We start from the raw sequence: 281654 nt of genomic DNA, 5'->3' as shown, positions 1-281654 counted from the left end.
TGTCTCTGACGAAGCCTTTTGGATGAGAGGCAAAACGTTCCACACTTCAACTGCAGAGTAAAGATGCCTCAAGAACCTTCATTGAAGATATTTGAGCCAATGAAATCAGATTCAGAATAAATCCTGCTTCATCAAACCTCGCACCTCTGGAATATAACTGTAGTGAGGATGTAGCTCAAGTTAATCATTTCCATGCAAAAAGGTTTTCTTCAATTTTTCAGTTCTAAAGATATACTATTACAAGTATTCTTTAATATCTATAATCTGTCAAGTCCTATGTGATCCAGTGACATCTTGTGTTTCAAATTCATACTGCATCATGTCCTTTACTTAAGTGTGGGACTGCAGTTCATACGCCAGGGTCACATGGAGAAGCCCATTGACACAAAGACGGTGAGGGGACCTTCTCCTTTTGCACATGGCCTCTGACATTTTGGACATCACTCACTGCATAAGCGCGCTTCCTCTTGCAGTACATGTTACAGCCAGAGGATGGCAGGAAAGTTTCACCGAGGTACTAATCACCTGCGCAGGTTGAAAGGTGCGCTTCACCACTTTACTCTAAATTAATTATGACAGAAGCATCTTCATGTTCACCGCAGGTCCAACAGCAATGTAGCCACAAGCTGCTGTTATTGTCCACATAAAGGTTTTTAGGTTTAACGGGTGCACATGTGTGTGTATATTGTCTAGTTCTTCTTTTAACACAAACATATTAAGTTCTCAACTGGCTTCTATGAAAGAAAATGTTCTTGCTTCTGTCTTCTACTTTCTGTCTGAAAAAGATTCAAAAGCAACTAAAAAAAGTTTCGCGTGAGACTGTTTTGAGTCACCGTCAAAGTTGTGTTATTATTAGCATATTGATTTTTCCGCCCAGGCCAGAATTAATGGAGAGTGTCCCGGGACGGAGGGGGGAGGAGCGGGGGGAATTAGGTCTCGTGCTCGGCGCGTGCCTCTTTGGCCCATCTGTTACACAAATCCAACTGTCATTGACACCGCGCGCCACGAGCCAAGACACTCAGACCTGCAATTCCCCCCGGCCACACATTACAAGTCCCAGAGGAGCAGGGCATTACCGGGGCGATCCTCAGCGGACCGCGGGACATTTACCTCTATTGCCTGGACATTTTTCTGTTCATAATGTAAAGGTGTTTTGGCGCAAATTCTCTGCACATTTCTGCCAGCTAAATGACTTGAATATAGGCTAATAGTTTATAGATTTAAAATTTCACCCACATTGTCTTTAGATTCGCAATAGGCTGAATATAATATAATATAATGTAATGTAATGTAATATAATATAATATAATATAATATAATATCATATAATATAATATAATATAATGTAATGTAATGTAATGTAATGTAATGTAATGTAATGTAATATAATATAATATAATATAATATAATATAATATAATATAATATAATGTAATGTAATGTAATGTAATGTAATGTAATGTAATATAATGTAATGTATAGGGCCTTTATAATGTAATATAATGTGATATGCCATGATATTTTGTTATAACAAGCTACATTCAGGCTAATTGTAGGCTATAGTGTTATTTTTGACATCCTTCTGCCTGATTCACCTTACAGCCATGATGTCTATTTGCCTTGTGGCTGCTGCTCTAGCCTATAGCGCAGCAAATGTTCGTCATAAGCTTTGTTATCGGCGGCATAGCCCTCCTCTGTTCCCAGGGTTTATTTGTCCACCGCAGAGTTAGACCCACTGCTGAGGATCAACGGCTGTCTCGCGGACCCTGGGAAAATGGGAGATTTCTTGCACGCGCCGTCCATGCGACAGTTATTCAAATGAGCCTCAATTATTCCGCGTGGGGCCAATCTATTGTTCGGACACATCTGCCGCTGGTGCTGCGCGGGAAGATTCAAATGAGAGCGACTAAAGTTCATCCCGGACCTGGCTCCATCACAACGAGGTCAGGCCCCAGAACTGTTTCAAATTACAACAATAAAAGCTGCATTTCTATCCCTCCCCCGACGGCGACAGACTGTAGGAACTTTTTACGCTGAAACGTCCAATAACCAATAGGTTTCATGTTTGTCCCTTCAAGCCCAAGTCCAGCCTCAGACGTCAGCGTGAGACCGTTGTAAATGTTTGAATGGATAATGTGCAGATGACGCCCCTTTGCCAGAGCAGGTGGCTGACGCGTGCGACAACGATTATGGGACGGGCGCGTGCAAGAAAGAGCCCTTATGTCAATGAAAGATGCCCTTAACGTTTCATAATATGTTGTAATGAAAAATAATGACACTAGAACCTCTTTTCATTCTTCTGGCAAAATATGATATATAAAAAAAGAGACCAGACAAAAATCTTTTATTGACATTAAAAAAAAGACAAAGACCAGACACAGAGAAAAAAATGCTTTATTCAAAATCTTTTCATCACCGACCCACAGACCATCCCCTTTCTTTTGCACTATTTTCATGTACATGGGGCTGTCTTTAAACAATAGACTTTCCTTGATGGTAGTCTACCCACAACACAGTTTTATTTCTATTTTTTTCTCCATCTCCTTCTCACGTTTTATTGAGACAAAATTCACAATGAGCTGATCTTTTTTTTCTTTCTTTTCTGCTTTGATTTTTTTTGCAAACGTATAGGCCTACAGAGATTATAAGGGTCTATATGAGTGAGTGCATGTTCTAGAGCACCAGGTCTTAATAAATAAGATGAAATAATGCCTATAGCTTTACTCATAAGAGGCAAATAAAAATAAATAATTGCCAAATCTTACCATTGTGTACACAGCACTTCCTGGCCTAGAATACATTTTTTGACTTTCTGGAAATAATGTCAATTATTTGAAACTGATTTTACGAGAATGAGAGTTTATTGCAGCATAATATGTTATATTTGTGCTGGATAAGTTCAGATTTGCTGTAAAAACGAACCATTCAAATCATCAATCGGTGATTTTGGAACAAAGTCAAATATTTTCACAATGTTCTCTGTATATTTTTACGTCATTCTTATACTGTGGTACAGTTTAAGGAAGCACTGGGTCTCCTGCAGTTTTAACCCATTGACCCTCCATTTCATTTATTCCTCTTTCCTGCTTTAAAGAGTGTGTCCTATTTAGATATTTTATTTCACGATTTAGACTGGGTTTGGCTCTACTTTAGTCCAGTCTTCGTCTAAACCTGGTGATACTTTCATGGGGCAGCACTTTGTCTACAATGTCTGAGAATCACTGCTCTGAGCTTATCACCGTGTATTCATCACAGTGTATTTACAGTATCTATCTATGACTTCGCCTTGTTCTCCTTGTCCTCTCCTCCTCTGGCTCTGTCCCGTCCCAGCGCAGAAGGGGAGGAGGAGGAGGTCACTGGAGCTCCCCTGTCTGTCCCACGCCGGCCAGCTCCACTCATCCGTGATCTGCGGTGAGAATGACACGCTCAGACCTTTCTCACACGGGCCGCTCTCATTAAGAACACACAGAAACAGGCGCAGGGCTAATGGAACGAGACGTGGATCTGACAGGCCATTGTCCCGCAGCAGCCTTCAAACGAAACGCCCTGACATCATGCGTACAAGTACAGTCAAACAAAGTGAACACGAGGCCTTTACAGTTGCAAGATTTAGACATCACAATGACTGCGCAAATGACGTCGGAGGTTGATTGTTTTGTAGACATTATAACATGCACCGTAACCTGCAGCGAAAACGTCATCTTGCGTAATGTCTGACAAATTAAAGAAATGACACCTAAGCCCACACTGAGGACTTTAAAATAAACAGTCTTCAAGAACTACATAATGCAGTGTTTACAGCGTTAACTTCTGTCCATCTCCAACACACGTGTCACGTGTTAGACATGGTCATGTTTAACACTGCCATGTGAGGTCTATAGGCGAATAAAACAGCATCGGGACAAATGCCACGGAGCTTTATGCAACATTAATGTTTTTGCTGTCAAGTTCAGCCATTCATTCAAACAAACAACATAGCCTTTAGCTGACATTCTCTCGCGCGCGTGCAATAGGCTTATCCGTTTTCTCTATGCATTTATAAAGAAGTCATTCACATATTCTTGACAAAAACAGTAAATCCAAAACATACCGGTCGCATGGTGGTCGTGTCCTGTGTCCTCGTGGTGCGGAGCTCCCGCAGCTCGTGCCGCTGATGCCGGTCCCTCATGGTTTGTATTGAGCGCCCTTTTGCTGCACTAGGCTGAGGCTCAGTGCGCTCACGGTGTGGGCGGAGCCAGAGCTCGCAGCGCACGCCCCTCCGCAAACTTCGGCTGAAACAATGAACTGAATCAAACATATACTGTGTTTATTCCTTTTACATATTTGTTATTTGTTTAAAGGGATACATTTGAGGCTGCATTGTTTGATGACCAGGGAATCGGCAAAATAATAAAACAACAATTTCACTGACTTATTTTACTTCTTTTTTGTGTCAAAATAGCCACAAAAATGAGACGAAATCGAGGAGGAAAATGCAACATAAGAGTGACGAAGATGCAACAAAAAAGCTACAAGAGTAACAGAAAAAAAAAGCAATGGCACTGGCCTGTGATCTGTAAGCTTGCATATTTGGGTAAAGATGAACTCAAATCAAATTCACTTCATTCATTCCTCGGAACTGGAGGAAATTCGCGTGGTTGAGGCGGGAGTTAAGAGGTTAAAAACCGAGAAGAAATGACTGTATATGTATGAAAACATTCTCCATCGTTTCTAGACTTGCAGCAAAAGGCTATATGTCAAACGACGCGCCTGTAGGTTCAACGTCCAACAACAGGATCTTCAAAAACTCCTCTGCTCTTTAAAGTACTAATCCAAAACCTATAGCCTACTGGCAATTCATTTGTTTGTTTTCTGTTTAATCACATTAAACCAGTTTAAACAGTCACCCAACTTTAGTGCCCTTTGTATTGGAATTATTACCATTAACAGTTATCTATACTTCCAAAATGTAGAAGCCTAAATGTCGTCAAAAGCTCACAGTCGTCCCCCCCATATTGACTGAACCCCTCTCTCGGCTATTTCCCACTGGACCCCGCTAATGGCCCACTGTCCATGTAACTTCACAAATAATTCCTCGGAGCAGCGAAGCCATCTGCTCCCTTTGTCCGCGTGGCTCGTGCTGTTCTCGTGCCCCTGATATGAGAACACAATGGGCAGGGTCTGGAAAGCACTCAACGAGAAATCCAATATTCAAAAAGTCCCGCCACTCTAATCCTCGTGCACTGAGCGTCCAATGGTGGGGGGACAAGGCAACTGGAGCAGACGTGTTCGAATCACCACCAGCCTGAATAAAAGTGTAGTTTCAGCTTGTTTTGGTGCTTTGTTTGTGTCTGATTTCCTCATTTCCCTGGCGTTGCGTCGGTCTGTGCCGTGCGTAAAACGATGGAAGCGTTGCGGAGCTCCTATTGGTTGTAAAACCTTTTATGACGCAGCACTTACCTTTACAACTCGAGGCCAAACAACTGTTCCTCACCAGATGTGTTATCCAATGTGTGGCTTGGCTTTTGGCTTTGTTTGGGCTTGTCTTATTTTTCCAAATCCTTTTCAAGACATGTTTTTTTGTCTGACTTGGCGCATTGGTCAAATTACGCACAACAATTCTCCCCGCCTCTACAACGCAAAACAACGCTTGAGGTGACGCTTTGTCGCGTCGCAAATTGTAGATTTCGATTCAGTAAGAATTTAAATGTTATTCTAATTGAGCGTCTGTCGAACGTGTTGTACCGCTGTGATCTGCCACTTCTGAAACCCTCTTTTACGCACGGACTTTTAGGGCAAAAGCTTTTGCATTTTACCGTTTTTTTTTCCAAAAGGTGCATTTATATAAAGATTTCAACTTGGCAATGTTCTGATAGAAAACTGGTAAATGTGTTTTAAGCACTGTGTATATGTTCAAATTATACAAGTCCAACTCTCTCTTCCTTATTTATTTATTTCACATAGCACGTTAGTGTAGCGTGATATTAAAGGCTTTGTTGAGTTCCTTGGCTTGGAGGCAATTACTTCGTGCTGTCGTATTGCATCTGTCACGTGATCTGTTTGGATGCTGAGACGCAAACGAGAAACGAGTGACGTCGAGATGCATGAAAGACAAAAAAAAAAGAAGTTGACATTTTGTGACGACAGCTGTTTATGAAAACGGCGTTGGTTTGGGCTTTGGGAAGCTTCCGGAGTTTGGTTTAACCTCCCATGAGAGAACAGCAAAATTATAGCAGCAGAATCAACAGAGACAAAGGAGTCTCAGAAGTTGCGCGTGAACTGAAGACGGTGTCATCCAGTGGGCTAATTCTATCTATTAAGTTTTAAAATAATGCAACTGAAGTTTACAATGTTCATATCACATAAGCTAAATTCATAGATTTTGCATCGAGGTGGTGAGAAATGTTTACTGTGTCATTTCTCAGACGTTTGTCTTTCCATAATGTGCAAAAGCATTACATTTTTTGGATACAATGAACTGGGTTGAAGGCAAAACCATATCATAGATAATAGATTAAACATTACGCAGGGGAACATTTGATGGAGAATGAATGAATTATATGCCTCTGACAAGCTTCATACTTCAAAGAGTGTTGCATGAGCCCAAAACAACATGGACACAAAGTAAATCTAAAGCTTTGAACTTTGTCATTACAGGCAGGTATAAGCAAAGAAAAAACAACGAACAAACATGCTGCATCTAAAAAAGGGTTTGAAGTATTAGGCTGTGTCCCTGTGTCAGTGTCGTGGGTTCTAATCCCCCCGCTCTTCGCCCCAACTCTTCATTGTTCTGTCCAAAGAACTAAAGCATAATTGTAAAACAACATTAATCTGATGACGACAATGGTTATGAAAACGAGTTGCACCATGAAATTTAGTCAAAAGGAGCACAATTGTGAATAATGTTTTACTACTTCAGTTTTGGCTGCGCAGTTTCAGTGGTCACCAAACCAAAATATAGCTTTATATACGAACTGTAGTCCTGCATCTCAAACAGCATGTCCTGCTCTTACAATTCTGGCTTTTAGTCAGCGCTGTCTACAGAACAACCATTCATTACACCATGTCAGAGTTGGGTATTATTTTTTAGTGCGTGTACTTGAGTAACTTTTAGAAGTAACTGCCCCTCTTGGAGTGGTTTTTATTACACAGCACTTTTCTCTAACTAGAGTGATATATTAATTTTTGACATGTCTTACAGTAGCCTTATTTGTACCATCATTTGATGCCAACTTTGGCTATTTTAAACTTCCTCCTCAGCATAAACATAAGCGGTCAATATATCACAATTATTTGAAGGTCATACTGGTGGTATAAAAGTATCTATGCAGGACCATCTCAAACCAACAGCTTGGTAGCTACATGCACTCCTGCTCTTTCCCAGTAGCTCAACAAAGTCATTTCGGCGGCTATGTAGCTCAGCGTTTAGTGCTCTTCTTCTTCAAATATACAGTCATGCCCATAAATTTTGGGACATCGACTCACTTCATATGTTTTTGGCTCTATAAACCACCATAATAGATTTGAAATGAAACAACAAAGATGTGCTTAAACTGCAGACTTTCAGCTTTAGTTTGAGGCTATTAGCATCCCAATCGGATGAACGGTGTAGGAATTACAACCGTTGAGAATGAACGGTTTAAATGGTACAAAGTAACAATTACAAATCAAACTTTTCCTTTTTAATATTTGCTTGCAAATCCTTTGCAGTCAATTACAGTCTGAAGTATAGAAGGCAACAGACATCACTGGACTTCATCCCTGATGCTGGAATGTCTTCAGTTCCTGCTCGTTCTTGGGGCAATTTCACTTCAGTATTTTCTTTGGTAAGTGAAATGCAGCTCAATTGGATTCATGTGAGGCGCTTGACTTGGCCACTGAACAAGATTCCACTTCTTTGCCTTGAAAAGCTCTTTGGTGGCTTTGGCAGCAGCTTAGGGTCATTGTCCATCTGCACTGTGCACTTTTTTTTAAATAATTTTCCAAACTGTTGACTTAGCCACGCCTAATATGTTTGCTATCTCTCTGATGGTTTTGTTTTCATTTTTCAGTCTAATAATGGCTCTCTTCACTGATAGTGATAGCTCTTCAATTCATATTGAGAATTAACAGTATACAAATGCAAATATCACACTCTCTATGAACATTGGACGTCTCATCTGTTCTTTATAAATGGGATAATAAGGGAGGAGCAAACACCTGGCTATGGAACAGCTGAGCAGCCAATTGTCCCATTACTTTTGGTCCCTTAAAAAGTGGGAGGCACACATACGGTGCCTCTCGAAAGTATTCATACACCTTGGACTTTTGCACATTTTGTCATGTTTACAACCCTAAACATAAAGATTTTATTTTGATTTTTTTACTGAACGTTCACACACAAGTAACAGACAGCTGTGAAGTGAAAGCAAAATGATACATGATTCTGTTATTTTTCAAAAAATAGAAAAGTGAAAAGTGGGGCGTGCATAAGTATTCATACAGCATTTTCTGAGTGCATTAAATTACCTTTATAACATTCCTAATGACTCCAGAATGTTCACTCCTTGGCCTAACCATTAAATAGAGGCCACCTGTGTGTAATCTACTCTCAGTATAATTCCAGCTGTTTTTTTAGGCCCTCAGAGCTGTGGTCGGAGTGCATTGGTCACTGAACAACATCATGAAGGTCAAGGAGCACCAGAGAGGTCAGGAATAAAGCTGTGAAGTTTAAAGCAGCATTAAGTTATACAAAGATTTCCCAAGATTTAAACATCTCCCAGAGCAACTGTTCATCCATCATTCAGAAATGGAAAGAGTTTAGCACCACTGCCAACTTACCAAGACACGGTCGTTCACCTAAACTAACAGACCAAACAAGGAGACCACTGGTGAGAAATACAACCAAGTGCCCCAAGATAACTCTGGAGGAGCTGTGAAGTCCTGCTGCTGAGCTGGGGGAATCTGTATATGGGACAACTATAAGTCGTATCTACACAAATCTGGCCTTCATGGACAAGTGGAGGAAGAAAGCCATATTGAAAGGAGGCCATAAGAAATCCCGAAGTTTGCTAGAAGTCATATGGAGGACACAGCTCCATGTGGAAGAAGGTGCTTTGGTCAGATGAGACAAAAACTTTTTGGCCCAAATGCAAAACATTATGTATGGAGCAAACCTAACACTGCTCATCGTCCTGAGTGCACCATCCCCAGTGTCAAATATACGGGGGGGAGCATCATGCTGTGGGGCTGCTTTTCCTCAGTGGGGACTGGGGAGATTGTAAGAATAGTTGGGAACATGGATGGAGCCAAAAACAGGGACATTTTGGAGGAAAACCTGCTGGAGTCAGCAAGAGAACTGAGGCTGGGGCGGAGATTCACCTTCCAGCAGGTCAATGACCCTAAACACAAAGCTAAATCTACAATGGAATGGTTCAATAAAAACATATTAATGTGTTAGAATGGCCCAGTCAAAGTCCTGACCTAAATCCTATTGAAAATCTGTAGAATAATCTGAAAACTGCTGTTCACAAACGCTCTCCTTCTAATGTGACAGAGCTTGAGTTGTTTTGTAAAGAGGAATGGGCTAAAATGTCAGTCTCTACATGTGCAAATCTTGTAGAGTCATACCCCAAAAGAATTTCTGCTGTTATTGCAGTAAAAGGGGGTTCCACAAAGTATTCATTCATGCTGTATGAATACTTATGAAAAATAACAGAATCATGTATCATTTTGCTTTCACTTCACAGTTGTCTGTTACTTGTGTGTGAACGTTCAGTAAAAAAAAAAAAAAAAAAATCTTTATGTTTAGGGTTGTAAACATGACAAAATGTGCAAAAGTTCAAGGTGTATGAATACTTTCGAGAGGCACTGTACAAACGGTTGAAATTCCTACACCGTTAATCCGATTTGTAAGTAAGTAAGTAAGTAGTAAGTAAGTAAGTAATCTTTATTTATATAGCGCTTTTCCCAGACAGAGGTCACAAAGTGCTTTACAGTGGACCGCAACTAAAACAAACAGTAAAAGGCAGTAAAAAAAATATGCATTCAAAGAGGCAGCTCTATTTGCTTTCGAAAGCCTTTTTAAACAGATGAGTCTTAAGTTGCTTTTTAAAAGTCTCCACAGAATCGAGGGAACGCAATGACAGAGGAAGTTAATTCCAGAGACGGGGCGCAACGGCTTTAAAGGACCTGTCTCCTCGGGTTTTGTAAAGGGTCCGAGGAACCATAAGCAGGTTTTGACCTGAAGACCTCAGACTCCGAGTTGACGTGTAGGGCTGGATTTGGTCAGTGATGTAAACTGGAGCCTGTCCGTGAAGTGCCCTGAAAGTCAGAACCAGAATTTTAAAGTTAACTCTGGAGGCAACTGGTAGCCAGTGGAGAGACTTTAGAACAGGAGTAATATGGGCTCTCCTCTTGGTGCGGGTCAGGAACCTCGCTGCAGAGTTTTGAACATACTGTGGGAGAGTCAGCTCCTTTTTATTTAGGCAGGCACTGATCAACATGGGACAGGCAGTCCATTAAAGAGGAAGTTTGTGGACTACAGAGGTCTTGAACGAGCAGTAAAGTTATATGTCATCCGCAAATAGGTGATAAGACACATCACTGAACCTCTGGATTACCTGTCCAAGAGGGAGGATGTACAATAAAAACAAGAGTGGCCCTAGGACTGAGCCCTGCGGAACATCCCAGGATAGTTCGGCTGACCTCGACATGATGTTGTTTTGCAAACACACTAAAGCTTCTCCCTGTCAAATATGAAGTAAACCACTCTAGTACAGGACCTGATATTCCCACCAGATCCCGCAGCCGTTTTATCATCATGCCGTGGTCAACCGTGTCAAAGGCCGAGGACAGGTCTAACAGAACCAGCACAGTGCACCTTCCTGAGTCCACAGACATCAGGATGTCGCTGGACACTTTCAGCAGATTTGGATGTAAATCGGCTCAAATTAAAGCTGAAAGTCTGCAGTTTAAGCACATCTTTGTTCTTTGATTGTGGTGGTTTATAGAGCCAAAAAGATAAGAATTGAGTCGACGTCCCAATATTTATGGACCTGACTGTATATGCTTGATGAGTAAATGGTAAAATTGTCACATTTAGCTATAGCGCTTTTCTACCTGCATGAGGCACTCAAAATGCTTCATATCAAGGAACCACTCACCCATTCACAAACTCACTCAGTGTCAAACTCTGGAGGCAAGGAGGATAAAGTGTCTTGACCCAGAACACAATGATAGTGTGCATCTGTGGTATTTGAACAGAGCACCCAGAGCAACCTCTACTTGAGTAGCACATTATACACAAGTCTTCGAAACAGCTCTTTTTTGATACAAACGTAACACTTTTATTTTTGCTCCAATTTTTTATGAGCAAAGATATATATTTTTTCTATACACAATAGCCCAATTTCTCTCAAATATGAATGATTAAAGGAATAGGCCACCGTTTTCACATACTGAGATATGTTCTTACCTTAGCTTTGACGAGTTCTTTAGGACCTGTCTGGTCTTCCCCCGTGCCTTCAATCACGTAAACACAGCGCAGACGGCGTTAGCATTTAGCCTCTCCCTCTCTCCACTATAGCTCCAAAACAGGTCAAGATAGAAGCTACCAAGCTCTTCCACGTTTTCCCTATTTAAATATGGTTACGTGAAGTGTTACACTACAAAGTATGATTACACAAAATTAAACAATGTGGATTTTCTAAGCGGATAAAAGGGGGAACTATAATGTAAGGCGTAATAATACCAGGAGTAGTTTGGCAGTTGGAAGTGCGTAGATGCCTTTGGACGTGGTCGAGGTGGCCTTATGGTCGAGAAATTGATATTCAGTGCTCAGACAACAGTTCTGGTGGACATTTCTTTATCTTTGCATCTACGTGTATGCTTAATATTGAACACTGTACTTTTATTGTAGTCAGCCTTACGCACACCTGTGCAATATTCATCTTGTCTAATCAGAGGGGATTTATGATCTCCACAAAGGAAAGGTGCCCACCAACACCGATTTAAACGGAGAAGTGAATTTTATTTGAGATAAATGGATCTTTGTGTACCCAGAAAAGGTTTTATCTTTGAATTCAGCTCATGAAAAATGAGAGAAAAAACAGAAGTATTGTGTTATGTTGTTTAGTGTGTAAAAAGTTGGAGATCCTGATTTAGTGCTGTTTGTTTTCAGAGCCTGAACATACAGTATCACAGTGTGTAGCAATTTACCCGCACATATGAAACAAGGGTGGTTTGACCAGTTCTCCAGAGATATCAAACTATAATTTGACAACATGGTAGAGGTATAGACCATGTAAACACACTCATTTCAATTCACTTCTCTGTTCAGTTGTTTATGTTTATTTTCCGCTTGAAGCACTGTCCGTGGTGCTGAATGAGAATGAACAGTCCAGTGGTTCTTTATGTTAATTTGTCCTTCTCTTCTATGCACTTAACATTTCTTTAAACATGGTTTGAATTGGATGTGGCATAGGTTACTTAAAACAACATATGATTTTATATCGACTCAGTTATAGTTTAATCGTATTATAATCTTTAAAAAATAATGTAGTAGGCTATTCTGATTAGATTCGCAAAGAACAATATATCAGTGGCGTATTGTAGCTTTGTAAAACCCTAATTCCCACAAAGCGAGAACAGTACGAAGGCTCCTGTTGCAACCTCAATGCAGATCGTCGTGCTCCTCTGTCCGCGCGCTGGGCTCGCAATTCACGCCTGAGCGCGCGCGCTCCATCTGGCGCTGCGCCGTGGCTCGTGTCAGTCTCATGCCGCTCTCTGCACAGACCGAAACTATAAAATATAAACCCTCTATATCCCTATACACCATACACATACATTTTTTTTTAAATGTATTTGTTCATTTATTCGTATTATTTACATTACAGCGCCTATTTTACCCTTTGTACATTTTCAATTAATCTTTAGATAAGTTTATTTTTCTTTCTTTCTTTAGAAAAATGAATACAAATATATATAGATATAAGTGTGTTTGTTCAAATTAATACGATAACATATCCATAATTCAAATTATACATGTACTATGACATTCGTATGTTAAAAATGTGTGCTGCAGTCCCATCTAATAATGTCTTTTAAGTAATTCACTTACAGTCTACACAAAGCCCAGAGGCTGCACAGATGGATACCCACGCGAAAACTGGGACAAAAAAAAAAAAACTCCCAACCGAAGCCCCTCTTGAACTTTTTTTTTTTTTGTCTCATCTCACACTATAGGCTCCGGGGAGCTGGTTCCCAGACTGGACTCGGTGGCAGTTACTCGGGGCCCCAAGGGGCAGGGCAGGACGCGTGCACAACGGCGCATCTATAATGTTGTATGAAATAATAGAAGGCTGGGAACCACAAAACTCCCTCCAACGAGCAGCCTGCCCTAAACCGCCTCTTTCACAAAAAGCAAAGGGGACACCATGCGAGTGGGACGTGTCCACACCGATGTATTGTGTCTGCAGAAGTGTCCCCATTGAATTTCATCGTTCAATTGTGATTGGCTGGTTTAAAATGTTGTAGAGTTTCTTTTTCTTGATAGCACATATGGGGACAAGGTGTTCCAAATACAGACTATGTAATAAAAGGGATTTTTGTTTCATTTTGAAATGTTAAGGCCTAATTATTGAGTGTATCTTTATTTTGATTTTAGTTGAAAACATATCTCATTCTAAGTTCTTCGTAACAGGACGTTTATGACGCAATCATCATTTTCAGACGTTGAACATATAATTACACCGTAGCTCCTTTTGTACATTTCCCTCCAAAAAAGACTCGCACAGAGGCTCGCGGTGTGGGGCACGAGCACTTGGACCAGGATGATGACGGAGGGAGAATGGGAAGAGGGGGATGGGAGCGCGAGGACACAGCAAAGACCGGCTCCATCTGTTGCGCGTTTTGACGCGTGCCAAGCGCGTGAGAACAACTGCACTCTCAAAGCGCAGTTTTGTTCAACTCTCAATATTAGAACTGTTAAACAATAACACAAACTTTGCTACAATTTCTACAAAATAATAGTAGTACAAATAATAATAAGTAACAGCATATTTTATAAACATAGCCAATGAAATGCAACGTTGAGCTTGTTTATTGCAAAAGAGAAATCTGTAAGAAATAGATAAATATGTATAATATAAACTTGACGATACACATTTTTGTTAAAAAACAAACAAACAATACAATAAAATACAAGTGCTCATAGATACAAGCATAGTCTCCATGTACAGCCTCTCCAAGGTCTTGGGACTATATTGACCTCCCCCACTCGTCTCCAGGCATGGAAATCATCATAAAACCGCTTCCTACACAGATGTTAATCCAAACATAGCGTGGCTTGGGTTTCGGCTTTATTAATTTGGTGAATACATTAAAGTTCTGTCAACTCCAAAGTCATCACGTGATCTGCGTTTCCATTTGTTTGTGGGGGTAACCAAGCGACTCCTTAAACATACTAGATCATGTTTTGTTCTGGGGTTTTAAAAATGGATGCATTAATGATTTCAAACGTATTTCTGCAACTAACTGTGTGCTTTAATAAAATACTACTGCGTTGTGTCCGATGCAACAATAAAAGAATACAAACTTGGAAAAGCTCTAAAAACGCAAAAGTAATTACTATAAATTGAGTGTTATTGGTAAAGACGAGTAGCCTATCCAAACAGGTGGTTGAGCACAGGCCTATTGAGCAAATTTTCAGGGAACACAATGTTTGCAACTCGGCCCTTATTGAGCGTCAACAAAATGTATTTAGTTTTAAATTAAACAAACAAACATCACTATCAACCTGCGCATACCAGCAGATGGGCCAGTCAGACTCTGTCCGCCCCTCTCTGTCTACCCCCAGCCCAGTGGCGGCTTCTGGCCCCGCCCCGTGACGCCCTCGTGCCACATAAATAGGGATGTCCCTCTGAGCGCAGCACACTCGAGCCTACAGCTCCACGAGAACGCACTTGGCGTATACAAATAGAAACAGAAACAAAATGAGCCCGAGCATCACGAGCGAGGCCCGGCAGCCTCTCGGCCGCACCGTGGCCCAAAGGAAACAGGCCCACGAGATCCGAAAGGTATGAACAATTTCTGAATGGTCTAAATTATTATCCTAGCTTGGAGTTTCTAGTTATTTCGTATATTTTAACATGCGACTAACGTGGTTCCTTTACTTTCAGACTCTGAAACCTCTTTTGGAAAAGAAAAGACGCGCTCGCATCAACGACAGCCTGAGCCACCTCAAGAGCCTCATCCTGCCGCTGATCGGAAAGGACAATGCGCGTTACTCCAAACTGGAGAAAGCCGATATTTTGGAGATGACCGTCCGTTTTCTTAGAGATCTGCCCTCTTCTTCAGTTAAAGGTGAGCCTCCTCTCCTGCCGGGCAGCGTCAAACAGACATCACTTTTTACGCGCTGTCATTTTCCCTACTTTTCAAGTCCACTAATAAAATATTCTGTTTTCCTCAGATCCAACAGAAAGCTACAAAGAGGGCTATAAAGCCTGTCTTCAGCGCGTGACCACTCTGCTGCCCAGAACAAACCTGGACCAGAGCGCGTGCCAGCGCGTCAATGACTTCGTGCAGCAGTCCATGTCCGCGAGTCTCACTCCCACGTGTCTGAACTGCTGCGCCCAGAGCTCGAGGACCCTGCCTCAGATCCAGCAGCGGCTCCAGAGCCTCAAGTCCAGCTTCAGCTCTAGACCCGCGGCCCAGTCTGCGGCCCCAGCGAGCGTGCAGCCGCAGCAGAGCGTGTCCTCACCCATGTGGAGGCCATGGTAGAAACATGGACACCTTTCAAACAGGCTTAAACTTGTACAGTATTATTTATTAATGACATGTGTTTTATAAATGTAAAACGTAACCTGCTAGCTGAATGTTAAATATGACGCGTTTTGTTCATTTTATATGAAAGCAGAACAAAGCACAGGCGCCGTAAGTTTTAAGATGCAATCCTCTTTGGGGTTTCAAAGCACGGGTTGTAGACAACACTTCTGTAAAACCCCAAGGGTTAATATGTTGAGGTTTGCACTAGGGACTTAAAAGTATTTTTGGTCTGTGCAAAGAAAAGTCTGTAAACACTATGTGTTCAGTAGAAGGATGTGATGAATGAGATTCAGCCAACTTTGTGACTATTCAATTGTTCATTGTTTGTTTCAATAAAATCTCGTTCACTGAAATTGATTTTGAATCTGGTCTTTTCTTGGGATAGGCCAATATCATCATTTGCTCTATTCAGTAACTAGACAGACTTTATGATAGTGTTCACTGAAATCAGAAGCGAAAAAGGCGCCAAACGCATAAAGCCACGGGTCAGGGCATCACAGCGGCCGCTCTGCGCATTGAGGCTGCAGCAGCTGCTCTATTGTTGCGGCGAGGCGCCTCTCCCGTTACCGCCAAATCTGTGGGAAGAATCTCACACTGAGACACGAGCAGTGAAACAATGACAGACAACTGTTGGAAACAGGCGCACTTCCGAAATTCCTTTCATTTTGACCAGTTGTTTAATTTACAGCCTACACGCTCTTAATCGCCTTGATACAGCGACAACGAAGCAGAAAACTAAGACTAAATAAACTAGGATATCTCCAATGTCGACTGTCAGACCCATGAACTCTCCCCCTGCACTTAGAAACTCACACATTTTTAAACTGGGCTTTAAAAAAAAAATCATACCTTGTTTGTAATGAATTTACCTTTTTAAAACTCATTTTTCGTATTTTTCCACACACAACACTGCTTAGTCAATAGTTGCGCCCCTGATGCACCCCATGTCCTATAGATGATTCTGAAGACTGAAGAGTTGGCAGTGACCATTCCCTGTATGTCATATAGTCATATAAAAACTAGTATATTCACATATATACAGCAGGCTCCAATCAGCAGTATTTAGAGATCCCATTATTACTGGATATGTTATTATATATATATATATATATATATATATATATATATATATATATATATATATATATATATATATATATATATATATATATATATATATATACATACATAGTGACTATTGTTTTATAAATTCCAATTCATTAATTACAGTGCCTCTCGAAAGTATTCATACACCTAGGACTTTTGCACATTTTGTCATGTTTACAACCCTAAACATAAAGATTCTATTTTTATATTTTTACTGAACGTTCACACACAAGTAACAGACAACTGTGAAGTGAAAGCAAAATGATACATGATTCCGTTATTTTTCCAAAAATAGAAAAGTGAAAAGTGGGGCTTGCATAAGTATTCATACAGCATTTTCTGAGTGCATTAAATTGCCTTTATAACATTCCTAATGACTCCAGAATGTTCACTCCTTGGCCTAACGGTTAAATAGAGGCCACCCGTGTGTAATCTACTCTCAGTATAATTTCAGCTGGTTTTTTAGGCCCTCAGAGCTGTGGTTGGAGTGTATTGGTCACTGAACAACATCATAAAGGTCAAGGAGCACCAGAGAGGTCAGGGATAAAGCTGTGGAGAAGTTTAAAGCAGCGTTAAGTTACACAAAGATTTCCCAAGATTTAAACATCTCCCGGAGCAACTGTTCAATCCATCATTCAGAAATGGAAAGAGTATAGCACCACTGCCAACTAACCAAGACACGGCTGTTCACGTAAACTAACAAACTGAACAAGGAGAACACTGGTAAGAAATGCAACCAAGTGCCCCAAGATAACTCTGGAGGAGCTGTGAAGTCCTGCCGCTGAGCTGGGGGAATCTATATATGGGACAACTATAAGTCGTATCTACACAAATCTGGCCTTCATGGACGAGTGGAAGAAGAAAGCCATATTGAAAGGAGGCCATAAGAAATCCCGAAGTTTGCTAGAAGTTATATGGAGGACACAGCTCCATGTGGAAGAAGGAGCTTTGGTCAGATGAGACAAAATTTGAACGTTTTGGCCCAAATGCAAAACGTTTTGTATGGAGCAAACCTGACACTGCTCATCGTCCTGTGCACCATCCCCAGTGTCAAATATACGGGGGGGAGCATCATGCTCTGGGGCTGCTTTTCCTCAGCGGGGACTGGGGAGATTGTGAGAATAGTTGGGAACATGGATGGAGCCAAACACAGGGACATTTTGGAGGAAAACCTGCTGGAGTCAGCAAGAGAACTGAGGCTGGGGCGGAGATTCACCTTCAGCAGGACAATGACCCGAAGCACAAAGGTAAAACTACAATGGAATGGTTCAATAAAAACATATTAATGTGTTAGAATGTAGCGCAGCGGTTAGTGCTCTCGCTTCACAGCTAGAAGGTCCGGGTTCGATTCCTTTCTGTGTGGAGTTTGCATGTTCTCCCCGTGTCTGCGTAGGTTTCCTCCGGGTACTCCGGTTTCCCCTACCACTAAAACCATGCACAATAGGCCAGGATGAATGATGTGTGGGAGTGAATGTATGGTGGTGGTCAGAAGGTCCGTTGGCGCAGACGTGTGTAGTCGCGAAAGCGCTTCTGACAGTCTCCCCCAGGGGAAACTGAAGCTACAAAACGTAGTTTACCACCACAGAGAATAGAGTGAATGTTCAATTGTCTCCTGTAAAGCGCTTTGTGACCATGTCTGTGAAAGGCGCTATATAAATAAAGATCTTCTTCTTCTTCTGACCTAAATCCTATTGAAAATCTGTGGAAAGATCTGAATACTGCTGTTCACAAACGCTCTCCTTCTAATGTGACAGAGCTTGAGTTGTTTTGTAAAGAGGAATGGGTTAAAATGTCAGTCTCTACATGTGCAAACCTTGTAGAGTCATACCCCAAAAGTCTTGCTGCTGTTATTGCAGTAAAAGAGGGTTCACAAAGTATTTATTCATGCTGTATGAATACTTATGCACGCCCCACTTTTCACTTTTCTATTTTTTGAAAAATAACAGAATCATGTATCATTTTGCTTTCACTTCACAGCTGTCGGTTACTTGTGTGTGAACGTTCAGTAAAAAAAATCAAAATAAAATCTTTGTGTTTAGGGTTGTAAACATAACAAAATGTGCAAAAGTTCAAGGTGTATGAATACTTTCGAGAGGCACTGTACATAAGGGATATTAAGCAAATTAATCACTTCACTTTACTCACAACTTCAATTAAAGTTAAAAGTTAAAGTTAAAATGAAGGAAATTACAAAGAAGCATCTAAATATACCCCTAAAAAAAGGATACCTAAATGTGATTAATTGCGTTTAATTAATTACAAAGGCCATAGCCACCACAAGTTTTCAGTCATAGTGCAAGTGTTTGATAAAGTGACACTGATACAGACATGTATGATACAGATGCAGATACAGAGGATATTGCACATGGTTTTGCAAAAAAGTGATTGCACATGAGTTACTTTAGTGTTGTAGAGTCTGACAGCGGGGGTGTCTCAGTCTTCCACTGAAGGAGCTGCTCAGCTCCTCTACAGTCCTGTGCAGTGGGTGGGAGGTGTTGTCCATGATGGAGGTGAGCTTGGCTAACACCCTCCTGACCCTCACCTCCTTCACAGAGTCCAGGGGGCAGCCCAGGATGGAAGTGGCCCTCCTGACCAGCTTGTTCAGCCTGTTCTTGTCCCGCTCTGTGCTGCCCGGGGCCCAGCACACGGCAGCAGAGTGGAGAGCAGAGGCTACCACAGAGTCATAAAAAGTTCTGAGCAGAGGAAGGACCTCAATGTCCACAGAAAGTGGCGGCAACTTCTTGCTGTTATGGGACCAGTCCAGTTTATTGTGGAGGTGAACACCCAGGTACTTGAAACTGTCCACCTCCTCAATGTCCTCACCCTGGATGTTCAGCGGTGTGTGCGGTTGTCCTGAAGTCGATCACCATCTCCTTCGGGTCAGTGCTGTTCAAGCACATGGTGGTTGCGCTCACACCAGTCCACAAAGTCCATGATAACCGACCAGTACTCCAGGCTGTTCCCCACAATGGCTGAGTCATCAGAGAACTTCTTCGGATGACAGCTGTCCGTGTTGTATGTGAAGAAAAAGTACAGCAAAAAAGTGGATGTGGGAGAATTCTAAAACGACACAACTGTTCTCATTTAGCCAAACAAGCCAAAACAAACAAACCAAAAGAATAGAACACAAACTACCATGTTTTAGCAAAAGCCCTCCTTTCAGTAGGGCTATGTTTCACTCTGCCAGGACTGGGTCGGAGACAGCCTGCAGTGATGTTTCAAGCCCTGCAAGAATAGCATGACTTAGTGAACATAAAGCAGTAAGGTACCATTTTTGACTTCAGGAGGCTCAGAAGAAAGGCATTTTCTATCTGTAATAGCGACTCCTAAAGTCGTTTCACAATATTATGCGTTGCACGCTGATTTTGAGAAGAATGACAGCCCCCCCACCGACCACTATCCAAAAACCTTGATCTCACTTACTGTTATGATCTGGGGTTGCTGCACTTGGTGAAGTTTATAGGTTCAGCAACGTTATGTGCCCAAAGAATGAAATCAGCTGACTTCCTGAACATCCTGAATGATCTGCTGGTGCAGGCATAATCCATGATGACAACGCCAAGATTTATCGGGCTCACATTGTGAAAGAGTGGTTCAGGGAGCACAAGACATCATTTCCATATGGATTGGCCGCCACAGAGTCCAGATCTTAACCCCAGTCAGAATCTTTTGGGATGTGCTGGGGTCACACTCTCCCATCATCAATGCAGAATCTTGGTGAAAATAGTGGAAATCATTCTTCTGACGTTACAGAAGCTTATTGAAACAATGCCACAGCAAATGCATGCTGTAATCACAGTTAAAGGCGGTTCAGAAGAAATATTAGAGCCTGCGATTTTGTGGTAACTCCTTTTGGGGGTATAGGGCAGTATATATTAAATATTTTACAAAAAGTGAACAAATTTGTTGTTGATTTGCAATTGCAAGTCATGGATGAGCTTAGAGGCAATGTCAAAGGCTTATTGGAGAAAGATAAAAGGAAATAGATCAAATGCAGTTGTCTGGACAGTTGTCTGCCTTTTTCTGTGAACTGTGGTTGCTGTCTTCCACAGTTTTACTGGATGCCTTTGTATGTCTTTTGTGATGTTTGATGTATTTTTTTTTTTTTTTTTTTTTAATGCAGAGAGCCCATAGTGGTCCTAAAGAAAGCAGCTTTTTTAAAAGTAAACAAACATCTACTTATGAGCTTAAGACATTTAAGACTCTTCTGAAACACTGAAGAGGCACCAAGAGTCCCCCACACCTGCAGCACAGTGGAGATGTCAAAAGAGGCGCAACAGGAACCAAAAAAGGAACAAACAAGGAGGTATCCGGGAAAGACACCCTAAGCTTGCTAATGGATGTTCACTGAGAATGAAACACATATACTGCTAAGCTCTTCCCAGAAGATGGTAGAAGACTGTTGTGGAGCGGAGGGAGCTGCACAGGAGGAAGAGAAAGGAGGAGGAGCTGACGTGTGCAGGACACCACGCTCTGAAACTGGGCCAAACCCTGGAGAAGGGGCATCGTTTCAGAGGATCAGAGGAGGAAGCCAGCCAGGATTCCTCCGGGTTCTACGGTTTCCCCTACCTCCAAAAACATGGTCAGGTTGACCCACAGAGGCGGTGTGGCTCAGTCGTAGCGGCTCAGGACTAACACCTGAGCACAATTTCGTTGTGCCATTGTACAATGACAAATAAAGCATGTACTTATGAAGCTTCAATCATCTTCTGTACTCAGTCACAGTCACAGAGGACCATCATAAATTTAACTGTGTAATTTAAAAATCTCACGGGGTGCTTGGAGTTTGCTTACTTGTGCAAATCATGGTTTTAAAGTAGCAATAATGGTTTGATTTATAAACCGCATAAAGAGTTATTTTCCTGCACAAATGACTCCACTGTAAACTACTGCAATATGAATACATAACCCGCTATGATATGCTCAAAGCTTAAAGTACAAACGAAACCTAGCTGATTATGCAGTGGATCTAAAGACCAAACAGACGAAATTACAGCACAGAGTTATAATGTGTTACAGCGCATTTTACACAAAGTCACAGCATTTCGTTTGCCTATCCTTCACCAATGCCTCGATGTTATGCTTCTACCCTATATTTGCATTGAGTCCTGGTGAGCTTCGAGTGGAAGTTTACTGGTGATCAACGGACAGTTGTGATTTTATTGTCTACGAAGAAAATCTATAGCCTAGGCCTATAGAATAGCCTAAATACAGACAAAATGAATAAATAATAAAACAACCCGCTGAACAAAAGTCACAATGTGGTCCCCTTTCGCTTGCCCTCCCCGAAAACACGAACTAAACCCATCTCAAACCCCATCCCGTCCCAGTCCGGAGCCGCGTGACTTCTAATTCCCATGAAGTAAGAGAAGATACAGGACAAAGACTTGCTGTTATCCAGCATGCACAGATGGGTTGCCGACGCCCAAGTCGCATCAAAAGACAAAAGAGGACTCTAACCGTAGAGCAAAAATATATGGACAAAGTAACCCCCTCCTATCACCCCGCGGCCCCGCGGGACACAGGAGCGCGTGCAGCAAGTGTGCCCCTCAACATGCGCACGCCAGCCAGTTTTGCATCCCCCAAAAAACCTTCACAGTTTAGTGGAAAATTTCAGTTTTTACTTAAATTTGAACGCCTCAGATCTTCAGAAATTCCTGTCAATCCCCATGCACCTTTCAACAAGAGCACAATGTATTTGCAATAACTTCTACTAGATCAGTTTTCTTTATGGAATGTTTACACCTTTGTTCTTTTCCCTCTCAAATGAAAATAAATTTGGTAGGCTATACGGGTTACATAGGCCTACAGGCAGATCTAAAAAACAAAAAATCCAAAAAACAATTAGGCCTAGGCCCCAATTTTGCTACACCTCAATCTAAGTGCGAGGCAAAATGAACAAAATAAATATTTCATACCCACGCAAAATCATGCGTTAAAATAATTGGTTAAACCTAGATCGAAAGCTGTTATTGTCCACAAGCAACGCTCCAGTCATAGCTATCACCTACAGGCAGCAGATTGTGCTTTGTGGGCCCATCTAAAATTGATAAACAACAACTGATGAAAGCTTGGACGCTCTACGTCAGAGTCAAGCCAAATTACACTTTGTCTGTTTCAAACATGCATGTCTGCAATAGGCTGGACAGTTAAAATGCAGGTGGGGCAGCCACGCTAACGCCGCGTAAAGCTTTGTGCTGTGTGTTCGCTCCGTTTGAAAAGTGTGTATTTCTTCTCTGTGTCTACGTGAAGGTTCGTCGTAGATGCAGCGCTCCGGTGATGTACAGGGGTCTCTGGTGGTGAGGGCGCGAGCGCAAAGAGGAGGAGGGGTCGGTAACAGACAGCCATCTGGTGACCGTGGCGCGTGCTGCTCGCGTGGTTCTCAGAGTGCTGTGGCATTTGATGAGCTGTCATTTATTGAAGGGTAGGGTTCTAAAGATAAGTTCAAAAGCGTTATACATTTATCTAAGCTTATTTAGATTTGATCATTCTACACATTTGCATTGAAGCTTTGAAGCATTATAGGCCTATAGGCCTATTTGTTGGTGGAAATATTGCTGCACAATGTTACAGGCATGCATCTCGATATAAGCAACGGCCAATCCACACAGCTATTTTTTAATGTTTAAAAAGTCACTTTTGGCAACAGCATATTCACCGTTTGTTTACGAGTGCACCAATGTCTTTATTTATTTAGTTTATTTCATTTTGGTTTGTAATATGAGCATTTGTCCAAGACAAAGACATGATACAAAGGTTATGCCTGTCCATTTAAACGACGGACAACTCTTTTTTGCCGCTATAGCTGAATCATTTGTGTGTGCTGGTTAGTAAAACTGTTCTTTTAAATTCTTGAATGATTTGAGTATGGTTTTCTTTCTTAAATCAATGTAATACTTATGAAAGGTAATAAAGGGGTATCAGGCCTTTGTCTAAACCTCCTCAATGAGTTTTCAGCAAATCCTGATGCCACAGAAACCCTAACCCCTACACTCCACCCACCGGTACAGTCCCCTGGGCAAAAAAACACACATTTCATATGCAAAACTATTGTTGTGAAGCAGATGTCATCGAGGAAAGCGTCGCTTGGGTCTGTGATTGGACTCCGACCGGTTCTGGTCGTAGTTGTGCAAGACGCAAGTCTGACGTCTATCGGTCAATTGGGGTATTGCAGCTTCTTCTATCAATACGTTCAAAGCCCTTGGCTTGGTCGGACAAATGCCATTAAGCTTTAACGAAGAAAAACAATCTCGAAGTAAAAACATGTAACTGCACAAAATCATTACACCGTTGAAAACAAGAATATCATGCGCTCAAAACGCTCAAAGTGTCTGCGTACCCAATGCCCATCGTGCCATTACGCACACAGAAAAAATACATAAATAGCATAATAAAATCGTAGTGATGTAAACCTGATGTACCTATAACCGAACATTTTACAACTAACATGCAATGTAACCATACAATAATCTGTCATTATTTATCAGAGAAATGTTGTTTAGCTGCAGTTAGACCTATTATTTGCGCGGATGCTGAGGGTGTATACACACGCTGCACGGTTTTCACTGGTGGATAAAAAAGTTGACAGATGGTTACCTTTCTAAATATGATGCCTTTGTGTTGTTTCCATTAATTTTGTGGTCCGTCCAAATCGTTTGGAGTTGGCGTGGGGGCGTAGCCGTGACGCACGGGACCGACGCCAAAGGCCAGGATATATACCGCGCGCTCTGGCCGTTACAGACACAACTTCACCTCGTCCTCTACTGAGCACACCTCCAACAAGAAGCCTACAATACAATGTCTCCAAATATGAGCTGCGACGTGATGCCCGCATTTGAGCCACGCACTTTGGCCAAAAGAAAAGAAGCTTTGGAGCTGAGAAAGGTAGGTTTTGGCACGCGAATAATTTCCTACTTGATTTTGAGCTTTTGTTTATATATAGACGGAATCTAATCGATGTTTCTCTTTGAGCAGACTCTGAAGCCTTTGATGGAGAAAAAAAGGCGCGCTCGAATCAACGAGAGCCTGGACCATCTGAAAGACATCATCCTCCCACTCACAGGCAGAGATGTAAGTCAGAAACCACATTTGAAATGTTTCAAACGTCCTACTGTTGCCTCATCAAAAACCATATTTGACATTTTCTTGTATTTTTTATCTCTACAGAAAAGTCGTTATTCAAAGCTGGAAAAAGCAGATATCTTGGAGATGACTGTGAGATTTCTCCGCGAGATGCCTCCTATCAGCTCCAAAAGTGAGTCTTCTGCTTCTCTTTAACAATCTGAACGAGTCCGTTTCATCAAAATCAAGATTTTAGCTTGAATCTGTTTTTTGTTTTTTTAAATAACATTATTTTTTAACATTTCCAGATCCTACTGAAAGCTACAAAGAAGGTTACAAGGCCTGTCTCCAGCGCGTGACCACTCTGCTGCCCAGAACAAACCTGGACCAGAGCGCGTGCCAGCGCGTCAATGACTTCGTGGAGCAGTCCATGTCCGCGAGTCTCACTCCCACGTGCCTGAACTGCTGCGCCCAGAGCTCGAGAGCCCTGCCTCAGATCCAGCAGCGGCTCCAGAGCCTCAAGTCCAGCTTCAGCTCCAAACCCGCGGCCCAGTCCATGGCTTCAGGGAGAGCGCAGCCGCAGCAGGCCGTGTCCGGGCTCATGTGGAGGCCGTGGTAAAGACACGAGACCTGAAGACTGTTAAACGTATTGGGGGAAGCCGCAAGCTCAGCACACATGCTGTAGCTTTATACGGACTAAAAGTGACTTCGGTCTTTGATGAATGTTCATCGTGAATGTCTTGGGTATTATATACTCGTATTTGCGCGCGTCTTTTGTCCGGTTTAAGTTGACAAAGTTAGACAGTCGTTATAATTTCAAACTCCGCATGTATGTTTCCGTCGTGTATTCAGTTCTCACGGAGGACTGAGTGAAGGGGCCCTGAACCCGCCCTGTAAGACCCCAGGGGTCACTGTTATTTATATATCTGCCATAGCCCGGCAGATGCACCGTAGACTCTGTGAGTCTCTGCTGTATCTCTGATGAGATGAGCTATTTTTGTTGTTGTTGCTATTTTCAGCAAGTGTTATCTTTCTGTTATGATATATATTATATGTGATTGTATTGCTTTAAAGCATGATCTATTTTTGCTGTTTTCAGCAAATCTTGTATATATATGTTATATAAGCCAATAAAACTGCGATGTCGTTGTAAAAATGTGCTGCGCTTTGTTTTTCTTTTGTTATCGACCAGGTCCTTCCTTTATAGAACATTTAAATAAAATAGATCCCAATAATGACCACGTACTAACAACCCTTTTCGGGTTCTATGTTGAAGCAAAAGAACAAAAAAGAAAAAGAAAGAAAGAAAGAAAGAAAGAAAGAAAGAAAGAAAGAAAGAAAGAAAGAAAGAAAGAAAGAAAGAAAGAAAGAAAGAAAGAAAGAAAGAAAGAAAGGAAATACATGCAAACAAACAAACGAGCTGTTATAGGCCATTAGACTATGCTATTTCATATAGGCCTCTTTGTCTCCTTGACTCCTTAAAATGCACCAATGCAAAGTCATTGTGGGGGACACATGGAGTAGTCTGAGTCTCCTCCGTGCCCTATGGAACAGTTGGCCAGTGTGAGGGTTTTGTGGCCAATGGTGCCTCTGGTGGTTTTTTGCAAACAAGTACAGCTCTAGAAATGAGCGGTCTATGGCGCCCCCGTGTGTCGAGGTTGAGAGTGTCGGGTTAGTGTGTTGTCCACATTTCCTTCCTTGAAGTTCTGTCTGTAGCCACAACTGGAGCAGAGGTATTAGATGCGTATATTGACATGTAAGCTTTAGGGGCAGTGATGATTTTTGTTTTGTTTTCAAAACCACTGTCTCTCATTTCAACTGGTTGCGGACATTGAGGAGATGTTAATTTGAGACAATCAATGCCAGCAGGTACGCGTATTGTTTTCTAAAGGTTTATTAGCCGACCATATGGTAGCACAAATTAGAAGTGAACTGACATTTTTCGTACGTAATGCTTCGCGCTCATCAAGAGTTTTGTTGTTGTTGTTGTGTGTTTATAAATTTACTAAGCTGAGCAAATGCTCTTAGATATTGGCATCAAGTCATTTACAGATTAGATAGGTTCAAGGGTGACACACATATATGGGATGAGGCATTAACATACGTCCAAAAAAGTAAAATTTGTGTCAGTTTTTGTCTATTTTAGTGAGGTTCTTGTAGAGCACAAAGTTGAACTCCAGATGTCGCCAAACACCACTGCTTCATATAGGCTCACCCGGGGTCTGCGACCTTCAGCATTAGAAGAACCGCCTGGCTGCCTGCATTCATGCTCAGATGCTGCCTAATCTTCTTCTTCTTCTTCTTCTTCTTCTTCTTCTTCTTCTTCTTCTTCTTCTTCTTCTTCTTCTTCTTCTTCTTCTTCTTCTTCTTCTTCTTCTTCTTCTTCTTCTTCTTCTTCTTCTTCTTCTTCTTCTTCTTCTTCTTCTTCTTCTTCTTCTTCTTCTTCTTCTTCTTCTTCTTCTTCTTCTTCTTCTTCTTCTTCTTCTTCTTCTTCTTTCTTTCTTTGTTTCTTTTGTTCTACTTCTTTCATTCTTACTTCTTTCTTTGTTTGTTTGTTTCTCTTTCTTTCTTTCTTTCTTCTTTTTCTTCTACTTCTTCTTCTTCCTCCTCTTTTGAATTTTTTACACCACATTAGTGCAGCACTGGTACAACAATCTGTGGTTTCCTGTAGAATATTTGATCAAAGTTGATTATGTCTCAGTATTATTATAATGTTTTATTAGCGTTTCCGTGGTTCCATTTTCAAACATACTGTGTCTTATCACACAGACAAATGCACACACAGACACAGTCCCATGAAAGGCGGTGGGAGGATCTCATTGGGCTGACCGAGTGTTATCTCTGAACCCTTAAATGCCAGCGGCAAAACTGATGCACAGAGTAACAGTGAAATGTCAGGCTGGAGACTGGAGAATTCATATCAGAGGAGGAAAGAAAGTCAACACAAAGAATAGAGAGAGAGTTTAGATCATTATGATCACCAACCTTCATGATGCGTGCCTGAATCAAGAACAATTTGAGTGTGTGTGTGTGTGTGTGTTTTTAAAGCGATACTGCGTAACATTCTGGATTATAGTTCACTTGTCTCAGACCTCTCTGTGATGCCATACAATGGTCAAAGTAAAAATCTCCATGGAGACGAGCTGGAGATGTCCCACTCCAAAAAGCTACGAGTCAGGTCTGAGGAGAGCTGAGCCCGCTCACATAAAGACACAATAAAAACGCACGCTATAGAGTGACTTGTTACGCAGTAGGACTTTATATGATCCTTCCAACATTTTTACACATCTGCTTACAACTGGTCTAAGCGAGAAAGCAATAATGCTTAAACTTTAATTTGACTCTATGCATAACTTCAAATCATAATAATCCCGCCCAAGAAGTGACTTCCTGTTTCGATCCAGCACACCAAAATAAAAGCACCATCTTATTCATTAATACAGCAGTACATTAGTTCAATTTTCTTTTTGCCTATCAACAGACAAAACACTTAAGATGTGTGTATTTAATTATATTCTTGTAATGTTGCAAGTACCTGCTGAACTAATCAATGAGACGAGCTGTGTGCTTTTATTTTAGCGTGCTGGATTGAAACAGGAACTTACTTGGGCGGCATTGTTATGATTTGAAGTTATGCACATATATACTGAATGAATAATACTCTCTTATCTTTTGTAGGAGTACATGCATTTCAAAAGTATGACTTGGGTTGTTTGCAAACAGGAAGGGGACTGAGAAAAGATCTTCTATATGGGGGAAGATGATAGCATTAACAAAAAGAGGAAGGGATTATGAGAGGGGGGAAAGAAAGGAGGTGAGACAAAAGAAGTATCCCCTCGGTAGCAGTTTCCAGGCAACAGGCTTGTAGTGGTTGGTCGTCTGGTTGCTGAGCTGCAGTAGGTTGACGGAGGCGGCGGAGATGAGATGACAGGTGTTTTCGGGAGCAACATGGACCTAATGGCGATCTTCTGTGAGGCCCCCCTGTATGTGTGAATAGGATTATACTGTATGTCGTATTATAATTGCGTATGAGAATGAGTGGGGGTTGTGGGTTACATTCCCAGCCAATTGTTATCAATCTCTCACGGGTGAAATCTTCCCTTGCAGTTGCTTGCAGTGGGAAGTAGTTGTTACTTGACAATAGTTTATGTTCTCTTGGTCTCGCTATCCCCTATAGGTACCCAAGCCCAAGTAGAAATATAAGCATAAGACATTTACCAGTGTAGTTGTTGTCAGTTACTAATACTGCAAAGTTTTTTAGGGAGAAAAAAGGGCCAGAGAATCTAGCCAGATTATGTATGTGAGATGGTGGACACACAGGTGTGAGCTTCTAGGCAAGTAGCCCAGAATGAGGGAAGGTGAGTGACCAGATCATGAGCAGGTACTCGTCTCGGCCTAAAAACTCTCTTGAATGGGTGTAAGGATAAGAGAGTAACCAAGAGGTAGTTAACGCCTTGGTTGCTCCTTACTACTCTCTCGAGGAGTGAGGCAAGGCAAGTTTATTTGTAATTAAAAGTGAAAAAAGTGAAGAGTGCAGATACAATACTTCAGTCATCATATGCTCTGCTAAAAAGTTACTGTTTTCAGCCTGGATTTGATCATTGTCATTGAGGCCGGTCCCCACATCTTCTGGAAGTCTGTTTCGGATTGTAGTTGTGTAAAACGGAAACACAGCCTTACTTTGTCTCGTCTTTACTTTAGGAACCAGCAGGAGACCCCTCCCTGAGATGGCTCATATGGCTCTAGCATGTCTGAGATGTATTTTTGTGCTAGACTAAGAGACTTGCAACAAGCAGAGCTGTTGTAAAGTCTATTCTCTGAGCAACAGTGCAGAGACCGAAGCACTGGACTAATATGGTCGTATTTCCTGGTTCTAGTCAGGACTTGAGCAGCAGCGTTCTGGATGTACCTAAAAGTCTAACCTGCTGGAGACAAATAGATTAGTCAGTCCAAGTCCAGGTTAGATGCTTTACGCCCGAGGCATTTTCAGGCAGGTGCACAACAGAAGTCGCCTTTGCCTCTATCATATGTGCTGATCCCGTGGGTGCTGCGGGGCTCGAGCACCCACCCAAATCTTTGGGCACCCAGGCGAATTTGCTCTAATTACAAAATGATTTAAGATAAGATAAGATAAACCTTTATTGATCTCACAAAGGAGAAATTCACTTGTTACAGTCGGCGTTCAAGAAGATCACTCAGAGTTAATAAAGTGCAGCTGATGCAGAGATTATTGCACATGTTTTTTACAGTCTTATTGTACAGTCTGACAGCAGTGGGGATGAAGGCTTTGCGGTAGCGCTCCGTCCTGCACTGAGGGTGTCTCAGTCTGCCACTGAGAGTCCAGTCCCGTGCAGTGGGTGGGAGGTGTTGTCCTTGATGGAGGTGAGCTTGGCTAACACCCTCCTGTCCCTCACCTCCTCCACAGAGTCCAGGGGGCAGCCCAGGACGGAGCTGGCCCTCCTGACCAGCTTGTTCAGTCTGTTCTTGTCCCGCTCTGTGCTGCCCGGGGCCCAGCACACGGCAGCAGAGTGGAGAGCAGAGGCTACCACAGAGTCATAAAAAGTCCTGAGCAGAGGCCTGCTCACTCCGAAGGACCTCAGTCTCCTCAGAAGGTGGAGGCGACTTTGGCCCTTCTTGTACAGGGAGTTGGTGTTGTGGGACCAGTCCAGTTTATTGTTGAGGTGAACACCCAGGTACTTGAAACTGTCCACCTCCTCAATGTCCTCCCCCTGGATGTTCAGCGGCGTGTGCGGTAGTGGCTTCCTCGTGAAGTCGATCACCATCTCCTTCGTCTTACTGATGTTCAAGCACAGATATGACTAGTAAACCGCGTGAGCTGTCTTTCTTTTCCACTAACATGCGTGTGCAGGTCGGTCCATTACATTAATGTGTGCGACGATGTAGCTCAATGAGGAGAGCGCATTGAATTATAATATAGTTTTATATAAATCAAAATGAAAAATGTTCTTTTTTTGGGAACATCTATTGGGCACACTGGGGAAAACATAAATCGGCACCGCAAACAGCTCCTGCTCCAGTGGTTTACATTATGTAGGTCTTTATGATGTAGGTCAAATGCGTGTAATGGCCTTGCCTTTGGGTGAGACTGCTCCATGTAAATAATAGGAGTCTACAGTCATGTTTACATCCATGTGCCGCCTTTTGTTGCAAACACTTACAGTGGATGGTTTCAATTCACAGTCCACAGCATATAGCTACTGCAATGCTCATCTCAGGGTCTTGTACTCGGGCTCTCTGCATGTAATCTATAGGATCTCACTAAGAGGAAATGGGCAAAGAGTCCGGTCGGTTGGGAAAATTTCAACTGAGGCCCCAATATTCCTCATCTCTTCTCTCAGGTCTATCTGTGTCTCTGCATGTGTTTTAATGAGCGTTTGGCCCTTTAAAAGGTTGCTGCGGGCCGTGGGGGGGGGGGGCAGAAGATAACGGGAGCAGACATTATTTGCTCGTGTCAGGTCGACTTAGTGTCAGCGCTCACACAGTGCGGCCCATTCAGGCACAGTGGCGCACTGGAGCTACCTGCCCCATGGAACACAATGCCATCTTGCCACATTATTACTGTTAGGGTTTGCAGATTCTTCAGATACTGTGATTTGTCTTTTTATTTATTTACTTTGTCCTTGACCTTGACTTTGTTTGCCTGTTTTTTTTTTTTTTACTGTGACTAGAGTGATCATTGTTGGGTGTATCGTACCAACATATGCAACAACATTATTTCAGAGCTTCAACAAGTGGCCAAGTCTGCAAATATCAGCATAAAGGTACACTGCTTATTTCATTTTAGTCACCTTTTTTTTATTTTTATTCTAGGCTCCTCACAAACTGCTGCGTCTGTGGGCATCACAAGGCCTATGTCTTAAGCCAATCAGAAGGTGTGCTACAAATAAACCACTGTATCATAGTCATCTTTATAAGGGTTTGGAATTAAGTTTTCTATAGCTCCAAACTTAGGAAAATCACATGGGCTTTGAATACTATTAACCTACAATCTGCCTCTACTTAAACCAGTTGAGAGTTAAGAGACACTTGGCCTTTATTGACGTAAAAAATGGTTAAACAATACAATGTAATTCACTCACTACATGTGCATTCCCCCATATTATTTGGCATATTGTGATGGAGCCATGTTTGCTACAATAACATCTGAAAACCTCTTCTGTTCCATAGTGCAACATCGCACTTACAAACTCTCTCTGCGCATGTCCGCTCTCTGTGTTTATGCATTCATGTTTATTTTACATGTTCTCGTTCATGTTTGCGTCGGGGGAGGGAGAGAGGAAAGCAAAAGCATTCAGGTTCCACATCCAGTCGGGCAGCATCACGTCAGGCCCGCCTCAGTCACGGCCCCCCAGGGAAAGGCTGCCTACTGTGGGCACGCGCCGTGATGATTGTCCCCGCTGGCTGGCGTGCACATGCGCCCTAAAGTACTCCCACAGCCCACTGGGAGACACAGTAACGCTGTTGTATTTGCATTTGATGGCGTTGTGTATGTTTGTCCACAGTCACACCATGATCAGGAAACTGCTTCCAATAATAATACCAATAATATAAACCAAAAATACAAGCTTCACATTGCAAGGTTGTGAAGTATTTCCACTATTGCCATGATAATGCTCTGGTCGCATGGTCGATCTGGTCAGGCACACATTTGCATAGACACAACATACCCACATGGTGCATGGGGCTCACGCACGCATAAGCACATTCATACACAGAGATGAGAGAAATGCATTGTGGGTAAAGCTTAAAATAAGCGTGGCTGTTCTTGCTGTCATCCTGGTGGGCCACAGAGCTGTGCATAATGCAAAACCAGTGTGCCATTTTTATGTTAAAATGTAAATTAAAGTATAAAAAGCAAACACAATGGTATGTTCTATAAATTAATGATGTTGTCTGTTTTGGGAACTTCATTATTGTAAATCACTAAATACACTCTATGCCATGTACCATAATTGATGGTGCGAGAGTTCTGTGGAGCTTTTCCTCTATTTTTAACCTCTTAGTCCATTTTCTCCAGTTCCAGTTTACCAAAATCTAAAAGATTTAAACGTTTAAACGTATCATTTTCCTTGCGTTGTTGCTGTGTTGTAGTCACTTTTTTGACATTTCTTTTTATTGCTTTTTCATCACATTTGTTGCGTTTTTGTTGTGTTTTCATCCTCACTTTAGTTTAAGAAGCTTTAAGATTTGGGTAAAGCCAATTTGGAGAAAATGTACTTGGTTCCGGTGGGGGTTAAGAGGTTATTTTTTTCTGCATTTCTTCATAAAATTGCTACTTAACTGTTAAAAACAAGTTCTTCTGACCACAGGCTTAATCGCATCAAAAATACTTCTCATATATGGACTTTTTTCTGTAGAAACACACATTTCTTCAGTTGAAGTTGTTCATGTAGATGACCTTTAATCCAAAAGTTGCAGTCTGTATTCCATATACATGTTTGCAGTGGCAACAGTACATTATTATTTATCATTACATTTTTGCCCCAATAGACAGCAACATATTTTTCAGCAATTTGACCATTCTTGACTGTCAGAACAAAAATAAAGCACTTTAAAAGCCACATTCAGTTTAGCCCAACTTAGACTATGCTGTTTGCTTGTCCTATTCTTTACAAACACATTGCAATGAACAAGATGGACTGGTGAATTCAGGGAAATGCATGGCCCGTCTGTACCAAAACCAACAACACGGTTTACCTGGGTACTAGCCTGGCCTTTGCCATCCGTAAACTCCGGTCAATTATCATTTCTTTACATGTACGTCTGGGCCTGATCTCATTGGCCACGTTACATCGGTTGAATTTCAACCTACCATTCAGCGAGCGGGGGAGGCGGGTGTTGTAGGTGATGTCAAGCATTTGCACCGGATTTGCTGGTTGTAGTTTTAAAACAGATCCAATCGTTTCAAAGGAGTTCACCCCTCCCACCTGAAAACTGAGCTCAACTGTGAAGTTCCAGACCCTCTGTACGAAATGAGCACGAGGGTTTGGTAAAACCAGGCTACCTGGGTACAGATACATAGAAAATAACAACAAAAACAACATACATGGACTGAAAAAGACTGAGGAACAGCGCCATGTTTGCCAGAGAAATATGTGTAGCTCTAAATTAGGATTTTATGCATTTGAGCAAAAAAAAAAATCTTCTGTTTGTAAGTCCAGATCAAATGTGCATGAATTCTAATTGTAAAATGATATAAGATAAGATAAGACAAGATAAACCTTTATTGATCTCACAAAGGAGAAATTCACTTGTTACAGTCGGTGTTCAAGAAGAAGAGTTAATAAAGTGCAGCTGATACAGAGATTATTGCACAAGATCAAACATATCCATAAATTAGAAAACGTATACAATTAGAAACCTACCAATACTGCATTGGATTGGTATAATGACAACAGTCTGACTTCCCACATGCAAAATAAATGTAGGCGCTGCAGTAAAAGAAGACACAAGACAGATGCAGGGTAGAGGTCTTTTGGAGTTTTATATACAGTGTTTACAGAGAGCAGGCCTGGACTTTATCAGCTGTACACCACGTTTGGGCCGCTCACCATTTATTTCATTCTCCGCCTCACAGCTGATGGTCCCAACACGGCACTTGGCATCAGTTCAGCTTGTGCTAAAAGTTTTGCAACATCCCACGTGGGAGACTGTAACCCACTTGAGCGCACGGGCGTCTTGGCTCGGGACAACGGAAAATGTGTGGTTTTGATCATATACGAATTGTCCACTGAAAGCGTCACTGGCTGCGCACACGGCTCAGGAAGTGAAAACTTTGCTTGCTCGGAGGCCGTTGGAGGGTAAAGAAGTGGAGGAGAGGGCAGAGCGCGGTGATAAATCAAATGAAGCTGCGCGAACAGAGAGAAATTGATGAGGGGAATCGGCTGGAAATGGAATAGAAGAAAAAAACAAAAAGGATCTCACAGTTTAGACCCAGGGCTGTCTCGCTCTTAATAAGACAATTCATCTGCCGTGTGAGAGAGCCCATTGGCATCAGTGTAAACAAGTTTAACACGGACCTCGTTAGGGTTGGAGTTTTGAAGCCTTGTAACATTGAATCGATGTGGACTGGATTTTGAATGGAGGAGGCCAAAAGTTTGAAGTCAAGCAAATAAAATGAAATCGAGCTTGAATCAGCGTTTACTTATTGCTACTTGTACCTTCCATATCTAAATTGAAGAGTAAAAACATCATTGTTTGAATGGACTTAAATGTTAATGGTCCTGTCGCAGTTTGAAATTGTTCAAGCCCGGGCCACACAGCACAATACACAGTTGAAGAATATGTACAAGTTTATTTTTAAAAGTCTTCTAGGGATAAAAACCGTTCATAAAAATTGTTCTTATAAAAACGTTGGTAAAAAGTGGGGTCCAAGATCGTCCGGGGCAATGACAATTAGGGGATGCGAGTCACCAGTGATGAGACCAGTCAAGAGGTACTAGCCGTCCGAGTCCAGTGAAAACAGCAGCGCCAAGTCGCCGGTCCCGCTTCTCCGCTGTGTTGATGCTCCGTCAGCTACAACAACAAAGTGCAATAATTGGTATGGGGCAGATTGAATGGCCAATACGCAGGCAGTTGATAACTCAGGGTGCGTCCCTTTATTCCTCTGGTTCCAGGCATATCATGCGAGTTCGCCTCCGCAAACGTCCCGCGACTCTTCCCCAGGTCTGCAACACCCCTCCGTGCAGTAGTAGGACAGTGCAGCTGTAAATGGTAACAGTGGCCGTCAGTAGACTACTCGCCCAAACCCTCAGCCCACACGCACACACAAGCGGCAATCATGGGTTCGTCCCTTCACTTAGCTGGTAATGGCGTGTCACATGCTGCTGCTGCGGCCCACTGTCCACGGTCCTGCTGCGTTGTCCGGTTGTCCTGCTGCGTTGCTGCTGCGTCGAAGTGCCGGCCTGTCGAGCTGTCCCTCGGTCCCCACGTCCACCGGTGACTGCCCTCCTCGGGTCTCACTTCCTTGTGTTTAAGAACGGAGTTCTCCGATTACTGCGTTCAGATGTCAGTCTCTGATTGGCTGGGCAATTTAGGTCAAACCATTGTGGCAGGGGTGCACTTAAACACTTCAAATCAAATATGAAAATAAAAACATGCAACCAAAACAAGCAAAGTATAATTAAAGTTAAGCAACCCTGCCCAATGCGTCCTCTCCTCCTGACATCTCCCCCCAGTTTTTAGATAGTCGTCCCGACTACTACAGCGACTGCCCTCTGTACCGTAATGGTGGATTGCCCAAATTCTGACGTTGGGAGCGTCTTACGGGTGGCTGCTCGTGAGGGGGCCCTGGTGCTGGCAATTGTACATTTCCTTCTGGCTCGGGTGCCGGACAAGTCTCTGCAACAGGTAACATAACAGGTAGAAAAAGTGGCATAGAATTTGGTGGCACAGAGCGTATCGATTGGGCAGGCTCAGTAACCAACTGCTCCCCGGGTTCTACTGGGCATGGTCTGAGGTTATTGCGATGCATTGTCTTTATAGGCCCCATATGTCCTTCAGGCCGAATTTCATATGCAGGCGAATCAGGGTGGAGTTGGGACACAACAACGTAGGGTGACCGTTGCCAACGGGGAGCCAACTTGCCCTGGTCATGGCGACGGAAGTTTCTGAGCAGTACCCTTTCTCCTGGGAGTAGAGGTACATTCTGAGCTCTCCTGTCATACCTGTTCTTATCCTTTTGTTGTTGTGCTTTTGTTCGCGCAATAACATGTTTATAAGCTTTAGTCAGTGTCCGGTGATGATTAGCAATCCAGTCATGCATGTTGTAGGCTTGGGACTCTGTTGGAGCTCCTGTGGCCATCTCTACCGGAAGCCGGGCGTGGCGTCCTGTCAAAACAAAATGAGGGGTGAGGCCAGTGCTACTGTGTGCGGTGTTGTTATATGTGAAGAGCAAAGCAGGTAGGCTGTCTGTCCATCTCACTTTCTCCTCATCACTCAAGGAGGCCAACAAGGTTAACAGAGTCTGATTAAAACGTTCGCAGGCACCATTACCCTGCGGACGGTAAGGCGTAGTTCGTACCTTCTTGCAGCCGTAAAGATTGCAAAGTTGCTGGAGTACAGTGGATTCAAATGCTGATCCTCTATCCGACAGGATTCTTTCGGGACAGCCCCATATTTGGATCACATGTCGCCAAAGGGCTTGGGCTGTGGTGACTGCAGTTTGATCCTTTGTTGGCACGGCCCACCCAAATCTTGAGAATAGATCAGTCATCACCAAGACATACGGATAGGGGCTTTGGGGGTTTCCTAAGGACAGAAAGTCAATGGCCACCGTTTCCATGGGGTAAGAGGACTGTATGGGCTGGAGGGGTGCTCTTACCTCTGGCCCGGCTTTGTGTTCACAGCAGGCGGTACACTGCATTGTCCACTTGCGTACATCCTCCCCCATATGTGGCCAAAAGAACGATCTTCTCAATGATGCCTCAATCCGATTAGCTCCCATGTGTCCACAGGAGGAATGATAGCGTTCCCACAGTAGATGCTGGCATACCGGGGGAACGACTATTTGATGGAAAATTTCACCTGTTAGAGGATCTTTTATAGCACGCCGAAGAAGACCTTGGTTCAATTGGAGCTTGTCCCAGTGTCTAAGAAGGCTTCTGGCCAATTGTGGCGCTGCAAGTCTCACCTCTTTGAGGGGTCTCATGTCCTGCTGGAGCCATGCACAAACCAGCCTGAGTGCTTCATCCTTCTGCTGGTTTTCACGCCATTCAGTCACTTCGTCAAGCTTTGCAGTCACAGGATTAGAGTCAACACTTGTGCCGGGTCTACAGTTCTGTGGAAGCCTGGACAAAATGTCAGCATTCTTATTTGCCACGCCAGGTCTGTACTTAATTATAAATTGGTAATTTGAGAGCTTTGCCGCCCACCTTTGCTCAACTGCACCCAACTGAGCGGTATCTAAATGGACTAATGGGTTCTTGTCAGTGAAAGCTGTAAAAGTGGCCCCTAGCAAATAGTCCTTAAACTTATCAGTCACGGCCCACTTTAGTGCCAAAAGTTCCAGTTTAAAAGAACTGTAGTTTTGGTCATTCTTTTCAGTGGGGTGCAGACTCCTGCTGGCATATGCAATGACCCGTTCACGTCCCTCCTGAACCTGGGATAAGACTGCACCTAGTCCCTCCAGACTCGCATCGGTGTAGAGATGGAAAGGTTTAGAAAAATCAGCATAAGCGAGTACGGGTGTACTTAGTAAGGAGAGTTCAAGTTTTTCAAACGCTGTTTGGCACTCGGGTGACCAAGTAACCTTTTGTTCCTTTTTGCTCACAGCCGCAGATCCTCTCAAAAGGGCATGCAGCGGGGCAGCGATCTTGGCAAAGGCCGGAATGAAGCGCCTGTAGTAACCCACAAAACCCAAAAATGATCTAACTTCTTTTACAGTGCACGGGGGCTTCCACTGTTGGACCACTGCAGTCTTGTCAGGGTCTGTTGATACCCCTTCCTGGCTGACAACATGGCCCAAGTATTTGACTTTGCGTTGAAAAAAATGGCATTTATGTGGTTGAAGTTTAAGGCCATGTTTCGACAGACGCTGGAAAACCTGATCCAAATGAGACAAATGAGAGTCAAAATCGGTTGAGAATACAATGACATCGTCTAGATAGATCAGGAGGGAGTCATGTACCATACCACCTAAACATCGGTACATTAACCGTTGAAAAGTGGCCGGTGCATTACAGAGGCCAAATGGCATTCTGTCAAATTCATATAAGCCCAGTGGAGTGGTGAAAGCGGTTTTCTCCCTATCCTTTGGGTCCATTTCTACCTGCCAATAGCCGCTGGCGAGGTCAAGGGTGGAGTACCAACACGCTTGTTTGAGGCATGTGAGGGATTCCTCAATCCTGGGCAAGGGGAAGGCGTCCTTATGGGTAAGCGCATTCAATTTTCTGTAATCCACACAGAAACGCCATGACCCATCCTTCTTTTTCACAAGGACGATAGGGGCTGCCCAAGGACTAGAGCTTTCTCTAACAACCCCTTGGTCCAGCATGTTTTGTAGGAGGCTACGCAAGTCGGAATACAGAGATGGAGGAACAGGGCGGTATCTTTCTCTGCTTGGTGGTGCGGTTCCTGTGGGAATTTGATGCAACACTGCGCTGGTACGCCCAAAATCATCCTCATCGGCTGCAAAGACTGAGCTCCAATGCCGCAGAAGGTTATCCATCTTATGTTGTTGTTCTGGGCTGAGGTTTTCACCACGTAGAGTGCACACCGGGTTGTCTGATGGTGGAGAGGCGAGGGTTGTTCTCACGTCCACTTCCACCGTGCCTGGATCAGTTGCAGTCAACACCAGGTCCTGTTCATTACAGATCTGTTCAGATGACAGCAGAAAAACAGAAGCAAGTGCCTGCCTTGGAGGAATGGTGACAGGGTAAGGGTTAAGATTTTGAACTCTCACAGGTATCTTACCCCCCTTGAAGCTGCAGAGCGTCCGTGCCACTTGCCACTCCGTCCCCCCAGTTGTCCCTTCCACCAGGACCTCACCGTGAGGGAGCTGTGCTGTCCCCAAGACATTTGCCCACACCACCATCTCACTTTGTGGTGGGACCTCAATAGTGGTGTTTTTGGTCAGACGAGCAACACCAATCTTCCCATCAGTCAACTGGTGTTGAGCCACACTGTTACAAACTACGAAGGCTCTCTCCCAGTGGTTGTAAGCTGATGGGGTTACAGTCACTCTGAAGGCTGTAGTCCCAGGGTGGTTTCCTTGAAACAAAGACTCCCAGCAGCTAAATATGACATTCATCCCGAGAATAGCCTTGTCAGCTCCAAGACAGGAGTCCTTCACTATAATGGCGCCCTTGTCCCGCACTTCCACTCCAGCCACTTCAAAGTCTAAGACTACATAGCCTACATATGGAATTTGTAGTCCATTAGCAGCCTTAAGGGTCAGCCATTTCAGTTCTCCCGTGCTCCGAAGGGGCACATTATTAAACCATTTATGGAAAAATGTCTCTGAAAACAATGTCACTTGGGAGCCAGTGTCCAGAACACAAGGAATTTTTACACCTGAAGCCATTATCTCTACCCCTGGGCATGAGCCAACCATCTTATCCTTTAAAATTTCCGGTGACTTTTCCCCAGCTACCTGCCCTACGGCGGCTGGGGGTTCTAGTTTAAAGTAGGTGGTGACTGTTTTTTATTGGGACAGTATCTTACAATATGACCCACTTGTTTACACAGTTTGCATATAGGTCTCCCCTGATCGTCCCACTGGAATTCAGTTGTATGGCTCAGAGCTGCAGGCTGTCTCCGCCTAAATGAGTTATTAGGATGAGCGTAGGCTTGAACCGGTAGTAGTTGTTGTTTAAGCTCGTCAACAAGAGTTTTGCTTAGGATTGACAGTTGTTCCTGCATTTCCTGGCGTATTTCAGCTTTAAATTTTTCCTTCCAATCATACGTGGCATTAGGTGTGTGGGTAGATGTAATAGGTGTTTGTACCCTTGATGTCCAAGCCTGTTCTGAGCCAGCATGGTCGTCCTCTAACGCGCGGGCTTCATCACAGACCCTGGTGAAGGTAAGGTCGGGGTCACGCCGCACCAGCCTCTGGAGCTCCTGTTGGATGGGGCCTGCCCTCAGACCCAGGATCAGTTGGTCACGAGCAGTGATTTCATCCTGTGCACTGCCACCTGGCTCCTCTGTTCTCCACCTACTAAAAAGTTCACGGAGACGTAAAATGAATGCCCCTACGCTTTCTCCCTCCTGCTGCTGGCATTTAAAAAATTGGACACGTAATTGTGCTAAAGAAGTCCGTTTCCCATATAAACCTTTTAAATGGGATAAAATTTGTGCAGCAGTAGTTCTGAGGTTGGGATCAAGTAGTACAATTTCTCTGCGTGCACTGCCCTCTAGTGCCCCAATGACAAAGTCTGCTTTTTGTTGGTCACTGAGACCTTGGGCTCTCAACATGGCCTCAATTTGCCAAACCCATTCTCCAAATTTCACCTGATCACATTCCCCTGAAAATTTTGGCACCCAGGGCACCCCCATAAACCAAGGCATAACCATCGTGTTAACCATAGCTTGGTTGCCTGCCGGTGCAGCCTGAATGTCCACAGGTGCATTATTTGCTTCAGGCATGTTTGTGCCGTGTGGTAAGGGATCCTGCCGACAACGCCAAAATGTCGCAGTTTGAAATTGTTCAAGCCCGGGCCACACAGCACAATACACAGTTGAAGAATATGTACAAGTTTATTTTTAAAAGTCTTCTAGGGATAAAAACCGTTCATAAAAATTGTTCTTATAAAAACGTTGGTAAAAAGTGGGGTCCAAGATCGTCCGGGGCAATGACAATTAGGGGATGCGAGTCACCAGTGATGAGACCAGTCAAGAGGTACTAGCCGTCCGAGTCCAGTGAAAACAGCAGCGCCAAGTCGCCGGTCCCGCTTCTCCGCTGTGTTGATGCTCCGTCAGCTACAACAACAAAGTGCAATAATTGGTATGGGGCAGATTGAATGGCCAATACGCAGGCAGTTGATAACTCAGGGTGCGTCCCTTTATTCCTCTGGTTCCAGGCATATCATGCGAGTTCGCCTCCGCAAACGTCCCGCGACTCTTCCCCAGGTCTGCAACACCCCTCCGTGCAGTAGTAGGACAGTGCAGCTGTAAATGGTAACAGTGGCCGTCAGTAGACTACTCGCCCAAACCCTCAGCCCACACGCACACACAAGCGGCAATCATGGGTTCGTCCCTTCACTTAGCTGGTAATGGCGTGTCACATGCTGCTGCTGCGGCCCACTGTCCACGGTCCTGCTGCGTTGTCCGGTTGTCCTGCTGCGTTGCTGCTGCGTCGAAGTGCCGGCCTGTCGAGCTGTCCCTCGGTCCCCACGTCCACCGGTGACTGCCCTCCTCCGGTCTCACTTCCTTGTGTTTAAGAACGGAGTTCTCCGATTACTGCGTTCAGATGTCAGTCTCTGATTGGCTGGGCAATTTAGGTCAAACCATTGTGGCAGGGGTGCACTTAAACACTTCAAATCAAATATGAAAATAAAAACATGCAACCAAAACAAGCAAAGTATAATTAAAGTTAAGCAACCCTGCCCAATGCGTCCTCTCCTCCTGACAGTCCCTTTGGTGTGTCCGGTTCTATATGAGGCTGTGAATCTCTGGACCTTGGGAATAGTATAGGGGCTTTTCAACACAAACATTCTGTAATATGTGACCAAACAAAGACCAGACAGGTACACATCAACTCGTCTAAGCTCAGGTAAGAACATATCTCATATGTGGATGGAAAAACGGTGGCCTGTTCCTTTACCACATTAGCACATTTTCTGCAGTTCAGCTTAACCCGAATCTAAAAGCTTCTCGACTGAGACTCACAGCCTATAGACCAGAGATTTTTACTCGCGTTGTCATCACTTTTCTCGCCACTTTTTTGTTGCTTTTGCCACCTGTTTTTTTTTTTTGCGTTTTGTCCATTTTTGTGGAGTTTTCATCCAGTTTTTGTTACATTTGTGTTGCTTTTTTGTCGCCTGTTCCGGTGCGTTTTCATCCTTACGTCTCGTTTTTGTCGCTATTTTTAAACTTTTTATTCTCAGGAGGCTTTTAGATTTGGGTCAGGTCGAACAGGAGAATATGCGTCCGGTTAAGGTGGGGATTTACAATGTAGAGATTCATGGCCAGCTCACAGCTCTTCTTAGTCGCTGGCTCCCCTCTTCACTTTGAGCTTGTCGGGCTGAATGTGAGGGTGTGGAGTGATGTTTCTGTTGAGTCCTGTTTTCCTGACTGGTTGTGCAGGCCTGCTCTCTGTGTGTCGCTGTCTGGCCGTCCAGTGAGTCCAGTGAATGAAACATTTAGTGAAAGTTGTAGTCTACTACTTACTAATTACTACTGCTGTCCCCAATGCTGTCTGAACTGAAGATGGAAGACGGTTACATAATCGTGTCTATTTCAATATAACAACTTGTTTTTACCTCATTATGATCAAAGCCTATAAAAGCAGCTTGAATAAAGTCTGATTAGAGTCATTAAGTCCTGTGTGCTGTGGGTTGTGGGTTTTAGTGACTAGTGGGCCTTGCATGAGGGAAGGATTGCTGGCCTAAGCTCAAATAAAAGCGGATTGGCTGATGTTTAAAGTAGCGCTGAAGGGACATCGCTCCCACTTAAGCGCCTCCAAGAAAAGTCAGCCATTGCTTTAAAACACACTAATTTATAATGGGGTCTGACAGAGGACCATCTTTAGGAACTCAGCTGCCAATCAAACTCTCATGTAGTATTTGTGTGCCTGTGTGTGGACTTAAGACTGCTGCTATCAGTCTTATGGCCAAAACTCAATGTTAGAAATAAAAAAAAAAAATCTTTGCATTTCCCCCCCACGACAAGAGTAACATGTTGCAAATGGCAAACGTAAATGCTACATGTGGTGTTACAATTGTCCTGTGTGGGCGGATTTTCTAAGTTTGTGTTTGTCCTAATTCTCAGTATGTGTCATTTTGACAGGATGCTCTTTTCTGTAGCAAATCCTGAAACTCACAATGTCCAAATGCACAACCTGTCAAAATTCATTCTGCACGGTCTAGACCACCAACATAATAATTCAGGACTTATAGGACTTTAAATTAAATCAAGTCATGATTCACAAACGAGGTTAGTGACCAAAACACAAACAACATGCACCGTTTTTCCCTTCAGCAAAATGTTGATGTATCGTTCATGTATGAGCTGATTTGACCATTGTGACTTTAGAGCTGTCACTGGTCCTCTGTTACTTCTACACCTGGGTCAGTCTGCCATGTCAATGTAAATCTTTAATGGTGCTCACCGTTACGGCAGAAGCTTGTTGTGACAGCCCTAACAAGTGTGATGTGTCGTACTCTTCTGTAGTAGCCGCTCTGTAATGCTCAGGGGAGGTGCACTGCCCTGCACTGGTCCAAGAGTCGACAGTTATGGTTCTTGATGTGTCTAATTTCTCCATGTTCATCTGAATCACTGACGAAAACGTTTCGGTCACTGACGAAAACTTTTCGGTCATGAGCCATTATTGTTTCCTTGGGCAAGACACTCCACCTCACTGATACATGTCGGTATTAATAAAGTGTCGTGGGAGTAATTGGTGATATTTGGTACAGATTAGCAGCCACGCTTCTGTGAAGCTATTGTTGTAGCTTTCTTTTTCCACATTCATTATCTCTTTTGAATAGTAGTTTACATTACGATCAATAAGTTAATCAACTTTTTGATGCTATTTTTTACCATTTGTTTGTTTTGAACCAAATGATGTGTGCCTTCCATTTATCAGGGGCTTTATGGCTTTGCTTCCCAAAACATGCTCCAATTGAGATGTTACTTCCTGGTTAGAGTAGAGCTGGAGCAGTTGGCATGGCAACTGGGCGGTACAGCTGTTGGCACTGTTTTCACTCCAAAGCAAAATGCAAACGTTATCCGCCGATAACTCACCATTAGCTTCTTCTCTCTCACGCTTTGCTTCTCTGCTGAAGTGTCCCAAAAAAAGATATCTGTTCTTACACTTCTGCTTTAACACTGCATTACAGAGTTTAAATCATTTTGTTCTCTTCCAGTCATAGGGTTTGAATTATTTCCAGGAAAGTAGGCTACTGCATTTTATGAGTTTTTCTTGTTTTTTCTTTGTGGTTGTTATCTTGTCTTTATTGTGCTGTTTTAATGCCTTTTGCTCCCGCGGCCGATATGAAGTGACGAAAAACACATCCATTCAAAAAGTACCAAGTTAGCCTCACCACTAAACCCAACACATACATTTACAATTCATGGTGACGCCCAACCTGAGGCTACCTTATTAAAAAAATATTATATCTTTATTATAGTTTTTTGAAACATTTTAATTATGCTGTGAACCATCTTCTCAAAAAAGCCCTTATGTGTGTTTACATATTATGTCTGTTGGAGTTATTTTTAAAACAATGGTCTCTGTGTCTGATCCGACGGCAATTCTCCAGTAATGAGTGAGGTATGAACCTAATTCACCATAGTGTGAGTAGCACTGACCACTTTGACTTTTGAAGAAATAAAACAATAACAATGGACTTATTTTTCAATTAAAAAGTAACACAGGAAACATCTCTCTTTGCTTTTACTTTTTTGTTTGGTGAACAGCTGTGATATAAACACAGTCTCACATTGTGAACAGCAGGTGACCACTGAACGTGTTGTGGTGATTTGTGTTGTCAAAGAGCACACGGTTAACAGGCAAAGTGACATAAACCACATCTCTCTGCTCCAGGAGCAGTGTGACTGCGTTTCCCGCAGTGCCGTGCCCAGAAGACTGACTTTCATGTGCCATGAAAATGCCCACACCATTCTTCTTCAGGTATGCATCTGCTGCACTATTTGCGTTAGACAGTGCATAAATCTCAAAGTGGTACACTCCTCTGACCGGGGCAATGAAAAACCCTGCAGAAAATTTTGGACAGCATCACATAAACATGACTTTACAGGGAAACGTGACTTTGAGTATAGCTTGTGCTCATTTACCTGTCTGTGGATTGTAGGCATTTCCAATATTCGAGGCAACATGTTTGTAGACAATAGTAGTCTCAGCATCATGAGGTCCAAATGTCCGACTACCAGATTCCAGCAATGCAGCTGAGAAGGCCACTTGACTCACTGGAACAGCCAGCATTAATAATTGTACATGTTCTGCATTACATGCTTCTTTTTAAAGGAATAGGCCACCGTTTTTAAATACTGAGAAATGTTCTTACCTTAGCTTAGACGAGTTGATATGTAGCTATTTAAATACGGTTACACGAGCCTTTACAAGATCCAAGTATAGTCACACACAATTAAACATGTCGATTTTATTTAAATAGGGAATATGTGGAAGAGCTTGGTCGCTTCTAACTTCACTCCCGTTTGGGGCCATAGAGGAGAGGAGGAGAGGCTACATGCTAATGCTGTCTGTGCTCTGTTTACGTGACTGAGGGCAGTGTCTCAGTATTTGAAAATGGTGGCCTGTTCCCTTAATACAAACACATTTATGATCAAAACTTTATAGTAAATCCTAAACATGTTTCCTTTTTACAAACATGAAAAATATTGCTCTGAAAAAATATGTTTTTCCAAATATTATTTCACTATTGTACTTCCATATCTCAATGAAAGATTATATTGACATAATGTTACCTGTTTTGTCTTGGGTCAGAGCCTCTACTTTGCTCTCAGTGACTGTGGAGCTGGCCTTCAAAGTCAGAAACTCAGCTGCTTGAACTAATTTAACACAGAAAATGTTAGCTGCATTTCAGTCAAGCTAAAATATATATGTTCCTAGAGAAACCAACCCTTTAGATCGTCTTGCATCTGTTTTTCAACTTCTCTCAGTCTGGCTGCCTGCGCTACGGGTCAAAAATACATGAGAAATGAACCTATTCACAAAAATATTCAGTATATAGAGGTTTACCTTGGTTCTCTGCCTGTAGCTGCCCAAGCTTCACCTTCTGTTCAGCCAGTGCAACACTTAATTCTCTGAGCACTGTGCTGGCATCTGACGGACAGGCTATAGGGGTCTCCTCAGCCGAGTGGAGGGAAGGCATCAGCAACAGCAGGAGGAAGACACCAGCGTTCTCCATCTTTATCTGACAAAGCCTGTATGAGTTCTGTCTGAAATAGTCCTCACAAATGGATGAGAAGGGATAGTTGCAGTTTTATCCCATCCAGCACACATTTTAAGTTACAAAAGTTAAATATTCACGGGTGTGTTAAATCTGAGTTACTCATTACATAGTCAAGGCCAAAACTTCGTCTGTTTAGATGCATTCAGTTTGACATTACTTTGGCTTAGCACCAGACAACAGTGTTTGTGTGATGCTGTCAGTTTAGAATCGCATTAGTTACCCAGAATTTGTCTAGACTTTTACTCGTAATTACCGTTGAATCCGTTTGCTTTGGAATTGTGTATACGGGTCATTCCGCCAAATCTGCCTTTTCAGCCTTAAAACTGTTTTTTTTAAATGATTTTTTAATATATATCTTTTAAATTGGCAAATGTTTAGGTGTACAAAAAATGTATGGGGGCCATTTCAGCCTCTTTTTTTTAATGGATGTTTCCTATTTCTCTGGTAGCAGGAATGACAAACTTTGACCAATTTGCCATTTGCAGGTTAATGCTAACACAGAAGCACATGCTGTACCCACTGAAACCACATTCCTTGTAGATACTGATTAAATAAGTTAGACTAGAAACATGCCTGGATTTACACATTAAATATTGGTAACAGATATGACGTGCCATTTAAAAAAAAAAATATTGTTGAGATTGTTTCTAAATTATTAAACATCACGGTAACACTTTATAATAATGGTACATGAGTTCATGTAGGATTTCATGAACTTATGCATGAATTAACGCATGATTTCATGATACATTCATGTATGAAGAATGTATGTATCTTTTTACTTTGAGCAATTTTACATTCATTTTATCTTCCAAAATTCACACAGTGGATTCTCAAAATGGCTGAAGCAATAAGCTTGTAAGTGCCTACCCCATGCAGTAAATCATGACTTCTCAGGAACAAACATGATCATTGGTTCATGGATGACTTCATCCCTGAATTAAACATATAATTACTGTAATGAATGTACATGAAAATCTTAATGATTCATCATGAGGATCACATAAGAATACCACAAATTCACTAAAATAGCAATGAAATGACAATAAAATGATCAACCAATCATGATCATGAGGATGATGCATGAACATCATGACTCATATGGGCGGAAATCTACTTGCAAATTATGGACAAGAAAACAAAGTATAACTTTATGCATGAAATCATGCATGAATTCATGCATAAGTTCATGAAAATCATGCATGAACTCATCTAACATTATTATAAAGTGTTACCAATATAACAAAAAAATGTCAAAATAATGGTATGTAATAGTAGTAGTGGCTGTTTATTTCCTTGGGATGCAAAAGGCACTGTTTTGGCGGAAATACAATAATCACATGTGTTCATTTATTAGCTCTAGCACTATCTGGGCAAGATACATTTATATTATATTTTCAATATAATAATTGTAGAACACAGTCTGCTGACAGTTGGAGATTAATCAGACCCAGATTAAGGCCCAAATGATGTGAGCCTTCCATTTATCGGGGGCTCTGCGTTATAGCTTTACTTTCCAAAACATGCTTCATTTGAGATGTTACTTCCTGGTTGGAGTAGAGCTGGAGCAGTTGGCATTGCAACAGCTGTCGGCACTGTTTTCACTCCAAAGCAAAATCTTTGTTATTCCGGAAGTACGCGTAGGCGCCACCATCAATTGTGCCCGCCCCTTTTCTCCTATCAGATTACATAGTACTGGAGAAATCAAGATAAAATCAGTTACCACACGAAAACAAAGCCGATTTTTGGCTGTGCAGAGAAACAGTGCAGTGTTGACATGTTGGTGCACGTGAACATTTGACATTTTACACAAATCAATCTACTAAACATCAGATTTAAACATTTTCCCTCGTTTACCAGAATTGTCTGTGCAACGGAAGTGCCGAGACAAAGCAAAAAAGAGGCAAAAGTGGGTGGGGCAGAATAAGGTGAATAGTCTTTTAATATTTTTTTTTAATGTTAATTATCTTGTGTACCATCTCCCCAAAATAGCCCTCATCTGTGTGTTTACAAACGGTGCAACGGTGTAGTGGAATTGAATCAATTCCTATCACAAGCTTTTATGCTCATTGTTTTTTTGTTTTTTTTCCAACTGTTTTTAATCTCTATTGCAGCCACTTTTAATGGTCTACTCCTACTTTGTGTCTGATCCCACAGCTCCAGTATGAAGAAGAGTGAAGTATACCAAATTCACCATAGTGCTGCTGGTGTCACTGACCATGTTGACAATAGATTTATTTTTCAATGAAACAGTAACACAGTAAGAAAAATCATGTTTTATTTGCGATATAAACACAGTCTCACATTGTGAACAGCAGATGACCACTGAACGTGTTGTGGTGATGCGTGTTGTCATAGAGCTGACATTTAGCAGGCAAAGTGACTTGCACCACATCTCTCTGCTCCAGGAGCAGTGTGACTGCGTTTCCCGCAGTGCCGTGCCCAGAAGACTGACTTTCATGTGCCATGAAAATGCCCACCCCATTCTTCTTCAGGTACGATTCAGCCGTACTACCTCCGTGAGTCAGTGTATAAATCTCAAAGTGGTACACCCCTCTGACCGGGGCAATGAAAAACCCTGCAGAACATTTTGGACAGCATCACATAAGCATGACTTCACAGGAAAACATGACTTTTGACATTTATGACATTTACCTGTCTGTGGATTGTAGGCATTTCCAATATTCGAGGCAACATGTTTGTAGACAATAGTAGTCTCAGCATCATGAGGTCCCAATGTCTGCTCTCCAGATTCCACCAATGCAGCTGAGAAGGCCACTTGACTCACTGGAACAGAGAATCAAAGTATTTATAATTGCACATGTTCTGCATTACATTCTTCTTTTCTGTGTTTTTAACATTACCTGTTCTGGCTTGGGTCAGAGCCTCTACTTTGTTCTCAGTGATTGTAGAGCTGGCCTTCAAAGTCAGAAGCTCACCTGCTTGAACTCATTTAACACACAGAGAATGTTATCTGCTTGCACTTCAGGTCAAAAGGAGATTTATGAGAAATTATTCTACAGAAGATTATGGAAATCAAAAATATGGACAACAATATAAATAGTGAATTATTAATTCAGGAATAAAGGGGTGACAAAAAACAATTCACAAAAATATTCAGTATATAGAGGTTTACCTTGGTTCTCTGCCTGTAGCTGCCCAAGCTTCACCTTCTGTTCAGCCAGTGCAACACTTAATTCTCTGAGCACTGTGCTGGTATCTGGCGGACAGGCTATAGGGGTCTCCTCAGCCGAGTGGAGGGAAGGCATCAGCAACAGCAGGAGGAAGACACCAGCGTTCTCCATCTTTATCTGACAAAGCCTGTATGAGTTCTGGCTGAAATAGTCCTCACAAATGGATGAGAAGGGATAGTTGCAGTTTTATCCCATCCAGCACACATTTTAAGTTACAAAAGTTAAATATTCACGGGTGTGTTAAATCTGAGTTACTCATTACATAGTCAAGGCCAAAACTTCGTCTGTTTAGATGCATTCAGTTTGACATTACTTTGGCTTAGCACCAGACAACAGTGTTTGTGTGATGCTGTCAGTTTAGAATCGCATTAGTTACCCAGAATTTGTCTAGACTTTTACTCGTAATTACCGTTGAATCCGTTTGCTTTGGAATTGTGTATACGGGTCATTCCGCCAAATCTGCCTTTTCAGCCTTAAAACTGTTTTTTTTAAATGATTTTTTAATATATATCTTTTAAATTGGCAAATGTTTAGGTGTACAAAAAATGTATGGGGGCCATTTCAGCCTCTTTTTTTTAATGGATGTTTCCTATTTCTCTGGTAGCAGGAATGACAAACTTTGACCAATTTGCCATTTGCAGGTTAATGCTAACACAGAAGCACATGCTGTACCCACTGAAACCACATTCCTTGTAGATACTGATTAAATAAGTTAGACTAGAAACATGCTTGGATTTACACATTAAATATTGGTAACAGATATGACGTGCCATTTAAAAAAAAAAATATTGTTGAGATTGTTTCAAAATTATTAAACATCACGGTAACACTTTATAATAATGGTACATGAGTTCATGTAGGATTTCATGAACTTATGCATGAATTAACGCATGATTTCATGATACATTCATGTATGAAGAATGTATGTATCTTTTTACTTTGAGCAATTTTACATTCATTTTATCTTCCAAAATTCACACAGTGGATTCTCAAAATGGCTGAAGCAATAAGCTTGTAAGTGCCTACCCCATGCAGTAAATCATGACTTCTCAGGAACAAACATGATCATTGGTTCATGGATGACTTCATCCCTGAATTAAACATATAATTACTGTAATGAATGTACATGAAAATCTTAATGATTCATCATGATCATGAGGATCACATAAGAATACCACAAATTCACTAAAATAGCAATGAAATGACAATAAAATGATCAACCAATCATGATCATGAGGATGATGCATGAACATCATGACTCATATGGGCGGAAATCTACTTGCAAATTATGGACAAGAAAACAAAGTATAACTTTATGCATGAAATCATGCATGAATTCATGCATAAGTTCATGAAAATCATGCATGAACTCATCTAACATTATTATAAAGTGTTACCAATATAACAAAAAAATGTCAAAATAATGGTATGTAATAGTAGTAGTGGCTGTTTATTTCCTTGGGATGCAAAAGGCACTGTTTTGGCGGAAATACAATAATCACATGTGTTCATTTATTAGCTCTAGCACTATCTGGGCAAGATACATTTATATTATATTTTCAATATAATAATTGTAGAACACAGTCTGCTGACAGTTGGAGATTAATCAGACCCAGATTAAGGCCCAAATGATGTGAGCCTTCCATTTATCGGGGGCTCTGCGTTATAGCTTTACTTTCCAAAACATGCTTCATTTGAGATGTTACTTCCTGGTTGGAGTAGAGCTGGAGCAGTTGGCATTGCAACAGCTGTCGGCACTGTTTTCACTCCAAAGCAAAATCTGTGTTATTCCGGAAGTACGCGTAGGCGCCACCATCAATTGTGCCCGCCCCTTTTCTCCTCGATTTTTGGCTGTGCAGAGAAACAGTGCAGTGTTGACATGTTGGTGCACGTGAACATTTGACATTTTACACAAATCAATCTACTAAACATCAGATTTAAACATTTTCCCTCGTTTACCAGAATTGTCTGTGCAACGGAAGTGCCGAGACAAAGCAAAAAAGAGGCAAAAGTGGGTGGGGCAGAATAAGGTGAATAGTCTTTTAATATTTTTTTTTAATGTTAATTATCTTGTGTACCATCTCCCCAAAATAGCCCTCATCTGTGTGTTTACAAACGGTGCAACGGTGTAGTGGAATTGAATCAATTCCTATCACAAGCTTTTATGCTCATTGTTTTTTTGTTTTTTTTCCAACTGTTTTTAATCTCTATTGCAGCCACTTTTAATGGTCTACTCCTACTTTGTGTCTGATCCCACAGCTCCAGTATGAAGAAGAGTGAAGTATACCAAATTCACCATAGTGCTGCTGGTGTCACTGACCATGTTGACAATAGATTTATTTTTCAATGAAACAGTAACACAGTAACAAAAATCATGTTTTATTTGCGATATAAACACAGTCTCACATTGTGAACAGCAGATGACCACTGAACGTGTTGTGGTGATGCGTGTTGTCATAGAGCTGACATTTAGCAGGCAAAGTGACTTGCACCACATCTCCCTGCTCCAGGAGCAGTGTGACTGCGTTTCCCGCGGCGCCATTCCCAGTAGATTGAGTTTCATGTGCCATGAAAATGCCCACCCCATTCTTCTTCAGGTACGATTCAGCCGTACTACCTCCGTGAGTCAGTGTATAAATCTCAAAGTGGTACACTCCTCTGACCGGGGCAGTGAAAAACCCTGCAGAACATTTTGGACAGCATCACATAAGCATGACTTCACAAGAAAACATGACTTTGAGTATAGTTTGCGCTCATTTACCTGTCTGTGGATTGTAGGCATTTCCAATATTCGAGGCAACATGTTTGTAGACAATAGTAGTCTCAGCATCATGAGGTCCCAACGTCTGCTCTCCAGATTCCACCAATGCAGCTGAGAAGGCCACTTGACTCACTGGAACAGCCAGCATTAATAATTGTACATGTTCTGCATTACATTCTTCTTTTTAAAGGAATAGGCCACCGTTTTTATCAAAGTAGAATCAAAGTATTTATAATTGCACATGTTCTGCATTACATTCTTTTTTTCTGTGTTTTTAACATTACCTGTTCTGGCTTGGGTCAGAGCCTCTACTTTGTTCTCAGTGATTGTAGAGCTGGCCTTCAAAGTCAGAAGCTCACCTGCTTGAACTCATTTAACACACAGAGAATGTTATCTGCTTGCACTTCAGGTCAAAAGAAGATTTATGAGAAATTATTCTACAGAAGATTATGGAAATCAAAAATATGGACAACAATATAAATCATGAATTATTAACTCAGGAATAAAGGGGTGACAAAAAACAATTCTCTGCCTGTAGCTGCTCAAGCTTCACCTTCTGCTCAGCCAGTGCAATTCTTAATTCTCTGAGCTCTGTGCTGGCATCTGACGGACAGGCTGTAGTTGTCTCCTCAGCCGAGTGGAGGGAAGGCATCAGCAACAGCAGGAGGAAGACACCAGCGTTCTCCATCTTTATCTGATGAAGCCTGTATGAGTTCTGTCTGAAATAGTCCTCACAAATGGATGAGAAGGGAGTTTTATCCCATCAAGACATGTGACCAACGTTAAAAAATTGACTGATTTAACGTAAACCAGTGTGTTTGATCTGTCCTGAGTTAATCATTAAATAAACAAGGCAGATGCATGTGTAGCAGACCGAGGCAGTAGCCCACTTGTTTACTGCATTGCTTTACAGTGATCACAACGCCACTCTGAATTGTGGGTCAGAGAACCCAGTATTGACTTTACCCCACGCTAAGGTCACACAGGTTCGTTGGACTAGGTAGGACAGAGACAGGTTTATAAAAAATATATTGTTTTTATTACTTTGGATTTAAATATATTTTTAGTTCATTTGAGTTGAGAGCAGGTTACATGAGCGGTGCAAATACAAAACTTGCAGATTGAAATTAAAGAAAACAAAAACAGCAGAGAAAACCCATTGCTAGTCAAGTCCTTGCGGAACGGCTGGCGGCCCAGATTCAGCAGCCCCACGTGTCCATCACACCTTTTACCTGGAGTGACGGTCCAGCAATGGATGAGGGGACTGACGAGGGGCGGTGTGAGTCCGAAGCCCTCTGCCCTAACAGACCACTGCTATCAAAGAGGTCTCTGAATTTGGGCTGTGCAGGGTTGCGATGAGGGATCAACATAGCGACGAACAGACTTGCATTTTCTCAGAAGGAAGGAAGGACCCTGTTTGACAAGGTTAAGTTTTAGTTCAACATAAATTCGAAGCTACACAAGGTTTGTGAAGCGTCTGCAACAACATACCGTGGGATAAAAGCGAAGCGCTCACATTACGCACACCTGCGCGACACAGGGCTACGACCCTCCCCCATGGTGACAGCACCCGGAGAGCAGGACGCGCACTGGACCCCGCGCTAAAAACAACCAGGTTTTAAACTAACATACAAATAAAAGTAAAGGATGTTGTCACTTAACTCACCAAAAGCGCTATTGAATTGCTGGCTTTCCGCGCACAAATTCGGCCACTGAAGCGCATGTTTGGCCCAAGGTAGCCGGCCTAAACAGTGGAAGCCCTCGCTTCCTGTGTTCGGCCACGCAGCGGGTGACGTCAGAGGTGAGAGGTCGGGCTGCGTAACGAACCCTCCTTTTTATAGTGCGCCCTCTCACCTCGTCAGGCACTACGTGCAGGAGCGCAAAGGGCTACCCTGTCACATCTACCCCTCCCATTTGAATCGTCGTCCCGACGATTAACTGACGACCCGGCGACCAATTCAGCTCAAGGCCCGCCTATACACAAACACCACAAACGGAAGGGCGCTGTGAAAGCTCTCCACCCCCTTAATTTAAAATAAATGTCCGTGACTGGGACTATCCCGGTGCCCAACCACCGCACCGACATAAGCTACCGAAATGGAGTACAATACACGGGCGGAAGGGCGCGCTGAAGCCTTCCACTCCCTATTAAGGTTAAACTGACAGAGCTAGTCACCACGGATTCAATGGCCGCTGCAGTAACCCGGCAATACCCCAGAAACTCATACCGCCGACAGCACACTACACGGGCGGAAGGGCGCGTAAAGCTCTCCACTCCCAAGGGTATTAACCGACTATGGCTCAACCCCACCATATTGCCAGCAACTGGACCCCGGCCGCTTATGGCCACCCTGCACTGCATATAAAAGTACGAACACTGAGGGGATCATGCCACCCATAAATGCACCCCACCCGGAGGCCCTTACATACACACAGACTGCCATACCAATGACAGCCTCACCTCCCAATCTCAGCTGGCTCACCCCTGACGTCCACCCACGTCGCAATAGCAGAACGCACCCAAGGTTCCCGACGGGTCCTTCCAACCTCCCCTTCTGAGTTACAAAAGAACAAAAATAATTTAGGTTAAATAGCATGTGCAGTATTCTTCATCAGGCTGTTAACAGAGGCAACTATGACAGACCAAAACTAGTTCAGTGCCAACTTGAGAGGTACCATAATGTACAATAGCAGACTGCGTACATAAGCCTTTGTTTACAAAACAAAATGGCAACGAAAGCACTACAAAAGCAATCCACACAATGAAAATCATGCAATACACAAAAAGCTTAACATACAGAGGCTAAACCACACTTTTAGGTAAACCTCTATAAAAATTTGACACAGGCCAATGTTTACAAGTCCACATGAACCTCTTAAATGTTCTGATTAGAATAAAACAAACCAATGTCTCTGTCCAATTTAAGTCCGTCCAGCCAGACAACGCCAATTTGTAGCAGACCGAGGCAGTAGCCCACTTGTTTACTGCATTGCTTTACAGTGATCACAACGCCACTCTGAATTGTGGGTCAGAGAACCCAGTATTGACTTTACCCCACGCTAAGGTCACACAGGTTCGTTGGACTAGGTAGGACAGAGACAGGTTTATAAAAAATATATTGTTTTTATTACTTTGGATTTAAATATATTTTTAGTTCATTTGAGTTGAGAGCAGGTTACATGAGCGGTGCAAATACAAAACTTGCAGATTGAAATTAAAGAAAACAAAAACAGCAGAGAAAACCCATTGCTAGTCAAGTCCTTGCGGAACGGCTGGCGGCCCAGATTCAGCAGCCCCACTTGTCCATCACACCTTTTACCTGGAGTGACGGTCCAGCAATGGATGAGGGGACTGACGAGGGGCGGTGTGAGTCCGAAGCCCTCTGCCCTAACAGACCACTGCTATCAAAGAGGTCTCTGAATTTGGGCTGTGCAGGGTTGCGATGAGGGATCAACATAGCGACGAACAGACTTGCATTTTCTCAGAAGGAAGGAAGGACCCTGTTTGACAAGGTTAAGTTTTAGTTCAACATAAATTCGAAGCTACATAAGGTTTGTGAAGCGTCTGCAACAACATACCGTGGGATAAAAGCGAAGCGCTCACATTACGCACACCTGCGCGACACAGGGCTACGACCCTCCCCCATGGTGACAGCACCCGGAGAGCAGGACGCGCACTGGACCCCGCGCTAAAAACAACCAGGTTTTAAACTAACATACAAATAAAAGTAAAGGATGTTGTCACTTAACTCACCAAAAGCGCTATTGAATTGCTGGCTTTCCGCGCACAAATTCGGCCACTGAAGCGCATGTTTGGCCCAAGGTAGCCGGCCTAAACAGTGGAAGCCCTCGCTTCCTGTGTTCGGCCACGCAGCGGGTGACGTCAGAGGTGAGAGGTCGGGCTGCGTAACGAACCCTCCTTTTTATAGTGCGCCCTCTCACCTCGTCAGGCACTACGTGCAGGAGCGCAAAGGGCTACCCTGTCACACATGCTTGTTTTAGGTATCTCCAAAACAAATATTTAAACAACCATCCCTTGTAAGCAGACTTCAGTTATTTGATATTACTTTGCCATAGATCTGTCATTTTAGAATCACATTTGCTACCTATAATTTGTCTTGACTTTTATTCATAATTACCAATGAGTCCTTTTGTTTTGGAATTTTATATAATAATTTCATAAAATAATCATATTTTTTCATTTAATATACTTTAGTGAGGAGCTTCCTTGTTTAGTTACAGTAAATGTACTCCAAAGCCAGTGGGTCGTGGCACTTTTGGGCAAGATATTTTCAATTTGTTTTTATCTTCTGATTGTTGAAGATGCGTCAGGCCCAGAAGTGTCATCCAGTGGGTGCGATGTCACAATCTCTGATCCAAAGCTATAGTGGTCGTGAACCCACATCACGAAATTCCACAAATGCTTAATATCCTTTATTTTCCAATATGTGCCATTTCACAGTCAAAAGTAGTGTTCCTTCACACCCTGCAGCACCTGAGGCTACTTCAAGGCCCTTTTTATAAGACAAACACAAATCTATAGCGCCACATGGTGGTAGGCGGCGCAAATTATGAGGTCAAAATGGCTCCTACAAAGGTTAAACGACTTTCTTAGTGAGCTAAATCTTCGACTCATGTTCCCAGCATGCTGCTGGCTGTTTCTATAGTAACAGCTCATTAGGAGGCAGTTTGATAGTGTCTGTGATTAAAGCACTTGTTGGGCAGAGAGAAGCTGTCAATGGTGGATCCTGAAGATAAAGTCCAGATGAGGAAAGGCTTAAAAGGCCGAGGTGGTGGTGCAGAATCTCCAGAGGCCAATTTAATAAAATACAGACTGCCTCATGCGTGGATCTCAGTAATGGTCAGACTTTAGAAGGGTATCTGGGTCAAGTCAAGCAGCTTCTTAGAATTTAGATTTTTATTGACATTTTGTGGCCAGAACAGAATACATAGTTTATAGCCTTGACACAGCCGTCTTTCAATCGTAGATCAAACCGGGGCTCCACAGCATTAATAATTTACTCTTTTGAAAGAATGTGTTGAAATATACAACTTAGAATCAGGTCTGGACTGGCATAAAAAAATCGGCCCAGGATTTTTTGAGTCAAGAGGGGTCGGAGGGGCCGATGGTGCAGACTTGTAGTCAGTCTACCCCAGGGCAGCTGTGGCTACAATTGTAGCTTACCACCACCAAGTATGTATAGCGTCTTTGAGTGTCCAGAAAATATAATGATAATAATAATAATAATTATTATTGTTATGTAATGTGAGGGGCATAAGTAATGTTTTATTCGAGAGGCCCATTGCTCATTATTTATGAGAATCAAAATAATGATCCTAATACCATATGTTCACTGTTCACTCATCTGGTCAGACCTGCCCAACAGTACATCAGCCACTGGGAAAACACCGGTGCTCCCAATGGCCAGTCCCTGCTTAGAATGTAAAGTGACAGCAGCAAAGACTGTAGGCTAAAAACCTGATTTAACGCATTACATCAGGAATGTAATTGTAATCTAAAAAAATAAATATAAATGTTAATGAATAATACATTATGACCTCTACAGAGCACTTAAATTAATGCCATTGCATTTGTAAGTGTCCATTTTTTATCTATTAATATTATTGATGGGACCTCAGACATAGTTACACAAGGCTTTATTTGATGATGAGTGTCGACAGTGCTATATCTCAGCCAAGGACACGGTCAGGAAAGTTTAAATAAATAAAACCTTGATCGGTACTGTAGTTAAACTGGCGGCAGTCTTCATTTTCACCTTACATCAGCCTAATGGGCCAAAATTGATGTCATTAATTGACAAAGCTGCACTAAAACATTTAGTTGCCATAGTAATGGCATTTGAGAACAAGCTTCGTAAACAGTGTAGTGATGTGCAATATCGACTTTTAGATCGGTAAAAAGCCCTTTTCACACAGGATTAGAAATCGGTAAAACCGAAATTACCCCAGAACGTTTGTAAAACTGAAATTACCCCAGAATGTCTGTAAAACTGAAATTACCCCAGGATGTCAGCATTCTGAGCAATCTCAGTATTTCACTCATTTTTACAGATTTTTTCGTAAATGACAGATAGATTTTATTCATTCATTCATTGTTTTGTGAGGGCTGACCATAGGTTTGCTGTGTGTGTAGTGATACAGTGGTTAGTGGTTTACAGAAGGATATACAGTTCCTTTCTGCGTGTAGTTTACATGTTCTCATGCCTGCGTCAGTTTCCTCCGGGTACTTCGCTTTACCACTAAAACATGTACAATAGGCCAGAATGAGTGTGAGTTATTGATTGTGGTCGGAGGCGCCGATGGCGTTGATTAGCAGCCTTGTTTCTGTCTATCCTAATGGGCAGCTGTGGCTACTACACAAGTAGCTTACCACCACTAAGTAAGGAGTGAATGAATAATGACTGTGGAATTGAGAAACTTTGTAACACAGGCTTGAAAAGCGCAAAACAAGAGTAATCTTGCATTAATAATATACTTTCATTAATTGTATGTTATGTCATTTTGTGCTTCTCATAAGACAGCATTTGCCTTTGTAGCATAAAGAACTTTGAAGAATTTGATTGCGGTGATTTCAAGTGATATTTGCGTATTTATATACCAAAAATTTGGCAAAAGCGAAATGTCGACAAGAATACTTTTTGTTTTGCCTGTTTAAGCTAGCAGTGGCATCAATGAACGCCCTGAGGCATTCAAGTGACTAGGTGAAATGTGAACATTTGAACAATGTGACGATTTGATTGAGCAGTACTAAGCAACTTGTTTACCTTAATAAATCCTTTCCGCAGTCCCTCTGGGGGGTAATACAAGTGTTTATGGGATGATTGGAGGGTCTTTCATCTCCCCCTGGTGTCTCTGGCCAGAAAACCATGTTTGCAACTTGACTGCCACCGGACCGGAGCAAGCAATACACACTAATGGAATCATGAAGAAGAAGCTAACATGCTAAAGGGCAAAGCTAATTGCGGGCTAACGTCACTTTAAACAGTATTTGCAGCCTGTTTGAGTGAAAAAATATATTTCTATTGTATAATTGGATGTACAATATTCCTCGCTCCCTTCGCCTTTCCTGTCAACTTAGTATTTACTCTCCAAGACAATTAATAAGTTAAAAAATCGTAACTTGCTACGACACCTGTAGTTGCGCTTATGGCCTCTAGGGGCAAGAGTTACTTAGTACTGCTTTAAAGGGAAAATCAAAGCCCTACCTGATGATATATCGTATAAGTAGGTCGAGGAAACAAGAAACATCACATGAACGCACAGCATAGGTTCAAAATTAAGAGGAGTTAATTTCATGTTTTGGGTCAGTTTGCTCTCACCTGGAAACAAAGTACGTAATATTTAGAACAAGGAGTGTATATTCACTGATTCATCGTTTCTACTGTGGGAAATTGTATGTTTAAAAATGCATTTTTCTCACATTGTGGTGACACCTCCACTTTAGTTGCTCTTTCCAGAGAGGTAGAAAAAAAGCTTTGTCATCAAAGAAATGCAACGGTGCAGAATAGAGCCTGAGAAGTCAGGTGCGCGTCGGAGGTTGGGACGGGGGAACCGACGCGACTCTGCCCCCACGGCGGAGCGGGGTGTATGCTGGGCAAACGGCAAAAAAAAATAAAAGCAAAAATACTTAAGGTTTATTTAAACCTTTTTCTTTTAATCCGTTTGCACCGATACAGCCTCCTCCATTTAGACTTCATAGATTCATAGGGAGTCATTAAGCTTTTACTCATGTGCAGAACAAGTGCAAAGTCACTCAGCATATTTTTATTTACACATTAGATCTTGGGCCCTTAACTGTAATACACCTCATTTCAAATGGTACATAGGTGCAACATAAAGGCCTTCCCACAAATTGCTATATGCTATTTAACAGCTTTCACTTGCTATTCAGCACCTAATTGTTTTAAAATCATCCAAAGATTAACACTAACTTCCAGCTGAGAAACACAACTACTTTTGGAGGTATGAATCTCTGAGAAATGCCAATCCAGCAATTCCTGCTTTACCCTGGTTGGTTTAGTTCAACAAAGTGAAGACACATGTGCTGCCTTTGTCCCTTTTGTGCTCTTGTCTGTGGCCAACCTCACGCCAAATCCACTGTGAGCTATCCTGCCCCGGGGAGAACTGGGCTGCACTAATTGCATTTTTTTCTTGTCATTTTTGAGAGCACTGTTTTTTGCCCGTGCTTTTTCACACAAATCGTCCCTGCCCCACTTGGCTGCTGTGTCGGCTGCTGCCGGCGGTGAAGGGAGCGTCACAGTGTGCAGTGTCACCCTGCCAGTGTGGAACGCAGGGCCCTGAGCGGCACTGGCCTAAAGTGTCCTCCTCTGTCTCACAACCTCCTCATCACAGACAGGCTCCTCTGGTGAACTATACAGCTCCTCGATGGTAGTACGTAATTAGGACAGACAGGGATCACACATGCTAAAAAACACTGCTGACATTGTGTTTCATGGGCACTGGATTTGCAAGTTTATTTTTATTGCGGCCTAGTTCTATTTTTACCTGCAGTGATTCCCAGATCATCAAAAATAGGGTGTCAAAATACGTTATCGTAATACTTGCGCATATACAATTCCTCACTTCTGAAATACATGCTTGGACAATGTTGGGTCGAGCTGCGCATGCGCTAACACTGGAGAGAGAGAGCAAATTGGGACATAAACACGAAGTATTTTCAAGCATATTAAGCCCCTTTAAACACCACTGTAGCAGTAGCAGATGCAGTACTATAACCCTGACAGTGATGCTACTTAAGCCCTCTGTAGAGAGCAAATGGCTAATATGCATCTATACAAACGGACATGCTTTTTTAGTGGTCCTTGTCTCCATCCCTTGTGTTTTGTTTGTGTGGTGCTAAATTGCCCTTTTCCTCCATGGAAACCCTGGCAGTGTGATTAGCCCTAGCCCTGGCCGAGGATTGGAAGAGTGGTTTCCCGCTCTGGGCTGGTTGACTGCTGCTTCCCACTCCTGATTGGTGCAGCATCTCAACACCAGACCCCAGACCCCCACCTACTGCAGCCATGTCTGCCACACCTCCCAACATTTGAGGCTGCTGGTCTTTGTGGCCAGAACGCCATGCTGTTTGTGTCTTAACTGGTACAAAACATAGCACCACGTCTCCTCTCCAACACTCCCAATGCTCACACATCAACCCCGTCCTCCTTTCTCCACTGGCTCCTGGCAGAGCCGCCTAAACCAATGAGCTAGCAGGGGCTGGACAGTCAATAGACAAGGGCCTATCAGAATTAAGGGAAAAAACGAAAAGGTGATTCGTTGATTTTCATGTCAATCACTTCACGCTCCTATGTGTGTACCTGGAGTAGGCATGCCCTACCTGGCCCAGAGGGATACATGCAGGAGTAGCAGGGTTTTTGTGGGATTTAGGGTTAAGTTTGGGGTTTGCGCTGAGGGGGTGGAGGCCTACAATTCTGTTTAAGCACCGGGGCATATGGGTACATTAAGGTGGGCCTGGCTACTGGTGCGGTTTAGGCTGGAGTTCAAGGTCCTGATGTTTGTGTTCAAGGCCATCAGGGGTCTGGCCCCAGCCAACCTCGCCGAATTAGTAACAGTCCACCCAGAGGTGTAGCTTGGGCAGCTGCCTGGAGTCAAGCCAACAGATCTGACAGAAACGACCAAGAAAATAAAGTCACTGCAGCAGCAGTGACAAGGTGCAACGACAATCGGCCGCCCTATATTCCCTGAAAGAGAGAGGGACAGCAAATGAAGAGAATTTTTGCGAAAACATAAAATAAAATAAGGAGAAACAAGAGGAAGGAGAGCAAGACAGCAGTGAGTGTAATAAGTCACTGAAGTTGTATGTCTCTGAAGTGCCTTCATTTAGCTGCTGTCATTGTTGTAAATATCATCGTTGGCCTATTTATTAACTATGGAACCAAGGTTATAACAGGAGAGATGGTAATAATTAAATGGACTGTGATTCCCCTATATTTCTACAATTTTGGTACATTTACACTGATGTTTGACTGACGTCAATCCCAACTTCCGCACTCTCCCTTGTGTTTGTGCACGCGCAGCTCGCCTCAACTTTGACTTAATACGGAATGGGAGGAGTTACAGACAAAACTCCCAAATAACCACATCTGAGATTGTTTTTTGAAAACGCCATCTAAGACTTCTGTCTTTTGTTTGGGGATGATTCTTTTCAAGAATAAGGCCTAGTGATTTGTTTGCTTAGCTACTGGATATTTTTAACTTGTTTATTCAGTCTGTGTTTGGTGCTGTGTGGGCAGCAGTCTACAGTGACTTACTTTTTAAAAATTGTTTTCCAAAACAGCTGCTTGCTTCTGCAAACAGTTGAGCTGAGGAGCTAAACACTGCGAGACATTGTGCAGCATTGGGGTCCTTAATGGGAGACAGTTTTTTTCTATGTAAAGTTGACTAGAATGACTAGAACATTTAAGTGCTCAAAGCTCAGTATATACCTAAATAGTCTGAACACAGATACATTAAGAGACTTTTATTGTCTGTGGGAGGCACTAGGGGCCATTGATGCACGGCGACACTCCACGCCTTGATGTGCAGCCGATATGCAGTGGGCCGTGGAAAAGGTGAAACGACAGTGACATTTCCCTAGGACCCATTAAACATTCTACAGTGTAATATTCACAAATTGATTCATCCTCCTCCAAATTGTAAAAGAAATGTACTTTTGCCTGTTGTCTTTTGCTTTTATTTCAGTCATATGACCAATAATGTCACCCAAAAAGCCTATGGTCATACCGTTCAGTTAGTCAGAAAATATACCCAACACATGATACAGGCTGAGTGAATCTTGTCATCTTCATTCTCCTCAAAATGCATTACATGTTTGGGCAGGTTCACTGTCGGCCGTGAATAGCTGCAGCCTGCAATATCCTGACCCACGGGGAATCTTCAATCTGAGGTGAGATCCCATCAATTTTCACAACATGGACAAGATAGAAAAGGGAGAAGAAAAAGAAGAAAAAAACAGGATGGCTATTTGAGAATGTCTTTCAATAGGCTCTGGGAAGCTCTGATACTTTGTCACTCTCACGGTCATATCCTGACAGAGTGTTGACATCATGTGAACTCTGGTCACATCAAGCGCAGTCAAGCATTTCATACATTTACTGTAAAATAAAATTTGACTTTTCATGGAAATTCATTGTTTCCTTCTTGACATATCCATAGCCACACATGACTGAAAGAGACAGTCACATGTGCAACAATGCAGTATTAATGCAGTATTTCATCATATATACTAGCCTGTATATGTTTTTCATTAGGTGATACAGCATTGGAATCAGTTGAATGAGAGGTGAAACATCCTCAACTTAAGCTAAAAAAAAAATGTTTTCTGAAAAAAAGTCCATCCATCCATTTTCTTCCCCATATCTGGGTCCAGGTTGTGGATGCAGCATATTTATAGCCTGGCATGAGCCTGCCTGATCCTCCATGTTAAAAGATACATGGGGATACAGTCTGGAGTTGTGTGATTTGAATCTTGCTGAGTCCGGCAAAACCAAGACGAGCCAATCATAGCACGGGAGGCGGGAGTTAACAGTACGTCATCTTCCGCGCTAGGCTTTCCCATCACTCCTCCAGGCCGCAACCACAACAGTGACTTTTACCAGTGCCCTTTCTTCTGTTTTAAATGAAGCTGCTCTGGGGGCTTCCACCGGAATATTTACTCAAATGCACTTGCGGACTTCAAAGATACAAGGCGGAGGTCGTAAACGCAAAATTGAAGGGTCCTATAGGGAAAACCTAGGTCACTCCAATGTGTCCTTGGTTTTCCCTGGCACTTCTCGATAGGACATGCCCGAAACACTTCCTAAGGGAGGCGTCCACTGTCGGAGTATCTAGGAGAGATGCCTAAGCCACCTCTGGCTCCTCTTGACGTGGACGAGCAGCAACTCTACTTCAACCGTCCCCTGGATGAAAGTCATTTCAACTGCTTATATCCAGAAGTGTATAGTTTGTTTATATAATACAATAACCACATCACTGCTTCAGTTTTCTAGTGTTTCAGTATTTATATACAGCAAGGGGGCTTTGTGTAAACTAACTTTGCAAATAACTTTTAGAATTATCAATATGCACATAGTTTAATAGTTTGGGGAATGTGGCTTTAATGATCTATGGCAGCCAAAAAGTCTTACACCAGTGCTGGAACACACTTCTATCTAAATAGGTGACTCTTTTGGCTTCTTTTTCCACTAAAACCACTGCAAGAAACTGCTACCTCGGAATTAATTTGAAGTGTTGCTGTTTGTCTGTTGGGGATGACACTGCCAAAGCAAAAGCATCTTCAATTCTTAATCAACTGTGCTAACCTACTTTTCTGATCTGAATTCTGTGTTGGGGAGACGCATCCATTCTTTGTTTGTACTCCCACACAATGCGCCTGTCATGAGTCCGGAGGCAGCAGTGCAGATGGTCAGGGCCAGTGGGAGCCCAAACCATCGCCACAAACTAGACTTATTGATTTTCTGTAGCGCGAGGAATACAGAATGCTCATCAAGGCAAACCGCTGGGCCAAATGAAGTGTCTGGTGCAGGGGGTAGGAGATCAGTAAATGAGCATACATTCAATACAGCGTGACACACTATGAGCAGATGCCACACAGCTCTCTCGCTTCATCGCCCGTCGAGTCGCACCACACACAATATGCTTTCTCAACTCCCATTAACTGCATTCCTTTGCTCATGAACATGATGCCGTACTGTACAGTTTGGTAATCTTAAAACCAAACTATAAAAAAGTGTATTCAGACATTCTACAAGATGTGGTTCTCAGATCTGTCATCATGTAAAGGGGTTTATTTGTCATCACAACTGTACAACAAAATTGCACCGCTTAGATTTAATCCTAAACCAAACTGACCCCTGTGTTTTGGAGATGGGGAAAACCATCCTGCCTCTGAACCCAGGACCTTTTTGCTGAAGCAAAGCATGAAGGTTAAGTTGCAGCAGAAGGTTTTTTCTAATTAGTTGTTTATATTTTTGCTTATTCTCCATCCCCTCAACTCCATGCAGCATCTGTTTACTGTTGCCCCAAAAAGGCTTTGTCTATGCTGCTCTTAATTGACAATCGGGAATAAAGGATGATGGTCTGGAGGTACCACCAGGTACAAGGGAGGACAAGCCCCTTCATGGGATGTACCAATGAAACATAACTGAAGTGGCTGCGGCTGATATCAAGAAATCCTACACCAATGGCCAGACAGAACTGGACCGAAGGACAGCACAGAGGCACTCATCATGGCTGCACAAGAGCAGGCCTAATAAAGCACCAGAGCAAAAGAGGCCCAGATCTACCACACCAGACAAGACCCCAGGTGTAGACTGTGCAAAGAGACAATCCAGCTCATACAGTAACTGCAGGGTGTGAGATGCTGGCACAGTGTGCAGGAACATCTGTGCAGAGTATGGGTTGGAAACCCCAAGATCAAAGAGGGAAACACCTCCAAAGGTTCTTCCAGATACATACAGACATAAAGTGATTGCAGCATCAGGAAAAAGGAACATGAGAAACTAGAGAAGAGCTGGAGAAGGCCTGGAGGGTGATGGCCTCAGTGGTGCCCATGGTTTTTGGGGCAGTCGGGGCAGTGACCCCCAATCTGGAGGAGTGGCTTCAGCAGATCCCAGGAAATACATCAGACATCTCGGTCCAGAAAAGTGCTGTTCTAGGAACAGCAAAGATACAGCTCAGCATATATAGTCTAAACATGCATCTAATTCCTATTCATGCTGACTATGGGCCTTGGTTTCGGGACATGCACGTCTCATTCCCTGCTACCTATAGATTAGCATTACCAGCACAGCTGACAGTGACAAAGTGCCCTGCATAGTATTCACTGCATATCATTTGAAAGGCTCTCTGCTTGAAAATGGATGCTTAAAGGATTCTCAGAAAGGAATTTTCAGCATTATGACCTGCTGATATAGTTGTATACATGGCAGCTTGTTTTGAAATACTTGCTGAAAGGTCCTGCTGGGGAAAACTGTCAGTAAAGTAAATGAGGGCAAATGAGAAGCTAATGTTGAGGAACTTGCAAAGAAATAATTAATAAAAATAGCTTTATGACTTTTTAATTATGATCGGAAACTCATTACCATAAGCACTAAACAGATTTTCCCGGTCTAATGTAATCTCTTAGATAGCCTGCAGCTAATGTGGTTTGCTCAATAGTTTTTGTATTTGTTTTGATAAGCTCAGTCATCTAGTTTTCAAAAAGTTGTACTCTAGACTGAGCTATTTTTGAGCTGACAATATTTCACCTCTCTTCCAAGAGACTGTCAAATCTGAAGTTCCACTAACTGTAGTCGGTTTGAGGAAAGTAGAGTTAGTATGTAAGAAGGTCCCTCACTTCCTTAATTAACACATTTTCACCATAAACAGCCAGTTTCACTCTGTCTTTTTGCTCTATGCCTGTGCTGAGAACTGTCACATGGTAGTTAATCAGGACCACTTGTGCTGATAGCGAACGGAAAAAACACATCATTGTTATGATTTAGGAGTTTTTCCATTACCAAGCGCTGTCTGGAGCGCGTTGTTTTCCTTGAGGTCAGACAAGATTATACAAACAAGTTCCTGCCTAAACTCTAATTAGAGCAACAATAAGCAGCATTTTGCTCTACAGCAAATAGAGAACATGGAGGCCAGTATAGGAGATCCTATGAAGATATTTTACAGTCATTTCTCATGTCAAAGTTCTTCTTCTGTCTTTTTTTCTTATATTCAAATTCAAAAGTGTCGACAAATTCGTGAGTTTTGCTGATCTTATTTTCCAGAGCTAACATTAACATAACCCATAATGATTTACTTAAGACGTGATGCAAAGACACTTCTCTAGTGCTCAGTGGCAAAAAGAAATGGCAAGATATAATTACGGTGCGACAGGTCAAGGTATTAAATTTAGCTTTAATTATATCCGTACAAATCTGATACTTGGAGAAACTGAGAGAGCAGCGGGGCTTTACTCTTCTCATGGTGTTCTTTGACATGATCTCCTCTGGCTTTGGTGCAAGAGGTGGACTTCCAGATTTTGCCTCAGATTGAGGGAAGGGCTGAAGGAGACACTTGTTTAATGTAAACATTCACTGTAATCTATCTATCTATCTATCTATCTATCTATCTATCTATCTATCTATCTATCTATCTATCTATCTATCTATCTATCTATCTATCTATCTATCTATCTATCTATCTATCTATCTATCTATCTATCTATCTATCTATCATCTATCATCTATCATCTATCTATCCATAAATAGGGCATAAGACACAATCATGCAGCATATGGATGCAATTGGGACAAATAATGAAACAAACTGACAAAAAGAAACTTCATTGTTGCTTTTGCTGCTATTGTCAGAATCTAAACTTCCTTCCAAAAAGTCACTGCTTATTAAAGTAACGCAGCTTGATGCCTGAATATAGCTCGTGAGTCACTTGTTTATTAGTGCTTCCTTTTGGTCTACTATCCATATTCTACCGCCTACACTGTGCAAAGTTTGATAAAAAAAAAAAAAAGTTTCCATAAACTACAAACTCCATCAGCAGTACAGGCATCATTTGGCACTGCGGTTTTCAACGTATGGATCAGTGAAGCAGTGGTTCACAGCAGCCGAATACATTACTGTGGAACTTCAAAGGCGGTCGCCACAATGAGAAGACAGGTGGCGGGAGAAGGGAAGGGAAACAATACCTTTTAGTTGCTTTTACTAAAGAGTAGTCAACTAAGCTGGTTTATACGATGTGAAAGTCCTGGTACTGGTTCATTCCCACCTGGACTGGCCTTTCTGTGTGGAGTTTGCATGTTCTCCCTGTGTCTGCGTAGGTTTCCTCTGGGTACTTCGGTTTCCCCTACCACTAAAAGCATGTGCACTATGTGAATCCTCCAGCCAGGTGATTCGGACCATCAGCCTGGCTCCAGATTTGGAGATGGGTCCCCGGGCGCTGCACTGCGGTCACCTGCTGCTCCTTTCAGGTTTCCCCAGCAGCGTTGAAGGATGGGTCAAATTCAGAGGACAAATTTCATAGATTCATTCATAGTGTATGACACATAATGCACTTTAAACATAACTATGTGCTAAATTATAAGCTTACTTCCCAATTAACATAAAGATATGTAAGGACTGACAAAATTGATTTACTGTATTACCAGAAATTAAGTTGATTACACTATATTCAAGAAGTATTTTGGTTCAAATGCCAACGAAAAGCTTATCTTCATGATGAACTGTACATTGGCATACTAGCCACTGAAAAGTAATCCTATATGTTTATGTGATTGGAGTGCTGGCTACAAAAGAAATGAGGTTTGAGGTTATTTTTGAGCATTTATGCCTTGGATTCTATGATTTTTAAAAGCCATCGCCACAATCAGTATGGTGCCGTGTGAGTCTTTGAAAATGGAGTCTGAAACAAATGTCATTGTCACATGTGATTCTGATTCTTCTGATTTTGAAAGTGGGCAAAACATCAAAAATAAATCAAAAATGAGATCAAATGACATCCAACTAAAGCAGAACCAGAATGCCTTTTACAGAATTCAAGTCTTACAGTTTTTCTCCATTGGTTTGGCTCATTTCTTGAAACAGAAATTACATTCTCAAAACAACAAGTGGTTTGGTGATACAAATCACCAAACCACTTCGCAGTTGATCACAACAGAATTTAATTTCTCATTTATTTCATCAAATGTCTAAGTCCATGTCTCAATGTCTCAGTACATCTTTGCACATGTTGCTACATGTTTAAACATGTAGCCTACAATTCGCACAATTTCCAAGTGTTTTCCAAGTGATCTAAACTGATTGTTGATTCTCAGTCTAATGGTTGTTCGCTCCAAAACGTGTCAGCGTCATTTCATTGTTTCATTTCATTTATTACAGCAATTAACAGTCAGGTGAAACTAGAACTTTGTTTTTTTTTACTAACGAAGGAAGATTGTCACACGTCTCAGATTTATTTGTGTGCATGTTCACTCACAAGGACCACGACCTCAGATAGTATGCACAAATACGTTTATTTATATTTAACATAAATGGAATTGCTGTTCTGGGGATTCGAAGAGGTGAGCTCCCGGGCTCGCGTCCCCGTACCTGTAGAAACATAAGAAAATTAAAAAGGGAGGGAGGGCGGGACCGGAAACCCCGAACAAGAGAACGAAGTTAGAAAACAGGGGGCTTAAATAGGCTGCCGGCCGGAAGGGGCGTGCGTGAGGTGTGGACCTGCTCCCAAACCTCAGATAACTTCTTATCTTCATATAATGGGAGTGTGAGTGCAATGTGTGATGTCAACCTTGGTGGCTGCTCTTACCCTCAAATCCTATTTCTTTGTTGTTTTTGTTGTAGCTAGACAAAAAAAGTTACAGTAACCATTGTCAATGAAGGACTGGGCTAAGACTGAAAGGTGGACATGGGGGACATTTCAATGGTCCTCCGCCATAGTGACAAAACATCTAAACATTTAGACTTGCAGTGCTTACACTATGCCAAAGGGACAAAGCATTTTGCGGGCACTGACTGTTTAAGTGAGAAGGATTTACTTTTGAAACATGGGTGAACTGTTTTTGGAGAGGTATGAGCTTTTGCAGGTGAACCATGGTGTTGTGTGTACCATCCATGTTATTTTGGCAAAAGCACCAAGAGTGTTGGGAACGTCTGGTCTGTTTCAAGAAATGAGCCTTACTGAGAAGTATCTTTTGCCATTTTCGGGGCATTGACTGTTTAAAGGAGAAGGAAATTTTGTTCTGCAGCAGGAGTGAACTGTTTAGGGAGAGATATGATCTTTTGCAACTGAGCTTTAGTGTCGTGCTGAACTGTAAGACGGTTTTGCCAAATGAGCTGAGTTTTAAGAATGTAGTTTCCAAACCAATGGAGAAAAACTGTAAGTCACACAGTTAGCCAGGATACATTAATCAAAAATGGACTCCTCATTGTGCATTGTGAGATGAGCTACAACTGCAAAGCACTCCCTATCTGTCGTCATGGAAACTTGCAGTATAAAATGTTCCGATCAAAGTGAATAGAGAAACATGAGAAACTGACAGTCGTGTTAGTTTTCCACTGACAAAGAGATGAGTCAAATCTGGGAGTAACTAGATCTTTGGTACACAGTGACAATAACATGACAGCAACTCAGTACTTAAGCCCATTTTGATCATAAGTGGTACTGTGTGTTATTATCCATGACAATGAGATTAAAAACAAGAGAGGTCTGGTTTGAGAGAGGTTAAAGGAGGCCATGTTTGTCAAACACCACAAACCCTCGTTGAACCATGGGGTGTGGACTGAAGCAATTTTTCTCATTCATAATGAACTTCTCTGATCGAGGGAGCAACAGGGCTTTGTTATTGCAAAAAAACTATGGCTCTTCTATTTAGGTGAACTGTAATAACACAGTACAGTAGGTGGGATTGTGGCTGTCCAGACCCCTCCCTCCAGTAGTGGCCAGAGTTTAAATCGACTTCTAGCTTGTGTGTTAAATCAGAACGAGGCAAAGCTTCCAAAGATAGATGTTAAACATCCTCAGCTCAACCAACCCAGTCCAGTCGACTATACAATTACATGCGTTTCCAACGATAACACGCATGGTTAAGCACCCCAACACCGGAGTAGAATTAGGCTATGCAGGATCTCTATACAGGATGAAAATGAAAGCTGATTGACAGCGGCATTTTAATATAGGCTACTCGCAATCATTGCTCAATCAGATAACAGTTAAAACACTGCCCCAGAGAGCGCATGTTTATGTGAAGAAACCAGCAAATGTAGCACAGACAAAGCAGCGCTGTCCGTCGAGCTACAGCAGGATTTACTAAAGATCTGCTTCACTCCTCAGACTAAATCAAAGAGGAAACATAAAGCCTTTCTCTGTGATTTTTACAGTTTGTTATGTCAACAGAGTCTCAGTCTGAGTCAGTGTTTAAGCTGCTCAAGACGTTAGCATGCTACTGGTTAGCATTTGTGACCAAAACAGTGAAGATGGCGGCCGCGACACAACGATCTTTCACCAAAGAAAAAAAGAGTGGTGCACACTGAATGGGTGCTGCTGCCGGATGCTCTCTCATCGAATGCAATTTCTCCATCTGTGAGATCAATAAAGTATCATCTTATCTTATCTTATTTAGCTTGAACCAACTGTCAATGGCTTCAACACAATAAACACATGTGTGGTCACCTCTGTCACATGTCGTATCCAAGGCTAGATGCTCGGAGTGTGGCTCAGGGTTTTCTTTTTGAGAGGTCAGAGCTGAGCTGTTACTGTAGTCTACATGTGTTTATCGTGTTGAAGCTAAATGCTAACCGGTAGCATGCTAACGTTTGTGACTCACTGGTTTCTTCACATGAACGTGCGCTCTCTGGGGCCATGTTTTTACCGTCGTCTTCTTGAGCAATGATTATGAGTACACAAAAATGCCACTGTCAATCAGTTGTCTTTCATTTATATCCTGAGTAGAGATATCGTTACATGTTGTAGTACTGCAATTCTACTGGCATGTATATTTGAAGAAGTTTTGTTCATGGTGGTGAGTTATTTCCTTCCACTGTAATGTGAAACCAGAAAAGTACCTAACTCGCATTTCTCAATATAATGAAAGACAGCGATGCTAGTGGAGCTGTACATTGTTTAAGTGATAAATGAATAGATGAAATACAGACGGCTCTAAGCACAGGAACATGGGAAATGTGCGTACAGCCTATATCTATTAAAGTGTCTCATTCCATTTTCTTCTTCCTTCTTTAATTTCCCCAAATGCTTGTCTCCCTGAGTCAGCACTGTCCCGTGCGTGGCAGATTTGTGTTGGTATATTCCCGGGACGTCCCGAGGAGAGGCTGAGTCAGCTCAGTGTCTGCGAAGCTATAAATGTGTTTAACCTGCACACGCTGTGCACCTCCGTCTGATCAGAGACTGCACTACAAATCAGGCTGCAGCACCTTCATCTAAAGACAAGTCTCCTATGGGGCTGCTCCATAAGAAAAACCTGTCGATATTTGATGGCCTTTAAATATTTGAATATTTTACCAAGCCATTTGAGCATAGCATATACTTTCCATCAAACTCAGCATAAGCAGAAACCTGTAACTCTCATACATTGTCGCAAGTTGAGCAGTTGGCACTTTGCATATTTTTCACTTTTTCAAATAACCTGCACAAAGAAATAAAGCTAAAGCATATTTGCCAAACAGTGCCGCAAAATGTGGTCATACCGCCTATGTGATGCCCAATCCTGTCAGACCTTGGAAGCTAAGCAGGGAAGGGCCTGGTCGGTTGGATGGGAGACCGTTTAGTAACACCAGGAAGCCTAGCGAATGTAGTGTGTGAGTGAGTGGTTGGTGGTGGTCGGAGGGGCCGATGGCGCAGACTGGTTGCCTCGCTTCCGTCAGTCTACCCCAGGGCAGCTGTGGCTACAATAGTAGCTTACCACCACCGGGTATGGAGTGAATGAATAATGCAATGTAAAGCGTCTTTGAGTGTCCAGAAAAACGCTATATAAAACCAATGCATTATTGATTGACTGCAGAATTCTTCCGCAGTCAATTATTGGTTTTCATGTTCTTTATTATTATTCCTCTTCCATCTTTTTCCCGATTTTCTAGAGCTTTCAGCACCTTCATGCTTTGTGCAATTTATGCAAGTTATGCATCAAAATGTTCCGCATGTTAAGGAGAAGGGTGCTATTACTTTTGGGACTTCTGCAATTTACGTTTTTTCCGCAATCGGCCGAAATGTCGGAGATTTTTCCCATTGACTTATAATGGGGCTGCTGCAAATCCATGCTTTTCTGCACTTTTTTCTGCATTTTATGCCATTTCTGCACTTTGTGCATGATCAGCTTATGCAACTTGTGGGTTTTGAGAAAAAATTGGCCTTCTGCAGTTTTCCAGTTTTTTTATACGAGAGTTTGAAATTTTTGCATTGGTGTGTATGGGGGAATCCAGCCAATGGGGAGACTCCAGGCCTTTCAGCCAATTGTTGCAGCTTCTGCCAATCAAGCACTGAGGCCATTTCAACAGTTTGACCAGTTTATGGAATATTAACAATTTATGCAAATTAACCACTTTATGCATTTTAAACCGTTTATGCAACTTAAGAGTTTATGCCATTTAGGATTTATAAATTTTAAAGAGTTTATGCAATTTACATAATTTATGCAAATTAACCCATTAATGCATTTTACCACTTTATGCAGTTTATACAGTTTATGCAACATGACATTTTATGCAGTTTATGCAAATTAGATTCCCGCAATTCCGCAGTCAATCGCAATGGCGCAGCCATTGCATTTCTAGTTATTATTATTATTATAAAAAGGAAGAAGCAGAAATACAGGAGTAATCCCATCTTAGTAACATTTGCCCAAGCTAGTACCTTATCAAAATGGGACAATAAAACCCTGTCGACACATTGTACATGAGCCAATCTCAATTAAATTAGACAAGTTAATGCCAGGTGTCACTGTGACCTCTTTGTGGAGCACAGTATTTGGGGACACTTTCGGTACTTTGCATTACATATTTGAGTGCCTAAAGTGCAGCAAACATTTTTGTTGGCAGCAGTTCATGAGTGGAGTGTGCACTGCATTTTAATGTAGTGCACACTCCAAGTGGGGGGTCATAATTATTCACTCAGGTCTGAACTTGAACTATCATTCTACTGAAAGTACTTTTAGAGAGTGCAGTAAGTGGAGGCTATCTATCTATCTATCTATCTATCTATCTATCTATCTATCTATCTATCTATCTATCTATCTATCTATCTATCTATCTATCTATCTATCTATCTATCTATCTATCTATCTATCTATCTATCTATCTATCTATCTATCTATCTATCTATCTATCTATTCTCCCAATGCAAATGCGTTTCAGTGTGTGTTTACTGAAATAAAAAGTAATTAGGCTCGAGAGTGCGTCAAAAAATGTTCAAGCAGCCGTATAACATTTGAAAAGCGTTTAACACAATCTTTTCTATTTGAGTGTGCGTCACCCCATTTCAATTTCACACAAAAATATGCTTTGTTTTAGCCCATTATCTGTCGTCTCATTATATCCTGACCATTATCCATCGCGTTTTGTTTTCACAACAGCTGAATGTTGCTTTAGCAATTTCACTATTCAATTCCATTTTAGGGGGCAGGAAATGATCCTTCGGGTGATTTTAATAATTCAACCCAACGCCGTAAATGGGTGGCTAAATGGAGCCTTGGTGACTGCCTGTTCATGCGGCGAACATACAACACAGCTGAGTTCAAGAAGCTGATGATGAAAAGAGGGAAGGCAGCGGGGGACAGTATTCACTTTTTCTCTCTCTCCAAGAACTTTCATAAACTTGTGTTATTGTTGTGTGTGAGGTTAACCAGCTCAAAACATCAGCTTTTTTAATCACGTGACCACGACCTTTTAGACTGAACGCGCTTGATGTCGGCTGATTGGACTTGTTTGTAAAGGATTTGTGTGGTACATGTGAGTGAACAGATCACTGAGCACTGAAGTCCTCATGCTTATTTATATAAGCGAGAGAACTGGGGACAGGCTATTTCTGGATCCAACAGTTAACATGGGGTTGAGATGCACTGACACCAAATGAGACGCATCCAATAGAAATGAGATAGACAGATGTGGATGCAGAATGTGTATTGATGGAGAGGCGAGAAGGCAACGCCATGCACTGATGATACCAAGGTAATGAATCCGACTCCGATCATTAACGGTCTTTTCATTTGCTATATTCATCTTTTTGAGCATTCATATCAATATGTGCAATTTGAAAACATACAAAACTTAACATTTTAAAGCCACACCGTGGAGCAATATATATTTCTTTGTCAGAGCAACAACATTTTCGCATAAACAAACATGCCACCAATATCAAATCTGCTGCTTTTGGTCAGATACACCAATAATGCCATCTTTGCGGGATCTTTGAGGATTGTATTTAAACCTCATGTTTGGCTCCCAAAGCACAGTAGCAACATCTCCATGGGGACGAGTTTGTGATGTCCCGCTCCCAGCAGAGAGAACAAAGCCATTCACAGTAAAGACACAATTAAACTTAAAATTCAATTAATCTATTTTGCTCTTAATATATTTTTTCCTAGCGCTTATTTTAATCTGTTTTGTTAAAAAATCTTGATGGACCACTAATACCTTCATCACTTAAAAAAATGCAGACACGGGGATGCAAACTCCACAGAGGGGCCCCGTCCCTGGTGGGAATCGAACCGGGACCTGTGAAGCAGGAGTGGTAACCGCTATACTACTGTGCCTCCCTTTGCACCTTGTTATCGCGGACATTATAGTTCTCAGCATTCTCCATCATGCATCTCCTCCATTGTTATCAGACATCTTGTGGTAAAAAATTCATGATGTTTTGGTGCACTCGTTTCCAAAAATAGTGTATTGTAAAGGACATTGTGTGCTATTTTTACTGCAGGTAATTTTTCCTTTCATCCGCTCAAGCCCACGTTGTCTCTAGTGAGCCTGCCTCTGCTTCTATTTTTAGACTTTCCAGTTTTAGCACCACAGGGTGCTGTGGGACCATGCTGTATTGGTGCTTGTGTATGTGTGTGTGCAGATGGGCTGTAGTGGCTAATGTTAGCACACTGTGGATAATAATGGTGAAGTGGGGAAAGAGGACAGCCCATGGAGAGAAGGAGGAGGGATGGGGGTATCTGCTCCCATAGGTCTTGTGTGCACACTGCGCTGCCATGGAGATAATGGACAACGCCTGCAAGCGTCCTGGCCTGCGCTTGTGTGAAAGATTTCTAGGGCGTTTGAATGTGTAGGGACGCCTCAAGGTAATACAGGATATCAAATGTATGTCACACAAGCTGCGCATGGCAAGAAGCTGTTCTTGATACAGCTGGATAATACATAATGGCAAAACAGAAACCATGTGATCATTTGAAACATCTGTATTGCTGTAGAAAACAAAGCTGAGGCCATCGGTTGACCTATAAGATAAGATAAGATGATACTTTATTGATCTCACAGATAATACTGGCCATACAAAAACAGGCCATAACAGGACTCCAGACGAGGTTAGTTGGAAAACTCCGGCCTATCTTTGGTTTTGTGAATGCATCCTGAATCTTGTAATGTTCGTGTGTCACTTGATGGTATATGGCAGTGCTGGGAGTGTGAAAAGACATGCCCCAAAAGCATCCAAAACCTAGGGTTCAATTCCAATTCACTGCCTATGATGTTCGTCTACATGAAGTATAATCTTACATTTTACATAAATACAGTTAGCTGTATTTACATGATTGTGATAGAGACTTTAATGAACCTTTATATTGCCCTTCAATAAATTTGAAGTAAATTTGAAGTCATAGATCTGATTTTATAGCATTCTTTACAGTCATATTTTGTATGTTATGTGTTGTGTTATATTAGCCTCCACAAACTCAATATACCAAAAATCTTACTAACGGTATTTTAACAGTTATTTTTTCCTGCCCCTGTCTGTACAGAGGTTATGTGTATAATGTCATAACATAGCAACAGCGTAGTAGTCAGCATTCCACCATGGCAACAACAGCTAATTGAGTGGCACGTCCGCATTGTTCATGTGGTCCTCGGGATTGCACATGAAATCAGCTGATTGGTTAGTTTATCGTTTCATGTCAGCTTTTTAAATGGTTAGCTCAGTTGAATGCTAATCAGTGATAAAAGAAATCCCCACATGAACGCAAACAAACTGCAACAACCCTCCATCTTGGGAAAAACGAGCTCCCCACTTCACATGAACGCAGCATTATACATTGATTTGCCTCTGTATTTGCAATGTTGAAGGTTCTACTTCTATTTAAATCCTAAATGATCATCAATGCATCAACAGCTCTTCTGTTGTCATGGTGAATGTTTATATTCAGGTTGTGTAACGCTGCATTGCCCACCACCAACACATTTCCATATTACCACTGCTCTAACGAAGTGCATGTGCTGCTAAGGTTAATTAATAATACAGCTAAGCCCTCAACCCTCTGCATCTCCTTCCCTTGTTCTCTTTTCCCTTCATTTTCCTTGCATCCTCGGAGCTCCTGTGCCCCGCCACCTTTCTTCGCCCATCCCATGGCCAAGGCTCAGCTGGCCTCCCCTGACACGAAAACAAGCCCGGTCACCATGGAAACCTGCTGTATCCGCGCAGTGTATTTTTAGCCACCTCCCGTTCGGCACAATCAGAAGCGGGTTATCGGGTGCGCTCATGCTGGAGTATTTCTGACATACCGAGGCACCACCACCACCACCCAGCATCGCAAGCGTCTGCTCGTGAGCTTAATTGGGAATGTTTCACTACAAACCTATGTGTTTCGTATATGCGCCGCGGCTTTGATGATGATAAGTGGTGGGAATGTAGCAGCCAGCGTTATGCCATCTGTTATAAGGCAAACACTGGCCAATTGGCTCGGGTCGGCACAATGCAGATTTGTAAAAGCAACTAATGCACTTTAGATTCTCTCTCACAATGGGATGCTATCAGCTGCCGGTCCTTACAGCTGACAATTTTAACCCCTCGAAGCATCGCACTGGGGTGGTTTTTTAAACAGACAAGGGCTTCAGTCTTGCGTGGGTAAGCAGACTGCCTCGTTGAAAAAAAATATCATCTTCTTTGGCCAGTTGGCGCAAGTTTGCAGAGTGTAGACTTGTAAAACTGCAAGCTTTATATTTCATTCGCTTTCACAGTGGGATTTCATAAGTCACTTGCCACTGCTCATTTCACTGCTGCACCTTCTTTGATAAAACCGAAGACGAAATTCTCTCAACGATACAGTTTGTATTGTGCTTCGTCTTCGGTTTACTCTCTCAGCTAGGTGACATTGAAGTCCTTGACCAGGTTGTCAATCCACAAAAACAAACGGATGAGTATTTACATCGCTACATCTTTTTCTTACCAGGCTATTTCTTCCTCAGACTTACGTTCTCTCCTTTCCAAGCGAGTGCATTTCCAAGAAGCCGTTGTTGCTTTCTTTCACTTGCTAAGTCCCTGGCCGCCCGGTGCTCAGACTCTGGTATATTCGGCAGCACCAGCCTTGCCTTGTGCCCACTCTAATAACAGCTTGTGCCAATACAAAGGAGCCCTGTGGCATCTCTCTCCGGCTGTGCACAGACTAGAACCTTCTCCAAACTTACCCACTCTGTGCTGTCACACTGCATTGGCCTGTGCGACTAATGGACCTCCACACACCAGGTTGGACAGCTGTTGTTTTTTTGGCTGACACCACAGACACAGGGAGCACTGGCTTGGTTTTGGATGACGGTCAAATGAATGCTGTTCGCCGTTCAGAGTAGTCCGTTGTGACCTTGTTAGTGCCGTGCCCCTCTTTGTCTTGGTGTTCAGGTCATGTAGCGGTAAAGCGGTGACTTCTTTTGTTTCTAATGAAAGTAGCAACCTACACGATCGTTTTTAAGAGCCAGATGATGCGTGAGGGATAGTTTACGATAACACGGTTCGATCGCAGCATTGTGGGATCGAGTCCTGGCTCACTTCGTATGAATAATGCCGCGTTTTGGTTGTTGGTGATTGATGACGCTGTAATAATTGCCTTAGTGGGAATAGCAATGGATAAGGACATTTAGAGCAAAGCAAAAGATTGTCTCATCAAGTTATGCAAATGGTATCCACATTAGCTACATGCAAACACAAGCTCTTACATGGGGAAATGCAAGAGAAGCACAGGAGGAGGAGGAGGTGGGAGGCCATTTGCATAAGGGTAAAAATAGTTCTCGTTGAGTTGTAATGTAGGTCAAAGTCTGTGTTTGGTTGGAAACACATGGGGACTTTTAGAATACACTTTATTGGTAATACAGAAGTAGGATATATACGTAGCAAAGAAAGTAGCAACAATCGTCATACAAGTTGTTTTGATTGAGCTGCGCTTTCTAGATCCACCGTCGTCAGATAGGTCAACACAGTTCAAGTCATATGAGTGTTTTGCTTGTATTTTATTCTATGCACTTTAAACCTTTTTGCTGTAAGCTTGCCATATGTTCAGGCAGTTGAATCAGCACAGGTTGCCACACCGACTTAATGAACCGAACATTTATTAGGGCTCAGCTATTTATATCCTGACTATGTTGTTCCTGGTTATTGCTTGTGTTTTAGCTTTTTGTTTGGGGTCATAAACTGGTTTAGTGCCTTAATGTAAACCTTGTGTGAACTTGTTTGTGAAGCTGTTTTGCATTATAGAAAATGGAAAATCGCCTGGGTTGTTTTTGTGTTGATGAAGTTTTGTCTCTTTACCACACAACAATACAAAAAAACATGCTATCTTCAATAATAATGCTTCTTTTTTTTTTGCAAGTCTGAGTTTTGTCTACATTTGTACAATGAAATTCACACCATCCACTTCTTCACTGAACCATGTTGTCTGAGAACATAGTTAACATCCCCGAGCCCTTGAATTCAATTGAATTCTATTGACTAAACCGTCTTAACAAAGAAGCATACGTTAGAGCAGCCATTCCCAAAAATCCGGGACATCGTAGCCCCTTATCGATCCAAAAATCCTTCAGGGCCCCACCGTAATAATACTCTACTCCATTTAAAGGAATTTGTCATTATTTTACAGCTACAGTGGGAACCATATGTTTACATATGCTTCGTAAAAAGACACATTTGCACTTTCTTCACACTGTCTTATCCTTAAGCCACTCTGTAACCAGTTTGGCAGTTTGCTTTGAGAATTGTCCATTTGGAAGACCCATCTGTGCCCGGTACCTGATTTTTTGGTATTGTAGTTTGTAGAACACAGACCTTGTTGTATTGTCTTCACCTAAAGTTTCATTGAGCAATGGATGATAGAAGTCTAATCTAAATTAGTGGAATTTATCTGGGGTGGCCGCCCCTGCTTCACTTTGTCACCACTCAACGCTGTATATGGGTGTGAAATGTGCACATAATTACATTCTTTTAACAATTTGAATACACCGGAGGGACTGTGAGAGCTAGAAACAAGTTTGGGGCAAAACAAAAAATGTCATTGTTTTAACAGGAAAAATCAGACACCCCAGCTTTAACTTCCTGGCTGATGTCTTGAGAGGTTGCTCCAATAATTTCCACATAGTGTTCTGTCTTCATGATGTCATCTATTTTGTGAGGTGCACCAGTCCCTCCCACTGCAAAACAGCCCAACAGCATGATGCTGCCACCCCCGAATTTCACAGTTGGGATGGTATTCTCATATATATATATATATATATATATATATATATATATATATATATATATATATATATATATATATATATGAAATACAAAGGAGCCCATGCAATCAGATTTGTTTACCTATGAACGGCACATGAGAGAAAGGAAGACCGTGTCTCCAATCGGCGGTGAATGACCAAAAGTACATCGACAGTAAGTGAGTTTTGTGATTCATAATCCTGCGCGAATATTAACACAAAACTGCTAACAACACATCAACAGCAGATGCCCGCCCTTCGCTGATTGGTTTACTCCACTTCCTGTTTGCTTGCGTATGTACCGCTGTGGGAAATGGAATTGACGCTGCGGTTACCAGACTCACCCGCTTGTATAAAAAATTGACAGAGCTGTATATTTCTGATCACATACATCAACAAAGCACAAGGTCTAAACAAGGACTAATTTAGGTCCAAAGTTTTGCCTAAGCCATTTATTGCTGCCATCATTGCACTGTCATGTAATTGTAAAACAGTGCTATTGTGTTTCCTTCCACAGCTGGCAGACAATCCGAGCTAAGGCAAAGTGTTTATTTTGGAAACAATTATATTTCTGTCCCAAAGCCTTCATCCCCTTTGCGCTAAAGTGAGACATGTAAATCTGCCTGACTTTCCCTCGATGGCGGGCCGGCAGCAGTGGATTGGCCCTTCATTGCATCATTGGTCCCCAGTCTCCTGTCTGACGACTGACTTTGCTACTCAATCCGCATTCTGTCGGTGTCTAAAAATACACTTGAAGTAATATAATCAGGTAAATTATTTATACATTCAAAACACATTCATTCATTTAATTTTGGCTCAAAACAAACTAAATCAGACCTGAATTTAATTGGTTCACAGGGGAAATAAGTTATTTATTTTATTATTGATTTATGTAACTGCATTCAATACAAAGCAACAACAAAAAAGACCATATCAAGCAAATTTACAGTATCTTGATTTCCGTCACTCCTACAAAAAAAACTTCTTGCCTTTCCACTCCCTCCATTAATACTTCTATAGCTAATCACATTCTTTCTAATCATTAGCTTAATTGAGTCAGTATTGTACTTGTAGTAGATCATTTATTGACCTTGTGAGGAAATAAATTTGTTGTATATAAAAACATACGTAACAGGAAACATTTTGTACTGTAAATTGAATCAGATCCATAGCCTTGAAGTTGTTGCAAAAAATAAATTCACCATTTCTTGTCAACAATACAAAAGAAACATATCTAACAACAGGGTAAAGGCTCTTACCTCCAGAACAGGGCCATTAGACTTAGACTGTAGCAGCCTCATCAGTGAGACCTCCCACAATGCAGCACGGCACCCTGCCGTAATAACAAATGCTGTTTGTTGCTTGGTAATTGTAGTCCTCAGTTGAAATGAAACCTTGTGTTATTTTCTTGCACAAAATTGCTATTCTTTGCCTTTGCGCCAAATTACAAAAAATGTGTTTGTTTATTAGGACACACAAAAAAAGTAAAGAATCCCAGATACTTGGTCTTCTTAAAGGAACAGGCCAACATTTTTACATACTGAGATATGTTCTTACCTGAGCTTAGACAAGTTGATACACACTCGTCTGGTCTTTGTGAGTGCCCTCAGTCATGCAAAACGACCAGAGATGTTGTTAGCATTTGGCCTCTCCCAATGTATTCCTATGGCTCCAAACGGGGTGAAGTTAGAAGCGACCATGCTCTTCCACGGGCACGCACAAAGACCAGACAGGTACATATCAACTCGTCTAAGCTCAGGCAAGAACATATCACAGTATGGAAAAAGAGTGGCCTGTTCCTTTAAGCAAAAGTAACGTGACTAAATGGTAAAGAAGCTACTAGGTATGCAGTTGAAAAGTGTGTAATCTAATATTCACATTTCAGTTCTTCATTGGACAACAAGCCGCGACCCAAATGCAAACTGGATGTGTTCTGTATAATGTGAAATATTATGATCATTATTTATTTAAGTATTAGATAAGCCCAAACAGAAATCATGATAAAATAACTTGGTACTAATCTTTTTTTAACAGACTCTGGCCATGTTTTCCTGTCGTTTTAGTAGATATTTTTTTGCATTATTCCTGACCTGTCAAAATGGATCGACAAGGCTTTCTGTGTGGAGTTTGTATGTTCTCCCGCCGGGTTCCCCTATCACTACAACATGTACAATAGGATGAATGACGTCTCTGTGTGAATGAATGGTGTTGGTTGGAGGGTCCAGGCCAAACGTATCTTATTACCAACATGTGTGAAACGCTTTGGGTTACTTGTGTCATATGCAAAAATGTGCTACACAAATAAGATTCATGACAACACTAATATTGCAAAAGAAAATTGAATGACCCTTTTTATGCAAACAGTAAAAGTAAAAAAGCATGGCCAGCAGTGTTTCAAGTTGGCCTGCCTGTATGTCACGGTGTGAATGAGTGCGTGGTGCTCTTATGGAAGGATACGATATCTGTGAGCGAGTGTTACTGTAGCTCGGTGTCCTTGTCAGCTGATTGAGAGGATGGTGATGTCATGGCGAAGCCCTGTTGAGTGAAGAGGGCACACGCCAGTCACATTTTTAGGACTTCACACAGACACTGGGCAGGCTCTGGGGCCTTGAGTCAACTGCTGCTTCTCGCCCACATCTCTCTGACTGCACATCCCGTCAGCGCTGTTCTGCTTTGTCCTCCTCTCACTGCAGCTACACTAGTCATAGGTTGCATTCATTCCACATCACAGTGGTGGTACAAGTTGCTTCTAACCTGTCAGGCTTCAGATGTTTAAGTGCATTTAATCAGTGATGCAAATAACTCTAAAATCATTTTTTTCCTGTAAGGAGCAATTCAACACATTACTATTTCTAAACCAGATTAAAGCTGCTTATCCAAATCCCTTTGAGTTACTGTCATTTTCCTTCGTAAAAACATATATTTGTTTTCGTCTCGTGTCTAGGGGAGTGACGTAATGTGCCCAACAGCATTACGTCACTGTTTTCAGCAACAACTCTCGACACAATCGTAAACAACATTGAAGGCAGTTAAGAGATACATCACTATTATGAGTTTGTGTCAGCCTATTTGATGCCACTGTTAAAAAACACTAAAAGTGAGTATTGGCAAAAGTGGATGTCATTTGTAAGTTGAGGCAGTGGAAGTATTATCAGCTGCTGAATGTAACTAATAAAGTAGAATCTAACTTAGTAACTTTTAAAATTAAGTAATCAGTAAAGCTATTTTCTTAAAGAAGTACTACTCAGAAATCAGTAGACAGATTACTTTAAGTAACTGTGGCAACACTGGTTCTGATTTGATTTTGATCTTGGCCTACAGGTATTTGGAAGATCCAATATTTCATGAGGTAACGCTGAATGTGAAATGTTTGAGAAGCACTGGTTTTCTATTTTCCACTACTGCCGGCAGCCCCAACCAAAAAAACAACAACATCAAAATCACAACAAAATATCACATATGACCATGAATCCTAAAATATATAAGGGTCATGGGCACTGCACTGCAATCGCCTTTCATTTTATTTTTGCTCCTTCTCTAGAGTCCTAGTTTATTGGACACTAACTTAGAACAAATTTGATTTGATCTTGAACCGCTCTTGCCTTCACCGTTTGGAACAGAACCAAAATTGGTTCTAGCAAAAAAGACACTAATTAAAAACGATCACAAAAAACACGAGGTATGCTGCAACACATCACACAAACACACATAACTTTTATTCAAAACTTAACATTAAATTTACAGTGTTCTTGACTTGATCCAATCAGCAGCAAATGTTGCTCCAAACATGCAGCCTCTCGCCACACGACTCAAGCTGGCGCGGTCCCAGACTGATTTCAGTGCAAATGTTATTGGCACTGGAATATCAATCTGGCTCCTGCCAGGTTAGTCGTCTTCACCACAGTGGGCTTCAGACCCACAAACTGCAACAAAACTGAAAAATAATTATAAAAAATATAAACATTAGATAACATTAATGAATACGTTGTCTTTACGCATCCAACATGATCACTGGCCCTGTCTTTGTCACTTCCCCATAAAATATTATTTCACTCACACATTGTGGAGGCTATTTTTAATCTAACGCTACTCCAAAAGAGGGAGAGTGCAGAATATCAATCTAAAGACGGCAACGCAAACATCTGAGGTTATTGAAAACACATAATTTAACTCCATATAATACCACTGATGGCCAATTACATGTAAAACCTGTTATCAATTATTCATACTGTTCATGACTGTCCCCGTTTCTTCGTGTTGCAGCAGCTGTTTTTTATAGACACAATATGGTAACCATGGAAACGCATGTGCCGACTTGAAATGGAAGAGATGACATTATCAGAAATAGATGTTTTTCTTGCAGGTAGCATCCACCAGAGATAAAAGACAGTAAGGCACATGGATGCAAAAAGTACATACCGCCTTTGCTCTGCCCGATCCCGTCAGATCCCAGAAGCTAAGCAGGGAAGGGCCTGGCTGGTTCTTGGATGGGAGACCGTTTGGGAACACCGGGAAGCCTGGATGAATGTAGTGAGTAAGTGGTTGGTGGGGGTCGGAGGGGCCGATGCCGCAGACAGGTTACCTCGCTTCCGTCAATCTACCCCATGGCAGCTGTGGTTACAACAGTATCTTACCACCAGTATGAAGTGAATGAATATTGACTATAATGTAGCGCTTTGAGAAACTTGGTAATACAGGTTTGTAAAACATGATACAAGTGTTTTAAAGATGACCAGTCAGTTTAACCTTGTTTAGGTCCTCACACATCTATGGTCCTCACATTCACAGTTAACTCAATACAACTGATCATGGCTCTTCAAATGTTGTATTTTAGTGACGAATCAGCTCTTTGGACCAAAAAGAGGAACGGCTCGTCCACTATCCAGGAGGCTGGAGGTTCAAATGCAGACTGTGGTAGTGTCCTTGGGCAAGACACTTCACCCACCTCCTGTGTGAATGTAGTGCATGACTGGCTGGTGGTTATTGGAAAGGCTGGTGGCACAGATTGGCAGCCTCACTTCCAACAGTCTACCCCAGGGCATCTGACCACCACCAACTGTGGAGTGAATGAATAATATACTTAATATTTTTAGAGCCCTGATTTATACGGTATCCTCAGAACTGTGGGAAATACTGCTTTCACAATTATATACATGAAACGAACCTTTGGAAAGTACAAGTACAGTTCAGAAATATTCTCTTAAAGAAATAGGCCACCGTTTTAACATACTGAGGGGTACTGTTTTGTAAGGTGTTATATTGTAAGGCATAATAAGACCTTAGGAGCACTTGGACTTTACTGAGCGGACGTCGGAGTGCTCCTAAGTTATTCTTACGCCTTACAATATAGTACCCTATTTATCCGCATAGAAAATCGACATGTTTAACTTTGTGTAACTATACTTGGACTGTGTAACTTTTCACGTAACTGTATTCAAATAGGGAAAAGGTGGAAGAGCTTGGTTGCTTTTAACTTCACCCCAGTATGGAGCTATAGGAATGCTGTGAGAAGCTAAATGTCTTTGGTCTATTTGCATGACTGAGCGCATGCACAAAAACCAGACAGGTACTCATCAACTCGTCTATGCTAAGGTAAGAACAGAATGGAAAAACGTTGGCATATTCCTTTAAAGCATACAGTTGTTGGGACAATTTCCAGTCACCCGCAACCTCTTGAATGAGAGTTGAAATTAATTTCTGCTGGGCCGCTTCGAGCCTTACCGTGTCCCTGAATCATTCAAAGACAGTTTGTACCCATTAATTCACATTCAACACAGACTGTTTCACCGGAGATTAATTTAGGCCCTAAGCTGTATCTTCTTTTTCCAAATAATGAAAAATCAAAAGGGATTCCATGTCTTTGCATCTAAATCAGCAGACTATTTTCTTCCCCTTGCACGCAGTGACTGGCATCCGAACTTTAAGATGACTGATGACGATCGGATAAAAATGCAACCGATTTTAAAGCGCGGATAAGGCAGCAAAATCGAGCATTAAATCCCGCTCTACATGTAATCCATGTTGATCTACGTTGGGGTTCAATCATTTTCTGAAGCTCAAGCCGTAACACCCCTCAAGAGACAAGACACAGCGACCCGATTTTGTGCGCATTATACATCAAGGTGAAAATAACTACGTCGATGTTGTATCTTGGCAGAGGCTGGACTTACTCACCAAACGAGCTCACTGTGTCTCTGTGTAGTTTTGGATCACCTTCACACAGCCAAGCTACATCCTGTTGTTTTCCCGGGCTCTGTGCCAACTGGGTTTTCCTATTTGAGAAGGTAAGGTGATGGGACCTATATGTCTGGCCCGGAGAAATCCCCATTTGGTGCCACAGGAGAGCGTGTGGTAGTGCACGGAAGGACTTATAACTGCTAAATTAGGGCAACATAGAGCAGCAGATAGGGTGCTCCATCATAGAGAGAAGGAGATCCAGAGGGGACGGGACACACAGCAGCAGTGTTGGTGGAGAGTAGAGGTGGCATTGAGCCAGTGGGCGGGATGCCTTCTGTTAGATCTTACTTCCAGGTCAGCAAGCTTAACACAAGGCCAAACAGGAGCGATGGGCAGTGGCGGTATTTTAGCCAAATGTCTGCAAAAGTTAACCAGTGACTAATTTTGTATTAAGCTTTCAAATGATTTCCAATTATGTTTAGTAAAGATCAGTATTACAGTATCTAACCAAATGACTCTGAAGATGCCGAAATCACAGCAGAAAACCACAAGAGACCGGGCCTTTGCCATTGCAGCTCCGAGACTCTGGAACAGCCATCCCTTAAAGAAGAACTAAGTCATTTGTTTATTTTAAAAAATCCTTTTCGTAGTCCCTCTGGGGGTAATACAAGTGTTAATTTAGGTGATTGAGGGGCGTCTTTCATCTCCTTCTGGTGTCTTTGGCCAGAAAACCACCCTTGCAACTTTCCCTGCACTGGGTCGGAGGCGCAATACACACTAATAGAAGAAGAAGCTAACAGGCGGACAGCTAACTGTGGGCTAGCACCACTTAAACAGTATTTACAGACAAGTTTGAGTGAAAAAAATATCTCCATTGTGTAATTGGGTTGTGGCACAATTTACAATATCCCTCTCTCCCTTTGTCTTTTCTGTCTGCGTAGTATTTACTCACACGGACAATTAATGAGTAAGAAAAAAACGCAACATGCTACGACACATGCAGTGGCGGTTATGGCCTCTAGGGGCATGAGTTACTTAGTTCTGCTTTAAGTGTTAAAATGGCCCAGTCTATTAATGTTTTAAGTGCTACATGTTATCCCCTAAAGAAGACCTTCACTGTTGTTTTGGTACTTTTTGCCAATGCCACATCAAAGTAATCACACTGACGTTTTTTTACAGGACTATTCTGATATTTTTTCTTTTGTCCCATACTATTTTGTCAGAATAACACTTAGACTCTCCCCACTTCATCTAGCTGCTGTTTTACAGTTTATAAAGGTGCTGTAACCTCCATCGACGTATGGCAGTCAAAGGGATTTCATTGTTCATTCACACACCTCAGTGCCTGCACCCCCAGCTAATCAATAATGTTATGTTGATCGAATGTCCTTTTTCCACCGAGCCTCTTTTTGCAAATCATACTTATTTGTCGGTGTAGATTAAGTCAGTTTCAGCTTAGCTGGTTTCGGTGCCGCATTCGTGAATAAAATAACTTGGAACGATGCAGACGTGTGAAGAGTGCGGCAGTAGCTTTAGCCCAGAGTATTGAACAGATCGGCTGGGAAGCCCTGGGGAAATATTCTTGCTGTGGTAGAGATTTTTTTTTTCCCTTGGTCATGTGTGGTGCAATAACTCTCCTGTGTGGTCTGTTTACAATGAAAGCGTGCAGGAGACTGAGACCCTTCAAGTAAATACTCAGGGATAAATATAATTCATTTAATGGCGGCAAAACCCAACACGCAAGGGACGGTTGTGCATTAGTTTCTTCACTGGGTACAATGTGAGCCTGGAGGGAGGAAGCTGCTCTGCCAAAGAGTCTTATGTAACAAGCGCTATAATGTCAATGGAAGGAGCCCGTCGGAGGAAGCATGAATAACACTGGAAAATATCATGCACTAATGTGATTAATGGGTCAAACAAAAAGCGATTTTATGGCACAAGTCCACCTCAAATGAGCAAGAATATGTTGTGTACAAAATATAGCGCTGTCCAAGCAATTTTTTATTTATACTGTATATATTAAGATATTTTTAAGATGATAGGAAATTGATCGTATGAAGAACAATATGCAAGGTGTTAAGAATGAATATTTAGCCAGGAATACTTTAACTGAATTAAGTATATTGCCACATTTTCCCATGTTGTTATGATAACAGTAAGCAATTTAAGTATTAATTTCATGATATACTGAAAATATGGATCTTTATGTTTTTCACAAGCTATGGCTGATTGTCGACACCTCTGCACTATGTTACACCATCTCCTTCTACGTTAAGCTCTGGAGTAGCTTTTGAAACTATCTTGTTAAAAACATGAAGATCCAGTTCAATGGAATAAAATTAGGATCGATAAGAATTCTTAGATTTTATCTTCAAATGTTTGTACAGCCCAAGAGTCGCCTCACAAGGCTCCACAAAACGTTCAATGTGTTCAACTAACATTAAACCATAAGGTGGAAAAGATATTACATAAGAGCAGGGCCTCAGACTAACATTTTACTTTATTTTTCATTTATTTCCATTACTTAGGCGCACCACTTAAGAAATGTTTCAAATTTTCCTGCAAACAGGATCCACTGCCAGTATGTAGTATTTAATATGTTCGCTCATTCATCTTCCATAGTCATACATGTTGAATAATAATAAATAACATTACATTTAAATGCATGAGTCTCATATGTCCAGCCAAATAAATCATAAACAGTGAAATTTTAGTTTTAACATCACACAGCTCTAAAGGAGTGCAGAATGTTATACTGTAGGAGCTGTTCAAAATGTGTCTTCTTTTTAAAAAGTGCAGAACTCAAGGATGAAGCAGTAATTTGTATTTCACTCCATTTTAAAATAATCGTTTTATGTGTGTACCTGTTTATCCTCGAGCAGTATCTGTAACAAGTTTGGCTCTGTATTACGTTTCTATCATGTAGCCTATTTCATTTATGACTGACAAATGAATATAAAGTAGGGGAAATTGATCTGTAGTCTAAAGGTTTTCCAAAGTAATTCATATTAGCTATAGCTACCCATCAGTGATCGGCTCTCTGGGCTCATGTACAGGCTCATCAAGACCAAAACTTTCCCTTTTGATCAGACATTTGCTCAGAGGAAGCAGCTTTGGGGGTCTCTTCCTGTACGATTTACGTTATATTTTAACCCTGGAAATAAGATTTTACTTTGGCCTGGACACGGGGAGATGAGCGATTACGGCGAGAACTGCATGATCTGTCTGCACCTGCACTGGTTCATCTACTACAGCTGGACACACAGGTTCCTTCAACTACTACTGCAGTCTACTCCTGCGCGTCTGAGAATTTTGTTGTTACTTTCTACAAAGTCAGAAGTTTACATACACTATAAGATTACTGTATATTTGGGAAAGCCCAGGTGATGATGTCATGTCTTTGGAAGCATGCACAAGGCAGTGCACCATTTCAGATGATCAGAGGAGACAGAGGGCAGCTACAGTTTCTCCATCCTCCAAGGTCATGCGGGTGGAGTCGACCCGGCCGAGGACAGGAACTTCTACATCACCGTGGACCACAACCTGATCATCAAGCAGGCGCGTCTGTCCGACACGGCCAACTACACCTGTGTGGCCGAGAACATCGTGGCCAAGCGCAAGAGCTCCACCGCCGTGGTCATCGTCTACGGATTTCCCATCAACCAGTGCTCCTCCTGTGACCAAAACAGTGAATATGGCGGCCGCGACACAACTATCTTTCACCAAAGAAAAAAAAAGAGTGGAAAAAGAGTGGTGCGCCCTGAACGGGTGCTGCAGCCGGATGCTCTCTCATCGAATGCAATTTCTCCATCTGTGAGATCAATAAAGTATCATCTTATCTTATCTTATCTTATCTTAAGTCTGGTTCATCCTTGGGTGCAATTAAGACACTTGAAGGTGCCATGTTCATTGGTTCAAACTATTTTATGCAAGTATAAAAATGATGGAAATGACCAGTCATCATACAGATCAGAAAGAAGATGGGCTCTGTGTCCCAGAGATGAACGTGCTGTGGACTGAAATGTGAATATCAACCCAAGAACAAATGCAAAAGACCATTGCTCCAAAAGAAACATAAAAAAGCCAGATTGGAGTTTGCAAATGCACACAAGGATAAAGACGTGGGGCTGTTTTGCTGCGGGAGGGACAGGCGCACTTCACAACATAGATGGAATCATGAAGATAGAATACTATGTGGAAATATTGGAGCAACATCTCAAGGAAGTTAAAGCTTGGGCACAGATTGGTCTTCCAAATGGACAATGACCCAAAGTATATGGCCAATACTGGTTACAAAGGGGCTTAAGGATAACAAGGTGCAGGCAAGGTGGCCTCCAAATTTGGCTCAGTTACACCAGTTCTGTTTGGTACGAATGGACCAAAATTCCTGCCAACTATTGTGAGAAGCTCGTGGAAAGAAATCCATCACGTTTGACCAAAGTGATACAGTTTAAAGGCAATGCTTCCGAATATGAATGTGAACTTTTGGCTTTGTAAAAAAGTAATATAAAATCATGTAGAAAATGGTATCTCTCATTCTTCTGGCATTTAGGAAACAGAAATGTTTTAATTTTTTTAAATTCGAATTGATCTAAAAATAAATAAATAAATAAATAAATAAATAAATAAAGGGTAAAAGTTAATTCTGGTTTCAATATTCCCACTGTAATGAGCTATAAATCCACTGGCTCCATATGTACAGTATAATTATGCCTACGCCTACTTCTTAGTATTTTTTGCAAAACAGCCTAATTTCTGATTTTCCTAATTCACGCAATGAAACAAAACGCTTTCGTAATTACGTAATTTGCCAAACTTGGTCCCAGTGCGTGAAAGCGCAAACTCCGCTTTGTCAGAATGCCGACCTGGTTTCTATGAATTATTTCTCATTGCGGTTCACTCCCACGGCCACGGAGCGTCTGATCCACGAACGCGCCTGTGACGGGAGCGCGCAGGAGTCATGCCTCTCGCATCGCTCGCATCACCAGCATCGGAACACATAAGAGCAAATCCAGCTTTGTCTCTAAATTAGCCTCTTTCTTGCGCTTCTTTTGTGTTGTCAGGCTAAACTCGTGCTGTTCTTTCCAACTCGTTTGTCAGAAAAAAAGACCGTCTTTTAAAAACAACGATTGCAAGAAGACAATTGAAGAGGAGTAACCGCTGTGTTCGTGCGTTTTCATCGCTTCCTTGCGCACGTCTTTTTTTTTTTTTTAAGTTGACGCTTCAGTTTGGGGATGTAAAAGCCACTTTGAGGGATTTGAACAAGCGTGGCACAAGACGAGCGTCTCCATAAGCCTTTTACAATGAGCCTCATTTGAAAGGTAAGACGCTCACATTTAAGTCCTCCAAACACTGATAATCAACACAATAGAGCGTAACCTGTTTTTATAATGAACGTAAAAAACAGGCTGTGTCCGAACAGGTGGCGCTTGTCTTCGCTGCACGAGTGGCATCACTTTGCGAAGCGAGAGAAGAATGCTTGAATTAGCTACGATTCATACAGTATATGACCCATTTTAGTTAGGGAATGTGAGCTAATGGAATTACATTCAAGCTAGATAAGGATAAGGAGTGGGCTTCTTAAAGGAACAACAAAGACTGAGCTAGTGTAATATGACATTTAGCATAGGTCTTTAATGAAGTGGATCACAATGAGCTGTAGTGGCTTACAAGGAATGACCGTCATTAGATGCTTGAGTTAACATTGTGTGCGTAAAACGCAGCCGTTGTGAACGTCAGACAGTTAAGGCTTCCAACGCGAAATGCCAAATCTTCACCTTTACATTTATGGTTAAAATACCGCGTGAGCGTGACATTTGGGGGAATACTGAAGCACGGACACTCGCGCATATTTCACTGTCACAAAATACTCCATGATAACATTTAGTGCCTGTAGCAATTGGAAAGCTTTTACCCATATCCACTCAAATGAAGTGCTTATGGCTTTACCACGCTTTAGTTATTCTTTCAATAGGTGCCACTTCCATCAGCCACTGTAATTGTAATACAAGGGTTAGAGGAAATCCAATCTGAAGATGCTCAGTGGTAGTTTCATAGTAAGGAAGTCTTCTGTTACATATCAATATTTTGTCCAGTGTGTTGCTCTAAGTCTGGTGAGAGTGTGAATTATTTAGTGTCTTATGTGGAATTTGATATTTGGGTGTAAACGCTTCGGATTGTAAAAGAAAATAGACACTATTGGATGTAAATATACCTGACATGATACCATATCCTGCAAGAGATATTTTAAGCAGCTAACCATGGTGATGCTACGTTTAATATGTTTTGTTACATGTTTGAATGGTTCTTTTGTGTAACATGTTGTTGTTGTAAACCAAGCTTGTTTATACAAAAACACATGCTTTGTAAGCAGCATTTTCACGGAGGTTTACGCCGTATAGTAAAAGTCGTTTTTACTAGAATAAAATCCAGAAAGCATTGTGTATATAAGCTATTTTACATACATTAGTGTTTAATAATGGTTATGGGATCAGTGACAGAGTCGTCCTGCCTCAACAGTGGCCATGATCCTATATATATAATTGTAGCATAATAGTTTACTTTTAACAGCGCTTCATTTTGTTTTAATTCCAGGATTTTATTGGGGAGAGGGTTTTTCCCACAATGTTTTAATGTGTATGGCTCAAAGGCTATTTTATGATGGCACTGATTTTTTAAAAAAAGGAAGAAAAGTGGATCACCTGTGGGTTCAGAGCCTCAAACAACTTCTCTGAGTCTCTGCCTTATTAGAACAGACATTCTTATTCCTTGTTTTCTGTTTGCTTTGTTCATAATGAGGATGGATAGAAATAGGACTGAGTTAGATGCATGATTGAAGATAAAGTGAAGATGGTGTAACATATTCAGAGGTGGGGGATTGAATATGTGCACAGAGCAAGGCCTGGAGAAAGAACACAGAGAGAACGTTCTTTAATTGAGAGAAGACACAAACGTCTTAATAATAATCCCAGGTCCTTTAGGTTGTCCGTGGCGTGTTGCTGCACTCTGTGCTGCAGTGCTCACAGTTGGTGCCACACAAAGCCAATCAGATCAGAGTGTTGTGTGGGGCATATGTGACATTTTGTTTGTCACACATTGGGCTCTGTCATTTGGTGACCGCGTTAGCCTGCCTTCACACTATGTTCCCACCCCCACACGCATTCACAGTCCGGCTCTGCGTATCATGCTGTTAAAAAAAACACGCAAATTATTTTAGTTAATTTGAGCAAAACCGCGTAATCGCAACACATTGGTAAAACCGTGATTTGGAAAACGAATTGAATGAATAGAACAATACCACAGTACCACACTGATAATGTCAAGAAACCAACAATAAAACAACAAAAACTGCTGGTGAAAAATAAACTTGCAGTGTATTAAAAATGGTTTATAGTTTACTGTTTCACATCATGCACATTTTTTTCTCACAATTCTGATGGTTTGCGGACAAATCTCCCCAAATTATTTCTCCAAATCGCCCACCCACACTGATAGCACATCTTCAGCATTTTTGACTCTGAGGTGTGTTCAAGTTTCTAAGCAGCAGCCTTGCCATATGGTACCAGTGACGGGGCTGCCTTGTTGCTGGAGGGAGGGGAACATAAACAGGAAGAACTCTAGGGTTACATTTGTGATGGAAAATTCAGCTTCTCACCCTCTCAGTGACGCTCACACAAACTCAGCCGCCGGGGGGGAGAGGAATCAAACACATCCAAGTCCTGTGCCTGCATTGTGACCTTTTAATTCTACCAGCCCTAAATTGTTAACAGCAGCAAAGCAGTGTTGAGCGATGTGTGGCGCTGTGCTGGACAAGACATGCATTAGGAGACGGTGGCGGTGGAGTTCACTAAAGACGAAAACTGAAGAAGAAGATGAAGAAGAAAACTGCCTGCTTTCCTTCAGATTATGAATGTCTTAGTGTCTCATTCTTTAGGCTAGAGACACATCTTCTTACAAGTGTATACATACTTACTATTTGCACGTTCACTAATCATCAATTTACGTTTATATGGTAGACTTTCTTTTCCGCCATGGACCTTTTTGTTCTTGGCATTTTTGAATCATTCTTCCAGAACAGTGGCCAAAATATAAAAAAGACTACCCCTTGCCTTCTCTACATTTTGGACCAGGATCTTGAACAGGAGACAAACAGTACCTTTAGCCAATTGTTTAAGGTTTATGTTGCCTGAATGGTTTAAGGACCATTAACCATCTATCCTCTTATAATTACAGTTTGACCTTAAGCTGAGCATTAGTGAGCTCTAGTAGTGAGCATCTATTACGTCTTCCCTGGACCCTCTCCCTGACCAATGTATGCACATTCATTATCCTTCTGTGCGAACCCTCTTGCATTGAAATCTCAGGATAATGTATATTTGATCAACCGTACACCAATCCTGGAGAAAGTCTGTGTAGATGTGTAGACGCTAAAGAAAGGATGGACCAAGGACAAACCTGAGCATCCCGAGGATGCTGAGATCGATTAAATTACAGGAATGTGGGGTCTCAGAGGCGCACTGTCCGAAGTCATTTCAATAAAATAAAAAAACATACAAAGTGAAGGTAAGGTCAGACGGAGTATAGATGGTTTTCTGTCATCATTCCTGTGTACATATCAGGGGATTTATTCAATGCTGTTTGATATTCAAGTATAGTCACTTTCTGTTTTCTGCAGTGAGGTATGTTTCCTTAAAGCAGTACCTTAGTAACTTGTTTACCTTAATAAATCCTTTTCGTAGTCGCTCTGGGGGTAATACAAGTGTTAATGGTATGATTGTGGGGTCTTTCATGTCCCCCGGTGTCTCTGGCCAGAAAACCACACTTGCACCTTTCCTACACCGGGTCTGAGTCACCAATACACACTAACGTAATCACAAAGAAGAAGCTAACAGGCTAACGGGCAAAGCTAACTGCGGGCTAGCACCACTACAGTATTTACAACCAAGTTTGAGTGGAAAAAAAAAACATTTCCATTGTGTAATTGGATGTACAATAGCCCTGTCTCTCTTTATCTTTTCTGGCAGTGTAGTATTTACTCTCAGGGACAATTAATGAGTAAAAAAAAAAAAAAAAGGAAAATGCTACGACATCAGCAATGGCGCTTTTGGCCTCTAGAGGCATGAGTTACTTAGTACTGCTTTAACATGGCCTTGGATAAGACACACCAAAAGGGAAATCGTAGAAGTTAGCTCATATGTCAACCAGCTTTATCCGCTAGAGTTAAGAGGTGAAATGTTTGTGCAATCTATGAGTCGTCCAGGAGTTTCCCAAAATTACATTTCAAAAGTTTTAATCTGGACATCTGCCCATGTAGTTCTTCAAGTCTTCCAAGGCTCTCCCTTGTGGTTTTTCTTTCTAGTTTTAGGTCATCAACCTTAAACCCTTGTCCAAACTGGGGATTATTGTGTCACTTATGGCTCATTGGCATTCTGTTGTTGTTTTCTCTGGAAAGTGAAAGGCATTAACTGATAACTGTTGTTGATTCAACTTCATAGTGGTAACAATCCCCATAGCATTCAAATGTACGAGCTTCAACGTTTGTGTGAGCAGTCGAGTCTTAGCTGCTGTGATGAATCAGCTGCTATCTTATGCCGAAAGCCACCGCAATCCACAATGACCCTTAGAGGACAAAAGATAGGAACAGAGTGTATGATGATATCCTGTACTGCAAATGGACTTTTATTTCATTGTTATAACAAAATCTAGAAATCTTTGCAGACATTGGTGCATTCTTGGTTTATTATCTTGTTCTTGAAAGTGCTGGGGTTGTTGTTAGCAAAGTAAGACTAAATATATTTTAGATTGTATTCATTTATATTTTGTCATTGACTTCACTATTGGAAGAGCATTGGCAGAGTTTTTTCTCCTGCATTGATCAGAGAGGCAGCACTGGAGTCAATATGATCCCGACATCATCTGATCCTCGTAATATTAGTGCGAGTACTATATAACAGGAGAACCTCATTGATCTGGACACGGCCGAGCCGGACACTCAGAGGGCAGAGTTCAAAGGCACTCAAACTTCTGCAAAGATTATTGGCGGTAGTGTTTTTGTTTTAATCAGAGGCATATAGGGTTATACAGCAAGGTACATTTTGTAAGTGGAAACATTGCAAGATTAACAGCAATCTAATCAAAATCACGTTTTTAAAGCGGTACTAAGTAACTTGTTTACCTTAATAAATCCTTTCCGTAGTCCCTCTGGGGGTTATACAAGTGTTGATGGGATGATTGGGGGGTCTTTCATTCACTTTGAGTGAAAAAAATCTCCATTGTGTCATTGGATGAACAATATCCCTCTCTCCTTTTGTCTTTTCTGTCAGTGTAGTATTTACTCTCAAGGACAATTAATGAGTAAAAAAAACGTACAATGCTAACGACACCTGCAGTGGCGCTTATGGCCTCTAGGGGCACGAGTTACTTAGTACTGCTTTAACAGTTGGAATTAATGAATCGCAAAGGCTGCAGCAGGTAATTCAATTTCCTGAAATAATACATTTTCATCTCCACAAGGTCTAAGTCATTATAACGGCGCACTAACTTTAGGCCTCTCCAAAGAGGTTTTGTGATTAATTTTATGTTTAGAGATGTATGTTTTTGTTTTGTTAGGCTTTGATTTCAGTGACACAATTGCAAATCTCATGCAATCACAATACAGAAAATGTTATTTTTGCCTGCCTTGATAAGTACAGTATGAGTGCTGATATAGGAGCGACCAATGGCACAGAGTGGCCACTTCCCTTCCATCAACTTGATATGGAATGAATGAATAATACATGAAATTAGAAAACAAGTTTGAGCACTTGGAAAAAGCACTAAGACTAATGCATCATTATTATTATCATTATTATCTAGCTATCTATGATATCTGTGTATTGTTTTCAATAAGCCACAATTCTTTTACATAGAGCTCTCACACTTCAGCATCCATGTCACTGTTGATTCTGTCATAATGGTTCAAATAGTAGCCAGTTTGAAGGTGATACGTGAGAAAGGCCTATAGCATACAGTGTTCAAAAGGATATAAACCCTTTAATAGCTCAAATAATTTATGTATTAAAATCACTTACATTATTGAACACAGGAGTTGTAAAGCCTCTTGTCAAAAGTAAAGCTCAAATTAAGATTCAAATTCAGCACAGACCCAGAAAGAACAATGGTCTTTTATTGAAGCTTTGCTCTGAACACAGTGTACTGTACGACTGAATTAATGAGCGTAAACTGAAGCGATCACTCTGATTGTCATCTAAATGTTCAAACAGTCTCTCTATTTACAAGTGCCCCGGACACAGCCTTCAGCAAAACTAAATATTACTCATTACTCATTTAGGTTTAAAGTGTAAATACAAAAAAAAATATTGTGTTAGAGAATCAGCTAAATGTGCTTGTTAGTAAGTGTGTCTTACTAAACCCTGAATCCTGTTCCGGCCTCAATGTTATGGGTTTGAGTCAATTTGTTGAATGTTTTTTCCTCTCACTTTTCTCGCCCTTTCATGCTGTGCTCTCCTGATAAAACGTCCTTTAAAAAAGAAATCAGCAAAATGTGTTGCCACTGAACACATTCCATACAGAATTATGTAACTATCCACATATTTGAAACAGATCCACATCTCTTGACACACTGAACACCTTTTTTTTTTCTCTGAACAGAGCTACCTGTTGTGAAAATGACTTGACAGCTGGTGCTGTTGTTCTGCAGGTCAGTGGAGCACGTAGTTTGGGAGATTCGTGTTGGCTACTGTGATCCCAGGATGTATCAGGCTCATGTTAGTGACGTAGAAGACTCACCTAAGAGGACAGCTGTGGGATCACTGTGTGGGACTGTCCCACGTCTGGACACAGCAGATATACATTCTGATGTCTCACTGTAAGATGTAACATTAGTTGGCTGTTTATGTCTGTGACTGAAGCATTATTCGACTGACAGGTGAAATCTTGTCAGGTCTGTTTAAGTAGTACTCCAGTGAAGGATAATGAGGATTGCGTATTGACAATGGAGAGAGTGGTCGGCTTTCCTTCCGTACATAGATCTGTTGACTCTTACAGCAATACAGTGAAATTGTGTGAACCACTTTACTTTTAAGTGCATGCAACGGCGCAGATGGCTGTTGAGTGGCTAAGGCTTCTGCCAAATCATAAAACGATGCATGCACAAAGTAAGGGCTATCTGACGTGGCGATTTCTACTAGTGTCAAGCCTGGACCAAATAAAACCGGATTGAAGTGGACCTGTAGAAGCCTGTGGTATTGGAGGGAAGTGACCATGTGTTAATGTTGTTATTGCCCTGGATCGAGACCTTTCTCTCTGTGTCTGAGTGGGTTTCATCTATGTGCTCTGATTTCACTTATCAACCTAAAACATGCCCAACAGGCCTTCACCGATGCGGCTTTGAACTCCACAAAAATGTCCAAATATCAAAGTCCCCATGTGGGAATACATTGATTCATAAAAATCGTTGTTTGTCCTGATAGTGTTAATCGTGAACCAAAGACAGGCACACTTAAGCACACCTTTTAGTAGATATGTTTTACATTTATTGTTATCGGGGGCTCCTGCCGGTTCATCTGTCCAATGTCCTCTCCAGACTCTCATTGATGAACAGACGATGAGACGGTAGTGCATGAGGGAGATGGATGGTGTTGTTGGCCTCCAGGGTCCCACCTAATCCCTCATGAGTCCCCCACCTCCATTCACTTCACCTACTCTATATACAGTACATGAAAAGACTACGCAGAAGACGGGCAAACAGCAAGCTGAGCAGAAAAAGAACTCTACAGAACTTTAGAAATATATATTTTCTTTAATGCTTTAATATTTTGAGATCCATTCAGAAATACCATGACCCATGATAATAACAAATCAGAAATATATTATTTGAGGTAATTCAGTTTAGATTATCTTAGCTTGCTGCAGAAAGTAAGTTGTATTAAATAACTATACAGAAGGGACAATAAAGATCATTAGCAAATGCAAAATGTCCCCACCCTAGAAATATTGGCTTTAGTTTTTATTTTGAATATAAGTGTCAGGACACCTAGTGAAAACATGGTAACCATGAATAGTTTGCTTTGTAGCCAATCACAGTGAAGCCTTTTCTAGTTGTTTTAAGTCTCTCATTCTCATTTGTTATGGTTAAGGCACAGTGTTTTGCCCCATTGGACAATGGGGATGTACATTTGCCCGTTCCTTCAATGCTACTGCAGCAATCTGTCAGACATGTGGGCACCGCCCCGGAACCTTTTCCAGATATTGATTTATGCCTTCAGGACTGCCTGGAGGATTTGACTAAACTGCACATTTTAAGTTGCAAAAATAAGGTTCAAGTAACCACAGCGATTGATATTCAGGCATCATTTACCATTCACCTGCATAGTTGCCCCAGGGCTTGATCTGATTTCGTAGTCTAAGAAACACTCTCATATGGTAAATGGACAGGCCATCCAGTGCAGGCGGGACACACCTCGTCTATAACCCTCGCCCCGTCCCGGCATTGACAGGTGTGATGCATGAGACCCAACTGCCCGCTCAACTAGGCGTACCAAAGACCGTCTCTCAGGGAGCGAAGTACTGCCCAAGAGATGCACCGTGTTTCATACTAGGATGTGTACGCTCCCAGACCATATGCAGCATGAATGTATGTCTCATTGTAGTAAATATCCACTCAGAAGCTGCAACAGGGTTGACAGGGGTCATACAGATAATAAGAAGTCCAACTCTGAGACACTGCAAACCAATGAGTGTGTAAAAGTGTATGCATAGACAAACACAAATAACTGATTTGAATTTTGTTGAGACACAAAAAAACAATTCAATCCGTCATTTTGCAGAATTATTTCTCAAGTCAAAATAGTTGTCAGCTGGACACAGTGCAAAACTGTCAAAAGCATAAAATAATTATCTAATAATCTGCCTTTATAAATATGTCTAGTCTTTCATCAGCTTCTTCTCATTTTCACCCTTTAATCACAAGCAACGTCCCGATGATTCATCAGGCTGATTTTATTAGATAAACCTCTTGTTAGTCCAGCAACACAATGACACATCCAAAGATTTTGAATAGATGACAGATTTCTTGCAGGTTCTACACTTCTCACACTGGCTCATATTTTCATTCATCGTGTCTTCAAATGGATTGTCTTGTAATGGCTATTTTCATCTCCTCATCATCATTTGTTTCAGCTGATGAATCCAAATGTCCGACTGCCAAAAAATTGCACAATCCTGGCTGAATGTCCTCTGTTTTCGACTGTGATGAACATTTGATGTAGCATTTTGGGTACTACAATAACTGTCCAAAATGATTTCGGTTTGCAACAAGTTAATTCCTTTCACCAGTTGCTGTATTTTGTGAACTTCTCGTGCTTAATAATTCGTGTAGGAAAATCAGCATTTGACCCAACAAACCCAACTAACTCAACCTAATTATATCCTTTTGTTTCCCAGATTACTATTTGAGCTACTGTGTCAACACAATTTCAATTGTAGAGCAACAAAGTCTGTCTAAGTCTATGTTCAAGACACTGGCAGAACATGTTAGCTCCAAATTGAACCGATTACCTTCTGGCCGTGACGGGAGTGTGTTTAGCGTCCTGTCGATGACTTAAAGTGGTGCTAACAGTCAGTGCTGAAATATAAATTAAGGTATTGTTAAACAGAGCAGAAAGTGTCATGGAGATTTGTTGGAGATGTCAGGAGACGAGTGAAATAATCCCAAATGGAAATGTAATCATCTCGTGAAAGGGGTTTGTGTCACATTTCATTTTTGTATCGCCCTGGAGAGCAGCAGTTGTGGGGAGAGTAAATTGAGGCAAGTTTTGGAAAGTGGAAACAAGTGCAATGATTTATTTATTGTGGATATCAGGAGATTGTCATTGCTGATTTGCATAGGCGGTTTTGTGCCCTGTTAGAGTAGCATTTGCAAGGATGATGCTCAAAGTAAATTGAAAGAGTCCTGCAGGTTTGTCTGGTTTACAGAGATGGCATGACCTGAGCTTGATGCACCAGAGCTGAAGATGTTGAGGTTTTCTTTGAGATTGACACTAATGGATAGAATTAGGAACAAGTGCATCTGGGAGACATGTTGATGTTTTTGTTTTGTTTCTTTGTTCTTTTTTGGAGAGAAAGACATGTCCAAGTCGAAATGGTTTGGAGTTGGACATGTGAGAAGGTGTAGTGATTGTGACTAGAGGAGTCAAATGAAGCTGAGGTTGAAGCTATGAAAGACCAAAGATATCTGCTTATCTGAGGCATACTTGTTGACTGACTTGTGAGAAGTTTCGTACCCTCTGGGAGTGCTTCGGAAATCTGTGCACCCATAGACGTCCATTATCTTTTCTTGACCTCCCATCTCTAAATCAAGATGAAACTTATTGTCCCTGCAATTTCCCTTTTTTATCTTCTAAACCCTGTACATTTTTCCCCCACTTTTAAGCCCTTCCCCCTGTATTGCAGACCCATACAATCAGTGTTCAGCCTTTGACTTCCATTATAATTTCATATTTTGGCTTCTATAAATCAAGATTGAAATCATTTCCCCAACCCCTTACTTTAATGTAAGAAATATGTAATTATTAGTTTTGTCTATTTTTAACCCCTTCCCTCCTGAGATAGCCCTACACCACTACAAGGCAGCATTATTCGTGTCTAGAAACCAGAGTGTTTTCTTCCTAAAATGGTTCGGATGTGTTGTCAGTGAGCCTCTCTTTGAGTCTGAATGATTGTAATGAAGAAAAATATGCCCCAGGAGTGTGTCTATGAATGGTTGATCAACTGTCTCCACTCTCCTTATGTTAGTCAACAAAGCTATAAAAACAGCACGAAACACTTTCTGCTCCTCTTCTAAGGCAGGGGGAAAAGGAATTTACGCGTGCAGGCATTCATTTTAAAGGTATGAGTTAAAATGTTAGTTTTTACCCCTATTTAGTTGATGTAGAGATGTGTGTTTTGTTTTGTTTGTTTCCCCCCCCCCCCCAAATGACACAACCAAGCCTATAATTCAGGTAAAAAGAAAACAACTTTAAACAACATAAAACAAACTTTAAACATTTGGAGATTACAGGCCACTCTGACAAAATATCTCATTTTTTTTTAGGATTGAATTGTGGAAATGCACAATTTAGAACATTGTACCTTAATGTTCAATACCCAATGCCCATGTGGAGGCCGTGGGAAATGCACGAGAAACTAAAATAGTCGGCAAAATATTCTAAAATAGCATGCAAACATTGTCCCTGCATTCAGAGACAATGTTTGTGGTTGGACAAAATATGTTCATTTTGAAAAAATTCTGCTCGAAGGATACTGCTGCTAGAAATGGGTAATGTTGCAGGCGGGTGAAAATATGCTAATTCCAATGTAAGTCTATGGGACAAATCCTGTAGTTTAAGGTTAAGGTGTCATCTGCATTTGACCCATCCTTCGATGGTGCTAGGGCGACCCGTCAGGAGCAGTGGGTGGCGACAGAAACCCAGTGACCGATTTTCCGGATGATGAGCCCGGCTGATGGTCAGAATCACCTGGCTGGAGGATTCACCTGTTGTACATGTTTTTAGTGGTAGGTACCCGGAGGAAACCTACGCAGACACGGGAAGAACATGCAAACTCCACACAGAAAGACCCCGTCCAGGTGGGAATCAAAGCCAGGACCTTCTAGCTGTGAAGCCCAAGCGCTGCCCGCTGTGCTACTGTGCCACGCACTATTGTTCAAACTGATATTATACCAAAACAAAAAATGTCCCAAACTCAGTCTTCCCACTGATCATTCATATGAGTGAGCCGGTCACAATGATATTAGTCAAAGTGAAATTTGTCTTAACATTATTGTTCATGCTGAAAAACAGCAAATGTAAAAAAAATATAGTGGGGGGTCGATGGGGCACAACTAAACAAATTGACAAAACACACACACACAAAAAATGCACCAAAGTCAATCTCCCCACTGATTATCCACACTGACAGGCCAGTCACACTGATTGTAGCCATAGTAAAAAAAAAAAAACATATATATATTAAATTGTTTTATTTTATTCAACATTGCTGATGGTCGTTTGGCAAACACTGGCATCTAAAGGGTCAATGATTTATGGTAATATATGAAATCATTTTCAAGGGAACCCCTGCACCAAAAAACATACAAACTCTTTTTTTTTTTTTCAAATCCCTCAATCTTTGAGGATTTGATGGTGGTGCAAAGCATCAAAATACACAGAATGTATTAAACACGCCCAGTGGGGGTATAAAGTTAAAGGGACTATACGGAGTTTAAAAATGTTAAAATTATGTATTTTCCTTCCCCTGCATGTTCCAGCCATGTCCTAATGTGTAGAATGAGCTCAGACCTGTTCACCACAACTGCCTCTAAAATCCTGCACTGTCATTCAGAAAGGTGTTAATTTGGGTCCAGAGTGCCGTCATGCACGAGCTTAATATAGAAGGTGCAGTTACACGTATGACCTGAGGTGGCAGTAGTGAGTATAAAATGGCTAACTTGCATCTAGCCCCTTTAACAGGGCACAAGTGATAATAAACGACAAAATAATTAAATAAAGATGTTTTTCTTTTTTGGCAGCACTTCATTTTACACAACAAGGTACAGGTACATGTTTAACTACATTGTACCTGTCAAATTTATCACCCGAGCGTTAAGGTGTTTCTGAGAACATTTCTTTGCTGCAAGTGATGATTCGAAGTTGGTGTCGATGAGCTTAGTTTAGATTATAATGTTTAATTGTAACTCAAAAACGCCCTGACGTCAGAAACACATGCTCCCAAACCAAGGTGTCAGTGTGAGGACACTGACTCACCTATCTGTTCAGCGTCACAGAAGGTGCCTCAGGGCAAACGCTGTAAAACCAGGACTGATTGTATCAAAAATACATTAGAACCTACATGACGTTCATTATTGCGGGTATTTATTTACGGTGTCAGTTGCTTGGTTTTAGATGACAACGATTTTCTTCTGTCCTTCCTGTTGGATTGAGATGGGGGCGAGTTAAATATATTAGGTGAAGCTGCAGATTTTTATTTGGTTGGATAATGGAAATGGACCTTTTATTTTTAGTTCATAAGAAAAAAATGCCATCTAAGAGAGGACGGTTATCATGTTGCACAATATGAAAGCGAACCAATACTTACAATGCATTACCCAGTTATTATTCTGCAAAAGGCATATACATACAGTTCTCTGTCATTATTTGAACATGAAAAATAGCTGTTCGAAAAAGTCTTTACAGGAAGTGTGTAATCGTCAGCCCTGATTTCCCTTGAGTCCGGGACAGATTTGGCTGCGGGGCCCGAGGGATTGAGGGTAATCGAGCTGCTTGCTTCACCACGGTTTGGAAAGCCGTTGGTCATGCTTTTATACAATCATTAAGTTGCTAGTTCGGCTACCGGTGCCAATATAGACAAAATCGTTTGCTTGAATTGCTTTTTAGTATAACTTTTATTCCTTTTTAATAGCAGTGGGTTTGGTTGTACAGCAAAACAACACTTTATTGTCTTTGAAGTTTCTCAATGAGCCGCTGACAAGGCGCTGAATCCATTAATATGTCCTTTCTGGTGTTGTTGTAATAATCTATGCAGTCCCGATGGCTATAGTTAAGTCATTCTAGAGGAAATGGCTTGGAATAATGCATTGTAAGTAAAATGACACGAGAAGACTACAAACAGCTAAACATACTGATGAGATGTGAAAGCCTCAGTCCCCAGATCTTGCGGTAGAGCTTTTTGGGAATTCATAGCTGGGAATCACATCAAATCACAAATATAGAATTGACTGTGCTATATCTATTACCGTCTCTGGTCTGCTGATGATGGATCCCTGGAGTTTCAATGATACAATCTTAAATTCCAAACCAAAACAAGCTCAATTGGTGGGAGCAAAGTATTAAAAAAAAACAGCATTTGAACCAAATTACATCCAGTTTCCTTCGTTTGACAGTCTTTTTCCTTCTAGCTCTGGTTTGTCTCAGTGTTGATATTCTTCAGTTCTGAATACAGTGTTCAAGAAGCTTTTAAACTTATGCTTGTGTTTATGTAAAGAGCTGTTCCCGTAACTATAACCACTCCACGATGGGACACTTCAGGACGGTCCCGGCTGGAGTTTATTGCAGATTCTTGTATTTAACTGAAAGCTGCTGCTGTCCCTCCGGAGCACCATGACTCACCAGGCTGAAGCAGTTTATTTTCCACTGCTCTGAGCCCACTTCAGCAAATCACTCACACAGCTGGGTTCACACAAGGGGCTGGTATTCATTTGGTAAAAGTGTCTTTGAAATATAAGGGTCTGGTGGGGTCTGGTTGTCGATCTTTGTTTGGGGACTTCACTTCACTTGCTGCCTTGGCCCAGACTGGGTGGCGTAGTACTTTTATGTGGTGGTTACTAAACATTAAACAGTCCTGAATTCACGTGAACCTACACAAGCGGTCAGAAAGTTTATAACCGCTTTCACCTCTGATTTAAAGTATTAGCGTTTTAGTGTTGTTTTACGTATTTACTCTGCAGATGCCCATGCTAACTCTCATGTCTTTATGTGAACTTGATTTTTCCTCTTTCAGTCTGTCCAGTCATTTGCACCTGGTATTCATGGTCATCTTTAGACTTTTTCATTCTAACTACAGATCATTTCATTTGTGGTTTAGTAATGCATGCAAGTTATGTGCTTGTTATAGATACAGATTCTCTGGAATCACCCATATATGGTAATTTTTGAAAACAGTTAAGGGGGAAAACAATTTTGAGAACAATCTAAACTTTCTCTAATTATTCAAAAACTACTTTAACAAGCGCTGAATAAGGAATATTTACAAACAAAACAAAAAATAACTGCCGTTTTTTCACTTCTACAGGACAATCTGCTGTGAGAAAATATCCATATGGACCTGATTTACACTGGACTTTATTTGTATGTGATAAAAAAGTTCATATTCCACCAGAAAATGGCTGAAGAGTGAAAAATTGTGTTTCCCAAAAGATTCTATTTTCCCCCTCGGCGAGGCCACGCCCCCTTCTATGATAAGATGCCATCTGTATCTATACACATAGTTAGGGTGCGTTCCAACTGGCATCTTTCCCAATTGAAAATTACGACTTACGACCTCAGAGCGTTCCAGGTGATTTAACTGGTATGTAAACCTCGACTGGGTCTGCCATTACTGCCTTCATCTCACATACAAACTTGTAGCAGTCTTGAGGCTTCCCAGTTGTACCAGTTTGACCGGCGTTGTATGGCATTTTTTGCCAAGTGGGAAATTTACCGGTTATCAGTTGCCTGGAACGCACCATAATACCATGGTCTGGGTGAATACTGAATTCTGATTGGCTAACTGCCATGCGTTAAAACTGTATACGTTTGTTAAGTGTGACATCATGGCTTCCGCTTCTGGGTACTAGCAGACCGGCAAATCTGCGAGAAAAAAACATTAAAAAAAACTCTTAAAAACAACCATCAATATTTCGGAAACTCAACGGAGAGTTATGGAACCTACTTATCTCTCAGACTCATTAGCCAAAAATGCCGCACCTACTGCTCAAAAGTAATATTTACTAAGGTCACTACTTAGCGTAGCTGCTGCGCCGTCAGCATATTTCTCCGCTAACTCGGATGCACCGATAGAGTTCGGGAAATTCCACTGTTACCATGGAGATCCGCCATCTTTGCAGCTGTTAGCATACATTTCCATTGACTAACATTAGCTAAAAACGTGGAGAAAAAAGCCGTGGAACATTTCCATTAGCTGCTGAGTTACTGCTGGTAAATACATCTAACTCACTGTGGTGTCCAAGTGTTTTAATGTGAACAATAGCTCTAGTATTTTAACTTTTAAAATCTCCATTAGTTTACAATTTCTGCTAATCCCAAAATGCTTAGCGATATGACATCACATTCCCGAACTCTATTTTTGTAAATATTACTTTTATAGCAGTCGGTACAGCATTTTTGGCTGATGGACCTGATAAATAAGTATGTTCAGTAACTCTCTGTTGACTTTCAGAAACATTGATTGTGGTATTAAAGAGATTATTGTAGTTTCTCGCACATCTGCGGACCAAACGTGCTTAACAAACGTGTAACGCACAGCTAGTCCGGCACCAGTTTAATCACGTTCTAGATCACTCCACTGCAGCTGTTTCCATAGTAAAAACAAACATTTGAGTTGGAACTAGTTTCAGGTAAAACAACTTAAAACATAGCTTTAAAAAAAAGCAAACAGGCCACAATGAACAGTTTCAGTTTGTGTGACCATGGTATAAGCGGATTAAACAACTTGGAGCAGGGTATTATACAGTTTTAATGCACTTCGCGGAGGAACACCACAACGTTCTTGCCTGCACGTGGTGCATTAGAACTGTACAATGCACAGCTCCTCATTGTTTAATCCTTCTTTAATTAAGATATAATCCAGCCCATTTAGGTCCATCTTAGACCCTTTAGGCTCTGTTTAGTTGATTTGATCTTTATCTAGGCCTAGTGATGCTTTTCAACAGCTTATGCTTGTTTGTTTGTACCAATTACAGTATTATCGGCATTGGTTACACAGCATGAACCATGATTCGTTAGAGACAATTATACTGTATATGCTCTGTGTCAAGGAATTAATTTGAACTGTTAGCCACGGTTTCAGCTCTGTCATAATTAAATCCTTCGTTGTAAATGGTCTCAAGTTATACTGCACTTTTCCACCTACATATGGCACTCAAAGCGCTTTACATCAAGAAACCAGTCACCCATTCACACATCAAGGTTTTAGTGGAAGGAGACATATGGGAAGGATTGTGATTCATGAGGGGTTAAACTGGATCGCATCGTTCAACATTCTGCCTTTAATCTGCACTGTAATCTCTATCTTCATGGATATAGACCCCACTCTCGTTTGCAGTGTGTCGAGGTGGCAGATTTTTGGTGCTGTTCTAGGAAGAAAGATGCTTTGTATGGCTTATCTGCAGCACTGTAATTACAAACCAGTGCTGGGAGTTGGTTAAACACATTGTGACAGCAATGACCTTTCAAGCCTGTCTATGAGAGATAAACAACAGACTTTAAGCATTTGTTTGTCCACAAATAGATGGAGTGTTAGGGTCAAATCAGTTAGTGCAAGCTGTAAAGCTACTTTTCTGACCATTGCCCATGACAGCCGCAGAAAAGGATGAATTAACTATTGGTAGCATAATAGTGGGAGGATGTGGTTATGATCATAAATCAACGCAATTTTAATACAGCAAATATAGTAAGGCGTGTTATTAATTATTCAAACCCATTTTCTTTGCACAAAAAATGTTGGACTGGAGTAAAATATGACAAAAACAACACTTACCAACTATTTGAAAGACATGTGCTGTAAAGGTAATTTGAGAGCTTGATTGATCAGGTTGTTTAGGATTAAAAGCTGCCAATAAAGGGGAACATACACATCAGTATGTCATATTTTGTATTATTGCCAATAAAAATCGCTGAATCTGTGTCAAATATGGATAATTTCATTCACAATTGTATCCATGTGCTTGTCCACACGCACTCAAGAAACCCAGTTAACTTTGAGTTTATCTGTTCTTTTTTTTAAATTACTTCTTTTGTTTTTTATTTCCTTCCCTGTTTTTTCTGGAGACAAAAGGGCAGATTCCAAGTGCCTTAAGCCTCATGCAGTGTAGTGGGGAGTACTGGGGGCTGAGACGGAGGTGTGGCTGGCTGAGATGGGCTCAGGGCAGCGGGACGAGGCGAGATGATGCTGTTATCAGACAGTGTGGATGGTCCTGAGGGGAGCCACTGATCTGCTCCATGTCCTGACCTGGAAACGCAGCAGACTGGAACCTCCCCAGCTCAAACTCTCAAATATAAATCCCTCTCTCATCTCCGCTACAACCAAGGGCTTTTGTGTAGATATAAACTGCAGATCAATGATGCTTTAAGCATCCTCTCTGGAACGTTCGACTCTACACGAAATATAAATGTTCACACATTAGACTCTTGATTCCTCAAGCAAGATGTTATGTGAAGGAGAAAATGTGTGGCAATAGTATGGTCTTGGGACCTAAGTGAATCCTCTGACTTATTGTTGTTTACCATAGTGCTTTCTGAAGAAATGGCCCAAATATTTAACATTTGTGTGCTACCTTAGATTAAAAAAATGTAAAAAATGTAATTTGCAGTATGTTACTGTTCTCACTGTCTTTCTCAAGCCATTTTCACATTGGCGGTCACTGCTCCAATGACTGCAAGTGAACATTGTGGTCTGCATTACAGAATTATTGAAATCATTTATCAATTGATCAATAATTTATCAGTGACCCACAAGAGAACCACTGCTCTATAGCAAACCCTTCATTGCAGTAATTCCACTCTTTTCTCTTTCCTCAGTGTTGTCCTGTGGCTGCCCTCTCCCCTGTGCCCCACACCAAAATGGCCTTCCTCTGTTACACTGAACTCCTGGAGACCACGCCTCCCTCCAGATAGGATGCTTGTTCTGCCCTCTCCGCTGCCTCCCCTCCTGCCCACCATCACCATCTCCTCCTCCTGCTCCTGTCATCATAAGCTCCTAAGCTCTGCTCTCCTCCAACATGGTGGATGAAGTCACCACCATGAAGGATGACGTCATCAACGCCAACACGCTGGCTTGGCTGGTCTGCTCGGGCGTCTCCATCCTGGCCAACACGTGGAGCATCCTGAGCGTTAGCGCCAAGCAGAAGAAGTGGAAGCCGCTGGAGTTCCTCATTTGCACATTGGCGGGGACGCACATCCTGAACATGGCCATTCCCATCACCATGTACTGCGTCATCACTCTGCGGAGGCAGCACTCCAACTATGAGTGGAACGAGGGGCTCTGCAAGGTCTTCGTGTCCACCTTTTACACACTCACGCTGGTCACCTGCTTCTCAGTTACATCGCTGTCCTACCACCGCATGTGGATGGTGCGCTGGCCGGTCAACTACAGGTGAGGCAGAACCTCCACAAATATTTACACTTATACAGTTTGCTATTGTTGATGAAAATTATATAATTTATTGTTGCACGTTCTATATTATCATATATTTTTTAATTACAAAATTTAATTCTTTTTGAAAATTAAATGAAATCATCTCTTGAACCCCAGGTCAGTGTCTCACGACCCCCACTGAGAACTGTGATGGAGATACTGACACGTATAGACTATCCAGATTTTACATGCAGGAAAATTAAACGTAAAACCTTTCAATGCTTTATGTTTTATTCAGAGCTGATCTCACTCATTTTTAATGCTCAATTATTTTTTTTTATTTTTTTTTATCATAGAATGGTTTGCATATTAATTCATTTTTCCACAATGTTACCAGGCCTGAGTTTGATCCAAAAAATACATAGCCTTGTGACTCACATATCTTATAGCCTATATTATACACATATGCTATACTGCGTACGTATAAAAGCTTAGATGGCAGATGATTCTATACTCCCCAAAGCTCTTCAGTCAATGTCTCTTCAGTTAATGTATCAACATTTGTGTATCAGAACCTTTATCTGGATCACAATGTATTATTCAGTGTTTTAAATGCATCGAGACAGCCTACATGCATTTCCCCTCTACCTTCACAAGGTGTTTAGGTTATCGCAATGGAAAACCCTCGAGACTTCACATCTGCCTTGCTCTCCTTCGTGGAGTTGCATTTGGCCTCCGAGCAAAGTGGGTTTGACAAAGTAACGCTGAATAATGATGAGTTCACCTCGCATTAGCAGCCGACACCCCGCTGCAGTAACAGCGTTTAGGTCCCGTCAGACTCCCCTGACATCTGCTGTTCTCACGTAATCACATGTTCTGCTGCTTCACAACAAGAGGCTGCTATTTCTGTCACAGAGCGTCCAACTTTGTTCCCTTCCACTCAGAGCCAATGATTCATTAGATCAGGATATAGATACACTGCAATTATATGTGAAGATGGTACTTATAGACATTGCATAGATTGTGATGAAAAATTAGTACTATCCAGAATGACGGCAAAAGAAAAAATGTATCAATTGACTGTAATTGTCTGTAAAATTCAATTATACTTGAAAACTTAAATATTAAAAATTGAAAATATGCTTTGGATAGAATAGATCTCAAAACACCCCAGCAGATGCAACCAAGGAAATACATTAATAGATTGAAGAGGATTTAAACTATATATATTTTTGTGTTTTACAGTTCATCAATGGAAGTGGGTTATTGTCATTCAAGTTAAACTGAATACTATCATCTAAAACACAGATAACTCATTAATTGTCTTCCATTTCATAGTTATTATTTGCATAACATTTTTCCTTAAAATCTGTTGCCCATCCTGCATTTATATCAGCTGTGGTGCGTCTCGGAGGCTAAGCAGGTGGCTGGTTCTTGGTTGGGAGACCGTTTGGAAACACCAGGAAGCCTGAGTGAGTGAGTGAGTGAGTGAGTGAGTGAGTGAGTGAGTGAGTGAGTGAGTGAGTGAGTGAGTGAGTGAGTGAGTGAGTGAGTGAGTGAGTGAGTGAGTGAGTGAGTGAGTGAGTGAGTGAGTGAGTGAGTGAGTGAGTGAGTGGTCGGAGGGGCCAATGGCACATGACTAGTTGCCTTGAATGTAAGCTTTTAACCGTGTTATATTAAACTTCCTCATCAAAAACATACAGTGCCTGGGATGTTTTGTTTCATTCGTGCACTTCTCTGTTCCACACTCCAAATGCCTGCCCACACTAAACGTCACACAGAGATGTCCATAAGGCTTCTCTGAGCCTTCAACAAACTCTCGTCTCTGTGCAGATTGGCATGTTTGCTGGAAGCTTCCATTGTTCATTTTGATCTCTGTGCTTTTCCCCAGAGCAGCAGGAATAGATGTGTGCCCTCTGCTGGCGTTTTGTTTAACTACATTTAACAAAATCTTAAGCCCTTTCATACATGCATTATTTTCAGTTATTCTGTAAGAATACCAAGGCTCGAGTGTCCAAAATCCCTGAATAAATCTTTATTCCCTTTAATGTTTAGTGGAAGTCTGTTTTATGCACACTCGTGGTTTGAATTATGGATTTGAGCTTTGTACTTGGGCAGCTGCATCTGGCTCTCACTGTCTCCATTGTGTTTCCTTTTATAATGATAACACGCTGAAGCAGCTCTCTGGTGATGTAACCCCATCATATTCCCCGGGCACATTCAAGCGAGGCCAGTTTTATTACTCACATGTGACAGCAGGAGCTACTTGTCTGATCTGCACACAGCTGAAGCTGCAGTGGTCCCTTCAGTGGCGCTCATCACTCATTAGCTAACATACACCGACACAACATAAGTTAGAATGAACTGCTGCTAATATTTCATAAGCTCTGGGTCTCCACAGAGGTCCGTGGTCTCTAATAGTAATATTGGAACCCATTTATGTCTCTGACAATTTGGATGTGACCCACTTTTTAAGATTCATTTGCGGATACTGTAGATTATTCATTATTTGACAAACTTTGTATCTAAAATCACAGACACGTTGAGATGGCTGTGATGCTGAGAGGAAAATGTGTTTTTTGCTGATGTTTATGAACCAGAAAAGTCCAACCAAGGTCTAGAAATCTCTTTTTCATCAGAGTCCTGGCCCCATTGGGGAACCTATTTCACATGATTTTTGTGAAACTAGAGAACCCAGACAAGATTACAATCAATAAAATCAATATTTGACTTGAACATGTTCTCATATCTACTACACTGCCTGACCAAAAAAAGTAGCCACCTGGATTTAACCAACCGTTCTGATCTGGGGTTGCTGTAGTTGGTCAGGTCTCGGTTCAGTTTTGTGCCCAAGGAATGAGCACAGTGGACCTGAACATCTTGAATGACCAGGATATTCCATTCATGGATTTCTAAGATCTTTGTGAAAAACTAATGCAACAGACAGACTTTTGACATTGCAGAAACTTATTGAAACATTATTACACCAAATGTGTTATCAAAGCTAAAAGCAGTCCAACAACATACAAATTAGAGCTTGTGACCTTTTAACATTGTACCTAACATCAGGCCAAAGCTTATAACACAACTTTGATGTACTTTTTCTGTTTTTTCATTTTCCTTTCAAACTCATATAGGTCGGCCGTCACACATACCGCAGAGAGAAAATGGATGGTTGGCTGATCGAAAAATATTGAGTCCTATTGTCATCAGGAGGATTTCTATTTCCTCTCACCTCAGAGAAATGGTCACAGTCCTGCAGTTTGTCTGATGTGTTTGTGTCCTGTGGTGATGTGATGTCTCAAAGTTTGCAGCAGCTACATGCATCTTTCACGTGCTACTCCTTGAACTGGGAAAAGCACACTACATTTCACCTAGTACAATGAGGGGTTGGAGAAACATTAATCTCAGATATTGCAATAGGTGTCAGTTAAGTTGAAGCACTTTTTTGATAGACGACGAGTACATTGACAAATGGAGAGCCAAATCAGTTTCAGAGAATAGTTATATTCCTTTCCTCTGACTGTCCAGTTATTATAATGATAACTTTATTGGGAATTCTTTGTTTTGTTTGTTAACTCCCTGTCTATCTCACATTATGTTTAATTAACACCCGAGTAATACGCAAACCCAATGATGCCCCTGTTGGGTTGGACCATATGTGCAAAATCACCTGTCTCCAGTTCACATGAATTTTTCACATAGATTTTTTGGGGGATTTATAAAGGCACTGTATTTTCAAGAATTATTTTCTTTCTTGAAATAATCAGGATGAATGACTCTTTATAGGTGGCAGGACTGTCCCTTGGGCCAATTTTGGAGATTCTTTGTTACACAGCTATTTGGACCTTTACTTTACTCTTACCTTTACTCTTGCTTACCCATTTCCCCTTTTTCTTTCAATGTGAAAGCAACACTTAATTGTTAATCTTCTCACCACTTCTCAAAACATCATGCAAGATCATGTAACTGTGTATATTATGTTAAATTCCCTCTGTATGTCTTTCAGGTTGAGTAACACCAAGAAGCAGGCTGTGCACACAGTCATGGGGATCTGGATGGTGTCTTTCATCCTCTCCACTCTCCCTGCTGTGGGCTGGCACAACACCATCGACCGCTTCTACACGTCCGACTGCCGCTTCATCGTCACGGAGATCGGCCTCGGTTTCGGCGTCTGCTTCCTCCTGCTGATAGGGGGCAGTGTAGCCATGGGAGTGATCTGCATCGGGATCGCCCTGTTCCAAACCTTCGCCATTCAAGCGGGACACAACGCGGACAAAAACAAGTTCAATGTCCCCACCATAGTGGTGGAGGACGCGCAGGGCAAACGCAGGTCGTCTATAGATGGATCCGAACCGCTCAAGACCTCGCTGCAGATCACCTACCTGATCAGCGGCATAGTCTTTATCTATGACTTCCTCACTGGATTCCCCATACTGGTGAGTTCTTTTGAACATCAATCCCTTATTCTTATCTTTCAGATTATGGATTGTGATGATGTCGCAGATGGCGGAAAGAGCAAGTTTGGCATGTGTTTTAACAGCAATATCTCAAAGGAAAAAACACAAATACTGAAACTTAGACCTTAAAGCTGCACTATGCAACTTTCATATGAAAAAGAAAAGTTGATATTTGTGCGTATTTCTTGTAGTGACCCAGCGGCTCTATGAGTGGTCAGCATGGCACCTTTACTTTTCATCACGGTGGTCTCTCAGACGCTTCATGATCAGTTGTTTGGAAGGTTTTCACCACTGATGGACCCTCTTACCAGGAAACCTACAAAACAATTGATCCTGGGGCATTGTAGAAACCACTGTGATCAAAAGTAAATGCGTCATGCTGACCACTCACAGTCACTGGGTCAATACAAGGTAAAATAAGCACAAATATAATTTTTTTTCCACATAAAAAGTTGCATAATGCACCTTTAAAGTTACATAAAGACACACGTTTGCGATGCAAATTATAGCCATATGTACATTCAAAGAATATATTTCCTGAAACTTAACGAACTTAAGAAACTTTTAGATATGCAAGAAAATGGATGAAGCAACTGCTTAAACATCTCCAATCCCCTCCAGCACACACAACATAAACCAGGACACTCTCTAACCTCATGTTGTTCAGTAAACTGGCCGATTTTTTCTCCCCGTTTGTAACATTTGATTCCTAATACCCTTGGACCTGTTTTCACTTTTACTTCTTTAAATAAACTTAAAACTGTGTCTCAGGGACGTTCTTGCCAATGAGATTTCAAGTCTCTGAACATTTAGGTTAAATAAAGTTCAATTGATCAAAGTCAAGGCTGTTGGATCCCTGTTCTTCTCACTGATTCCCTTTTGGCCACATATACTTCACAAAAAGTCACGGTCATGCAAAGTTCTTGTCATCATTGTGGCATAGTATATTCAGAAAGCCACAATCATAAACCTCCATGTTCCCATAAGATTACAAAGCGCTACTATAGTAATTAGTCCTATATTAGGCCAAGCCCAGTTAACGTATATATAAAACGTTTACCTCAATTTAAAAGGCACACACTTGAACTCCCAATCACCCTCCACGACTTACCCCTCGCATGTTTAATTTAAAATCTCCTTGGATGGCGTATGCACTGTGCGTACCGACATGTCTGCAGCTGTCAGTCTCCTGTGGGTGTGAAGGAGGTTAATTGATGGAGTTTGAGACGTTGAACGGACTGTGTGAAATGGTTACTCTGGGTCAATATGAAAAATTAAGTTGAAAGAAATGGGTTGAGGGCTGCGTCAACCCCCTGTGCTTCTGTAACCATACCACACTAATACATTATTTACTCTAAGGCTCTAATGTCTGAGAGCGGGGGGCTTTAAGTAGGCCACGCTGTTTTCTGTGCATAGATGGTGCCTGTTTATCAGTCAAAATGCATCATGTGGCAGGTTTCATCACAATTATATATTTCAGAGTTGAGCAAATATTTTTCCAGCTTTTGTTATGTTTATTAAAAATGTTTGTGCACATGATGTCACAGACTAAGAGGTGGGATTTACATAGATGTTACCATACTGTACCAACAGGCCATGAGCAAGTCAATTTTCTTGATCTTTCGCTTTTCCCACATCTCACTATTGTAACAGTTTAGAATATAAAGGTTAAGCAGTTAAGAAGCAACTTTTTTACCTAATTAAATCCTTTTCGATTTCCCTCTCCGGGTAATACAAGTGTCAATGGAATGATTGGGGGGTCCTTCACCTCCCCCTGGTGTCTCTGTACAGAAAACCACCCTTGCAACATTCCTGCCTCTAGGTCGGAGACGCAATACACACTAATGGAATCGCGAAGAAGAAGCTAGCAGGCTAACGGGCAAAGCTAACTGTGGGCTAGCGCCACTTTATCAGTGTTTACAGCCATGTTTGAGTGAAAAAAATATATCTCCATTGTGTCATCGGATGTACAATATCCCTCTCTCCTTTCTGCCAGCGTAGTATTTACTCTCACGGACAATTAATACGCAACCCTAACATAACGCTAACCCCTGACTGGGGGATGGCAAGTAAAAGGTTAAAGAAGTCATACGCAAAAACCTTTTGAGCTTTCAACCATATAATAATGTTTCCTCTGGAGTCGTATTACGCTTCATTCACACTGTTGTGAGTAATTCTGTTCGGTCATTTGCTGAAGCGTTCAGATCTGCATTTCCAGGACATAAAAACTGTCCTCCACATTTTTAAACATCATAATTGATCACCTGCTCTCAAAGTGTGTTCGTTGCTGCACAATTGATTTGCTAGCATGCTGGCAGCTGAAAGTAAAAGCTTGTTTTTGCTGTTTTATAATTTGGTTATATAATTTTGTTTTATAATTCCCATTACTGCCTGCCGAGGGCACTTCCGGCCAATTCAAAAGGCTGACCAGACCAGTTTCTCACTCCTTACTTTATTATTTAGCATGTAAAATATTAATGCTGAGGTGAAAGACTGTTTTTAAAGCCTAAAATACGCATAATATGTCCACTTTAACGGTATGATTATATAAAAAGTAGAACTATAATTAAAGCATGTTTCGCCCCTGGAAGTCGTGCCTTTTATACATGTGGGAGAAGGTCCTAGAAGCAGTGCAATGTAATTAAAACTGAAAGTAATGAACATTTATAATGGTAAATGTATAACAGATTAATCCAACTGAAAGAACAAAGCTGTCAATGGCGGTTCACAAAGAATGAACTATTACCGACAGAGATTTAACAGCGTCTTTGATCACAACAGTTCAGAACGGGCTGCGCTGGTGGTGGCCTCTCCCTTTCACCTCACAGTCCAAACAGATTAGCACCAGTATCATGTTTTGTGGACCTCCAGACTTCACAAAGAACGGAAAACTTTTCTGAGCTCCCCGAGGAAACCGATCCTTCGAGTGCATTATGATTGAGCGGAAGGACGAGCTCCGTTTCCAAGTGTCGCCATTTGGTTTGCAGATTTGGCCCCAAGGTTCTCATTTATTTTTTAACAAGTTCTTTCATTGGATTTCTATGAGGCCCAGTAAAAAGCTAAGGGCTGCCAAACCCTCTGTCCTCTTAGCCTCTTAGTGCTTATGTAGCCTCCATTAGTATCATCAGGAAGTAGCATCAGCAAATGCTTCATCCGAGTGGAACGTTTTAATTGCATTCTTTTGATGGTAGAGGTTTTGTTAAGAGCAGCTTAATGCATAGAGTTGGTCATTACTTTCTAAGTGGAAGAACAGTGGGTGCCTCTTTTTAATGATTTGCAAAAATAATATGTACTTCGAAGATTAACAGAAAAGCAAAGACAAAATAACTGCGTTGTGTTTTGCAATTAACTCCGTTTCAACCAGAAGCAAACAAGGCCGCAGTTGTAGTAATCATTACTGCAATACCTTACAGTACTTTATCTCACATGGTAACATTTGTGAGTGAGTATTGGCATTGTTGGCACTGGTTTACTGTTCGATAAGATTATTGAAATGTCTGCTCCGTGGATTCATAAACTAACCACAAGGACACACTTTATTGAAAGGGAACATCTTGTCAACAAAAAAGATCACTGGACCTGTTTCGAGTGCTTACGGTGCCGATCATTTGTTAGCGCGCCATTAGCTTGAAAGATTGTACTTTTCGCAGGTGGCGCTCCAAACAAAGAAGATGTAAACCAACACAATTAAGTATAAAACACTTTTGATAGCCTGTGCAAACTTTAATTCTTTAAAACTCTTGTTTCTTTTGGGGAAAAAAGGCTTTAACCACAAGAAAAAAATGGATAATGAAGCACTTTTAGTTAGTTAGTTAGTTAATTTATTTTCTTCGGTCATTATGAACATTTAAATCACATGTCACATGTTTTGCAAAAATTTTAGACATTATACAATAAGAAACCACATACATTAAGAATTTAATCTAAATGATGCCTGACCGAAAGGGGTTTAGGCTGAAGCCAAGACTTTTACACAGTGCTCCTCTAAGGTGGCGTTTACCCGGCGACAAAGCAGCGGTACGGTGGTATTGGACGCACATATCTTTTACACATCAATCTCTAGGAGATTGTTTCATGTCTCAGCGGGAGGCCGGTCTCAGTGGCTCTGCCTCATGTGAACAGGAGAGAATCAGGACGAACTCAGAACGGCCACATCACGGCCCAGTCTGAACACTGATCGGGTAAACTCACAATCTTATTATATAATGTTGTGAAGCTTCTCATGTTTCTATTTAGTCAAAAACGGCCTGTAAATACTTTGTGATGATTTACTTTTACTTTAGAAAGCTTGTCTTAAAAGACATATTCATCCCAGGAAGTAAAAAGAGATAAGCTGTGCACCTGTGCACTCAATGCCAACATGAAAACATCTGCTAAGAACAAAGTGAACAAAGTGCTGCAGTATACGCAATGGCGTATACTGCAGTTTCATAGGTTTTGTTGACACCACTTCGTTTTCATATAAAAGCAGATCGAGAACGGACGTGACAGCTTATGTTCTTCCTGCATTTTCCTGGAGACTATTGCCATGAAACTACGCCTAAATGTGAATGTCAGTCTTATATTGTGATGCAGTGACTCAGCTCTGATGAACTCACGAGTCGTCAGACTTGGGAGAACTGCCGAGATCGCATCCATAAACCAAGAGTTATTTTATAGACACATACTATTTATTATATAATTTTACAACAAAAAAACAAGGCTAAGATGTATAGCATTTGTAAAAGCCTGAATTATCATAACCCCTTTTAGCCAAAGTAAGGTAGAGATCTAAATGATGTGTCTTCTTTATGTTTGTAGTTCATAACAGTTTTAACTTTTGTATTTCTGCCTAACAGCCTGGAGCGTTCTTTATGACCTTATGTAATGAGCCATTTAAATGCATGAGGCATGCGCACAACATGAATAAGTGTAAGAAATAGGAAATCTTTGTGGGCATAATATAACAAACAAAACACACTGCACAAATCTGCAGGTGTACAGTAATTTGTTTGCGCTCATATCATCAAAAGAGAAACACTTCGGTGTGATGAGCTAATTTTAGATCATGTACTGTCGGCCTATCAGTTTTGCGAGGAGTTTGTGAATTGTCAAGCCTGCTCTACTGAAATGTCATTTCTATGCTTGCAGGTGGTGAGCTTCACTAGCCTTAAATTTGACCGCTCCTATAACTGGATGGTGCTGTGCGTGCTGTGGTGCTCCATCGCTCAGTCCATCCTGCTGCCCATGTTTCTTTGGGCCTGCGACCGTTACCGTGCCGACCTGCGCATGGTGTGGGACAAGTGTGTGGCCATTATGTCTAATGACGACGTGGATGAAGGTAAGTCAGTGTCCCAGGACTCCTTCACCTGTCCCGCCCGCTTCTCCCCCCTCTCCGTTCCTCCTGGTGTGATGGTGGTCCCATTTTTAAAGACAGTCGAACTTGTGCTTAGAATTAGGATCAATGAAAGAAATTATGATTGCCTAAATTTGATGGATAAGCTTTCCAAATTACCTTCAAGTGTTGAACTACATAGTGGACTGTCTTTGACCATAGGAATTACAGTGACACGCATGATTTATGATCCAGGGCAGTGCGGTGCAGTGGCCTAGGGAGTCAATATAATGAGAAAATCGAGCCTAGCATTGCTATAGACCAAGGAAAAGGGGTCAGCACTCCATTTTACTTCACTTTGAATTATGTACACTTTTTACAGGTGGTACAGTGCAGTGTCACAGTCTGGTACGAGTTATTGCCTATAGCGAATAAGTTCTCATGAGCTAATAAAACAGTATCACTGTAAGTCCTGTTGGTCTCTGCATGTCCCAATGTGTTTTTTTATTTTTTGTTTTTGTATTGATTCCCTGATTAATATCTACATGGAATATTTTGTACTTTGTACTCTTACCTATTTTGTGCTCAAATTTAGCGGTCAAAAGTTATCATGTGACCTATCATGTGACCATCTGCAGCCAAGCTTAAAAAGCTTTGTGTTTGTTTGTGTCGTGCTCTTTTAAACTGCTTTTGCTCATGGTGCTTCGAGACTGATGTCTCCAAAATGAAAAGATAATGCTCAGAGCTGTTTTTGTTCTACTTCATTGCACTTAAACTGGGCAATCTCCATCCTGAAAGCCCAGGACAAAGACAATATCGCAAATGCGTTCCCATTTATGTGTTGGGAACAGTTGCACTGAAGCTGAAAAGCACTTCCATGTCATTGTGATGGTCATATTTCCCTCGAGTCACAAAATGATGCTGCACTGCTCACCTAGTTTTGGTTTTGCACACGGTTTTCAGATTTTACGCTTTGTTTTGTTTTTTTATCTATATTTTTTTCAACCTTTTTTTATTTATTTTTTATTTTTGAGCACCTTAGAGTTTGTCTGTTTCATAAAGAATCTAGAATAGGATTTGATGTTTAAAAATACATATTATAAGACAGACTATAGTGGGACGAAGGTTTATCCAAATGATGCAGATTTGGTCATTAAATTATTACTACAAGCCCCTCAAAACATCTGCTTTTGTGTTCGACAAAGTAGCAGTTAATTACACCAGTAAAGAGCTCTTGCATTTGGGTGAAAATGTTGTCTTTTTTTCAGATGAAAATCTATATCATCTCAAATGTGAAGAGAAACTATTTGAGAAAAAGTGTTCGGGAGCTGTTGGAAATGTACTAAATTCTGGTTTCATAATTAGGTCACATGATAATTATACAGAAGCCGTTGGCTCTTTGAATTTCCAAGCCTTTAAATATATGTAAATGTAATGCTGCTTCATCTATTTGGCGTTACCCCTTCTTCCTGTTCTACCCTCAAACCTTTGATCCCTCCCCACATCCTGCTTTATACTAGTTCTGTTGTCCAGCACAAAGCTCAGCCCACGCCCACACTCCACTCTGTGATAATTAACTCTGCCAGTTTGTGCTTTTTTGCAGAGGACATGCCTTGTATAGCTCAACTCAGCTGTATGTATAAAAGTGGTTTCCTCTTTCAAAGCTACTGACATGCATGCAGGCTGAGGCTGCTATTGCTAACAACTATTGCCATTCATCATTCTTGCTCAAATTCAAATTTTCATCAGTTTCAACCATTTTCAATTGGTCTTTGATGGACATGAATGCAGTGATGATAAATATATTTTTTATTTTGTATTTCATTGACAGTCTGGCTCAAACACAAACAACAGTCTTAAAATAGAGTTTAGCCCCGACATCCAACTGCCAGGAAAATGATCTAAATTTGAGGCTCGTTGAGAAGTCACTAAACCAATTGACTTGTCTCTCTTATCTATTCGTCTGTTTGTTTGTCTGTTTGTGAGTCTCTCTAATCCTGACCCAGTGCTTTTCTGCACTTTGCAGAAAACAGCCAAGACGGAGGAATTCATGCCGACTTAATATATGACAGACCATATGACTATAGCGCGGCGCCTGAAATGATGGCGGTAGACCGTAATGCCAAGTATGAGTTCTCAACCTTAGAAAGGGGGTTGCCCCAAGGGTATCCAGTGAGGGAACAACAGGAAGATAAAATGCAGTATTTGCAGGTATATTTTTATTAATTTTCTTATTTTTTTGTCTTGTCTTTTTTTTTTATTGACTTTGATTGCTGATATGCATGAAACATTGGATCAGCAGTTAAATACTGAGATATTCTGTGATGTTACATTCCTCAAAAAATGCATATTAATTTTATTCTGGAACGAATCAAACCAAAATAATCCGGATGACTAATGTTTGGTAAATATGACCATCTGCAGTTTCATCACATGCTCAATGCGCTTTTGCTAAGGATCAGAAATAAAATGCTTTTTAAAAAGAACAACTTAGTGTACCCCTACAGTCTCTCAAACCTCTGCTCATGTTCAAGCCAAGAACAATATTTTCATTAGATCCATTGAATGGAACCATGCCAGAGAGACTTCAAGCTTCACTCCCCAGCCCAACATAAACACACTTCTGTTTCAGTGTAAACTATCGATATACTCAGTTTCAGAATCAGTCTTGAAAATAAGAGTCTCTGGTCTGGTAAGGCAGTCAGTACACATCATACTGATGCAGCACTTAACACTTCTATTCATAAATTACTTGTTATAGATCCAGTCTTGTCTAGTGCTGGACCATAACCACTTTCTACAGAAACCTTGAAACAGAGATGCATACAGTAGCTTTCACCACATCTGGTCGAACCATTCCCTCCATTGTTTCTGTGTGGATACAGTTAAGACCATGTTAGATGTTGTTTAGCCTTGTCTTGACGCACTGTATTTTTATAATTGTACAAAAACTGTGACAGGACAACTAGCTAAACTGTATTTCATGTCGTCTCTATGGAAGGGTTCACGCCCGTCACACCCTTGTTGTCATTGCAAACAGCGCCTCCATTTGGTAAGTGCACTACAGGCACTTCTCAAGTGGGCTTACTAAAGCCTCTTAAAGCTTTATTTGCTTGTCTTCCACCCTCTGTCTTCATCCTCAGCTCTGTCCTGCTTCTAAGTCCATCCATTGTAATGCTTGTGCTGCCCTCTGCTGTCCAGTTGTCAGTCTAACACACTAAATGCTACTGTATGGTCTGCTGTTATTTCTCCTGCATTTACTAAAAGCTGCCAGAGGGGGGCAGGCTGATGTCAGTCTTGTGGCTCTTGACCTGACCTTTACAAACCCTCTCTCTCCTGCCTAGTTGTCAGAGCAGAATGGAAAGTGAGTATTGAAACAAGGACTAACCTTGAGTTATGCTGATATCATTTAAGAGCCCAGTGAGATATCTGAGGGATCATTACATGACAGACTCAGGTGTGCTCCCAGTTTGTCCATAGCTGCATGCTGGTTGAAAATGTAGCTGCCACTTTAGTAACCCCAACAGAATTTGTGTTTGAATTATTATTTTTTAATGCTCAAATCCTGTGAAATGGGAGCAATAAGTTACTTACTGGTCCAAGTCTGATGAGTGAGGGACCATCCAAGGGTCTTGCTAATATGGTTGCTACATTAAACAGCTGAACGAAGCCAAATCCTTCCCCTGACTGACCATAACTTATCTTTCACAAATCCTTCAGATAACTTCCTCAAAACCTGCAGTCTATCTTTATTTAAAAGTACTATATGTTTGGACATTTTGGTTCTTCTCTAATGAAGTTCTATGAGTTAATCATGAACAATGCCTTCTGTAATATCTACAGCAAAGGATTCACCTATTTTAAAGATATAGGTATACTTAATAAATTATTTACTGGAATGACTAATTCTCCAAACAGAGAACAGATTTGTTCAGTGATACACTGTAGATATTACATGAGCTGTGCTTGTTTAAGACATAGATCATTTTAAATATGTCCTTATTAAGCTGTTAGGGAATGTTAAGTGTTTGGATCTGTGTCACCTCCAGGTGCCCCCTACAAGAAGATACTCCCACGACGAAACCGACATGTGGACCATCGACCGGATCCCCTCCTACCTGCAGCGCTGGGGCTCCACAGAGGACATGATAGTGAGTGCCCACTTCAGCTCCACCTTACCGCGCCACGAGAGGCGCAGGAACAGCCTGGTGACCTACCACGAGGAGAGCCACCACCCACATCGCAAGCGCAGACGGTCTGAGGACATGCACTCGCTCAGACACCTGCCCCGTGTTGTCCTTGGAGGCGAGTATTACGAGGACGAACTGCGCTGTTTTAGCCGTGATGAGGTTATCAACTTCATCGATGAAACGCCCATACCAAGCCCGAGGAAGAGCCCGCGGCGAGCATCTGCGATTTTATATATACCAAATGTTTATGATCACCCCACCCTCCTGCCTCACTTCCCCCTCACAGACTTCGAGCGTGAGCCACAAGCCCTGAGGCGGGACCACAAAAGGAACAGTAGTCGCGGGAGCTCTCCAGAAGGCTCACCCAAACCTTCAGGAAAGAAAACTTCTACTGGTGGTAGCTCTGGTAGAGGGGAGCAGGAGGGGAAGCTGTCCTCACCTGGGCACCACAGTCCAGGGAACTCTCCCGGCAGCCGGCCCAGGACAAGCCTCGGAGCACGAGCCGGTGCTGTGGCGGACGCTGGGGGTCAGAAGAACTTGAAGACAGCGGAGAGTAAAGGAAGCACAAACAGTTTTGTAAGCACACCCTCGGCGTCTTCATCAGGGTACATCACCTTTCAGTCAGACTCCGCTTCCTAGGGCAATGCCCTGTACGTTGACAGAGGAATTATTGTTCCACCTCTGGTACACTGGTATTTGAGAACAACTGAGGCAACTGAGTTTTTAATTGATCTCCTTTGAATCCTGCCAATGAAAACATGCACCGCTTTGTGACTATGAACATTTTGGAGTTTCAAAGGCCTAATTGTTTTTCTATTTAGGCCAAAGTTGGGGAGCCTGTGCTAACTCTCTGGTCACAAAATTTCCACATGGGACACATTTAATCCACCACTAACACAACTATATGTTTTAAATAGCGTGAACATCCCCAGTCAGTTCCCACTCCTTGTTTTGCTGTTTTGATGTTGATTCCTCTGAAATGCTTAAATGCAACTTGATTACAGGGAGCTGGTCGTTCGAGTGTTGTTTTTTGCACTTTTTTTCATATTTTGCCTTTTAATGGATGCTCTTTCTGGTGAATATACTTTTTCAAATGCCCAAGGAAGTGGAAGTGTTACCATTTGACCCTTAATTGTTTTTGAACAGTGTAATTTGTTGTAATTTTCTGAGTATATTTTGGTCACTTTTTGGAATGCTTCTAGTTTGACATTTTAGTGTTGGAAATGAAAGGGGAGTGAGTAGTGACGAGCCCTAAACTCTGACGTAAAGTTGGTTTTTCAATCGACGTGTGAATAATGGTATATAAACAGTATGACGGCTGTTGATTTGATTATTTCGATGTTCATTTGTTCTGTTGGGCCGTGTCTGGTTATAACGATACTTGTGTTACCTTTGCTCACAAAGATGTTTAATTTTTACACATTAAATCGATATAAAACGGTCTTGGCCATGGCTTCTCTGATTAAGCTGGTGGGAGCAAGTGCATTTCTCCACTGTGAGATCAATAAACACTTATCTTAGGTAATCGCACGACAGCAGCATTTTAGGGCAACAGGAAATTAGCATAATATCCGTCGGTACTTTATAGATAATTCATATGCAACAATACCACACCTTCTTTTTATGTCTATCCACCTTGTTTGGACCTTTGTTTTCAGAAGCTTTGGAGACTCCAATAGATTAGTAAATTTAGAGTATGAAGAGATACTTCAGGGAATGGACTATGACAGGATCAAAACACAGAGGCAGGTAGTACTGGGTTACATTTACCACAGTACTTGAGCCACTTGAGTAGCTAAAGTAGTTTTATCATTCAGTACTTTTCACTTACTAGTAATATTGTTATGAAGTATCCTTACTCTTGATTTTTTTTTAAAAGTTACTTGCGCCACTGTGAGTACATTTTAAAGTTACAAAAGCTTAAAGTGACACATAAAATATATGTAGTTTGTGTTTCGTGCTCCTGTTTCTTCAGTTGTGCTCAAAAGTTTATATACCCTGCAGAATTTTTTAAAACCATTTTTCAAAGAATATGAAAGATGACACAATTATTATTTTTTTCTCATGGTTAGTGGTCATGTGAAGCCATTTGTGGGGAAAAAGCTGAGTTTGCTCTTTGTAAATCATAATGAAAATATAAAAGTAACAAAATTACCCTGATCCAAAGTTTATATACCCCCGTTCTGTGTATTTTCCCCTTTAGCATCAATGACAGCTTGGAGTCTTTTGTGGAAGTTGTGGAGAAAGTTCTGTAAATAATCTTATGGTAAAGTGGCCCATTCCTCTTGATCATAAACTTTTGATCAGTGTCATTTTTGGTACTTTCTTTTTTCATTATGATTTAGAAAGCGCAAACTCAAACTTGTTGTGTTATCTTTCATATTCTTAGAAAAATAGTAAAACAAAATTATGCCAGGGTATGTCAACTTTTGAGCACAACTGTATATTTCATACATTTTTATGGTATTTTCACATGTTTTGTTTCTCATAATTTATCAGACTCAGTTTCTCAGTAGTCAAATAACATTTTCTCCAAGTACTTTTTTACTCTATTTTATTTATTTGGTTCGCCACTTTTTACTTGTACTTGAGTAAAATTATATCAAAGTAATGTTATTCTTACTTGAATCAAAATTGTGGCTGCTCTACCCACCTCTAAACCTAATCTAAACAAGGATTTAACTACAGCTCAAGCACAAAGAAGGTTATTAATATTAATAAATATACTCAAAGTTAAACTTGAACTGAACAGGACTCCTGAATTCCTGTTTAATTACCAAAAGTAGTGCATAATAAGAATAATGGACTAGCATTATAGAGTGTTTTCCCGGACGTTTGATGTGGATTTACAATTACACGCATTATTTGTTCACTCCCCATACTTATTGGTATAATAAGGTGCACAGCTCCAGCCACCTCCACTCATGTTTTTACATCAGTAAGGTAAGTGAGGTGTCTTGCACAATGACAGGGTGCACCAGTCAGAGGTGAGATTTCAAACATGGACCCCACAACAACCCCATTAACCTACTTTGATTTAAAAAAAAAAAAAGACAAGTAAAGTTTTCTGGACAAACCACGTACAAGATCTGTTTATTGATGATATGCTTGACCGCAACTCCACAGCGCACAGTCCATTAAAACACTCAATGTTGACTCCTGCTCACTCACAGAACGACAAGAATGAATTCTGAAGCATAAAAAATGGAGAGTTTGCAAAAGTACAGTATATAAATATGAGTGAGTTTACATGCACTAATCCAACATAGACAATTTTTTTGCTACTCTGCTTGAAGGCTGGTGCTGACAGGAGCAGGGCGCAGGGGGGAAGGCAGAGAGGCGTTTCAAAGTACAGTACTTGGTTTCCGTTACATAATCAATAGGAAAAATGCATGCAAACTCGAAAGTGAAATATAATGGATTTGTTGCAGCAAGTGTATAATACTGAGAAACTGAACCCGCAGCCACAAGATCCCATTCTGGCCGTGCATTTATAAACTATTGGAGTCAGGTTTATCATTGTAAGTATATCTGACAGTGGGGTGTCAGGGGGTGGCCAGCCACAAATGTACATCATATCTGTTTATCTTAAGTTAAAACGGCTTTATTCTTTGCTTCACCGCACTATACTCTACATTTACTGTACAATACCTTCTGAACTGACACGCATTACCAGCAGCAGCACAATCTGAGCTTCCTGTGTACCGAACATCCAGGGAAATTTTTGATTTTGAAGAACCAGGTCCTCTGTTATGATGTCATAAGGAGGGCTTGGGAGGGCGTCCCATTGGAAATTTCAAAGGTTTTTCAAGCATTTTTTAAAGATTTAATCACTGATGTGTGATAGAGGTTCTACCTTGCCTAACCTGCCCTTTGAGAACATTCTAGCTGATCGTATTTAAAAACATTGGAGAGCTGTTTTCTCATTTATTGCAAAAGTATAAAAGATAGTGAAAGGTCAACTATGGGATTGGAGCTAAAACGCATCCCTTACCCTCTCGAAACACCAAACATATGAAGCAAACTTCTAGTTCCAGAAGTAAATTGTCTACACGTATTCCCATAGACATGGAAATTAATTTTGAAGGGGATAATGAATGAGAATATTATTTCCAAAACCAAAGCGGGTTTTGTGGTGGTCAATACCCTAAGTAATCTTTAAGCTCAAACAGATTACATCATGATAAGGTGATCAGGAACATTAAAATAAAAACAAAATATCCAGGTGTGTTAACTACACAACAGGCATCAGATTGTGCGTTCCCAGCAGAGGTGAAGAGGACAGACAGGCGTCACAGGGTTTTTACACTACCATTCAATACTTACATTAATAACAATAATAATAATAATAACAATATCATGGGAGTGGATCCCATGTCACTCTCGCACATTCACAACATTCACGCGACAAGTTAATGCTTCACAACACGATCATAGCATAATGTTCAACTTCATCTTAGAAAAAACATACAAGAAATTTCATCAGCTATATTACAAATAAAACATGTTCAAAGCTCTCCTTTGACAAAACACTGACAAATAAAATATCCTAACCACGCACAGTGGTGATGGTGGCTTTAAGTTCCTTTGTGTGATGAAGAAAGACAAACTTAGCGTGTGGTCATTAACATAAGACTGCAGTGGTTTAGGAGGGATGGAGTGGTCCGTTCAGGAGGAAAAAACATAAAAGTGCCAAGGTAAAGTGATTTCAAGTAATCTGTGCTTTAAACACAGGAGAAGGGGAGGGGGGAGCCATTACTGGCTCTTCCTGTGTTCCGTCAGGTTTGTGAGGGGTGTGTCCGGGGGGGTCTCTCCTCGTGCTGCTCGGGACAGGACCTCCGTCCACTTGGCCTGCAGCTCCGCGTCTGGGGCACTTAAGATCACAGTCTGTTGTGAGTGACTAAGACGAAGGCTGTGTTTTACTTCAGACTTTTCACCGGACGATGAAGACGCTGTGCTGACGTCAAACCCAGGAAGAGGGACCACTCGTGCTCCTTTAGACTCCTGCAGAAAACAGGAAACATTTCAGAATTACCGAGAAGTTTGAACCCCTTTTGTCACACAATTCTCTAAGAAATGGAAAATCAGAGTTTCATCGGAAATGTTTTTTATATTTCATAATAAATGTTCCTTGACAAACGTCAAAGCTACCGAGGAACTAACAAAGAAATGTGGCCGACATGTGTTCAGAAACGTGTCTGCCCACGGCAGATGTAAGACACAAGAACAAAGAAAACACAGGTGGCTGTACAGCTGGATGGTGGAGAGCGAGAGTCTGTTATTATTGTTACATGAATATTTCATAAAAACAGTCATACCAGTCCATTGCTCTGTAGGAACAGCACCAGTGGCTCAGCTTTGGTGACAGCGGCCCACACCTTTGACCAGCTCTTTCCTTTATCCTGAAGCTGCAGGTGGCCACACAGTATGCAGTTCTCCACTGTCAGCGATATCTGCCTCTGCAGACACCAGGAATGCAAAGATAATGGTGAGAATTTTAACCATGACAACAGTTTTTCAGTGTCTAATAAATCAGTGTGTGCCAATAATAAGTGCCAATAATAAATAAAGTGTGTAAGGATGTATGTAATAAGCACAAACAAAGAGAAGCTTTCTTCACCGAAATACATGCATAGTATTTGACAGAAATACAGTGTAGTATTTGGCACCACCATGTGGTTATCAGAGGAAAAGCCAGCAAGGGTCTATAATAACTTATCATTAATGTCATGTGTGCAGTGTTTAGTATTAGAATAAATCCGGAAAAAAAGCATGCTCTCTAATTAGGACAGGGGTCTGACAGATTACTGCAAGAGCTCTGATTATGCCATTCAAGATTTCATTAGTGTTAATAAAAAGTGTTCTCCATTAAATATGACTTATTAATACATATGTATGTACATGATATATATGTATTAATGTTAATACAAACTGTAAAACTGTGTTGACCAATGTGTGCATTACCTCAGGCACTTTGCGTTTCTGTTCTAAAGAGACGGACAGATTCTCCACACTGAGGCTGGCCTCGTAACACTCGGGACACACTCGGCTCGTCTTGTTGTCCAGACTCTTGGAACACTTGGCACAGATGGCCTGCAGAAGAACAGTTTACACTTACACTCTGAACATTTTCCTGATAATAAATCCAACTGACGCCTGCACTCACCGCTCCACACGACTTGCAGTGGTGTTTGCGTTTGGTAAAATTGAAGCTTTCATTGCAGCCTTTACACGTCTGCTTCTCCTTCTGACTCTTCTTTGAACTTTTCTAAAAGCAGTAAAGTGCAGGTATTGTTGTAGATTCTGAATATGAATCTCTATTTTATTATTTCTACATACTATATATAAGTTGTATAGTGTTATAGCTCTGAACAATAATTGGCTTAACTGGTTTTACACAGCAAAGGCCTTTTTTTGTATTTCAAAAAACAAAACAAACAAAAAAAAACAATTGAAAGTATAAAACGAAAAAGCACAACTCACTCTTTCATGCACGCCTCCCTCCGAGTCCATCGATGTGTTCCATGGGCCCTGTAAGAGCATAAGATGTTTAGTCCTGCACTTACAACTATCCACCACCAGATGTCACCCTAAATTAACTGACTCCGCAAGTGTCTAGTTACTTTGGCACGAGTCCAGCCTTGGCGGGCCTAAAGTGGGTCAGATGTGATCTATAAGAGTTTTGTATACACTTAAAGCTTTCCCTATTAGGTCATAAAACGTTGTGGAGAAGAGACTCCAGACAGTGTGTGTGTTACTGTAAGCGGAGGGAAGGCATGACCGTCTTTACACTTGAGCTATAGGTGCGAACACAAAGGGCTATTCTACAATGGCAACACTGATGATGAATGAAACAGGGTTGGGCACTAATTGACTCATCAAAATGAAATCTCCGACAGTGAACGAGGAAGTGACTGACCGGTGAGTCAGGCATGTGGTCGTCCTCTCTGGAGAAGGAGCTGTTGAAGGCTTTGTTGAACGTTTCACTATTTTGTTTGTGCCTTTCGATGGTGGCCCGGATCACCTAAACAGCACAAGAGGAACGAAAGGGTTTAATTATAGCACAGGAAGCAGCCACGCTAGTGTGCGTGACCAATACAAGTAGTTCAGGACACTATATTGTTGTTGTGTTGATAAATCTCAAAGTGCAGTTGACTTTAATGCAGTGGAAGATAGACAGAAGCTTTGGCAAATAAGTTATCATGAATATAAAACAGTGCAGTGTGAATTTCTGTGAGGAACTTGCCTGGATCCAGTCTTCCTTCTCCTCAGCCGTCCTGTGAAGCAAGTAAGTAAGTAAGTAAGTAAGTGCTTTATTTGTCATTATACAATTGTACAACAAAATTCCGTAGATCAGATATAGGGTTAGTCAAGAAAAACAATCTATTATAAACTAGATATCTGTCAAAAACTATTAACAGATTAAATTAGATTAAGTATAACAGTCTTGCTCTTGACACATGTGCCAGTGTTAGTCCAGATGTGCGTACCTGGCCTGAAGCTCCAGTGAGCGCTGTTTGCCGATGATGGCGAAAGTGTGTGGAAGATTCTGCTTCACATTTTCCTGCACCTGAGTTACACAAAGAGGAACAGGACGAGTTTGAAATGGGAACAACTTATACTTCTATTATCAGAATAGGCAGATCAGACCGGTTTTGCACACGCATAGTTAACCCAATCATAGCACCTAGTTTTCTCTTTTGTGTGTGTTCTTCTTTTTTATCTTTTAGAACTTTTACCACAAACTCTTCAAACTTGTCTTCATAAATGTGCCACTTCTCTGGTGTAACACTATTATGAATACTTATCACCAGCCAAAAAAATAACGAAAAAAATCTGAAAACCAGTCATATGCGCCATAAATTTGGACATGATGTTAGCTGATGTGCATATAACACTTTTATACAGGACCAAGTTGAGGCTTACCTCCATTCCCGCGATGTCTATCCTCTCCCCAACACTGAACTTCTGCCCCATGAGCCGCAGTTTGGGCACGCAGTATAGCACCATGTTGTTGAACTGGGGAGAAATCCACACAGTCAGTAATGCTACAATAATAGCAATGTATGAATGCATCTGATATTTGAGTCACCAAGTAGAGGTATCGATCTTGTGCTGTTCCATTTTTAGCTGACATCTTCTTGATATGTCCCTCTTTGATGAGCTCATTGGCCGGGTTCACGATGTCCTCCTCTCCTCCCAGGCGCTCGTACACCTCCAGCAGTTTGTGCATCTTTTCCTGCAAATGTCCAGAACAAAGTCAGTAAAACATACGTTACTATCATCATTCGTTTTCAGACTGAATCAGGTGAAATGTGAGGACTTTTGTCATAGACTTAAAGGTGCATTATGTAACTTTTTATGCGAAGATTAAGTTGATATTAGTGCGTATTTGACCTAGTGGCTGTATGAGTGGTCAGCAGTGCGCCTTTACTTTCCATCACAGTGGTCTTTACATGGATCAATTGTTTTGCAGGTTTTCTGGTGAGAGGGTCCGTCAGCAGTGAAAACCTTCCAAACAGTTGATCCTGGAGAGTTGTAGGGACCGCCGTGACAGAAAGTAAAGGCACCATGCTGACCACACATACAGCCGCTGGGTCAATACAAAGTCAAATACGCACAAATATCAACTTTTTCCTTACATTGCATAATGCACCTTTAAGGGCTCCAAACAAGATAATATATCTCTTAACACGTCCACAGGCATGTTCCTTCTTCTCAATATTGAATATGTTGAATTCCTTTACTAGTTAAATAGCTTTGTAAAGCATGTGCATTTAAAACAATTAGTTAACGTTGTGAAACCTGAGACAGGAAACGGCAGTTTCCTCTGAATTTCACCTTCTAAACATGTCACGTGTTGCTGACTGTCAACAGTTTATGAAACCCAAAGTATGTTACTGTTAGAACTATGCTTTAGAGTGAAAGGTGGCTCGCCAACACTTTTTACATTTCCCCAATTTGAACCCAAATTGTAGATAAGTTTCCGTTTGTTCTGCACATGTTGAACACAATCTGCAAACAAATGGTTCAATATAAAGTGTAAGGACAAAACTCAAGTCTTTTTTTTTTTTATATCATCTTGGTAAAAGTACTACTTTGATCCCCACTATCTCCCTTGTTAAATGGTTCTTGTTGGGATTTGTGAGGATTATGCAGAATAACACTGGATGTTTATTTTTAATTGTGCTTCCCAGCGCTGGTGTGAGAGGAGCCTTAACATTGGAGAGAGGGACGACAGCAGAGGGGGGAGAGCCCCATGACCCTTCAGGAGGAGGTCTGCTCTTGCTAGTCATCTAGTCTCACATTATTACTGCTACCATCACCAGCATAACTATAATTTATGTTTTAAAGTTTAATCGATTCCCTTTTTTTAATATGTAGTGTTTTCAAATTGTGTTTTTAATTTATTATCAGCATAATCTCCACATAATGCCAAATCGATAAATATGATATCTGTTAATATTAATATTAATATTAATATTAATATTAATATTAATATTATTAATAATAATAATAATAATAATAATAATAATAATAATAATAATAATAATAGTAGGGTTTACCATTTTCCTGATTGCTGCGTTGGAGTGATTGGCTGCAGTGGAGATGAGCTCTAGCGCTTCTGAAACACAAAAATATAAGTCCATCACAAACTGCCCTTATGCTGCTAATGTTCACTTTGTCTGCCAGAGGAGCTCTCAGTAGCATTAAGAACAAAGGTACAGCTATCTGTCCTAGGTATAACAAGTCCGAGCTGCAGAGAAACATAATGAGGCTGAAAACAGAGAAAGTGCTCGATTGCTTTTCCTAAACACCAAAAATGCAAAAGACATAATTTGGAAATAGATTTTGGTAGACTATAGAGACTCTTTAGAGCATATTTGATCAAATTGCTGATTCCATATATATGTTCTCCTGCCCATTGACCATTTGCCAATATTCTTCTAGAAAATACTTAAATAAACGTTCTGACTATAAGCAAGTGGGTACAACCCGCATAGATGAGAATTCTTGCTTGAATAATACACCATATTCTAGGAGCTCTTTGTGTGTGTCCAAGGACACACTTCATCGGTTGATAAAACCGAGACAAAGGCCACACAGATAAATCCAGTGGTCTACATTAGTCACATTCACTTCTACAGAATGAAGCACTAAATCTTACTCTCTGCATCTTTGCGGTCCAGTGCGTCCTCGGGCAGTTTCTTCAGATAATCTTTGAGCAGCAGCTCATATCGAGGAATCCTCTGCACCGGCTCCAACATGTGGTGCTGCAGCGTCAGGTTTCCACACACCTCTTGTTTCTTCAGGACACAACACAAAACACCATTCAGTATTTAATGAAATTGTCAACAAAAAAACATAGAAATACCTGATGGTTCATAAAAGCTAATCTGACCTGGATATTTTGCACCACGCTCTTGAACTGAGACGAGCGCTGAGTCCAGGTGTTGACCAGGTCCATGGCCCGGTCAAAGTTCTTCACATATTCACCGTACATCTTCATGAACGGAGCCAGTTTCTGCAGAATGTCTCCAATGCGGGGGTTGGAGTCCCTGAAGAACAGACAGCAAATGTATTGTTACACACAACATCCAGACATAACATCATGACCGCTGGACCACAGAGCTATACAAGAATAAATATATCATAATAATGGATCGTTTTTACATAGCACTTTTCTGGACACTCAAATGCGCTCCGTACTCAGTGGTGTTAAGCTACTATTGAAGCCACAGCTGAACAGGGTCGACTGACGAAGGTGAGGCTGTCAATCTGTGCCATAAGCCTCTTTCACTCACACACTACATTCATACATAGGACAGATAGGTAAAGTGTCTTGCCCGAGGACACAGTCCCTCCTGGGGGAACAATTCGTATGTGAAGCTTAAATACAGTAATGTGCATTGAAACAGCGACCAGGTGATTTAATTAACTCTGGAGAAGTCATTGTCCATCACGAGCTAACACCACACTCTGAACACCCATTTCCTGCTTACACAGCTAAAAAAAATGCCACCCTGCCTTCATTTTTTTTTACAGTCAAATCCCCAATCTGAGCCCATTCCGCTCCTGACGGTGAGTTCTGCCCTTTGCTGCCTCACAGCTGTCCTAGTCTAATGGTCCCGGTGACCATTACCATTCTCCGGTGATGCGGGTCTTGAGCTCGGGGAGGAGGAACTGGTCGTGGAAGCAGTAGATGGAGGAGATGTTGGAGAAGATGCCAGTAATGACGTCCTGAGGGATTCCAGCTTCTGTGAGCTTAGTGCAAAATACCTGCGGGCAACAACAGCGGGAAAAAATCAGACCGGAGATCCGCAAGTCAGAGATACCTGCATAACTATTAAAAGAGTACGCACACCAATTTTACACAGAATACTAGATTACTGCGACATGCATATATACAGTAATCGTTATTCCATGACAAAAAATAAACCTAGATGGACAAAATCCACAATACAATATACAGCCATTTCAATTCCATAAATCTACATTTCAGTTAATAGTTAACGGTATTGTGACCAATATAAAAACTGCTGAGATCATGAAAACTTTAAAGGTAGTAACAAACTACCTCACTCTGGTACCTAATACAAAGAGGTGGCATAGTAATACACTGGCGTAGTATTGTTTCCAGAGAAACTGGAGCATCAGAAAGCCTTTTGACAATAACAGGAAGTTTGACAGTGAGCGCAGTCTGCCCTCGAACAGAAAAAAACAAACTGCGTGCACTTGGGCGCCGCACCGGTGTACCACACAATCTGAACAAACAATCATGTCATTTAAATCATCCACTGTAACCTTTGGGAGAGATTACATACTACTTGTGTTTATTTTTTGCAGTTTAATTGTATGCACTTCACTTGGGTTAGGTCTCAAGTCAACATTTACTACACAAAACCTACTCGACCTTTCGCAGCTTGTGAAACTCGGAAAATTAGAATGTTGTGAAAAAGTTCATTTATTTCTGTAATTCAATTTAAAATGTGAAAGTAATATATAATATAGACTTGTTACATGCAAAGTGACATATGTCAAGCCTTTGTTTGTTATAATTTTGGTGATTATGACTTACAGTTTGTAAAAAACCCAAATTCAAAATCTCAGAAGAGAATATTTAATATAATAGAATATTAAGAATATTTAATATATTAGAATATTACATCAAATCAATAAAAAAAAAAGATTTTAAACAGCCCCTCCTAGAACCGCCACCTTAACGTGGCGGAGGGGTTTGAGCGCCCGAATGATCCTTGAGCGCTGTTGTCGAGGACTTCGTGCCCCTGTAGGGTCTCCCATGGCAAACAGGTCCTAGACGACGGGTCAGACAAAGAGCGGTTCAGAAGCTCCTTATGAGAGACCAACAGGCCCGGTTAGAATCGTGAGGCCGTCCTCCCGTGGACCCACCACCTGCAGGAGGAGCCATAAGGGCAGGTGCAATGTGATTTGGGCAGCTCCAACAGTTGCCCCCGCGACCCGGCAACGGGCAAGTGGAAGATAATGGATGGATGGATGGATGGATGGATGGATGGATGGATGGATGGATGGATGGATTTTAAACAGAGAAAGGTGGGCCCTCTGAAAACTATAATCATGCATATGTACTTGGTTTGGGCCCCTTTCACTTCAATTACAGCCTTAATGCGGCGTGGCATGAATGCTATCCTCTCCAGACTGCGGTCATCCTGAGATGTTTCTGAGATATTTTATTTGGGCTTTTTACAAGCTGTGAGTCATACTTATATCATTCAAATCAATTATATCAAATAAAGGCTTGATATATCTTACTTTGCATGATGATTTTGACTTACAGCTTGTACAAAACAGAAATTAAAAATCTCTGAAAATTAACGAGTCTATATCACATATTAGTTTCACATTTTAAGTTGTATTACAGAAATAAATGAGCTTTTTCACGATATTCTAATTTTCCGAGTTTCACCTGTACACTTCATCATCAAAACACAGAAGTAAATGTTTTAACATTTACACAAATACCAGTGCTTTGTTGCTTTTGCTACAGGCCTAAAATAAGGCCAGTCACTTCATATGTCCAATCTACGCACTGTAAACAATGACCTCACAAAATCCACCTCATCTGAACCACAACATGCACTTTATCTCTACACTAGCATTATTGTTCAACTCAAAACTAGAGCACACTGTGAGCATTATGATTATTTTAACACTTATCTTTTGAGACACACAATGCCCAGCGGTGACGAGGCTGTTTTTATGCCAAGTGTCTAAATATAAAACACTGTCCCTCATGTGATGTTGCTTATACTGCTCTGAATAATCCCATCAACAGACGAGGGCTTGTTGTCCAGTGGCACTTCTAATCCAGCTCAGCTCTGATCTCAATCACATAAACCACTGGCACACTCACGGGATTGAAATTCAGACCGGATGTGCTTGGATGAACTAGTGGCACAGTTACAGAACGTATAGGCCTAGACATATGACTGTCATGTCAAACCTGGTCGAGGAGGTTGAGTCTCTTGATGTAGGCCTCTTCAGTGTGGAGCAGCTCTTTGGCGATGTTCAGCAGCTTCTGAGCCTCTGAGCACTGGGAAGAGGAAGGCAGAAGGGGAGCTTTTTAATACAAAAGAAGTAGTTAAAGTAGTACTAAGTAACTCGTGCCCCTAGAGGCCATAAGTGCCACTGCAGTTGTTGTAGCATGTTGTGGTTTTTCACCATACAGTATACAGTCTATGTTTTTTACTCATTAATTGTCCGTGAGAGTAAATTCTACGTTGACAGAAAAGACAAAGGGAGAGAGGGATATTGTACATCTAATTATATAATGGAGATATTTTTTTTCACTCAAACTTGTCCGTAAATACTGTTTAAGTAGCGCTAGCCCACAGTTAGCTTTGCCCGTTAGCCTGTTAGCTTCTTTTAAGTGATTCCATTAGTGTGTATTGGTTGCTCAGGTCCCGTTGCAGTCAAGTTGCAATTATGGTTTTCTGGCCAGAGACACCAGGGGGAGATGAAACACCCAACAATCATCCCATTAACACTTGTATTACCCCCAGAGGGACTACAAAAAAGGATTTATTAAGGTAAACAAGCTACTTGGTACTGCTTTAAGTGAAAACAAAACAAATTCTAAAACATGTATAATTAACGACCTTTCTACCTCCCCACGATTACCATTTTGCAACCATGATGAAACTGTTTGTGGCCCATACATTTCAACATAACCAACCAGACACAGCTCGTCTGGCACAATTGCAAAAGTTTCATGTCATGTGATGTAACTGGTGGTAGCTCATCTTTTAAACAAACAAACAAATAAAAAAAAAACCTGAGAAGAAAAGAAAAAGAAAAAGTCTTGAAAATGTGTACATTGCCACTGCTGCCTCTTTCTAATCTTCAAATGCAGGTTTTCACAAAAAACTTCACAAATGATCATCAGAATACTGTCTTGCAGAATGTGAAGTGAAAGCCACATCCTCTGTGTCATTTGTGTTCACACAGTCAGCAGCAGTATCGAGACGTTAAAATACACAACCCTCATGGCCAAGCTCTGCTGATCTGGGATCAGGTAGTATTGGACACATATATCTCTGGACTGCAGAAGTGCAGAGGAAAACTGCAGGACAGAGGAGTAGAGTAGCATTACATGGGAGTACTGCTGTACTTCAGAAAAGGGTAGCTGTAGGGAGTAAACTCGAGAGGTGTACGTGTGTATCATTACTGTAACTCACAAAAAGCTTGTGATAAAGAAAGTGCTGATGGTTATGCAAAACCATAAAGAGTGTCATAGACAAGTGAACTTACTGTCACACAAACCACTTTCCAGCACAACAGTTACTAATGATTTGACAGAACTATCACTGCTATCAATTATTAAGATATTTAATAATAGAATTAAACACTTTTTATTCAGCAACAAGCTCAAATAGGTCAACTGAGAAGCCTTGATCTAGTCTTAAGTCTCTACATACCTATAACCTCTGTGTGTGAGATCTATCTAGCACTTAGATCTTGTTGGAGAGCATGAGCATTCCACAGACCACAGCCCTGTTAGAGCCCAAGTGTTGCTTACAATCAATATTGAAGCTGTAACTTTATCTACGGAGAGACTTGTCTTCCTGGCTGATGCCTCGCACACACAGTCCTGTTACTACTTTTAGATGCATCGTTTTTATGCAACATCTTAAATACACCTCAGTCAATTGTGCACGGCTGAGATGGCATATACAGTTACATGAGGACTGCTTTGAAACGGCTCACTCAGCCTGAGATAATAATAGGCACTGGGTTCGTTTTCCACGACATGAAAGGCCTCTGAGTGATCAAGCTTTTAAACTTGTGATGAAAATTCCTGGAAATTATGATGTAACCTGCAATAAACTAAAAGGACATTGGGCCAGTTTACTAAAAGCTCTGTGAAATTCCTATGATTCCAACAAAGAATTTCAAAAATCCCTACTAAAGGCACAAAGCTTACGGTCATACATAGCATTACATTTTTGTCCAGACTGATTTGCTGATGAAACTTATAATCAAATACATTGCATGTCAGAGCAGACTTTGAACTAAATGGCAGTTATTATTTCATGTGGATTTTAGATATTTACCCCTAAACCTTGATTGATTGATTGAAAACTTGTCCTGCACCACCAAAATAAACTCTTTAGAATTTTAGGATGTCACGTAAATGCAATTTTTTTTGCTGTACTCTCTGTTTAGCAGAAATCCACTCAAAAATAATGTTGTAAACATTGCTCTATTGAAGATTCAGATTGCCCTTTGTGCAAATGTGAAGATTATGCCTCTTCAAGCGAAAAATACGAAATCAGAAAATGAGATAACTGATATCTAGAGCATACACTACAGTCACTGTAATGGTTTAGAGTCTATACAGAATCCTACACATCAGGACTAATCAGGTCTAAACAAATCAAAAATAATTTCATTAGAATGACACTCATTTGGCCTCTGTTGCCAGGCAGCGACAATATTTGTGTGTTTACTTTGTTAGAATTGGAGTTAATGAACACACATGGAGCTCGTGTTATGAAGATGCATGTAAACAGGCCTCGCAGTAATGTAGCCATGGGTTCATTTCCAACTATTGCACTCGCACTCGCACTCACAAACACACTGTCATTCCCCCCGGCCTATTTAACATGTTTTTGGTGGCAAGGAAAACCAGAGGATCCAGTGTGCCTCTCACAAAGGCACACTCTGGCCCAGGGATCGAACCCGGGACCTTCTTGGCTGTGAAGCAAACCACTGTGCCATCTTGCTTCCTCTATACCGGTTCCTCTGTATCTTCCCTTTCTGCTTAAGTTCATACAAAATGTTGTTTTTTTATTATGTTTGCAAACAAACCATGATACATAATATTGCTCACCTTTTGCGTTTCCGTCAGATATCCACTGCTATCCGTTAAAGACAGTATCTCTCCGCTGCTCCCTTCATCCAAGTCGCTGTCCTCGTCCTGAGTGGAGTCGCGTTTGCTCCCCGCCACGCAACACGACACGCTCTCTGTCTCTGTCACGCTGTCGTAACGCTCCTCCTCGTCTATGGCGTCCTCATTGGGGAAAACCTCACCTTCTGCCGCGCACGAGGGACTGTCTATGCCACTGTCCCGGTTGGGAATCTTCCCGTTCTGGTCCGTGGTGGCGTCGGCATTGTCCACTTCCTGGTCCACGTCGTCAAGACAACGGACGCTGACGTCAGAGCAGTTGTCCAGCTGGGTATCGTTGATGTGGACAGAGGACAGGCGGGACAGTTCGAGCGTCTCCTCTCCGTTTTGGTCGCCGTTCAATGGGTCTGCGGAGGGGGAGGAGTCCGTGGATACCTTGATGATGGAGTCTGGCCCACAGGAAGTGACGTCAGCAGCAGTGTCCATCTTCAGACACAGGTGCAGCTGGGAACGAGGCAGCACCCCCAGGATGGGAACCCTGTGGACCAAAGCAGATTCATAAATGCCTTTGCTATAGAGCGCGGGATTCTGTGGATTAATAAAGCTCTCACAAACAGTAAGCAAATCTCTATCCACAGCCGTCTTTATGGAATGTGTCTGCCAGGACTTTTGAAATGAAACTACGTTTATGAAATGTGCTATATACTGTACATTCACACAAAGGAAACAGGGTGATGGGCACAGGACCGGTCATGGCAGGGATCGAACCATCAACTTTCAGCTTATCTTACTACTGCTGCTACTCCAGGGTTAAAATGCTTTTTCGTCAGTTGAACATGAAACATTAAAAAAAGGATACGAATTATACTTTTGAAAACAGTAATTGATTATACAGCTTCCAGAACATCCATCACTTATACATTATACTTCAGAACTGATATAGCCTATGTCTGTTACAGCCACCACAACTTTCTCTACGACTAAATGGTCTATAAATGGACTTCTACCACTACTTCTACACTACTTGAACTATATTCAGAAATGAAAAGTAAACTAAACACTTTCACTCCATGCACTGTTGCTTTGGTAAAAATGAAGAAAAAAACTGCACATTTGAAAGGATAGACAATTTTTTTTCAATGCAAAGTTTTAGTTTTGCAGTAGTATTTAGCTGCAGCAACATAGAAGTAGTCAGATCAGCAGTAGCACTAGTGCTATAAATAGTACTTGCAGCAGCATGTGTTTTAATCTTACTTGAATAACATTTTTACTTCATTTGTTCTATACTTTCATCAATACACAAGAATAATTCTATTTGAGTACACTTTTTGGTGCCTACTTTCACTTCACTTAGATAAACCGACATATGCACAGTGATGCACAGTGCAGTGTGCATATCTTACCTTGAGTTTTCAAACTTCTCTATGAGCAGCCCCACTTTCTGGACCTCTCGCTGTGGTTCTGAAGGTGGGGCCGGGGGGATCAGGCTGGGCTTGGGTTTGGGGGGAGGGGGTGGAGCGGGCAGCGGCCTGGATGGAGCTGGTGGGATCCTCTTGGGTTTCTTGTCTTGGCCAAGAGCCAGAAGGTGCGCAGGTTTAGGGGGCACTAAACGAGGAAAAGCACAAGTATGGTAGCATCAGCATATTATGAGGCAATTTAAGTAGTCCACAGGTGTCCGAGTGATATCCCCATGGTATAGTCCCAAAAAAGTCCGAAAAGTTATTCTTCAAAATCATTAGAGATTTAGTCCAAGGAAGAAGTAGTTGGCAGCTGTGCAGTTCGAGGGCAACTACGAGCTGCTACTGCTGGTCTACTTCCTCATTTGAGAACAGGATGCTGATGCAAGTGCACACAGCAGCAGTCAATGCAGTTACACAGCAAAATGAAAAAATAGACCCAGACAAAAGGGGAACTTCTAAAATTATGTTACAGACAGAGAAGCATGCTGCAAATGAGGGCTATACAAAATGATCTTTAACAGCATAAAGTATTTGCATTGAATTTATGGGATTAAAGAAGGAACTGTGAGCATTCATTTTGTTCCCGATGGTAGAACTTCCTCTATGAAATGTACTACCTGTTAATAATGCACTATGCTTCAATACTAAAAGACCGTGATTGGTAAAGATTCGACTGTTTTGTCATTTGTCATTTGTATTAGACCCAATGACGCAGGGGGCTGTGGTGACTGGAGTGCCATCTCCTTATAATGTATATCAAGCGAGGTCTGGTTAAGGCTTGCAAGTAGAAGAAAGTCCCCTCCTCCTTGCGGTGAGGTGAGACTGAGAGTGCTAGTAACTCATGCTATCAAAAAGAAATGCTTATGCAGTTTGGTCCAAACAGACAACATACTGTATAAGACTGTATATTGAAATGAAAAGAAATATAAGACCTATATCTACACACCAGCACAAATCCCTTATAGTCTTGCGATAGCCAAATTTAGGTCAAGGTTCATGTTCAGATTAAGCTCACGTTCTTTGTTCACAGAGGCCGTGAAGATGGCAGTGACGTTACCTTGAGGTTTCTGAGAGGTGGGCGATCTGATTGGAGGGGAGGGCTGAGGGCGGGGCTTCAGGGCTGGCTTCCCGTGACATGGTCTGGGGCTCGGACACTTCTTGGGCGTCCGGGGGGAGCACAGGATCTCTGCCGACCCGTTCTGGTACTGCAGGGAGGATGGGGAGAGGTCTGGGGAGAGAGAATGAAAGGAAGAGATGTTCAACAAATGCAACTGTCTAATGCTGTAAGGCGTGCCGTGGCAGAAGGGAGGAAGTGAAAGCAAAGAGGATATGATACAGATGGAGATCAACCCAAAACATGCACAGCTGTCCAATTTCCCAACTCTTTACTCTTCACCATTACTGACCCTTACTCAAAAGCTGGAAATGAGTACTGAGACACTGCACTACATTTGCCCACTGCTCCTGACAGATTGCCCACGCAGCATTGAAGGATGGGTAAAATTTCCCTACATGGACAATACTTCAACCTTAGCAAGCGTGTATAGAAAAATCGGATATGTTAAAGCTGAACTAAGTAGCTCATGCCCCTAGAAGCCATAAGCGCCACTGCAGGTGTCGAAGCATGTTGTCTTCTTTTTACTCATTAATGGTCCGTGAGAGTAAATACTACACTGACAGAAAAGACAAAAGGACAGAGGGATATTGTACATCCAGTTACACAATGGAGATACTTTTTTTCACCCAAACTTGACAGTAAATACTGCTAAAATGGCGCTAACCCGCAGTTAGCTTTGCCCACTAGCTTGTTAGCTTCTTCTTCTTGATTCTATTAGTGTGTTTTTTGCGCCTCTGGTCCGGAGCAGGGAAAGTTGCAAGTGTGTCTTTCTGTCCAGAGACACCAGGGGGAGATGAAAGTAGGCTACATGTTAGTATAGGCAATGGTCCATTATACATCACAAGACATTATCAAACAGTTGCTCCACAATGTTTCTTTATTGCATTCAAGAATATCTCCCTATGTTAATATAATGGTGCACTCGTCCCGCCATCCTGCTGCCATATAAATCTCTCAGTATGAGCTCCTCCAGGTGTGACCTTGGTGCTCAGCGTGTGTTTAAGTATATCTGCTCAGACACAGAGGTGCAGTGGTTGTGTCCTGTGCCTGAGGCGGCGCAGACTGAGATCCATATTGGATTCTGCCACACTGCGCCCCAACATCCCAGCCTATTACCGACTGCATCTTTGTGGTTATAGAAAGAAGGATCTTTACATGATTTGGTTGGTCTTGTAAATGCTTTTGGTTTAGGCAACCTCTGACGAAAAAAAAAAGGAACAACCCCAAAAAATAAACAAGTTAAGTTAAAGATGACATCCTAGTTGCTGATTATTTAGTTGGCATCATCCCCTTGAGGAAAACATTATTCATAAATCATCCTTTTGCTTAGTTCCAGCTTTTTGGAGGAGTCACACGATATTCTCTCCCAAATGGATTACAGCCTAGAATTGCAGCGGGCCTTGGACACATCCCTGGCACATCTAATTTGGTATTTGTCAGCTCCAGGCGGTGGCAGCGAGAATGAGTCTTTAATGTAGGCCGTTACGCTGCCTGCCCCATGTGGCACATCGCTGGCTTTCCATTTTGTCATCCGCAGCGGCGCAAGAGACAAACCGTACTTCAAATCACACGGCGCTGCAACGCTTTAAAACTGGGGGCTTTGAAATGCGTTTTGGAGACGTTTCGTTTTCCGCAATCAAAGCCCGTGAGTCAAAAGGGAAACGCTTGACCTATGAAACAGACATGCGGTGCCTCGCGGTGAACTCCGCGACCCGAGACTGACTGAGGTCCTTCTTGGGAAAAGCAAACACTCTTCCAAGACAACACAGAGCACGATGGGGAAAAGAGGTGGGGGGCTCTCGCTGGGAAGGGGGTGGTGTACCTATGGAAACTGTTGCTGTGGTTACCTGGGAGAAAACCTGGCGCCCTCATAACCCAGAGTCTGACACCAAACGGGAACTTGATGATACAGCAGAGAGACGAGCTGACAGCAATGTTTTTAAATTAGGTTTTTGCGGGCATACAACGTCTGACTGGAGGGCTTTAATAAAAATTAGCGTCGCACTGTACAGTATCATCTGGTGCAATAAATATGGCACACATTAGAAGATCTGATATGACAGTTTTCTTTTGAATGAGTTGGTAATTTGATCAATAAATGTCATGTTTCATTTTGGAATATACCATAAATGAAAGGCCATATCATCGCAGGCACTCTTTTGAACAGCCCTAAACCTAGAAAAAGGTATGAAATACAAGCCTAGACAAATGACAAGCCTAGAAAAATAGAAGATGTATTGTTCATGCAAACATAATTACCATTGCCCGTCCGATGTAGTAATGTAGTAGGTAACTTTAACTTAATAAGAAAAGTGTGTAGCTCTATTACCTTGCCTGCGCCGCGCGTTGACTCTCACATGGTCAAAGTCCAAAGTGCGAGGGAATGGAATCTGCCCAAGAGCCCGATCAATACCACAACAATCCCTGCCCTCTGAGTCTGCCCCCAGTGCGGCCGAGACCAGCCTTTGACACACAACGTCACGCGCACAAAAAAACGCACGATTACGGACGCACACACATTTCTGAACACACATCCACGTACGCGCGGCCTGCCTGGGAAGCGCTTCAAAGCCCGTTCTAGCGTTACACTCGCACAATGCCCCGGTCCAGGTGCACTTGAGGAGTTGCACCTGTGACTGCGGGCTCACCTGCCAAACCTGAAGTCCTAGGTTCCTCCCCCCCCCGACACTTCACAACACGGTGACGTACACCACAATAAATAAAGCGCTGGGAAGGACCGTAACTGGATATTAATGCTACCTGGGGGCTCATTAAAAACACAATAGGTGCAATTTAGAACATTTTGGAGAAAACAATTTCACTTGAGAAATGTTTCTTAATGCCAAAGTCTTTCTGTTTGACCTTGAGGGAAAGTAGAAGCAGCAGAAGAGTTAGTGGTCGTGGAAATAACCATTTTTACAAGGAATAAGGAGTTCTATCTAAAGGGACTTTTAACTTTTACTCAAACGTAGCCTCCATGTTATTAATTGGTAAGTTTTATAAGGCATTTTATTGGAGGAAGTAGTGATGATGGACAATTTACCCCTCTGATATTGCTACATTAAGATATTTTACTGCAATAACAATTTTAGAAATAACAAAACAAGAAGCGTTGAAAGTAAGGCTTCAACGCCATAGTGCCACTGTGGTACTTAGTTTAGACTTTTACTAAAGGGACATTTTTGAAGGACGCTAGTTTTATGTCTAACCGTCAAATTGTTACGGGCCAAAGCACGAGTACTTTTACTAGCATATTCTGCGTACTTCCAACACCTTTGCAGCCAATCCATTGCTCAACAGTTCCAAAAGTCTGGAGATTATTTCGTGCTTAGCCAGCAACAACACAACGAGCCAAACACTCATTGATACGACTTAGAGCCTAGACTAAAGCACTTGTAAGAGTCAATGAGTAAATTCATTTTGACAAGAATAAATGGGATTAGTATGCTGTAATCTACAGCCAAGCACTAAGCCTTACTAAAGCTATGTGCTATGTTCAGGCTTTTAAAACTAGTTTTGGAACCACCTTGATATTTTGTCTTGTATAACTTAAACTAATGGATGTGCATTGATTCGGAAAATAGAAATGCGACTTAAGACGTAGTTGTACACAAAGTCTGAAAAGGGTGCTGCAGTCAAAAGAGAAAAGGGAGTCTAAATACCAAGATAGCTGTTGCAAACATGATAATCTGCGCAGGGAAGAGAGTTTGACCATGGACAGGATCAGAACTCGCTTGCTGGGCATGGCAGGCATTTTGAGTGCAGAAGAGGGAGATAGACACAATATATGAGGATGAATGCATGAGTGAATCAAATCACCACTCCGGGTTTGTTTTTGATGAAATTATAATATGGCGAGAAGTCTCGAAAAGGTTGTTTTTATAATATACTTGTTTTAAGTTATTTCCTCAGTTACACAAATACAAATTGCATGCAGAAATACTTGTCACCTCTTCAGTATTGCGTCAATACAGAAACTGTGTGGTCATTATTGTGTTTGTCAGCAGAAGAATCTGTAACCTGTTATTGCACCTCACGTGACGTAATGCACCAAGGCTGCACAGTCACGAGAAGTACAAAGTATTTTGGCTATGAACCAGACAGGCTACATTTCAGAATACTTCCAGGTACTGGCAGGATTAGTCCTAGCATCACCTGTGCGTGAAACTATCCTGATACTTTGAGTTATTTGACAGGGATGATGCCGTGCTGTCAGAGATGGGAACTGAATTACTGGTGACAAGAGAAAGAACTCCAGGAATGTTCTTGTTATGTCATGTAGCGTATGGCTTGAAGTACTTTCACTTCAAAAGCTCTGAGAGAGGCACTGTTTTGGATGCAAGCTGGAAGTTACAGCAACAAAGTAATGACTGGTTGCAAACTGCAGTTGTACAATTTTGAGCTAGGTGAAAATTACATATGTTAACTATCGCTAAGAGAATTTATGTGTTGTTTTAAGCCCTTTGTTCAGTCCAATTGTCTATTGGACAAACTGGACTGACACAGAGACATCATTACTACATTTACAAAAGCCTTGGCCGGTGCAATATCCATATCGTGAGAAGCCACAATATATTGTCAAAGATCTTCCACCTTAGATTTACACATATCTTGGCAAACAAAACAAAAATGCATGGTTTAAATGTTCAAAAGCTGAGTTTCAGTCGCAATTTTTACTTTAGTTCCATGACTTCAATTTTAGCCTGGTTTTGGATCCATGTTACCATTTATTTTAAAGCTTTGGCAGTGGCACAGTTTGATGGAAAAGCTTTGATTAAATCTAATGGAACATACTGTGTTATAATGTAATAATACATCGCAATAATAGACAAGAAGACAACATTTCTCCACATATTGTGCAGCCCAATTCTAATGCGCATGGATGTATAAAAGAAGAAGCAAAAGGGCTGCATGAAACACAGATTATATCAAGCAATGCTTGATAAAAACCTCTTTCAACTCACACTCAAGGTTGAAAATGACATAGTGATGCCGACACAGACTCAACTTAGGGCCTGGATCACTCTGATTCATTCTGCCCGAAAGAAAACAGTGTTTTGACCTTGAATGACCAGCTCCTGCCAAATAATGTCATGTGACTCACTGCCTGGTAAGCACATACTTATTATGCCACGTTGCTTTTGTACAAGATTAAAGTATCTTTATCAAGGAAGCTCTGTTTTTGACATATAATACAGCAACTAACGCTTAGGGTTAGATTTCTATCAGTTGATTTTTTTGGTGGATTTTATGGATTCATTTGTTTAGTTTTGTCTATAGCATTATTACTCAAAATGGTATTCCCAAATAGCAACTGGAGGCCGGAATTTCTCCCTTCATGTGTGTATGTGGGATTTAGGAAGTCTGAATCTAAACTGAGCAGCAACTGTGGTCATCGTTTAGAGCAATTTTGTTTGAGCTTGATCATTAAACCCCCTTTGAATCGAATGGAATTAGTAAAAAAGTATGGATTATCTCAGGGTCAGCTAAGGGTCAACTAAAGATCTCGACTTGGTTAATTTAAACATATTTGAGGTAGATACTGAATATCAATAAAGCATTTTTACATGAAGTTCAAATTGCACAAAGCCGCAGCCAAAACCTCAATGTCACTCTCAATGTCAGCCTGAAGGCACACCCCATACCATTACCAATCATTATCCCTTGAGCCCACCGTCCCCCATTTCCCCTTACAGCAACAGATCACACAGATTCAACCCAGTCTTCGCAGTCAGTCAGTGTCAGAATCATACGCACAACACCCTGCTGCGCCCCCACCTCTCTGCTCCACACAGCCACAGACTCCCTGTAGAGAGGCTCCCGGGACGACCCTCATTATCCCATATCAGCACCATGAGTTCTGACTGTCTACATGCGAAGTACCTCTCCTCCCAGACTGTATTGATCTGTGTTACTGCGAAGTCGTTCCTGATTTATAATGGACATCAGCGGTACAGTGCCTTAACTAGGTCCTGCAATGCGCACAATGAAAGTGAATGATGTACAAACACAGACTGTAAAGACTGAGACGGGATACTGGCCCACTTCACTTAGTGTCCACAGCGTGTCATGTGACTTTGATGACACCTTGTCTCCTTGCCCCACCAGCAGGAGACAGTAACGAGCACTCCGACCTTGGGCTGCCGTCATTGAGCAAGAAATCCACCCCGGAATACTTTGGATGTCATTTAAAAATATATTGGGGAATACTTGATGGATGGCACTTAAAGCAATGTGCTATTTTTGTATTCAGGCGGTATATGGCAGAAAGACAGATTATAATATTACTCGGCCAACAGGGGGTAAGATGCACCGTATAATATTTTAGAACAAAGACATGCAGTGCCCCATGAGGGCTGAAATAACAATCACAATAATCTTATTTGTAGTGGAAGCATTTCAGGGCACTCTATGTCTATGCACAAAAAGCTGTCTGCATTTTTGTGAGAGTTCACACTTCACAGTGAGTGGAATAAAATGTCCTTAAATTACTTTGTCCAATAGGCTAAAGATCATGGTTTTAAATATGTTTTTCTGGTGTAATTTATACCAAACAATACATATATTTGCAATATTTCTCTTTATACATTTGTGTCCAAACCTTTTCAGTGAAGTGTATACGGTGTGGAGGGCCATGGATCAGTGGTCAGTGCGGTGAAAAAAACAGCTGTTTCCCACCATAAAATATTAGTTTTTGAGGTTATAATTGTGTCGAATTATGAAATTACAATACAACAAGAAGCCTAAGGGCCGCATTTGGCCCTCGGTCCACACGTTGGGAACCTCTGTTTTAGGCTATATGTGCTATTGCACATCCTTATATATTGCATATTGATCCAAAGATATAAATCCAGGTTTGCTGAAATATTAAAAGATAGACATTGCTGAATATGAATGAATGTTTGCAATGGCTGTGTTGTGATGAAGCCTAGGTGTGAATTCAGCCTGAATTCAGATCACCGATCTCCAGCTAATGATTGCGTCTGCAAGGGTCACACCTCCACCTTAGCCTCATCAGCGAAGAGCTGCATCTTCATCACAGACAATCATCACCGCGGTCCTGCATTTAAGCTCCAGAGTTCATAGTTCGTCAGCTTCCCAGCTGTGCTTGCTACGACCTACCTCCACCCCTTCTCTTCTGTCCACGGCTTCACCCTGCTTCATCCTCCACCAATCTCCCATACCACCACCAGTGTCCATCTATACCAACTATAGTCTGTATCAATGTCTACTGCCGGGGTCTGATCGCCAAAAATGTTTATGTCTATAAATATTTATAATCGCTGTTTTTGTCTTTGAGTCTATCCAGGTTGACATGAATGCATCGGAATTTCAGTACATGGCAATTGAGAATATTTCTGATCTTGATATATTAATCTGTTTTGACAATCACCAACTGCCAACAAAGCAAAACCTGATCTTGTTTGAGGATTGTTTATGTAATATAACCTTCAAAATGAAATTGAAAGTCCTTGAACACTCACTGAGAGGAAAAGCTGGCATGTGTCTGAGAGCGTCTGCTTCAAGATCCCACCTCTAGCCCACAGAGCAAATCCCCAATCTGTGACAATCAGCACATTTGACCCTCACAGGCACCCGTAGGCCCCTGCCTCACCGGCTTTGACAGACAATATTACATCCGGATCAAAGCCTTTCCAATCACACACAAGCATCCCACTGAAGATTAAAATCCACATTTGTTTATTTGTCATCACTCAAAGCACAGTCACGTTCCCCTCACCAGCCCCTTCCGCACAAACACAGGCCTGTGTATTGTTATTGTTGAGGATGCTTAGCTGGACATCTAGTTAGGCCTGTCTTCCCACCGTGGAATCAGGTCAGTGGGCACAGCAGGTTCACAGCGTGTCACCAAAATTATGTGGAAAAATGATGGCAGCTCCCACAGAAAGGGACAGTGATATATTTAGGATGCTAAACTGGGATGGAGGTGAAAACACATGGCAGATACGAGGGGAATTAAAGCAATGAATGAGAATGATGTTGTTAGCCTTAGGACAAAACAGAGGTAAACACAGAAGCACAATCCTACCACAAACGGTTATATACTATTTGTGTCAGTAGCCTAAACAAATCAAGAGAGATGATTATAGGTGTTGGGCTGAAATTCGGAAACAGCTTCTTACTGTGTTTAGGACAAAATCCTCCACTGCGTCACCAGCACTTCACTGCTCTAGCAGCAGCAATGATCCAGATAACATAAATAGTAGGTGTGTCAGAATTTGACGCAAGTGGCTAGTTCACTTTTAGTAGTATGATAGAGGACACTACAGTATGTGGAGGTGTCTGGGCTCCTGTGATCAGTGAGCCCTGTTTAAAAAGGGAGAACATTTCTGGTCAAAATAAAGATTCCATTTGTGATCAATCTACCGAAGCTGAATCAAAGTAATAATACAGGTATGACCATGCTAATGGGCCTCAGGACACTAAGCTATTTCATAAGCAGATACCAAGTCAGGGATCATACAGGGTGGAGCTGATACTCGCCGCAAACAGAACAATGTTCCATAAATGAAGTGCGACCAAGGTTTAGGATAATAACAAGGTGGAGCTAATAGCAAGTCAACTTAAATACAGTTTTGCAGACCAGTGGAACCACAACCGAAGAAGTCTCTTAGATGACTGGCAGAGCATATTTCTATTTCTACACAGCCCAGTACAGCTGACAATGAATGCAATGAGTTCAAACTAATTTGCGCACAAAACTAGCTTAATGATGAGTATGTGAGCTGTCAGATGCCGGCCTGTACATGTCTTGGGGAACACCCCTGGGTTTATAATAAGCCTCACTGTGAAAACAGGACAAGGCTTTGGTGATTCAGGAGTTCCAGTTTGGAGCGAGACAGCAACAGCGGTCGGACTTTGGCAAGACGTGACGTTTGTGGAGATCTCTGCCTGGATACAGCGCTGCACGGGAGCCCGAGGCATTACTGTATATATTACCGAAAGTAGCTCCACGCTGACAATTAGGACAACCCACACACATGGAACAACCTGCCTGGAGATGCCTACCCCGTGCACCGTCCCAGAAACTAGTCAGGCCTGCTATAGCCTCTCTCAATGGGCCCATTCACTGTGCAACATTAAAAACATAGGTTTTGTCATTGGGCTCGGTGATTGAAGCTAGAAGCACTGGAGTTAGCATCTTTACTGTCCACTCTCTCCACTTAACTATCAGGGGAGAGCAGCGCCAGCGGGTGGTAGAAGAAAATAACATCAGCAATTTCCATAGCCGCTGGGGTGCAAAGGGAGGTGGAGGTCATGCCAAAAACAGGCAGGCATCACGGGTCGCTTTGGTGCCTGAGCAAGTAACATTTTCAACACATAAACACATTTTTGTCACTCGCTGGATGGAGATCCCTTAGAATGTGGTACATTTAAATAGTTGAAAACCTAAACTTAATACTTAAACGAACAGGCCACCGTTTTTACATACTGAGATATGTTCTTACCTGAGCTTAGACGAGTTGATGTGTACCTGTCTTTGTGTGTGCCCTCAGTCCCGTAAAAAGACCAAAGATGTGGTTAGCATTTGGCCTCTCCCAGTATATTCCTATAGTTCCAAACGGGGGTGAAGACCAGACAGGTATATATCAACTCATCCAAGCTCAGGTAAGAACATATCTTCATTCAAGGTCATTTTTATACTCACTACTGCCATCTCAGGTCTTACACGTAACTGCAGGTTCTATATTAAGCTCGGCCATGGGGGTACTTCGGACCCGACCTTTTTGAGTGACAGTGCAGGATTTTCGTTGTGGTGAATAGGTCTGAGCTCATTCTACACATTAGGACATTGCTGTTGGAGGAAATACTTACTACTTAAACTCTGTATAGTCCCTTTAACAAAATAGTTGGTCACTGAGAAATTGTGACACTGTCTCACAAATATAGCATACCCATATGATTCTGTGACAACTCAAAATAACAAAACATCTTATCTAGTGCCATTTGACTTTATTTCTTTTGCAGATTTATTAATAGGAGCGACTTGAGGCAACTTTTTAAAAAGTTATTTGTGTATCGCAGGCCCTTCCGCTGCAAGTGGTGTGATTGACGAGTCTTATATTGACCGGTGGCTTTAACCAATCATTACAGCGGATAGAACTAGTTACAAATTGTCAAAATGCTTGACAAAGTTATTGATTTACGGTAAGTGGGATGTCGATGAGAACCACTGCGGCTTGCACCGTAAGCATCCGTCCCTAAGTGCACAAATTAACATGCTGCCCAAGACATTACTGTGTTTAGAGCCATCTGCCCCACAGTCCACTGAGCTACTCAAACACTTTAACTTTAGTCAGCACACATTCGCCAATCTGCTCCTGCTGCTAACTGCTAACACCAAACTGTTTCTGCCACAGTGACCACAGAGAAATATGCAGCCTCTAGCAAACATACAGCAACACTTTGACTTCCCATCTCAATAAAACTCAAGCCACAATGAGTGTAATGTTTTACGCTAAACCAAAACATGGCTCTGAAGGCCACAAAATTAGACCTCTGGAATAACAGGCCTCCCACAAAACAAGAGGCAGAAGTGTTTGCTACTCCTGACGCCTTGATTTAGCTGTTTTCTCCAGTCTATTGTTTTATTTATGTATTTGGTTAATTTAAAGGAATGTAGGTGTCGACTATTGAAATGTAATAATGCGGACTTCCGCTGACGTCATGCCTGCAACTGCAGCTTGAAGAGGGGGCTCTCGTCCAGAAGTTTTAAATTTTAGTATACAGCGTCACTCAATCTCGGCATTTTTACCCCTGGACAGTGGACAACATGAGTGGGCCTAGTAAAGTAAACAAAACTACAACCAGACGCGACAATGCGAAGAACGAAACGGATGAAAGCCTCGCTAACCATGCTAAAGCTAGCAATGCGGCTACAGGTGTGCAACAAGATAGCATCGCAGAGCTACTGGCAGAGTTGAAGAAAGTGAGGGCTGAAAACCAGGAGGGCCACGCACGAACCAAAACCTCACTCGATCGACTCGAATTTTCAGTACAAGAGCTCAACACGAAGATCTTGAAGCACGAAGACAGACTAAATGAGGCGGAAAAGAGAATCAGCGAAAATGAGGACAGGGGAATGCGGCATGAGCGTACATTAAGGTACCTGCTTCACCGAGAACTTGAGCTTACATCGCGCTGCGAGGACCTGCAAAACCGACTAAGACGCAACAATCTAAGGATCTACCAGGTACCAGAGGGCAGCGAAAAACGAGACATGATGAGCTTCATACCAGGTCTCATTCGCCAAGCTCTCAATAAACCGGACATGGAGCTAAAGATTGAGAGAGCCCACCGGGCGCTTGTGCCTAAACCCCGAGATACCGAAGCCCCCCCAAGGTCCATAATCGTAAGATTTCTAGACTTTACAGTGAAAGAAAACGTGCTTCGACTTGCATGGGGCCAGAAGAAAACTTTCTTTGAGGGAAAACTGATTTATTTCGATCATGACTACTCCCCTGATCTGCAGAGAAAGCGAGGGCGAGTCCGGAATGTGATCAAGCAACTCAAAATGAAGGGTATCAGTGCGAAATGTCTGTACCCAGCTCAACTCAAGATTCATCATGAGACAGGAGAGAAAACCTACGCGACACTGATGGAGGCCTCCACTCACCTACAGGAGATGGGCATCGCTGTGCGGACGGAGGAGCGAGAGCGGCTGGAGAGTGCGGCGAGGGAGGACAGATGGCTGTTAGCAGGACAAGATACGCGCAGAGGAGAGGCGACGCTTGCAGCTGCGGACTATAACACCTTCTTTAAAGAAATGCAGTAGATAAGTATTGCCTTATCAAGAAAAGTTGCGCTAAGTTTACAATAATAACATGCCGAGAATATAATATTTTATTTTTATTTTTTTAATTTAATTTTATTTATTTATTTTGCTTTTCAATAAGAATTTTGTAGAGTATAACTAAACGCTGTATAATTTTACCACATATTTTTAGTTTGGACGATAAGGAGTGTCCCCTGAGTGTAATGCACTCACAAAGCAGTCTCTTCTACTCGAAAGTGACTGCACTGGCATTTTGCCTTACATCAATCCCAGAGATAGCTCGTCACCTATCTCTGCCCCTGCACCAACGGGAGCTGATCACTTTAAGACCAGCTGGTTACTTGGAAGTTGAACATGTTTTGGCAACGGTTCGGCCAAGGTTCTATGTTCCTTGTTTTTTGACAGATGTTCTGGGTTTAAATGATCATAAAACATTGTTTTTTGTCACTGAAAAATATAGTAAAGATAACCATTTTCTGTTAAAACGTATTTTAGTGAAATATGTCTGTGGTTAATTTGGTCAGCTATAATATAAAAGGTATTAATAATCCCATCAAGAGGAAAAAACTGTATAGTCAGCTAAAACAATTGTGTTGCTCTATTGCACTGATTCAAGAAACGCACCTCTCGGATAAAGAACATTTGAAACTAAAACGCGAATGGGTAGATCAGGTATACAGTGCTTCGTGTAAAAGTGGAAAAAAAAGAGGAGTTGCAATTCTTTTTCACAGATCAGTTAACTTTCATAATGAACAACTAATACAGGATGATGAGGGTCGCTATGTCATGGTAGTAGGCAAAATTGATGACGTAAAAGTTACAGTTCTGAATCTGTATGCCCCTAATGAAGACTGCCCACAGTTTTTCCAGAAAATTGCCTCTATCTTGGCCGACAAAGGAAGAGGAATAATTATTGTAGGGGGCGATTTTAATTGTATATTGAATAGGACACAGGATCGATTACCTAAAGATGTTGGGCCAAGAGCTAAAAAGATGGTGGCATTGCAAGGAATGCTGGAAGAACTAGGTCTGGTGGATATTTGGCGCTCCCTTCACCCAAGAGAACGGGACTTCACATTCATGTCTCATGTGCATGGGTCCTATTCAAGAATAGACTTCTTTGCTATATCAAAAAAAGAATCATATAGAACTATAGAGAGCAAAATTGAACCCATAACAATTTCCGATCACGCTCCAGTTACATTGCGTATCCGTCTGGGTGTAGAGCCATCCTTTAGGTATTGGAGGCTTAATGTTTCTCTTTTAACTGATCATATTGTGTGCCAAGAGCTAACAAATGATTTGGTTGAATACTTAAATCTTAATGATCTTGACAATGTTCCCCCATCTGCTCTATGGGATGGATGCAAAGCTGTAATGCGGGGGAAGATAATAGCTGTATCCTCTAGGATAAAGAGACAAAGACTAAATGAACAAGGGAAACTAGAAACCAATATAAGGAAGTTACAAAACGAACATAAGAAAACACAAGACAAAAAAATACTCCCCTTACTAAAAGAAACTATGCAGAAATTGGACGAATTACTTACTTACAAGGCAGAAGGAGCCCTTAGGTTTGTAAACAGAAAATACTACGAAATGGGTAACAGAGCGAGTAGACTACTTGCCTTCCAACTACAAAAAGCTCAATCAAGCCGAATTGTGACAAGAATTAAACATCCAATAACTAATGATATAGTAACGCAACCTAAAGACATAGCAGAAGCATTTGCAGCTTACTACACTTTGCTATATGAAGGCCAAAGCCAAATTGATAAAACTGAAAAGATTGCAGGATTCTTGGAGCCACTTAACATGGTTAAATTAACTAATGATGAGACTGCAGACTTGGCAAAGCCTATAACAATAGCTGAGGTCAGAGAGACTATTAGTAACTTGAAAAATAACAAGTCACCGGGAATTGACGGATTCCCGGGGGAATATTACAAGATGTTTATAAATGAACTATCTCCAGTTCTGACAAGAATATATAATGATGTTTTGAACAGCAAAGACCCACCTGCCTCCTGGTCAGATGCGATAATAACGGTGATCAAGAAAGAGGGAAAAGATCCCACGCTGTGTACTGGTTACAGGCCTATTAGTCTTCTGTGTGTCGACCTTAAGATCTTAACAAGTATCCTTGCCAAACGTATACAAAAATATATTAAGAAACTGGTAAAGCCTGATCAGACAGGCTTTATTAATGGCCGTCACGGTTCAAATAATATCAGAAAGACCCTAAACCTGCAATCACTTGCCACCTCAAAAAAAGAACCATCAATGCTTCTCAGCTTAGATGCTGAGAAGGCATTTGATCGAGTTGACTGGCAATATTTGCAACAGGTACTACTAAAAATGGGGTTTGGAGATAAATTTGTGGGCTGGATAATGATGTTTTATAAAAATCCAAGATCAAGAGTTAGGGCTAATGGACACTGCTCTGATTTTTTTAGCCTGGGTAGAGGAACAAGACAGGGCGATGGGCTCAGTCCAGTCCTGTTCGCCTTGAGCATCGAGCCACTAGCAGAATCAGTGAGACAAAATCAAAGCATACAGGGCATAAGAGACGAGAGCGGAGCAGAGCACAAAATTGCATTATTTGCAGACGATGTGTTGTTATACTTGAAGAATCCAGACTCCTCCATTCCAGCACTCCTTCGATGCTTACATGATTATGGTTATATTTCAGGATTCAAGATCAATGAGAATAAGTCTGAAGCAATGATGATGTCTGGAACATGGCCAAGCCAACTAAATACGACAACATCATTTAGACAATGCCATCAGGGCTTTAGGTATCTGGGGATTACTCTAACACCAAATCCAATGCAACTTTTCAAATCTAACTATAATAAATTAATAACACAAATAAAGGCAGATTTGTCGAGGTGGGAGGTTCTACCCCTGTCCCTATTCGGAAGAGTGGAGACGGTCAAGATGAACATTCTACCGAGGCTCCTGTACTTATTTCAATCTTTACCGGTATGGGTTCCTATGTCCACATTTACCCAGTTAGACAAAATGCTCTCCAAATTTGTGTGGCAAAATAAGAGGCCGAGAGTTAGACTAAAAATTTTATGTTCACCAAAGGACCTGGGTGGAGTCTCTCTCCCAAACATTAAGTATTATTATTGGGCTTCACAATTACTTGCGATAACACAGTGGATAAATAATGACCAGGAGGCGGGTTGGATCCAAATAGAGCAGAATGCAATATCAGGTGTACGACTATCAGTCCTACCGTTTCTGAATGAAAAACTCTGGAAGAAACTCAAACTGAATAATGTATGGGTGAAACATACACTACAAATATGGAATTCAGTAAGGAAAAAACTAGGAGGTGCAACTAACTTATCACGGGCCATGTCTATATGTGGTAATATTGAATTCCAGCCGTCATTGTGGGACAGTGGCTTTAAAAGATGGGAGAGCAGTGGTCTGCGTACAATTAATCAATTATTTGAAGGTAATCACTTAAAGTCTTTTTCTCAACTACAAAATCAGTTTTTCTTACCCCCAAAAGATCATTTTCGATACCTGCAGATAAGACACTATATCCAAAGTCATGCCAACTGGGACAAAGTAAGAGCAAAGCCCACAGGTATAGAGCAATACTTCATCACCTTAAGAGAAAAACACCTGCCGATCAAGAATCATGTGTCCCACATATACAAAATGCTGATGGGAAACCTGGGAGATAACACATTTGATGTCAGAGACAAGTGGGAGCTGGAATTGAATGTTATCATTGATGATGGAGCATGGAAGGATATGTGTGGGATCAGCCATAAAGGTATCAATAGCAATTTATGGAAAGAATTTGACTGGAAAATTAAAATTAGATATTTCAGAACCCCTCTAATAATTTCTAAATTTTACAAAAATATGTCACCGTTATGTTGGAGAAACTGTGGCAAAGTGGCTGATCTCACACATATACTTTGGGACTGCCCGGCGCTTTTTAAGTACTGGCAGGACATTCAACAGGAGATAGAAAATATCTTGACTGTCAGGATCCCCAAGGACCCAATGTTTTTTCTTCTTGGAACTATACCTGAAAACATTAATGATAAAGACCAACAGTACATACTCCGCATTCTTTTGCTGATTGCGCGGAAGATGATCACTGTTAAGTGGAGAAAACCTTCCCCTCCAACAACGACAGAATGGACGCAGAGACTTAAACAAGTCTACATAATGGAACAGCTGACCGCAAAACTCCAAATGAAAATGGAGTTGTTTTCACAAAGATGGACCCCAGTGACACACTATTTGCAAATGTGAATGTAAAACCCTCTGTCAATGTTGTATTTAAACATAACATTCATACTTTATTTAAATAAACTTGAAGTTCAAAAAAGAAATGTAATAATGCAAAAATAATGCAATTATGTTGTTATCTCAGTTATTGGATATTGCTTTTTTTCTTTCTTTCATGCAGCCCTAATAGCGTTTGTATTGAGCCGTTTGAGACTTATTACAGACTCAGACTAAATGATTTAATAAGTTATATATTAAATATAGATTTTTCTGGGAGAAGAGGAACATAACTGCTTTGAGCTGTATTATATGAATGAAGCAGCTTAATAATACTCCTGTCCATGATACTAATACTCAGGACAAGGATACTGGGGTCAGCCTGAGGTTATGCCAGTGTTATTTGATATTAGTGATATCTGGGCAGTTGACAAATCTCCCTACTGGGATTTTAGTACCTGGATGACCTGGATTTTCATATTTCCACTGTGTCCACCCAAATAGGTGTGTGCCCACCACACCCCCCTGTGTCAGGAAGGATGGATGAGAGGGGTGTCTCTAAATCCCGTTGACAGTCAGTCCCACCCAGGTCGGCGTGTTACCTAGTCCATGTACTTTACTTTGAAGGGTATGGATGAACAAGGGCTGGGAGTAACTAGGCAGCTGATACACTCTGGACTAAGACCAACATTTACAGAGACAGAAAGGTCATTCCGCACCAGCCGTTTGACGTCAGTTTTGGAAAAGTCACTTGACTCGGCTATGCTGTGATGTTGTGGCTATAGTCTACTTAGAAGAAGACTCCAGTCATAATGTTTTGACATTAGCTTTGATTGTAGATCTAATAGCAAACAAAGATCTGTGAAGGCCGAATACTTTTACAATCTAAATGGCTACATTATTGCAAGTAACAGATTTATTCACCAATAACCAATGCACCTTTTGTTTAAACTTAATGGAACCTACTATGTTCAAATGGCGGAGCAAACTATAGCAATATTGCAATATTCATGTCAGTTTTCTCTTATTATACAACCCTAGAGCTGATTCGGCAACATACAATATTTAACACACACCCCTGTCTGGTGGAGAAAAACACACATTAGCCGAGAGTATGATAAAGAAGGGAGCCAGTGGACACAAACCTGTGCTGTTTCAATGCAGCCGCGTCAGCCATCTTGGCAATAAGCAGCAAATGATCATCAAACTGCACAATATACCCTCTCATTAAACAATTAACCCTATGCAAGACGATATTGGATGAGGGCAGAAAGCATGGAGATACCAAAACAGCCAGAGTACAGTAGGGCTCTGTTGTACAAGCCAGGTGTACAGCAGACAGACTATAAAGGTCTTGCTTCCTTTGTAATGGCACCCTCCCAGCAACGCACTGCAGCGCTCTGAGCCACAGACCCACCCAGCACTTCCTTCACACTGAATACCAGCGCCATCAAACACATTTACTTCTATAGAAACATAATTGAGCAATCATATCGTTAAAAAAACTGAACTTAGGCATGAGCACAGGCCGACTATTTTAACATTATGGACTTCTGCATCGCCAGGTACTGGTTCTAGAGAGCTCAGGATTGTGCCAATAACATTCTAGAGTGACCTGATCAGCTAATGGTTGTTTCGCAGCTAGTTTCACAACCTTTTTCGACTTCCACAAGGGTAATTGCATTGTCACAGTAGATACGAAATACCAAAAGATAAGTATAAGACATTTTTCCATGACTAAGCCCAGTCTTCTTCTCCTTGCTGCTGAGTAATATCACTCACCCGCAGAGGATTACTGAACACTATCCTGAAACTCACCATTTAAGGCATTTTAAGTAGCGCTGGCCTCTCCACGTGTGCAGGTATTGACTTTTACAAGGAGACATTAAAGTGCCCCCTGATGCGAATATGGCAGGAAAGGATTCTCTCTTAGCACTAATTCCCCAAAGGAAAGGGTATAGCATGTGAAACTTTGAGCTAAAATTCGCTAACACGTACGAAACACTGTAGTGTGTAAAGAGACTCCCCTCGAGCAGGATCTCGTAAACGTTCAGTTACTGGCTACTGGGGAACATCACTCATCATCCACAAAGCACGTGACACTGAAAACACTCTACGTGAGGCAACGAGAGAAAAAACACTTTGACTACTGTCTTAACTGCTAATTCTGCACTATTGTTTGCGGGAAGACGTTTTCTTTTTTTTTTTTGCATGTCATGTCTCCCGCCCTGTCCTATGAAGTCCAAAAACAACACGCATGCTTGAGTGGAGACAAGAGAGCTCCTAACCCTTTCCGACTCAGTGCCCAGACCGAATGCTGAGGACATGTTCGGCATAAGGCACGCTAGCCGACACAAAAAAACACCCCCGTCTCCCTACTGTCCCGTGTCAGCAAAAGTTCAGACTCCAAATCTCACCAAGCTGTATTTTACACAACCACACTTTGCCTATTTCAGTTTAGTAAGTGGCACTGTGCTGGTCTCACGGCTGTCATTATCTAATCACTTGTCGTTGAGTGTTTTGTTGCTGATTCCTATAATCACAGCGAGCACCAATGCTGCAGGAAATACCTCGGAGGGCTGCGGAGGAAGACCCAGGTGCCCCGCGGAACACGGGAAGGGATGGCTATAATTACTTTCGTGACGGAGCGCACTAATTGGACTAAATCTTGGGTCTGGTATCCTAATAAGGGTTATTCCACGTCTCTGCAAAGGGTTTAGTTGCTTTGGAACATTTCACCTTGATTCATAAAAGGGGAAATAAGCTGTTTAAAGGGTTGCTACCAGATTCTTATTTGTTCATTTAGAGAGAGGAGTACATAAAGTTTAAATTGTTAGTTGAAAAAGTCTCGGTGACGCATAAGCAACTTCCCTCTCTCTTGGTACAGCTGTGTTTGTTTGTTTTTTGCATTTTTCGGCAAACTGCATTTGTAGTTACTGTTTCACTCTGTTTTGCTGGATGCTTTTGTACATCTTTGCCATGTTTTAGGTGGTTTTATGTTTTGTTTTTTGTTTTGTTTTTTAATGTAGAGAGTCCATAATCGTCCTGAAGAAAACTTTTTAAAGTAAACAAACAGCTAGCCTATGAGCTAAAGACATTTGGGACCTACACATTTCTTCCTCTGAAACACTGAAAAGGCACCAAGAGCCCCCTACACCTGTGGCACAGTGGAGTCGTCACAAGAGGCGCTACAGGAAACAAAACAGGGACAAACGAGGAGAAGATGGTGAAAGACTGTTGTGGAGAGGAGGGAGCTGCGCAGGAGGAAGAGGAAGAAGGAGGAGCTGACCAGTGCAGGACACCACGCTCTGAAACAGGGAGGCACTGCACCACTTCAGAGGAGTGTTCCCGACCTCCAAAGCATGCTGGTCAGGTTGGCCCACGGTGGTGGCATGCAGGACTAAAACCTGAACACAATTTTGTTGTACGGTTGTACAATGACAAATAAAGCACTTACTTCTTAGTTGTGGTCTCATTCCTAACTCTCCTAACAATCCCAATAAGGGATGGTTAAACTATATTAAAGTATAACAAAATGCACTTTATTTTGTAACTTAAACCACGGATTGAGTGTATTATTAGTAAGGTGTGTTCGTTTCTGCAACACAAAGACTCTTACAAAGTGAATATCCCAGCTTCCTCCATACACTGGCACAACTGTACTGCACATAATGAGTGTGGACGTTGTGGCTGAGAGGCATTCATTCCCTTGGCCTGCTCCGTACGTAAACCTGTCCGAATAGACGGAACGGGACGAAACATAACTCATAGGTTTTTCCACTGCCCAGGGTTTCCTTGATTTCACCTCCTTGTGGGCGAACAGTGCAGGGCTTTGTGCACCGTGAGACCAGTGAGTGATGGGATGTTCGGGACCGAATCAGCTCTTTTTTGAAAAGTGCCTGAACGTGAAAGTGGCTGCCCCTCGAGTTTCGTTTCAGCTTTGCTTTTTAGTCATTTTTGATACAATAAGACTACAATAAAAGGAGAGTAATAATATTGCCAGATTATAATTTTCACAATACTTCGATATTCGATACAAGACAGTATCGAATATTGCCATTTTTTGTGCTGATGTGATTGAGGAGAGATTTGGTTCAAGTTATTAAAATACAATTATTAATCTATCTTCATATAAAATGGTTTATCTGGCTGGACTCATGCAAAATCATTATAGAAGTGACAGTCTTTTGATATAGATCCCAAATATCCGGTTGCTTTTAAAGAGTCATCAATCCCATCGTTACTCACAATATCTCAGACTCATCTGACATTACCGATATTAAACATCACTCAATACATAAGACACTCTGACATGTTCCTTGTTATGTTAGGAGTCATGGAGGCAGGAGACAGAGGATGATCTGCAGCATGGACTCTTTCTCAGATTCAGCTTGAAATTTCCTCTTAAGCCGCCTTAATGACCTGGATCTACTCCTGAAGCTTCTGTGCCTGTACTTCAAGCTCCATCACTTTCCTCTCCAGTTATGCGTTGGCCACATTTTTCTTTTCATCTTACACTCTCAATTCTCCAGCTTCTTCACAGCATTCTTTCTGGCCTCCTCAGAGCTTTCAAACTGTTTTCTCATGGACTGGATCTCTTTCTGGAGATATTGTTCCTTCAACTCTTTCAGACTCCCATTTAAGCTCCTGTTGTAGTGCATAAATACTCTGTCTCTTGCTCTTGCAGAAGGCTGAAGGCCCGACTTATTGGCCCGCCTTAGCTCCTTCCCGAGTGAAGCTCTTTGCTCTTTCTGCGTTAGAACTTTCCTCCTTGCGAGGCACATTTGAGACACGTCCCAATCCTTTTTTTATGTTTTAAAATAAATATTCAGTTCAATTCCAATTACTTTGGAAGCATTCAATACATGTAAGAGAAGATGGTAGTATGTGTTGCATTACAGCTGCTAACCTAAAAGAATCACATGCACTTCACAAAATATTTGCAGTGGTCTAAACAACAGAGTTTGCAGGTTTTATACATTATAAATCGTTATAAAATAAAAGTAGCTCACGGGGAAATATTTGTATATCTATCCAGGATGGGGACAGGCACAGAGCACTTAGAGTCATCTTGTGTGGTTTACTTTTTACCCTACAGGCTAATGCTTTGCTTAGAATTACAGACACCATTCCTTTCATTCTTTCCTTCAAAACAACAACAACTCCAAATGTCAGCCACAAACAAACGTACCAAAGGAATGTAGTTAGAGGATTTAGTTGTGGATTTTGCATATTTTGACCTATGTGGTTGTTTGAATCTTTTATGAGTATAAAGGGGTGCACTAGACAAAATATTATATTAAGCCATGCTGTTGAATCTAAAAGATCTACACTTTACTGAATCCTGGTTTAGGTCATGATTTAGTCCTGTCTATACCTACAAAACAATTTCAATTAACCTCAGTTTGACAAATCAGTCCAAAACCACGCAACTATCTTGTTCATTGACATTGTCTAATCAAATATTAGTAGTAAGTAGTTCTTAGCTGGCTTAGCTTCAGGACTCACCTTCAACCTATGCTGAAAGCCCTGACCAAAAAACAAACATACAATACAACAGTCTGACTTATTCCCCTATGTTCCTATGACCCAAATGGTCCTACGAGTTTTGGGGTCCCAGCCCATACCTTGATCCTCAGTCCCTTGTCTGTCGGCCACCGCCACAGCAGCAGGTCGTCATGTCCGGCCTGTGGCGGCTCACAGAGGCACACAGCTCATTGATCGTTAGGTCAAAGGGTCATTGATTGGTCTGAGGTCTCCCCGTCAGTGTGGCCCAGTGTCTGCCTCACAGACCGCCTCGCGCAGCTGCCGACGGTCGCCATGGAAACACACATCCTACTACAAGACGCCCCAGTCAGGGAAATTATAGTGTGGCAAACGGGAGCTCTTAATACAGACAGCTGGTAATATCAGGGCGGTACAGTGTCTAGCAAGGCGAGAGGTTGCCTGATGTCAGCGACTGCAACGAGGAGCAGGAAATTTAACTGCTTCCAACTTAACTTATAATGACCAGATCATACAGCCCCTCTGAGTCATTTACCCCACCCTTATGTACATATTGCTAATTTATAATTTACATTTTGCTGATAAAACGGTTCTTCTCATTTTGAATTGAATTAGTGTGACCAGGCAATTTTCTGCAAGAATCAGATTGTTGTCTTGGTGACGTGTAAACAAGCAGCAACCTCCCTCTCTCTCGGTGCAGCTGCATTTCTTTGCCTTTTTCTGCGAACTGCATTTGTGGTGTCGGTGCTCCACATTGTTTTACTGGATACTTTTGTGCGTCTTTGCTGTGTTTTTGTGGGGTCCGGTGGATTTTTTTTTACTGCAAACAGTCCATAATGGTCCTGTGGAGGCGTCACAAGAGGAGCTACAGGAAACAGGGACAAACGAGGAGGTATCTGGGCGAGACACAGCTAAGCCACACTTCTATTGTTCTGGCTAATGGTCGTTCACTGGAGAATAAAACAGATAAACTGCTAAGCTCTTCCCTGAAGATGGTGAAATACTGTTATGGAGCGGAGGGAGCTGCGCAGGTGGAAGAGGGAGGAGGAGGTGGGGCTGACCAGTGCAGGACACCACGCTCTGAAACAGGGACAAACCCAGAGGATTAGAGGAAGACATCCAGCCAGGTTTCCTCCAGGTGATACGGTTTCCCCGACCTCCAAAAACATGCTGGTTAGGTTGAAATAAAGCACTTACTTACTGACTTACTAAGGTTTGCCCAAGTCTCATCTACACTGTCAATTTTCAAAATATAAAAAAATATTACAATAATATTAATTTGTCAACATGTTGTGCAGCTCTAAAGACTTCCAGTTAAAGTCTGGTTTAGTTCTGTACCATGCGTGCACAGACCTTGGTTATAGTCTTGGACTGCACAACTAATTTAGTCATCCTGGCTGAGCCGAAACTACCCAGTTCAGACCACAGTTAAGTCCTGGTACAGTGAGGTAGCCAGTATGCTTTTTTACCCTCAAGTTTGACTTCAGCTAGTCTATCCTCTATGCCATTTTCTCAAATACCTCAGTTAAATCATTGTAGTGCTTCTATCCAAGCACATTGTTGCATATGCATGTAATTTTCCCAAACTGCACCACCTTAATTGCATATCTTTGGTACAACTCAGCCCATGACATCATTGCACAGTTAGTGGTCATCCCCGCGTGCTAATCTGTCCAGAACCCAGCTCACCATCGGACCGCTCCTCTCGAGAGCTCCTATTTACACTGAGTTGTTAAAAATGTCAGCAGGAGATATCACGTCGGGCGGCAGGTTTTTATCAGTGAGACAAGACAGGGGCATTGAACCAAAAAAAGAGCCTCACTGCCGTTCCCTGTTCACTGAATTACACATTACTGCTTCAAGAAGATGCCAGAGGGGATGAAGCTTTCACTCCCAATTAGCTGACATTTCCAAACAAGAAATTCAAACTCAAAAATAGAAATGCTAAACACACCACACATGGGGGTTGGAATCGAGGCGGGAGAAAAATAGACCCCCTAACAGCTCAATAAAACATGCAGGGCGACATGTATATTTCAGAAGGCAGAAAGAATTAGCCTAGATTCAGCAGACAGCGCACCCAAACACAACCCAGGCAGCTTGGCAAGCGTGGGTTTCGAGTACTACCAACACAAAACAACTACAGAAGTCACTCACCGATTCAGTCCGTCACTCGTGGGATTTGTGTGGCGTCCATTCTTGTCCAGTCATTGATAAAAAAATATCCGAAAAGCCAAGTTTATTTTACTCCACGAGACACATCTAGATGCTGTGTTGCTGCTATAGTGAGACTGCCACTGCTACTACTGCCTCTGACTGTGTCTAACCACGCTAGCTCCTCCCCCCTCCCCGCTACAAATGTCCCAGCCCTAAAAAAAAAAAAGGGAGAAAAAAAAATCTCATCTCCTCCACTCTCCCTGCGCCTCCGTGCCAGCCCTGATCCCTGGCTCCATTCAAAGCATAGCAGAACAGAGTGGACTATGGGACAAACAATAGCACCGCCGCACTGCCCGGTCTGAAAGAAGCCCCGAGCAGACCTCAACCAAGGGCCATAATGCCTTACCCAGTCGCTATGGAGACTAATGGGCGGGGGAGAGAGAGAGAGAGAGAGAGAGAGAGAGAGAGAGAGAGAGAGAGAGAGAGAGAGAGAGAGAGTGAATGAAGGATGGGGGAAGTGTGGCGTACCGGTGGGTGCACTATTGCAGGGTACTATAGAATATTTAAGTGCATATTCGAAGTATGCATGTCTTATTATAGTAACCTGGGCTATGCTTGAAAGCCTTATAGCTGTTTTTTTTTTTTCAAGATGTGGACAAACATGTGTTTAGCAGAACATTGTAAAAGCAATATTTATCACAAGTAAAAGGAATGTAATCATAAAGCTTTACAATTGATCATGAATCATATGAAGCATTTTATTGATTTTGAACCACCTAGTCTAGTTATCTACTTTAGCTCCCCGGCAGTTGTAAATTGCACATAAACTGATCTCTGTGAAGAATTGGGATTGAAGAAATGTGTTGGGAAAGTTAGGAGTGAATTTGGAATTAAACTGTAAGCGCTCCCTCTTTCATTGACTGTAAATCTCAGGTATAGGGCCTTTAAGAAGAACTTACTACATAATAATAACAAATGGTAAGCGATTTCATAATGTTTATAAGCAATATTCTGTCTATACTTTACACTGTCACTGAAAACTTAAACAAAAAAAATATAAGACGTGTGGATATTACGTACTGGAAGCTAATCATTGTATGTTTCTGTCTCGAGCGAAATCTGCAAAGGAAGCTAATGAATGCAGCTGGTCCACCTGTAAGCCTCACCCAGTCACATGTTGAATATTTATCCACGGCAGTATCTCCAACAAAATCAAACCTTTTTAATGATTTATCGCCGCGGCACCTGCCGTGTTGCTTTGCGAACAATTTGGGATCCTAGATTGGTCAGTAATCAATGTTGCGCACATTTCCCCGGGGACCCACTTTTCTGCTTGTCTCTGCGGTCTCTCCCCCCATCAAACACCACAAAGCCTCCCAAAGCTCTTCATATGCACATATCATTACCGGCATTCCCCCTCCCACGCCATTTCACGATATCACCTTTAAACGCACTCGGTCAGCCTTTAGGACGCGCTGACACTGCGAGACAAGTGCCCAGAATGCCATTGCTAACCATAGAAACACCATTGGCTTCAGGAGATATTCGCATGTGTTATAGCAAAGCTGAGTGAGGAGAGAATGTATACCGCAGGGGGATGGGCCCGTTTGGGATGAAATAGAGCAGCTTTATAATTGTGGGTCAAAGAGGGCCCCAATGATCCTCTTGTGGGCACTAGAACGGACACTTTATCCAACAGGACAAAGCTACACATCTTCTACAGCTTACTCTGGACCACAACTTGGACTTTAATGATGGGCAATAAATCAAAAATGTACTTATGAATAATGCAAAAACTGGGGTACAGTGTGTTGTTAATCCAGAATACTCAAATAACAATAAACTATAATGCAATCATGTTCAGGCCCTTATATGCCTGGCATAAATAATTGCACAAAATGAAATATCTCTATTCTAAACTCCTACATTTATCACTGGTAATGTTATTCTTTTTAAGTTTCTTCCTGGGTCTGGGTCCTATCTGCAGAGGGATCAAATCAGCCCTGGGTCTATCAGCCTGTCCGTCCATGAGTGGATCTCTCCTTCTGTGGTTGTCCCCACTGTTTCACTTTTCACCCTATAGTTCTTTTTAGTTTTCCTTGCCGGGTAGCGTGGTTGTTTGGACATTATGTTTGCCTGGATACTACAATTGCTTGGGCATTATATTAATAATAATAATAATAATAACGCATTTAGCCTTACATATCGTTTTTCCAGATGCTCAGTCGCTTTACAATTTTGTGCATTATTCATTCACACCAGTCTCTGTGGTGGTAAGCTACTATTGTAGCCACAGCTGCCCTGGGGTAGACTTACGGAAGCGAGGCAACCAGTCTGCGGCATCGACCCCGCCGGCAACCGCCAAACACTCACTCACACACTACATTCACCCAGGCTTCCTGGTGTTTCCAAACGGTCTCCCATCAAAGTACCGACCAGGCCCTTCCTTGCATAGCTTCCGAGATCTGACAGGATTGGGCAGAGCAAAGGCGGTATATTGTTGTTTTCATTGCTTTAATGTTTGTGCAGCCCTGTGGGCCAACTCCTGTTGCAATATTGGGCTGTACACAACAACTGATTGATTGAGGTGTACTTATTGTCCCAATGCATCCCATCCTTCAATGCCACTGGGGCAATCTGTCAGGAGCAGACTGATCTGTCTGATCTCCAGATCATGAAGCATGATCAGGAGTCAGGACAAGCTACTGAATCTAGAGGATTTCGGGGAAACGACAGCGTCCTAAGAACACCAACACAGTCCGGGATTTGAACCTGGTTCTTCTTGCAGTGAGGTAAAATCGCCATCCACTCAGGCACAGTGTGTGCTGAACCCATGTTACAGACTTAATCGAAATGAACTGTCAAAAAGGTATCCACATATTATCAAGGACTTTGTTACACACTTCAATATTGAATAGAGTATTTAAATCGCAACAGCATTTCCATCCATACGGCATTGAGTTGTAAAGGACAGGTGCCACAGCCATAAAGCCGTATTCTGAATCCCTTTTTAAGACACCCTGGGTAGCAATAGCGATTCTATCTATATAAGAATAGTGTCTTGCATTGCTTTTGTGGGCGATCTAATGAGCCATGGTGCTGCCTGAGTCCCCTCTTTGCACCACACAGAGGAATGTACGCACAGGGCTATAGGCAAGAATGTGGGACCTCTCGCCTCCCTGTTACCTCCTCTGCGCACACAAAAGATAATTGAAGTTTAAGGAGGCAATTGAGATTCGTTGATGAGATAAATACTAAAATACATGTACAAATACAGCAGCGGCTATTGCATCTACATCTGCTGAAACGTGACTGTATGCCTCACAGACCGGTCACACATATGGTCAGCCAAACACCATATGGTTAGATTGACACGGCAGTAAGAGTAGATGTGGCCTCTCCTGATGTTGTTTATGTTTTATTGATGAGGTGTCTTTTTATTTCAGCCAAAATCCTATGATAAGCCTGTGAATTTTTGATATCCTGGTGAATACAATCCCTATTGATTTTATTCAATATGGAATCAAATCAATGTGGAAGAAACATCATGTAAAAGTAAGATATTATGTCAGTAGGTGCAGATAAATAGGTACAATAAGAAAAATCTCACAATAAATAACTGTCCCACCCCATCCAAAGCACCTTTTATCTGTGTTTGGTAGCGTGTGAAAAACAGGTCAAGTGTATGCAGATTAGTGTGACAATGTAATGAAAAACTTTGCCAAAAAAATGAGTCGACTAAACCGGCTTCCTCAGGGCGCAGCCTTTTTAGTCTTTCCCACATTTGCCTGAATAAATAATCACAACAACAAAGTTCAAACATCAAACATCTGAGTTGAAAAGGGAACCGGCTGCCAAGGCACACTTTGGTTCGTCTGTCGCGGCGTGAAAGCCGGAAGAGGACACAGAGCCGTCGCCATGGAGACCACTCACATTCCTCCGCGTGCTGACCCAACTCCTGGGTTTTCCGGGAAAAAAACACAAAAACTAAAACTGGACCACACTGGCTGATGTGACAACAAACTCAAACAACAAACAATCAAACTCGGGCACACTTTATCGCCAACTGAATGCAAAATTAACCTCCTCCCCCACCTTAACCAAGTTCATTTTCTCCAGTTCAGCTTTAGCCAAATCCATCCGGTCCATAAGCCTATAGGCCACCTCATTTGAAAGCTAAGACCTCTCATTCTCACTTTTTTGTCCTGTTTTTGTCACACATTTTTGTCAATTTTCCATCGCTTTTTGTCCATTTTTTGTTGCTTTTTTTTACGCGTTTTGAAACATATTTTTGCCACTTCTTTGTCACGTTTTTGTCGCTCTTTAGCTGCATTTCCATCCTTGGTTTCACCTCATTTTTGTGGCTATTTTGACCCCTCTTTTCAAGAAGCTTTGGATTTGGGTTTAAAAAAAAAAGTCAATATAGAGACAAAAACGAGGAAAAAAACACAACAAAAAAGCTATGAAAAAGCAACAAAAATATGACAAAAACGCAAAACAAAGCGACAACAAAAAAGTGGCACAAAAAGCAAAGAATCAGTAACATAAAGTTACAAAAAAGAGACGGAAACACGACAAAAACGCGTCAAAAGTGTGACCAAAATGAGCCATTACATTGGTGCTCTCCAGTCAAGATGCTTTTAGATTTGGGCAAAGCTGGAGAAAATGTGCTCGGTTCAGGCGGGGGGTAAGTGGTTAAGAGACGCCATATCCATTTCAGAAGACATCGCAATATACAGTATCGCAAAATCACCATGGTCTTCATTCTGACTTAGCTTTACACCGTTTTTGCGATCACAAGTTCAATTTTAGTCTCACTGTGGCCCTGATAATTGAAAAAGTAAGTGCTTTATTTGTCATTGTACAATGAAATTGTGTTCAGGTGTTAGTCCTGAGCCGCTGCGACTGAGCCGCGCCGCCACTGTGGGTCAACCTGACCAGCATGTATTTGGAGGTAGAGGGGAAACTGGGGAAACGGTGCAGCGCCTCCTGGGTTTGTCCCTGTTTCAGAGCGTGGTGTCCTGCACTGGTCAGCTCCTCCACCTCCTCCTTCTTCTTCCTCCACTCCACAACAGTCTTTCACCATCTTCTTCTCCTCTGTCTACTTCAGTTTTGTTGCAGCCCTAATCCAAACCAAGCCATAAATAGTCTAATGTAATGTACTAAGTTAAGCTACAATGTTCAGTCAATCCTTCTGTCCCTCAATATGTAAGTTGTGGGTAAATAAATACAATAAAACATCTACATTAAGGCATTTTTTGTGCCGTTCGAATATGAAAGTGGTATAAAAGACGTGTGTTGTGAAATATTTGCCAAATCAATATGAAAATCACTGCACTCTTGAAGATGATTTACACCGACAACCCGTATTGGAAAAGAAACACCCACGAGTGCTCCCCTGCCAAAGGCTCATAGTTATATATTCCAAAAAGTCACTGCCGTTACATCGGAGTAAACAGATGACAGGAATGAATCTCCAGTATCCTGCAGCCACTGACATCCTCCGCATAAACACAGATCATCTTCCTCCGAGGGGAAATGCACGTGCCCTGATTCAATAGGAAGATCAATTAGGGCTTTTAACGAGAAACGAGGTTAGGGCTGCAGTTATGAATGACGACAGGTAATCTTATGCGTCACATGAAATTGCCTCGACGCGCTCCCTTCCAATCAATGGTTCGGGTCACGGCCATTTTAGTAAACCGATTTGAAATTCACATCCCAAAAATTAAAGCAGTGTTTAAAATGACTCTTAACAAGCTGCACGTCTTCTCTTTGAAGGAGAAATCATTAATATTTTACCCAAAGGGAGTCTCTAAAAATCCACTATTAATATTTAAACTTATCTTCTGGCTCAGAGAGGGGTCTGATTTGAATTACAAAGAAATATCGGAATAATAAAATAGAAAAAGGCTGCTGGAGATTTGGTAGAAGATGTTTTTATTGAAGAAAAAGTAGGTTGGTTTAATATGTTTAGGATGTACTTTTAGAATGTGCGACACTGGGGGGTGTAAAGTACAATGCATAAAGCAAAGAAAGAGGAAACACACAGGACACACCTACATAGTTGCTCAATGATTCATAAAATAATGTCCCGTTCTTGAAGTAAAAGAAAACATGTGTCAGCAGATTTCTTTATTTCTACATTTCGCATTTATTTGTACTTATGTGAGTGTGTGTGGAGAGTTCTTATTGTGTGCGTCTGAGGAGATGAGATTTCTGAATTTTGTCCCGTTCTCCATCTGTCTCTCTTAAATTGTTCAAACTGGGCTATGTAAAGATTAACACAAAGCTGGGTCGAGTATTTGAATTTGTATTTGAACAGCAGTTAGCACTCGTGCCTCACAGCAACAAAGTCTCTGGTTCGATTCCCAGGCCTTTCTGTGTGGTGTTTGCACATACTCCCCATGTTTCCTCCGGGTAGTCATGTTGGGCTGGAACAACTAATCGATGAATCCACAACTCGATTATTGAAATAGTCGACAGCTATTTTAGTAATCGATTGATCGCTTTCTCGTAAACGCAGACTCAAATAGAGCAAAAATGACATGACAATTTTGTATTTTTGATGAAAACCTACTTTGTTTTTAAAGTTAGGGTATGTAGGGTTTTGTACATTGTAAATTCCATAAATATCTGTCTGTCTCATCCAAGCAGGATTAGCACAAAGAATCTTCTAGAAACATTCACTTTCAGCTTACTCTATCAGCATGTCCTCAAGTGGTGCCACTATAGCTTTATGTGGTAAAAATAAAAAAGAAATAAAAAAAAGTGTCATGCACCTTTCACAGCCAAGCGAATAATCAATTAATCGTAAATAATGAGATTTATTCCATACCAAAATAATCGTTTACCCCACCAACAAAAATATGTACAATGGGTTTCTCTCGGGTACTTTTTTTGGTTAAATAATAGTAAAATATGTCTTTTTTTTAATTATTTGAGTGTAAAGTACGGTAACTTGGCTACTACACTGTCTGTACTTATCTTAAACACTCCCACCACTACACATGTACTGTATTGCCTTTGCTACCTCTACTATTTGCTGAAGTTCACCCTTTGAATACAAATAATACAAACAGTAGTGGTCAAATGTCTCAGAAAATCCTTGTAAATTTAATTGAGAAGTGTATTTCTTTCTCTCTTAAGGGGAGACACTACAGGCAAAACTCATTTTTTTCAGTTTTCAGGTTTTGGGCCAAATTGGTCTCTGAACATACAAGCTTTCACCCGGAAACAGAAAATATGCCTCATTTTCACAATAACATGTTCAAATATTGCGCTGATTCAATGTTCCCCCATAGACTTATATGGGAGAACAAAATTTCAAGGGCCTTTTTCTCAAAGCACATTTTTCTGTCATTGTGGCAACACTATGTCCACGTCAGTCGGACCTAAAGACTTCAAATTTTCCAGCCTTGGACTGAACAATATTTGGAAGATTTTTTCAGAGGGATTTTTTATTATTTAATCCCTAAGCCCTGTTTATTGAGTTTTGAATGTCAAAAAATGAGGTGAAAAGTACATTTTTACATTTTTTTTCCACTAAAAAACAGCTTATTTTAAAACTAAACAAGAAATCCAAAATCCCCTCTGAAAAAATCTTGGTAACTCATTCATCAATAAAATGAAACCATACATTTGAATGTAGCTCTATACATTATTCAGATTTTGTCGCCGAAAAGATGGGAAATTTGGGGCATTTTTAGGCATAAAACACCTTGTTTTTATATGAAAAGATAAAATGACAGAAGACTTGCAATGTATTTTTTTCTCACATTTATGCCAGTGATCTACAGCAAAAGTTTCAAATTGATATCTGTAAATATAATTTTTTCCTATTCACCTGCAGTGTCTCGCCTTAAATGCAAGCTTTATATATACCAAAGTAAATTATAAGTACAATAAATTTGTGGTAACAACATACAGTAGAAGTAAACATCTTGTTCAATGGGAAAAAAATGACATGAACACTTTGAATTAACCTGTCTCTTAATTGCCCAACGTTACTAACCCCAAACCAAGCAGTAGCCACGCCGCGTTATCTCAGACTTTGTGCCACTTGGCATCAACGACCGAATTTCCTCTGGTTAAAACAGTTGGATAGATGTTAGCAGCGATTGTTTGTCCACCCACGTTTCGGTTTGGTCACATGATGGTTTTCTGTCTCCTCTCCCCATCCCCGCAGTGCCCAGATGGTCCGCGATTATCAACGGCTCACTGGAGATTACTGTGCAGCACAGGCACATGCAAAAAAAAAAAAGGAAAAGTCTAATACAAAAGAAGGAAGCAAATTGGACCTTGCTGCCATGTGGGGTCAAAGAAGTGGACCAGAGATAAGCCGGGAGTAGAAAGATATATTGTGGATCATGACATTGAAACAAAAACATTTGAGGAAAAGCTTGAAAAGTGATAGTTACCGTACAGTGGGTACAATAATGGTACCTTGGTAATAACCACAACTTGGGGTTTCCTTTTTATTTACTCACTGACCACTGTGATTTAATTAATTATTATTATTTTTTAGTTATGGCATTTTGGATGATTTAAAAGCCAATTGTTGTTGCCAAATATGAATCTATAGAATGCAACAGAAAAAATGCTATGCGATAGACCTAGAATAATATAATATATTTAATTTCCTTTTTTAGTAAAAAATCAGATCGAGGCATCATTACACAACTGGAGACAGTGGCGACTTGAGAGTAAAAAGGTTACAACTCCATAACGGCTGTTTACATGTAAAATGATGTACAGTATACGTACATCTATGGCTTGATTTCTTATCTTCTGTATCTGGGGACTACTAGAATTGTTACCAACATCTGGTAAAAAATGCAATGTCAAATAGTGCTTGTTGTATAATTGCAAATCACAAAACTCTACTGACTTCTATAAACAAGCTCCGTCTGTCTTTGAAATGTGCTATAAAACTGGATTCAATCACAAAATACTTAGAAATTCAGTCCTGTACGAATGACATTAAAAGCATGATTTGGAGTGAAGATGTTTGCAGGTGATGGATAGAGCTGCTCGGTTAGATAGGAATGTCTCTACACCAATACTTGTGGGCATTTGTCACTAGCGGCAATGTGATATGATGGATTAGCCACTGGTGAGAAAAGCCCCTCTCCGAGACTGAATGAAAAATGGGCTGCAACGAAACCATTTTAGGGAGTGCACTTGACGGTAGGGACTTCCTCGTGAGGGAAATAAATCACGAGTGGTTTATTCAGCAAGTGGCAAAAAACGCTGCCATCTATTTCCAAGTCTTATCATTTTGCCTTTTGTTTTTATCACTGCACTGAGGTTGCATAAAATACTGCAAATGTAACCAGTTTATTGCCAAATGAAGGATAATTCCCATGCTTTTACTACATTTTGGCCACAGTTTATTTATTTATCTGGTACGGAGTGTGATCAATCAACATGTACCATGTCCCACCCTACAACATTTATAGCAAATGCTAATGTGCAATGTCCGTCCTTATGAAGGATTTTTCAACAAGTAGTAGAACAAGTAGATGACTGAGCGCAACTAGGTTCATTGTCAGGAAAATCGAGCTGAGAGATTAGCCTATTGTGCATGTTTTAAAGGAACAGGCCACCGTTTTTACATACTGAGATATGTTCTTACCTGAGCTTAGACGAGTTGATGCGTACCTGTCTGGTCTTTGTGCGTGCCCTCAGTCACGCAACATGACCAAAGATGTTAGCATTTGGCCTCTCCCAATGTATTCCTATAGATACAGACGGCATCTCATCATAGAAGGGGGCATGGCTTCGCCGAGGGGGAAAATAGAATCTTTAGAGAAACACAATTTTCCTTTTTTTTTCCATTTTCTGGTAGAATAGGAACTTATTTATCACACATAAGTAAAGTCAAGAGTAAATCGGGCCCATATGGATATTTTCTCACAGCAGCAAAACGGCAGTTGTAGCTAACCCGATGCTAACATGTAGCATCGGGTTAGCATTCTCCGTTATTTATGTATTTATGGGCTGTGGAACCTCTTTGCTCCTCCCCATGTCTTTGTATATTAATTTAGTAGAAACATATATTCATAATTCAGCATTTGTTAAAGTAGTTTTTGAATAATTGGAGAAAGTTTAGATTTATCTCCAAATTGTTTTCCCCCTTAACTGTTTTCAAACATGACCATATATTGCTGCACAATATTGCTCAAGCAGTAACAGGTGCCAGTCTGGCTAATCATTTCACCTGTCAGTAGACACATTGTTACTCTCGATGGCGCAATGAACACAATGCACAATGCAAAACACCCAAAGCCTTCATTAATGCCTGAGCTGCCTGTTTCATACTTCATACGTGACTGAAACCACCCGGCGCGGTCCGCTCACATTTCTGTCACTGTGAGAGACAACAATGAGGCAATAACTCCCACACTGCCAATGCGGAATGCAAAGACACATCTCTTTAATGAAACAGTCTCAAAGAGTGCCGCTGTAGTTATACATGTATGTGTTAGTGGAGGTGTCATGTTGTTGCAGTTGTGCCAAATTATGTATATCGGTGACAGATTGCAGAATTGCGGTGATGAGCACAGTTTGTTTCAATATACTTCTCATGATTAAGGCAATAAAAAGTGTCAGATTTACACTTGGGTGAACAGACCATTTGGTTTTACAAGATAAAATCATTGGAGCACTTTGCTTCAGGCCCGCACATAAGCAAACAGAGTGCATCGTGCTTTAGCGAGGAGCAGCTAACAGTGAGTGCACATGTGACTTAATTAAAAGGGCAAACATAGCATCCAATAAATCAAAGAAGCTTTTTTTTTTTACTTTCAACCCATAAACATGCCGCTTCGTGAACAAATAAAAACAGAAACTGGATCCTTTCCAACCGCAGTAGCATTTACAACATTGCTTTATTCTTCCAAAGTCCAAACCTCACTCGAAACCATTTGCTGTTGCTGCCAAAGGTTTGGCCGGGGAGCTTGTCAATTAAACCCAGAATAAGAACCATTGTTATCATGCCTAAAAGAAGGTTGATGTTTCTAGCTTATACTTTTGATACATTGAATATAAACTGTAACTATGTGTCCGTGCTATTTAAAACAGTACTATGTAACTCATGCCTCTAGAGGCCATAAGCGCCACTGCAGGTGTCGTAGCATGTAACGATTTTTTACTCATTAATTGTCCGTGAGAGTAAATACTACGCTGGCAGAAAAGGATATTCACACAGAGATAATTTTTCTCACTCAAACTTGGCTGTAAATACTGTTTAAGTGGCGCTAGCTCGCAGTTAGCTTTGCCCGTTAGCCTGCTAGCTTCTTCTTCGTGATTCCATTAGTGTGTATTGGTGACTCCGACCCGGTGGCAGAAAAGCTGCAATTGTGGTTTTCTGGCCAGAGACACCCCAGTCATCCCAATAGCACTTATATTACCCCCGGAAGGACTATGGAAAGGATTTAATTAAAGCCAAACTGCGTAGGATTTTCACTTATAAATACAATTAAAATACTAGCATTTATTTTATGATACATCATTTCATCATTGGAAAAATACCTCATAAATGTACAAACAAACACGTGCTTTTGCTTTGAGCAGCTCAGCTCTCCTTAGACATGACTGTAACTTTACCGGGAGTGGGTACGTCTCCAGCTCGTCTCCATGGAGATGGGATAAAAGTCAGTAGAATTTGAGATAAAAATAGGTTAGGTCCTCATCCAAAAACATTCTTTGAGTATTCTCTGCAGCAATAGCATTTTCTGTGTTGAGCTGGTCACTAGGAGCATGTTGTACACTGATGACAACAGTATCGTCCAAAATGTTACGCAGTGTCCCTTTAAGTAAACAAGTGACTTAGTACTGCATTAATGTGCAACTAGCTGATCTGTTTGAACGCAGAAGCACCAGCGATTTGTGCCATTGGTAAGTGAGACGGTGGGTGTAACATTGGTCGACAACTAGAAGCTGTTTTACGGATACATAACTAACAACGTGGCGAGGACTGTAAAACCAGAGGTATGAAGCTACAGGTTTACAAACACACATAACAATTTTATCTAAACTAGATATTTCATGGATTTGGGGTTTGTTGGTTTGAGTTGGCTGTGATTGGCTAGAACAAAGTGCGATAGATCCAATCAGCAGAAAATGCTTCGCCAAAAGTTTGTCCTCTTTCCAGATTGACGCCGGTGCTAATGTTACTGGCACTGTAATATCAATCAAGCTCTTGCCAGGTTAGTATATAACAGGACCGCAAAAGGCAAATTAACTTTACAGTCAAACGCGGCATAACTTCTATTTTATATGTGTAGTTAATACATTTACAATGTTTTCAAATGTGCAGCAAAAATCTATTCCAATCAGCTCAGAGCAGTGGTGTCATTTAGTCCAGGCCATGGGAGACAGCTCACTATCACGTGACATGAGCCCTCGAATGTAATTATTTATCTAATTTTGGTCAACATAAGGCAGTTACGAGTGACTGGGTGAGCACTTTTACGCCCCCATAATGTAATTAAGCCACAGACACACACTATCACCAAGCTTCCAGAGGCCGATTTTAAATGTTATTATATTTTGCCCTTTAGGTTGGCTCTAAACTGAATGAGGCGCTTACAGAAGGGCTGCAAAGATTAGTGATCGTCATCTAATGAAAATTGCAACATGAATGTTATTGCAAATCTGTACTTATCACAATTACTGCCAATATTTAGGAAATTAAATAACATCCTTTCAGCCAACACAATATTCAGTCCCTAGTGATTCAACCTACAGTATACTAACCCTGTAGCAGTCATGATTTCTTACTTATTACTGTGTGAAAAATGTAAACAAAGAAAACACACAATACATGGTGATCTTACTATGTATTGTGTGTCAGTAATCTACGGCGAAGATAATAACTCTATTTTTCCCTGTATTAACCTGCTGTGTCTTGCCTTGTTATCAAATATGAATGATTGCCTTTAAACGTACAGTGTTGCACGACCTAAAATAAGACCTGTTTCTGGGTACAGGAAGAGGATCCATCTGTGTGGAAGTACCTCTCATCTCCTCATTAGGACATTAGGACATTTTCAGCAGAGGGCTGTGTGTCTATGGCCTTCCTGCGTTGAGAGGTGGAGCAGGTGGGGGTGGGTCGGGCCATGGGTTCAAGTCCCTGCTGATCTGGAAACAATATGTGGAGGTAACACCAGGGGACGCACTGAAATAGGAACGTCAGGAGTGATGGATTTGGCAAATTAATCGTGATTTAAGTACAACTGTAGGATAATTGCAACAATTTTAAAGAAGAGATTTCTGTAGTTTAAGCTCAGAGACTGAACTTTGGAGCTTCTTAGCTCAACAAACCAAATTCAGTTGTAGTTGAAGAGCCATTTTTTTTAGAGCAAATCCTACAACAATTATCTTTACTGCAGAAATAAGTGATCATACAGTATGTAGTTTGATCAATATTTGTATAGGGCATTATACTGTATAGCCTATGATAAAGTAGATGGCAATTGAAATACTTATGTAATATTTCGAACAACAGGAGAGGTCAAGTGAAAATGAGTCAATATGTTATATAACTCATCCCTCTGTAATCAAATAAAACTAGGTCAAACGAAGTAATATGGATTTTTTTTGAGGCGGAGTAAATCAAATGAAATAGGACAACTGTAAAATGTCAGTATTTCTTTGCACAGCATAAACAATTGCAGTAAATACATGACATTGTGCCCCTATTGTTGAAAATGGTCATGTATGTTATAGTTATCCCTGTGGGCACCACGGTATGGCCGAGCACTATAAATAATGTCTGTATACCTATACAACAGTATCATGGTCAGGGCAAGACAAATGGCTGACAGGTGATGTGGGGATACAATGGGACAGAGGGGAGAGGGGCCTGCTGTTGTCACGGTGACCTTCAGTGTAGGGACCTACTGTGTTTCAACAGAATCAGCTAAAACAGGCAGGGGCAACAACATCTCAGCAAAACCACATAGTTATCCCGCATTGACGAGTTTATGATGATTTTGTCTATTTGCTGCGACTTGGATCTTTATGTCAGGGATAGAGCCTGTATGAGGGGCAGCGCAATAGACCTTTGTACAAGCAGCAACTTGGCGCCATCTAGTGGAGGACTATGAGCTGCACTTCCAAAGCTGTACTGTATTGTAAAATCTTTCCACATCCGCTGTTTTATTGTGACACGAGGATAAAGGCATCACATATCTCTAACAGAAGCTATCAGTTCTGCTTTGATAGGCCAATAAAACATGCTTTCGCTCTTCACACTGACTGTACAGGCGGGATTATGCTACTTTTGGAAAGGGATTTAAACACAAGACACAAGACTTTCACTGGATTTTCATTCCTCTCATCACGTCCACAACCTGTGTACCTAATAAAACAACTATTTTACTGTGGAAATCCTGGGCAAATTCAAGGACGCAATACCTAAACAACTGCAAACACAAATGGCCATATACATTATACACGACATTATTAACCCCTTTCCCCCCCACCACAACCAAGAACATTTTCTCCAGTTCGGCTTTACCCACATCTAAAAGCTTCTTGACCTGGGAATTTACAGCCTATAGTGTAACAGCTAAGACCTACAAAACTCATCCAAGCTTCTTCCTTGTTTTGATTTAATAGAATTTTAGTCTTTAGTAAAATGTAACTGTAATAAAGCCACATCAACGTGACGATAACGCAACAAAAAATAACCTAAACTCTTCCCAAAAACAAGGGAAGAGCTTAGGTCTAAGCCTTCAAATGAGCCTTTGCACTGGCCTATAGGCTGTAAACTCTCAGGTAAAGAAGCTTTTAGTTTTGGGTGAAGATGAAACTGGAGAAAACGTGCTCGGTTAAGGTGGCGGGTTAAGAGGTTAAAAGGGATTAGAATATCCCACATAATATAGAATATGTCACAAACTTCTCACTGCATTAAAATCCCACTACCTGTGTGCTTAATCTCAACCAATTTCCCAGTAGAAGTCCTGGGAGAATTCCAGTCAACTATGCCGTCTAAATCTATATCACAATTTCACACTTCCCTCTGATTTCTTAATCCCTTGTCACTCCCGAAGAGCAGTGGGAACAGAGAGTGGGGGAAAGTGTCAGCATTTGAGCACAGAGCTGCATTAAACTTAAAAGGAATCCGATTTCAACTCAGAAAGCACATCAGAGATAAATATGACACAAAAAGTATTCAAAAACAAATTGTACTGGTGTTCATTATTGGGCCTTGCAAAAGATACTTTATCAGCAAAGCTTACATGAACAAACTACTCAGTTATGAAATGTCAGTAAATAACTATTAAAGCCTTCTTCTAAACGTGACATTCTTGTAGCTTGGACTAGTGGTGGCTAAAAAGGCTGACAAAGTGAGATCTAGGAAATACTTTGAATTTCCATGAGGCTCCTGTGGCCCACCAAGAAGTGATAAATGTCTGGTGTTTAAAAAGTGAGAAAAACTTGAAGCAGAGGTGCAATGTTTAAGACCGAAATGCGTTGCTGTGGCATGTTTAATACGTGCTAATGATAACTTCTGCTCTTCCTCTGGGCTATTTCCACGCAGGGGTCATCTCAGCCAATCACCCGCCTCCTTTTAACCCTATCCTGCATCCTCTCTCCCTTGCACCAGCGAGCCATTCAAATTACAAAGGGGGAAAAGTGCTGTAAGTCGATAGGAAGATAGAAGAGGGATGTGTAATGGGTGGAGGGAGCACCCAAGGGAGAAGCGCTGAACACAGGCTGCTGCTGTTGGCTAATCAGTACAGCGACAGCGACGTTTACTGCGTGGTTTATGGCTGCGTCAGGTGAGAGGCTGTGAATGGTGGTCATTAGGCGAGGCTAAACATAGATCTTAAAAGCAATGACAGGCAGCGGAGGCGGAAGCGCTTCATTTATCAAAGGCGCAAAAGTCCAGGTAATGCGGGCCATTTCCACGTCAATAAAAGTAATGGAGTTCTCCCTTGTATTGTCAAAATAATTTGCACAGATTTTACAGATAATTAGTCAAATGTGTATTCTCGATTTCGACAATAGACCATATCTATTTTTTTTACAATTTTACAAGAGCACGGAAAAATATAATAGTGGAGAAAAGTGAAATATAAAATGGAAGCGCTTTTAATATGTACTATTTAATTTGCTTTCAGTTGCAGTGCACTTGACTATGGGTTTATTATATTGATCAATGTACAGGTATCAAATGACTTCATGCAGCTTCCGGATATTCAGTCAGAGGAAGAAAGCAACATTATCCCTGATCTAAAGTAATGTACTGCACATTATGAGAAAGGGCAGTCATTTTATTGTTCCTTGAGTGAACGAGTGAGAGTCCGTGCCTGTGTTCTTCTAACCTGCTACTATCCAGGTCTCAGGTACTAGGCCCAATGTGGATGTGGACATAGTATTTGTACATATAGTATGAGCGCAATATTGTTTATTTTAGAGTTATAGTCTGGTGGTATTTAGTCTTTTATGGGATAGCATCTGTTAGCATTCTCACCCTCAAAAGAAACAATGTTAGAACTGCTTTTTGTAGCTACTCTAAAAGTGAATACATACTTAATCTTTACTTTGTGACACTGTACTTGAACTTCTAACACTTTTGGGCAAAGAGGGGCAGATGAAATCAATTGCGTTTTGTCATGAATATGCAAATGTCCAAGTACACATTTGTCTTACATCTCGATGATGCTATGTCTGGGTGCCTCTGAGAGCCAGAGCGGAGGGACATTGTGCCACACTGTTTCCAAGTCCAGAAGGAGCACAGACTGTGGACATTCTTGTGCAGGATCTGCTCACTGCAGTGGAATCAGGCTGAACACCCAGGAGCTCATAAAACTTAAGGAATGCCCCTGAAATGCTTACACCGAGCTAATGCTGTCAAAGGGACTGAGTGGGTGATTTCACTTTTATCAGAGCCACTAATAACAGCCGTGAAGTAGTCAGTGGAGGTTTCGATAAAGGTCTGCATGATGCACTCAGAGCAAGTGGTGTAAGTCCGGCTCAAAATATATAAAATACAAGTTATGCATGTGTGAATCTCATTATTCAACTCCACATGTGATGGTTTTGTATTTAAAGAGTTGTGTTAATGTGTTAATGTTTTGGGGTTACACGATTTAAAAAAAATCAACATTACTAAACCATTTTAATACAGTATACTTCCATTCAATTTCAGCAAAAAGGTGTGAGCAATTTGTTTTTCATTAAAGTGATAGTCTGTAAGTTTGCAAAGTGGGGAGAGATAGAGTGGAGTTTGACAGTAAACAATCAAATTCCTCCCCTCTTTAACCAGAAGGCCCTTCTTAGTTTGCAAAAAAATGAGGAAAACAGGAGCAGAAACTTCAAAAGTAAACAATCAAGCTCCTCCCCCTCTCCTCCTGATTGGACCTGACAGGCTGGTTCACAGGAAAAGCTCGTCTCATTGGTGAACACGGGATGATACGAGACTCTGATTAGTTGCTGAGATTCGGGAAGGAGGGACTTTACAAAAAATTAGGTATACTTTATATTGCACATTCCAGACTTCCAGACTATCACTTTAATCAGTGTCCCAAAAAACTATCAGGACCAAAACAATAAACTCAAATAATAGCTATAAAGGACATTTTGCAAATTAAAGCAATACTAAGTAACTTGTTTACTTTAAAACATCCTTTTCATAGTCCCTATGGGGGTAATACAAGTGTTAATGGGATGATTGGAGGGTCTTCCTCTCCCCTGGCCTGAAAACCACAATTGCAACTCCCACCGGACCGGAGCAACCATTACACACTCATAGAGTCACGAAGAAGAAGCTAACAGGCTAACGGGCAAAGCTAACTGCGGGCTATTCCCACTTTAATCAGTATTTACAGCCAAGTTTCAGTGAAAAAAATATGTTTCCATTGTGTAATTGGATGTACAATATCCTTCTCTCTCTTTGCCTTTTCTGTCAGCGTAGTGATTACTCTCACATACAATAATAAGTTAAAAAAAATCGCAACTCGCTACGACACCTGCAGTGGCACCTATTGCCTCTAGGGACAAGAGTTACTTAGTACCGCTTTAAGTTACCATGCTTTTTTTTGGGGGGGGGGGGGGGGGGCTGGTTTTGCCCCCAAAGTCAGATCGAAAACTTGATTTTGAGATGTACTGTAGCTTTATGCCATATGGACATTGCTCCATCTAAAAAAGCAGTTACGATATTTTGACGATCTAAGGATCTAAATGTATTTCCATTGATTTATCGTTTCCCTGCACAACTGTATGCAGAGAGCGAGACGTGAAGCCACAATCTTTGGATCTTTTTCTTCTCAATAACGTGAGAAAGTTAAAATATCGGGCCTCGTCTCTAATGACGGATGTTTTTCACAGTTTTCTCACAGTTGCTGCTTCACTCCATTGAAAAGTGAGCCATGAAGTCCCTGGAAAGCAGAAAGATTTTTGGCTCCGAGACGCTATGAAATCTGACCCCAAAACTTTGGCCTAGATCTGCGCACATTCCACCTCCGCCAGTATATTTATACCCCCAGACCCTTCCTCTCCCCTCTCTTCCTCCATCCTCCTCTTCCTCCCCTCGGCTCACTCGCCCCCGATGCCCCTGCCTCACCCCGCAGTGGACAGGAAGTCTCGGGACCGCAGCTGATCAGAGCAGAGAAACACAATGCCTTCAGTGTGCGAGAAAAAGGAGCAGAGTAATAAAGCGCACGCACACACCATCTGAACCCAACATGCTTTTACTATTAAGACCCTGTGTTTTTTTTTTTTTTTTTTTTCTTTCCATATGACTTTCCCAGGAAAATCCCCCTCATCTGAGAAGTTCGAATCCAAGCAGACAGACAGCGGAGAGGAGAAGAGACAGCACAGACAGTGGAGACAAACAAAGGCCTTTTTGGGTGTGAAGAGCCACTGTACTAAACCATTACTTTGAACTGCTATCAGATCCAGAGTCTGCGGATTCCAGATTAGCACTTCCGCTATTAGTAGTGATCTCACAATTTCCAGAACTATAAATAGAGCTGCCATAAACTAGAAAGCAGTTTGCATACAGTGTAATGTCGGAGAACGCATTGGATTATCTTCTTTATCACGGCTACGGCCAGGTTTAGTGCTGTCTGTAGCCTCGGTGGAGTCTAATCCAGTGCAGTCTTATAGTCTACACTCAAACTAGATGCTACTATTTCAAAACTTGTGACTTAAATTTGTGCACTGATTCACAATTTGACCCACTGTAATCCCTTGTGCTGTTGTTTAGAGTAGAGGTTCTTGTGCATCTTCAAGACCACCCTCATGACTCAGCAAAAACAAAAAATCATATTCATTTCAACTTATCGTGAATGTAACATTGTGAGCCAGTAAGTGCACAGTCAAATACAGACTGTTGCTTTCTCACTGAATAATTTTCCTAGTCTTTTTTTTTTGCCAAAGGCCCATGAGCCACTGAGGATGGTCCTGTGACCCAGATAAGGCTCTTCATAATCCAACCACTGGTATTAGCACTGGCATTTTTTATTTACTTATTTATCCAGTCTTCAAATAATAACCCATCCACAATCTAGGTTCTGATATTTCTGACACATCCGATCCGATATCATTAGATGCACAGTATTTTTCCACAAATGTCTGAGTTTACAAAAGTGGTATAGGACCCTTTTAGCATTAAACCTTTTCTAATCAATGTAAAATGTAAAATCAAGCATATACAATCTTTTTTTCCTCTGATCTTGTGGGGGTGATGATCTCTGGTTCTTTTGGTCGGTGACACCAGGTAACTTCCTTTCTCCGAAATGTATTAAAACTAGGTCACTGTATGTGTGGTTTTGAGTGTGCGTCGGGCCTGATCCACTGACTGCTGTAAGCCCAAACACCTCCAGTGTAAACAATTATGTGCCGGACTGAAACATCCCAACGGTTATCTGTCTCTCACTTGTCTCTCACTAACTTACTTTGCATGCTGAGATCGGGGATAACCGGGCACACTGTGATATTTAGTATCTAAAACATCACTCACATTTCCTGGAGTACTTTTTATGTTTGTTCCAACACCAGTTTAACAACATTAGGACTGTTGGAGAGGAGATAAGGGTGCCATCTGCTTGTTCATATATTGATTGTTATCAATTTAACGTCTCTATTACTGACATGGATATGGGGGAATGCTGTTTCGCTGGTTAGACCTGCACAACATCAAAAAATGCTAAATGCTGACAATAATATCATAAATTGAAGAAATATATTATGAAACATACAGTATTTTACATTGTAAGTTTACTGATGTATAAGTGTTGCAACATTGACATGTATTTGTGCTTTTTACCAATCATCTGAAACATTTCATTTGCACAGTGTTGAGTTGGTGGGCCGGGTTGGTGGTCTCTTCTTCCACTGTATCTGTATTTCCAAGACTTTGTTGGGGTAAAGAATAGAAAATGCCCTCTGCATTTAGTTCATTATCCTTCTCTGGACCTGTTCTGAACTGTTCTACATATACTAGCTGCACTGTTCTACATATACTAACTGCAAAAAGTGAATCATCAAGGCTTTGGTGGCCAAAAGCAGATTCACTTTAACAGACTAAATAATGATGTAGCAATCCAAGGTAACAGGCAATCTTTTATCAGAACAGCTATACAGCTACAATAATTTGAACTTTGTCTCTAAGACACCCTAAAAATAATCCAATACATTTAGCTTCGCACCTTGTATGAAAACCATAAATGCATAATAACTTAGGCCTTGCTTGGTTCCACTCACACGTTGTCCCACAACTCTATGGGGAGCTATTTTCTATCTATGAACTTTTTTGCTGGGTTCAAGTCAAAGTTGGGCCTTTAAAAGACACAGTATGAGTTCACCCAAATCTGTCAGTTATACAGTGAGTGCAGGACATGGAAAAGCCATTAAACCGGAGAGAAAGGGGTCAGAGCGAGATTATTTCTCTAAGATGCACTGCACTGATCACAAAGAACTTCTACTATTAGGCCCAATAATATTATTTTAACAAAAGCAATTGGTATGTAGTCAGAATTCATGTATGAATGAAAATAAATGAACAGATAGTGGAATAAAAACAGAAATGTCACCACTGGGTCACCTAAATAAAACATTTGGGTCTGTCTTCAAGGCTGGAATTACAAGTTTGATCACATTTAGTGAACGCCTTGAAAGCAAACTTCTATCACTTTAAAAACATATTGATATTTTGCGGATGCTTTATTGTACATCGGAACACGCCTCACTGACACATGCCTGTGGGTGAGTCACAACCAGTCGAGCCGGAGTGTCCCTCGGTCCGCCGCCTGCTCCTCCGCATCTGAATAAACAACTAATTACAACCAGTTCAGGACCGGAGATACCCAAGTGCTGTGTGATCCAGTAAGGCCAGTTCAATGACGCGGAATCATTTTCATTAATCCGCCCATTAGTGCAGTACAGACTCCGGGGTGAAGCTGTGTGTTCTTGGCATGGTACGATCTGTTATTGAGCTTGGACATTTATTCTAGAACATTCTAGATTTGTTTATGTAAGCTCTCAGTCATGCAGGAGTCTTTCATCGTTAATAAGGGTTCTTCTAGTTGTCAAGCAGTACCGATGACAACTTGAACTGCATTGCATTACATTAAAGAGAGAAGCAGGCTCCACCCGAAATCCTCAAATATGTAGCTTCTATGTCCTGATACTAGATCCAAGCCCTTATGACGTGATCAGGAACTTACCCAGTGGCAGAAACAACGGGACGTGACATCACCAACAACGGTTTCAGAAAAAACGATCCTCCTGCTAATGACTTTAAAGACTCAAACATTAACCACAAGAACGATATGAAGCCACACAGAAAACAGACAATGCTCTGGTCATATATTCCTGTCCTTTGGTTCATCCTCAGTGAAACCTGCCGCATCAACACACAGTGAGGTCTGCTCCAAAGCTGTGCCATGTATGCAAATTAGCCATGTGGCTTAAGTTTCTACTAAATGAAAGCCTTAATTTAGGCCATTTACTGAGGTGGCTCTTTAAAACGATGACATGTGACTGTGCTGTGGTGACTCTAGCTTGTATTTTGCCACGTTTATAAAGTGTGGCTTGCTCAGAATCGTTTTATTATTATTATCATTATTAAATGTGCGCTTGTCAATCAACAGCGGTTGCACATGAAGAATCACTGGAGGGTGGGGCATGGGTGGGATTGGCGGCGTGGTGGCTTATGGGATGGCACATAGCTACAAATCACCAGAGAGGAACCACCAGCAGCCCCTTAAAGGAGGTACGATGGTTAGCATTGAGGCTCCTTTCCCTACCTCCTTCCAAACTGACAGCCCTATTCGGATGCTTCTTGTCACGCTGACACACATCCGTTTTGTCCTCTGAGCTCTTACTCCAGCCCCAGTCTTGTACTCTTAATTGATCTATTTTCTTCAATATTACTTGGCCGACATTTACTTTTGCACACATTTGCATCCTCCTTCGACCACATTTTATTATAGCAGCCCTCTCTCGACCACTTTAGCCGCTTTCCCTCTCAGCAGTTATGCATAAGCGCTGTCTCAATGCTGTGGCCTTTGGAGCAGATGCACATGACCAGTGTTAGGAGATTCAGTGTGACGCTCAGCAGCACAGCCGGGAGGAGGAAAAGGGCTCCAGCCTGAGTCATGCTGTCTCACTCTCACACAATAACCAACAATAATCTACTGCATAGACGTATATAACCTAAACCTATAATAGACCACGGAGCAGGAAATAATGACTAAGACGGTGGTCACTCTTCCTCTAGCTATGACCATCTCAACACTATCACCTGTGTCAACAGTTCAGATGTCAGTAATATTCATTTCCTGTGGTTTGTTTGTCTCATATTGAATTTGGATGATATGCACTAGTATGCACTGAGATATCCCTATAGCAAATGGATATAGTATTTCAATTACTTCAAGCAGACCAGGAAATATATTCAGTGACTAAGGAAATATATTCAGTGACTAAAGCAGTGGTCATGATTCCTTGAACTCTGAGTGAGAGCTGACCATCTCAACACTGTCATCTGTGTCAATAGTGAGTTTGTACGAGGATTAGGAAATCATGTGGTCCGTTTTAGTGGAGAAAATGGAGTTAGGATCGTGATAAAGGATGTGATTTGTCAAACAGGATATTCGCTTTTAGAAGTAAGGGGATATTTCAGGAGTAACCTGTTGTAGTAACAATTGTAAGAAGTTGTTAGTGCAGCCTCAATAAAAACATTTGCTCCACGATTAGCTTTTTTTTTATCACCTCCACATGCCCACCAACTAAAGGGTCAGTGGTGCAAACCTCACCTGAATGTATACTGTCTTTGGAATCACTGCAAGATAGACTTCACCCACATTGCCTCCAGTCAATACATAGCCAGCTGCTGAAGGCATTTAAGTGTAAAAAAAACAAAAAAAACAAAAAAACAAAAAAAACATGTGAAATGTCCATGTTAACTGGTTAATTCAGACACAAATGGGAAACTTATAAATAATTTTACTCCAAACTGTGACTGTGACTACTATTCCTACATTTACAAGATGTTTATCAAAAAGTTTTGGCATCAGAGCGCTTTGCAGAAACCAGCTTTGCCGCACTTTAAATGAGCTTTAAGAACAAGTTATGACAAATAGTATTCTTGATGTTCATAGCTTTCAAAAGTGGGCCACGAAATAGCAAAACAAATGAAGTCAGTCACTACATTTCCTTATTGTTAGGAAAAGGAACTCTGTTTCCTGCCGGTTCAAAACAATTGACAATTTTCACAATGGTCCCGTGGAGGCTACACAAACCCTGGACTGTTTTCTTGACCTGCTATTGTCAAAGTGACTATGAAAATGTGTTATGTACAAGAGCAATTCAGTCAGTGCTACAGTACACAGGCTGATGTTCTAAAGGCAGTAGGACAATAATGCATATTGTATGACCTCCAATATAATAATAATTTCAAAAATGAAACCTTTTTTTGTTGCCTTTTTTTGCACAAATCACATTATTAAATGAATGGGGAAAAGTACTTTATAGCAGTAGTTATTGATACATTTGTCTAATCGGAAAATATTCCAAACTTAAACTTATAAACACAGTTCTATCCAAATAAGCTGAAGTGAGAAAGCTGCTATTCTCATTGCTGTCTTTGTCTAACAAAGAGGGTAGATGTTTAGCTTGGCTCAGTCCAGCGCAGACAGGCCCAATAGTTTTTGTTAACCGTACATAATCTAAACAGCCGCTCCGGACATCCACAAGTTTGACTACGGCTAGCTTTGTCCCACACACGCCGTAAGAGAAGCCCCAGGAGGTGCCATTCTCACCCGTTCACAAGTGAGATTTCAAATTAAACACAAAACCTAATAAAAGTAATGCGCGTGTGTGTCTGCTATTTTCTCTGGTTTTGTTTTGATTGATTCTCCAATGACTTGATGCAAGAAGGCGCCTCCCATTGTAAACACACAAATAAGCATGACAGAGCACATCCCATTGGGTTCCACTTCCCATACGGAACAACAGACAACGCAATCTATGTCAATCTATTTTTCTGTTGGAGAGAATGATTACAAAATAAACGGTTGCAAAGCAGCACAAGTGAGGCAATACAAGTGAGTATTGTATCTTCAAAATAGCCTTATTGAAGCTAAGGACAAACGAAGAATATGAAGTAAAACCTTATCTGCTGAAATACTGCTAAAATATTAATCATAGCAAGTATTTTAAAAGAAAGAGGAATTCAAACACAAATTCTTACATCATTGTATGTTTTGTCCGTCCCATTATCTTTAAAACATAAACAACATTTATATATCAATAGTGATCAAAGTTATCATTCATACTATATTAAAAAAAAATCTGAATTATTGCTCAAATAGTCAGTCAGTGCTAAAGAGTATTTTAAACAAATACTTTTTTTTACTTTTACCAGAGTAATTATTTGGGTCACTACTTTTTACTTCTACTTGAGTAAAGTTATTTTAAAGTAACGCTACTCTTATAAATAGTAGTACACTTCTACCCAACACTATTTGGCAGCTGTACGTGACGCGGGGCGGTTTCAGACGTGTAGCATTTCCATGGCAAAAGGACCACAGTGTTTGCAGGCAGCGCGCTCACAGATGTGCATGCTACAATACACATTACTGAAGGACAAACATAATGGCGATGGAAGCCGCAATGAGAACAATGTGGACAAACACTGCTTTTAGGTGGGATTTATGGAATTATTTAGAGGTGCCAAGGCAAATACTACAGAAAAGAAGCAGCTAAAAGACGAACTATCAAGGTTATGCTGCAGCTAACACTAGCTAAAGTTGTGCTAACAGCGGCTAAATGCTATCATCGGCTAAATCACCTTTATCATCAGCGGCATGATATTATGAAATATGAAATCCTGTATGACCTGTTTTAGTGAGGGCAGTCCTCTCTCCCCTGGCCAATAAGAGTCCAGCTGTCTGTTTACATCACGTTATATCAGTTCAGTGCGCTCGGCCCCAAAACTTATACCTGGTCCGCCCAAACTGGTTCTGGCCTGGACAGTGGGGGCAGGGTAGACCAGGTACTGGGCTATAGGGCCTGCCAGTGAAAATGGGGCTTACTTGAGTAAATATGCTAATCTACCCACCTCTATTACAAACCTACTGTAGCTACTTCCAATCACAGCCGTGACCTGCAATAGTAGGACGCTGCCTGTACATTGACTTTGCTGTGATGTTCTTACTTATTTGGAAAAGCTTTTACAAAGGATACCCTCACACAACCGTCTTTGTCTATTTGTGCTTGGACCCTCTTATACATACTACATACTTCTTCAAAGGGACAGGGGATCTAAGAGCAGAGATTGAGTCAGTGTGGGAGACATAGCCCCAAAACTAAAAAAAAACTAAAAACCTTGGGAATGAGTGTGGGAGAGAGGATACAGTGCTGAAAAAGTCAGATCGATCCCTCCCCCATGTCCCAAAGCAAACTCTCTCTCCTCTCTGCATAGCTCACCTCTGCAGCAGCTCCATACAGTAGAATCAGCAGTAGGTACTTTGTCTCTATCACTATCTCTATGTATGACCCCTCCCCCTTTGTTTCTTTGTGTAGCTTGCACCTCTTTCACAGCAGAGCACTTTTCAGACCATCGAAATCAGATTTTCACACCAGCTCATTGTGGTGATTGTAGTTTTCAAGCGTGTGGCGCCAAATGTCCCAGAACTGTCAGGAAAAGAAGAGGTCGTGCTTCACCCCCCATAAATATTGCTAATTTTGAAAGTGGGAAACACAAACTGGCCAAAAAGAAACCAATGTCTCAAGGGTTGAGGCATAATATGAATGTTAAGAGAAAGCTTAAGGAGAAACTTGAATACAGTTTTCAGAGCTTCTTTTGCATTAGGTTGAAATGCCCTACTTCCCAACTCAAGAAAATGGGCTAAAGTAGAACACCATTTTTCAAAACAGCCCAACCAAATATAAAACCTTGGCATAATACTTTTCAGCATAAAAACTTTACTCAATATAAAGAGGAAAATGACGGTCATAGCCAGGGACAGGTGGACAACACATGAGTCTAACAGACGCATGGACACTTTGTATATAACAGCTTTTGAAATGGATGTGATACACGGATACAAAGGAAAAAGTCGCAGGTACTTTCCGAACCGTTTAAGTGGGAATATCTAAGGAATAATCCACAATCAAGTTTACAATCGAGCCAAAAGGAGCCTGTGTAATCTTTGTGCAAGTCCTAAACATTGATAAAATAAGGCTTGTGTTGCGCGATACTACAACTCAAATTCATTGAATACTAAGAAATATCTCAACACTCCATACTGATTTTGATAGAACGGTGAAAAAATACAAGGTACATTAAAGTAGTACAGTCAGCTCAGGTCTTTTTTTAGCCTATAATCATAATTGTAGAGACTAGTTTAGATAATAGCAGCTTTTGCTAACAGCTATTTGCAAATGAGCATCAAGTTGGTACTAGTTTTATTGAGCATCTTGCTATTGATCATTTTGACAAACCAAATTGTTAATGCATATTGCTGTACAGACTGACAATGTGTAGTTACAGTATTAGTCATGCAGTACAAAATATAGTGTCAGAGGGCAGAATGTATACAAGAAATATCTAAAGGTGCTTTTTTTCTGTATTGCAAGGAGTGCAATGTATTCTAGCAGTGTCTAGTTAGTCTGTGGAATATAATATAGAAGTCATGGTAGTTACAAGGTGCAACAGTAATAGTCTTGGAGTACTGTAGTAGCAGGTTAGTAACAGGAGGTAATGGAAAAGTAGCTGTAGTAGAGCAGCAGCAACCAAAAATGTTCAAAATTGGGCAAAACCTAAATTAAAGTATGTACTTCTCCAGTTTGTAGTCAGCATTTTTTCTGTGAAGTTCACTGATACGGCCACAGCCATTGAACACTATGGAAGCCCAGTGAATGAATGGGTCTATCATCACCATCATAATATACAACACACAACAGAAAGGCAGAGACGGGGATTCTGCAACGGGGCCGTCACGGCTTTGCTCCATTTCTTGCATTGTCTGCTCGCATCCAAGCTCAATCGTCTCAGCACAGTCCCCCCTTTTCTTGCCTCGATTTAACCCGGGACACACGGATTGTTTTGGAACTGACAACCCCGGGCCCCAGTCGGCTGCAGCTGCCTTGTTGACAACTGGCAAAAACATAGGAATTCAAAGCGCGAGAGCAGTCGTGGCCGCTCGGAAACAACTTTTCGAGAGAGAGATCGGGCATACAAGAAGAAAAGAAAAGTGTTGCGTCTGAGTTTGAAGCACTCACCAGTTGACGAGACCCCTTGCATCCTGCACAAAGTTCTTGCCTCGCTCCTTTTCCCACTGAAGCAGCAGTTTTCGCTCGGTAAAGGCAGTCAGCGGTGAGCCCCAGCGTTGACTCTTCGGCTCAGAGTCGGAGGAGCGCTTTTTTTTTTTTACTTCCACTGTCCGGCTTTTAAAAGTATAACCCCTCCGCTAAAGACGCGCCACAGTTCCTCCAAAGAGTGGCGCAAAAACGTAGCCGAAACATTTGCTTTTACGCGCAGAGACACCAGGCTTCTGTCCTTACTGTAGAGTCGCCTCCCTCCACTGAAACTCTCCTCACTGCCGCTGGAGAGAAAAAAAAAAGAAAAAGAAAAGGAAAAGCGCGTTCCCGTAGAGAAGATGCGCGCCCACGTGGGGCCATTCATTCAGCGTGAAGTCAGAGTGGCTCACATCCTTATGGCTTTTTCACTCCAGAAGTCTGGTATCGTGACAAGTCTACTCTTTTTTACATTTGCGTGTTTCAAATCTCTCGGCTGTGCTGCATTTCTCCTCCACTGCGACGCATGCACGAGAATCAGAGGGCATGACACGCGCTATATCACATGAAGTCATGAAAAAGATGAGGCTTGCTTGAGGAGAATCGCTTTACGCAGCTGTCTATTAGTGCGTAAAAAGAGTCCGGGATGTCGCTGTAGTATCTGGCACAGTGTTTCCATGTCACTGCTCCGGCTTTCTCTTCGCGGGCCTGTTTTATTGGTACTAACAGTTGGGTGGATACTGGCAGCTGCGCACCAAAGAATATGGGACATGATGGGGCAGCCTGTTACAACAGTTATATTTCAAGCTTTTCATCATAGTAACGCTCGTCTCTCGTCTTCTATGTTTACAACAACTGGGTGTAGATTAATTAGGGTTTGTTTTGAAGTTATATGGTCATAATCATAATAAAACGTTTAGATGACAAAGAAACATTCCATACACACCAAAGGGGAAACTTCCATGTTATTATCTTTTGGTTACCATGCCTTAGTGCCTTACAATATTTGCATTACTGTTCTATAAAGTAAAGTGTGTGGCTTTATTCAATTCATGCAGTGCAATAGTTTAACACACTTCTCACAACAAATATAGCAACTCATGAAATATCGTTTAATTAGGACTGAAATATACATTAATATACAGTAGGGGAGACCGGGACTATTCATTATACTTTTTTTCCCTAAGGTTTACCGCTCATCAACAGAAAATTCCACAAGAGTCAAGAGTCACCTGTATTAAATGCTTAAAGCTTGAACCCTTGACTTGAAATAGACCTCGCTCTAATTCTTCTATCATATTGTGATGAGTAGTTATTAACCTGGAGAAAATGTGCTCTGCTAAGGTGGGGGCAGGGGTGCCGCCAGAAAATCTGGGCCCTATGGAAACAAAAAATTCTGGGCCCCCTAAATTATTATTTTTTGTTTGTTTTTTTACAGATAGCCCAATAAACGTACCTGTGTGTTAGTCAAAACAGACATAAGACACATATTGAGTGCATCAGGGGCCCTACGCATTTAACTTATGTATCACAAAGTGTGGGGTTGGTTGTCGCTAATGTTTTATGTTAACTTGAAATTTGATAAACCTTTGTAACTTTTTTTGCGCTTCGAGATAAGAGGACAAAACAAGTAAGTTTGAAGTAACTGTTGAGCTCTATGAGAAGTAAAATGTACAAATTCACTAAAGTGACCCAAGCATACGGCCTCTGTAACAGCTCATGTTAAAATAAAGTGATGATAAAAAACACATTAGACACAAAAGAAAAAAAATGTTATACCCCATGTGACAAATAACCCCTCAGTTTTTGTGACAAATAACTCAGACTGGCCACTTTACCAACAATGTAAGCTAGCTAACAAACGGTTTTAGCACGTTAGCTCTAAAATGGCTCCAATCGAAGCTAACATCTGTGTCTTTCAGATCCTTTGTTTATGGCACTAACTAACTCTTTTGTGGCACACATTTTCGTCGCTCTTTTCTTGCATTTTCATCCTCGTTTTTGCCTCATTTGTGTCACTATTTTGACACTTTTTCAAGAAGCTTTCAGATTTCGGTAAAGCCAAACTGGAGAAAATGAGCTTGCAGACAAGAGGTTAAAAAAAACATTAAAAGATCTCTTAGTAAAATGAATACATAAAAGTCTAATATTGAAGATGACCTTGAGTGGCAAAAGTACCACCAGTGGGGGGAACAGGAAAAGGAAAGGCAGGTTTATTTGTATCGAGCACAATTCGTACACAAGGCAATACAAAGCGCTTCACAGTTAACGGAAACACACATGAGAAACCTATGAATAACCTTTTTACTAATACAAGTGTAACAAATCGATAACAAAAGCTCAAATTTGCATTAAACAGTCTCAAATAAAGCATAGCCTGAAGAGCGCTTTGATGCCTGGTGTATTACGGCTCAACATGTCCAGATGAGGTGCTTAGTAATGGACTGTTTTACATGTAAATCCAGGGACCCCACGACTGACTTCTTTACACTTCCCTTTTGTTTACAGGTCCGCCCCTCCACCTCCCGAGACTCTTGTGTCAGCCCTGCCACGCGTCATTAAGTCTTTTATTGCGGCGGCTGCTGCACACTTTTTTTTTGTATCCCACTGACACAGACGACAGCAGGGCCTGTAACAGTGATGTGTTCATGTCTGGGAGTGCGACAGGGCCATTACAATATGAGCACATTCATAATCAGCTGTCAGCACATCATTCTGGCATGTCATCAGATTGTAAAGAGGCAGTTACCCAGAAATATTGCCAATGAAATGTATTTACAAGCAGTGAAGGGTGTTGTATAACGATCGTGGAAGTGTTGCAGAAGTAGATGCGCTTTATGATTTGTTGGTGAAGAAATGTGTTTATCCATTTTCGAAGTGTCACCGTGTTTGCACTGGCAGTAAAGTAGTGGGAGTATCTCGAGTTGTATTGGTTCAAACTGGTGTAAGCAAAACGTTTAATTCACAAGACCCAGAGTTGAATATCTTAACCTCCACCTGAACCGAGCACGTTTTCTCCAGTTTGGCTTCACGCAAATCTAAAAGTGCCTGGAATGAAGCGTCAAAGTAGGATGAAACGCAATAGAAAAGCAATGAAAAAAGTGATGAAAACACAACAAAAAAGGGACAAAAGAAGCAAGAAAGAAGCTACAAAAGAGCGACGAAAGCGTGCCAGAAAAGCAACTATAACACAAAGGTGAGAAAAGAGTGACAAGAGCAACAAAAGCATGACAAAAACACAATGAAACAAAGCCATGAAAAAGCAACAAAAACAAGAAAGAAGAAGAAATACAAAAACACGACAAAAACCTTTCAAATATGTGATTAAAAAAACAACAACGCAACAAGGATCAGTTTTTATAGGCCAATCAAGAAGCCTTTAGATTTGGGTAAAGCCGCACTGGAGAGAATGTGCTCGGTTCCTTTGAGCTTGGATCAATTGGAGTTGTGTCAAATTTAACGTAATTTACTTTAAGTCATCTCACAAACTCATAATCCGCTATGAATAGCCATACAAACCAGACCATAGATTGGAAAAACATTAGGCTATTGCACATGTTCCTTTACGAATCGATTCAGATCTTGTTTTGCTCTTCTTGGTTATAGTTTGTGTTTCCCAAAGCCCCTCTCAGCGCCCCATTCCGGAGAGTTGCCTGTCAGCCGGTCTGAGGCCTGCTGGTCCACAGAAAAGCAGACCTCCACGCCGCACCCTGGGACACATCCTCCCCTCCGCTCCCTGGGGCTTCAGACGCACAGCTCAGCTAAACAAAGAGCCCGGTCAGACAACAGCGTTCACCACAACAACTCAATCTCATCCACTTTCACACCACATTCACAAACTTCACAAAACGCTGCATATGGACATTGTACATTGTGGCTGAAAGGTTAGCATTCTTTTCTTTCCCCCGCCGACTTAAAACATGCACAATAAGCAGAATCATATCAAGGCCTGGCCAAAAGATCTGGACGATTCAAGGTCTGGTTGATCCCTGCATTGTGGCTGAAAAGCTGCCTCAGTGGCAATGAAGAGTCGAAAGTAGAGGATAATTTGTTAATGTAATATTTATCTTTGGCAGCAACACGGGTCTTCAGTAAAACCAAATGACTGCAACACTTGCTGGAGGAGATTGGGGGAGAAAGTCAATCATGAAGTGAGGCGCGCTGATGGAGGTGTGACAGCAAAGGTGTGAGGAGAAGTGATGGTGACACATAGGAAAAGCCGATGTGAATCTGAATGGGCCAAATACACACATTAGAAACACAACAAACCAAGTGTCAGTCAGTTTATTGCACCGTAGACGGGCGTTTTCAAGTGCAAATGATATGGAAGTGCGGCACCTGAATCCACATTAACAAGCACTATCGATCAACTGATAGTGTGCTCTTTTCATCTGCAGGCTGGCGCTTTTCCTGCACTATTGAAAGTGTTTTAGTGTTGGGAAAGTTACTTTAAAATTGTAATATATTCTGTATTAGCAGTTACAGCTTTAAAAATGCTTGTAGGGGAGACTGGGTATGGTTGTAACATGGGGAGAGTTGTAACACCACTAATTCCACCATCAGGGGTAAGATAGGCGTCAAATGAACATATCAGTGTTTACCCACTTCCTCCCTGATCCAAAATGGTCAAGGCGGGAAACAGATTCATGCGCAAAAAAAAAAAAATGATTTTGAGGTAGGAAAGTACATTTTTTGACCAAGACTATAATTTGTTTAGTGCTTATACTATTGCACATAAAACCATATGGCTTACATTACATTACAATTGTATTTTCTCAGGCAAAATGTGATGCACATCTCCCCTGCTAATTTCAAACCATTATGCTTATAGAGCTATAATAATAATGGCTGACAGGGGTGGGGATGGTTGTGACACAATCATCCCCTATATACAAATATTGACACTTACTTGATTTTAATACTTTTACACAATGCCCAGACAGTGGAAAAGAAAGACTGGCAGAGTTATGCCTTCAAATGTAAAAAAAAAAAAAAAAAGCATCTGATGAGGTCATGAGGTTGTAACAAAGGACAACCATGTATTTGACATCAACTCACGAGGTCTGTGTGATATTCTTGCAGAGATTTGATTCGGTGCCATTTGTAGTAAACAAATGTGGGTACTTTGTATAAAAGTTTGAGAACCCTAGCCCATACCCTCTCTCCCCTTATATATAACAGTAATATGACTCCCCCGGTCATATTACAGTTTTAAAATTAGTTACACTACTTTGAGTTACTTTTGAGTTACTTTTGGCAAAATATACACTGAAAATAGTAATAATGCCACCACTATCCCCATTCTCTCGTGCTTAGTTTTGACTTTGTTAGCTACACGCAAAGGCAGATCTTATACATCAACATCCAACTTCATTTGGTGCTGCATTTTATTTTGGGAGTTATTTTTTCCTTGATACATTTAAATGTGCTTGTACCTCGAGCCACTTGAATTGTAATAACTAATGTGTTACTGTATTTTGTTTAAGTAATATGTTATGTATCTCCTGAGGCGCAAAGCGAGCGCACCTCACAAAGGCCTGCGCTCCTCCCAGACAGCGCTTCCAATGAGCCGCTCTATGGAGTCGCAGGAGCCAGGATCAGACCACTTGTCTTCGACCACTCAACTAAATTACTGCTGACACCCTACATTGCATTCATCCTGTCAGAAAAGGAAGAATAAACATCACTGTACAAAGAAAGAGTAGTGTGGCCACAGTCACAAGGTAAGTATGATTCTACCTCATCTGAAAAACATCCACCCACGGTGAGTATTGCCAGCACAAACAATTTGCCTGCTAATTATTTTTGTGACGTAGCTTTGACCTGGGTTGCGATAATGAAAAAATAGATGTTAAATGTCAAGCCCTAGTTAGGACAATAGTGGAGCCCATAGATTTAAGGCTGGAGCCAAAAGGGAGGACACTTTCTCAGATCAGAGTCAGAGCAGTGGAATGCTTCAGGCTGAGCGGCACTGTAAATCTGGAGACATTCTTTCTTTTGTTTTAGTTTCGTATTTTTGCTGCAAGAAATAAACGTGTGTAACTTTGTTTTTTGGTTTGTTCCCTGCCTTTGTTTCCCGTCTTACATATTCAATTGTTTGCCATTGTTTAGCGTTTGTGGTGCAGATGTAAAGGATTAGTACAATGTTCAACAGCCTCAGTTGTGTTGGATATAAAGTAGACCATGTTGAAGATGAAAAGAGAATAGCGTTATTTCATTTGATTTCTTTCTTTCTGTTTCTATCGATCGGTTGTGGTGCACCTACTTCTTCTAATTTCATTTCTTATTTATTTTGGCACGTTTTCTCCAGTTCAGCTTTGCCCAAATCTAAAAACGTCTGGACTGGAGAGTTCACAGCCTGAGTAGGGCCTCATTTGAAAGCTGCAAAATTGATCCAAACAGATCTGTTTCCTCACATTGTTGCCATGGTGACACTTTTTGGACTTTTTTTGTCATGTTTTTGTCGCTCTCTTGTTGCGTTATTGTCACATTTTTGTTGCGCTTTTGTCACTGTGTTGTTGCGTTTCTGTCACGTATTTGTCACTTTTTCATTACTTTTTCGTAACTTTTTTGTCACTTATTCATTGCTTTTTAGTCGCTCTTTTGCTGCTTCTTAGTCACTTTTTCATTGCTTTTTTGTCGCTCTTTTTATGTCACTTTTTCATTTCTTTTTGTTGCATTTTTGTCACTTTTTTGTTGCTCTGTTGCTGCTTTTGTGTCACTTTATGGTTACGTTTTTGTCACTTTTTCCATGTATTTATTTAATTCGCTCTTTTCTGTCTTTTTTCACTTTTCATGTTTTTTTTCCCCCCTGCCTCATTTTTGTTGCATTTTTGTCACTTTTTTGTTGCTCTTTTGCTGCTTTTGTGTCACTTTATTGTTACGTTTTTGTCACTTTTTCATGGATTTTTTAATTAGCTCTTTTCTGGCTTTTTTTTTTTCACTTTCCCCCCCCTGCCTGGGTAAAGCCAAACTGGAGAGAATTATGTGCTCAGTTGAGGCAGGGGTTAAGAGGTTAAAACTCTCTCGAAAACTTCTTAGGTCACGCAAAAAAGAAAAGGAGAAAAAAAGCCATTCACTGTCTCAGATGTGTGCACTCCTTTCACGCGCAGCACCTTCTTATAACCTTGTTTGTAAATGCACATAATCCTTGTGTCTGACTTCTGAGGTCTTACACCGACAGCTGTGCTATGGAGACCCCCGGTGGCGAAACCTGATACTGCAGGGAGATTAGATTCGAAACAGCTGTAAGGCAGTTTGAATTCCCATTGACTCGGAGCATTATCTCAACACCTGCATATTAATAGAGCCATGGAGCGAAGCCAGAAACCAAAGCCCACTGACCCATATTTCCTCTGTCCCTGTGCCAGTAATGATGAGAGGCAGGATGTAACTGAAGGCTGGCACTCACAAAGAAGTCCCTGTTAAGAAGCTGATGTCATTATTTGTCAGGGGCCAAATCTTTATTACCCTGAGCAGGACGCCGCTCATTTATGGGCTGGTGTCTTTTAACCATTTGGGGATTTTCTATGTGACGTGGAAGCTGAATAAGGTTTAACCTCTTAACCCCCGCCTGAACTGAGCACATTTTCTCTAGTTTGGCTTTACCCAAATCTAAAAAGCTTTTTGATACAAGTGTCAAAACAGCATCAAAAATGAGATGAAAATGTGACAGAAGAGCAATGAAAAAGTGACGAAAAAGTGTGACGAAAATGAAAAAAAAAAAAAAAGAGCACGGTCTTTTAACGTGGCAAAAAAGTGACAAAAAGGTTTTGAAAAAGTGACAAAAATGAGATGAAAATGCAATAAAAGACCGACAAAAACGTGACAAAAATGTGTGACCAAAACGCAAGAAAAACAAACAAAAAAGAGCAACAGGAAAGTGACAAAAAAGTTTCTTGAAAAGTGACGAAAAAGATACATTTAAATGACTTCTTTAGGTCTTAGCTTTCAAATGAGGTGTTACACTGGCCTATAGGCCGTGACCTACCCTTGATTTGGGTAAAGCTGAACCGGAGAAAATGCACTTCGTGAAGGCGGGGGTTAAGAGGTTGAAGAGAAGCGGATAATGATAATGAATATGAAAAAGTCAGGAATAGGAAAAAAAGCTGTAAAGTAACTACCTTAATAAATCCTTTTTGTAAGTCCTTCTGACTAATCAAGGGGATGACTCTTTTCTCCTCTTATTAAGCATCCCCCCACCCTCCCGAGTCAGGTCTGAGGTAGCCTATGCGTGCAGGCAGTAAAGACACATGTTTGTTTGTTTTTTAGGTATTTTCACCCCTTTAAGTTAATGCCTGTATGTTATGCCATTTATTTGATGAAATGTGGTAGTGGTTTTAAAAGGGAAAGTCTCTGACATGTGATATCTCTTTAACAGGGAAGTATATTAGCCTATGTCCCAAGGGAACCCCACCTTTTTGAGTAGCCTACATATTGACAATTTACAATGAAATTTAAATCATAGTCATTTATAGGAAAGTACATAGTAGATAAAAAAAAATATATAATCAGGAAAAAAAGAGAGTAGCTGAACTCAAATGTAGCCAGCCCTGTTATTAGGTTGCCATCATGTTGCTATCCACACACTCAGTGGCATATGGCGAGTAGCTGCAGGACGTTTTTCACTGCACTGAATCAGAGCCACATTGTGCTGCTGTTAATGTGATTGATTTCAGCCCCAAACTGCTAAAGAAAGAAAGGAACATTTGTCAGGTAGTTTAGGTTTTAGGTAAAATATTATTGACATTTTAGTTGATGTCGAGTTTCTTTTAATAAGACGGGGGGGCAAAGGCTTCATCCGGGTAAGGAGGCTTGTACTCCTTTAAAAAGACCTTTAAAAATTGAGCAAACTGCAAAATGGTGATTTGCTTTTTAGATGCTTTACCATTGTAGCATATTTTGGAGGTTGCACCACTGTGGGTTGTGAGATATCTCTAAGTTTGCAATGCTTTGTAACTTGTCAATCATTGCATTATGTTTTGTAATTTGTGTGCCACATGTTTGTTATTGTTCTCCTCCTAAAAGAAACACACACAAAAAAAAAACATCGTACATGTTGTATGCATTTGTTAACACCCTTCCAGCTGCTTCTAAATACAGCACTATTGTTTTGTCCAGGCTACAAATCATTGCATTGCTGAACCACTAATTGTGTAAAAGGCTCTAGAGGCTGAGCAGGAAATGCGACTGAGGCCAACAAAAGTAAGAGTAAGAGCAACAGTTGTATACAAGTTTAACTATAGGCCCTAAGATATAAGGTAATATGCATAAAATGGAAGAACTACAGGTAAATAATGTCATTTATCTTACAGTAAAGAAAAGCAAGGCATGCTTTATATTAGACGGTGTAATGCAGACTAATAAACTCAGAAGAATGTATGTGTATTTATTATTTAACTACAGTAGGGCTACACATTCAGATTTTGTGTATATTATTTTTTTTGCTGATCAGATTTTCCAGGTTTTTTTATTGGCCTTGCACCGATGGGAATAAAGATACAGTGATTTAACTAAACAGCTCCCCCACCTGACAGCAAGGAGCTCAGCCTTATTGAGTAGATACTGCAGATTATGTATTTGTTGCACCTCATTTCATTGCACCTGAGTATGTAGAAGACAGATGGACGGGCAGAGAGAGAAACAGCACATCGATTTCAGCCCACTCAGTAGAAATAGCTGGACAGCGGTGCATTGTATGAAACCAGATCACTTCCTGTTGCCATATATGGTCCAATGGGAAGTCCCCCCCTGATCCTGCGGAGACAACAGCCCACGACCATTTGTCCCGGCTGATCCCTTCTGTCCGCACAGGGATAAATCTATAAATAAATAAATAAATAAAGACACTTGGAGACACACATTGTCTTTATGTTTTACATTTATTAATTTTAGCCAGTATGACTACCCTTACACAGCACCTCTCTAAAACAAACACTTTCTCAGGATATAATCAGCAGTAATACAAATAGATCAAACTTCTTTTTTTTTTTTTCATACAAAAGTTTTTTTTTTTTGTCTTTTATTTCCCTATATATCCTAAACGTCGGCCGTGTTTGTTTTTGCTTCTTCTGTGTAAAGGTCCCATGACTGGAGACATGCATATGACATTTAGCTTGGAACATTATGCCACTAATCATAATGCACATAATAGATAATACAGTACTGCATGACAAATTCAAATAAATACCAACATACAGGTGGATTTCATATAAAGATGTTTCTGTATGGATCAATACTGAACACAATATGACAATAGAAAGTTTGCACAGCTAATTCATTATCACAATGCTATAGCTTCCAGCAAACAGAAAACTTAGTTCATGTAAAACATTTTTAAAAATTGCACTTTGATATTTTTCACCTCTCTTTCGTATTGGTAACTTTATATTAGTGCATCAACAAGCGAGCGTTGGCTAGAATGGCACTAATCAAGCTTGTTGATGCTTCGTTTGTTTTCTGTTTACTGAAAACGCTCAAAAAAGATGATGTAAAAAAAAACAAAAAGATTTGATAAAAAACAAAAAGAAAAAAAAAATCTTCAAATGCGCTTTCTGCACATTTTTTTTCAACAATACTATTGATATCACATTACCTTCACCAAACAAAGCTAGATATGCTTCCATTAATACACACGTATCTAGCCCCAGCACGTTACTGACGCTGGGAGCTTTTGTTCAACATTGCAGGAGGCCAAAGGGACTTGTGATTCCCACAGTTTGATAAAAAAAACAACCTTTTCTTTAATACCCCTGATTTCTTTGTGTGAATCACTGACCTGCAGAATTCAATGCAACGTCACTTTTGCTGAGCTCACTGTAAAACCATCATCACGCTCACGCAGGAAAAAAAAAGGGTGCGTAAATCCTGCCCCCCCTTTTTTTTGCATTTATTGCTCACAGTCATTTTTGAAACGCTTTTGTCTATAAAAAACCAACATAAAACGCTTTGTCTAAAAATTCTCCCTTGAAACAATGAAAGGCACTACTGGTCAGAAACAAAGAGCGAAACAAACCAAAAAACAGCACTCACGACGTCCCGACGGCTTGTTGTCTTTCTGAGGAAGCCTCGACCTAAAACACGGCGTACCAAAGATTTGGCACAATATAAAACAAAGAGAGAATGAAACAATTCCAATTTGGAATCTTTAATTTTTGCATTTGCAGAGAATTCTGGAGGTCAGTGATCCCGTCCTCAATGGAACGCCCTTTTTGGTAAGAAGCGAAGGAAAACGCGCATCACGTCACAGAAGATTTCCCCCCCAAGCACAACTTACCTTTTTGGAAACAGAGCGTTGTCAAGTTTCGTTAGTTTGAGCTATTCCTAGGAATAATAAATACATGAAAAAACCCCAGAATTTGAACACCCTGGATTGTTTTTTTTTTTTCCGTAGAGAATATGGCAGTAGAACAAACATAAAAGAACACCATAACAAATAATGTAACATAATTTCACGAATGAATAAAAATCTGGTGGTTTGACTGTGGTTTGTGTCAATTTGTGTCAGGAACTCTTATTCCTATTCTCATATAAGCTATACTGAGTAATCCACAAACCGCAGTACTACCACACTTTCCTATAGATTAATAATAATCCTCTATGATGAAAGTGCACATATTAGAAAATAAAACAAAATTAAAAACAAAAACAAAAAAGACACAAAAATGTTAGTGTCTTGACATTGAGAAATAAGCCCGTGATCTCTGGCTTCACCCTGGAGGTTCTCATCGGCCAATTTGTTTGACTTCCAATAGCAGCATCAATAGGTTTTCCAATCAGTGTGTCATTTTTCTTGTTCAAACTATATAGTGTCTTTTGGTGCGGCCAATTTCAAAGGGAAATCGGACCTTATTGTTGGTACTTCCACATCCACGCAGCACAACTGTAATTACTGCAAAATGGAGGAACAAGAAAAATCAGCATTGCCTTTTCCTTTCTTTGTTGCGTTAGCCGTTATCTCAAAAACACCAAAAACACTCCAAATCAACAGCTAAGTGTTAGTCCAAGCCAATACATCAGGAAGCCAATAACTCAGTAGTATTCAAATTCAACGTGAAGCCAGTGGGCATGGCTGTTTCTCAAATGTCATACAAGTAAACACACAAATATATATATATATACCATGCAGGCTTTAGAAACTAAATAAAACATGACTTGTGTAAAATGGGCGGAGCCTGCATGCAGAGGTAGGAGGCGCCTTTTTTTTTCTGTTGACACCCGATAATCCAGACATTGATTACAAACTAGATGGAGCTGGACGCAAACTCCTGTGCTTCAGGTAAGGGTAATAATATGTCTACCGTCACAACTATGGGGTGTGCCTACTGCCCTATATTTATGAAACAGGGCCTGTACAAGGAAAAGGGTGTGTCTAATTTGAATCAATGTCGTCTGGTCAATCGCGAGACCAGTGTTTTCCCCCGCCTCAGAGATGGAAAAACAAAATGTCCACCAGTTTCTCTTTTCGGAAACTTTGGACTCGATTCTCCACCGTTTCAGACATCTGGTGTGTCTAGCTTATTTCTCAAAAACTCCTCTCCACGCCAACACGAGTAGTTCTCTCATACTCTTCAAATCTCTTCTCAATCAGCGCAAAACTGATAGAATGTAGAAGTGACTAACCTCCGAAGAGGCTTTCTTTTTTTTTTGTCCCTTAACTGCTTTGTCTCCATGCTGTGTGCTAAACTTATAGGCGCACACTCAAGCAGGGTTGATGACAATTTCTCTATTCGTACTATAGAGAAAACAATACTACACAGCATCCTGCAAGATTCTTAATTGGTTGTAATAAAATTACATAGCACAACGTGTTTTATTTAGTACGTAGTTAGAAATCTGGCAGGAATGTCTGTCTTCAACCCTGCTATTAGCATCATTAAGCTAACGTGTCTATGATCCACAAAGAGATTAATAAACACAAGCCCCACATTTTCTTTTCATATTTGCGTTGTAATGCTAGCTCGCAAAGGGTTAAAGCTCTTATGAAATCTATAAACAGTACGTCTTTTAGTCCTCATACATGTCACGCACAGTTAAAATATCTCATGAATGGCCCTCGATTTGTGATAAAAGATAAAAATATAATACACAAGAGGGCCAGTCATTCATGTACACACAGCCAGGACATACTGATGCGCGGACGTTACCTGACAAAAATACTCTAGTTAAAGGGTGAGTGGTGATGGTGAGGGAACCAGCGGCTAGTCTTCTAAAAAGAAAGAAGTTGGTTTGAAGAGTTGCCATGAGAAATGACAAAGCAAAGGGTTTTTAGTCACAACAACATCATTCAAGAACTCTGATCCAAAAATAGAGGAGAAAGAGGAAGGTGGATAAATGCTGGATTTCACACACAAGGGCAGGTGGGTTAGATTTATACTGACAGGCACTTTGCCGGACTGTGTTAGTTTAGCGTCCTAATTTATATAAATGTGGTGCCTTCCGATTTGTGCTCTTTATCGCACATTGAAAAGCTTATTCTGATCTGAACTACATCGTAACTACGTTCACAGTAAATCAATCTTAATCGGAGTAGAACCCGAGGCACCTGTGCTGAAGTGCACTTCATTTGGGAGTGGAGTTTGATTTGTCAAACGTGTCTTTCTCTCTTTATGGCTGTGAAAGAAATTCATTGCAAACATGATGGGTGGTACAGAATAGCCCTCCTGTGTTTACCGGACACCGCATCTTTACCATGCAACACATGTAGCATGTTTCTCATACCACACGCAACAGAAAACTGGTTAAAAGCTAGTGTTTCAGCAGCAAAGCCATGCGATTCTACATATCTTATTGTATTGGTGTGCTAGCATCACAGCTTACAATGATCCAATACACACCTGTGGTCACAGGTGCTCCTTTCTGCCCACACTTTTCCAACAAATCAATTCCAACCCACTTACAAGGTTTTGTATCAATGTAAATATTCATTTTGTCTTCCTCGAGCGAGAATGCTGGAGGAGGATTGCATATTTTGCTTATTATTTTTGTAAACATTTAAGTAAAGAGTGACCTGATTAGTCAGAGGCTGCTGGACACAGGTCAGTCCTGGAGGCAGCAAAGAGGGGGCTTGTTTTGAAGGAGCACCAATGCCAACAGCTGAAGGGCAGACGTACAACCCTTATATGACATCCTCTATATACCCCATAGTGTAGTGTGTTACTGTTTCCAAGCAATACACTCAAGGGATCACAACAGACAAGCACAAAAGCTGCCACCTTAACTCATACGTACAGCACTATGACAGCGGAAAGAATAGACACTTCAGAAATCCACATTGCCCCCAATACAAGCGGGGCCCTACCGTCACATGCCATAAATGTCTACTACAGTCCAGACGTCGAGTGCACACTGTACATGGGCATTCCCCTAAGGTTGACACAGCACACACAAGCAGCTGGTTAGCACACAGCGGTCCCTAGAGGAGCACGGGCGCCAGGGAGCTAAGCGAGCATGTGGGGCTCTGTAACTAAGCTGTACACAGCAGTCCACCGCGGCACTTGGCTGCTCAGTCGCAGTAGATCTTGTATTTCTCGCTGCAGAACACCGCGGGGCCTCCCATGATGCCATTGGGCAGAGCAGTGTTGAGCTCGGGACGGCCTGAGCCAGAGCAGGACAGGCTCTGACTTACATGTGTGCTGGTGGTGGAGGCACTGGGAGCTTTACTGCGGGCTTTAGAGCGTGCCCCGTTTCCCCCACGCCGCGTCTGCTCGTGGTCGAACTCCAGGTCCTCCAGCCGCTGCGTCAGGGCCAGCTTCTGCTGAATGGCCATCCGCAGCAGGGAGTTCAGGGTCTTCTTCTCATCCTCCGCTGCTGCTAACTGCCTCTGCATCGCATCCAGCTGAGTCACGTACTCATCACAGCTGCAACACACACAAACACTATGTCAGGCACAAGCATCACATTAAAAGTTAATGCGCCTGCAAAATGTTAATATGACATCTGCCACCAGAGGGCATCATTGCATGTATTTTAATAGACCCGTGATGCGCATTTTATGTTGAATAGAAATTGGTCAAAGTCCCTCTGCTTTACAGAGGATAGTTCATCAAATTTCTGATTCAAAAAGTAAAAAATATCCCTTTCGAAAAAATTTGATTTCTGAAGAAAGTATCATGACCTTTTACCTACTTTAGCAACGTGCTTTAACCACCAGCAGGTGGAGTAGCGCACTTACACTGCATTGACCAGGCCTGCAGCTTCTCTATAATTGAACAAGTAAATAATGCATTAGGGCTGACATTTCTGATATCCACCCTTGAAATGTATTGCTAGATTGAAGTTTTGCAGCAAAAGAGAATAAGTGTCTTGGGAAGAGCAGCTTACAGAGGTTCGGGGGAAAATCTTCCTCTCCCAGGAGTTTTCATCAACAGCTGATTATGCCTTACCATTACAAGGATTTTGCAAGTTCATCAAATTGATCATTTATGCTTGAATGGCTGAAGCATGAAGACTATAATCATAATGCAGAATGACTGTGCGCTGCACTGCGGCTCCAGTGCCTGTCTCCTGCTGCCCCTGTCTAACACATCAGATGGACAGGTACAATAACTGGGTCAGGCACCTGGGGTTCATCTTTATTCTCTGCTCTCTCTCGCTCTGCTTACTGTCGATGCTTTGTCACTCCCAGTTTCTGCTAAGCTTTTCTTGGCCCATTATTTATTTTACCTAATCCCCATGAAATAGTGCAATATCGAGTTAGACCGGTGTGGTGCATATACAGCATATTAATGAGTCAAAGCTACTCTTCATTTCTGAATGCCAAGGAACCAACAAAATACTTTGAAGATGATGTGTTTTATGAGAGTGTCTCTTTAGTTAAATGTGTGATAGAAGTATACATTATTCCTGAGGCAAAATGCTTAACACCTACTAGCATTAGCATTGCAATCATACAACATTATATATTGAAAAATCTGTAACTCTTGCATTAGACCAAGTTCTGCCTATAGCCTGAAGCTGATAGATCTAGTCACATGACAGTTAAAGCCAAGGTTGTTTCTGTCTTTTGAACTACACGTGGTCCGACGCCATGTGAACTCTGGAACCTCACCGAACTGCCGTCCAAACAAAGCCAGAGCCTTTTCAAGTCCGGGGTTAGGTTCCCAGTGGGACACACACAGCTCCGCACAATGGAGATCAACACTGCTTCATTAAGCCTTATGGGAGGGCGTTCTGGTAGAACCCCCCACCCCAGACAGAACAGGCGCTCCGCCATTGTAAGGCTAAGAAGGGACTGCGTTTTCCCGGGAAAATACAGGGGGGTCTGTTCTTGGGAGAGGACGGATATAAGGGACAGATACAATAGTTATGGGGGGATCGCTATCGGCTGTTGGCTGTAAGGATGCATCATTTAGAGATCATTCATTAGCCTCTTTGAAATTTGCTGTTAGACAGAAATTTGAGAAGTGCTGGAGAAATGAAGAGATGATTCACGATGCATTCACATAAGGCACAGCTGTTCTACGTCTGCGCTCGGATTGGTCATGGTGGGGAGGATACTGGAGCAGGCGGGGGGTGGCTCTGAATTATAGGGTGCATAACAAAGTAAGGAAATGACAACATGCGAACGGCACTGTGGAGAGGTCAGACAAATGAATGAGCAACTGCAAGAGGAGGAAAACGATATGAACATTAAAAGCTTTTGTCGTGCCTCTGCTAAGGCACCGCTGCTGCAATCCTTTAATAGTGACTCGAAAGTAGTAAGTAAATTAATCAATGGATAACGCAATGAACTCTGCGGGGTTATCACAGTGGCAAAAGAATCTAAAACTGAATCTAAACATTGATCGAAGACAATCACTGCTTAAATAAAGAATTGTCTTAGTTTTGATCAAATGCAATAGCGATATAGGCTACGCAGATACACTACAAAGGTGACCTTGGCGTTAACGGTTAGATGGGTATAAACTAGTGCAAGTGGGAACATGCCTGGTCTTGTCTGAGGAATGTTGGAGGCCGGAGCTCACTGTTAATGTGACACTGGAGACTGCAGCTGCGAACGTGCACACAAGAATTCATCCACAGAAACATTCGGGTCTGAGGGTCTTCGAGCAAGTTCTTCTCAGGAAAGAGATCCATTTGCACTCAAAGGCTCAGAATGCACTTTTACACAGTTCAGCGGCAGTGCAATTACTATAAAAGGATGTCAAATTAGGGCCCTGTAGTAAGCTTTCCTCTCCTTTTAGAGAAGCAGCTAAAGAAAAAGTAAAAAGGGAGGAAGAATAGGGGGGTACAGAGAGAGAGAGAGGGGGGAGTGTGGGAAAACTCTGGTTTGGAAACTTCCCTCAGCCTCCAAGATGGCTGTGACCTAAAAGTGCCTATTTAGGACTGGATTTACATACCAATACAAGAATACTATAAACTGGCGTAATTTATGCATAGGCGCTGGCAGCTGAGTGGCCTTCGACGTCTTCATCAATGGAGAGTAAATTACACAGAATATCATAAGTTTCGACTCTGATTGCCATCTTTAAAGGGCCGGAAAGAACCAAAATTTGCAGCACTAACCGACCATGAAACCGAGCAATGAAAAATGCAATTGTCTAAGCAATAGGGCTGGAAAATAAATCTAATTGTGATTTTTCTGTGTATTCAAGTACTGCTATTGTAATTTATTGTTAAGTCAGCGTTAAACTAATAAGAATAATGTATTTTAAAGTGTATTCGTGCAGGCATAAACTATCAGCAACTTGCAATTTCACGATAAAGCGCCAGCTCTAAACCAGACTGAAAACTGACCATCAAGAAAATCCTGCATACCAGCAGTAATATCCATTTTCAAGATGTACTTTTTCAAACATTATACTGCATTGTTGCTGTGGCTGACAAAGAAATAAATCCTCTGGAACCCACAGGCTTCAACAACAACAACAAAGAAGCAGAAGTACTGCATTCACTTTGGTAGTAGTGTAGTATTACACTAGTATGTGTTCGCCTGGCTCTGCTGCCGTGTGCCAGAAGCGCTCACATCTCCAGAGTAGAATGACTTTTCCTACTGTTACTAATTGATTAGAATTGCAGGTACGCGAGGTGAACTCAATAAGTGCACTTGAGGGAGGGTTATTGGGTTTCAGAATAGACTTGCGGAAGAGGCACTGACAGGCCCACACATCCCCTACAGCAGAGGCAACCTCCCATCATACAGTGTGCAGCCTGCTCTGTTGTGTTGAGATGAGTGCAGCAATATACCATGATAGTATTTCATTACACAAATATAAATAAAGAAGGAAGTAAAGGGAAGGAAGAATTATTACTGTACACCTGGAAAATGACTACTATTGCTGTGTATTAGTGTGAATGTGAATGCACGAGCAGCATGTGAGCATTGTTCTACTACAAACCCAGAGTGAATGTGTAATCCAGAGCTCAGAGGTGGGATTATGACCAGAACCTTTGACCAGCTTCTCCTCAGAATCAGTAACGATTAACAAGTGTGTCATCTCTCCTAATCCACGTGCGCATACAAAACAACTGCAAGACACGGACCAAAAACACACCCACCCCCCCCCCCCAAACATATTTCATTAAGACCTCATCAAACCCCTGCACCTTCTGTGGGTCGAATATGCTTATGAAGCTGGCACAATTAATACATGAATGAAACAAAGGCAGCATATGTTAGACACTGACATCAAATTATAATCTGAAATGGACCTAATGTATTTGTCCTACTGTCTTTAGATATTTATAGCGCAGTAATAACAAAAAACAAGTGAAAGGGGATATTTTCTTACCGTGTGGCGAACATGGCCCGCAGAGAAGAAAAGGTGGCGGCGTCCTCTTTTAGTGCTTTGAGCTCATTCCTCAGTTTCATCATGGTCTCTGTCACCATGGCCTTCTCGTTCTCGTACTTGCTCTTAAGGTTGGCCAGAGCAACTTCAGCGGTCTATCAGTGGACAAAAAAAACAATAAAATTAGACCACCTTAAAATGATGTTTTGCCATGAGTATTTAGATGGATAAGAGGTCAGTTTGTGTTTTTATAATAGGTTTATGAGGAAGTTGGCATCATTCATTCATGCTATGCTATCTTGCTAACCTATCCAGACAGAGAATGGGCAGCTGACGCCATGAGGCTGCAATCTTGCCTAGTGCAACATTTGCTATAGCAGCTGAATAGCCCAAAAATAGCAAACATGCCCATCCCGCTGTAGGTGTGATTGAAGAAGTACCAGCAAATGCTTTGGACTGGAGAAGACCCTCTCCCAGTGCAAAAGTCAGATGTCAGGCGGGGGGGATCAACTGACCTGTTTGTTGGCCTTCAGGACGGTTCTTAGCGTTGCAATCTGTTCCCTCTTGGTGCTGAGCAGGGATTTGAGTTTGAGGATCTCCTCCATGCATGCCTCCTTGTCTTTGTCCGCCACTGTCCCGAGCTCCAGCGTGGCCACCCTCTGCCGGGACAGCTCTGTGGTGCGGTCCACGGCCATCTGAAGGTGCTTGATCTGGTCCCTGATGATGGCCACCAGGTTGTAGATGTTCATCGGCTCTCGGCGGTGGTCGGACACGGGCGAAGGCAGGGAGGAGACTGGCGAGGGTGAGCCGTCGCTGTGGTTACCGGGCTCCAGGCCGGGGAACAGGCCTTTGGTGAGGAGGATGGGGGAGCGGCGGCCTCGTCCCTCGGGGCTGCTGCGTCCGCCCTTGCCCTCCTTGTAGAAGTCCAGCATGACCCGGTTGGGCGTCTCGTTGTTGCACATGCACACATGGTTGTACAGGGTCGCCAGTTCCTCGCTGAACGTGACCAGCTCGTCCTGGGCCACGCTCAGGCTGCCCTGGGATTCACCCGCCACATCGCTCAGCTGGACAACAAAGGAAATAAGGGGAATTACTAACTTTTGTTTTGGGAAGTAATGTAGATATAGAAATAAGACGACAAAATGTTTTGTGATTTGTGTCATGTGATTAATCATTTATATCTGATGGTTCTCAAAATTATTATTATTATTATATCAACAGATTGTGCTATTTTCAATCAACAAATGCTGAGCGTTATAAATTACCTTGCGAAGCTCTTTCTCCATCTTGGTCTTCTCCGCTCTTTCAGTGTTACTGATTTTCTCCAGAGCTGCCAGTTTCTCTCCGAGCGTGGTGACATCACTCTCCAGACGGGTGCGCTCCTCTTCGTAGCGGGACTGACAGGTCTGGTATTCGGCTTTAAGGGTCTTCAGCTCCTCCTTCAGCTCACCTGCCTCAGAAACTGCAACCTGCAAAGCAAAACCAGCATTAGGCAAATAAACAGGCAGTAGTTCTACAAGAATATTTCATTTTGTAATAGACAGTTCACTTTCTAGTCCAGTTACAGTCATTGCATGTTGGAACGGTCGACCTAAAGACTTTAAAACCTTTATTTGTAGCTCATTTTCAGACATACCTTATACTTGCACTCCAGGATCTCGGGTCCGTTGATGTCCACCTCGTAGTAGTCTCCTTCCTCGTGGCTGTCGCGCTCCTTCTCGTTGTCCAGGGCAGACTGGCGCTCCTTGCTGGCCTGGAGCTTGCGGATGGTGTTGAGGTTTTCGGTGAGGCGGCTGACCTTCTCCTGGTGTTCGGACAGAGCCCCGTTGGCCTGCTCCAGCTGCTTTTGAGCGTCCTGCAGAGTGGAGAGCAGCGACACCTTCTCGCGCTCCATCTGAGGAGACAGAAAGAAGCATGGTTTTTATCATTTTGCAACACAATTGACTTGTTTTGTTTAATTAAGATGTAATACACAAAATGGCTACTTATAGTGAACTCTGATGTGGATTGATGAAAACAGCAAGATAGTGGAGCTTGTGACTAATGTAAATGAATATGTTTTGATATTTGTGGATTTTCATACTAAGTATTTCTTTGGTAAATGCTACATAAACCACAGAAGAAGACTAGTTTCTATCTGATGCCATGGCAAAAGCATATTCTACAGTCTGAAAATAGCCAAACTACTCATTAAACCTGCCATATTCAAAAACAACAACTTCAGAACATTACAGTAGTGTTGGATTTAAAAAATGAAATAATATATGAGCAATATTTCTTGTACTGTAAATATGTATGTGATTTAGTGCACTGTGCAAGGCCCGTTTAAATTTCCAGCTCTGCCTTCACAACTTGAATTCCACAAACAACTCCAACAGCGTCCTTGTGTAGTAACAAGAGGAGTGAAAAAACCCCTAATCTCTCAAGAATCTTAAAAACACCCATTCCCCACAGGTTCCCAGTGCGTGCCAGTTGCCATGGCGCCTAGTCAGGCGTGGCACGCGGCTGACGGGGCAGATGGCAGGTCCTCCGGTGCCACCTCCTGCTGCCTCCGAGCCGTCAGAGGCAGCGAGGGTGTGTGCGTCTGCCGGGATTAACTCTGCTCTAAGGGGATTTGAATAAAGCAGCAGGCCGCGTCAGAGAACAGCCCAAACACTAACTTCATTCATCTAAATCCGAAGCTACGTAAAGGAAATGTTTGTAGGATGAACTCTTAATGATTTAATAACAGACAGTTCTAACTACAATAGATTGTCTTCACCTGGGATTGCATAAGTAGGAGAGAGAGTCCTTTTATGTTCACTTCTAAACTGCTTCACTTGTAATTTTGGGTGAACTTATTGGTCATTTTTGTACATAATGATTGTATTCGGCCATATCCCCTTTCTGCCTGATCTCGTCATCTGAAATCTCACCTGCACCAGCTGTTGTTTGAGCTTCTGGATCTCGGTGATGTTGAGTTCGCTCAGCAGGTCGTCTACAAGGCTAGGGGCGGGCCGGGACAGCTCGTCCTTCTTGGGGGTCGACACACGGTTGTTCTCGGCGATGGCAGTGGCCAGTTTAAGGAAGCCTTGCAGCGCCTCGTCGTTGTTGGGCTCGGTGGAGGCATCGTCGCTGAACTTAAGGCCGTCCAGGGAGATACTCAGAGGGCTGTAGAGGGAACAGGTGGTGTCAATTCAGAAGTGTAATACTCAATTGTTACTTTACAAGTCAAGGGTCAAAAACTGTGTTTAAATGTGTCATAACGGGTGGAAAAGGCAGCACAGTCCTGAATTCCTCATAATGCTAAGTGGACGAGACAGTTTTGACATCTCTTTTGTAAAAAAAAAAAAAAAGAGTAAAGTGATTTAAAGTATTGTATATTTATTTATTGTACAACATGCTTATGGAAAATAAATGGAGTGAAGGCACATCCATTTGTACATGTATTCATTCGGCCGGGAGCTACATCATTTCGTCAAAACTTTTATTCACTGCTATAGTAACTCTTTGAGGGTGCTCTGGTTTCCCCGATCACTAAAATATACATTCAGTAGGTTTCTCTACAGGGCCAGAATGTCCAGGAGTATAAAATCTGAACTGATAATACAAGACATTTCAGAAAAAGTTCGTAGAGGTCTAAACTATAAAGCTAGCAAGATTTATGCAAAGGAAGACTCAGTCAGGATAATTTATTTGAAAGATACGTAATTGTGGCCCTTTGTGATTTGCTTATTACAACTATTTTAACTGTGATTTTGATTCGATTGCGATAAATGGTGCAAATCTAATCCTCACAGACCTACTCTCAAACATCTCACAGAAAACTCTCTGGCAGACTGGATGCTTTTGAGGCCAGTACCTGTTGTACAGAGTGTCCCCGATGTTCATGTAGTGGGACAGCTCTTTCCGCAGTGAAGCCTTGAGCTCTCTCTCGGTCTTGATGGTCTCCAGGGCCTCTGCCAGCTGCCGCTCTGCGATCTCCTTCAGACGGATGGCGTCCTCCAGTTGACTGTTCAGAAAACCAGTGTCCTCTTCCAACCGCCGGATCTCATGTTTCAACCCCTCAAACTCCACCTGGACATAAGCGCACAGGATTCACTGTAACAACACTGGGACATGAAGAGCAGAGCAAAACATGTGGAGGCAATAAAAGGGGTTTTAGTCCTGGCTCCTATGCGCTACAGTGGAATCCCTCTTCACAAGGGATGGGGAACCTTCCATTCTTTTCTACAGTGCTTTATTAGTGCTTGGTTTACGTCAGAGGTACTTAAATTACTTTTTGTTCCTATGCTAGACTATTTATCATCTACAACAGTAAAACAAAAAGAATAAAGCTCATAAAAAAAACATTATCATTTATTAGAGCTGGGAAAGTCCACTACTTTCTTTAGGACCCACCGAGCACCAAAACACAACTTTTACTTTCTTTTTGATACCAGCAGAAGGACTTTTTCCCTTCTTCCATATTGGTAGCGTTTAACAGCAGCCAGCCTCATGCCACACATGAAATTAGACTCTTAATCCCCATTATGTTAATCTGGAAATTCACATTTTATTTCCATTGCTAATTAGCTTTAAAACTATTTGACATGAAAATCTTTTAATATGGCAGTAGTGAAAAGTTGAATCTAATTTATTGTTCATTGTTTAATATGCTCTGACTAATGTAAAAATCATAATCCCAGACGAGAACATAGGGATTGTTCAAGCGTGGAGACCCACATTACGTGGTAAAATCCGATTTGAGCTTTTGGTTTTGGAAAATTAGCTAATTTTGTCCCATTTTACAAGAACCACATTTTTTTCCTGATTTTACATTTTCAGCAAAAGGAAAATTGTTCTGTGCATGTTGTTTGTCTCAGTGAATTTGTATCAAAGGTTGCTTCTGTTTCATCTTGTATAATTAGTGGAGGCGGAGGTTTGTGATGTGGGCGGGCTGCAACCTAATTTGATTTTGTTAGAGATAATAGTACAAGTGTTACTGCAATCAGCTCAAGTGATTTAAATAATAAACAGGGAGACTGATAGATATTATTTCAGCTTTTTCCCGCCATGAAACAATATCCAAATGTCTACACACTAGTGCCTGCATGACACTATGGAATTCAGTGTGGTGGTGTTATTTAGGACACAGCGAAAATGCTCATTCTTCTCTGAAAAAAACTGAATTCTCACGGTATTTCTGAGATCACACATGAGAATCCATCTTGTGCTGGTCCCATCGATCGGCCTAATAAATAACAACATCTTACACTTATTGCGCTGCATCAGCCTCTGTCAGACGTTTCTCAAAGAGCTACATAAAGTCGTTATTCATTCACTCCACACTCAATGGCAGTAAGTTATTATTGAAGCCAAAGCCGCCCTGTGGCAAATTGACCATTTACCACATGGCTATAATGTGTTGTTTGTATCCTGATCTCTTATTATGTCAGTGCCCTCTGCTGGACACCTGGACACATGTGGAATTCTTTCCTTTTTAAGCTGCCCCCTAATGGCTGGAGTGAGCATTCTGGCTGTTTCTTTAAAAATCCATAACTCCGTACAGGAATGGGCTAGAGACTTACAACATACTCAGAAATTCATGCTCTACAAATGGCTGCATTAAATCATCTCATGGGCCTTTTGTTTGACATGTGTTTTAGACTGACTTACCTGACTCTGTTTGAGCACAGACACTTGCTTCTGCAGCGAGATGTTCTCCTCCTCCAGCTCGGTGTAGTCCTGCAGCAGTCGGGCCTCGCGAAACTTGTACTCCTTGATGTCATCGCGCAGCTGATTCCTCTGCAGTTCCACCATCTGGCTTTTCTGTAGCACCAAAGAGAAGAGGAAATGTTACTACAGTATTGAGATGAGGAGGGAGCGGTCAATGATCGGATAGTGGTGCCTTAGAATAACCGTGTATTGGCTCTGTGACACGCTATATCTTTGCCTGGATAAGAACTCGCTTTCATCTGGCCCCGTGCAGTTTTGCATCTGTCTATCTGTCTGAAAGTCTTTGACAGAAAGAGGCGGCAGGTGCCATCCTGGGCAGTGGGCCACAAACGTGCAGCACTGCCAACTTGGATAGGACCAAACAGAATAAAGTCCACTTGTATCTCGGATTGAAACTGGCATTGAAGAGTTTGAAGAACTGTGGAAGTGTTTCATAAGGGTGGATTAGACTTCATTTACTGAATACAAAAACACACTACAGTTGCAATTGAAGCTTAATGAGGACCAATTAGTTAAAAGAAAGAGAAAAATGTCTTTCTGCTTTGACAGAGTGGTGGTAGTAGGGCTGTCAAGATACATGTTTAGACTCAGTATTTACCGTGTGTACATTTATTTCTTTCAGCTTGTGTGGTATTTTAGAGTATGATTATGCACTTTTAGAACAATGGTCATTTTCATGCTTAAGAGTTGACAGTACATTGACAGCAATATATTCCTTCTTAAATATAGCGAACTTCCAATATAATATCATGACAGGTCTAGGTGTAGATTCAAAGATATCCACTCATTCTATGCCCAATCTTTTTTCAGTCAAGAAGGTTTGTGACAAAGAGTAACATAGCTGAAATCTCATTGTGCTGGTGGTAGCCCTTCCATACCAGTTGTTTGGATCTTAAAAGGAATTGTAAACAAGAAGCAGGCCAGACACATGCCCTAATCCCCAAAGACGTTGCCACACACACACACACAGCCCCCCTGATTTCCGTCCACACAAACCCAGACCAAAACAGAGAAACACAGCAGGACATGTGCAGGGGCCACCCTGACCAGCGCCTTTATTAAAGGATGAAAGCCCCGGTGAAAGGTGACACCCGTTTAGCGGCAGGTGGGATGCAGCCGCCGACAAGATGACCAAGCAGACTGTGCATGTGGCTGGTGTAATTTGAGAATTGTGAACTTGACTTTTGGTCTCCATAGATAAAGCGGGATAAGCGATGTCACTATTTCTTATACTGCAGAATAGTTGTGTCCTGTTTTCGCTGGAAACACCCTCAGGACTAACCAGAGTTTGCATATTTAAATCTATAATGTAAAGTTGTACATATTTGCATGTACTATGGGCAGTGTGTGTTGTTTCTCTGGGGAGTTGACAGAGGGGGGCCTAATTCCAAAGAGCCAAAAGACAATTAGCCTTTGAATCTGTGTCCAGGTGGTCCCTTCGCCTCACGCCAGCACCATGTGGCCACCTCTCCCTCCACATTATTGGATCATAATGACACAAAGTCGATGTTGACAGCATGTCATCCATTCACCCATGTAGGCATTCAAACTCAATAAATTACTGTAACACTGTGGACTGACAGAATATGGCAGAAAATTGATATTTCAGGCCGTTTTCATGGCAATGGAGGAAGCAGATGTTACACAGCAGGCACAACCAGATTTGATCAAACTAACAAAAGAAAGTCACTAATAGAAGAACATTTTCAATCTAGTAAGAAAATATGGGATTGAAAAGAAATGGGCAGAATTTTTAACAAATGAATCTAATAATGTGGCGGGACTCAATTCTCTTTTCGGGAATGTATTAATATTACTATCTTGCTTTATAGATTTATCTTCTAGATGATGATCAATGTAGCAGTAAAAGTATTAAGTAACCAGGTATTGCTCAAGTACAGAAACACATCATTCAGTACAAATAGTTATTATACTAACATGAGATAAAGATGTATTTAATTCCATTGTGACGCTCCATATTTGTAATATATGTATTTACTGCCTACACAGTCCTATTAATAACTGCAGTTCCTTTTTGACATCCGGCTCAGAGTCAATAATAACCCTTGACATTTCCTTCTGAATCCCTTTTGAGGAAGTTGACTCGCTCCTTATTTGCTCTATGTAATAATTAATGGTGAATGCAAAGTTGAGTAGAGCCCGACATTTGAAGACACATTAATATTAATTTTTCCTGTGCGCATACTTAATGAGCTCTATGCAAAAGCCCCGATGCTGAATAATGCATAAGATTACATTACAAATCTCTTCTTAACACAACAGCAAAATCAAAGCACAGACACTCAATCAGGGGGAGGTGTCTTGTTTGGCCATATCGAACAACATAGTACACAATTAATTCTTATCTAATCTCTAAAGCCCTGTTTGGTAGCATTAGGTCTATGCCAGCTGCTTGCCCAGGTCAGGGTTAGGAGTCTCAGCTGAAGGGTCAGGGCTGTTTGGTGCGACTGAATAGAGAACCTGATTAACATCCGTCTCCAATCTGATTACAATGCAAGCTAGGGGAGCCGACCTTTCAACTTTGCATCCACGTATCCCCCATTTCAAGGAGACACTGGGACGTAAGTCGCTTAAGTGCGTTCATTCAGAGGTGCTAAAGTAAATGTGTGCGTGTGTGTTTGCAATAAAATGCCATCCACTTAGCCGTAGGGAGTGACCGAGAAAGCAGTGGTGGTGCAGCAAAGGTCATTTTAGGTGGATCCAAAGAAACAGCTATGCTTTCAATAAAGACTTGTAAGTGGCAAGAATCTGCGCCTTTTGCCACACCAGGTGACGACTGGACAGCTGTAGAGACACAGCCACACATGAAGCCAAGGGAGGTTCCCCTGTATGCAGTGTGGGTGGCTGCGGAACACAAGCGTTGATTTGGTGTAAAGTACTGACATAAAGTAAGAAACAAATTGGGTATTAAGCCAGTTGTTCTCAAAGTTTTTACCCCAAGCAACACCAAGGAAAATATTTACTGAAACCCGTGGCTAAACTGGTCTAAAACAGGACCAAAGCCAACTGTGATTAAAAGATTTCCCATCAAGGATTGACCCGAAGCAGGACAAAAACAGGAACAGAATTGAATCGATTGAGCCAGCACAACAATTAGTGAACCTGGATTAAGGTACTGTAGATTGAATTTTCTATATGAAACAACTCTCTTATCTAAACCAAAAGACAAGACTAAGCTTAAGTGACTAACATAAAAGCTTTGTAAAGCATAGTTTTTAAACCTGAGCTCTGAGTAATGTTTGTGGATGATCCCCTATAAACTCTACTGCAATGGCACTCAGCTTAAGTGCAGACAGCTTAAATATTTTGGTAAAGTTATTGCTCTGCTCTCAACACCTTTAAAGAAAGCAGATTTTAACTTTGGCTAAATGCATCTAGATGGGCTTTTATCCTGCTGTAGTGGGTCTCTCAAAAGTACTGCCCTAGACTACCAGGTGGCACGAGTCTGTAATTATTTATAGAAAACTGGCTGGATGTACAAACGCGACCCTATGAGTGCTTTTCACCACTGACCCCAGTGCTACTCCACATTCTGTTCACTTTGCGCTGAAAACAACCCATGGACCACCACATGTTTTGGTAAGTGGCTCCCATATGGCCAGATAAGGATTGCATTGCAGCTGAATACTATCGTTTTTCCCCGTCTGTGTCGGCGTCTGCCTAAGAGTCTAATACCACTGACCTCCATTTTGCCTTTTCACCATCGCGGCTCGGCTCCATCCCCCACTGCACTGCACGCCGCTGTGTGTCACTGGGCTTTTAGAGGCAACACATCAGTCCCGACAGAGTTTCCATCACATCTCCAGCATCAAGTATCCATCATACGCCGAGCAAACCGCGGCAATAACCTTGTTCCCCACTGGCCTCAATGTCAGACGATATTTCCTCAGAGATAAGAGTCATTATAAAGACACTGTAGTAGTTCTTAAAATGTTGCAATTCAAATGTATGATGGTATCAGAAGAAGTGACCTTGAGCAAGACACTCCTCTTTGAATGCCCATGGAGGTAGAAAAGCAGGGTTTTTATTTGTCTTCTTTTATTGCTAAAATAATGTAGAGCTGGGATAATATGCTTTTGTTGCAATACAATACCACAAAACAGAGGGCCTGATACAATATATATGATGATTTGTCATTATAACGAGCGGCAACAATTTACCCTGAATAAATTTAATAAGAAAGCTCCAGTTGAAATTCCAAAAGTCAGAAATTAAAAACAAATCCATCTGGCATTGAGTAAAACATTTTGAAAGGTGCAAATGGAGGAGGGTTTTTTAATTTCTCTCTCTTCTATTTAAACCAATTACCAAAGCAGCCTTTAACACCAACTTCAAGACAAAATGAGTAAAATATCAATGCATTGCGATTGGATTCCAATATCATACATGTATCGTTTTGCATATATATTGAAAAACTATATTTCATTATGTGTCTGAAGTAGGCACTGTTATTATCGTGCCCCAAGAACGCCAGAATGCACATTTGTCCAGAATGAATGGAAACTGCAGTATATGGTAGGGCTGAAAGATATATCGTCACCGTATTGATATCGAGATACGAACATTCAAAACCAAAAAAGCAAGATACATACATAGATTTTCATCAACGAAACTGCACTCTTTTGTATTATGTTTTTAGTTTTCTGAAAAATGCAATCAAGGATTCAAAGATATTAAATTTTGTCCATATCGTTCAGCCCTAGTCTATGGGTGGCACAATAGTGGAAAAAATTGTATGCGTTAAGATTGCAATTAAATTGTAAATATATGTTTTAAAATCAAGACTCAATTCATAGTGCACAAATTCAGGCATTCAAGTACAAACATTTCAGCATATACATGACCTGAAGTTCGTACGCTCCAAAATAGAGGGTTAGAAAGTTTCAGACGTGATTGATTCCGATGGAGACCGATTATTTGATTGTTTTCATAGCACGTTATATTACCAAAATAACTGCAGCCTCCATGATTTGCAAACTGCGACTATTCATATTACATTTTCGATTCAATACCACTTAATTGTGCAGCTCAGGTCATATCTTCTGGTGCGATTCTAATCTATAAACGCAGTGTTGCTTCATTCTCCCCGTAAGGTATAATTTCAGAAGTTTATCAAGACAAAACTTTTACACGCCAAGGTCACGTCATCTCATATTAAAATCTGAGTCGTCCCAGGATTAGCTTGAGGAAAAATGACTCACAGAAGTGTTGCAACTCGACCCCCCTCTCCAATACACCAGCAGACAGCGCAGAACAGAGAGTAATGATGCTCCTGGGCCTCTCTTTACTGTCACTGTCTCCAATGTGGGTGAAAGAGGATCCGCTTTTATCTTTCCCACTCGCTGCAAGCAATTGGCATTCTATTCAGCCTATACCCAGCCTCCATTAGCAGGGAGAAAAAACTCGCTCAAGGTCATTTGTTTGAATAGACAATTAAAAGTGTGGCGTGGCACAGTTTGATTCACAGTGATTGCGCATAAAGCCAAATTAGGGATTTCCAGGTCATTGGGACGAGTGAGGAAACACATGTGCCATTAGTCAAAGTGAATGGGGCGGGCATTGATTTTGCTTGTGTATATTGATTTGGATGAACACTCGCCGGTGCCATTAGTCTGTAGCCAGTACATTTCAGAGCTGTTTTGATAAACAAAACCAATGTTACACAAAAAGTAAATGAGAGTCTCCTATTCCTTTTCATTGCGGTGTTAGTTCTGCTTTGATGAAGGTTTTTTTTTTTATTAAAAAGGTCAAGATATAGACAAAGCTCAACACTACGCATTGTGCATTATTTACCTTTCTTTTGTCAAGTAGTTTAATAAGATGTAATTGTTATTATACATTATATTTTTTACCATGCTTGAATCCAGATTATAAAATGCACCAGATTTCTTCAGCAGCTCCTCCTTATACATCGCACCCCATCCCCCTTCCCTCCACCAAAGCAGTCTGGAGGTGATTTGTCTTAGCATTGTTGTCACCAGAAATAATACAGGACTTGACATGGACACCCCTAAGCCCACTGGGTGTCTTATTACATTAGCTACGTGTCAGATAATAGCAGAAGCTGTGAACACAGAAAACCTACCTCCTCGACTTTGACCTTTCGCTCAAGGTAAAGCCTTACTGTCCATCTGCTCCGTCCCTAAACTGCGCCATGCAATTTCTACTTCCTAGGCCCTACTAACCTTTCAAACTAATCACATCGAGGCAGATTGCACACCTCTACGGCAGGTGTTTAATCCCCAAAGCTGATGAATGAACGACAGAAAAACGCTCTGATTTTAATTTAGCGGCATGTGTCCCCAATCGCTGTGTGGTGCAAATGAGGCAAGGAAAAAGCAATCATGTTGGACATTTGAAAAGAAGACCCTCTCATTACTATAATGCTTGCGTCTGTCTGGATAGAGTCCACTGCCCTAACCAGTGCCAGCTGTGCGGCGGTTCCATCTAATATACAATAAATGAACGAGTGTGTTTTTTGCGATTGCCGATATTTGAACTCCCAGTAGGGCTGCAAAATACATTGTTATTGTAGTATTAGGTGACAGAATCTACAAGTCATGGAGGTCTTCCCATGGTAATACAAAATGTGTGTAATTTAGTTCAATTTTTCCTATATGTTCCTAAATCATGCAGAGCTTTTAACCATGCTACAATGTTAATTCCTTGGCTTCATTCACACATGTCTTGAGTAACAATCATGCACAGTCCTGCAAAATGACTGGTCCAGCACTCGTGTACGTAGAGGAGTTGTGAACCGCCCCCAACAGGAAGTGCCTGCTGCTCCAGCGCCATAAACAAACCCGCCCACTCTCTCAGCTGTGTGGCTGTATTTGGGCCGAGTGCGATCATGTTACAGAGGTCTGCGTCACGTCATGATGCCTACTTGGTGAAGATGTGGGTTTCGGATATGAAAGAACTTTGGGTGCAGGAACAGGAACTTCAGAAAGAGATCCAGGTCATGAAGAGGATTTTGGAGAACGCTCAAGGGAGGAGAAAGTCCATGTACAGTAGCAGGATGAACCGAGTCGCCAACAGTTCACCAGAAACATCATGTCATCCTCTGACTCCTACATCCAAGACGCCAAACATAACAAGGAGAATGTCAGAGCTTGATCCATGGCAGCAAGAGGTTCCATCTGGACTTTTGTTGCCATCCTATCAAGCATTCAATAAATAAACAACACTAATAAAACAGATGATAAGGCACCAACAAAAACCCAATAAAGACCCGTGACAAAATCAAAAGTAGAGCCTGAGCCAGCCGAAAGCACATTTTTTAGACCTACTTTAGCCAAATCAAGAACTCGATAAAGCTAACCAGTCTTTCCTTTTTTGAAAGTTTTGTAAAACATGTCTTTTTTGTCCGTCTAAGAAGATTACACTACATTTTATCACTCCTCAAAGGCATCAACTCCCATACAGTGCAGATAGCTCCAGTACGGGCACATTTCTCTCATGGCACCCGATTTAATTTAATGAAGTCATGGCTGTTAGCGCGCTCCTCCTTACAATGTAGCTGGCTCTTTGTGGAGGTTTAATCCGGTACAGCGCTATGGCAGTGTGTCTTATCAACACCGAGGGGCAACATGGAGACTTTGGCAGAGGATACTGGTGCATGTGCCGGGGGCTGTGAGGGATGTACAGCACTGAGGCTGCGGCCAATGAAAGAGAGAACGGGAGAGACGGGGATGAGTCTATAAGAGGTAATTGAGTGAGATAGTGGCTTTGAGAGTTTTTTTCTGAGTAGCTGAGCTAATCATAGTATTTTATCTGGTATTTATTTATTTATATATGTGATTTAGCATTTTAGTATATATCCAGTCTGCTGCTAAAAAATGGTAGCTGCTGACAAAGGAGAAAAAAAACTTGCCAGATATACATACATTGAATTCTATAGTTTAAAATTAGTCCCTATTACTAAGACTATGTCCACCTCTTGGTGGATTGCAGGCGTTTCTTTCAATGCTGCCATTCTTTGCATCTTCACGCCCCATTCCTTCACCAACAGGCTTTTGCTCGGGCCAATTCGAACACCCTGAAGACAAAGGACCCGTTCAGCCCGGCCACAATGCCAGCCTCAGTGCCCAGACGTGCGCCACTTGCTCTGGCTGGTGCTCGCTCTCCTCCTTGCACCACGAGAGGACCATTAGTCGGGCATCATTATTGTCATCCACGAGGCAATTCACACTCCAGCCTTGCTATCGGGCCAATTAGAGCTACAGGGGAGAGGAGCCGCCGTGTCAGCGCTTTTTCAGATAAGGGACGGCAAACGGGTCACAGTGCAAGTTAATAAAGCTATAACTCACACTGAATATGGCTGGTTGTATTTCAAAATGACTAGGAACTTTGGAACATGGTAATATACAGTATAGGATTTTTTAATGTTTAAATAGCAATACTAAGGCCGACGATTTTTTTGATGTTGTATCATCAATATCTCAACAATACAATCCAATATCATTGCTTGAAACTCCTCTGATTCCTGTTAGAGCATGTCATGTCTAATCTCACATTTTACCTGCATCGTACGACCTAATAATGTCGTTTTTTTGTTTGTTTGTCTTCACTCCGACTTCTGTCCCTAATCTGGAACGCACTACTCAGCTCTTGACATCTGTCTCGTGCAAAGGAAATGTGGAATGACATGGATTAAATTTTTAAAGCCAAGCTACTTTTCCCCCTTTTCCGCTAGCAATAAAGCTGTGATAACCCACAGCAAATCGGCGCACTCAGCTAAAGTCATCAATGCACGCCGTGAAGAATGCAAACACCCGTGCGGTTCAGCTCCTGCTGTGCAAGAGCATTATAGAAAGACTAAATAGGTCATGTGATGGACGGCAGCACATATGTCTCAATGGGTTGTTAACATTGCTGCATATGAGCGGCTTTCCCTGTTTGCACTACATTGGTTTGCTTGTATTTGAATTATGATGTAGAGTAGGTAAAGGATTAATACGTATATACTATATTCACTTATTTTTTATTTTTTCCAATAGTGTAGGAATTAAACGTCTAGCATCACAGCAAAAGGGCCCAAGGGTCAATTCCTGGGCTAGGTCAGTGGGGCCTTTCTTTGCAGGTTCTCCCTTTGGCGTTTTTTTTCCAGGTGCTAAAACCATGTACAATAGAGTCGCCTCTGGGGCCAGGATGAATGATGTGTGTTTGTGAGTGCGAGTATAGGAAAACAGATGGAAATGAACCCATGGCAACAATCCAGTGTGTTGTGAGCACGTGTCTCACGTGTGTTCATTAACATGCGCTGTCCTGAACAAATATACTAATATGAATCCTTTTTTTGTACTATAAGAATGGGATTTACCACAGAAGCAAACCTTGAAGGGGCTAGATGCAAGTTGGCCATTTTATACTCACTACTGCCACCTCAGGTCATACATGTAACTGCACCTTCTATATTAAGCTCGTGCATGACGGCAATTCGGACCCAAAGTAACAACTTTTTGAGGTGACAGTGCAGGATTTTAGAGGCAGTTGTGGTGAACAGGTCTGGGTTAATACTACACCTTTGGACATGGCTGGAACATGTAGGGGGAGGAAAATACTTAATTTTAACATTATACCCCTACATGTTCCAGCCATGTCCTAATGTGTAGAATGAGCTCAGACCTGTTCACCACAACTGCCTCTAAAATCCTGCACTGTCACTCGAAAAAGGTGTTACTTTTGGGTCCATCATGCACGAGCTTAAAATAGAAGGTGCAGTAACGAGTATAAAATGGCAAACTTGCATCTAGCTCCTTTAAATAAACCTAAATTAGAATTTTACCAATAGAAAAGAAAACTAATTATTTCAGCATCGGACGGCTACTTCTTAAAATTAAGATAATATAAATGAACACTTTCTGCGCCCACCGTTTGTGTGAAAATCTCAAAAATCTTTTCCCCAACATCAAACCCTCTCATTATTATTCTGGTCCACACTGGCTGCTGGGAGAAGATGAGCAGTTAGATCAAAGGACACATCTATAGGTGAAAGACCGGCTTCTCCTCCTGCCATTCATCTCTTTTGATCCACCTTCCCCCCAGGCTTTGTGTCCACAGGGCTTTCTGTCCTGTCTGTCTTGTCTTGGATAATGAGGTCAATCAGCTACGTGTAAGAAATGAAGTAACGACAGCACTTAAGGGGGTCATGCATTGTGTGAAATAGGTAATAGACTGTAAAGCTTTGCATTATGATTATAATTACTCATTATTGTATGGGGGTACTGTCCATAATATACATCTGCAAGACGAAATGATCGAGTCAATACAAGTTCCCAACGGCTTAATTGGGTTTAACCACTTAATGATGCACGCCCGAGTCAGGAATGGTGTCGAACAGCTCATTAAACTGTTTTAGAGCGAAGCAAGTCAACGTGAACAAGCCCAACACACATAATACAGCAGTATTAAAAATAAAGAAATGGTCATAATAATTAGCCTATTACTTGAAATTGTATATATTTATGGCTGTCTAAATATATCTAAATATATAACTACTATATCGACTTATTGTTCAATAAATGACAGGTGAACAATACATTTTTGGGGCTAAATATTTATTGTCAGTACATTTATTGCATTTTTTTGTGTCAAATTTTTCTCATGTAATAATTTATTTCTTACTCTACAAACAAGCATTTATAAGCGTTAGAGTTGGCTTCTCTGGAATTAAAAAGTCTTCAATAATGTCGTTTATCACAATATATGTGTGGCTCAATATAACATTGAACTTCAAATTCTGTATATTTTTGTGTTTTTACATTTTTTCCACTTTATTTAAGCTCTTCTAAATTAAATATAGAACTTAAATTTTGAGCAAATGATGTGGACTTGTGAACTATGGCGTTGAGACTGAAAGTGCAATGTGTTTTTTGTATGGTGTAAAAGCATTCTGCATGTTATTTAAGGGACATCTATTATTTGGCCATAGGGCATATCCAAGCCCTTAACTTTGACTGTTAAATGCCATTACCCAGCCCTAGGACCTGACTGCTCCAGTTCACATACTTTCTCATGTAATACACATTTATCTCTACAGTCCGTAAGCCTCACCTCTCGGACGTCCTGCGTGATGAAGTTGAGCCTCTCGTTCTCAGACTGCGTGTTGGTGAGGAGGTTACGGCTTTGGCGGAGCTCGTTCTGCAGTTCCAGGACCCTCTGCTCGTAATAGGCCTCTTTACAGGCCGACTCCAGGATCAGGGACTCCTCGCGGCTCTCCCCGTCCGCCGCCACCTTCCTGTGGTTGGAGTGGGCTTGTCCGAACGCCTGGGGACGGAGAAAACAATGGAGAATGTTAATACAATCGGCTAGTTCACGAAGTCTTGTCGGGGGAATTGCTGGCATTATCTAGGTCAAAGCGTATTGTGGGTACAGCGGTTCATCTGAGGATCCAAGATGAAAAATATGCTGTAATATGGTAGCTCAGCAAGTCTCCATCTGGAGTTCATCAGCCCGATCCTCCAGTCCCTCCCTGCTTTTCCCTGTTCTGCACGTGCAAAGACACACAGAGCACTGACTATTGTGAAGCTATTTGGGGTGAACTGACTTTTTCTTTGAGGTAGTCGGGAAATGCAATTGTATTTTCAATTCTAATCCTTAGTTTCTCTTTACTCTTTGGCTTTTTGAGTATTTTACATAGACTGGACTGAGGTTTTTGTGCAAATCTAGGTTAGGGATTCCCTGGATCAAAATAATGAAATCTGTGATTACAACTTTCATATCCAATCCCAAACCACCAGTGATGAGATAAAAACTACAATCTCGAACTAGCATCTGTGAGGGCCTCATCTGAAATCACCTGAGTCTCCGCTGGATATGGCCTGGTTACTCTCTCCCCCCTCTGACCCGCTAACCCTTTTTATAAACATGCACGTGACTGTCGGCTGCAGCAGGATTTTCCCCCGGTTTCACCACATATTGAAATAATCCCTGTAATTCCTTTAGAGGAAGGGAATCTGGAAATTCGAACAAGTCCGACTGACCTAGTTGCGTGGACTTAATGTGAACGTGTGAAACTATTTTCCAGCAGGTTAGAGCAGGGCTGGCCGGTGCCGGGTCTCGTGCGACTGCAGCAGGGAGCAATCTTTTGGATATACTTCTGCTTTGGGCTGATACATTTGGTAAATTTCCGCCTTGTTTTTGGTCCGGATGTAGTATTTATTAAGTCATATCCTGTCAAACCTACCAATAAAAGTAAACACACAATAATAATATATTGCAGTTTTGTAAATAATAAATAAATATTGCAATTTTATCCGTACTGTGCAGAAATATTTCCGCTGGTTCGAGTCAGAATCAGATTAAGAAATGTGTTGACACAGTCTGACAATTTGAGGACCACTATGCATCTTCCTCGACCACTTTTATCCCCCCCAAAAAGTGAAAGTAACAGGAGACAGTTTTGATTAAATATTGTTTGAGTGGAAAGATAGGATTACTCCAATCACAAATAGGGAAAATCCCATTGCTTTAATCCCATTGACTGTTGGTATTGAAGGCGTGCCAATCAATCCAGGCCTGAACTCTTTGCCAAAACCTACTGACCTCAGCCCTCTAATCTACAGGCCCGTCTGAGGCAGGGCATCGGGACACTTTTAAAGACGCTCAAATTAGGGACGCACGCGATCCAGCCTATAATCCCTCGTCCCAAATCATAATTCATCTTGAGCCTGCCATATGGTGTCGTTCCTACATGAATGTTGTAAAGCTAATCATATTCATGTCTGACTATATCGTTCACTGTTGAAACCTGAATGTTCCATTGAATTTAGATGTATTTATGTAGTGTAGCATAGCAGTCAACTCATGACTATACTCTGAAGAATATCACGCACTGATCAAAGCGGGCCCAAATGGATAAGATCAAAAGCATCATGTGAAAGAAGCAGACTTTTGCTTTCAGCTCATTTGCCAGTAATAATTCACATCATCTTCAGCAATGCAGAAAATCACAATTCAACACAATTATATTGAGGAAACTCACATGGAGCTGAATGCACAGGTCTGGTATGTCTGGTCTTAAAGTTGAACCCACATGATCAATATAAAAATACATGTTTTTTCTTTTTTTTAGTTACCCACACCCGTATGGTTTATTCTCTTTGAATCAGAAAGAAACCTGACCCTGGCGTCAAAGAGCAGGAACTGATATTTACCAAACTGTCTGAGGACTGTCAGACCACAGCGCTGAGGGAGGTCATGTCGGAGCTACGGCTTTACCTTGGTCGTGCCCAAGTCAACCATAGTAATGACCTAAGTTACATTTGTGTGTATGTGTTCAATTGTTATAAATGTAAGTGAAACAGACTAATGTTCTAAGTCACTATAGAAATGAGTGGGTCTCCATATTAGGAAACAATGCATCCTGTTGCATCAAGGTTGCTAAGCACTATATTAAAGCCAACAACAAAACCCTGGTTTCTCTAAGGATCAGGACTAATTTTACACCGTCCTGGCTTCACATCTCACTGGTTTATTTTATACATGTTGCTATGACAGCAGTGTCATGGTCTGTCATTTAACAACAGACGATGTGCTTAAACACAAGTTGGAACATGAACCTGTTCTTTGTCATCTAATCTCACAGAACAACGGTCTGTAAAGTCCACTGATTACAGAGTGCGACAAATCACAACTCAAGGTTCACAACAAACAGCTATTTATGGAGGCTTCCCACATGCGGGTTAATAATAAAGCGAGCGAGAAAAGGTTTACAGGTGTTTTACAGGAAAAGGGTTGACCAAAACAACTGCTCACGTGAATTGAGATCCTTTACAGTAATATTTAACTACAGAAGACTGGTGGTGTTTTGACCAAAGAAGTAAATAATGAATGTACTAAGTTGGTTTTAAGGTAGGGCTGTCACGTTAATTACTATAATTGACTTATCACTCAATAAATAATAGTTAAACGATGTATTTTTGGGCTTGACACTTATTGTCTATACATTTATTAGCATTCCCCCCAATGTTTTCTTAGTAAAACTTTGATTTCTAACTGAAACAAATTGAGTTACATTATATTTCATGTTCATTGCAGCTTGTGTGGTATTTTAGGATATGATTATGTACTTTTCGAAGTTGTACACTTATTTTTATGCCTGAGAGTATCTAGTATCGTTAGAGTCAATATTATCGTTTATCGCGATACTTTCCTGCCTCGGTGTATCGAACTTAGAATTTCTTATCATGATAGGCCTATTTAAAGGGAACAATTAAATGGTTCAGACACAAAGCACGGACAGTAATGGAAGTATAATATCAGCTAATTCAATATCAGGAAAGTCATTATATGGTCTGAATTCTCGCTGAAAATGCATTCATCTTCATCGTCATTGGTATGGTTTCATCCAGTTTATGTACCTCATTGTCTATCTTTTTTGCAAAATGCTAATAGAACGGACACTATATCTACAATAAATGTTCTATGTAAAGGGTTTGAGCCTAAAACACTGACCAGGGAAGACAGGAAATGCCTCCGAGTTGAATAGCACTGTGTGGGCGCATGTTGAGGTGATCAGTGTCTGCAGATGCATATTTGTACCATGATGTAGCGAAGGCTGTTGATGCATTCACTGGGCTGCTGTGCTGGTTACTCATGTACAAGGCTGGTCAGTGTTACAGCGGGCCACAGAGGCGGCTGCAGAGGAGGGAGAGGTGGAGCAAACACCCACTGGACACAGTCCTCGTGAATCGCGGCTCACGTGGAGATGCAAATTGTGATTCTTTGCTCCATGAACAAATGAGATCGCTTCCTTCAGGCTTGCTCTGCGTTTTTATTCACACACCACTGAGCTGCTATATTTAGACTATTATCATCTGACCATAGCACACAGACCTCCCGGGGCATTGGGTTACACAGCATCAAGCAAACAGCCATTTTCCTACAGGATGTCACTTTGTGTTGAGCACTAATATCCGCCCAAGAATGCAGATAAGACTAATTAATTAGCCCCGCTAACATCATTATGAAAGTTCCACCGCATTATAAATCAACATAGTCAATCCCTAAGTCAAATCAAAATCAGGTCTTACTGTATGTAAACTTGCTTTCTTTGTAGATTAGAGACCGCAAGAAACCTTTTATCGATGCTGGTAATTCTTTCAAATGCTCCAGGGCATGTTGAAAATGAAATAAATATAAATGGCTTCCTGTTTGTATTTTACACATCAAGTTTATTCTTTAGTTCAGTTTAGTCTGGATCTAACTGTGGTTAGATGAAAGCCTCTATTTCCCATACAATAATTCTAGACAACATTGAAGGGCAAACTAGTTTCTGAGTTGATACTTAGCAGGGAGCGGTTTGAGAAAGACCGTTGTTTTTGCCCCTTGCTTCTGTTTAACATTGTCCTGACTGAGGAATGCACGTCACATGGAGCTGAGCTTGTTTTAGTTAACACAGTTTACACACTGAGCTGCTGCTGATTAGACACGGCTATAGTCAAGTCGATGCCACTCGCTGTAATGAGTAACACGGGGGCTAAACGATTCTGAGGAATCTGCAGTGGGAGCAGCAGACTGTAAACTGTAAAAATAGAGAAAATAATGATCAAAGGTGAAGCGAACTGAATCCTATGTGAAGTTCGAGCTGGCTCCTCACAGTCTGGTCGGGAAAATCAAAAGATTATCAACTTTAACAACATTAATTAAGTGAACCAATTCGATAATAGACTGGGCGATTATCAAAAGATTACCCAAATCAGCTCGCAAACTCATTAAATTATTTACCATTCAATTACCACTATTAACAGACACCAGAAAAACTGATGGTGTCAAATAATGTTTGCAATGAAAAAATTAACTAAAAGACCTTGACAGAAACAACTAGGTTTACATGATCTGTATTTCAACCAGTCTGTCTCCAGTCTCCAGGTCCTTCCATTTCTAATAAGGAAACAAAATGCTTCATAGTGGATTTCATAGACGGTCATCTGGCAAACAAAGAAACAGCCACAGTAAAAGGTGCTAAAATGCATATGAACAAGGCTGAGATATTTGAGCGTTGTTACTTGGCACAGAGCCACATTGATTTTCAGTGCAGCACAGAGCTGCAGGGTTTTTATTCCAACTCTTAGATTTCACACTCTCCTCCACACTCGCTCACTCGTCCAATTTCTCCAGAGAGCACCTGCGTGTCTGCCCTGTAGAGACTCCGCTATCTCTAAAAAGGGGAAGAGTGCTGAAAGCCTGGTGGGGTCTTGAAAAGCAGCGCCGTGAATGAAGCCAATGCTAAAGGCGAGGAACTGACTACAAACAGAATATGCACTCGATGGGAGGCAATCAAGTTCTCAAGACAAACATTTTCTAAAGAGAAAAAAACAGCTGCAGGCGTCCTCTGCATACGCACAGGCAGGAGGTAGTGTAGGGGCGCAGGAAAATTATACAGAAATAATAATGTTATAATAGTTGGAGTGATTTACAACCAAAATATTCAAGTCAAACTTTCATACTTTCATGTTGTTGCAGGGTTCTGTTACTGTTGTTCCTCTTGTGTCCAACATAAGCTCAGTCTTATTCAACCAAGGAGACTCCAGTTAATAATCAGGAGGAAGCACATGTTTATGCAGGGTTCAGGGTATTGTTTGGGGAATAAAGCCCTAATCTCAGGGGGCTGCATAGGTTTAATGCTTTTGATACAGTGCACCTCCCTATCAGTGTCTGGCTGTAAGTCTGGGTTCTTTATCACTCATATCACAGCAGTGCTCCAGAGCTGCTCCAGCTTTGCTTTGCACAGACCTCAGTCATTTGCAATGCAAAAGCCGCCTTATCTGAGGCTGCCTGTAGTTCCTCTTTCTGCCATGAAGACAGAGAGCCTGTGTGTCTGAATGAGCTGTAGCTGATCCACGCGCCTGCCCCCCAGGGGAACAGACGTCATTACGGTTACATTGCCAATTACAGTGGCAGAGCACGGTCAGCAGAGGTACACCAGGGGGGTGCCACCAGTCCAGATGGCAATTTCAGAGCCACGGATTGTACCCCTCCCCTGTTCTCTACTTCTCAGCACAGTGCCCCTCCCCTTTTCTCTTGCACTCATCTCCATAGTGCCACTTAAATCCATTATAAATTGGGCAGCTCTGAGCTGTTCTTGAACTCTGCTCTACCAGACCCAGGCCTAAATCACAGTAAACACACACAGGCTCTGGTTTGGTCTGTCTTGTTCTCATGAGAAGTCTCTCAGTGGATGCTGCATGTGACTAGCGCAGAGGAACAGCCTCCTGTTATTGCCTAAATGGCAGAGAGTGGAGCAGCTGGGCCACAGCTGGGCCCACCACAACCGCACAGACCCGGAGCACGTGAGATTACATTCGGTGAAGAGCAAGGTCGAACACAGGAAGGACCAGGGGCGGGGGGACCTGCTGCTGCAAAATCAATTTGTTTGTCTGTTGCGTGCTCTGCCAAACCAACAGCCGTAATGACTTGTTAGATTAATGTTGTGTGTAAGACCGCTCAACACTCAGGACTGGTCAATCAGTGACATTGACCGGAGGATGGGGGATGGGCGGCAGACATCTTGGTCCTTGTGTCATTTCTTGAAAACAACTCTTCATCACTTCTGCTCCACATGTGTCAAACTGTCGTGCCATAAACAAGGCTAGAATGGTTCCCAGTGGGCTGTTCCTGTGTGCCCCTAATGATGGGGTCCTGGTCTGCACTGGCCCTTCCTCCCAGCCACACTAAGAGCTTTTCCACTGCGCTCTGAGTAATTAAATGCTTTCTGTGACTGCTCTGGACTTTTTTTTTTGCTTCCCCGATTGGCAAGGTTAAAATTTGAGGTCTGTGTTGAAGCTTTCACACCTGAGACCTTGACTGTACAGAATAATTGGACACCTACCATTGGCCAGCCAGGATCATACTTACAATTTCAAAGCATTACATTATGACCATAATGACTGCAATTACTTCAGCAGTACAAAACCTTGCAAACAACAAATTGCCCCGTCTCCATGGAGATATGAAAAGCACAAATGCAGGAAGTTCCCCTCTCTGTGTTTTGCTCATTTAAATTCCCAGCACTTTGAACCCATTGGAGCAGCTGATTCTCAACTCCCCATTCTTCTCTCTCAAAGGAAACAAGTTAGTTCCCACAGAAAACCCCTCCTGTCATTTCTCAAGGACCCCTGAGAGACTGGCATGTATCCAATTAAAATCTCCTCGTAGCGCCCCGAGTTGCCACACCGGCGACCCACCTTCCTCTCTATACCCACGTCCCTTTTAACTATTTTTCTATTTCTATAAAACTGCCTGCGGGGGCTCAAAGCAGACAGTCTAGACTCACAATGGCGGCCTGTGGAGGGGGAGGAGGTGATGAGGTTGGTGGCACACATGGTGAGAGACACAAGATATGCCACTGTCTGTTCCCCCGATTGTGTTCTGGTGGTACAGTTAAATGGAGGAGCCCTAGGGTGATGGGCCGGTCTTTACAAATAGAGTTTGCACATGTTTGAATGGTTGGCCTATTAAAATGAGACAGCCCCACTGAGAGGGTGTCCCCTGATAGAGATTCATTGCCAGGATAGTTGTTGTGTAACACAGCCTAAAACCAAAATGCATGGTATCCTAAAAATGTACAAAAGTTTGGTCACTCCATTTTTTTGGTCCTGATTTTGCACGTTTTTAAGTCTTGCTGGACACAATTTGACTAAAGACAAATATCTTACCATTTTTATTCAAATTAGTTGGGACATAGTATACTGTGTTGAAATGGTAAAATATTGCAATATTGTTAAAGCAGTACTAAGCAATTCATGCCCCTAGAGGCCATAAGCGCCACTGCAAGTGTCGCAGCATGTTACAATTTTTTTAGTCATTAATTGTCTGTGAGAGTAAATGCAACGGTGACAGAAAAGACAAAGAGAGAGAGGGATATTGTACATCCAATTACACAATGGAGATATTTTTTTCACTCAAATTTGGCTGTAAATACTGTTTAAGTGGTGCTAGCCTGCAGTTAGCTTTGCCCGTTAGCCTGTTAGCTTCCTCTTTGTGATTCTATTAGTGTGTATTACGCCTCCGACCCGGTGCAGGCAAAGCTGCAAGGGTGGTTTTCTGGCCAGAGACACCAGGGGGAGATGACAGACCCCCAATCATCCCAATAACACTTGTATTACCCCCACAGGGACTACGGAAAGGATTTATTAAGGAAAACAAGTAACTTAGTACTGCTTTAAAACAGATATCAAAACTATCAACAACGTCACCCTCCAGTATGTGTCATCAGCTAATCATAGAAAACAAGAAGTTAGCCGATAAATAGTTTTGTTCAAAAAACAATGACGTACTATTTAGGTGTGAGCAAAGAAGTCGGTGCAAAAGAACGAGCACTAAGCCCCAAAAGCTGTTTGACCAGATGCACGTCATGTCATATATGAAAGGAGTGAGCGCTTTGATTGAGTGCACGTGACTGTGGTCGAGTGGAGAGGGGGTCGCAACACCACCATCTGTCCATTTATTACCACCACAAGAAACTCTTTTGTCACGTATGCAAATAAGTCAATCTTCAGGGCATGCTTCTCTAGCCTAAAGCAACAAATTATCCCTTACCCCAAGAACAATAGCGTAATCTGATATGCGTGGAGAGATTAAACGGGCCTCAGCGCTAAATCAGTAATTTGTCTGATGATGAATCGAAGAATTAGAGGAACGCTGGAAAGCTTCTCTGGGAATCTCAATGGACTGATATCACTCAAGTCAATATTCCCTATAATTCCACAAAATTGACTACTACATTGTATAAATTGGCTTTAATATTTTACACAGATTAATTTAGAGTAAGGTGTATGTAAAACAAGTCAAAGTACATGGAGGAGCTTTGTGGTTCACAAAGTGCTACAGATCGAACATTAATTTGCATGTAATTACAATGACTAAATGCATGTTGTTGAAACTTCCATTCTCAGACCCATATCAAGATTTCCGGCCAGGATGACACACATCATATCCTTCCCATCTGCTATAAATGCCCTCAGCCGTAAACAGGATGTCGACTGTATAAGGCTGACTGCTGTACAATAGAAGGAAGTCCGAGGAGGTCTCCCTTTCCTGTCACCGTAAACACAAAGATTAATTATCCCAAAGTCATAAGCGAGGATAATGCTGATAATGCTGAAATGAAGAGAAAATATGGATTTTTTTTTGCTATGCGACTTGTGTCTAAGGCAAAGGTTATGAGGTTTATAAAAGAAATGAGGGAGGCGCTTTATAAAAACAGCCCTAAACCCAGGCTTTACCACATGAGCTGAATCACTGGTTTATGTAACTACATTGCCCACACAAATCAGGGCCTTGTGGTCAATATTGCAAAATGTGTCATAAGGATTTCTTTCATAACATGCGGAAAGTCACCTGCAGAGGAGAAATAAAGGCCATGCTTATTGATAAAGTGACAACAATCTTAGGTGCGCCTTGTAAAAACTGCTAGCGCCATAAAATAAAACACAACAGAGCTCTTGTGGCCGCCCAGTTGCCTGAGTGAACTCTACTGTAGCATCTGCTTAGCCTGGACTACCGCCTGATCTGATCCCAGCATTTTCTAATTGGATTACGGTGCCTAAATCATGACCCTGCCAGGCTTCCATAGTACTACTACTACTACTACATGACCTACCAGCCATCAACATTAAAACACAAGATGAAATATCAGTATATAGTGACTTGGAAAAATATGATGATGATTCACATGATTATACAATAGTTCCAACTCCCAGCAATAGTCACAATGCTTGGTTTATGTGGAAGCAAAAGAGCTATGGATTTTTTTTACTCTTTTTATGTAGAAGCATATTCCTGGAAGCTCCAAGGTCATGAAAGTTCATCAATAATCGTGATCCTGAATGAGGTTTATTCACCCTTAGCATGAAAGTTCTTTTTGTTGTTTATTTCTCATAATTCCAGCCTTTGATGCTCACATGACAGGATAGTGTACGATTGCAAAAACATATGACTTCAAAGGTATTTCACATCATAAACGGTCAATGGTGGGATCTCAGAGAGTACAGTTAGTAGGGCTGGGCAGTTGATGGAAATTTAATTGAAATCGCAATCTCTACTTTGGTCAATCTCAATAATCATCATTGGACTTTATTATCATCAGATTTACAGCCATTTCTTTGGCAGAAATAGCGCCTAGTTTTGGAGTTTGGACGAGACAATGGAGGCTTTTTGTGCGTGAGATGATACTGGAGGATTTTTTTTTTTTTTTAGTTAGAGCTGAGGTTTGTATAAAAGGTCTGTCCAAGTTCATGAATCAGCTATGTATTTATTTTAATATGAAAAATAAATAAATCGATCAATGTGAAAAAATGCTAAACGTGATTACTTTATTCGCCATATCGTCCTGCCTGAACAGTTACAGTACATTTGGCTAAATGGATCACATCAATGGTGGATTAGTGATCATGCTATTTATCCTAAAACTGTTGAAATCAGCCCAAGACCATATGCTGCCGGCCGCATTACAGTATTGTCCAGTGTACACACGGTCACCAAACTGCCCTCATGGCCTTTATTGCTTGGCTCTTCTTGGCACATTAGTCCATGTGGATTGACAATAACTCTATAGGACACTCACCACCCTAAAACCAAATTCCCACGAGTGAAAGACTAAAGCACCTTTGGATTCCTGACTTTGGACATGCCAGAGCAGGGCTGGTCCGAGGAGAATCCCCGTCTGTTTCCTATAAGCTTCAGCATGGTGACTGCGATTCATCCTCTTATAGGCGCAGAGGGGAGGGGATTTGGGACTTTATTTAGTACCATTTAGAAAAGATTGCCATTTATCTGCAGACTTGCGGTCTGGAGAACATTTTCAATATCCAATAAAGAACAATGAAAAAATAATAGGGAAACACAGCAGCTGTGGTTTTTATCAATGTCCAAACAGACACAAACAGAAAAGGTATAAAGTCACCCTCAATATCTTTGTTAGATATCCTTTTGTCATCTGCCGTTTTAACAGGAACAAAAGTGACCAATCCTTTCAAATGGTGCCACAATGGGACGCCTCTCTCAATCGCTCCTTTGTCAACCATTATGTACCAATGGCGTTTAACCTGCGCTGCATCGATGACATCCAAGACCTGTTAACCCCGCTGGGCTCAGGCCAACAATGACCCTCCCCTCGGAACACAGAGACATGAGGTTTGACTGAGCTTAACAATATTTAGGAGCTGATTGTCTGTTAGAATTCCACAACCAGGAGCGCAGCTGCCGGGACGCGGACAGGCTGGTTACGAGGGGGCAAGTGCAAACGACTCCTGTGAGGTCTATGGCACCGGCCCGAAAATAACCCGAGAAGCTGAGGAGTTTATTTCTTTCTTGACGGAGTCTGACTATGAACAGCTGGAGGAGTGGCGCGTGATGTCACCTGTGAGTGGCTTAGCGTCGCGCGATGGTTCACCCTTATACATAGGGAGTAATGTCATTAACTGCTTACCTCCCTGCTGTACTTTGTCACCTGCCAGTTAACCTGATAAGCGTGCATAGAGGAAGGAAGGAGTTTGTAAATTAAATGAGAAAATGGACAATGCATCTAGCTAAATCATTAACAATATATTAAAATATTCAGCAATGTTGAATTTGGTGATTAGCTGAATAGAGTATGATTGGATAATAGTCCAATAGAATTCAGTTGTGGCCAGAAATTAAATGAATCAAAACCTGGAGATCAAAATGAGGCAAAATATGTCATATCTTTGGATGTCTATTGAAAATCTCTGCATTCATCAGTTAGCACATGGCAAAGCGGCGCCTGCTGAGGAGGAAGCCTGAGCCCACTGCTCAAATTAAGGCAAAGAGCCGTGCCGTTACCAAGCAACAGCCGTGCACAGGATTCCTCCATCTTCCTGGATGTGTATATTGTGTACAGCAATGGACTCTCCCAGGAAAGCTAATCATTATAATCATTAAAGGGGAGGTTACTCTGGGGTTTAAAGGGCCAGAGTGTGGGTCTCACCTACTGGGGTAGGGGAGGTGTAAAGGGGCGTACAATCAGCACAACAAGGCAAGGCAACTTTATTTATACCACGCATTTCGAACACAAAGCAACTCAAGTTTTCCTTTCCATCAGTCATTACGGTCTTTAATTACAACTGTTAAATGTCTGGGCATTGTTCGAAATATATTCTAAGCTCACACAACCAATTATATGTTTTTATTGTGCGACTCTGTGGGGATAAGAACAGCTCTGGAGAGAATCCAACTAGTCAGCAGATCTCCCAGACAATCTTCTCCTCAATCCGTCTGTGTCCTCCAAGACATAATACGAAAAGTCATAATCAACGTCTACCGATTCTTTTGTCTGTTCAACAATCTCAGATCTTAGATATTTCAGGAGATTCACATTTATGAGAGCCTGATATGACCGCTTTTAATTTGAGCCTACTCTGCCCCACAGTACTTTATCTGCTCCCAGTGACCTCCAGGTTTTTCTTCTAGACATGACAAAGGAAGCCGAGAGGGGATGTGGGAAGAATGTGTATATCCAGTTGATAGCATCACGTTTTCCTGACAAGCTGAAACAGATTTCTGGACTTGAGGGAGTGATAAAGGCACATTTCTATGGCTTTTCAAAGGGGGGGCGCCACGTTGGTGATCTACTGCCAGTATAACCCGTTACTCGACCCCATGGAAGAAAGAATGAACTTCTGCCAGGGCTCTGCAAACAATTGAGTTTATTACCCCCTTTCAGATAGATGTTTGTGCAGTATAACAAAAAGCAGACATGGGTAATTCAATTCTCTTAAAATACGTCATTTCCTTAGTTCCTTAGTATTTCCTTAGACTTAGTATTGTTACGATTACATCTTGCACGGTTTCAACTTTGTTTCTCCACTGCTTGATTGTGTATTCATTCCACAGAGAGACTGGTGGGCCACTCTGGCAAAGAAATGCATGGGAAAGAGTGCGCAGGAACTAGTAAAACAGCCCCAAGCCTCCCTCGGCTCTGCACAAACAAGCAGTCAGGACCACAGGACGAGAGTTGAATGCCCTCCATGTATTTGCCTTGATGAAAATCACAGTGGGAGTGATGAGCAGAATTCTAGCATAGCAAAACAAGCCTTTTTTATTAACATGCAGCCCTCTCAGTATGTCAGACGAGGACAAGAGAGGACTGGAGCGTGACTAAATCATCTCAATATCTAGACAATGATAGCAAACTATCAATGTCAATCACAGGCTGGTGACAAACTACAATACGATACAGTGGATTCAAATGGGACGCCATAAGAGCTACAGGGAACAAGCCAGACCACTGTTTCGGACTTCTAACAGACACTTCCTTTATCTGCTGAGAGCTTGACACATTCTTTCCATTCCCAAAGGGTCAAAAAAACCCGTCTGGTTTCCACTCCCAACTTCTCTTCTCTTTGCTGAGCGGGAAGGTTCAAAATTCAAACAAGCTCCCGCCCCTGCAAAGTTAACTAGTTCATCACATGGGCAGATGATTCACCGGCAGTAAATGACATTACCACTGCGATTGAAATCACAACACAATCAAGCTTCTATGTTAATCACTGTGAAATGACAGAGCACGCATGATTGAAAAGTGGTGGCATGTTTGCTTAAGATAAAGAGAGTCTGAGGCAATGAAGGGGTGAGGTGCTGCATGAATAAATAATAGGTGACAGTGGGGTGTGGGGGGATACCCTCAGCCAGAGAGGAGAGAGGAGGGGTGGTGTAGCACAAGCACAGGGAAGCCTATCCTTGACCTTGCAACATTGAACAGCTTGATCAGTGATAGGTTACTTTAAGGTTAGTTTAAAGCTAAAGTGCAATTTAATAAAAAATGTGAGTATCAACAGTAAATAAAACCAAAAGGGCAGGCTAAATGATGTGTGTGAATACATCTATAACATCCTCATAAATGTTTAACAGCCCCACCACAGCATATTCGTGCCCACGTCTCACCTCTTTCAGCTGGTCCAGTTCCTGCCTGACGGTCTCATACTCGATCTCCAGCTCGTCGTATTGCTGCTTGAGTTGCTGCTTCTCCTCCAACACCGCCAGCCCGTACTCTGCCGCCTGGATCTTCTCGTTCGTGGTTTCCGTCAGCTCCCGGGAGAGACGCTCGATCTCGGTCCTCATCCACGCGGGCATGTTGTCGGGGTAGCCCTGGTGCTCTTCAACGGACATGATGCCTGTCGGTGGTGACGTTCAAGCCGACGTGAGATCAGTGGGATGCGGCGTTAACCTTGAAGAAGAAGCGCCGAGCTTAAATTCGTCTGTATTTGAATTGCATGGCTGTTAGGCTTGGCTTTCTCGTTGCTCGTCTTTGGTGATGGACGTTTCCAAACCCGCTAGTCTTGGTTTGGGGGGGAGCCTGGTGTTACCATCTAGAAGTGCTCCATCGTTGATCCTCCGTTCCCTTCGCCTCTCCCCCGGCTTATACAGGCGAGAGCTCCGCAGCAGGCATACCAGAGGCACGCAGGGGCCAAGGCGGAGGAGAGGAATGGATCACTTCCGGTTCCAGCCTTTTACGCGAGATACAATGTAGCAAACAAGAGGCGCTATTTTGTCCGGACGCAATTGAAACGCCCAGACGAACTGGTTTAGTGCTATTAACAGTGTAATAAAACAGAGTTTATTAATCAAGCCTCGTAATTAACCAAACTGTAAGACGATTTTAATCTTATTTTGAATGTTCAAGCTCACGTTTTCCGGTGTTTTCATCCTACGCGCAAGCCGGCTTTGATGGAACAGCTGATGGACGGTTTGCTCATACAAAATGCACTACGCAATGTGTGGGGGCAGCTCTAAACGCACAGCAATGCATGATGGGAAGTGCAGTCTTTATGTAACACATTCACCCACACAACACAGCCATGGACCACTCATAATAAACTCATGGTCCCATTACGCTTTGCGAAGGTGCCGATGTGGAGCGCGGAAATCTCTACGCACGTGAGTGCTGCTGGTGCTGCCGCCTGCTCAAGGCCCCCTTGTGTTCATTAGCCTGTATTTTACTGTTTATTTTTCTCACTAGAAAAATGAACAAAACACTTCACGCATACCGCCACACTGTAGAGATAAAAAACAGGCAGCCTAATAAGTCGGAAAATGGTTTTAAAGAAAAGAGCGTTTATTGATTCGGCCACTTATTTAACTCTATTCAAATATATCTATCTCTATTTACTTATCTGAATACCTCATAGTCCATGTTATGTTTTACTGTTTAGAAATGTACTGTTTAGTTCTTATCTGGGTTTTGCTTTGACTCCGATTTACCCTGTAGCATTGAGTTGTGTCTGCCGCCATCTGGCGGACAGCAAGGAAACATTGCAAAAAAAAAAAAAAGTGTTGCCAAGCGAGGAGGATAACTCTCTGAATCTTTGCTTTTTAAAATTTTTTTAATGTATTTTAATAGGAATTGTAGTGCACAAAATTGTTTGTTTTTATTCTTTCTTTTCAGATTTACTGTGGAACTGAGACACTAACAACAGTGAAGCAAAGCGATTAAGTGACTATGAGTATATTGAGTATATTGAAATAGTTAGCTGGGGTGTTTTATTTAGGCATATAAGGTTTTTCATGTTATTGCATTTTATAGATGATATTGCTGTCCTCATAACAGTTTCATCTTACGCACCCGCCCTCCTTCTACCCTGTAGCCTTAAACTAAACAGCTTTAGTGAGGTGAAAGCTAAGCCAATCAGATTTTATCTGCTTTGTATGTCGCTGAGGTCCCTCTATTTGTGGAACACAGTTAAATCAAATTCTGTTCTTCCACACTCTAAACCAAGATATATATATAATATATATTTTAAAAACTGTTCATTTAATGAATGCATACTTAAACAATATTCATAAATAACTTTAGTGCTTAGTATTGTGCTTGTAATGCTGAGTACTGAAGCATTACAACAGATTTTTTAGGAAATACTGTTGTCTACGTGTTTTAAATGGCCATTAAGGCACACGGTATTACTTAAGGATATTGTATAGGGTGCTCTGTTTTTATACCTATGGAGTAATAAGATTATAGCCCAGGAGTCTAATCCAGAAAGAGTCAAGAATAACCCACACTACCCCCACGGCCACAACTAGGACAAGACTGTGCTGGGAACCAGGTACGAACACTCTTCACTCTTCATTTTCTACGCATTCCTTTAGAGAAATGTATATGAAATTAATTTGTTACACCGGTAAAATGCAAGTGTTTCCATGTAGGAGCACACAGGCCATGTTCATACAGTCGCCCCACCCAGAGACGCAGGGATAATCTGTGACGAATCACATCAAGGGAAGCGACGGGATTGACTCGCCATAGTTCTGCAAAGCCAGAGAGAGAGAAGTCAGGAATGCTGGCATCAAGAAGAGAGGGCAATATGAACATCCTGATTACATCCTGAACACATATGTTTAACTCCTGCAGGTAAGTGTTTCTGTTTTAAAGTTTTTTGTGATTAAGTTGATCTGTATCTCTATTTTGATTTTACAACCAGCTGTATATTGGCAATTCAAAAACCCTACCTACTTACCTACTGTGTGTAATTAAAAGTAATTGTTCTGGAGCTGTTTTTTATGTCTGTATTTATTTGTTATTGCCTATATTGAAAATGAGAGCTACTGTATTTGTTGAGCAAAACCTGCTTTGTGTAATGTGTGCCCAGGTTCTGCTATGACTCTGAGTGACGTCCCAAGTGATATTTCAAATGGCACAGACAGCAGGAGGGGCTCTGATGGAATTCAGTAAGTAATGACACAGACACAAACTGTAAATAGTTAGATGTACAGGTAGTTGCATAGTTAGCTTCCTTTTAGAGCAGCGGTAACTGACCTCCATTATCAGACACGGGATTAGTCACCTTAAGTGCTCTGTCACTCATGATCTAATTATTTAGGGGGTTTTAAACACTCAGCAGTGAGATAACAATTCATAAAATGTGAATTTATTAAGCTATATGTGGTGTCAGTGTGATTCAAAAGCCCACTGTTAATTCCCAACTGCAGTAGAGCGGGTCGTCTCGTGATCGGAATGTCGCAGGTTCGAATCCCAGCTCCTGCAAATGCATACTGCCGTTGTGTCCTTGGGCAAGACACTTCCCCCTACGTGCCTTCAGTGTCTACAGGCATTGGTGTATGAATGAGTGTGAATGGGTCCCTTACTGTAAAGCGCTTTGGGCCCGATAAAGGTAGAAAAGAGCTATAAAAGTTGAGTCTGTTTACCATTAAGATTAAATGTTATTAAATGAAGAGTAATGACTGGCTTTGTGATATTGCATATGAAACTAAATGGGCACATGGTACAAGTGTTCTGTTTGCCATTAAATTTGCATGATTACATGATTCTTACTATGCTGGGTCCTTGGGCAAGACACTCCACCAATTTGAATGTCGTGTGTGAGTGAATAGTGGTGGTCGGATGGGCCAGTGTCGCAGGTTGGCTGCCTCATTTTCATTAGTCTACCCCAGTAATGGAATAGCTACAGTATTAGCTGAATGAACATGGACGGCAGTGTGGCGCTTTGAGAAGTCATGCCAATACTATAAATATTACTTTAGTGCAGTGGTTCTCAACTGACAATTGGAGCAACAAGAACACGGACTATAATACGGGTATTATTGTGCCCTTATGTCATGAAAAGTGAGTATGGGTGATATTTGGCATTGGAATCTGAAAGACATATATGAATGGTCGCTTTGTTACTTGCTTTGTAAGGATCTTGCAGGAAACAAGACCGTTCTTGTAATAGTGTTTGGTTCTGTTATTATGTGAAGAGTTCAAACAGTGGTTGTGAGTTTGGTTTGCGTTAAAAAGCTGTTTTGAAAGGAAACAAGTTTTTTTTTTTTTGCTACTGTTCCTTATTGTTTTGTATACTTTGATTGTACTATGAGGAATGAAAAGTTTTATCATTTTGAGTTGGGGAGAGGCGCTCATAAGCTTTTGCGTCAGCCTACTCCTTTTGAGCAAAATGTGTGCTCAAATAAATAAACTGGTATGGCGTCGGGACCTACAATCACCCTTGATGACAAGCCGCAACCCAAATACGACTTAGACTAGATCTGAACAACTAAAGTCAATCAAGAATCACTCTCATTTGAGAATCTTTTGTGTAGAGGTCTAACCAGATTGTATACTTATCACTCACAGTGTTTGTAAAGATATTAATCATAATTGGAGGTTTTGTGAGTCAAGAGTCAAATTGCTGTTTCCTTTCAAGTGTGATCAAGGTGCAGCTCAATTGTTGCCCGTGCCTTCTCCGTCAGCACAAATCAACTAAACTTTTAACATCAGTAAAACTATTTGTGAAGTGTATAAAACAATTACCTTCATGCTATAGTTAAATTGATAAACCTCATAAATTATCTGTTTTCAGTCACAGCCCCCAGATCCAAGTATACGATTTTTGGAGAAGCCATTCGTTATGTTATCCCAGCCCATGTTCAATGTTCTTACGGCTGTGGAGGGCAGGCCTGCAAGTATGACAACCCAACTTACTGGACCGAAGAACAGCAGGCCATACACGGGCTCTACTCCTCGTGGTAGGATTTGTTTTCTGTCTTAGAATCTGTTTTGCCCAATAATGTCCGCTAACTAAATATTTTCAAACATCTTTTAGGGTGACTGACCACATCCTTGCTTGCTCCAGACCGTCCACAGAAATCATTGAGAAATATGAAATAATTAATCAATTCAGAAGGTATATGCAGTATGTCAGATAAACACAGATCTGTACTGTGGTCTATCTGTGTATAGCTGATGATTTTTTTTGTTCAGGGAGGGGATAAAAACATTGATCAACCTGCAAACTCCTGGTGAACACGCCGACTGCGGAAACCCTCTTGAACCTAAGAGTGGATTTTCATACTTGCCGGAAGTCTTCATGGAAAACAACAGTATGTAACCTTTTCCCTCGCTAAATGAACATAATGTAAAGTGAAACTAACATTTTCTTTCTCTTTCCATTGGTAGTTTACTTTTATAATTTTGCCTGGAGCGACTACGGAGTGGGTTCCCTCACGGCTGTGTTGGACATGGTGAAGGTTATGGCGTTTGCTCTGCAGGAGGGGAAGGTCGCAGTTCACTGTCACGCTGGGCTCGGCAGAACAGGTACAGTGATTATCAATGGATGTACATGACTATAGGCAGTGTTGGGAATAATACTTTGAAATTGTGTTTAGTTACAGAATACTGAATACTGAATACTTGCCTAAAAATGTATTTTGTAACGTATTCTGTTCCTATGCCTAATCCAAGTACTGTATTCTGAATACTTAGAATACTTTCACGTTGATTTGCATTATATTTATGCATAAATGAGGCGTATGATTAATGCTACACTTGTTACTCGTCTGCCACAGCCCAAAATAACATAGAGCTAAACCTTTCCCGTGCTGTTGTGATCTTTTCTTTCTTCATAATGTTATGATTATGAAAGATGTAATAATTAAGTACTGTAATGTATAACTTTTATTTTAAGAAAGTAACTGTATCTGTAGAAGAGCTGTGCAGCTCTCAGACACCCTCAGTGCAGGACGGAGCGCTACCGCAAAGCCTTCATCCCCACTGCTGTCAGACTGTACAATAAGACTGTGAAGTAACGCCGACTGTAACAAGTGAATTTCTCCTTTGTGAGATCAATAAAGGTTTATCTTATCTTATCTTATCTTCTAAATACCCTCAAATAGAAAATTGACTGTTCCTGATTACAGTTACCCAAAATGAGTATTCTAAATACATGTACAATTAAGTTATTACCCAACAATAACTATAGGCCTAGAAACATTGCAGTGCTGTTTAGGGTTGGGCCATATTGTATCGTATAGATCGTTATCGCGATATATATGCAGTGGACACGATATAGTTCATGTTACGCTCAGCTACATCAGAGCAGCACTAAAAAAGGATGCAAATTGCTTGAGTAGATCATATTTGCGAGGAAAATAGTATGGCGCTAAAAAAAGAAAAAAATATCTTACAACACTGGAATTTTGAAGTTATTTGTCCGTTGTCAATTATATCGCCAAATATATCGTTCATGATATTTCTTTTTTATATCACGATAGACACTTCACCCTCCTTGCCTCCATTGTCTGCGTACATTGGTGCATGAATGCAAGTGTGAATGGGTGACTGGTTCCTTACTGTAAAGCGCTTTGGGCCTAATGAAGTTAGAAAAGTATAAGTTGAGACCATAAATATTGATGAATTATTACATACAGTGAAAATAACAATAAAATACTGTGATCATTTGTTTTGCTTATAACTTTAATCAGTAGATGCATTTCTCACTCTTCTTACTCTTCTTGTCAAAGGGGTCATTCTCCTTGGATACATTTAAAGGAACTGACAATGTTTTTTTCTAAATTTGTAATTGTAGAGATTGATAGGGATTTTCATCTCTATTGTGAATAGTCATAGAATCTCTCAAAATCTTCGTGTTAAGGCCTGATACTAAATAAATTGGTTTAAAGTTCATCCCTAGCATTCATTCACTAGCGCTCTCTTTGCTGCAGGTGTTTTGATCGCCTGTTTCATCACCTACACGACCAGAATGACCGCCAACCAGGCCATCTTATACGTCCGCTCCAAACGTCCCAACTCCATCCAGACTCGCACTCAGCTGCGGTGCGTGAGGCAGTTTGTGCAGTTCCTCGTCCCGCTGAGGAGCATCTTCTCGTGCGCCAAGCCCCTCACCTACCCCGTCACCCTGACCCAGTACCTGTACCGCCAGAGACACATGCTGCACGGCTACGAGCGGAGGCAACTCAGGTATCTGCCCAAGATTGTCCAGCTGGTGTGCAAGCTGTTGATGGATATAGCAGAAAATCGACAGGTGATAGAGGAGGACATTTTGGAGGCGCCTGATGGTGAAGACTTGGAGAAGGAGCAAAGCATAATAGAGCAACTAGGTCCTGAGATCTTCTGCAATAACATACCACGCTTGCCGGGTTCACCCAAATTGCCGAGGCACTTCCACGAGCCGCCCATCTTCTATCACCGCAAAAGCTTAAGTTACAGCGAGTCAGACCTGAGACGGCTCGGATCGGACCTCAATCTGTTTGCACCGCCGCCCACATCTTTATCCCAAAACGACGTCGGATCGCCCGTGCCGCCTGCTTGTGTGCAGCTGAAACAATGGAACAGCAACGCATCTCTAACCACGCTCAGCTCGACAAGCTCCCTGTGGGAAATCAAAAACTTAGAGCACCAAAAAGACGGCAGCATTCTCATAAGACAAGCTAAGAAACCGGGAATCCAGCGGAGCGAGTCCATGGGATTCGGTGGGGACGCTAGGAAGAAGGGCATACTGGATAAGCTGAGGGAGGAGATGGAGACGAACCTGAGGAAGGGAGAGTGTAAAGAAGAGGAATATTCTGAGGTGCCCTTCATCACGCTGCAAACCGAGCTGTCGCTGGACGCGCGGAGACTCCTGGTCGCTCAGTCACTGGCCGTGGACATTTTTCAGGATGGAGAAGAGCAGCACAAGAGCAAAGTGCTGAAATGGGAGGTAGGTTCGAATGTAGTTGAATTTCCTTACTATCAAACTAGAAATGTTTTATATAAAATGTATGGGAAAATCTGCTATAAAAATGCTCTGGTAGCTCTTCTCTAATAGAATTAAATCAGTTTGTATAGTATAGTAGTTGTGCCTCCAGCTCACTTTGGAACTTGTGTTAGCTCTACCTGTCCCTTGTTTCCAGAGTAGACATGCTTTCAATGGCAGCAAATGTTCTAATGTGTTGACAGGCTGAACTAAACCAAGGCGGCGCATGGGAGCGTCTGTGCCTGGAGCGTGACCCTTTCATCCTCTCGGGGCTTATGTGGGCGTGGCTGGAGCAGCTCAGGGAGCCAGTCATCTCTGCAGAAGTCGCCAAAGCACTGGACCCGAAGAACGACACTGAAACTGTACTCAGCCCACTGGACCAGGTTTGGAGGGTGCCTCGCTATTTATCATCTTCCATAAAAGTTCATCATGTTTTCTTAAGGCAGATATGGGTAAAGCTTGTGATGCAAGGGCCACATTCGTTTTTTGAACTTTCCACCAGTTGCGAATTTGGTTGTTTCAAACAATTATAATTCTCTCAAATAGACTGCAATTGCCTAAACACATTAAAAGAGCCACAGAATAGCAAAATAGCAGCAGTTATGCATTATCTTTCTTTATGGCAATGAAAACATTTTTCCCCCATATTAGGCAATGCATATTGGGCTCGATCATGTTTTGATCACGAGTTTGCCCGTGGCTGTCTTAAAGGGGACTATACGGAGTTTAAAAATGTTAAAATTATGTATTTTCCTCCCCCTACATGTTCCAGCAATGTCCTAATATGTAGAATGATCCCAGACCTGTTCACCACAACTGCCTCTAAAATCCTGCACTGTCACTCAAAAATGTGTTACTTCAGTCCGAATTGCCGTCATGCACGAGCTTAATATAGAAGGTGCAGTTACACGTATGACCAGAGGTGGCAGGAGTGAGTATAAAATGGCGAACTTGCATCTAGCCCCTTTAAGGTATAACAGTGTTGTTTTGTAAATACATAATTGAAGTCCATTCCTCTCTACAAAACGTTCAGAATCAGTTGTTAATCATTGATAAGCACTTAGAAGGGCAGCACATTTTCCTCGGCAACAAAAGTCGTGGGTTGGATTCCCAATTCTGACCATGAGCCAAGCTGTCCTAATGGCACTGAAGGATTGGTCAAAGGGCAAATTTCTCTTAGTTATTTTTATAAAGTACCCCCATAGTTGTTGCATTATTATATCAAACATTTTTTTGTACTTTATCACTTAAGTTAGATGATAAATGTAGGATTATTATTGCATCAATTTGATTTATGAGATATCACTTCTAAAGTTCCTATAACATTATTAAACCTGAGGTCATACATTGATTCATCTTCAACCCTCTTCCAGTCACTAGATCAGTCTTGGTGCCTCTAACACTGTTCTCTTTCCATAGGGCGCTAAAGAAACACTAACATGTATTCTCGACTGCATGGCCCATATGCAATTCATATCGGAGAGGGTTGAAAACGCTTTCCTGAAACGGACCATAAAGGTTTTCACTGGGGTATGCACCCAATCCCTATCTTCACCAGTTTTGTTCTCATATCAATCCTATACTGTTCTTACATACATCACACTTTTGTTATAACAGGTCGAGGACAACACGCCTGAAGGGAGTGAGCTGCACAAGTCTCTGTCCCAGGTCCTTTGTCGTGTCCTGGATGACATGAGGTCTCCATTGATGGTATCAGATCCACCGCGCTCCTACTTTGCTCTAAGTTCTCGTTGATTGTACTAACAACTGAATGTTTGTGCCAAAACTTGTGTCTATATTAACAATAGTACATCGATTTAAGAATAAGCGACTGTCAAACCAAAAGACCATGACACAACTCTATGCCTTACATGTTGTTATGTCGAAGGCTGCTTCACCTCAGCTGAAGTTATGTTACGTAGAAATTTAGATATGCATCTTATTACAAAAAGTATTAATGCCTTTGTTCATAACAGTTTTTAATAGAATACATAATTTTGTAAACATCCCCAATACATTAAGATGTGAGTATGTCAAATACACTTCAGGTTTTAATAAAAAGCAAGGTACTGTAAACATTATGTGGGTTTATTTTTTTTAGTTAGCAAGCAAACTCTTTTAAAACCCTAAATCAACTTGTTAGCTGATGAATCCCCAGTTACCTAGCAACAGAGTCTAAAGACCAATAAATGGTGTATGTTGTCACTTGTTCCTGCACTCTTCCCCTATTGGCATCTGTTGTTGCTCTATTGTCAAAGCCCAACTCCCTCTGCTCCATTCCTATACGGTTTCTGCTCGTTCATCTGGGGTTTTTTAAGCTTTGGCAGTGGACGGAGTAATACTTGAGATAGCGTTGAGTTTTTTAAGAGGTAAAAAAATATGCTTTCAAAACATCTTTTCCATCTTTGCCCTCGACTGAGCCCACGATGCTGGAGTAGTCGCAGATCACATGGGTGAACCCTCTGGGAAATACAAAAGCACAAAGATCAATTCAGAGAAGAGAGACTGTGCATGGAAATGAATTAGGGCAGAGTAGCAGAGTAAAAACTTTGATGAATTGTTGTGGGTGTCTGGATGAAACTAAAAATAAGGCAGGGTGTGGAGATTTCTCATTGAAAAAAAATCAATGAATAAAATAAATATGAAAACAAGTGAAATATATATAACCTTGACATTGTGTGAGACCCTCCCAGTAGGTGATAGCGGCCCTCTAGAGTTTGTCCACCCTCTCTCTTATTCTTCCATGTGAGGACCCGCATGGAGAGATCCTGAGAAGCAGTCACTACACGGAAGCTGTCCTGTACATTTCAAAACATTCAAGTATGAGACTTAAATTACAGATTGTTTTGTAAAAGATTTGATCAGGAAAACATTCTGTCTTACCACCCAAATTGCAGCGATTGGCATGGTGTGGTCCGAAAAGTCATGAAGCAATTCTCCATTGAGAGAGTACACAAACAGTTGTTGACCAGCTGCACATACAATGCAGTTGCTGTCTTTCGCCTGTAGGAGGAGCTGTGGTGACCTCGCTTGAGTCAAATTGAAAGACTTTGCCTGATTGACTAAACAAGAGATATTATTATTATTACACTTATTACGCTTAATAGGAAGTGAACTAATAGGATCCTACTGATGCTTACTCTGGATTTCCGTTTTGTACTTGGACTTTTTGAGACAGATGTCGAACATGGTGAGGACTTTGCTGTGCTGGGGTCCTGTGTGGGCTACAGCCAGTCTGGCCGGTTGCGTCGGGACAAAAACTGCAGCTTGGCACCCAGCGACTGGCAAAGACTGGCACAGCATCTCCTCATCCTCTGCCTCTGAAGTGAAACTTTCTGTGTGCACAACCTTTTTAGGGACAATGTAGTGGAATATAATGAGAACCCTTTCAATAATGCAAGAACTGAAAAAATGCACAAGCTAGAAAATACCTTTGCACTAAGATCGTCATTGTCTTTGGTCCCAGCGAGAAGCCACTTTTTGTCGGGTGAAATCAGGAGGGTGGTGACTTGAAATGTGTCACAAACCATAAAAGTAGATCTTTTAGTCAAATCTGGACCCATGAATGTAATTACAGATCCCAGGCGTCCTCCCACCTGGAGAAAGCAGAGCATACTTTTAGCATTAACATACAGGAAATAAAACAGAATCATTCAATAAATTGGAATAAATCGTGTACACTCAGAAACCAGTTGTCATTTATGGTGTACTGCAGTAACTTGCTGTGGGAAAATCCAGTAGAAAAGGTTGCCATCTGCTGCCCAGTCTGACCATCCCAGGTAGTGATGAGACCTGTAGAGTCGGCCGTGACCACTAGGTTGCACTGGTCGTCTGTTATCATTTCCGTCAGGGGATTCTGGGATGCTGGGGTGGACCATAATAATTCACCCTGTTGAAATAGTCGAATAAACTGATATGGTTATTTCATTCTATTGTTGTTATTGTTTTGCGTGTTATTGATTATGTGTCACTTTTTGACTTTAGTTAAAAAAGACATTTAATGACAGAATAAATCACAAATGTTAAGGCAGATTCTTCCACTTAAGGGTCGTGAGTTCATGGGACAAAGACAAGTTAGTCACAGCACTGAAACACAATGAGAGAACCCTTCACTATTCTACACATTCACTTGGGGTGATTTGAATTCCCTCATTCATCTAATCTATGGAGAGACAGAGAGGGATCATATATTGGCTAGCCCAGAGATTTACAACCACTATCCCCTCAGCAGAGACCTGTCCTTTCTTTATTTAGGGGGTGGCAAGGATGAAAAATAAATTAATACCTGATGGGCCATGTATGAAAATTCCTAGGTTTTGTTTTAATTATTCTGATTCTGATATTAAAACACAGTATTAAAATGCTACTGTGTCTCTGAGCAATAACACATTAACACTCACATCATGGACTCCCCACGCTCTCACAGTCCCATCTGTCGAAGCGCTGCAGACCGTTGCGCTGCTGCTCCAGAGATCCGGGGCGTCTGATGAACTTCTATTTAGATATGACAGCCCTGTCACCTTGCCTGGAGGAGAACAAGAGGTAAAGTACTGGACAACACTGGACAGGCAAGAGTTATATAAACCACGGCTGGGTCTCAAATGATTAAAATAGGTACGTGATATAGGGCTGGGTTCCGTTAAACAATACCAGTCTGGTACAGAGAAAAAAAAGGTTTAGGTACAACTGGCATCGGGGGAAAAAATAGAAGTATTGAAAGCAGGAACCGAAAAGAAATATGAAATCTTCATGTTCCAGTTTTGATGCTGTTGGTCATCAAAATGGAAAAGAAATAAAAAAGTGACACACAAGCTGAAAAAAGGGGGGAAATTGAGAAAAAAGTAGAAAAAATTGGGGAAATTTGGAGAAAAAATATATTGATTTGGGGGGAAAACTGGGAACATTTGGGGCAAAATTGAAAATAAAAAGATGGAGAAAACTAGCGAAAAATTTGAAAAAATTGAGGAAAAAGTCAAAACACATTGGGAAAAACAAGTGGAAAAATTTGCATAAATTTGGGGAGAAAATTTAAACATTTGGGAAAAAATTTGAAAAACTTCGAAAATATTTTTTCCTGCCCTTTTGTAGTTAAAGGCAGTTTCTTTGTTGTTTCAAATGCAAGAGAAACTAAATGAAAGGAAAATGAATAAATTAACATTATTAATCTGTTGTATGGTTCTATATGGCAAATATTTTAGTATTGTATAAAAAAGTATTGTGACAGTACGGTATCAAAAATAATGTAGCAGTGCCCAGTGACAAAACCAGTAAAAAGTGGTTGTTATTTTTTTTAAACAGATAGTAGCAAATAGATGAATAACAGAAACAAAACAGAAACAATACAACAAAATGCTTTTTTTAAATTTTATTTTAGTGCCAGGATCCTTACCTGTGTGCCCCCTGAGACTTTTGCAGGTGTACCCTCCCGTCTTCCCCTCGCTCATCTTCGTCTCCAGATGGGACCGGCGGAGGAAGTATCGTTTCCAGGGGGGCGCTGCCTCCCCTCCGCCTCCTCCCAACCTGACGTTGCAGAAGACCCAGCGCTGTAGTGCCATCCTCCTGGAGAAAAAAAAAAGTCAGGTAATTATATTATTCTTGCTTTTCTTTATTATAACTATACGATACGGCTCACCTCCACAGCCACGGCGTCTCCGCTGCGTCATGCCAGTCCTAAAACAGAAAATGTAACGTCTAAGTTATTAATACTGCAAACTGGCTACTTCCGCAAGTTACTACAGACACTTGCCTTGCACACACTGGAGGCATTGATCAGGTCTTCCTCTGTCAGAAACGTGAAGACGTGAATCAGACAGTCTTGTATGAGGTAGGTATCCATGTTGTTATCCATTTATGGTTTACACACACTTCCAGTATCAGCGCGTAAAAGGAAACCCAAAGCACTGGCGAACTACGGAAATAATACAAGGACAATCCGCTGTTTTTAATATGCAAGTCGTTTTACTCCCCACTAGATGGAGACATTATAAAAGGCAGAGGAGGAAAAACAGGGGGGGGGAAATGTAGGCAACCTTTTTAAATTGTAATAAACTAATCAAAAGGCAAACAAGTGAGGCTAATGCAAGAAAATACTGGCTTTGTTTTAGAGGAAATCTTGTGTTATACTTTAACTTTAACTTTTTTTTATTTTTTATTTTTTTGCTTTATAATTTCAATTTCAATAAGGCCTATTATCCGAAGTGTGAAGCGTTTTTTTTTTTCTTTTCTTCTTTTTTTTTTTTTTTTAAGGCAGCGTATTAGTAATGCTTTATTGATGATAATGCGTGTCTTGGTAAATCACAGCTACGATAGACAGTTGGGGGGGGGGGGGGGGGGGAACAAGTCACCTCAATTAGTCAAGGTGAATGTGCGGAATAATGAGAGTCCTCCTCGCGCTGCAGCTTCAGCCCGGGCGGGATTCTTGCGCGAGGGCCCCATGCCTTGTCTCCCGTGAACACGCCCCAGATAGATGAGCCAGATATAAGGCGAGAGCTGCGGGTACGAGCAGAGGAACTGGGAGACAGTCAGAGTCAAAGCCCGCGGGGTTCACCTGTGTCACCCTCACGATGACAAGAAGGCCCTCGGGACGGGGGCCGCTCACACGGTCACGCTCAGTCCGGATGGTGTAGTGCAAAAAATCAAAAACTTTCCTCCGCGCCTAATGTGAGTTTTGGATTGCCTGTTCCGTGGACTTACCTGGAGCTGGGATCGATCGGAGAATAAACGAGTTACTCATCAGCTCGACAGAACGGGGCCGCAATGAGTCGGAAAACGAGACGGTGGATTTTAAGAGTTTTGCTTTGTCTGGGGATTGTTTATTTGAAAATCGGGTGAGTTTGGCTTGTTTTTTTTTTACTATAGAATTTAGTGTAAAATCAACTTTAAGCACGCCTCAACTTTTTAAAGGAATTGACCAAGTCGTAACACTGTTTTTTTCTCTCTGCTGCCGGTCACTTTATTATTATTTGTTATGACATAAACCTACCTGCCTTTCTTTACATAAAGTAGTTTGGCCCAAAGGGAACATGTGGCAGTTAAGTGCACACCTTCTTTCTGGAAATACAGTTTCATAACAAGTAGGCTAAGAAGTTCCAACTGAAAACAAAACTAACGTAGACATGAGAATGTGTGAATATCCATTTCCACTAAACAATTAGGCTATAGTTGTAGAAACTGGGCAGGTGACAAAAGCAGAGTGTACTTTTTTTTTTTTTTCTTCTCTCAGTCACATCCATCTTCCATTCACAGTGGCTTCTCATCGGTGGTGGCCCTAGGTGCGAGTATAATCTGTAACAAGATCCCCGGTTTGGCTCCGAGACAGCGGATAATCTGCCAAAGTCGCCCCGATGCCATTATCGTCATCGGAGAGGGAGTCCAAATGGGCATCAACGAGTGTCAGTTTCAGTTCAAAAACGGCCGCTGGAACTGCTCTGCGCTCGGGGAGAGGACCGTCTTCGGCAAAGAGTTGAAAGTGGGTATGTTACCTGTCTGTTAAAAGTTTCAAATGTTTAGAGACAATGTTTGTGTATGTGCTTTCCAACTTCGAATTGCTGTCTGAAGCGGTCGTAACAGCACTGGCGTTTTAAGTTTGATCCAGGCCCAGCGCGTAAAGCATGCGTAAAATGCGCACAACCTTTATAACCTTTATTTAATTATCACCACTGGCAACTAAACTTATATATCACCACTGCCAATTTAGATGATGTCCCACTTTTTATTGATGCCTTGAGAACGTGATTGAAAAGTTATGTTCATGTTTTAAATAGCCTACATTTTTATATAATATGAAAGTTATGGCTCCTGGCTGGGTTGGAGTATACTGTGGTCTATTTCACAATGTCAGTAGACATTACACTTTCAAAAGCCTTTACCTATTAGTGCTAAGTCTTTTAACCATAACTAGTACAGTTTAACATGGTGGGCTGATGGATTCCAAAATGATAATGTGTATGAAACGTAATCCCCACTGTTTCAATGCGTAACATCGGATTTGTTTCCATAGTGTTTCCAAAATGACAGACACACTCGCTAAGTAGTGATTGATCCAAACCTCGCCGAACAACACCTTCAGATTAAAGTGCAAATGCTTCATCCTATAAAGCGCCAGTGTCACTTACATCAGGCCTAGTTTTGCACCTCATTGACTGTGTGCCTCTCTCTCTCTCTGAGCCTTTCTGTATAAAGGCATCTGAAGCCAGCGCGCTAACAAAGCTCCCGTGAATGTTGGCAGCTCGTCCATTCAGGCCTCCCCAGTCTCTGGAGACACATTTTCACTGGTCTTTATCCTGTCTAGTGATGGGTGCCGCGGCTCCCACTGTAACCATGTAGATCTTACCACGGGTATAAGTTACAGTACAGGGAGGGTAGCAGAGGAAAGCAGAACATGCTGAATTTGAATAGAAATGTCAAGTCAACACTTATGTAAAGAAATGTTGATTTGTATGGATGCTAGAAAGCTTTGATAATGATGTTGATTGTTGTAACTGTTAGAACATGTTCATTTTAGTGCCTAAATGTTGTACAATGATTACGGCGATTAGGACGAGGGTTTGACATTAGACTACTTACCAGATACTAATAGATTTCTTTTGTGGCTTGTAACTCTTTCACTCTCACTAGCCACTTTGGCCAGTTAAATGTAACCATACTTCAATCTGATTATATATACAATATAAAAATGAATTATGGCACACTTATACAGATATACGATGTTTTTTGTAATGTTGATATTATGATTTAATGGGCTTTTATTATATAAAGATAAGCAAAAATGTCATATACCTAATTGTGTCCAATAAAAAGTAGAGGCTTGCGACATTTGTAAAGAAAAAAATAAAATCCATAATGGCCAAGGAGATAAAAAGTTAATGTCATGCCCTGATTATGATATGAAAAGGTTAGAGTTGGGAGGAAAGAGAGCAGTGAATTGACAGTTATGTGCCTCAATAGAATATCAGGATATCAAGATAATAATATGTTTACGTAGCTGTGTGAAAGTTGTGTGGAAAAACCTTGGGGATCAAAGTAGGCATGAAAGTTCTCAAGAGTTTTTTGACAATAGCCAAAACCCTACAGCGCAGCTGTTAGGGACCATCTTGTCATTTCAGAGAAAGGATTATTTCTTCTTGCTTTTGAAACAAAGCTGCTTTGTTTAACATTCTGTCTATTTAAGTGTCTTTACGCCATCAGAGGCTTTTGGTTTGTCTCTCTTAAGTGAAAAGTTGAAGTGCGTGGCTTGGACAGCCATACCTAATAGATTGGTTTCACTGAACAGATTAGGCCCAATGCTCGTAAATGAACACCATTGTTGACGCTAAAGACCCAAACTGAGCAGAAGTGCAATTGTTCTTAAACCTGAAAAGAGGGGGTAACCAATGGAAGGCACCATGTTAATGCAAGGTGTATCACGACAGAGCCGTTTAGTCTAGTATTTTTAACCCAGGTCTTGGCTTGTGTATTGACATTAAACTTAAGTTGATATCAAGGGGCTAAAACATAAAGGCGAAAACAAAAGTGGCAGAAGTCTAATCACCTGGCACTCCTAGCTCAAGTCTTGATCTTTTAGTCTGCAGTGTTTTATACAGCTTCCACCTCTCATTACACGCTTCTGAAGGATTCCTGCCGTCTCTTGTGGTGAACTCGTGCACTCAGATCTGCAGGGGAAAAATTAACAACAGCGTAGTCAGAACTGGAGACACACCTTCATTTTTGGCCTGGGGCCCGCTGTGTGCCTATAAAAATGTCCACATAATTGATGCCTCAATATGATTTTTTTCAATAGAGAGAGAGAGTACATATCCAAGATGTCAATCAAATAACCTGGCAGTGTGTGATAGTGAACCTGGTGCCACAAGGAAGAGGCGTTTGGTGTTTGTTTTGAACAAACAGAGGCTGGTGCAGTTTATTTACACTAAGATGTGATAGATACTGTCTTATTGAGGCAGTTTCCCTGTATGCATAAAATCAAAGATGAACCAAGATATACCTCTATTAGTCAATTTATCTTAATGTATCTTTAAACAACACAAAGCATTACACTTATTAACATAATTACACAATTAATAACTACTTACTCTTTATACTTGCGTACATACTAAAATTTCTGAAGACAGGGCAATAAAATACCTTGTGTCCATAGGATCTTTTTTATGTTTAAAAACTGCCAACCCTTTAGTTTGGACCGTTACAAAAATGTTCTAAAATGCACAAGATTATTATATTAGTTTAGCAGTTCACATTTCAGTCTTATCTAAATGTGAATGATCTTGGATCCTGTAAACTGAATCTTGATTTTTAAAACATAAATTGTATATCTAATCACAATTGGAATGGATTTTTGCACGAACTTGTCCAAACTGAACATGTCATCCAGCTGGTTTAACCTTTACTTCTGCATCTTTATTTCCTGCTGTGTAAATGATTTGTTAAAGATAACACCAAATTGAATATTGTGATGTCAGCCCCTTAGGAGTACACACAGAGCAGAAACCACCCGATCAATAGCTCTTCCTTCTCGACAACCCTCTTATTCATTCTGCTTTGTTTGACTATGCCACCGACGGCCATTTTGGTTCAGGGGCAGGACAGTTTCCAGGTCAGACTTAGAAACACAGTTGTGCTACAAAGATCGCTGTAGAGTTAATAATTAGACATTTTAAGTTTTCTGTCATTTTAGCAGGTCTTTGGATATTGGAAATTATTAGAAGAATTATAACCATAGAGACAGGAAAATAACATTGGCTAGTAGAAGTTGCTCTGGCACATTGTCTCCCTCAGCATCGCGAGTGTGAGGTCCGACAGTATTATTACAAATATACATATGTACAGATATAAATAGCCGTTTTGTTGCCTTCCTGACTCAATTGACTCTGTGCATAACTTCCAATCATAACAACGCCGCCCAAGAAGTGACTTCCTGTTTCGATCCAGCACACCAAAACAAAAGCACCATCTTATTCATTAGTTCAGCAGTTCATTAGTTCAACTGTCTTTCTGCCTAACTATTAACAGACAAAACACTTATAATGTGTGTATTTAATTATATTCTTGTAATGTTGCAAGCACCTGCTGAACTTATCAATGAGACGAGCTGTATGCTTTTATTTTGGTGTGCTGGATCGAAACAGGAAGTCACCTCTTGGGCGGCATTGTTATGATTTGAAGTAATGCACAGAGTCAGTTGTGGCTAGAATCAGCAAAAAAGACCCACAGGAGCAGTGTGCACTGGTTGAAGCCACCAACCAAAAAAGTCAAAAGGCAGCCCACTCAACTTCCTGTGCCACGCTTTTGCCCTACAAAGTAGAGGGCAATGTCTAACTTGATATTTGAAAATTACATTACTGTTTGTCATTATTTTAATGATTTTAATAGGGCACTTGCTCTACCACTGGTTCTAGCGTGAGTTTCTTTATACTCTATATGAACTTGCCATTCCTCATTTGAAAGCTCAGAGCTTCCAGAATTCAGTGAATGCGTGCAAGGCATGCCCTAGGAATAATTTGGACTTGACTCGAGGCAGCTGCAGTGATTTTGGAAGTAGGAGAGAGTCCTTTTATGTAGGAAAACTGGTTTTAGTCATAGGATCTGGCACCCAAAGTGTGGCTCTCATTCTGCTTTGTGACTGGATAATCCCCTCCCGAATACAGCCTACATACCTTAAGTTTAAGTATGTTGTCCTCAATGAAATGCGTATAATAAACCACCTCTACTTTTTGTCTTTTCTAGGCAGTAAGGAGGCGGCATTTACCTACGCCATCATCGCGGCGGGAGTGGCCCACGCCATAACGGCGGCGTGCACACAGGGCAATCTGAGCGACTGCAGCTGTGACAAGGAGAAGCAGGGGTTCTACAGTAAAGACCAGGGCTGGAAGTGGGGAGGATGCTCTGCCGACATCAGATACGGCCTGGCCTTCTCCAAAGTCTTCATCGACGCTCGCGAGGTGAAGCAGAACGCCAGGACGCTCATGAACCTGCACAATAACGAGGCTGGGAGAAAGGTGAGTTTCAGCTCTGATCAGCTTTATTGCCAATTGTATCGCATGTAAAACACATACAGAGACTCAAAATAGCGTTACCGTAAAGCCTTTGGTGCAAAAGCGAAATTTAACACAGGTCTCTTTTTGTTGATATGTCACTATGCACATTAAACTATGCACTGGTCACTTTATTAGGAACATCATGTTACTGATAAAGGAGCTTTTGAGTGGAGGTTGTTGTGTTCAGAATTGGTCTTTTGCAGATCTTTATTGAAACTAATTATCGGCTTTTTGTTTGTCTTCAACAAGGCCTTTTTTCTACAGAGCTTGCACTCACTAATTCTTCCAACTAAATCAATATAAGCCACTTAATACAACCCTTATCACTGCAGACAAAAACAAGTATTCTGTGTTTTACTGGGTGGTACCGTGGTTAGCGCTCATGGCTCAGAGCAAGAATGTCTCGGGTTTGGTTCCCACCTGGATTCTCCCCGTGTCTGTGTAGGTTTCTTTCGGGTACTTCAGTTTCCCCTACCACTAAAACATGTACAATAGGTTCTCATCTGAGGCCAGGACTCCCCTGTAAAAGAGATTCTTAATCTCATTGGGTTATTGTCTCCCTGAACATAACCTTTGCACCTTCACATAAGTATTTGCAGTTTTTCAGACGTTTATTCTCGTCCTATTGTCCAACGTCCATCTACACAGTTTTCTGAAAGGTTTAGAGTGGACTGATGAGCAAATAGAAAATGTAAAACATCCCACAACTTTATTCCGTCCATCACAAGGAACGTTTGATTCTTAAAGCTTTCCGGCCATGTTCTTACAACTGTAGTCATCCACTTCTTCAGAGTACACAGAGTCCTTGGGTTCTGGTGCAAATGTCTGAAGGCTTTTGAAGCGGCTTTACCAGAGTTAACTTGTTTTCCTTTCTCTGATGTTTTTCTCTCTGTGCCAAACAAGCCTGATTCTCACAACTAACACGTCCGGGTCCACAAAGGCACAAAAGGCCTTTTCAAACCGTTGTTTTTCTGTGACTTTTTCTTACTTTTTAAACTCAGCAAGCTCAAAACATGTTGCAGGTTTAACACAAAATTTGTCCCTTTTTTCTCACAAATGGGTGGTTGTTTTTAGTGGAATTGGCAATTTATGCAAATCAGAAGCAGTGACATTGGTGCTGAGCAGCTCAAAGCAGACAAAGGCTGTCAGAAGACTTGGTCACACAACAGCTGATGGATACGGGAGTGAAGCCAACCATCTTTTAAGTGATTCCAAAAAAAAAACAAGTTGTTTTGCCGCGGCTGTGGATTTGTTTCCTTTTTATTTTACTACCCACGGATGGTCCTAATTTCTAAATACACCATACAATACAAAAATATGTTTTATTGGGTAACTTTTTAGATGCATTGGTGCTAGAACTTTGTAAAAAAAAAAACATTAAACTTAATTGAATAATTGTCTAATTTGGGGGTTTGCAAATCCGTAATAGAATTAGGAAATGCAGCATCCTGTGGGTGATTTGAACTGCCACTCAGCAGAGATGCCGATATTTTCTTATCTTCTATATTCAAGCACTCTTCCTCCAGCTTTTCCGACGTGATCCCAAGGTGTAACTTCCCAGTCAGCCGGGAGTCATAATCCCCTGAACGTGTCCTAGGTCTAGGTGTACCATGAAAACTTCTTCAGGAAGGTGTCCACCTCAGGTGGCTCCTCTCCATGTGAATAAGCAGAAGCTCTACTCCGAGCTCCTCCTGGGGGACTGTGCTCTATTTTCAAGGTGCACTCAGTCACCCTGCAGAAGAAACTGCAATCTTGTTCTTTTGGTCGTGACCCAAATCTCTTCACCATAGGTGAGAGTAGGAACATAGATTGACCGGTTAACCCGAAGAGGCAACGTGAAACCACCTTCCTGTCGCCCTACAGCCTACGGGGAGGACCGTAAGGGGCCGGTGCTGTATAATATGGAAAAAAATATGTGTTATACATTAAACTAATTTAATGCACTTTCACACGTTACACAATGTTCCTGAATACATACCATGGATTGGAACAAGATTGTGTGACGAGTAAAATCCCCACCATTTACAAAAAGGCTGAGTGCATTTGACCTGGCACTTCTCATTGTCATCGGCGCAGGGTTTAGCGGTAATCCCAGTCACTCGACGCCTTGTACAGTCACTGACATTTGTGTGTTGTGTGTGACTACATACACACAGCCTGAAATCTGAGACACTATTTTGGCTTCTGTGCGTACGCGATCACAGTGCTATGTGGTGGGGCTGCATTTAATCCTAAACCATACAGGAGTTAGTGTGACAGGCACCTTGGGCTTTCAAGTTGCACTTTTGATGCTTTTGAGTTCAAGCGCAATACCGCACAGGCACATGTTTGGAGAATGTTGTTTTATTAGTCGGTTTATTTAATGCAGTGTGGGTGATACATCCAAGAATATTATCCCTGTGAATCACCCAGTTTGTTATGATAGAATATTGAGTATCAGAGCAATGATGAGTTTAGTTTTATGGAAGCTTATAAACCACAGAATGAGAACCCATTGTCCTCATAGGTCTTTTTTTTTTCTTTTTTTTTTTAAAACAAGTCTATCCCGTCATTGTCACACAGTTATGGTGGTATATTACTGAATGAAATTAAAAGAATACATAAAACACACGACACGTATGACCAACTGTTTGCATTTTTAAGAAAATCATATTTTTAGGGGGGAAGTCGAAATTTTCAAAAGTGATATGCAGTTGTGCCAATACGTTTAAAGGGACTATACAGAGTTTAAAAATGTTAAAATTATGTATTTTCCTCCCCCTACATGTTCCAGTAATGTCCTAATGTGTAGAATGAGCTCAGACCTGTTCACCACAACTGCCTCTAAAATCCTGCACTGTCACTCAAAAACGTGTTACTTTGGGTCCGAACTGCCGTAATGCACGAGCTTAATATAGAAGGTGCAGTTACACGTATGACCTGAGGTGGCAGTAGTGAGTATAAAATAGCAAACTTGCATCTAGCCCCTTTAAACAATACGCTTTTTTTTCTTTTTTGGGCCATTTCTTAAAGAATATAAATGAAAATACTCATGGTCCGGACCGTAATGTTGTGAAGCCATTTCATCATAGTGAAGGTGGTTTGCTGATACCAGTGCCTCCAGCAGAATAAAGTGAAGGTCCCGTTAGTGGCCATCTCAGTCTCCTCAACACTGTGGGGAGAGATCATGCAAGACAGCCCAGGAACGTACAGGAACTGGAGGAGAATGGGCCGCTTTACCATTAGAGTTTATACAGAACCTTCTCCACAACGACCACAAAAGACTCCAAGCTGTCACTGACGCTAAAGGAGGCAATACACAGTATTAGGAAGTAGTGTGTGTAAACCTTTCAACAGGATCATTTTGGTATTTTATTTTGTTATGGTGATTTGAAATTAGTTCACACATTTTTTTTTTTTTTTCACAATAAATGGCTTCACAACATCACTAACCATGACTGAAAAAAAGTTTTTTTTGTGGTTTCATTCATATACTTTGAGAAGTGGCCAAAAAAATCTAAAGATCCACTAGGGTGTGTAAACTTATTGGCACAACTGTGATACAGAGGACATGCGCTTACCGGATCTTTTTTATCCCAAATAAAACCTGCAGTGTTCCGGACGCAAGATCAAATTTCTGTTTTCATGTTGTTGCTGTGCTGTAACATCACTTGCATACCCTCCATCCCATCCCTTTAAAGCCATTCCTCTAACTCATGGATCATTTTAGTTGTGATATATTTGCCAGGTAAGATTAAAAAAAGTGATTGGTTGATAGATGTAGATATAATAATTACCTACATCATGTTCTCTAAAGCATTTCCAAACACTACCTTTACGTTGTTTTGACCAACCTCTAATGTCAACGTGTATTTTGTTTGACTTCAGATCCTGGAGAAGAACATGCGGCTGGAATGCAAGTGTCACGGCGTCTCGGGCTCGTGCACCACCAGAACCTGCTGGACCACACTCCCCAAGTTCCGCCAGCTCGGCTACATTCTCAAGGAGAAGTATGCCCACGCCGTGCAAGTCGAGCCCGTCAAAGCCAGCCGACACAAGCGCCCCAAATTCCTCAAGATCAAAAAACCCTACTCGTACCGCAAACCCATGGATACGGACCTGGTTTACATAGACAGGTCGCCGAACTACTGCGAGGCCGACCCCGTGACGGGCAGCCTGGGCACGCAGGGGAGGGTGTGCAACAAGACTATGATGCAGCACATCAGCGGGTGCGACTTGATGTGCTGCGGGCGAGGGTACAACACGCACCAGTATTCGCGGGTCTGGCAATGCAACTGCAAGTTCTTGTGGTGCTGCTACGTCAAGTGCAACACGTGCAGCGAGCGGACAGAGGTGTACACGTGCAAGTGAGGAATATTTATTGTTGGACATAAAAATCATTTGTGGGCATTTGGAGATCGCGGAAATTGCCAGAAGATGGTTATGCTGACTGGTAAATGATGCAGGACTACTGGATTTTTTTTTTTTTTTTTTGCACAGAAGCCTCATAATGCATCTTCATAGGCATTTGCTGGACTGTGTTGGAAGAATGAAAGTCTTTGAGGAGAATTTTACGACTGGTGGTGACCGCAATGCAAGTCACAGAAGTGTTGTATGTGAAGATCCACGGACATAGTACATGATGTTTTTATGCCATTTCAAATCGTGGACGTGACGGTCACCTCCCATGCACAGATGGCATAAGCTGGAATATTTAACAAGACTGTATTTAGAAAATTAATAATGTTAATTTATTCTGTAAATGAACTACTGATCTTGTCCGACTTGGATGACTACTACTAAATGCTGGGAGATTTCTAGCTTATTTAAATGTTCTTAAACTCCACACACTGGATAATGTCGCTGGCTGTAGAAAGTTGTCAGAGAAGGGTTTTGTAAACTTAAAGCCATACTGCGGAACATTTCAGTTTATTTGTTTCCGCATCACACGAGCAAACGAAACTGTCAGATAGATAAAGTAACATCGCCATGGAGATGAGCTGGTGATGTCCTGCTGCAGGCAAAGTTCGGTCATGCTTAATGAAATAAATGTATTTTATTCCATTCATCGGGTTAAATGTTACGCAGTATGGCTTTAAAGTACCTTTCTGACCCCGTCATGAGCTGGTCTTGCCAATGTTTTGCTGCTAGTCCAGAGATCTCGGCTGCTGTCCGCTCTACTGACCGTCTTCAATGGCATTGCTCAGTTTCAACATGATTTAGCGCAACACTGGACTTCACTGATCAAAACGCAGGCACACTTACCACTTTTGGTAAATAATAGTTTATAGAGTATATTTTGTAAAAGGCTATTTTTATATGAAAGGTTTATTTATGTTTTTTTTTTTGCATCTTCCCTGTTCAAATGTTGGATCTTAATCTTTGTGACAAAGCTAATATTCCTGTATTTTGGCCCCTGTTTTCTTGCCATAGTTGTATATTGTAAAACTGTGTTCAAACATGTGCTGCATTTCATGACTACTGATTGAATACAGGAAACGATTAACACCATGAAAATCCAATCTCATTTCATCATTGTGTTCATCTTATTTTTTTAAATGCTGTAAAGTATATAATGAAGGATAGTGCTTAGATAGTTTTTCTATTTAATGCCGTTCTAGTCTCAAACACACATGCTTTTCCTGACCCTCTATTAGTGTCAGTCTCATGCTCAGAGTGAGTGACGGGTGGATTTAACCAATCACAGGGAAGTGTGAACTTTCAGAAGCAGCAGATAGACTTTAATTACTTCTTTAAAGGAGCAGGCCACCGTTTTTTTTCCATACTGAGATATGTTCTCGCCTGAGCTTAGATGAGTTAAAGCGTACCTGTCTGGTCTTTGTGCGTGCCCTCAGTCCAAAGCATATTCCTATGGACCCAAATGGGGGTGAAGTTAGAAGCCCCAAGCTCTTCCACATTTTCCCTATTTAAATACGATTACGTGAGTAGTTACACGATCCCAGTATAGTTACACAAAATTAAACGGGGTACTATATATATATTTTTTTCATTTATTTTATTTATTTCATTCAAAAGTGATCTTATGCAAACACAATAAAACGGCCAAGCCAACACAGTATGAATGAAACGGAGCAGAGGAGAAGAACAAGTCTTATAATATCTGCCCCTTTTTATTATATTGTAAGGCGTAGTAACACCTTAGTAGCACTTCGACGTCCACGCAGTAATATCTTCACTCTTAAAGAATTCTGAAGATATATCTGCGCGGACGTCGAAAATCAACATGTTTAATTTTGTGTAACTAGACTTGGAATTACTCACATATTTAAATAGGGAAAACGTGGAAGGGCTTGGTCGCTTCTCACTTCACCCCCGTTTGGCCCCATAGAGGAGAGGAGGAGAGGCTTTAATGCTAACAACATGTTTGGTCTTTGGACTGAGCGCACGCGTAAAGACCAGACAGGTACGCATCAACTCGTCTAAGCTCAGGTAAGAACATATCTCAGTCTGGAAAAACAGTGATCTGTTCCTTATAAGGGAATATAAATATACAAAATGTACCTGAAAGATTGAAATCGTAACTTGCTTTTGTTTAAAGTTACTTATGTCAGTTTAAAGTCAAACTATTGTCGATTTCTGCACCATTTGAAACCAGGCCGTTTGCCGTTTCACGACTAAAGGGCTTGTTTAACGTATGGGAAAGAAACCACATTGTTGGGTAGATTTGCATCAACTTAAACTACAAATTAACTATGACTGATGACCGTAGTCCGTGACATAAAAGAGACGTTTCTTTGAGAGAGGGGCGAAAGTTCCTGCGGGCTTAATGGAGGGCCCTGGGTGCAGACTGGAAGTATCTTTGAATGCGGAGCTGCTCTAATGTTAGGGTCCAGTTTAATGGATGAGGCTGCTCGGGCAGACTGTCAGCGCTGATGGCTCTCTCAGTCGGGGGAGTGGGAGCTGTCAGGGGGATAGATGAGCGGCACATCTGCCTCATTCAGCCCCTGCGCGGCGCGTTGCTACAACAACTCCGGCGCGGGCCCCGAAAATGCAGGCCAGACTCCAGAAAGGGCCGGGCCGATGTGTCAGGCAAATGTTAACGGCGCCAAAGCCCACAGTCGTTAGGGATTCCGGCTCTCAGGGAACTGGGAAGTGCTGGGAAGAGACAAGAGCCGGGGGTGATGATGGAAAACCTGCTCCCAGCAATCTCCTCCAATTGACAAATGTGGAGACTGTAAAAAAGAATGAAAAAGTTTCACCTGTGCAGCTCAACACTACCTCGTGGCATTTTTTACAGTGCACGCATCATCTTTCACAGAGTTGACACAGTTCATGAGGAGTATAATTCAGGGTTAATTTACTGTAGTTGAGCAGTATCACATGTCACTGGAACTATGAAGAACAAGTTAGTCTTGGTATTGCCTTTCAGCTTTTGTCAGAAAGATAAAAGAGTGAAGATGGCTTTATTGTTGGGTACACCGAGGTTTTCCTGACATACAAAGCCACATCTAAACTGTCTTTAGACCCACCTTTAAGCTTCACTGTCCTATCCATGGTTCACTATTGATTATTTGATATGGATATTTATTAGAAGTTGATAGAGAAAGCCATGGTTTTATGAGGTACCATAAAACTATGGTAGAGAACCCACTGGATTTGTCTGGTCCTGACGAGTTAAATCATAATTTAGTCCTAGTTTAGGCCTTTCAGAGTCCACTTTTAGACCTAGCTCAACCTAAATTTGGTGCTGGTGATGGTTGGATACCCATACACACAAAGCAGGAAAGAAGAGTGCTTCATATGTATTGAAGTGGTTTATCTAAGCAATTACTGTTTCTTCTTTTACGACTATGCCAACTAACAACTACATCTTCGTCTAACACGGATGCCCTTCATGTCCCTAAAGCTTTGGTGCGCTTTAAACATGTAGCGTGTGATCCCATGAATCCACCTGCAGTGCGCTCCGTCAGGTGCAGCTCGCGGGGGCCACGGACCGCAGGAGCGTCATCTGCGTTGACTCACGGGCGCTAACCATCCCTCTCTTTGATAGTGAGGCCTAACTCAGACACCCTGAAGGATCAACGGGACAGTAATTATACTCTTACTCCTGTTTCCCTATAAACAGCAAGGGGCCAGTGCCAAGGCGCGGAGGGCTGTAATATCCATGTTGCTCTGAAGTGGGGATACCTATAGCCTTTGGAGTGTTGATAAGAAACAAACATAAATGTAGAGACACACAAACATTGGGGCGATCACCTGTGGGAGGGTAGAGTTATGGGAGTCTGGAGAGCTCTATGTTGTTGCTGCAGTACCTTCTGCTTAATCCAATAATATGACACCAACAATGAAGAAACCTTTGAAGGGCACATACAATGGCTTTATAATTTGTAATGTGTCATCATCAAACACATAGATGGAGTTCGACAAATTTTGACTGACTTTGTGTTACATCCATCCATAGAAGCACTAACTTTCTCTCTATCACTGGAAAGGTCATGTTTCATTCATGCACTGATCACTACAATGAAATATGTAAGACCATATTCATATCATCTCAAAACACTTGCACCCTCCTGCTCATGTCACGGTTGTGCACTGCTGGTTTTTGAAGTCCAGCCAGCTTCATCACTCAAACTGCCTCCACTACAAAACAGTTTGCAGCAGTTTTTGTTTTGGCTCTTGTTATTTCATTCTTCATTGTGCCAGTTGTGGAAGAGTAGATTTGTGCACTTGGGATTTAGGACTGAATTATCTTTACCTGTTTGTAAAGATATGTTTTTATTTATTTTTAACAGGATAAGAGAGGAAGTGGGCGTTGTTTCTGCTGATAGTCTGGTTAAGTTAAGGGTTCATGCAATGGACGTGGTTAAGATTAGGGAAAGGCAATGACCCCATTGAACAAACTGTCCCACTGCCATTCTGTAAAAAGCAGATTTGTCATTGCATGATGACACTGATGCCTGACATAAACTTAATGGTAAATGTTGAATGGACTCAACTTATATAGCGCTTTTCTACCTTTATCAGGCCCAAAGCGTTTTACAGAAAGGAACCAGTCATCCATTCACTCTCTCATTCATACACCAGTGTACACAGACACTGGAGGGTGAAGTGTTTTGCCAAAACACACAACGACAGTGGGAACCTTCAGGAGCTGGGAATCGAACTTGCAACCTTCCAATCACAAGACAACCTATTCTACCAAATGCGCCACCGTCGCCCCTACCCTTAGACCCTTCCCCTTTGCATTAATTTATCTAGTTCGGCTTTACCCAAATCTAAAAACTTCTCGATTGGAGCTTACAGCCTATAAGTGACACGCCTCATTTGAAAGCTAAGACGTTTTTTTGTTCATTTTCTTTTCTTTTTTTTTCTTTTCTTTTTCATCGTGGCTCTTGTGGCTTTTTTAGTTGCATTTTCATAACTTTTTTCGGTGCTTTTTTGTGCGTTTTCATCACTTTTTACATCACCTTTTTGTCGCTCTTTTGTTGCTTTTTTGTCACTCTTAACTCATGCTTTTTGTCATTTTTATTGTTGCTTTTTCATCTACTTTTTTCAAGAAGCTTTTAGATTTGGGTAATGCCAAACTGGAGAAAATATGCTCGGTTCAGGTGGGAGTTAAGGGGTTTAGAGGCGACAATGAATCTGAAAATTGATGCAGTGATTTTCCGTGTCTATTCGGCCCATGTCATTTCTTCAGTGCTCTCTGCATCTGCTCATTTGACTTAATTGAAACCACTATTAGAAGTTTGTTTGTGGAATCATAGGCCCGTGGTGCCAAAGGGTGGGAAAATGTGCAGTGAAAGAGTTGTTAAAGCACACATCCACAAAGGTCTCATTACCTCAGTCCCTTCATTCTCCTCATTTCTCCCAAACAAGTGGACACGGCTAAACACAATAATTTGAACGACGAGGGGGGAGTTACCAAATGTGCTCTCTAGTTTTTCTTTCCCCTCTCTTCCCGATCTCTCCGGCCGTAAATCTCCTCACACATGATTATGTCAGCCATACTTTTGTCTTTGCCTCCTGGTTCAGACATGCACAAGCACCCGTGAGCAGCGGCTGCACAGTGAAATTGCAGAGCACAGGGTTGTCTTTATGTGATTCCATAGATACTGCGGAGTGGAGTTCATTCAGGCCCTCTGTTAGAACAGCCGGCCGCGTGTGCGTTTGGGGGGGAAGAGAACGATGAGAGGTGGAGATAGTGGGAGCTGACAAAATCCACTCCCCTGCAACAAGAGAGCTATATCACACTTCCCATCTGATTTCACAGGTAAACACATGGGCTGAAAACTGCCTGAGAGCATTGTCAGGGGCTTTGACTTAATCACCAAAAACACTATCAACTCTAAAGAGGAACTAGAATGAACATACCAGTCCACTTTAAATGGAGCCACAACATTTCTAGAACAAAACCAGAATTAACCTGGAATATGACTTATCGATTACAATGAAAGGGACAAATAGGAGTGAGGGCAAGACATTGGTACATTAAAAGTGGTTGAATAGGGGCCTTTGATGTATCTAAGTGCCCCATATGATACTTTTACCTCGGTGCATGTCTATGGAGGGCCCTCATGGCTGCACGTCCCGAGCAGAACGTCACCTGAGCTCCAGCTTACAGTAATCCTGGGTCCGTCCTGACACGGGATGTTTTCAACCAAAACAGCAAGCTCACTACAGCCCCGTAAGACTTCGAGACGCTTTGGAAATATCACTGATATCCATCCACTGCCACAACAGTTAGCTCTGCCCTACAGCAACACGTGCGCACCAACAGGAAGTAAGATTTGCGTGAGGGTTGTCTGTTTCAATAGTTGCGTTGCTGTTTCTCCATTGCCCTCACCAAGAAGCCGATATCAATTTCAAATTTGCACTTTCGTTGTGTCCTTGGGCAAATCACCCATCTTGCCAGGGGGAATGTGGTGCACCGACTGAGTGATTGGTCGTGGTCAGAGAGACAGTGCGACTTGGCAGCCAAAACATTTTACCACCACAGAAGAGGGAATGAAGAAAGGCCTTTAGCGTTTTGACAAGCAAACAAATCAACCCAAGCCATTGGACATCAATCATGTGAACTGCAATTACTTGATAATCATGTAAAAACACCATAGTGCAATGTTTTATCTTGCTGACACTTGCTTAGAACAAACTTCATGTACTTGACTGACGGAGTAAAAGCTTCCAGACATTTTTCAGTTCAGAGAACAGTTGCAATGCGGCCTCACCTCTTGCATCCAGTGATCTGCTTCTTTAAAAAGGGCTTGTGTTGTGACATATTATACAAGACATCTTCTGATGTGGGAAAACACTCCTTCGCTCCAATGAATTGACTTTTTTTTATCAGAAGCATACACAAAATGGAAAACTTGTTTTCTCCAAATACTAGAGGCTTCTTAGAGGTAAACAATCTCCATGTACTTGAGTGATGGTGTCATAGCTTCCAAACATTTTTCAGTTCAGAAAGCAGTTGCAATGCTGTCTTTCTCTCTCGCACACATCTCCTGCCTGTCCGGACACGCCGCTCAAATGTATCGTTGCAGAAAGCCATGAAACAATTTGAACTGATGCTGCCAGTTTTTGAAATAGCTAAAGCGCATGGTCAGAGCTATTATCTCATTAATCTTCTGTGTGTCTCTCTTCACTCATGCTTTGCCAAGACTTGGAAACACCCTCACCTTTCTACCTGGAGTCAAGTAGTAAAAAGATCCCTGAAAAGTACAGCTAACTTTGATATGTATCCCATAATGCTGGTGGAAAAAAAGTGTTTTGAAGTCAAAAGAAGACTTTCAATCACATTATCTGTGGATCGCTGCACAATTGAAACAAAAACAGGTGGAGGATAGTGATAACGGTGTCATGGGGGATCTTGGACAACTTGGGTCAATGATCTTATTGATGCACTGCTGATGATGGCATGAACTCTAATAACCGCCAAATTCTGCCTTCACTGTTGGCTGTAAACAATGTGTGCGCGAGGTGACGTCTTTGGTCATGCAAGTACTGAATGATCTTCACTTTGATGCTTGCAAAATAATATGAGGAATTGAGAAACAGGAAGTGCTTAAATAACTTTAGGTAAAAATGGTTGACCCCCTGTAGTTCACGAGTGGGTCTCATTTCTTTCAACTTTTCAATGCTGCACCAGATGAATATAAAAACATTAACAACAAAATTAAAGGAACAGGCCTCCCTTTTTCCATAATGAGATATGTTCTTACCTGACGAGTTGATGCGTACGTGTCTGGTCTTTGTGCGTGCACTCAGTCACACAAAAAGACCAAAGACGTTGTTAGCATTTAGCCTCTCATCAGTAAAGTGAAGATATTTTTGCGCGGACGTCGAAGTTCTCCTAAGGCTTTATGCCTAGTACTCTTTTTTGTCCGCTTAGAAATATATACTTGGATTACTGTAACTGTATTTTAACGCTTTTAACGTCATCCCTGTTCAGCCCCATAGAGGAGAGGGGATGCTAACAATGCTAAAAACATCTTTGATCTTTTTGCCAGACCAGACCGGTACGCATCAACTCGTTTAAGCTCATAGGAACATATCTCAGTAAGGAAAAATACATTTTTGGTACATAAATTGAGTCAAAACAGATACATTAGATAGAACATAAAATAAAAAGCAAAAGTTCTAGAATAACTTAAAGTGTAAGATCTACATGAGTTGAATTGAAGATACTGTTCAATTTGTTTTACATTGTTGCATTTAAAGTATACAAAGACTATTTACATATTTAATATATAACCTGATGCTCTGTTCCCTCCACGATGCAGAGCATAATACATGGAAGGTAATTAGTCAGAAAACATTTTGTGAAAAACAATGTGTTCAAAAAGCAATCTGTTGTTCCTTTATGGAAAATAGAAGTTTGTGTTTTGGCTCTTTGGACCATCAATCATTCCTCATCTTCGGGGACACAAATTACAATACAAATCTTGTTAAACTGCGAACATAGCTTACATAAAAGCCAGACGCAGTTAAATGTTCAGGGTATCACTTTCACCATTCCTCCCTGTAGAAACAGTGGCTGTGATTGTTGACTAATTTCACCCCTCTCCTGTTGAATAGTGGGACGCCCTGACTGTCTGCAGAGCCATAGGGGTTGCGCGGTGCCTGGATGATCGTGCGACAGTGCTAGATGGCGGTGCGGTTCATCACGAGGTCACAAAGGTTTGGGAGCAGGGCACCGTGGCACAGCTGGACGTCCCGCTGCGAGGTCAGCCTCAGAGATGGTAATGAGCGAAAGAATGGAACAAAGACTCGTGGAGAATGAGGAGACCATCTCACTTTCACTGGCCTTTAATGATTTTACACAGCCTTTATGCCTACAGTACAGTGATTTATGGTGATTCTATTGCACTACGATGTTGTTGTTCTAACAATAGTGACCCCCAGCATTATAAATTACTCTCTTTTTTTTTTTCAGAAGTGGCCATTCACTGGTGAGTGTCTCTTCTTGGCTCAGTTGAACAGAAGAATGGCTGATGGGACTCCTGATGCCTGGGCAGACAGTGGCTAACTCCCCCAGGGCTCTGTGCAAAGTCTTTAGATTCTTTGACTATTTAGCTCTCCAAAAATGACCCTGCTGTTCACAGAAAGCAACACTGATAAGGAGGACGGCTTTCTGAACTGTCGAGGTAGACGGAGTGTGCAAAAGCTCTGTTGCTCAACACCAGATAATAATCAACAACGAAAAAGTTAAAAAGATAACACATGAAGTAACAACGGCATAAGCAAACAACACTAAGTACTGGTATCAACTATAAATGAAACTACAATTCAGGAAAGTACTACAGATGCTAAAAACAATTAGCTTGGTGCCGGCTATTGTAATCCCCAATAGTGAAACATGTTTAAAGACTCACCTATGTGAAGAATTGGGGTGTTAGATATTAGTTTTGACCACAACTAACAATTTAAACCTTTTAAACTCCCCTTTTACTCTTTTTCACTTGGCCTTCTCTCTTGTTTGAGTTAATTTCCCTTTTGAGATCAATAAAGCAATTCTGATGTCATTGTTTACAAAAAAAACACGTACAGAGCCTTTAACTATAGCTGCTTTGTTGATTCGATAAGAACATTTATATGGTGCCCGACCTTTAAAATAGTATCTTAATCTCGCCATTAATGTGAAATGCCAATAGCTGTAAAAGTATCTCTGCTACAAAACAATATATTGAATCTGATCTGAAGTATCATCTGCTCACCTAATGTCTGGAGAAATCAAAGGGACAAAAGAGTCCGGAGCATTGTGATACACTGCAGCATAAAGCCTTGTCATAAATCATTGTGTGGAGAGAGCAGCGCCACAATAACCCTGTCTCCTGTGACACCGAGTCACAGGGAAGTGCCGCTCCGACCCGAAGCCTGTGGGAAGACGAGGCCTGCACCTACTGCCCAAAATGTGTCAGAACTCACAATGCTATCATGAACCTTTAGGGTGTAGCTATAGAGCATGTGAATGAGCATCTGCCACAGTCACAGTGTAAATATGCCACAATATAGCAAATGATATATAGCATATTCCCCTACAAATTGCCCTGATTCACGTCTTCTGAGGGTTGTCGGTTCAATCTCAGCTACTGGCGATGCATACTTCCGCCGTGCTGCTTGGCAAGAATCTTTCCTCTGGTATTTGCAAATGAACTGAGTGATAGTATAGATGGAATGGAATTTATTTTTGGTAATTCAATCATACATTACTGACACTGTTTGTGAGGGTCATGATAACCAGATAAGCATTCCCTGTGAATAGTTTATTAGCCATTTGCAAAACAAAAAACACATTGGGGAAAAAAATGTGGTTAGATGCTATCCAATAAAAAGTCTATACAAAAAGTGCCTAGAGTGCTCACAGCTTATGGAAAGAAATGAAAGAATGGCAAACAATAGAACATTTGAAAGCGTGATATCTTTTCCCTGAAGGAAGCATTTGAAAATGGACCTTGCAGTGTGGCCTGAGGCGTCATCAACAATTTGTAAAGCCGATTTAAGTGTCTTGCTTTATGTGTGGCCTCCAGGACCAGGCAGAGAGCGGCCAATGGTCCTGCTGGCCGAGCAAACCGCTTTGTTCAAGATCTTCTTCTCTTTCAGAGTGATATTTCCAAACCACACCACTCAATTACGCAACAGTAAAAGAGAGTGAGTGAGTGCATTTCTGAAGCTTGTGTTAAAAGAAGAGGCAAATTTGCACCTTAGAATCCTTTTGTGATCAATATAAATAACTTTTTTATATATTTATGAATTCATATGAGCACAGTAGTGTAGATAGAGAGCTTATTGGAACTGGGGCATTTATGACCCGAGCGTGAGCTGCTGAATGTTCTGCAGACTGTACAGCCCCTACAGTCTCTGAGATCTTTCCTCAGGCCAATTCCTTTCACTGCGTCCCTCTCTGAGCAGACTGGAGATGTCAGTCCACTGTCATATGAAGATATATTTCTGTGTGTGTAAAATGGAAAATACCTGTATAATGTGCTGCAAAGAGCCTGGGTAAAGCATGGTTATTCTCCATCAGTGTCATTGCTTATTTGTTGATATTGATGTAGCCCGGCAAGCTGCCTGACATACTCTATGTGGCCTCCAACCACTTTTACTCTGTGAGCTACTTTTACGCAACAAAAATGTCAGAAAGCTACTTAAGCTTTGAAGATGTGAGTTCATCCTGGAAGTAGAGTTGTGAAGATGATACTTCAACACAGATGTAGAAAAGGAGCGTCCTCTTCATACTTTAATGATTGACCAGTTTTTTGGGGGGGATTTTTGCATTCAATTAATCAGCCGTATAAAGATATGTAGAGACCTTTGAGACACTTGGAAAGGCCTGCAGAGCTTCCAAGATACTGGTTGGAGATCCCTGGTGTAAAGTGTCAGTAAACCAATAGGAGAAATATAAGTGTCAACCTGTTCATTTTCTTCAGTGTGAGTGAGTTGCAGATTCCTTCCAAATCCAGGAGCATGGCAAAAAACATGAAAAGCTTTAAAGGAATTTTTAAACTCACTACTGCCACCTCAGGACTTACGCGTAACTGCAATTTCTATATTAAAACTTCGGACCCGAATTAACAACTTTTTGAGTGACAAGGCAGAATTTTCGCAGCAGTTAGGACATTGCTGGTGTCGTAAGCAGGTGTTGTAGCATATTGCGTTTTTTTTATTTTATTTTTTTATTTATGCTTAGCTGATTGACCAGTTCCCCGTGACGCACCTAAGCACCATTGGGGTAATGGTGCCTGAAAGTTAAACGAGTGAAATTGCATATAGCTCATAGTTGGTGGTTAGACAGAACAATCGTAGAAAGATACGCTCCCATACTCTCTAAAGCGGCTCAGAGCCAGTCAGGCAGGTTTCAGTAATTACATGAAAAATGACTTTGGTCCCTGGGGTGCTTTTGGCCACGTCTATTAACAGCAGAAATGTGCGTGCCTCAGAACCGAAAATAAGCGCTTGCGAGCGATTGTGTCATTAAGAACGGATTAGCAATTTTAAAAAAGGTAACAATAACAAGTATGCAAGCATCACCATGCAATACTCAATGTCATGTGAGGCTAATGGACGTCTACAGAAAAGGTTGCAAATGATCATCAACAAATGCAATAACAAAACCATGCTTAAAACAGCTTTGATTTACTGAACTCATGAGCAAATTTTACCAAGGAGGTTGAATTTGCAACCGCTTCTTCAGAGGAAGTCAAAATGTGAAAAATCAAGGGTTTGTCTTCAGTAAACGGACATCTGCGCACTCTCGATTAACACGTCTGTCAACGTCATGAAAGGCCCTGTTTAACAGTTAGTCTGTTTGAACCGCTGTAAAACTCCAAACGCCACTGGCATCATCAGGCCTCTCTGTGGTTTACACTGCAGGTCTTTCATGATTTGTGTTAAATTGTTTCAGATTCCTCCCTAAATCCTCATAGTCAATCAAACGCCTTTTCGAAAAACAAGCCTTGGGCACTGAATTCAGGGGGAAACCCAGGCTATTCCACGAGAAAACGGAGGAGATGTCAAAGCTGGCTTCTGTGAGGCCCACTCTTTCGGTGATTAATCTAATTGTATCAAGAACAACAATAGCGAGATCGAACAGGCTGGCCGAGGGTGACAATGCGCGCTAACAAGGGCTAATCTGCAGCCGAACAGATGTTGTGAGAGCCGTGATAGATTTGAGTGTGAGCAGAATGTGTCGAGAGCCGAATGCTTCAGTATCAACACCTCTTTTATCACTGAAGAGAGCCATCCACACAACTATGACAGTAATTCCACCTGAGAGGGCCGCACTGACAGACCAATCACCGGCAACGTTCAGGGACTTCTGCAGAGGTGGAAGAAAAAACCCCAAAATACTGCGAGCAGAAGCAAAATCATATTTCAGACAGATGATTGAGATGCAACAATGGACACCTGTATAGCCTGGACGAGAACTTTCGGCGCTTTGGTAAAGACGTCAGCGATGAAATTATGACGAATGATGAATGTGTCTGGAAAAAAGCACTCTCCTCAAGACTTTGGATATTGGTCGACGTCC

General features: G+C 41.5%; 9 protein-coding genes and 2 long non-coding RNA genes across 12 annotated transcripts; 5 read left to right on the top strand and 6 right to left on the bottom strand.

Moving 5' to 3' along the window:
• The first annotated feature begins 14907 nt into the window (after positions 1 to 14907).
• Positions 14908 to 15823, top strand: LOC306964786 (transcription factor HES-2-like). Its single transcript, XM_079558939.1, has 3 exons — positions 14908 to 15034; positions 15137 to 15320; positions 15427 to 15823. The coding sequence occupies exons 1-3, from the start codon at positions 14951 to 14953 to the stop codon at positions 15735 to 15737; spliced, it is 579 nt and encodes a 192-aa protein (XP_079415065.1). The 5' UTR covers positions 14908 to 14950; the 3' UTR covers positions 15738 to 15823.
• An 8863-nt stretch (positions 15824 to 24686) lies between these two features.
• LOC306964387 (transcription factor HES-2-like) lies at positions 24687 to 25569 on the top strand (the record flags this gene model as incomplete). The annotated part of the gene is made up of 4 exons (XM_079558380.1): positions 24687 to 24773; positions 24864 to 24959; positions 25056 to 25143; positions 25259 to 25569. 4 exons carry the CDS (start codon positions 24687 to 24689, stop codon positions 25567 to 25569), a joined length of 582 nt encoding a protein of 193 aa, XP_079414506.1.
• An 11134-nt stretch (positions 25570 to 36703) lies between these two features.
• Positions 36704 to 37395, bottom strand: LOC306964934. Its single transcript, XR_013793002.1, has 3 exons — positions 37294 to 37395; positions 36994 to 37220; positions 36704 to 36800 (listed from the first exon to the last, which is right to left on the bottom strand). It is a non-coding gene; the product is annotated as an uncharacterized lncRNA (long non-coding RNA).
• Positions 37396 to 45441: 8046 nt separating this feature from the next.
• LOC306963925 lies at positions 45442 to 46472 on the bottom strand. The gene is made up of 4 exons (XR_013792936.1): positions 46351 to 46472; positions 46232 to 46285; positions 46077 to 46160; positions 45442 to 45557 (listed from the first exon to the last, which is right to left on the bottom strand). It is a non-coding gene; the product is annotated as an uncharacterized lncRNA (long non-coding RNA).
• A 2392-nt stretch (positions 46473 to 48864) lies between these two features.
• LOC306964385 (complement C1q-like protein 2) lies at positions 48865 to 49869 on the bottom strand (the record flags this gene model as incomplete). Its single annotated transcript, XM_079558376.1, has 4 exons — positions 48865 to 49142; positions 49220 to 49351; positions 49429 to 49512; positions 49701 to 49869. The coding sequence occupies 4 exons, from the start codon at positions 49867 to 49869 to the stop codon at positions 48865 to 48867; spliced, it is 663 nt and encodes a 220-aa protein (XP_079414502.1).
• A 41963-nt stretch (positions 49870 to 91832) lies between these two features.
• Positions 91833 to 126177, top strand: gpr153 (G protein-coupled receptor 153). 2 transcript variants are annotated; one of them, XM_079558476.1, is made up of 7 exons: positions 91833 to 92222; positions 110253 to 110826; positions 114818 to 115247; positions 120399 to 120588; positions 122186 to 122215; positions 123927 to 123946; positions 124632 to 126177. In XM_079558476.1, exons 2-7 carry the CDS (start codon positions 110453 to 110455, stop codon positions 125409 to 125411), a joined length of 1824 nt encoding a protein of 607 aa, XP_079414602.1. In that variant the 5' UTR covers positions 91833 to 92222; positions 110253 to 110452; the 3' UTR covers positions 125412 to 126177. The 2 variants fall into 2 exon arrangements, with proteins under 2 accessions (XP_079414602.1, XP_079414601.1); XM_079558475.1 differs by lacking the exons at positions 122186 to 122215; positions 123927 to 123946 and adding an exon at positions 122609 to 122793 and having other exon boundaries at positions 91834 to 92222; positions 124632 to 126176.
• A 2510-nt stretch (positions 126178 to 128687) lies between these two features.
• fgd (faciogenital dysplasia) lies at positions 128688 to 195525 on the bottom strand. The gene is made up of 19 exons (XM_079558469.1): positions 195206 to 195525; positions 143677 to 143847; positions 142563 to 142764; positions 141145 to 141697; positions 138256 to 138345; positions 135916 to 136052; positions 135175 to 135331; positions 134941 to 135079; positions 134339 to 134397; positions 132865 to 133011; positions 132699 to 132791; positions 132263 to 132342; positions 132019 to 132049; positions 131692 to 131796; positions 131256 to 131303; positions 130939 to 131040; positions 130737 to 130865; positions 130091 to 130231; positions 128688 to 129776 (listed from the first exon to the last, which is right to left on the bottom strand). Exons 1-19 carry the CDS (start codon positions 195225 to 195227, stop codon positions 129528 to 129530), a joined length of 2655 nt encoding a protein of 884 aa, XP_079414595.1. The 5' UTR covers positions 195228 to 195525; the 3' UTR covers positions 128688 to 129527.
• Positions 195526 to 205082: 9557 nt separating this feature from the next.
• Positions 205083 to 245117, bottom strand: LOC306964470 (protein bicaudal D homolog 2-like). Its single transcript, XM_079558472.1, has 10 exons — positions 244573 to 245117; positions 230722 to 230934; positions 219586 to 219738; positions 217790 to 218004; positions 216864 to 217098; positions 215585 to 215842; positions 215214 to 215417; positions 214464 to 215012; positions 213952 to 214103; positions 205083 to 210078 (listed from the first exon to the last, which is right to left on the bottom strand). Exons 1-10 carry the CDS (start codon positions 244795 to 244797, stop codon positions 209724 to 209726), a joined length of 2559 nt encoding a protein of 852 aa, XP_079414598.1. The 5' UTR covers positions 244798 to 245117; the 3' UTR covers positions 205083 to 209723.
• A 1457-nt stretch (positions 245118 to 246574) lies between these two features.
• ptpdc1b (protein tyrosine phosphatase domain containing 1b) lies at positions 246575 to 254382 on the top strand. Its single transcript, XM_079558229.1, has 11 exons — positions 246575 to 247036; positions 247275 to 247353; positions 248982 to 249147; positions 249225 to 249305; positions 249383 to 249501; positions 249578 to 249715; positions 251122 to 252116; positions 252356 to 252535; positions 253572 to 253682; positions 253770 to 254223; positions 254258 to 254382. Exons 2-10 carry the CDS (start codon positions 247317 to 247319, stop codon positions 253905 to 253907), a joined length of 1965 nt encoding a protein of 654 aa, XP_079414355.1. The 5' UTR covers positions 246575 to 247036; positions 247275 to 247316; the 3' UTR covers positions 253908 to 254223; positions 254258 to 254382.
• Positions 254274 to 258015, bottom strand: fbxw12 (F-box and WD repeat domain containing 12). Its single transcript, XM_079558231.1, has 10 exons — positions 257899 to 258015; positions 257785 to 257822; positions 257542 to 257711; positions 256553 to 256677; positions 255832 to 256041; positions 255584 to 255748; positions 255293 to 255500; positions 255036 to 255214; positions 254820 to 254950; positions 254274 to 254614 (listed from the first exon to the last, which is right to left on the bottom strand). Exons 1-10 carry the CDS (start codon positions 257998 to 258000, stop codon positions 254515 to 254517), a joined length of 1428 nt encoding a protein of 475 aa, XP_079414357.1. The 5' UTR covers positions 258001 to 258015; the 3' UTR covers positions 254274 to 254514.
• A 591-nt stretch (positions 258016 to 258606) lies between these two features.
• Positions 258607 to 269617, top strand: LOC306964251 (protein Wnt-7a). The gene is made up of 4 exons (XM_079558230.1): positions 258607 to 258979; positions 259398 to 259624; positions 263874 to 264145; positions 268052 to 269617. Exons 1-4 carry the CDS (start codon positions 258909 to 258911, stop codon positions 268532 to 268534), a joined length of 1053 nt encoding a protein of 350 aa, XP_079414356.1. The 5' UTR covers positions 258607 to 258908; the 3' UTR covers positions 268535 to 269617.
• Positions 269618 to 281654: the final 12037 nt, after the last annotated feature.

The sequence above is a fragment of the Gobius niger genome (assembly GCF_951799975.1).
Source record: "Gobius niger genome assembly, chromosome: 6".
Classification (NCBI taxonomy): domain Eukaryota; kingdom Metazoa; phylum Chordata; class Actinopteri; order Gobiiformes; family Gobiidae; genus Gobius; species Gobius niger.
Note: the sequence above shows the minus strand (reverse complement) of the source record. Positions and strands in the feature narration are given on the sequence as shown.

Bases quoted from the DNA above. Each gene is read 5' to 3' on its own strand.
- LOC306964786 (XM_079558939.1), top strand. From the start codon at position 14,951: ATGAGCCCGAGCATCACGAGCGAGGCCCGGCAGCCTCTCGGCCGCACC. The intron at 15,035-15,136 runs GTATGAACAATT...CTTTACTTTCAG, and splicing joins AGGCCCACGAGATCCGAAAG to ACTCTGAAACCTCTTTTGGA. The intron at 15,321-15,426 runs GTGAGCCTCCTC...TGTTTTCCTCAG, and splicing joins GCCCTCTTCTTCAGTTAAAG to ATCCAACAGAAAGCTACAAA.
- gpr153 (XM_079558475.1), top strand. From the start codon at position 110,453: ATGGTGGATGAAGTCACCACCATGAAGGATGACGTCATCAACGCCAAC. The intron at 110,827-114,817 runs GTGAGGCAGAAC...TATGTCTTTCAG, and splicing joins CGCTGGCCGGTCAACTACAG to GTTGAGTAACACCAAGAAGC. The intron at 122,794-124,631 runs GTATATTTTTAT...TGTCACCTCCAG, and splicing joins ATAAAATGCAGTATTTGCAG to GTGCCCCCTACAAGAAGATA.
- fgd (XM_079558469.1), bottom strand. From the start codon at position 195,227: ATGCAAGGGGTCTCGTCAACTG. The intron at 136,053-138,255 runs GTTTGACATGAC...TGTTGCCCGCAG, and splicing joins GACTCAACCTCCTCGACCAG to GTATTTTGCACTAAGCTCAC. The intron at 130,232-130,736 runs GTAATGCACACA...TGGTGTCTGCAG, and splicing joins AGAAACGCAAAGTGCCTGAG to AGGCAGATATCGCTGACAGT.
- LOC306964470 (XM_079558472.1), bottom strand. From the start codon at position 244,797: ATGTCCGTTGAAGAGCACCAGGGCTACCCCGACAACATGCCCGCGTGG. The intron at 230,935-244,572 runs GTGAGACGTGGG...CTCCGTCCCCAG, and splicing joins AACTGGACCAGCTGAAAGAG to GCGTTCGGACAAGCCCACTC. The intron at 217,099-217,789 runs GTACTGGCCTCA...TTCCCTCTACAG, and splicing joins GGGGACACTCTGTACAACAG to CCCTCTGAGTATCTCCCTGG.
- ptpdc1b (XM_079558229.1), top strand. From the start codon at position 247,317: ATGGCACAGACAGCAGGAGGGGCTCTGATGGAATTCA. The intron at 249,306-249,382 runs GTATATGCAGTA...TTTTTTGTTCAG, and splicing joins ATAATTAATCAATTCAGAAG to GGAGGGGATAAAAACATTGA. The intron at 252,536-253,571 runs GTTTGGAGGGTG...CTCTTTCCATAG, and splicing joins TACTCAGCCCACTGGACCAG to GGCGCTAAAGAAACACTAAC.
- fbxw12 (XM_079558231.1), bottom strand. From the start codon at position 258,000: ATGGATAACAACATGGATACCTACCTCATACAAGACTGTCTGATTCAC. The intron at 256,042-256,552 runs GTGAGTGTTAAT...CTATTTCAACAG, and splicing joins GAGCGTGGGGAGTCCATGAT to GGTGAATTATTATGGTCCAC. The intron at 255,501-255,583 runs GTATTTTCTAGC...GTCCCTAAAAAG, and splicing joins ATGACGATCTTAGTGCAAAG to GTTGTGCACACAGAAAGTTT.
- LOC306964251 (XM_079558230.1), top strand. From the start codon at position 258,909: ATGAGTCGGAAAACGAGACGGTGGATTTTAAGAGTTTTGCTTTGTCTG. The intron at 258,980-259,397 runs GTGAGTTTGGCT...TTCCATTCACAG, and splicing joins ATTGTTTATTTGAAAATCGG to TGGCTTCTCATCGGTGGTGG. The intron at 264,146-268,051 runs GTGAGTTTCAGC...GTTTGACTTCAG, and splicing joins ATAACGAGGCTGGGAGAAAG to ATCCTGGAGAAGAACATGCG.